A 237,389-nucleotide genomic window follows, 5' to 3' on the forward strand; every position below is an offset into this window, starting at 1 on the left:
TCCTTAGGCACACATTGTTGGTGATACAAAAGGTATATATTTGCAAATAGGGTCAGAGGGAGAAGACAAAAGATCAAAACCCTCTGCCCCCGGGAGTAATCATTAGCAGGCTTTTATCCCCTCTCCTCTGGCACGTGTACAGAAGCAGGAACTCTTACAACTCATTTCCGGTTCATACAAACATGCATGTGAATACGTCAGATCATACATCCCATGTGTATTATAATTAACTACTTAAGTATGCGGGGCAGATAGGCTTAATATGTATTAGGTTATTGCGCTTGCCCAGAAAGCACTTGAGGTTATGAAGGGTTCAACCTCAAGGCTAAGATGGCAATTACTCTTATCTAACCTAAAAAAATATGGGAGCCATGAAAGAAAGTGTGATTTAGTGTAACAAAGAGATAGTAAATTTGCAGAACAAAGAGAGAGAGTGATACCTTAGTACAAAGAGCCCTTGGTAGTTTTCCCTTCAATTTCCAACCCCCCTTCCCTCTCTCATTAAGGAGACAAGGAGGGCTAGCAGCTGTGTTTTTCTAAATCTGCTATTGATAATGTATTTTTAATAATATTTCTAACATCTTCATGATGTCTCAGTCTATTTTCAGAATCACTTTTTAACACATTTTGAATTACTATATTTTACTTTCAATTATTTTGTATTTTTAATTTTTTATTGACTTGTTTTTATATTCAATACAGTCATGGTATGCAGGACTGCAGAGGCAGTTAGAGCCCCTGAGGCCTGAATGTTGCTCTGGGGCCCAATCCTAGCATGTGGGGGACCAGCAGAGACTTCATGGGGCCAATCTGTGGGACTGGACTGTGGGCCCGGTCCTGGTGCAGGGTCTGATCAAGCCCATGCACCACTGCACCACTCATCTGGCCCATGGGGCCAAAAGGTTGCGGTCCACTGCTGTAGGTCAGTGGCTCTCAACCAGGGTGCTATACACCCTGGAGTGGTCTCCTAAGAGTGGTGCAGGCTGCTGTGCAGTGTTAGCACAAGTGAGGAAACATGATTGATAAAGTAATCCCAGAGGTTTCAAAGAGGAATCCAGAGCACTAAATACATTCTGACCAATTGTGGTCTTACTGAGGTCTTTACAACAAAATAATGGCTCTGTTCATTTTCTGTAGTTGGAAAAACGAGTGAAAACTAGGCACTGGCATTTTTGAAGGAGTGCTTTGAATCTAAAAAGTCTGAGAACCCCTGCTCCGAGGCTGAGTGCCTTCAGTTCCCACTAGGCTGATTCTCCGTTTTCTTACACTGCTTTTACACTGGGGCAATCCCACTGACCTCAGCACAGTGATGTCGCAGATCTGGTGTTTTTTCATTCATGTAGGTTACAATTCTGCAAGACGCTCAGTTCCCTTATACAAGCTAGTAAGCCTGAATCTTGCCTCCCTTTATTGTAAGCCTCTAGCCAAACACTTTAACCTCCATGGACACTCTGTCACTGACCTCGGAGTAGCTATTTTTAGACAATGAAACTTTAAAAAACAGTTTGAACAGCAAATTGTGAAACAAAAATCATATACAGACTTGATTTTGTTAACTGGGGTCCAAACTGAGATTACAAATTCTCATCCAATTACTTCGATTTGCTTTTATAGCCCCTATATCCCTCAGTGTGTTAACTGCTTTTTCTTTCTTCTACACGCTTGCCTCTCACAGCAGTGTCCCTCCGTTCTTCTTCTCCTCTTATGCTCTCCCCTTTTCTTCCCCGTTTTGTATCCTAGTGACTACTTCGTATTTAGAAGTTTTGCTTCCTGCAGTCCCTTCATAGCATCTAAAAAAATAAGCTGCTGCTTACAAAAGCATATGCATCTCTGATTTAGTTAGCTTATAAAGTGTATGGGCTGTCTTCTACCTGACTTCAGACTAATACAGCTAACTTTCTTTGTAGTTCTGCAGCAATGGATCTACAAGTCACTAATCTGTGGAAAATATGTCTAGCATCAGAAATACCTTGTGGGAGGAATGGTTCTTGCCTCTACATCCTGTGGAGGTCTCCAGCACAGAGCTTCGTTTTTCGGACTGGGATTCTACATTTGATCCTGACAACTACCCACCTTTGCCAGTATTGTTAACTTCTATTAGAGTGCAAAACTGCCACATCCGGATACATTTCTTACTACTTTTCCAACATTGTTCTATTTGGTGAAAACTTCTACTAGGAAACCCTGGTGGCCAGTTATGATTGTTCTTTCTTTCATTATTAAATCTAATAGAAATTCCTTGTACAAACTTAAAATAAGATGGGTGATCTGTGCTAGAGGTAGATGGTGCTAGTGATTAGTGCAAGCACATACTACTTTATGAACTGAATGTGTTTATAATTTTAACTTTTCACAAAAGAAGAGCCTAGAACTATGTTATTTCAAAATTAACATGCATTATCAATGGAAAACAAAAGAGAATGAGATTATTTGTTTTATAAGGAGGTGATAGTTATTAAATTGTCTTTTAAAAATAATGGTTTCCCATTGCAAAGTACATTTTTAGGCATTAAGGCTCTGCTCATCATTTGTTTTCAAAGGGTTGGTTATGAGACACATCATCCATCAGAGTGACATCTTCATTATAATTATTTTTAATTATTGCTCTATATTGCTGTTACACCTTCCACCTCAGGGTATGAATGACTTTACAGGCATGAATGAATTACAAGATACATTTTGCATTTGTAACTTAGACCTGGGATCCTAGGACTCACCTAGACCTGGGATCCTAGGACTCACTGGCACAACTGAATGCAACTTTTGGGCTCTTTGGATTTGCACCAAGCAGCCAATTTTCTCCAGGATCAGAGATATGGAGATTGTACTCCATATCTCTTAACCACATCCTTTCCCCAGCCACACAAAGTGTTCTTTAAGGTTCTGCAAGAGTGGCTTGCGTAGTGGCTTGTCCCTATTTATTCTTCACTGACTATATAAAACAGTCTAAGTTTATTTTTCACTGCTTTTTGCAAATGGGTTAAGCCATAGCAATGAAATTCACATTTTAAAACAGTATAGCGTAACTGTTCCAGGAGTTGGCACCAATTTAATTTTATCACCATTACTTCTTACAAAGATCTGGGGTTTGCATACATGATTTATTTCTACAGCTCATCTAAGGGAAGGAAAATTCCTATTCCACACTAAGGGTGTCAGGCTTGGGCCACTGGTTTGGAAAACTCATCTGTTAGATATACTCCTATGAACCATTGTTTTGTGTGTGTACCTTGGGAAGTTAGGGGATTCCCCATAAACAAAGTATAAAAGCTTTGCCTGGTTGTTGTAACCTGGCAAGGACTACTGAGAGTTTTTTGTGACTAACTACAAAAGCTAGTGAGGATATTGAGATCTGCAAGTTAGAAAATCAGAACACTGGTTGAAAGGATCTTGGTCTTATAAAGCAAAGGACTAAATGTGATACACATCTGAGAGGCTAAGTGGAAAAGTTACAAAAAACTGTTAGTGAGTGGTTATTGTGGATGAAACCATACAAAAGTACGGAGGCATCAGACCAACTGAAGAATATTGACTTTTGTTTGGAAGAGACCATCCCATTAAAATGTTGAAGTAGATCTGAATGCATGTATTTCCACTGGAAACCCTGGATATGAAGCAGTACGCGGAGCACACAGTTTTGGAACTCCAAAGTGGAAATTGCATTACAGCCTTGTGTGGCACTGGACTTGGTGATTCCCAACATTCTCTGTCAGAAGAAAGCAAGTCAGCTCATAACCTATGCCTGCAGAGGACATGAGTCCCAAACGGATTTCTTTTTAACAAGAAATAGGTCTTGAATCTGAATCATCAATTATAGGCTAATGCCAGGTCAGTTCAGTGTGAGCCAACACAGACCTTTTCTCATGGTCCGGAAGAAAAGACCTCAAAAACCTTAATATTAGGAAGGCCTAACTGGTAGAAATTTAAAGATGAACCCCCCCCCCCAGATAATTTAAAAAGAATATGTAGATTTTCTGACTACACACTGGAGTCAGAAAGGTTGGAAATGGCACTAATTTATTAAGTCGGCCGTGTTGGAAATGGCACATGAAGTCCTAGGACTGGTGAGTTAGATAAAAATGGAAACTTGGTGGTAAAATTCTTAAGTAAATTAAACTAAGAAAAAAAGCACTCTTTATAAATTTGCAGGGCAGAAGTTTGAATGCTGCTGTGATATATAACAAGTAAAAAAAAGGCCAAAAGAAGCATATCAGTATCTACAAGAATAGTTTGTGACACATTTTTAGCTCAGGGGTGCTCAGCTCCAGTCCCTACCACCATGTCATCTGGTCTCTGGGGCTCCCCATAAAACTGTGGGAACCTCTGTGGACCTTGGCCCTGCACGCTAGATTGAGCACACAGGGCAATTATGGTGCATGGGGGCCGGGCAGGGGCAGCACAGTGCCCCTCGATCCTAATGGTCAGAGGTTGCATGTGGTCCTGGGGTCTGATCCTGGTGCATGTGGGGCCCAATCCATCCAGTGGACCAGTCTTGTGCAGCCATCTGGCTTGCATGGCCAAAACTGTAAGCATCACTGTTCTAGCTGATAGGATCATGTCAGAGAAAACTGCAACTTGCAAAGACAAGAGAGTGAATGATAAGTAAGACATAAGAATGAACCTGGAATGTTCCAAAGAAATGGATAATTGGTTTAAATAGCGTGGAGTGAAAAAACAATGAATAAAGTGAACCCAAGGAAGTTAAGAGTATGTTAACCAAACAAGGGACTGGTCAACTACATGTAGGATGGAACATTTGCAGGGCAACTTACAAAAATGGAAAAGGCAACATACTTGATAAGGATATCACTGGAAGGGAGCTTAGAAGGGTAAAGGAGTTTCAAATACCTTGGGTGATAGTTGCTGATGGTGACATACTCCTCAGTGGTGTTCAGTATCGCAGAGCTTCTCTACAATACAAAGATGCCCCTTGCTAGTTTAGGGAGTATAGTCAGCCACAGGACAGAAAGATTGCTCCCCGTCACAGAAGTGAAGAGCAGTTGAAGGAGTCAAGGCAACGTTGATTCAGGCACGTTCTATGAAGACCTGAGGACTATATTGGTAGGATGGTTCAGGCAGTGACTGTTGAAAGAAGATCACCAAGAAGGAGACCAAAGACACAGTACAGTAACTACTATGTTTACCTAAAACCAAGATGGCTTTGAATTTAAGATGTCCCAATTTAAGATTCTAGATATGACCTGAGGAAGCATTTGACAGCTTATTTAACTTATCCCACCTACATAGTTGGTCCAATAAAAGATAGTACCATAAGCTCCCATAATGTCTGGACCACCATGGCTACAACATCACACTTATGCTACCATTCTAAATGTGGAAAATTTATGTTATAATTTTCCATGTATAGTATCTAATTTTGGAGGGTAATTTTAAATTCATCTCCCCTACTATTGCCGTTGGGCAAGCAATGGTGGCGGAGAGGTGGTGGGGGAATAAAGTGGCCTGACTTCTGCCCCTTGCTGCCTGTCCTCCTACTGTGGTGCCTGCCTCCCCCCCATGGTGACTGTATCCTCTCCTCACTTTGACCCTGCTGCTCGCCCCCCACATCCACTTATTCCTTTCATGCTTATTCCTACCTGCCCTACTTACCCTCCAGTCACAGTTCCAGCTTGGATCCCCACCTGCTGCCTCAGGACACTGACCAGTCACACAGCAGCAGTTGCAGGAATGACAACTCTAGGTCTGGCTCCAAGGCTGGGGCCAGAACTGTTGCTGCCACCGCCACTGCTCTGTGGCTGGGTGGGGGCTAGAAGCAGCATGTGCTCCATGTTCCCTGCCCCAAGCCAGAAGGAGGTCCCAGCCAGAGCTGGCACTGCAATAGGAAGGCAGTTGCAGGGAAGGGGACAACTATTGCAGCAGGGGATGGCAGCAGAAAGCAGAGGCTGCAGGGGTACGTGACAGAGAGGGCAGCAGCCCTTACTGCAACCCAGGGCTCGGGGCTGGAGTTGTAGCCGCGACACCCCACCTCATTGGCCTGTACTCAGATATACAATGAGAGGCTTTCCCTTCATGTTAAATGGTAGAAAAAACATCTTCTTGGATTTGAGTAAATACTCTAAATATTGACTATGCAGCTACATAGTCAATCTGCACAGTCTGCACAGCAGCCTGCCACAGGATTGCAAATTTTGGCACAAGCCTGTAAATCACTAATCTTGAATAGGGAACAGACGGAAAGGAGAGAGAAACGAAAGTATTTACTAGGCTGCTGATCCAAAAATATTAATATTCTTAATTGGTCAATAAAGCACAGCCCTAGTAGACTTTTGTTAGGGTTGCTTATTATGCATGTGATTTTGATTGATGTGTCTTTTTAAATTACAGCAGATGTTGTTTTGTTCATCTAACATTACAGAACCTCCTTTGTTCATCTTGATTCCTGCTACTTCAGGATCAAATAATCAAGTTTTATATTGCTAGATGAAGTCCACACAGAGATACACTAGATCATTTTCTGTAGTATGTAAGAACTCAACTGGGATATCAACAAAGTAGTGTATTATTCCATTTCTTTCATATGTATAGTAAGTATAAAAAAGGTTTATCCTTATCCTGGAAATAATTTTCTGACATTTTACATTGTTTTTTCTTATTTTGAAGCATTGAGTTTCAGCATTATACTACTACTTTAAATAAAATTCCTAGTTGTGAATATAATGTATTTTTACATTACATAATTATGGAATATCAGTTTCTAGTAGAGACACTGTAAAGCAGTGTACAACTAATTTCTTGATTTTTATAATCTGTTACTAAATATAGAGTCATTGCAAGCATTCACATGATTTTCTTAATTATTTTAATTTGATTTAAAAACTCCTTACAGTGTACAAACCCCAAATATTACAATCTTCATAATAAATTGTAATCAGAAAATAAAACTGACTATAAACAAGGGAAAATTTTTATTCTAATTTCATTATTGAGGCCAATGAATAGCAAAAATTATACAAGTGTTTGTGAAAAGTAAAACTGATTTTTTTTTTGTTTTAATAATTAAACAGAGATAAAACGTGTATATTATTTTTTAACATGAGAGTTAAGCCTTTTAACCTTAAATGTAGCATGACTCTGTATGTCCAATAATATTGTGGCCTCTCACGTAAAATAAAAGAAACCAATTTGGAATAATAAATGGCACAAAATATAATGTTATCCAGAAAACAGGGTACTCTATTGGTTGGGGATGCTTGGATTCTTTTCCTAAACTTCCCCAGTGACTTTAGACAAATCATTTAAACTCCTTAACAAAATCTGCCACTCGTTCTGAGAGCTGTGACTTGTGTGAACATGCCAAGGTGAATACAGGTCTAATTTTCAAAGGTGGTGCCTACTGTTGCAAGTGGGGGTTTCATAGATTTCATAGATATTAGGGCTGGAAGGGACCTTGGAAGATCATCGAGTCCAGCGCCCCTGCCCAAAGGGCAGGAAGTCAGCTGGGGTCATAGGATCCCACCAAGATAAGCATCCAGTTTGCTCTTGAAGGTGTTCAGAGTAGGTGCTTGAACCACCTCTGATGGCAGACTGTTCCAAACCTTGGGGCTCAGACAGTAAAGAAATTCTTCCTTACGTCCAGCCTGAAATGGTCTCGGAGTAGTTTATGACCGTTCGACCTCGTCATCCCTTGGGGCGCTCTGGTGAACAAACGTTCCCCCAGATCCTGGTGGTCACCCCTGATAGACTTATAGGTGGCCATCAGATCACCCGAGCCTGCGCTTTTCCAGGCTAAAGAGTCCCATGGCTCTCAGCCTGTCGTCGTAAGGTCTGTTTTCCTGACCTCTGATCATACGCGTGACTCTTCTCTGGACTCTTTCAAGCTTCTTCACATCCTTTTTCAAGGATGTTCAGCACTTCTGAATATCAGCCCCAGGATGTCTTACAATGGACACCCAAAAACTAACATATCTAAAATTTAGAGGCTGCTTTGTAAATCAGGTCCCTAACTTACATGGTCCAGGTTTTCAAATGAAATCAGGATCTACTTTGGGAAGATTTTAACATAATTCAGCAGGTTGGACATTGACTGTTTTGAAAATTTGCTGTAACAGGATCTTGTTGATGCTGAATGTTATTTTTTTTAATCTAGACCTCTTATGGTGCTCAGGTGATTTGATGTAGTGCCGTAGCAGGAAGTTTGGCACCCAGGGTGCCATAGTGGTAGCCCACTGTCACCCCCTGCAGAGATCCAGGGGGCACATACCCCCGTATGCTTGCTCAGAAGTGCATGCAGCAGCAGGAGCTGCCCTCCCCACATCCCAGTGCCCCCCAAACTAGTGACTCACAGCTCAGTCCCACACCTTGCCCAGCTGGGCAGTACCTTTTGGTGCCCCTTCGCTTCAGCGCCTGGGGCAGTCATCTCCCCCTGCTACCACACTGATTTGATGTTTTGATGATTTCCAAGACGGCTCTTTGAAAATCCAGTTCTGAGCTCCCCAGGAAGTTTGGCTCTGTATGTCTCTGTTTACCCATGTGGAAACTGGAGAAGATAAAATGCTTGTGGAAAGTCTTTTGAAATGTTTGGATGAAAAATGCTGTATGGAAACTAAGTGTAATTACTATTGCTATGATTAAATTTCATGTAGTAGAACAGATCTTGAGAAAATAGGATATTCAAATTGATTGATCTATAAATATACATATTTTGGTACACTATCTTATTTAGTGCCATTTTGTCATCTGAGACCATCCTGCTGATACAGCATTTTAATCTTATACCTATAGAAAGTATTTTATTATGTCATGAGCAATGAGAAACTAGTCACCAAAAAGTTATGGTAAATATTGCATTTAATTTTAATATTTCCTTTAGGTGTCTCCATATACTATAGACATGCTGCTTAAAACAGCACCCAAATAATTATATATAAAATATCACAAATGAAACAGCAAAATTAAATTTACTAACGCTGTATATGAGAAAAATGAATATGATGGACAAAGAAGCTAAGTTAAGCTATGAAATGCAAACGCAGGGATGGAAAGATTAGAGCTTTGCTTGGAGAATTAGTGTTTCTTTGTTTGTGCGTAGGCTGTAGAGATACAAGAGTGGGGTGTTCAAAGAATGCTCAAAGTTACGTTATGCCAGTACAAGGCACTGCATGATGAAGTTCATGAATTGAGGTGTTCTTCAATTTTATTATATCATATCATACATGTTCACATAGTGTAAAGTATGATTTTACAACAACAGTCATGATGAAATTGCTTTCTTTGTTGGATTGGGCGAGTCTTAAGGGTCATAAAAATCCCTTGTTTCCACATGCTGTTTATTTTCTTCTCAAGAAAGCCTCATTCTTCTTTTCACAATAGCAATAATTTGTAAGCTTCAAGACAGTCTTTTGTACATGTTCATAAACAGGACATTTTGTTCTAAACTTGAATGCTTAGCAAGGGGTGACTAACACAAAGCATTTTCACCATAATAATTATTGTGTAAAATAATGTAATTACAACAGAAAGAAAATATTTCTCTCATATTTTTGCAGCCATCTTAGATCTTTTTTTTTTTTTTAAGAACAGTAAGGCAAGAATATTATTTTTTAAATGATATTGTTGGTTTAAAACAGTTCTTCCTAGGAAAATGCTGATATGTTTTCTATACAGTTTTCTTAAACCAGAATGAAATAGGATTAATTATCCTTCTCCAACAGCCTGACACTCTGGATTAGTGGGAAACACACAAGGGAGAGTACTTCTGGCCTCAGAAAGGGACACGGGCGTTCAGCCATGTATAGCAGGGATGGTGGGGTAAGCAGTTCCTGGATGGGGAGCAGCCAGCTACCAAAGTGAAGCTGTTGGTCCACTCTGAGCAGCATGGTGCTTGGAGGAGCACTGACCACAGGGCCAGACCACCAGTTGATGTGGGAATGGAGATGGGCAACCAGTATGGAGAATATCCCTTGGACCGAGACCATATGCGCCAAGAGGACAGGGGCAGCAGGAAGTCCCAGATCATTCAACCCAACCCTAGAATTAAGGCATGAAGGTCACTGAAGCCCAGTAGGACTGATAAAAAGGGGCCTCAAGAAGCAGGACAAAGGCTCCTTTACCACGCCCCAAGTTTTGCAGATGGTATTCACACAGCGTCCCACCGAGGCCTTAATTTCACTTGGCCTCTGATTGTCACTGGGCTCTCCGCAGCCCTGTCCCTCTCTGCGCCCACACTGGCACTGGGTCCCCACACTGTAGTGGGTCCCCAATGAGGCCTCCTCCTTCCCCAATAGCCTGAGCCCAATCTACCTGTTTCCAAACAGAAGTCAACATACAAGCCCCTGGGCTATAACATAATGCAAGCAGCTCCAGGTATGCTCTGTCCCTTTAAATGAATCACCCTTGCCCCAGGACAACATGCCTTGGAGGCCAGGGTCTGGGGAGCTCCTAAAGTCCCTTAATCTTACTAGAAGCAGGAGATGGGCCATCAAGCCTCTTCACTCAGCTTCCTCTAGGAAAGCTCCTTCCCCCTTAGCTGCTGATGGGGAGCTGCCCTTCTGGCCCCAGCCCTGGGGTTTATATATGCCCCAGGCCCTGGCTCTTCCGGTCAGATGACCGCTGGCAGGAGTGGGCTAATTCCCTCCCTGTGGCCAGCCCTGGTCACTTGCAGCTGAGGGGTTCCTGACTGCCTGCTAGGGCTCTCTCCCTAGCAGTTTCAGTCCGTAAAGGAGCAGACACCTTAGTGCCCTGAGACAAAAACATATAAAAAGTGATGGCAATAAAACCCAACTTTCAGATCTTCATGGACAAAACAAATGTTCTTTTACTGCTTTTCACCTGTAAACATCCCTGGAGTTGACTAGTACAGTCCAGGTAAGAGTAACTTGGGATATTCATTACCCCATTAGCAGAGTTGTTGTGATTTAGTGTATAACCCTGTATATTACTGTTAAAGTGATTTAACTCCTTCCACTTTCCCTCATGTGCTTGTATCCATGAAGCCTTAAATAAAAAAAAAATTGTATTTATATTGTATATATTTATATTTTATATACAAACAGAAACACAAATACAGATACACACACAGATGCATGTATACACACATATATACTTAGCCACTCAAGAAGCTGTGGTAGCACCTACTAACCCAGCGAAAACACAGTCTCCCTGGTCTCCCAAGACTGATGGCTGCCAATGATACACATACACACACGGATACACATATACACATATATACGCACATTAGCATATAAAACCAAAGGTGTGTCTCAAATCCTGTATGGTGCTGACGTATGGGCCTATGCTGCCAGTAATGATGTAGACATACCTCAGAATAAGATTCTCTGGGCTCTTCTGGGTCTTCCTCCTTCACCTCCCGCATCCTTCTTGATATTTGAGATGGGATTAGATTCCATTTTAACTAAAATTATTATTAGAATGGCAGGATTCTGGTTTAAAATCCCGCCTTTCCTACTTGCTCAAATTGTGCTATGTAGAAGACATCAATAATCCCACTTCTCTTAAATCTCCCTGGCTAGTTTTTTTCCCCTGCACTTTTGCATTTTCCAGGATAGGACACTATGTCAAAGACAGTGGAAGACTCTTCTCCCCCATTGAAAAGCTCTGGGTTTTCCAGAGGTTCCAAGATATTGCCAGGCAGAATGCACACATGGCCCCTCTATATATTCTTTGGAAATTAGACCAGGGGGAGAAAGGTATTTACAGCTGGCTTTCAACAATAAGTGGCGAATCTCTTTGACTAGACTCAGGACTGACCAGATGCCCACAGCTGTTTTGGCTGGACGTAGACTTTCAATTCCAAGGGCTAAAAGATGTTGCCCAGCCTCTAGGAGTTTTGGAAGGCACTATTCATTATGTCTTAGAATGTCCCTTATATAGCGACATAAGAAAAAAAGTATTTATCACTGTTCTTGCAGACATTGACATACTTCTCAAATACAAAGAAATTAATATGGTTTCTCCAGGAAATGGATCTATACTTAGTAAACCATCTTGCAATCTTTGCTTACAAGGCTGAAGCGATTGGCGCTAAATATTCTTTACTGTTGATATGACCAATAAACTTTATCATTATATTTGTTTTTAATGTGTTAATTGTGGACCTATGCACAACATTGTTATAGCTTTATGATCTGATTTATCACCATATTTGCATTTGATTATGTTAATTCTAGGAGTAGGAATAATGCTTCTATAATGGTTGGCCCCATTTTGTTATTATATTTGCATTTCTGTTATTTTTGTTTAAATTATATTATGGTTGCATGTCTGTTATGTTGTTTTGGGGAGTATGGTTTTCAGCCAGAATCCTCAATAAAATTGAATCGATTGATTGAGAACATTTAAAAAATGCGGGTAAAGTGGCAACCATACAGATCTCAGATACTAGCTTATGTTTTTTATTGCATATACATGCTTTTCATGTAAGTGTAGAAGAAATCTTTTGGCAAAAACTTTAGTAAATTAGAGATGAGCCTATTAACAAGAATACTGAAAGTATAAAGGCAAAAATTCTTAAATATGTGAATAACATATTCCAATTTCCTTTCAATTAGTTTTAAATGTACCTTCAGGATTACTGTTAATACCTGGATTAGTAGCAGGAAACCCTGAATCATGAATTGACTGGAAGACAATACAAAGTTCATAAAACTAGAAAGCTTAGTTGTGTATCTATGTTCAATCTATCACATAGTGCTTCATATAATTAAATAATCCTTCAGAAAAAGTTGTACCTTTTTAAAGATATGTCATCTTATTAAGAGCTGAATAAACCTTTTATACTTGTTGTTCCTGACAAAACTTACTACTTTTCACAGATATTACAAATATATGCATGCATTAAACACATATACACATACACAGATACACACAGACACACTTACACACAGATATACACAGATACAGGTTTCCCTCACTTTAAGCAGGTTCTGTATGTGCGAACTCACTCTTATGCGATGACCCTTTTTATACCAAAATTCATTATATTTGAGGTAAATACACTCTTATGCGATTGGTGTGATGGAAGCCCGCAGTCAGCTGCTTCGTGCGAAACATTGTGGGAGTGCCGTGCATCAAAATATAGTCTCCTATGTGGATCTGTGCTCCTCACTTTTTGTCTGACACATTTCTGTCGTTACCATCCCCATTACGATAGTGCCCTGTGCTTGTGCGTACTGTCTGCTGTTGGTGAGTACCAACATTGTCTTGTAAAAGTGGTAGAAATGGGTCTGGGGGTCAGCACAGTTGAGGTCTTGGAACACATTCCTCTTCGTTACATTGTACAGTGGGTTCCCTTTATGTGAATTCAAGTTATGTGCCATTTTCCAGGAAGGCGTGTACAGCATAAAGCAAGCGAAACCTGTACACACACACATATACATAGATGCATACAGATGCACACACACATATATACACGCATGCATATGCACAGATGTACGCACACATATGTACACATACACAGATGCACACACAACTGATGCACACACAGATGCACACACACATATACACATACACAGATGCGCGCACGCAGATGCACACACACACACACACACACACACACACACACACACACACACACGAGAATTTCAGCCAAATACAAGTCTTCCTTGGAGCAAATCGCTCGCTTGGGACCCGCCTGTCAGGACCTGCTTATTGCCGACTTGCAAACAGCAGAAGCCTCCGGGTGCCGCTTGTCCCCACTCCCCCAGCCCCTACGCGCTCCCCCAGCCTCGCCGGGCCGGGCCAGGAGGCACAGGGGCTTTCTAGGACGCTCCTTCCCTCTCTCCCCGCCAGGCCCCGCCGAGCCCCCCAGCCGCGGGCGGGGGCGGGGGCTGAGGCGGTGCCGGGCGGGGCGGGAGGCCGTCCCAGTCCTGGCTGCTGCCGTTGCTGCCGAGCCGGGCCCGCCCCCGCTGGCTGGTCCGAGGTGCGGCAGCTGCCTCCCCGCCCATGCAGCAGCCGCCCGCGGGTACCCCGCCGCCCGGGCCCCGGGAGCCGCCGCGCCGCGCCGCAGCCCGCCGGGCCGGAGAGGCTGCGCGGAGCCATGGGGCTGCTGGCCCTGGAGTTCAGTGACTGCTACCTGGACAGCCCCCAGCTGCGCGACCGTATCCGTGCTCACGAGGCCGAGCTGGATCGGACCAACAAGTTCATCAAGGAGCTGCTCAAGGACGGCAAGACCCTCATCGCCGCCACCAAGAGTAAGCCGCCCCCTGCCCTGCGGCGGCTGGGGCTCGGGGTCTGCCCGCTGCCTCCCGCGCTGCTTGCCGCCCTCGCCCCCTTCCCGCCCCGGTGAGCCCGGCCTGCGGCAGGGAGGGCTGCCCCCCCGGGTGGGCTGCTTGCACCGGCAGCTCCCACTGCGCCGCGCTGCCCTGCCCCGGCAGAGAGGCCTGCTTTGCTCCAGTTTCCAAGCCTCAGCCAGCCCGAGATTCTGGATAAAATACCTATGCGGACACAGGCACACATGCACAGATACATGTACAAATCTGCTCCTTCCCCCCTGGCGCTCCCATCGGGAGGGCTGGTTTTGTTCACTCCCGTGAGCGTTAGGTTTGAAGCCAGGTGTGGAGTGGGCATTCCTGCCCGGGTGGCAGGCAGTGCCAGTCTTGCTGGTGAAAGGCTTGGGGGTGGATTGAGATTAATTTGGGCCCACCTCCCCCCAGCGCCCTGCCTTGCAGCCAGGGGTGCTCTCGCCAGCTGGCACAGCGGGAACTGCAGCCAGAGCAGGACGTCTGGTCCCCAGGCCTGGGGTGGAAGCCGTGGGCACCCCTGCCCACAGGTCCGCTCTGGAGCTGAAACCGGGGGTGTGGAGCCACTGTCTGTCGGGCATGTGCAACACGGACTGAGCTCTGTTGCCCTGCCGCAGCTCAGTCCGGCAGTAGCAGCGCCCGGCAAATGGTGCCTGGCAGCCATAGCCTGCTGTGTTGGGCACGCTGGGCCCAGTCTGTCTGCTGGTTTCATTTGCATCAAGGTGGGGTCTGCTGGACTTGGGACCTGTGCCTGTGCTGGCAGTTTCTGAATATGCAGAGATGGCATGGGGCAGGGTTGGCAAAGCTTTGTTTCCCAAGGGTGTCTCGGGCCTCTCAGAAGTCAGTGGACCTTTCCCACATGAATTGTGTGACTTTCACTTGTAGGAGCACAGTGGAGATGATTTGGTTTTGGTGGGATGCTTGGCTGTTGAGGTACTTGATTTTCTACCTTTTTGCAGGCACCCTTGACACCTGCCCCTTTTGCCAACAGAGAGAGACCTCTGTGCATGCCTACCTTGAGTATGCCAGGTTGCAACCTCTCTTCTGCCTCCTCCAGAACCTCCTGCTGAGGTTTTGGCTGCACTTCTATTTGTGCTTTTTTGTTTATGTGCTCCCCAGTTGTGGCCCTGTGAAGCCCCAAGATTTTCTGGTCCACCTTCACCTGGGCCTAGCCAAGCTAGCAATTTATACATGACCGTAAAAGAGACTCTGGGGGGGGAACCCGGGTGAACATGGGTCTGTCTTTCTCTCACGCCTTTGGTCATGTGTCCAGGCAGAGTTTCACTGGTTGGAGTCCACAGATTCCCTCCACTCATTCAGGGGGCAGTGGGTGCTGGCTGCATACCCTTGTTGTTTTGAATCTGTGACCTCCTTCCCCTTCCTATTCAAAAAAAAAAAAAAAATTGTCCCAAACAATCAGTTGTTACTGTCTTAGCGGCGTTCTTTAAGAGGGTCTTATAACTGTAAGACTATGTATGTTCTGTATATTCATGGTGGGCCTAGGCTCACATTCCCCAAGTGCAACAAATAGGCCTATCTGTACCAGTGTGCTGATGTAACCTCAGACATGTTTGTGCAGTTTATCAATGTTTATTGGACCATTTGAATCTACTGGTTATTTAAGTAGGCCCAGATCACTTTGTCCAGTGATCTGGCTCAGCATTTGTTAAAGTACCTTGCATCTTTTAGGATGTGAAAGGTTTGAAGGCACAGACTGCAGGACCCAGTGGGCTCTAAGATGGTTTATGGGATAGAATACCTGGCTGGATATGATGGAAGTCTGGAAGTTGAAGAAATATGTGCATTTTCTGAAACTACAGAAGTTCAGGGGTTTGTTTTACATATTTTTTCAGTCTTCCATAGCTCTCATGAAACTCCATCTCAAAATGTGACCTACATAGTAGGTGGTGTTAAAACCAATACGAATTAAGGCATTTAGGTTGTGGACAAAACGGCAGCTCCTTGTCACAACTTATAGTGCTTTACCAGAAGCGCTATGAGTTGCAATGAGCTCCTAGACCAGACAGAAGTTCACTGTTGAGTCTGGGAGTAGGGGATTCCAGCTGTTTGCTGCCAGCATCTGCAGCCCAGTCTCCATAGCAGCACCACTCCCAGCCTGTTGCTGTTTCTAGGTTGGGAGGGGGGAAAGGGAGCAGAGGAAGCCCGTTCTTGGGGTTTGCCAACCAGTGCTGGAGGGTGGGGTGAGTGGATTGGAGCCCTGCGTTGCAGGAGGCCTCCAATCCACCCGCCCGACCCTCCAGGACCTGCTGAACCCCCCCGACCAAACTCTCTTTCCCTCCTCCCAGTCTGAAAACAGTGACAGGCTGGGAGCGCCACAGACGCAAGTTACGGAACATTGGAGTATGTTCATATGAACCCTCATGATTTTCACAGGATTGGGTCCTTTTAAACGGGCGTACAGCCATACACTTCTGGTTGGTCTGTTTGACACAGGTATATCCAATTCTTTCTGGGGCCAGATCAAGTGAAAATTGTCACTTCTGTCTGTGCTCTTAGGTGCCAGCACTTGCATACTTCGAGCTCCTTATACAACTAATGGGGAAAGTTAGGTAACTTAAAAGGGGACCCAAAACAGTCCAGAAAGTTGGAGACCTAGGTTTAATTTCATTCTAAGCCTGAGGAAATTCAAATGCATCTCCTGCCTCCAAGGAGAATGAGAATGCCCTAGCTACTAGCTGAGGGGTGGGCAAAATACAGCTCATGGGCTGGATCTGGCCCATGAGGCCATTCTATCCAGCCCCTGGGGCCCCTAATAATTTAGAAAATTAATATTTCTCTGCCCTTGGTTCCTGTAAAAAATGGCAGGAACCAAAGGCAGTAGGACTCAGGAGAAACCTTGGAGGGCTCCCACAACAGCAGGGCCTGCCCGGCCCCACCGCCCCAGCCAGAAGCCCCAGTGGGGGCTTCTGGCCTGGGACCATGTGGCTGCCCCATGCCAGAGCCACAGGCAAGGGGAAGGGCAGGGAAGGACCTGGGGGAAAAGTGGCCTAAGGAAAAGCTGAGTGCAGAGTGGGAAAAGTGGCAACAGCAGCTGCGGCCCCACTGCTTGCCGCGCTGGGCAATGTTTGCTACTGTTGCCTGTGGGCTGCCCAGCGCGTGCTCCGGGTGGGCAGCAGCAGTCAACAGTGCCCAGCGCAGCAAGCAGGGGGGCTGCAGCTGCTGCCATCATGTGCAGTCCCAATGGGCGAGCCCAGAGCCGGCTTGGAGCCCAGGCTGGCAGCAGGGCTGGGTTGCAAGTTGATGCTGAGCATGGGGAAAGGCAGCCCCTCACTTGCCCTGTGGCTGGCACCCCATGCTGTAGTCGCTCGCAACCCGCATGGGGATGCCTATGCCTGCTCAGGACAGCCCTATGTGGGCTGTGAGCACTTGCAGCAGGGAGCGGTGGGCAAGGGGCCACTTTTCCCCGTGCTCAGTACCAGCTTCTTCCCTGTTGGCGAGCAGGGTGTTGGGGCTGTGTGCTGCCCCCTGCCTGTCCGGCGGGGCTGAGGGGCACTGGGTGTGATGAGTGGGCGGGGAGCCAGTGGGAGCATGGGGTCCATACCGGTGCCCCGGGGCCAGTGCTGGCAGCGTCCAGGGCAGGGTGGTAGGAGCACGGGGTCCCAGCTGGCAGGGGCTCTATTGAGCTGGGCCAGCTTCCCCCTCTCCCTGCTGGTGCAGCCTAGCCCGGCTCCACGGACACCTGCCAGCCTATTCCCCACTTTAGGTCCCACCGGTGCTGGCCCTGGGACATGGGACCAATGTCTTGGGACCAAAGACATTGGGCCATTGGTCCTAAGATGGTGACTAGGGGGCTGGGCACCTGTCAAGGGGCAGGGCTACCCTTGCAGCCCTCGACAGCCTGCCAAAACTGGGTAAGTGGCCCTCCACCCAAAATAATTGCCTGCCTCTGCACGAGCCTGTAGGCTAAGCATGTCAATGGCACTCTCTTTCATTCCTATTAAGCTGTACTGATGTACAGTAATGACTACAAATCCGGCCATCAGCAAGCACAAGACGGATTCTCATTTTTTTTGATATCCTAGTAGTTTGGGTATTTTCTCTCCATGGGGTTTTTTTTAATCAAAATAAAAATCCACGTCTGTGGTGAGAAGCCCCATCCATGGGTTGTGCTCTGAGTAGGCCTAGCAGATGAGACCCCTCTGGTAGAGGAATTTCTAGTTTTCAAATCCTGACCAGCTAATTACAGAGCTGTCCCAACTCTGTTGAAACTGGGAAAGATCTGGCTATGTTCATGGGTGCAAATTTAGGTGCGTGTGTGGGGGAGCGGGGGTGCTTGAGAGTTGTCTGTGATTAGACATGTAATGTCCTTTTTAAAGACTGACGCTGACATTCTGTCATTTTTATCAATTCTGTTCTGTAGCATGAAAGTGTCGTCCTGACAAATTGCAGTGTTACACTAATATTTCTACTTTTGCTGAAAAAATGGCTTGCAGCAAAAGAAATCTCACCCATGTTAATTGATATTTAATCATATTAACTTGTGGGTGGAGATATTATGCAGAAGAGGGTGGGGAAGCATTTTAGGGTTTTTTAAAAACCCTTTAGGAAAGAAATGTAGTTACACAGTGACTGTGATTGTAGCCTTTCTTCTGTTCCCATTGTTACTTGCATTTGATTTCAGCTTTTGTCAGACTTTTGCCTCCCGTATTTATGGAATCCATAGACACTTCCTTGAGACTCCATGAAGTCCAAAGAATACTTAGCTAATTTTCAGTCTTCAGAATGAATAAGTGTAAACTATATTGGATTTTCTTAGAAGCATTCTTAATGCCTTGGACTTTTATAGCTGAAAAAGATTAGAGATTGATTGAATTTCAGGCATATCCAATTTGAGTTCATACAAGACTCTCTCTCTCTTGTATCAGCTGTCACAGTCCTGCACTTGGTACAGAACTTCCCTAGCTAAAAAAAAGAAAGGAAGAAATAAAACTTCCAAGAAACTTCATGAGGTTCCAGGCACCCTTGCTGAATGTGAAAGAAATTCATGTAGCTTTAAGTTCCACTTCCTGTTTTACAGACACCGTTGTAAAGACTGATGTTAGTATAGGGCCACACATTGAGAGGTTGGTATATATTGTTTGCATTGATGGTAGGAGTTGACGGTACCTTTTGGGGTCATGTCTGCAGTGTGCTTATGGTGTCCCTCCCTGTCTTCTTTTACTTACTTTTCAATTGTATTGTATGGAGTTTAAACCTCAGCTAAGACTTGTTTATAGGGAAAATTTGTAAGATTAATTTGGCTTAATTTGTCACCTTAATAGACCAGCTCTTGTTGCAGCTTCAAGCTGAAGTTCTTAGTTTTCTTATGAACCAGGTATTTCATGCTGCTTTAAAATCTAAATCCTAATTCTTTCATGAATGTGAAAGAGATGAGACTGCTTCAAGTCTGCCCCTGATGCATTTCCTGCCCAACCATCTCTGAATCATGGGGATGTCTTTTTGAGTAAACAGTTGGTGACCTGTTTTACACTTCCCTTTATTCCAACTTTGAGTCTTTTTCAGTGTTTACATGTACTATTTCATGTACTTTAGTTGCATTTTTTACAGCAGAAATATTGGGCTGGATTAGAATATTGTACGCAATATCATCAACAATTTGGCCATGCATTTGAAAGCAACCCAAGATCTACTGTGTGCTGCCACCCCCTCCCCTGCCCAGCAGGTAAGTCTGTGGGTATGGAAGGGGTGGCAGATCGAGATGGAGGGAGAAAAAATTATTTGAGGGTACACCTCCCCAGCAGGTAAGTCCCATTTGGCTGGGGCTGCACTCAACTTACCCCTGCTTCTACCTCTGTGGCACTGTCCCTCACTGCAGGGAGCTTCAGTCTAGCCTCCACCCCTTCCCTCCCCCACAGACTGACCTGCTGGGCTGCAGTGTGCACGTGCATGCATGCAGGCGCTCAGCCCCCCACCCCAGCCTCGGATCAGCTCCAAGAGCCTCCAAGATCTACTGCAAGAGGATAGTGGATCGAGATCCACTGGGTGGTGAGCACTGGACTAGAGGGTATAATATATGCCAGTTTCTGAAGACTGGAATTATTTCTATCCTGGCTAAAAAATGTGTTTTTGTCAGAACTGCAATACCCAGCAGTGAAGTAAAGCAGCCAGTCTGAAACTTCATACATTTTTATAACTTAAATGATCAGTCAGTAAAAGTTCTGAGGCAATTGTATGACCCAAGTTTTCTTTCAGCTGGCTCTTCTTGGGAGTGGAGGAGGGAGGCCTGGGCGTGAAGGAGAGAGAGAGTTGGAGGGGAATCTAGAGTATTCAACTTTTACTTGCTAAACTTCCCGAGTCTGCACTGGTTATGTCCTATTGAAAGCAGTGGAAGTTAGGTGTGTAAATGTCACTGACGAGGTTCTTTGGGTAAATCTGGTATTTCTTATTAGACCAACTTAAATAGTTGGAAAAAATCTTCTTTGCAAGCCTGTAAATGCCATTGTGACTTTTGACCTTAGTGCTTTAAAGAGACATTTGGTTCAAAAACAAGCCAACAAAAACACTCAGATTATTTAAATTGATTTAAACATCAGTTTCATTTGCTCTTCAATATATTTTATTTCAGGCACATTTCTTAGCGTAGAAAATAACTAAATACATACTATATTTCCAGGTGTACAGCATCCTAATTGCCGTTGTATATGCAACTGGGGAATCTGCTTTTTTTTTTAAAGTTCTCTAACAGAATGGAAATAACTAAGGAACTGTCACAAGAAGAACTAAAACCAGCAGAAATTTTAGGCCATGGTCTATCAGACTTTCTTTGAAGGAAGAACTATTAGTAGAGCTTAGTTAGTGCTCAGGTGCAGATTTAGGATTTTTCTACATGGGAGTGCATTGGAGAATTTGCTGGCACAGGGAGTACAACTGGCTGTGGAGACCAGAGCTCTTGATGGCAGAGAGCTCCTTGTGCATATGCTACACACCAAAGTGGCAGGCGTAGCTGTACCACTGTGCCACCCACCCCCTATGTCCTGCTTTGAAGCTAGTGGTTGACACTCTTCTTATTGCTCCATTTAATTAACATAGTAACTATAACTCTTCTGCTAATATAGAAGGAACATATTTCATAAGAAAGTGTTCTGTAAAGTTTCCATTTAGTCCTACCCAAAATCAGTAAGTTATTGTTATGCAAATAGCCTGGTATGTTCAAGACAGAAGTTTCAAACGTAATTTTGTGAGCAGGACCAAAATACCATTTTAAATTGTGGGTTTGCTAAACTAGGATCATGTGACTATATACTGTCTATGGTCTGAAAGTTCTTTTGATGATTATCATTGCTTCAAGATCAACAACAGAGAATTGTTTTAATTACTTAGCAGCTCACTTTTTGGTAAATTGATAAAGCACTTAATATGGGGAGGAGGACATGGAGACTGGAGGCATACCTAGGACTACAGCTGATTATACCTCTTGTTTGTTTAGTTCATATGCTCAAGTCCTACAGGCAGATGAAGAATGTTAGTTTACCTGGCATCAAAGTAAAAGCTCAGTTGAAGTGATTCAGGTAATTCACATTTCTCAGAGCCCTTGTTAGGTCTATTTCATCTCTTTAAGCTTTGTCAAAGTTAAAAGAAGTGGTTTAAATAAAAGTTTGTTCTGCAGAACCTGAATAAAAAAGATCTATAAAGCAGGATGAATCTAGGATGTTCATTTTGAACCCCCTGCATAAAACAGTAAAAGATCAGGTTGGAACTGCTGCAGGGTCTTGGGCAGGAACACTCAACCTCTCAGAACTCGCAGATGCATGCTTTTTGCTCTTATATGAATTGGTGTTCAAGTGGAGTTATCACATAGTTTTGAGAATGCAGCATTGTATGCTGACAGCAGTTGTCAGCTCTCCTCACAATCCAACAGAGCTTGATGTTCTGTGGGAAAGCATTCTGGCAGCATTTTTATCTACTTTGCATAGCCATTTACATCAGTGCAAAGTGTTCTGGAGCCAAGTACAATCAATTTAAGGATGTATGTGGCAGATTGATACCCCAGGAACTTGGAGATCCCATATGTTCACCCGAAAGGCGTAGCAAAGGCTGGAGCAGTGCAAATGTGTCATTGTTGTTCTGTTATTTTTCCAGTATCCTCTCCATCCAGTCCTCGGGGAACGAGGAATTCCTAGAGTTTCAGCCCTTTTTTGTCCTTAGCCTTTCTGCTAAGACTGCCACTTCTGGCATTTACTACTAATTGTGTGTATGTATGTTTCGAGCTAGGAATTAGACTTGGACTACGAACATGTTTTCCACAAACTGCGTGTGTAAAAATCTTCGTCACTGGTGATCCAGAAGTTAAAACTGTATTCTGCGTAGTAACCAAAATTACTACGTGGTAAATGTGCATATGTAGATGCATCCAATATACATCTTGAGTGTTCTTTAAAATCTCTTAGGCCAGTCTTCCAGAAGCAGGTTTCTGCAATAGATTAGGAGAGAAAATCAATAGTATAATCTCTAACCCTCTCAGACACTTATTCACATGCTTAAGTGTACAGATGGGAGAAGTCCTATCAGGTTCAATGACTTTATTCAATATCAGAAATTAAGCATATACGTGTTTGCAGGGTCCATAGGAATAGAAACTAAATGGTCCAGGCACACCAAATTTACAGACCCAAGGAGAGCCACAGGTTCTGTGTGCTTGATCAGGTGTCCAGTCCCAGCACACTGCACTGGGTGGGGACAGCACTGGGGCCCAGTCCTGGCATGTGGGGCAGGGAGGAGGCAAGGCCAGGCCCCAGGGCCTGTTCCTAACATATGGGACTCTATGAGCCCATGGACTGGCTTCGGCCATGGTTCTCAACCTTTATAGGCTCAAGGCACCTCTTTATACCTCTTCTTAACTTAGTGGCCTCCATTTCAGAAACTATTTTATGTTGTTCTTTAGCTACAGAAAAATAATAGCAATTTTTCTGTTGCAAAGAACTCAGAAAATCCACAAGTCCAAACTTTCTTGACACTGTGGCTTGCCATTTTAAATCTGGGTTTATCTTGTGAATGGTGTGTTAAGTGTTTGCATACCTAATTGCCTGGTACCCCAGAGTACCCTTAAAAGGATTTTTCAGCTCTGTGGTTGAAAATCACTGATCTAAGTGCATCTTTTCCTAAATGGTGACTTACACAGAATAACTTAATTCTTCAATCAAAAGGCAAAATACACTGTGTCAAAAAATATTAGTTATGCAAGCCAATAGCTTTAAAGCTGTTTGTATTTAAGTGATAGGGCAAAAACAGTTTTTTAAATGAATGTGTTGAGTTTTTAGACAAGATAAAAATAAGAGGCAATTATTAGATATACCTTCTTTTTTTAAATGAGGCTTTAACTGAAAGAAACATGCTGCCTTGTCACAATGGAATAAACTTTTGAGCCATAGTTTTTCAGTAGGTGGGCACTATTCCATAAGCCTGTCAGATGATGGAACTAGTAATTAATCCACATAATGTGAAGATTTATTTTCCTTGAAATATAAAAATGTTATTTTAAAATTCCATTGATTTATTTTCAAATTTGATTATGATTTTTGGTTAAAAAAAGCTGTCAACTTATTTTCTGTGGAGAAAATGAGAAATTGTTTATTTCCCAATGTTGACAAGCATTGCTGTAGTTTGAATAGCTATTCTACTAGAACTATGCCCTGTAAGTCGTCTGTCAAAACATTCCTTCTTCCAGAATGAAAAGTAATTATTCCACAATAACCTCTCTGCTCCCAAACTTGCCTGCTTTCTAATAGCACTATGCAAGTGTATAAAATAATTTTACTAAATAGTTTTAAATTCCTCATGGAAAACCAAATGAATATATCGACCAGAAAAAACAAACCCAACTACTGATAACTCTCCCACCAGATTCCACTGTTCTGTAGGGATCTGCCTATGAGTTTCTGCTTGGGGAGACACCTTTCTCTTTTTTTGTTTCTTGTGGGAGAAAGGTTGGGTTAGATGCATATTTTATTTTTGACAGTAACGATTTCTATTTCAGCAGTGTTTATCTGTGATCTCTACTGGAGTGGCCTAACCTTTGAAATGGAGATTAATTCATTGGGTAGTTAATGAAGTGAACTAGTTAAACAAAGACATGATAGGACTGATTCAGATATGTAGCTTCACAGGGCTTGAAGTGTTGTCACAGCTTCCAGTAGGAATCCTTTGCAGGGTCCAACACCATTTCGACTTGCTGAAGTAGTTGTAGTTGACACTTAGGGAGCTGTAACACAGGTTCTGGTGTGAGAGAGTGAACTGCAGCAGTCCATCCCAGAAGCGATGAAGGCCCAAGGTCTGACACCCAGTTAGGTGTACTGGGTAACAGCCTATGCCACTGGCTGGTAACCATGGCAGTTACTTTGATACCATAAGAGAGAACTTATTCTTAAACACTCTGTTTATTAAATGGAACTACGTTAAGCCATCACCCCAGGCAAATGGCATAATAAGATTTATTAAAAATATTGTTGGTTTAATTCTCCTAGAAGTTTTAAAGCTTGATATGATTCTGGATTAAATTCTGTGCTTCAGTCCACATACTGTGTCCTCGCAACTCCTTTTGCTCCAGTAATTTAATTCATTATTTTTAACTTTTACATAATGTACTAATATTTTGTTCAAGTGAAAGCTACTATATACATTTTGACCAGCCTTGAAGAACTTTCGTGCTTGCGTATTAAAACTACATTCGAAACATTTTATATCATTGCAAGAAACATGCTTCTGGATAAGGGGCAAGATTCTGTGCAATAACTAGATCTTTTTAGCAGCAAATTCAAAATATCTTGCATTTCTTCTCCGTTGTCATCTTATTCATGCATTGGCATACTGTTGCTGGGAGAGGAGTTCTTAATTTGTATTTATTTAAAATGCTTGTGTGTGCCTGTGTGCGAAACATGTTTTCAGTTGAATTCGTTCAAACAGAAAACCTTCTGAAGGAATCAGTTTGGAGAAATCAAGCAATAATGTGAAAGCTTTACAAAATGCTAAATAATTATTAACTAGTAATTTAAGGTAGTTTGCAAGATGATAGTGAAATGGATAAGGTACATCTGAATAGTTTTTTTAAAATTTTTTTTTTAAGGGAAATATTTGGAACCGTAAATAATACTTTGATTTGAACAAACTCATCTCTGTCTAGTAAAAGTTTAAAACAAAATGCAGTTTATAGATCTAACGTATCGTGGCCAGAAAAAACCCCAAGATGAATCTGAGAAGACATTAAATGAAAATTAAAAAATAAAAGGTATGTCCAGGAGGGTATGTAAAATGGCACACTTTTTCCATTAAGCCCAACATTAAGAAACATGAAAATGTGTTTCCCAGTTACTTAAAAAGACGTAGGTAATCTTTGGACACTGTATTTAGATGTGACTGTCACATTCCTTTAAAAAGCATTGATAAATTATCCTTTGTTTTAGAATTCAGTATTAGGTTTATAAATAGTTGTGTATGACTGTGAGTCTCTTACCATTCAGCATTTGTGGGGGGGTCATTAAAAATATCATAACAATTATCAGATTTCACATTAAATTTATGTTCTAGATGTTTCACCTGTCCTTGAATTGTTCTGTCTGACATCCCCCTTAATCCTTTTCTTTAAAAAGGCTTCTTGTTGTGTGAAATGCCCCTAACAAATAAGTGAACATTTTGGCTTTTTACAGCCTGTATCATCAAATTAAAAAAAAGGAGGGGGTGGATTTTTTTCCTCTGCTTTCAGGTGTTAGTTAACTTGCAAGTAACAGCAATAAGTTGTTTGTTTGTTTTCTTGTTTAAAAAAAAAACATTCCTCTTAATTGTTTGTAAAAGGACTTTTGCCTTTCTGACCCCTGTGTAAAAGTTTTTCCACACCATTGCCAGATGCATGATTCCTTGGCTTTATTTATGCCTGGTAGTACCAGTCTTGTATAATGTTACATTCTGAAGTTTGATTTTAGTCATCAATAACACTGGTAGTAGTCAGAGCAATATTTAGATTGGTGAGTGTTTTGAAAGAAAAAAAATCTTATGCTTTGTTCAAGATTTTGACCCAAACAAGTTAAACTAAATTCTACAGCTGTAGGTAAGTGTGGCCAGAAGACTGGTTCTTTTCTTTTCAATTTAAAGTCTGTAGTTCCAGTTTAAGTTTATTTTTAAGCACTACCTCCAAAAAGCAAGTGAGGAATTAGTCTTGATACCTCACAATTTAAAAAAACAAAAGGAAAAAAAAAGAGAGATTTGTGGAGCACTGAAATATACCTTTCAGCAAGTCTCTTCAGTCTTATCTCTGTCACTTACCAATCCTGTATAACAGTTGTATACTCCTCACAAATGCTGTGTAGATTAGCATTCGTAAGGTGCTTTGGATATGTATCATAAAGAAATGTTAAGTATTGAATCACTGTGCCACCACTCTGGGGACTTCTCCGTCTTCATCTATTTGCTTATTTTGTACAGTGGTAGTGTTCCAGGGTCACCCTATAACCTTAAAATATCTCTGCATTCAGCACTTGGATTAAACTAAAATGTTATCAAATGAACCATTTTTCCTTTCCTAAGAAATATGCTAAAACATAGAATCTGATAAGAGAAAATCTTTTTTTTTCCCTCTCCCCATAGAACTTGTAGCTATTTCTGCTTGGAGCAAATTGTTCTGTGAGCACACAGAGCAGCTGTGCTGTGCTCGCTTTGCTGATTCTGTGAATGGAAACTTCAGTCTGCAGCACTTGTCTTTGCTTTTACTTACTTCAGACAGTGCAATCAATGTATGGGGTGCACTCATCAGTGATTTACGAAGAACAGTGGGACATGTCAACTTCTGTCTGTAACCTAAATTAGGCTTCTTGAAAGCCATATTTAAGCATTATGGCAAATATTGAAATACCTTCTCCTATTAAAGCTGGTAATTCTTAAGAGAGACTCTCCATTTCTATTTTTTCCCTTGGGTTGGTAGGATAATTAAGTTATTAACTACTGAGAGCATTTACAAGGAAAACGGCTCTTTGCTTGCTTCCAAGAATTTCAGTTTGTTGCTTACTGTGTTGTAGTGTTAAATTCAAAGTTAAAAAAATTTGAGAGATCAGTGAAGCTGTTATATAAGGTATTAGAAGATTTATTTTGCGTGGAGCAAGGAAATGGAGTAGATGGGAAAATGTTTTATGTAAGTAGAGTTTCTTAAAAGAATGCTGGCAAGACTCTATAACTAACTCTGGTCCTTACTTGCAAAGGACTTCCCCTTGTAGGGTAAAAGCATTTAATTCCACTCCCCCAAAGAGGCAAGCAATATAATATTTACATTTTTCCCTGTTCCCTGGTCTGCACCCCAACCACATTTTCACTTCTAGGCAATGAAATAAAACTGTTTACATAAATGTTCTGTTTAGATTGCATGCCCTAAATGTAGTCTGTTTGCAAGATTTTTTTTGTTCAGGACCTAGAAAGCAAGGCAGCAAACCTCACTGTGTACTTAAAGGCTCATTTTGAAAACTTAAAAGAGATTTGGATCTTCTGGCCCTAAACTAGAAAATGTTGTTTGGAAACAGTTTTCTTTCACAGAAAAGATTTGTCTGTTTTTGTTCTCTCCTCTCTCTCCCTCTCTCTCTTTCTCTTCTCGTCACATGGAAAATGTACATTTTATTTATGATTGGGAGTTAGCCTCAGATGTCATGAGGCTATTGACTGCCACTGTCCCTGGAATGTTGCTTCCTGAAAACTATTATTAGCATGGTAGCTGAGAGAGATGAACAGCTGCCGAGCGTTCGGTTTGAGTCACTGGTTGGGTGGAACTGCATGGAATTCCAATAGTGATAAGTATAAGAACAAAGGTGGAGCCGCTCTGGAATTTACTTTTGTAAATAGTTAACAGTAGCTCAGTGTCATCCAATTATCATTATTTTCTTTTAGGACTTATGCCCTCTGTGAGTGGGTAGCTGGGGATCCTTCTACTGGCTCCTTTCCTTGCATTGTTCTTTCCATGTCCCATTACAGTGGCAGTATACGATATGCTTGTGCACTAAGATGAAAGCATAGCTGTGGCATATGCTAGCATACCTGTGTTACCTTGCCTTAAGTTGTATGAGTAACAGTAATAACAGTGAGGAAGCAAGATTAAACCCACGCTAGCAACTGGAACACAAACTTTGTAGGGACCCTGGGTATATAAACTGTAAAATTCCTGCTGTTGAGTCTCCCCGCTGTTGTTACTTATGAGAGTTAGGTTAAGCTAACTATACTTATGTACTCAAATCCCATCATCTTTGCCTTGCTATATAGCCATAACTAATACTTCTACTCCCCTTCCCCCCATTTGGTATATTGGATTTTGAGATTTTTGTCTTTAAAGTGGGGATGTGACTTCTCTTTTGCTTTCACTTGCTTTCAACTTGCCAGCGCTGACAATCTGCACCCCAGGGTACTCAAGGAGCTGGCGAGTGTCATAGCCCAGCCCCTGGCACGGATCTTTGAAAACTCCTGGCGCTCTGGTGTAGTGCCCGAAGACTGGAAGAAGGCCAAAGTGGTGCCGATCTTCAAGAAAGGGAGGAGAGTGGATCCGGCTAACTACAGGCCCATTAGCCTGACTTCTATCCTGGGGAAGATCTTAGAAAAGTTTATTAAGGAGGCCATCCTTGAGGGACTGGCCCAGGCTAACATCCTAAGGGATAGCCAGCACGGGTTTGTTGCAGGTAGTTCTTGTTTGATGAATCTCATTTCCTTCTACGACCAGGTGACCTATCACCTGGACCAGGGAGAAGAGATTGATGTCATATATCTTGACTTCAAAAAAGCTTTTGATCTGGTATCCCATGATCACCTTTTGGCCAAACTGCCCAGTTGTGGCCTTGGTTCCACCACGATCCGCTGGCTGGGAAATTGGCTTCGTGGTTGGACCCAGAAGGCTGTGATTGATGGCAGTCACTCATCGTGGTGCCCTGTGACCAGTGGGGTCCATCAAGGCTCTGTCCTTGGACCCATACTGTTCAACGTCTTTATTAATGATGTGGACATTGGAGTCAGGAGTGGACTGGCCAAGTTCGCCGATGACACCAAACTTCGGGGCAAAGCATCCACGCCAGAGGACAGGCGGGTGATCCAGGCTGACCTGGACAAGCTCAGCAAATGGGCAGACGAGAACCTGATGGTGTTTAACACCGAAAAATGCAAGGTTCTCCACCTTGGGAGGAAAAACCTGTAGCACCCTTATAGGCTCGGCAGTGCTATGTTGGTTAGCACTACAGAAGAAAGAGACTTGGGGGTCATCATTGACCACAACATGAACATGAGCCTGCAATGCGATGCTGCGGCTAATAAAGCGACCAAAACACTGGCTTGCATCCATAGATGCTTCTCGAGCAAATCCCGGGACGTCATTCTCCCCTTGTACTCGGCCTTGGTGAGGCCGCAGCTGGAGTACTGCGTCCAGTTTTGGGCTCCACAATTCAAAAAGGATGTGGAGAAGCTTGAGAGAGTCCAGAGGAGAGCCACGCACATGATCAGAGGTCAGGAAAACAGATCTTACGATGATAGGCTGAGAGCCATGGGACTCTTTAGCCTGGAAAAGCATAGGCTCAGGGGTGATCTGATGGCCACCTATAAGTTTATCAAGGGTGACCACCAGGATCTGGGGGAACGTTTGTTCACCAGAGCGCCCCAAGGGATGACGAGGTCGAACTGTCACAAACTCCTGCAAGACCGTTTCAGGCTGGACATAAGGAAGAATTTCTTTACTGTCCGAGCCCCCAAGGTCTGGAACAGTCTGCCAGCGGAGGTGGTTCAAGCACCTACATTGAACACCTTCAAGAGTAAATTGGATGCTTCTCTTGCTGGGATCCTATGACCCCAGCTGACTTCCTGCCCTTTGGGCAGGGGGCTAGACTCGATGATCTCCCGAGGTCCCTTCCAGCTCTGATGTCTATGAAATCTATGAACTGTTTCTCTCCCATTTGAGAGAGAGAGAGAGAGGTGCTGGTGGAAGTAGAGAAGGGAGGGTTGGACTGTGGCCTGCTGACAGACTGCAGGCATGTGCAGCCTAGTCTATACAAATCTAAGGGGTTTTTTTTTCCTCTGAGAGAAATACCAGGCTAATACCAGAAAAGCTCTGTCATAGCAACATTGGGAGCAGAATAGAGGAGGCTTTGGCAGCTACCAGCCTTGCATAGACCTGTTTGGAGAAGAGTTAAATGCAGAAGGATTGAGTAATTCCAAGGAAGATGTGAACACATTTGGCCCCTTTCCTTCTTTTCATCGTATTGGTACTTTTCATGATTGATACTGATCTGTTATTACAGGGAGGGAGTTTTTGCTATTTGAAGCCCTGGGAGTTGAAAATGCTGTAATGCCATCGAATTGCTTCTCTTTTCTTTAAAAAAATAATCTTTTTGGCTCTCTCTGAATGCAAAGTAGGGATGGTAATACTTGCTTGTAGGTTTTTTCCAAGGTGACTTGGAGCTCTCGGAAGTCTTTGGTGCATTATTATTTAAGTGCATAATAAATGCAAAGGACAAAATCAGAGAAGCTGAGAATTGGTGCTGCTTTTTGTTCTCAAGGACACCAAGATAACTTGCATACTGTAAGGCACAGTTAGAAACCACTGGCTTGTTCTGATAATTAGATTTCATGAATTTGCTTTAAAAAAACAGAATTTGTTTTATCTGAATTTCATTTTGTGATCTGAATTAATATCTTGTACAGTGTTTTGTGTCTAAATCCCTGGTTCTATTTACCATGTTTACCCAAATCCAAGACGACTTCGAATTTAAGATGACCTCCCAGTAATTAGAATCTATATATAGAAAATTATACATTTGTTAAAATTATTCCTTGTATAGAATGTAATTGGTGAAAGGTCATCTCCATTTTTTTCCTTTCCCATGCTGCCTTGACAGAGAAGGCAGTGGCAAAGGTGAAGGGCCAGACTTATTTCCCTGTCCCCTGCCATCTGCCTTCCAGTGCTCCTGTCTTTGCCTCAGCTTCCTCCCCAGCCCTCCTTACCTTCTACAGCTCTGCTCCTCCAAGGCAGTCAGCCCATCCCCGGCCCCTCCTCCCACCCCCCTGCCTGTCTTCGATTCAAGTAAATATGGTATTTACTGTTACAATTAGATAAACCCATTGAAAGCAAATGAGAAGTTGCAATGGCATCAGTAAAAAAGAAAACAACCTAGGATAATTTTTAATGTAAATATTGACCTAGAATTTGCCTAGTCTTACACCCATATTAAATCCCCGATAATGACTTCATTTGTTCCATTTGTAGCGTGTTGCTGTGGACTATCCAAAATGTTAGATTATAAACATTTCAGAGTCTTAAAAAGCAATACACTGTACTCTAATGGAACCTTTTTTTAGAGGAACTTAAAGCATTTGAGAGACATTAGTCTTTCAACATCCTCTGAGGTAGGGTAAATATAGATCCTTCTTAGGGAAGGGTGAAGTAAGTTGCAAATAAGGTGATTTATGTCTGGTCATAGAACAAGTCTTTATCAGAGTTTGAGATAGTAATTAAAGGGTCAGACTCCTAAGCTTATACTAAGCACATTAGAATGCCCTGCCTATAAGCCACAGGGATTATTTTGTGGTTAACTTCTTTCCCTCAGTTGCTTGTAGTTGTAACTTTAGGTTTGACAAACTGAGTAACTGTTGTGCAAGTGAGAAACCATTTGAATTAAAATTTCTAATAGAAGACTCATTTCAAAAGGTTTTTAGCAACATCATGATCAGTTTTGTCCAAAGTCATAATCTTTATTACAATGCCTGAACAAAACTGGCTTTGCTTATGAACTCAAAAGGAAGCGTGTGTGAGAGGATTTTTAAAATGATCTGTTTCATAGATTTCATAGACATTAGGGCTGGAAGGGACCTCGGGAGATCATCGAGTCCAGCCCCCTGCCCAAAGGGCAGGAAGTCAGCTGGGGTCATAGGATCCCAGCAAGAGAAGCATCCAATTTATTCTTGAAGGTGTTCAATGTAGGTGCTTGAACCACCTCCGCTGGCAGACTGTTCCAGACCTTGGGGGCTCGGACAGTAAAGAAATTCTTCCTTATGTCCAGCCTGAAACGGTCTTGCAGGAGTTTGTGACCGTTCGACCTAGTCATCCCTTGGGGTGCTCTGGTGAACAAACGTTCCCCCAGATCCTGGTGGTCACCCTTGATAAACTTATAGGTGGCCATCAGATCACCCCCGAGCCGGCACCACATTGGCCTTCTTCCAGTCTTCGGGCACTACACCAGAGCGCCAGGAGTTTTCAAAGATCCGTGCCAGGGGCTGGGCTATGATGCTCACCAGCTCCTTGAGTACCCTGGGGTGCAGATTGTCAGGGCCAGCTGACTTGAAGGTATCCAGCTTCTCAAGGTGTTCCTTCATGAGGTCAGCATTTATGGAGGGTAGGGGATCCCCCTCACCCAGATTTCCCTGTCCCATAGCAGGCATGGGCATCCCATGTGACTGATGAAAGACTGACGCAAAGTACCTATTTAATAGGTTGGCTTTTTCCTGGGCGTCAGTTGTCAGTTGCCCCATCTGGTTTAGCAGGGGTCCAACATTGCCCTTGTTTTTCCTCCGGCTCCCCACATATCTGAAAAAGGACTTTTTGTTGTCCTTGATGCCTGAAGCTAGTTGGAGTTCAGTTGCAGCCTTGGCTTTCCTGGTTTGCTCCCTGCAGGACCGGACCAGCGCGGAGTAATCCTCCTTGGAAGTGAATCCCGTCCTCCATCCTTTGTAGGCTTTCCTTTTTAGCCGCAGGGGGTCCGCTAGGTCCCTGGAGAGCCAGGGGGGCTGCTGTGCCTTCTTGCTGCCTTTCCTCCGTGTTGGGATAGATTTAGCTTGTGCATTGAGTATCGCTTCCTTGAGAAGCAACCACTCTTCTTGAACTCCCATCTCCCTGGGGTCATGGTCCCTGAGGGCCTGACTGACTAGCCTCTTGAGCTTGTCAAAGTCGGCTTTTCTGAAATCAAGGACTTCTGTGTTGCTGACTGACTTGCCAGCTTTACAGTGGATGGTGAAGGTGATCAGCTCGTGGTTGCTGTCACCCAGCTTCCCGTTGATCACTAGGTCTCCGATTAGGTCGTCCCCCATAGCCAGTACCAGGTCGAGCAGCGCTTTGCCTCTCGTTGGCCCACAGACTTCTTGAGTCAGGTAGAAGTCATCCACGCACGAGAGAGAGCTTTGTGACCGCTCGGATTTTGCTGAGTGATCTTCCCACGAGATGTCCGGGTAATTGAAGTCACCCATGACAACCAAGGTCCTGGAGCAAGCGGCCTCAGCCAGCTCCCGGGCGAACTCCTGGTCAAGCTCAGGACTTTGAGTGGAGGTCTGTAGTGGACTCCCACCGTTGTGTCCCCTGTGCCGTATTCCCCACGAATTTTTACCCAGAGGGTCTCTAGCTGTCCATGCTGGTCGCCAACATCAGCTTGCAGGGACATATAGCTTTCCTTGACAGAGAGAGCTACACCCCCGCCCCTTTTGTCAACACAATCTGTCCTGTACAGTCTATAGCCCTCTATACCCGTGGTCCAGTCATGGGTGGAGTCCCACCAGGTCTCCGTTATCCCAATGACATCATATGTCTTTGCACTGAGCAGGGGGATGAGCTCGTCCTGCTTGTTGCCCAGGCTCCTGGCATTAGTGTACAGGCAGGCAAGTGTGCCCTTGGGGGCTCTTGCCTTGCCCACAGATTGTGCCAAGGCTGGGGCAGGGGTGGGCTCCCTTAAGTGCCTTGGTCCGCTGGCTTTGCAAGGGTCGCTCTGCAGGCCAGCAGTGGCAGTAGTCCCCCCATCCCCCAGCGGGCTTAGTTTAAAGCCCGGTGGAGCAGGTCAGCCAGCCTGGCTGAGAAGAGCCTCCTCCCCAGGGGAGAGAGGTGGAGGCCATCTCTTCCCAGCAGCTCGCTGCCTGTCTCGCCAAAGAGCGGGCTGTGGTCATGGAAGCCAAAGCCTTCCCGATGACACCAGCGCCGCAGTCTTTGGTTCACTGCGTGGATTCTCCTTTCCCTCCTCAGCCCATAGCCCGAGACTGGGAGGATGGACGAAAACACCACCTGAGCTCCCAGACCCCTAAGCCCCACTCCCAACTCCCTGTAGCGCCTCATGACCTGGCTGGGGGTGCTCCGAGCCGTGTCATTGGTGCCCACGTGAATAAGGAGCATGGGGTAGTGGTCTGTGGGCTGGAGGAGGTGCGGGATCCTCTCCGCAATGTCTCAGATGCGGGCCCCCGGGAAGCAGCAGACTTCCCGGGCTAAGGGGTCGGGGCAGCAGATTGCCCCCTCAGTCCCCCACAGGATGGAGTCTCCCACAACAAACACCTTTCGCTTTGACTTGGGGAGAGCGGGGGCAGTGGCTGCGGTTGAGCCTGGGTTGCCTGCGGGAGCCGGCAACTGAGCAGGCTCTGCCGGGGCTGCAAGAGGTGCGAACCTGTTGCTAAGCTCCAGTGAGGGAGGGGCCTTGGTGCGGCGGGCCTTGGGGCCCTTGACCACCTTGGTCCATGCCCCTGACTGGGCAGAGTGGGAGATCCCAGAGTCCTCCTTAGTCGTGGAGGGAGACGGTGCTCTACCCTGTGGCTCCTGGGGGAGAAGGGCCTGGCAGTAGGAGTCTATCTCCTGCTCGCAGTCCCTGATGGCACGCAGTCTCTGGACTGTGGCCCGGAGCTCCTCCAGCTGGTGCGCCAGAGACCCCAGTAGGGAGCAGACCCCGCAAGGGGAGGTGGCCATGCTCCCGGGCCCCAGAGCCTGAAAAAGGGACAGGCAGCTCCCGCAGCCAAGAGCCAGGGGCTCCGTCTGCGTGGAGCCCGGAACCATGGGCTCCGTCTGGGTGGCCGTCTCTGAGGTGCCCGATGGGGGGGCCGCAGAGCCCGAGGGGACCCTCGGGGTGTGGCGCGTGCCCATCCGTGTCATGCCTCTGGTAGGCTGGCTACGGCTGGGGCTGGCTATGGCTGGTGGGGGTCGCAGGGAGGGTCTCGTGCCCTCCCGCGCCCTCCCCTGCGCGAACTCCGCACTAACTCGGGCACCTGTTTGCGCAGCCTGTTCGCGCGGCTCTCTGGGGGGCTGGGCCAAGTAGGGGCCTGGGCGGGGGCTTGACCCGGCCCGGCACCAGGCAGCGGCCTCCTCCCAGCAAGCGAGGAGTTAACCCCTTCCCACCATGAGCCCGCTTACCTCCGGCTGTGCTGGGGGTCGACAGGGGGCTCGGGGGCTGCTGAGGGGGTGTCTGGGGGGCTTCGGGGGAGTGGGGGCGCAGCGGGCTTCACCCGCGTGTCTCTCACCATTCCGGAACCTACCTGAGTGTTTGTTTTTTTTTCCCCCCTGTTTGGCGGGCCCTTTTAAACTACATGCATGCTCAGTGGGCCCTGCCCTACAGGAGGGGGACTGGTGAGTACCCCACTCCTTCTCTTGTCACTCCCTGGGGGGCTGGGCCAAGTAGGGGCCTGGGCGGGGGCTTGACCCAGCCCTGCACCAGGCAGCGGCCTCCTCCCAGGGAGCGAGGAGTTAACCCCTTCCCACCATGAGCCTATGAACTCAATAGGAAGCATGTGTGAGAGGATTTTTAAAATCATCTGTTTCATCCCCCAAATTCCATATAGTCAGTGGGTGCATTTAAATGAGATGCTTTACTGCAGCTGACTAATTAGCTCTGCAGTAAAGTGTCACTGTCTACGCATGTGCCCCTGTTAGGCTGCAGTAAACTAATTAGCTCTCATAGGATAGTGCATGTGCTGTGTGGTACTATCCTACAGTGGAGTTATTTATTCCTCTGCAACACACACGTAGACTGTGACTGGGCCTGGCTGGGGCATGAGGTTGCTTCAGTGTGGGGGCTGCCTGCCAGCTAGTCTCACACTGTAGCACACTTGTGCCCCAGCCAGCCCCTCTGCAATATGTTGAGTCAGGGAGGAGCAGCTTTAGGGTGTCAAGCTGACCTCCAGGGCCCCCTGCCTTGGCCCCAGCTCAGTGTGCTACAGTCCCAGGCACACCTATAATCACTGTGCTTGGGAGCAATAAAACTCCAGCTTGAACTGTGCTAGAGTTTACTGTGTTGAATTAATATCATGCATAGATACACCCAGTTTGAACAAACACTAATGAGAAGGAGTGCCATGACCATTATAACTTCTTATGTAGTTCTATGCCTAGTAGCAAAATGGTAACAAACAGGGATTTGTTACTGCCGTTTCCCTTGTTTCAGTGAGTTGGCATAAAAAAAAGCTCTGTTGCAAATTTTTTAGCAACTCCTAGCACTGCTCAAAGATGCTGTAACACTTAAGTCCTACTGGACTCTTACTGGGGTAGGGAATGGGGAGGGGAGAGAATTTTGCCTAGGGGATGAAGTTACTGAAGTGAACAAAATTTACCAGATTTGTTTAGTCATTGTTTTGCCTGTTGGGCGAGATCAGAAGAGATGGGGAAATCCACATCAAATCAGAGGATGTGCAAATCAGAGGATGTGGTATATTTGGGATTGGTTCATCAAACATGGAATGCCGCTCTTGGGTCGGGAGTGATTCATTCATGTTTTATCCTAAAACTAACACAAAATGTGTAAATCTTGCTAGGCTGTATTGCTCTGCCTGGGATGCAGATTCTGAATTTGCATTGCAGATTGGATCTAGAACCATAGAAATGCCTTGCAACAAAATGTAGATGAATGTGAAAGAATGATAATCACAGGATGGCATCTCATCTGTAAACATATTCAGTGCATCCATCTGATCTGGTTCCTGAAAAGGTGGTGATGACCTAACTTCCCTCCCCCCCATATTCCATAGCAGCATGTTTCGGTTGCACCTGCAGTCACAAAATGCCCTGTCCCCAGTGCTCTGCTTGGGGAGGAAGCAGGGGGTTATGTGGAAAAGATAATGCAGGACAGAGCAGTATTGTTGTTGTTTGGAAAAAAAAAAAAAAGATTCAGTGAAGTGTCAGGGGCTACTGGAAAGTATATGTAGGGTTTGTGAGGAAAGGGTGGAATGAATATGATCTTTTGCATGATCTCCCCCCAAACTATTGTTTTGTCTCTCTCATCCTACAGCACATACTCATAAGCTTTTCTGTGGAAATAATTTCAAACCTGGAATTATAATTTATATCAAACCCTACAAAGAAGCAAAGACAAAGAAACTAAAGACCACATTACAGACTCAAACCTCTGTTTACTCCGAGTTTATATTCTGTGCACACAAGGTTCTTTGGGTAAATCCGGTATCTTTTATTAGAACAACTCAACTAGTAGGAAAAATTCTTCTTAACAAGCTTGGGGGCACAAACACCCTTCATCAGGCTGAGGAAGCATCTGCAGAAGTCCCTGTGTACTCTGTGCACACACAATATACCACTGCATTGTTAGGTGTGGCTGAAACTTTTATGAAGCGGACACAAGCAAGGCTAGAGTTGCTGTCTATCGTATTAGATTAGTAATGCTTCTGAATTTGCTTGTTTTCACTTCCGTGCTCTATAGAGAACTTATTTTCTACCTGTATATTAGCCTGTGAGTCTGTTAGTAGAAGGCATAGGTGTAATTTCTTTTGTTATACAAGTATTTGCATGCTTATAGTGACCAGAGCAAAAAGAGGCATTTGAGCATTTAATGGTCTTTACTCACATGACTTATAAGTGTTGGAAGCTATCATGTCTTTTTTCCCTTGTTGCTACTCCTCTTTCCTGGCATATGTGACGACGCAACATATACGCCCATTCTAAGTGTGGACTTTTGCCAGTCCGGCTGCTAACACTTTGACCTGAATCATATTGGTTTTATACTCTTAGGTTTGGCCTGCTTGCTTGAAATGCTATCTAAACCTTAACCACTGGTATATATTTAATTTACAGTATGTTGTAGTTTGATTATATCTGTGTAGATGAAGGATAAAGAGTTTTGAAGAAATCATCCGAATATGCTGGTGTGTATGTAAATACACATATACTGGATGTATCTACACATGCGCTTAACTAGGCGGTAGATTAATATGCTGCTGTGTAAAGCATCACAGTCTACACATGCAACACTATTAGACCACAGCAAACTAATATCAACAGCATAAGATACTACTGTTGAGAACAACATTTTCTTGCAGCAGTGAAAATAACTGTGCCTAAATGCTGACCCTGGTGTAAATTATGCCAAGGAAGCAGGGAGCCAGACCCCTGCCTCTCCCCTAGCCACATGGCTGTGCTGTTTGGGCAGTCTTGTGCCCCAGTCAGCCCCTCTGTTGCTCGACAACTCATAGACCCCAGGTTAATTTCCCCTACCTCCCCTCGCCACCCAGGACTACTCCTCTCTGGCTCAAATCACTGGTCCTGGGCATGCGTGTAGATTATGTGCCTGGGAACTGTTAGCTCCAGTGAAAACTGCGCAGGATGTCATTGCAGCACGCTGATTGCACATGTAGATGTATTCAGTATGTTTCAACATTAAGCATATACTCTGGCTTAAGAATACATATTCACAATTAATTGAAAATTTAGTATGTTTGTATTTAACTCGTACGTAATATTGTCCATATTGCACAGAGACTCTATCAAGCTGTTTTTAGTGGGAAATTGAAAAAAAAATTAAATCTTTCAAATCTTTTAGGTTACTTGTTTAGAAATGTAGTCTAGATGTTTTTAGTTCAGCTACACAAATCTTATCTGCAAATCATAGTTGCCCAGGGGTATAATTACCAGTGAAATCTTCAAATAATTAGCCAAAGGTAGCTCGGCAAAACGATCGTGTTGAGCAACTCTTAGTTTGTGTCCATAAATGTTTTGTAAACCTTTCATCCGTAGCAGGAGAGGAAGGGAAGAATTAGTTACTAATGAGAAAAAGTCCGGGTTTGATAGAGTCACCACCTTGATATGCAAGTGTTTTGCTAAATGTGGTTATTCATTTAATTGCAGGTTTTAATATTCCAGGTGGAATAAGCTGCAACACATGAAAAACTAATATATGTGTAGTGACAATACAGTTCTTGTATGTAAAATATCTTCTCTGAAGTAATACTCCTGGGAGTTTTGTTTTAATGACATACTTGATCACAGAGATAACAAGCCGCACTGTTTGCACATCATGGATCCCTGAAAAGAATGACAATATACTTAATGGCTTGTTAGTCAGCAATTACAGAGCTGTAATCTATTGTGTAGTTTGTTAACAAAATCATAGGCCTCCCTGACCTACATGAGATCTGTTTGTTCAACATGCCCTATTCTGGAGTCTTTGTATGCAGAGTGTTCACTGAAGGCTGTGGAGGATCTTGTCAAGCTTTATATGGTAATTTGTTCTGACAGAGCTGATACCTGAAATAGAGGCATGGCAGTCATGTGCATTATTAACAGTCATTATGTTTAGAGAGAGGCAGTTAGCCATGCTAGCCTAAAATTAGGCCAAAGGCAGGGCATGTTGTAACCTTGTAGACTGGCTCGTTTAGGGAGGCATAAACTTCTGTAGCCTACAGCCTACTTTGTCAGATGCCTTTCATACCATTTGCTGAAGCAGGCTTAGCTTACAAAAGCTCATGCCTCTCTGTATGAGTTAGTTTGCAAGGTTCCAGTCTGCCCTTCCTTTAGCTGTTATGTTTATATATGATGGGGACCTGATCACCAGGGATCCTGGTTTAAAAATCCCCAATCCTCTGATAAAAGATCCAAAATTTTTTGATTCAGAAACCCAAAATCCATGTTTTCCCTCAATTAAGATGAAACACCACTAATATATATATAGTTTCACGCAGTGTTTTATTGATATATTTACAATTTTAAAGCCGTTTGGAAGCCTACCAGTGCCTCAAACATTACAATAAAATAAATTCTAAATACTTATATATTTTGGCATTTGATGTTGTGTTTTTATCATGGAAAATCAGAGCTCCCCCTTCCTCCTTTGCTCACCAGGTCACTGGTCCAGCGACAGCTGTCTCTTCTCTCCCCTCGCTCCTCCCGTGCTTTGTGGTCCTGAGCAGCCCTGATATGCCTGTGCCCTGTCCTTACCCATGCTGTTGTCCCCCACTCCCAACTCACAGCCTCCCCCATCCTCACCGGGGCCCCTCACTTCTAACCCCCAGCCCACTGACCGGCCCCCCTCCCCCCCAGCCCTGCCAGAGGGGGCCCCAAAGTGCCAGGGCTCTGGGGCCCAGCAGCTGCATCCTGCCCACTCCCTGCCCTGTGGGTGTCAGCTGCAGCCAGCCAGCAGCACCTGAGCTCCAGATGCCATGCATGGGAGGTGGCGGTTGCTGTGGCTGGAGTGGAGTGCAGAGCTTGCCCCCCGCACAGGTGGCACAGCTGGAGCAGAGTTGAGCAGAGCCCATGGGGGCAGGGGAGGATGCAGCTGCCTGCTGTGGGGTTTGGGGCTCCCTGCCTTGTTGCCCTCCCCCCAGGGGCCACCACCACTGCTGCTTGGACCCCCATGCCTGCGAGGCAGCAGAGAAGGTGGTGGCAATGGCACCTGCTGTACACATGACCCCTCTCCGAGGGGGTGTGCAGTGGTGGAGAGTTGGTCCCCCTGCCAGCCCCTGCTTCCCCTCCGGGGTGAGCTGCCTGTGGCTCTGTCTTGCTCCCTGGCTGGGCACTGAGGCCGTGCATTCCCACCTGGCCCCGGTCCCCACCCTGGCTGGGCAGCACCCTAGCCGCCAACTCTGTCCCACTCTCTCCTTCACTGTGGCCACCTCAGTTTGCCCCCCCTCATTCTTATGTCACCTGTGCCCCACAGAGACTTACTTGCAGGCAGCTGGGGGAGCTGCTATCCACTGCTGCCTGGCTGTATTGCTGGCCACATGCATGTGTGTGTGCACACACGTGCATCTGGCAGCCCCTGCGCCCCAGCCCCAAACAGCCCCTTCCAGGCTGGAATTCTGCCAGCCTGCAACATTTTTCTCTCTCTTTCAAGGGACAAAATCTGCATTTTTCCACAGCAAATGGAAACCCTGGATTCCTGCTGATCATTTCTCAGCTAGGGGGAAAAAAGGAAATTACAAAGGGAATACCTACAAGAATCCTATATATGTACTTTGTTTATTTCATGGAGAAATAACATGTCAAGTTTCCCCTCTGGTAGCTGATCGTACACTTCGTTTAAAAAAACCCACGTTCATTCAAGAACAAATGTTACACAGTCTGACAGTATTAACATACAAAAATTTAACAGTATGTGAATTTAATTTAACATTAACTAATGACGGTTGTAAAAAGTTGAACCTTTTTTTATTAGTCTGACAGAATGAGTTATAGTTCAGGAAGATGTCATCTTTGTCTCTCTCCCAGTTTTTCACCTCCTCTCTCTCTCATAGGTTATGACATTAGATTAAACAACATGTAGCTGGTGCTAGTAGTTGCTTTATGTATGACCACCAGGTTGCTTGTCAATAATAATGAAGCAGAGAAGGACAAGAAAACAACTATCTGAAGCAGAAATGTATAAAAGTATTGATGTATCTGTGCTTTTAGCTACCAAGTACCATATCATAGTTGTTGTAACAGTTCCCATCTGAAATAAATTCCTCCGCTAGCCCCAAATATCTTGCTGCTATTGTTACTGCAGAAGAATGTAACGCCCACAGATAGTTTGAGAGAGATACTTTGGTTGTTCTGTTACGGCCTTCCTATTAATTGTAAGTCAAATTACTTCCCCTTTCACAGTGGGAAAATAATACATTTTTGGCTTATTAGAAAGCCATGTGTGAGCCATTTCCAGGTAATTCAAGCAGAAATTCATATTGTAAAAAAACTTCCAAGAGGCATGTTGAGAAGACAAATACATAATGCAGTCCAGAAAGTAATATATTTATTACTCTTTTTTCCTCCATTACGTTATAAAGAAGCCATCTGAGCTGGCTGACAATTTTTGTTTTCTTTCTCTCCACTGCTACTGGATTCACTGGTGACAAGTAGAAAGTTCTGATTTATTATAGGCAAGAAAAGTACAGGTGAATGCATTGCATAGCAGTAGTAGAAAGTAAACACACAATGGCTGGTTCCTAAAGTATTCTGATGTCGGTAATTTGTTAAACAAGACTTTGTCACCCACTCCTTCAAAATCTTTCTCACAATTGGCTTCTGCTTCTTATACTTTTAACAATAAATGGGTAGCAGCAGAGAAATTGGGAAAGAAATCTTTATGCTATGCTGTTGTTTGCTTTCTGAGTTCCATTTCATGAAGATATAAAATACAGTTTTGAGAGGAAATAAGTCTGTAAGCGTCCTCTTAGCTAGTAGCCTTTGAATGGGTTGTGAGATTTCTTCAGACAGTGCATCTTTAAATCTGGTATGGATGTCTCATGGGAAGGGGATATCTGATTGTAAGACTAGGAAAATGATCAGTAACTTTCTCCTTTTAGTCAAAGTCGAGTTCTTTAGAAAACTAGCAATAACTGAAAGTACATCTGAAATTGAATAAGAGTAGTCTCGCCTTGGCTGGGCCTCAAACGATGGCAGTAAAATAGGTTATTCCATTCCTTTTTAAAAAATAATGAAATGTGAACTCTGAATTTTACACTGCTCTAAATTCCATAAATAAAACTTCACATCTGAACTTAATTGTTTTGATTGGCCATCAGGCTACGAAACATCTGTTTGTTAGTCATGATCTGGGCTCAGTTCAGATTGGTGACCTAGATTTTGAACAATTCATGTCTAGTTGCCATGTAGCAGATCTTAAAATTTAGTATGTTTATTGATGTTCTGCAAAAGTAAATTTGGGAGATCAGTTTTTGTATTTTTTTTTCCTTGACTCTTTGGGTGGTAGGGTGTTGAGATAATGGTTGGCTGAAGCTGGGATAACCTAGTTCCTTCAACTTTTGTGTGGAAAGTGGCAAGTAAAGTATCTTCTACATATGAACAAAAGTATTGGTATTGGCCTTTAGAAACTGGAGGCTGAGTGAATCAAGGCAGACTTGGATGCACAGGAATCTTGGGTAGGAGAGCTTCTGTAGCAGGGAGTCCTCTTTAACTGCCAAAACATCCAAGGTAAACATAAGGAAGCTGAGTTAAAGCTGGGTTTGGTGGTGGTTGTTGTTTTTTTAAGAACCCTTTATAGAATGCTTCACTAGTCATTTGCCTATGGAAGTATTAAACTGTAATCCCAGACTGCCTTATGTAGCTGGAGGTCCTAGATAGGATGCGTTTCAGCTGTAGTAGCAATAGTAGTCTCAGGGACTGGACAGTTGGACCATTAGGTCTTGGCTCTCAGGAGATGCTAGACAGGTGATGTTCTTGGAGGTCAGCAGCCGAGGGGCAGAGGATGCACTTCAAGAAATCCCAGCTAGGGGACACTGCCAGGACTCTGTTGAGACTTGGAAGGAACACATGATTTGATGGGTGGGTTCCAAGTACAGGACCATGCGAGGCATGCAGCTGAGGCTTATTACTTATTCATTATCTGGTTACAGACTTGCTGGATGTGTGAATTCAGTTCTTCTTTAATGCGACTACACATGGATCACCTCCAGAAGAGTTTTGGTTCTCCCAGTATTTTCAGGTTGCAGAGAACAGCCTTTTTCTATGGACTGTGCAAGTTGCCAGTGGCTAATAAGACCCTGGAACAGCTGTTCAAATAAGAAATTGCTTCCATGTTCAGTGGTGGAATTACATCTGTGCAGTGGGGAACTGGCAGAAACAAGGGCAATGCTGCCAATTCCTGCTCAAGACTTATTGAGCGATGGTTCCAATTTAATTGAGCAGCTTATTTTGCTTGGATTACCTAGCCTGAATTTTTCAAATAGGCAGACTTTCTTGGAAAAGAATGCTAGTGAGCCACGTATTCATACAACTTGTTTATGTCAGAAGTTGGAGCGTCTTGACCCTGTCTGCTTAAAAATATTGTGTGCACACGTGTGTATGAGCATGTATGTATTTTGTTTTCTCAATTTCTGAGTAGTTTGTACATTCCATTCAACCTGTTTATTTTGTGTCTTTTGATGAGAGTATAATCAGGGAGTATTAGATGAAAGAGATTTTTTTTTTAAAACATTTGGCTTTTAAAAATCTTTCTGGGTAATAATCAAGTGACAGCCTTGTCCACATCATACTGTATTTGTATCACCTACATGAGCACTATGGTACTAAGACTTCCACTTTGAGATCTAGCTCTTAGTCTCAAAGTGCTTCTCTTTCTACCATTTAGTCTTTGGTCTCCTTTTGGGTGTGCTTGCTGAAACTGAGCAAGTATCTTTCTTTCCCCTTTTGAATGTTTTCCAGTCAGGTTTACAAAATTACTTCTGCATAATTTTCTCATCTTCCTTGATAAATTTAAACACTTAGAAATTTCAGACTGAAATTTTTGATAGGCACAGGACTTCTATCACCAATGCATATCTGCTTAATGGAAGTTGCTCATACTTTGGGAGATGTATTTCATGTTGCTTCATAGCATGAAACCAGGATAACTCATATAATTTTTACAGTCTAGCAACTTTTGAGCTAAGTTTTCACATAAATTAATAGTGTGATGCTAGGACAGAGGAAGAAGCTACTCAGACCATCTACGTTTTCATGAAACAAAATGGATTTAAGGACCGGGTCCATATGACCTCAGACGTGTCTGTTGCGGCATCTCAAAGCAGTTTGAGATGATGCAGAAGGCACTCCACAAACTAGAAAATGTTCCTTGTGCTGCATATATGTAGCATGGTTTCCCAGGATGAGCAGGGGGATTGCTGGGGCCTGGGCACAGATGCAGGGAACAGAACAGCCACAATGCAGTGGGTGGGACAGCTGCAGCTGGACCCATGTCCTGGTGCAGGGAGGGAGAAGTTGCTGGGAGGGAGTGAGTAGGGGGCAGGCAGAGTCAGGAGTTAGGGACACTGGTGAGGTTGTGGGTTGGGAGTGAGAGGCAAGGGCATGGGAGGGCAGCAGCATATAAATGCTGCTCAGCAGCAAAAAGCAGGTGTGGGGACAGCTGCAGCTGAACCCACATCCTGGTGAGTGAAGGGTGCAGGGAGAGCTCTCATCTTGTATGATAAAACCAAAAGCAAATGTCAAAGTATATAGATATTTAGAATTTTTTTTATTAGAATGATTGAGGCACCACTACCTGCTTGGAGTGCAGCCTGGCACAGCCCTGGCCTCGCCCTCCTTTATCTGGGGGACAAGCCCTCACAGATGAGTGGTAGAAGCCGCCACGTGAGCAACTTGCCCCAGCCCCTCCCTTACCACGGGGGGCTATGATTGCCCCCCCCTTCCCATCCCTTCCCCCTTCCCTTCTATCACAACAGACTTACCAGCAATGAGCACGTGTTCTGGAAGACAGCTACCCAGATGGCAGAGCGGGGGCACTGGAAGATATAACAGCAGTGCCATTTAAAGGCCAGCTGCACAGTTGCAGCCCACTAGCAGCTGCCCAGAAGTGAAGAAGGCTCTGCTGCAGTGCTCATACCAAAGTCCAAGCAGCCGCGCAATCCCCATCCAGGTCTGACAGGCACGCAACCATGGGGCTGCAGGTCCAAGGTGGCGGATGCTGTTACAGGTGGTAGTAGGTCACAGCCAGGTAGCAGCCCCCACTGCCAGACTGCTGCAATAGGTAGAGGGTACAGGGGCCACTCTAGGTCACAGATGCTGCAGCAGTCCAGCTGGCACAGGGGCCTAGTGTCCCCAGATACCAATTGGCTGGGCTTCAGAAGCTCCTCAGGGCAAGTAGCTCTTAGCTGCTCACCAGGGTAGGTTTTTATACTGCTGGGGCCAGCACAAGTGCAGGCCCTAGCCTCTAGCTCCCTCTGCCTGAAGATCTGGGAGGAGCTGGGCAGGGTCAGTTTGCCCCAAGTGGCACAATTTGCCTCGCACCAAACTGCATATTCAGACGTGTGCTGAGGCACAAATCTCCAGCACAGATTTGTGCCACTGCTACTTGAGCTGTTGCAAGCGTATGTGCCTGCCTGTGTGGACATGCCCAAGATGATTAAATCATTGTTCCGTACATTACATGTAAGGTACTTTTGTCCAGATGACTTGTCTGAGTAATACCTCTGTTATCCAGGTTCTGATTTCATTAAATTGGGAAATATCATCTAAGGGGAAAAAAGTGTACTAAGAGATCTGGAATTAATTTCTTAGGATTCTTAAGGTGTAAAACATGATGATACTGTATTGGTATAAAGCCTGAATTAACAAGCTTGTAAATAGGTGCATATCCAAATAGTGATCACAGAATTGCAGTAACTGGGTTAATTCAGCCAAAAAGATGTGATGTGCACTTGCAAATGGTGCATTCATAATTTCTGTGCCAGTAATATGACAATTCTGTAATTTCATCTTTGGATATCTTACATATGAAAGATACAGGTTTTAACAAAATTACCCTTTGCAAATGGAGTCAAGCAGGAGTTCCTTGGGTTTGTGGTTGACTGTTCCAGTTGGATTCTTCTCTACCCCCACCACTACACATACAACTTCATCTTTCCATTTTTCATGTGAAGTGATAGCTTCACTGTGGTTTGTTTTGCAGTATGTAAATACTTGTAGACACACAGCTGTGAGCCACCTTTTATTTATATATTTTTTTTTGGATTTTAACTGCACTTAAGCTGGTGTGTGTTTGCTGTGTAGGTGTTCCTAATGCCCTGCAGCCTAAGGTGAAATGAGTCAAAGCAAGTCTGATAATTGAAGATAAGATTTACTTGATGGGTCTTCTGCTTCCAGCAGTAATGTTGACCAGAGGGATTGTACAGCAGGCAGGGGAAGTGCTGCTGCATTATAAACATTGATACCGGAGAATATTTTTGTTGACTGAGTGCATGGTGTTTATAAATGAGGAAACAACTAAGGAAAAGGTAAATCAGAGTCAGCAGGTTTGTCTGGATCTTGGATTGTTGCACCCTTTGGTTGGTCACTCCCTATAAACTGGTTAGTGAGCCTGCTGCCTGTGCAGCCTGGCTATGCCCCAAGGGGACTCTTCAGTGGGTCCTTTTAAAGGCCAAACACAGTCCTTGCTCATGCAAACAATAAACCAACAAACAAAAACTGATAGCCCTTCTTTAGACAGGGAGAGGCCCTTCACTTTGACCCCTCATCAAGCTTCTCTGGTTTTCAGTCCCTCTTGGGGACCACTTCTTTCCTGTAACTAGCTCTCTGCTCTCTCTGGCGTTTTAACTGCTTGTGGGTTCTCTTTGAGTAGCTTTGGGCCTCCATCACAGGTTGTACTCTCCTTAAAGGGCCAGACTGCCTTGTTACATATCTTCTTTCCCCAGCTTCCTAAAACCCTCTCTTTCTCATTTAGTCTATTCCAACCCCGTGGGTAGTAGTCTGTGTTACTGTTACCCCAGAGGCATACATCAAATGAGTAGGGTTGCAATGCCATGTACCAGTGTGTTAGCTTTGTGTTGTTTTCCCTTATCACAGGGTGGATAAAACTCAATGATTTTTTAAAAATAAAAAAATCTTATTTTTTACTTAAACAAATCAGATTTTTTATTTAATCCTATTTTTTAAAAAATTTTTAAAGATGCTTTTTTAAAAAAAGAAAACCTATATAAGGGTAATTTTAATTTAAGATATGCTAGAAAAAACCTTTTTAGGAAAAATTTATAAGTAGGTCACAACAGGCTATGGACTAAGCTGGGGGCCAAATCTTATGGGGTTCCCAGAGGCTCCTCTATAGGTTAGTAAAGATTAAAGAAACCACTCTACCCAATGGGACTCAGTGCTCAGTCTAGACCAGCGGTTCCCAATCTGTGGTACAGGTACCACCAGTGGTACGCAGGCAACCTGTCAGTGGTATACATTAACAGCTTTATTATAATTACTTTATATGACAAAAATTTGCTGGTGGTACCTAAGCTTGTATTGTTTTATTTTGGTGGTGCACAATCTGTCAGTCTGGGAACCACTTGTCTAGAAGAACCCATTAGAGATGCTTAGTTTGAGAACTGAAACTGGATTTGTGTTTTCAGAGCTAACATCCTTGTTAACAGCAGTATATGGAGATGAGAGAGAACAGACCCGATTACCTGCCCATCAGCCCTAGTGTCTCTCTGCAAGTTTGTATACACAGAGTCAAGCCCTTACCTCTCTCTAAAAGTGCTAAGTTTCAAGAAGTTAAATGAATAGAGGATATCAAACAACAAGAATGCACTTTTTATAGAAAACAGTGCTTAAATCGAGGCTTCCTGACCAGTGATTTTAAATCATGATTTAAATCTATTTCATTGAAATCAAATCCACTCTGCTGTATCCTGTGTAGCTGTGTCTGGGGGGCATGATCTGTGATTAAATGGGGCCCAAAGGAGAGAATAGCAGAAGGACTTAACTACCCATTTTATAGTAAGGCATCCTTTTTATAATTACAGAATAGTTCTTCTGTGAGGAAGGAGCTTGTTACTTCAGACCAGGACTGGGTGTTCCCCATCTACAAAGTCCTTGGAGAGAATGCCCTCAAGACTTTGCTTCAAGGCACCTGTTTATAAAATTAACTTATGGCTAAAGTCTGGGCTGCATAACAGGAGGGTACCTAATATTCACTTTATTTCTTCAAAGGCTCACAGTGGTGACCACTGTACTGGTTTGGGTGCTGTTTTCATAGCTTGTATACCAATGCAGAGGTGATTTTTGAGAATTGTGGGGATAAAGTGTCAATGGTAGCTGGATAACCCGAGAAGGATTTTATCCATCTCTTTAGTTTTAGGTACAGGAGACTCCACCAACACTTCTACCTTGTCTGTGGTGTTAATCTCTCCATTCCTGAGAGTATACCTGAGATACTTGGTTTCCTAACAACCAAGTTGGTATTTTGCCAGGCCTGCAGCCCAAAAGGACTGTAGTATGGCCTTGACCTGAGGAAGCTGTTTCTTCCAAGTGCCAGTGAATACCAGATTGAGGTCGGCTCCAGCATATTCTTGCTGTAGCCACAGAACTGTACCCAGCAGATGCTAAAAGGTGGTAGGGGCACCATCGAGACTGAAGGGGAGGCCCTGAATTGACAGGGCATTGTAAATTGTAGTTGTGGGATTTGATATGGACTGTGGGGATTTTTGCCTTTCTGTAGTGGGGGCATGGTGTTCTTCCTTGGTACTCTCAAGTATATATTAAGAACCCTGCAGCAACAGGATGCTGGCTGCCATGGTCCTCCTGCTTTACCTGTAGCAGATTAGGGTGTTATATCTTGTAGTTATGTCAGTACCCCAGCCTGTTGATGGTGGTGGTGCTGCTGCTGCTGCCATACCTGTGGAGCCGCACACAATGCAGGGAGTGTGCTGAGTGACAGAGGGAAATCTGTGTGCTGAGTGACAGAAGAGAACCAGCCCCTGGGCTGCAGTGCAGCTGGCCGAGGCCCCAATACAGAGCCTGCCCATCAGCCCAACCACCTGCCCACCCTGCATAGCTAAGCCCACAAATGGCGTGGTGCTCCTGGCAGGCGGCAGCACCAGCTTCATCCCAGTCGGGGGGCTGGGCTTGGAGCAGGTGGGAGTCAGGTGGGCTCAGCTGCAAGCCCGGCTGCAAGCAGCCTGGGCTCCGTGGTTGGCAGCAGCTACCAGAGCCTGGGCTGGTTGCAGCCAGGAAGCTGCAAACAGCTGCTTTGGGCTCCGGCATCAGCTTCATACCAGTGGGTGTGGGTGAGTGTGCGCCTTGGAGCAGATGGTGGGGATAGGGCTTGAGGCAGCACAGCCCTCCCACTGTCTGCTCTGAGGTGCCCGTACAGTTCCTGCCAGCATGGAGCTGATGCCGGGGCGGTAGAGCCTGGTGCAGCTGTTTGCAGTCTGCCTGCTGCAGCTGCCCAGAGCCCGGGCTGGCTACAAACAGCTGTGCTGGGCTCCAGAGCCGTCACCAGCTCTGCGCCGACAGCAGGGCCCTCCCTCAGTGTCTGCTCCGAGGTGTGCGTGGACCTGCTAGTATGGAGCTGATGCTGGAACCCAGAGCAGCTGCACATAACATCCTAGTTGCAACCGGCCCAGGCTCTGGGTAGCTGCTGCCAACCACGGAGCCCAGTCCGCTTTCAGCAGGGCTTGCAGCTTCCCAGCCACCTGCTGGGAGCAGCCTGGGCTTCATGGCTGGCAGCAACTGCCTAGAGCCCAGACTGACCGTGGCATGCTGAGCAAAATGGCCTCACATGCCATGCTCGGCACACGTGCTGCGGGTTGCAACGTGTGTGATATACATACATATGTGTGTGTGTATTATATATATGTTTATGTATCAGTTGAACACAATGTTTTCTTGATATATTTACAATTTTAAAGCAATTTGGAAGCCTACCTGTGCCTCAGTCACTATAATAAAATATATTCTAAATACCTATAAATTTTGGTATTTGATCTTGGGTTTTTTATCATGGAAAATCAGAGCTCCAACTGTCCTGTTAGTTCAGAGAACGCAGGTCCAGGCACCTCACTCCCAGCCCTGCTGGTGCCCTTCCCTCCCTGCCCCACCCCCAGCTCTGCCAGATGGGGCCCACAGCTGCCAGGGCTACATGCCAGAGACCTGGGTCTGCAGCCCTCTGCCCCCCACAGCAGTGCCTGAGCCCTGTCTGCTACCCATAGGAGGTGAACAGCTGCTGCAGCAGAGCAAAGCATGAAGCCCAGCTCCCACTCCCAGCTGCCTGCCTGCTGCAGGCTTAGGTGGGGGATGGGGGCCGGCATCCCGTTGCTGCATGCCAGAAAGCCCCACTGAAGCACCCGATCTATACAGATGCTGCAGAGCCAGGTCAAAGTGATGCACTGCTGCTTCCAGTAAAGCACATTTTTGGAGTGTTTTTCCCCTATGTCTGTCAGTGCCCACAATTTTTTATGGTTTGTCTTTAAAACAAAAACTCATTTCTTTCTATTTGGGAAATTGGTGGCAACTTCCAGAACCTTGTACTAGGGTAACTAGTAGAATACTACATAGCAGAGGTATCAAACATCCACCCTGTAGACTAGATTCAACCTGCAGAGGTGGGTCATCTGGCCTCTGATGCTCCTTGTGGGTGGAACCACACACCTCAGTTTGCTCCAGGACTTGTGTCTGCTGTTGCTGGGCCCTTGCAGTGGTGTAAATCCCTGCTGTTTTGTTGTGGCTCTAGAACCCAGGCAGTTAACACTACAACCCTCCCCCCTCCTCCTGTCTCCCTTATTCACCTCTGAAATTGTGGGTTTTAGTCACTGCAGTGCTTAATACTGTTGCTGCTATTTGTGGCTTATCTGGCTCATGAGAAGCTCTGTGGTTTAAATCTGGCCGATAGGGCCCAATAAGTTTGACAACCCTTGTGTCAATTGTCTTTGTCTTGGTGTCTCGGCAAGTATGTAGGAGTTGCAGAATGACTAGAGCATTGCTGTTTCTCCCTGTGTAGGCTTGGTCTCAATTCCCCCACATATTGGGTAGTCCTGTAATTAATTATGTTACGTGTCAGTGCTTCTGAGTTTTGGACAGAAAATGGAACACTAAGTCTAGATCTTAAGTGCCCCAAAGTTCAGAAGTGGTATATGCATTTTTAAAAAAACCCGTTGGCCAAACTTCAGGAAGGGGCTCTGTTACTGCAGCTCCTGTTTCTTCACTACATTGTATCTAGTTCAGGATTATTGATTCCGATCCATCTTGGTTGTTTACGGAAACATAAAGGCATTTTCAAAAGTGCTCTGCATTGGTTTGCTTTTGATTTGGGGCCAGCGGCTCATTGCTTTTGAAAAGACTTCTGTAACTTTCTTAGGTATGAAAAACATGCAGCAATGCACTCAAATGGTGTAATCATTTCTTTATCTGCTTTTGACACGTGCATATCTTCATATTTTCAAAAATAATTTTGTATATGTTACTTAAACTACAAAATGGCACTTTTTTAAAGAGGGGAGAGGGATGGAATTGCTAGCCTTCATTCAAACTGCCAGCTGGTAATCTTGATAGATCTTGCATGCTCAGCAAAGTTGGTCCTGGTTGGTAGTGGGATAGAAAATCAAAGCCAGCTTGGTACCTTTGTGTATACTATGTTGCAGCTGCTGTTTCTTCATCTAGAACAGTGGTCTCCAAAGTGGGGTATGTAAGACGATCCACTGGGGTGCAGGAGGAAAATATTAACTTCTATTTATGTACTGGCGCCCTCACTCAGTCTGTAAGTCAGACAGTCACGTGTCACGTACGGTACGTGAGGTATCCTGAGGGAAGAGCGAAAGTTCCACAACGTGGAGGGGTTGACAGTGGTGCCCTTGCTCATATATTGGGGGTGTGTGCTCAAAAATTTTTTACTGATAGGGGTGCACAGTCAAAAAAGTTTGGAGGCCACTGATCTAGAACACCTGTTCTCACAGTTCTAGTAACATCTGGGGGTGGGAGTTCTGATGCATTTTGATCAGTTTGTTTTTTGAAGGTGGAAAAAACCTTTTGATCTTTTTAATGAAGACAAAAAATGGAATTTTTTCCTTCAGGAAAGTAACTCCAGCTTTTGCATCTGTGTAATGTCCTTGTGGCTTTTTTTTCTTTTCTTTTAAATTACATAATATATTGTTTCTTTGTTCTCTAATTTACCAGCCTGATTATTGGATAAAGTGTGTGCTGTCCCATGCTTGCTTGCATAGTTGTTATGGGAGTAATCATAGGACCAGCAATCTCTAGACTTTGACTCTGGCCCTAGACTGACTTTCATGCAATTAAATGAAGTTGTTCTTTCCTTCTAGCATAACCTTTAAAAATATAAGCAGAAAGCAGACAGATGAATGAGAAAGCTAGACTTAGAGGCTTCATTTGTTGACAGTGGTTTATGTAGTCTGCCGTTAACAACTACACGAAGTTCAGAGATGGGTATGATTGTGTTAGTTTAGGGCATAATATCCAAACTAATTTTAGAGAGAGTCTTTGCCTTCTATTCCTAAAAAGGAAAATGAGAGACATCCTAAATAATGTATTTATTGCATTTTGTATATTACATTGAATATGCTATTTAGATATGTGATTCTGTGTTCTCATGCTGTTTGGGTGTAGCTTCACTTTCTAGTTAGTGTTTGTGTTACAAAATCGAGCTGTTTGGTAACAGATGTCAAATACCATACTCCCATATCTACAATAGATTAGCATTTGAAGAAGATATTGTGATGAGAGCCTTTCTACTACAGTGCATTCTTCGTTATCCACACCTTCAATTATCTGAACAGCAGCTTTGTTTTACTGACTTGTAACTGTAAACCGTTTTCTTTATAGCGTTATTTAATAAAGTCCCAGAGCTCCACTCTTAATTTCAATACAGTGGTTCCAATAACAAGTCCCCCTTGAAAGTCTCCCTTAAAAAGATCAAAAACAGCATGATAAGCTGTTTTCTTAACTTTTACTGTATTTATTTGTACCATTAAGTTTGGTATTGTTTCACATTATGCATTCTGTGTTAGTATGTACAGTTTCTTACAACTTTTGTAACCCTTGGGTGGTATATGTGTATGCACATATGCTTACATTGGTGAAGGGGAGGAGGAGAAGAAGGGAGGGGGAGGTTCACAGTTATGGCTGCCCCAGGCCTTGCTACACCTTTGCTGAAGGCAGATATTCTGTACTAGTCTCTATTTTCAGTATGGTAAAAAGTGATAGGGAAAAGCACTCTATCTTCTTAGGGCGTGGACAGGTGCAACTTTCATAGCACTTTAAGTGGCTTACAAGTTCCATAAAAGGTAAGAGGGAAAATAATGCTTGGTCCTGAATTGCTACCAGTCAGTTCAAGCCATATTTAAAAGAAAAAGAATGAACCAGGAACAAATTTGAAGCGCTTCAATGCAAATATTTTTAAGTTACATTTGAAGCCTTCTCCCAAGTGCAGTAATCAGTGCTAGCATCCCACTGTTCCCTTCTTCCAACTACCTCAGGGTCCCCCCTCTGTTACTCCCCAACTTCTGTTTCCTGGGGTCATTGGCCTTGACCTGCATGTTATCTTGCCTTTTATTTAAAGTGGCACTTTCTGCACCACAACTCAGAAGTTGGCTTCTCAAATGCAGTGCACTGTTGAGCATCCACTTACCCATCACACTGCTTGTACCCAAAACGTCTGCATCTGCAAACTTTACGCTAACTGGAGGTGAGAGGAGGTTATAGATTTCATATTTTCTTCCCTTGGGGACAAGGAGAGCACTAAGTGATTCCTCAAGAAGAGCCATCAGAAACCAGGCCATGTACGAATTAATCGTGACAGTGATGGCATTGGGAATCAATGTCGGGCCTGAAGGTGTGGTACAAAAAAATGATGATGCCAAGTAGGTTTTGGGTATTGGTCAGGAAACATGCCCTTAGTGTGAAAATTTGTGGAGTGTTCTGGTTGGTAATCACTCCTTTTGAGCCTTGCTTTGTCACTCATTCTGGGGTGGATCCAGAACTGTCTGACTGACAGCAATGATGGAGGACTGTGAGGAGGTACCAACCCAGCTTAGGGGCTGTACATGGGGGAATCCTTCTGCCTGTTTCGTCCTGTACAGCAGGAAGTGTACGTCGTACTGACATAGAAGGATCTGCTGGGCATCTTGCCACCCTCCTCAAAGCATCAAAGAGGGAATGCCTGTATGTCCAGTTGCTGAACATACTGGTGAGTAGGGGGGCAACCACCATCTGGTGGCATCACGTCTGCACTCGTCTCCTTCAAATCAGCTGGAGGCATCTCAAGACCATGGAGCTTGGCTTGACCCACAGCTCTCCACAGACAGGCCTCTGCATCCCCACCCCCCATCCGCTCAAATGACTTTCTGGCAGGATTGCCCATACCTACCCCTCTGACGTTCCTTTTGCAGTACCTCTGGAAAACTTTGAAAACACTCCTGGGAAAGGGAATCCAGGCAAAAACAAAGACCTTTTAGCAAAGAATTGGTTAGTATTTGCTAGTACAGATAACTTCAAACAAATCTGCTAGATTAAAAGAGGGTAATTTACATATACCAGTATTTGCTGGAGAGACCATAACCTCACTCACTTCTCCCCCTACATTTTCAGCCAGCTTTCCCCATAGCTTGTCCACTTTGAGAAATATAAACTTTAGCATGCATTACAACCAGCAAAATAGGAAGACCAGTGAAGAAAATCTCTCCCAGCCAAATCCCTCCCAGTCATAGTCTACAGTCTATTACTGTCCCCCTTCTTTAAAGTGGACTATGACTGCCAAAGGGATTGGCTGTCTTATTGTGGTTTTATACTGCTCCACTGAAGCCAGAAGTCTGTCCATTCGTTCACCGAGTACTTATTACTGCACTTTTAAAAGTCCCAGCAGTCACGAGAGGGCTCTCTTCTTCAGGATAATCCTGAATCCTGTGGTCATGGAAGGCAGCTTGTTTGTGTAGGGTTTGATAGACTGAGGTCTCTGATGAAGAACATAGGGGTGGTGTTACTTAACCACATTGGGTGCCTACAGCAGTTGTAAAGAAGCTCCTGAGATGAAATGCCCACCTCTTTTTGGAAGTTCATCACTGAACTAATCATATAAGTCTGCTTTCTTGCCTATTTGTTATTCAGGGGCCAGCATCTGCAGCCATGGTTGCTCCCTTGGGTATTGAGGGCCCAAAACTGTAGCTTAACAAATAGCAAAGATGAGGAGGAGCAAGAGAAAGACTAGCGAGGGATGTCTTATAGCATCCTTGGAGTGAAGAGCTGTGGTTGCAGAGGAGTTTTCAACTCCTGGCCTGTTTACTTAGAATACTTAAAATTCACTGAAACGTGGGATGTTCTTCCTAGTACTGGACAACTCTTTATTGGGTCTTAATTCTCTTGCTACTTCCTTTATGAATTGTTCTAAGCACCTAACATTTTCTAACAGAAATTTGATCCTGCTTTGGATTATATTGACTCTTACTTTCTTTGGATTATGGTGGCTTTCACTGTGGCAGCATATTATACCTTTTGTGCTGAAGTTGGAATTTAAGGGATAGCCATGATCATACAGTAGTAGCTCTAATCTTTCAGCCAGTGCTGGGTTCTGTTGCTGTGGCCTCCCTCTGTCTTTGACACCCATATTTGTGCAGCTGTGGCTGCTAGAAGAGTTACTGTGAGATATTCCTGCCCCACTTCACGTGACTTTACCACTGTCAGTTCTCTGTCACAGGCTACATAGAGTACACTTAACTGTTTGACATGCTGCATTTGATTGACTGTGTGTCAAAGGATGTGGCCATACTCTACTCTTTTGCCTAGCAGTAGTTGCTATGTTAAGGTGCAAAATCTCTCTCTTGATCCTTGCCCATTCCACATTGGCTTTTTTCACTCTTTAATAAATTGAACATATGAGCACTTAAATATTGTCTGGTACATGTGGACAGCTGCCTTATTTTTCCCCAAACTCACAATTTCTTCAGTCCACTTCTTCTGCTTTTCCAGTTCCCCAGTTGATTTGCCCTGCATTAGGATGGCTCTTCCCCTTTCTGCTTACTTGGCTGACATGACTTTGAGAGGTTCTGGAGTTGCAAACCAGAAAGATGAGGTAGGATTTAAGAAAGCCATCTTGCATTATTTAAAAGCCTTTTCTTTTTCAGTTCTATGTAAAAGCAAGTAGTTCAGAGAATAGTTTAGTTTCAGAGCTGCCACTCTGTCCTGCCTTCTGTCAGTTTGACGTAAGCAAGAACTCTAATTGAAAAAGCTCTTATGGTTAAGTCTCTGGTTCGTGCAAAAAATTGGTTTAATCTGAAAAGTAAAACTTGTTAGGGGTTTACTTCTTATGTATGTATGTATGAAACAAAGGTATTTTTAGCCCTTTAATATATAAGATGAATTGTGTATTTGTCTGTTTTAGTTAGTCATCCTGACTATAAAGGTTTCAGAAATTTAGGAGCTCCTCAGCAGGCTTGTAAATGTAATTTTTAAGTTTCTGAAACTAAGCATGATAATGATCAAGATAAACTAAACTTGAGCATGTGGGCTTTTTTTTTTTAAACTGAAGCTAAATGTAAAACAGAGTATTATAGATGCCTTTTGAAAAATCAGAGGTCATTAAAGGCAGACGTTCTAAGTCTTAATAAAATTGTAATTCTGGAAAAAGGACCTTTTGATTGAAACAATATTTGTGTTAGAAGATGTTTTGTTACATTAAAACTAGGTAGTAAGCCACGCTGAGCTTTGGTCAGCTGCTGTGGATTGAATGACAACCTCCAACAATAATACTTTGTTTTAGTTTGTAATATACTTATTAAAAAAATTATGCTCAACTGCTGCTGTGGCATAGCAGGTGCCTTCTCTCCTTTCTGCACCCACCCCATTACCTGTTCAAAGGCACTAGTGTCACCCAGCAGAGGCTTTGCCTTGATGTCTGTTGTCTTTAGTTGCTTCTCCAGTGGTAGCTCTTCCTTGCCAGATGGCAGTTTCAGCAGCTTTACAGCCCAGGCAGTTTTGTGGTTATCTGTTGCACTTGCATTAAGTTCAAGAATTGTCATGAGCTTAAGGAAAGGAGTATTTGCTTTCTTGTACTCTGCACAGTTCATTGCCATTACTGTACATAACCTCATTGCACTTGTGACAGAAGATTGTAGCAGCATTGAGTAAGAATGATTGATAACAATAGCAAAACTCCCTAATGAGTCAACAACTGACAGCCCACATAAAAGCAAAGTATTTGTCTTATAAAAGAGTGGACTTATTAACTAATTTGTTTTAAAAGAGAAATGAAGGGTTCTTGAAAAGGGATTTTTAAAATAAAGATGTCAGAAAAACAAAGGATGAAAATGAGAGAAGTTTCATTTGGAGAGTACAGCAAATATGTTCAGTGGTAGTGAGAAAATAAATGGGGTGAACAGGAAGAGACTGGAGCCACAATTCGGTTTAATCTTGTGAAAGATTTCTGTTCACTTCAGGCCCTTATCTCAAGCAGACTGAATGATACCAGAAGGTGAGGCAAGTGTTTTTTGGACACCCCATGTGCACAAGCAGGTCGCCTGCATGGAGTCTGTAGGGCAGGGTCATGGCTTTTGCTCACTGGTCAAGGTGTTTTGATTGCTCCATTCCCTTGATAATTTCTTGGATGGTAATATACTGCACGATACATCTTTATACATGTGAAAATAGAGTTGAATTAACTTTCCTGTTTTCATCTTGGCATCAAGTGAACCATTGGTACTGCAAGTCAGTTCATAGCACTCTTGTTAAAGAGAGTTAACCCCTTCTAAATCCCCTTTAAGGTTAGATCCAGACTTGCAGGCAAGTGCAGTTTGTGGCGCCACAAACTGCATGCCCTGAGGTGGCACAAATTTACGGCATAGGGGCAGAATGTGCTACCAGGAAATCCTGCTAGCAAAAAAAAAAAAAAAAGCTGTGAAAAAAGTAGCATAGCACATGCCACAGGAGTGTGCACCAGCAGACAGATGTTTGGTCCTCCCAGGAAACGCTCTGGCTGCTGGCCGGAGTGTCTCCCCTCCTCCAATTCTGCTCTGACTCCTCCAGCAGGGAATTTTGACCCACACCAAGGTGCACATGCAGGGACATGTGCAGCGGCAAAAAGTAGTGGCACAAATTTGTACCACTACATTTTTTTGCTGCTGCATGTGCACATCCTTGCATGTGGGGATGCACCCTAAGTGTTTTTAAAACAACACCTCTTGAGGTGAGGGCTATCTTTGATTCATTCTACCCAGATCAAAATACGATATTGCTAGTCTGTTGAAAGTGATCACCTTTCAGTCCTTCAGCATCCCAGGATGCACTGCTCTCAACCTCCATGTCCCCCACTCTTTCTCTTTCCACCTTTCTGAGCTGTACTGCCCAGTGCGGTGGTACTAGCTTTAAGCCAACGTGGCCACAACTCCCAGGGGGTGTGTCCTGGCTGGTTTTCAGCTCTGCCCTGGCACAAGTGCTGTGACCTGTTGTGCAGCAGGCACGCTGGTTCTCAGCCTTGCCCTGGTGTGAGTGCTGTAGTCTCCACCATGCAGCAAATATGCTGGTTGTCAGCTTCCCAGCCAGCATGACACTTGCTGCCCAACTCCTATGGCCTGACCCATTTCTATTTGATTTGGATGCATGCAAGATTTTGGTCCTTTAATTTTTTATTTTAATTTGGTTTTTTTCACTCCTTTCTCTTTACTTCCTCCCTCTCCCCAGCTCTTCACTTCAAACAGTTTTTTCAGATTTCTTCCCACCCACCTGCAGCTCTGACTTCACTCCTGCTGCTGGAGGGGAGAAGCCACTGCCCTAGACTGGTTTCTCTGCCTCCAAGCTAAATGCTGCCCTTCTCTTCAACACTAGAGCAGAGTATTCTGCCTCCTGTCCATGCTCCTGCTCACCAGGCCTTCTAGGCTAGGGACAGAAATTACACAGAAACTGGTTTAAGTGATCAGAAGCTGGTTCAAATCTGTAACACAACAGAAGTTCAGTGCACTTAAACTGCTTTCAAAATGACTGAAACTGGTTTAATATAAACCTGGTTGGATGTAGTATCAAAATGAACAGATTTAGGTCAAACTGGTTTATGGAACTTCTGTCCCAGACCCTTTCCTGGTTCAATTTAACTCTGTCCCACAGCATTTCAGAATGGTTTGCAGCCCTGGCTATCCTGTCTGTCTGCTCCGGTGGAACAGGTTTGGCCCTGCCCCTCTGCTCCCTAGCTGGAGCACTATCACTGCTCTGGCTGGCTGAGAAAGGGGTTGGGGGGGAAACCTGGGTCTTCACCTCAGCTGGGGTCTGCCTGGTGGGGCGAAGCAGCCCCTGCCAGGCATTTCCCCCTCAGAGAGGGGCTGCTTCGGCCCCACAAGGCAGACCCCAGCTGGGATCTTGTACAGGTCAGGGAGGGGGCTTAAACCCCACTCCACTTCAGCGAGCCAGCTGGGGCCGGGGCCTAGCCATGCCCCTCCAGTCGAGTACAGAAAATCCTGATAGGGGCTTCTCTTCTCCACTTCCTAGGGTCAGTGCCGGCCAAGGTAGGAGTTTAAATCTCCCCCCATCATAGTCAGTGGGCTGGTCATATACCTTCTCTCTTCATTCAAGCAGGAAGGAGGGAAGTCCCCCTTTCTCCACTGGAGCCCGGGCTGGGGAGCCTCAGAGTGCTTTTCTCTCACCTTCCCTCCTTTCTCAGGGGCAGTAGAGGCATGCTGTAGCATTCTCCAGCCCCTGGCCTAAGCCACTGCAGTCATGTGGCTGCATTTCTGGAATCAAAAGTGAATGTCTGTTCAGTCTACGCAGTTTAAACTAACCTGCAGAGATTGAATTGATTCAGCCTCTGGCTTTTTGACTGTCTGTACTTAGCCATACTGGTACAGTACAGTTGTGCAGGTCTGAGATGGTATTACACCCTATCCTGGGACTGCTCTGAGACTTTCTAACTTTGGCAGCATAATATTCCACAGATTTAAAATGGTTTCAAATAAACAGTAAGGTGCTGCCCTTTCTTCTGCCTTATGTTTTTATGAGCAGGTACAGTTCTTGTCCAATACATGTTGAAGTACAGAGCAATGCACAGACTTTATGCTACCATCCAAAATGGAATTGTGATTGTATCTTGCAAAAGAATACTCGATCCTTCAGCTGCTGCCATACAGTTATTAAACCTCTTTGTAATTGAGACCAGTTATGTAACAGATTTTGAGTTTCCCTGTTTTGGTGTTTTTGGTGCTTTCTGATAACACAAGAACAAGATTCTGAGTTCTCTTGCATCTTCATCTGCAGCTTCATAAACTGCCTCAAACAAAACGCTTCATTTGTGTAATGCAACATTATAGGCCAAATGTGGCTCTTCTATTTTTTGGTTTTGCTTGAAATATTTTTTTAGATCTTTAATGGTGTAGTAGCATACCAAAGCTAGGTATGTAGCATACTCTAACTTCTAGCAACATTGTGCATAAGAAATACTGAGGTTCATTAAATATAACAGCAATCAACTCATTTTTGAACATCTCCAGAGGATTCCTGTTGTCCTATGGAATTTACACGTTATTCACTCTTTCTATTCCTTCAAATTCTCCATCACATGAAGACTTAAGCATTATGATGTAAAAAGCAGCGTCTGCTATTTGCTGTGTTGTCCTTGGTTTAGGAAGTGCTATAGACTGTTAGATAATGTTGTAATTTTGCTTCCTGTGATTTTTTGCCCCAGTTTTGTTTTTCAACAGCTTTCTTTATTGACACAGCAACTGTAGTGTCAGAACAAGGTCATTGCTCTGATCTTCTAAGCAGGGTAGAAACTGGATATCTTGGTGGAGAGTATGCTGCAGTTACTATGCTTTAGTGCTGCTTTGTAGGCTCTATGCAAAGTGGAATGCATGTATGGTAAAGACTTGAACTGAGCTGACAGTTACTATTCTCTCCCATGTAACATGATACCAAATAAGTGTGGTTGGTGTCTAAGCTGTTCTTGGATTGGATTTTACTCCAAACTGCAGTTACTCTGTATTTGGAGTGCCATAGAGCTTCTTTATAACTGCTCAATTTCCTTCTTTTTTTTTTTTTTTTTGGCTTGGAAAGCTAGTGGCTGGCCAAGTACATATCCTATATTTGCAGTTTTGATCTACTATCTCTTTGTCATTATGAATCCTGCAGACACTAGTTCCCTCTCTGACTTATTCAGAGTGAGAGAGTGTGTATGTGTCTTGTAATAAAACAACCACTCAGGAATGCCAGTAGTGCTGCTTCATAATCCTATCACAAGCTTTATGTGGTAAGGGTAGCATAGGCATGGCTGTGACCTGGCTAGGTGACTTCTCATTTCATGGCATATTTGTGTGTGTGTGCATGCTCACACACGCATGCACTTGTGCATGCATGTAGCCTACTATATATCATTTCAGTTCTGTAGTATATAGTCAAGTGGCACTCAGTGGGAAAAGCAACTGTTCTTCAGACTTAATGTTCCTTCCTTCACATTGTTTGCTGTTGTTTTTATTGTTTCCTGTCTATAGTATATAGCCAATGCCAAGGAACTCCAATAGAGATCATGGCTCTCAGGTTTAAGCACTGTGCAAATAAAGAACAAAAATCTCGGCCCTGTCCTGAAGAGCTTCCAATTCTAATATTATACAAGCCTTAGTCTGTCGGACCGTAATGCTTTATTCGCACTATGGTTGGTTGTCTAAAACAACTGATCAGAGTGATCCAAGTGTTCTGGACAGGAGGTGACAGTGGAGTGCCACCATGACAGTGGGGACAGAGTGGGGGGGGGGGGCAAGGCCAATGCTGCTGGCCTTGTACCCTCTAGCTCCTTGGAAGTGGTGGGTGAAGTGGGCCTGGACCCCAAGTGATGGCAGGGGGAGTGGCCTTGGGCCCTGGGCCCATGCCCAATGCAGTGGGAGGGAGAGTAGAGGAGCGGGTCTGGGCCCGATGTGGTGGGGAGGGGGGGAGCGGGGCAGAACCCCAAATAGCAGGGGCAGAGAGGGGGAATGGGCCCAGATGGGGGGGGGGGGGGAGGCACAGACACTGGGCTCTGTCCTTGTTCCACCCCCTTCATTATTCTTGAAGGGCATTTTGCTAGTTTAATATAGCAACTGTGTGGACCTTGTAACGAAAAGTTTTCAAGAACAGAATTTTTTTTGCTTTTTTAAACTTAATTATTCACTTCTGTCTTCCTAAGTAGGTTTGTTAGGCACTGTTTAACTCCCACACAGTTATGTATGATATCATGAAAGTAGTGATGACTATTGCTCCAAGTTCAGAAAGTAGACTGTAGATTCTTGGTGGGGGAGGGGAGGGTAATAGTGCACAGTGGTTACATAATGCTGCTTGCCTTCTGCAGGAGTAGGCTATCGTATCTCATACAGGAATGCAGTGTTTCAGAAACTCAAGATAACTAGTAATTGAGACCAGAAAGAGGTTTAGGTAATGACTGATGCGGACTATCAAGGAGTAAGAAGTATTGGTGATACAGAACCTCCAGGAAAATTCTTAATTTTATTAAGCATGAATTATGAAAAGTTATTGAACTCAATCCTTTATCTAGTTAAAAAAATAGACAAAAGACCTAAACTATGTGAAATGCTACATTTATTTTTAACATAACCAAAATTGTACATATTTTACAGGCCTTAAACTCTTAACAAAGGCTAAAAGTTAGTAACTGATATCTGTGCAGTTAGAATGAGGCATATTCAGATATGTAAATGTTATACACTGTGGACATACTGTTTGCCAACAAATAGAAGAAAACAGCAAAAACAGAGTTGAATTGTCATCACAGTTGTGTGTGTGGACTTTCATTTTGATCATGGAAGGGTTACAGAACGTAACTCATCTAGATCAACACTTCAAAATATCTTTTCAGCAATTATTTCACTGTGAGAAGTTTACCTCCAAAAGTTGAACAGTAAATTTAAAACTGATGATTTCATGAACTTAACATAAAATCCCTGCTTGTGCTGCTTACTTTTAAGGCTCTTTTTGCTGTAAAATACTGCAATCTTTGGTTGTTAGAAATAGCTAAATAAAAAAGTTGTATAATAAAAAGAGACTAAACAAGCTGCTACTTTGAGAGGCTGTGGCTCTTGCTTATAAGGATAATACAGCATAATCACCTGGGAATCATCTCTGAACAACATGCTTCTTTGTGGAGAAATTGCTACTCTACTCTTTGGTTCTGATGAAATGTTAGTGTTGACTAGTATTTTAATTCACTTCTTCCTTAGTAGATTTGGGTAAGTTTGATCAGAGAATCAGTTCATGTTCCCAGGATCCTCTTTTTGACAGCATGTGTGCAGTGTTGGTGCCTGTTACGTTTAATATTAAGAAGGGAAAGTAAAGTTTAAAAAGTGGAACAGGAAAAGGCTGAGGAAAAAGTGATAGTACTTAAATTCCCAACAACTTGCCAAACTGATCTTTCAGCAGCTTTTTGTAGATACTTCAGATAAAATAATGCAAGACTAGAATAAAAATTAAATTAGAATCTGTTCAATATGATGAATGTAAAAAATCTAGGTAAGTGTTGCTCAGCTTTCCAGCCCTGCAGGCCAGATGAGCGACATTGGATTAGTCATGAGCAGGGGTCCTGGTTTTCTCTGTTTAAAAATAGCAATTCTCTTCTGATTTAAAAAAAAAAAGAAAAGCGTATATAGATATCAGTTGAACACAATGTTTTATTGATCTATTTAAAACTTTACAGCAATTTGGAAGCCTACTATAATGAAATAAATTCTAAATACCTGTACATCTTGACATTTGATTTTTTTGCGGGGTTTTCATCATGGAAGTTCAGAGTTCCCCTTGTCCCCTTTGCTCACCAGGATACAGATCTAGCTGTGGCTGCCTCCTTCCCTGCTTTGTGGCACTGAGCAGCCCGATATGCCCTGCCCATACCAGTACCCCTCATTCCTGATTCACAGCTCCCCCGGTGTCCTTCACTCCCCACTCACAGTACTCTGCCCCGCATAGGCCTACTGGAGGAGGCCTCCAGCTGCTAGGGCTATGGGACCTGGGACCCGGGCCCACAGCCCCCTGCCCTCACCAGCAGTGCCCAAGCCCAGCCTGCTGCTGTGGCCTGAATGGAGCATGGACCCTAGCTACCCTTCTGCCATGGATGATGTGGCTGGAGCAGAGTCTATGGGGGTGGCGTGGACATGGGCTGGTGACTGGGCTTGGGACTCCCCCGCCGCTGGCTTCCCTCAAGGGTCTCTGTGGCCTGGTGGGTGGGACCTGGCATAGGAGAGCAGAGTGGGGCAGAGAGGTTTGGTGCCACCACTGAAAACCCCGTGCCACCATGGCGAGGTGCCCCCTGCCCACCTGGCAGCAGGGGGGAACTTAGCTCCACGCCACTACCCCTGCTGCTGCCAGGTGGGCAGGGGGGGCCTTGCCATGGTCTCCCTGCTTCTCTCTGTCCTCCCATGCAGGTTCCCATCTGTTGGGCCACAGAGACCCCTGGGAGGAGGGCAGAAGGGCAGGGAGTTCTGTAGCAGGCAGCCTGCATCTGCTCCCACCTGACACATAAACCTGGGGGCATGTGCCCCCCCATGCTCCCCTAGGAGTCTGCATAGTATCAGGGAACTGCCCCCTCCCAAATGGGATGCATGTGGCACCATCCCATACCCCAGCTGGGCCGGGGGGTTGCACATTCCCACCTCAGGCCCCATGCAGTGCCCTGGGTGGGCAGCACCCCCAGCCCTGCCTAACTCCCTCCCTACCTCTCTCCCTTATTCCCTTACTGTGGGGTCCTCAGTCTCCCCTCCTCCCTTCTCCCCTGACTTACCTGTGGGGCACTGTGGGAGCTGCTCTCATGCTGTCTGACCGCCACATGCATGTGTGTATGCGCACATGCATGAGTCCCCTGCTTGATCTCCCACCTCCAGTTCCCCCCAGCCCTTTGCAGGCTGGAACTCTGCTACCCTGCACAGGGAAACCTGCAATTTTCTGTATTTTTCTCCTTAAAAAGAGAAATTCTGCGTTTTTCTCCGTAGAATGAAAAAAAGTCCATATCTACCACATTTTCCCATGGTGAATGAAAAAGCCAGTTCCCGGGTCATGAGCCTGTTTGAGCATGGGATGAGTTTGCAGATATGATCCAACATACTGACTTGGGTACATGCACCAGATTTGGCTGCCTGCATGAGACTGGGCCTCTGTATCAGAGGTTGAACACTTCTGGCCAAGGCAGAAAATTGGCTGCTGGGGCTCAGAGTAATGATGAAAGGGCAACTGAATTTTTGAGACGTAAGGTAATGGGTACTGAGAGCCTACAAAGAAGATAAAGTGAATCTATCCAAAAGAGTAAAGAGGAAATGACTGTAAGCTTTTATACATTATATCTTACAGGTGGGAAAAAATGTGCAATTTCAATATAATAATCATAAACCACCCAATTGTGTGTGCTAATAGACTACCAGTTCCTTTCCTGGGTATTTGTAAGGATTCCTCTGTAAGGACTGCTGTGCATATCATTGGCTGTTTTCAGCAAGGTCTGTCATAGGCTCTTGCTGTGTTGGAGTATTTCATAGCTATTTATTTGATATTTCCTGCATCAGGAGTTAGTCTTGTCTTGCCATCTAATCCTTTTGTAGAGTGCTTCAGTTTCTAATTTCCTTGAATAAAAAATGGTTTCTGTTGTCTGCTGTCTATTGATGTAGGTATTAATTTACACTGTTTACTTTTTTCAGTTGGTTTCTCTTGCTGCAGAGTGGCTTTCACACATCTGCTGCACATCTATGACTATTTTAACAGTAAATATTCTTCATTTTTTTATCTTTGGGTAAATCTGATCTCTTTTATTAGACCAACTCAAATAGTTGGAAAACATTCTTCTTCGCAGGCTTTCGGGTACAAATACTCTTCTTTCAAAAGCTCGCAAAGAAAATTTTTTCCAACTATTTGAGCTGGTCTAGTAAAAGATATTGGATTTAGCTAAAGAACCTTGCCTGCCTATGTCCTTAGACAAACACAGCTACAACCTTTATCCCCGTAATTTTTTTTATCAGCATTAGTAATACATTTTGGATAATCCTGTTTGCCTTTTTTCTGATTTAAGCAGACATGCATTCCTCTGTGATGTACAGGATGTGGCCCATTAGATTCTTGTGAAAATTGAATCCTCAGATTGAAGCGGAGGTTGAGGGATTTCCCTGTCTCTACAGAGTCAGAGTCCTGCTAAGCCATTCTAACTGGAGGTGAGAGAGATCTGTGCAGCAGGTCACCAGGTTTACCTCTGAAGAGTACTTGTATTGCACAAACTAGCATTTTTAAAAAAAAAAAAAAAAGGAGAGGGAGAGAAGCTGCCAGGAGATTCAGCCAGAAGTTGATACAGGTGACCACAATCAGTTGTTGTCACCAGTGCTGTAGTCGCCAGTGCATCCAGCGTGCTTTAGATTGTACTGGGCACGTCCGGCTCCCTGTTTTGATGGTTTATGAACGCTCTATCAGGATGCTGTTGGTGATACTATACTATACTATTAGCACTTTTAACAACCTTGTTAGGTGTAATAAAGAGACTGCGGGCCAGAGACTGCAGTAATCAAATCTTTGAGAAACCTTAGGAATCAAGAATTTGGGTTTTATTATTCTTTAAACAACCAGACAGTAATACCATGCATCTGGCCTGATGCCAGGGAGGCCTATTTGTGAGGCAAGGCACTGGCATAGAATATGGCCCCTCTTATAATGTCAAAGTATTTAGTTTCTCAGGCCCCTTTTTATATGGTGATCAAAACTTATGTTTATAGCATGTACTTCCTAGATTTACCAGTAACTAAATGTGTTTAGATGATGTCATTCACATCTGATTTCCACCAGACATTGTGGCTCTCCTACCAGATAGGGGGACCAGTTTACCAGGACACTCTGAGCTCTGCTTTGGTGTTTTGTCCTCCCCTTATCCACTGTTTTCTATCCGTTGGCCTTCTAAGGTGCTAGAAGCTAATACACCTAACTTCCCCAGTGCTTCCACGGAAGCTATGTATGGTCTGCGTTCTGGTCATCAAGGCCTGTGGTACAAGCTGTTACTAAGGCCTGTTCTAGTTCATGCTGTTAATATGCCTTTGTATGTTTTCAGTAGCACTGTTCAGTGGCTGCACCAATCCATGCTCCAGTGAGGCCATACACAGTAAGGGAAATTTGCTTATGAAAGTTTGTCTCTGATTTAGTTGGTCCATAACAAGGGTGTCAAAAATCTACCCTGTGGCGCCCTATCATCTGATCCACTGTGCTACCCTTGGGTCTTAGACTGGGCCTGTGTGACGCATGCAGTATGCATAGGGTTGGATCTGGCACGTGGCATGTAGAACTGGTTTGTGGGCCTGATCCAGCCCATGACCTAGCCTCACTACTCATCCAGCCTGCTGGGCCTGCTGAGTTTGACATCCCTGTCTGTAAGGCGTAACTCTACCCTTCCTTTTCCAGGTTAAGCAGCCAGTGAACACGAGCAGCTAGGGAATTTCTTTTTCAGTGAAGGGAATAAACTGGCAGAAACATCTGATCCCTAATGCCATTTGTTTCCCCACCCTCTTTTTCCTGCTGAATAGGATGTAGCAGTGGAGGAGGTGGAGAAGTTTTTTGGGGTGGAGTCTACCACAAATCAAGGACTTCCCTCGCACCAAGTAGGGAAGAATGGTAACAGCAGGAGAGAAGGAAAATCTGTGTTTTACCTACCGATGGATACCAATGCTTTCTATTCTCTGTGCAGTCTCTGTTCCATATACAGTAGTGATTTCTAGATGAGCTGCATGTCAGAGCATTTTTTCCTTGCATCCTGATAATTTTGTTTGTTGTAATGAAGGTTTTGGTGACAATAGTGTTGGTCCAGTCCATGTTGTGTTAAATCCAGTGGAAAGATTTCCTATGGTCATCTGCATGCCATAGCAGTGAGCTCCCTAAATAGTCTCAGTAGGCAGACTTCAAAAACTGCCAAGAGATGAGGCTAGATTTTTCAAGGTGTTTGTCTTGAATGCCACAGGCCATGCCAGGCTATTCAGTGCTCTTCCAAGGGATTATATGCAAGTATGGGCTGCTGTCATGGACATAGTTTTTGCATATTCTCTCATTAAACTGTTGAACGTATTCTTTGCTTGAATCCTAGTTATCACAAAAACAATTCTGGGTTTTGTCCACCCCTTCAAAAGCCTTCAGTGGAGTAGCCCACCCTTCTATAAGGAGACGTTTATATTGATGAACCTAATATTTAACCAGAAGAACTTAGTAGAGATTGACCCCTGATGTAAGTAGTATAGAATGGGACCTCTACGTCTCTATTTAGTAGTACAGTGATCTGGCAAGCTTATTTAAAAAAAAAAATCAGAGCAAAAAGATACTGGAGGAGGGAAAGATACTAGATAACTGCCTTTTTTAACTTGTTAAATCTATCAGTTTTCCACTCATGTAATTTCTCACGATTTTCTGTCCCTGTATGAGGATGAGTCAAGGAATGAGATTTATGGGGTATTTGTCCTTTCTGCTATGTCATAGAAAATCTGTTTATGTTTCCAAGATCAAAAGAAATGGGGAAACTGGTATAACTTCGTATTTGATCCCTAGTGAACTTAGTGTAATACTAACTGTTCATCAGGTGTGGTGTAGGACTGTAACAGAGGAATGATGACTGCATGTCTTGACATGTACAATTGTCTAAATATTTCACAGTATGTTGTAAGTTTGATTTCCTTGCTGGATTTTGTCTGCACATGCAAAAAACTTGGGCAGATAGTGGTTCCATTCAGCTGACAGTGTTCAGCTATTGTGAAAGAGGCTCCCTTCCCCCAACCTTTCACCCCATGTTTTCACCTAATTGCGTAATTCCGCAGGGTATGATATACCTGCACAATTTTGCACATAACATGAATGATTGTGCATACTTGCATAATTTAACCTGGGTGGGTGGGCTCTGTGCCTTCACCTCCATGGGGCTCCTGGTTCTCCAGCTGGGAGCCTCGTGTGCAGGCACCAAGCATGGTGGCACATGACTGGACAGCTGGTGAGTATGGAGGGGAGCTCCTGCCTGCAGGAGGGGTGGAGGGTGTGGGCCCCCCCCCCCCCCCCCCCCCCCCCATCGTACGCAGCCCCCGTTGTCACTAGTGGCGGTAGCTGCAGGAGTAGGCGCCAGGCCCTCAGGGTGTTTGTGGCTGTGGCAGGCAGAGCCCCCCCAGTGGCATGCAGCTCCGGCTGTGTCCCATGGACTGAACATGGTGGCATGGAGCCACCCTGGCTGGCCTGCTTGCATGTGCCTTCAACCCAGAACAGGCTGGCTCTGTGCCAGGACATGGGGCTCGCAGCACTGCTGGCGGGAGCCACATGCCATCAGGCCCGGCTGGCCAGCTGCACGTGGAGCTTCTACCACTCGATTGGGAAGCTGCATGTGGAGATACGGAACTTGCCCAGCCCAGTGTTGTGCAGCCCAGTGCTGTGAGTCCCACGGGCTGTCATGAAGCTAGCGTGGTCTAGTGTGTGGGCATGTTCCAGTGGGCCGGGCCAGGCCAGGATGCCACCAAGTGCAGCCCCTGGAACCTAGTGCATAATTTTGAATTTTTCTGTGCTAATTCCCAGGGGTGTATTGTAACCAACTTATAGCATTTTAAGCAATTACATTTTTTTAAAAAGTGTTATCATGTTTTTAACATTCAGAAAATTGTTTGGAATAGATTATGATGTATACCAGTTGTTCTCAACTTTTTTGGACTTGATGCATCTTCAGCAGGGCACCCCTCCATAACTTTTGTGAATCGAATGGCACCCAATTTCAAAAGCTAATTTATGTATTTCAGTGCTTTCTTATGACAGTGGGGATGGGGAATCAACCAGGCAGAAACAAGCCTGAGCCTGTGCTTATCTAAGCTCCTCCTCCCACATGTCACCCTTTATAAGATGTCACAGCACCCTAGTTAAGAATCATTGATGGTGACTGCCTAAAATTTTTTGCATTACATATATATCTTGCATGCTTTGTATACAGCACTATCACATGTCATTTGCTGTAGATGGTTGAAATGAAGCGGACAGAAATATCTTTTCTTTATCTCAAAAAATTCTGTTCAGGTTTTCCTGGGATATAAACAGCATCAACTTGCTGCTTTGTTCCCCTTGCTTTCCTACATTAGAAAGTCATTTGTGACCAGCCCAAAGTAATAATTCTATACAAATATTGTAAGGCTAGGTTTATGGAGTGGCTGCAGCAGTAGTGGGTGCTGCTCTGGAAACACCTCTGAGCTGTTGTATTGAGTAAGACAAGAACTTGCCTATCTCAGATTGGCTTACTGCCTTGTGCTGTTTCCTGGGCCCAAAAAGAGTCTAAATAGCTTATCTACTCTTGTGTCCCCTTATCTATACTCATATTTTAATGTTATGATCACACCTACTCTCTACATTCCTTCACTGCAGAAAATGGACCCAAAAGAGGGCAAAATGAAGGCTGCCCAGCAACTGTGAATCTATTTTTTCCTTTTTAACCTAAACAATATTGCAACATAGGAGTGTTTTATTGCATGTAATCAAGTATACACGCTTCAGTGTCTGTAGGGAAACCTACCCTACAGTTAAACAATTTATAGTGATACTGTTGGTCATGCATCTGTATGATGAGTAAGAATTGGCATACTTCTGTTGTGTTAATGGTTTCTCACTTTTCAAAACTTCACAGTTGATGAGGGTGGCTGAAAGGAGGATATTCTCAGTCCTTTAATAGCTTTATTCAGTGCAAAGCAGTCTGATCTTCTGATCTACCTACTACTGAACACCTTTTCATCATAGTGTAATGATAGGTGGGTGAGTGGGGCATAAACCCTGGGTGCTGTCTAAGGTGGCAGGCCTAGAATGGAGTTATGGGGCTGTCTTGCCTTCCTTCCCTGCTTCCCTGCACCCTCCCTGCAGTGGTGGTGGTGCAGATAGCAGGGAGGGTAGAGCAACAGTGGTGATGCATGGTGCAGCAGCAGCAGCTGGAGATTCACTGCTGCAGGGCGGGGTGGAGTGTGATGTCACTTCTTTTTTTTGTTGATGAAAATCGGTGTTTAAATGGTGGCAGAAGATGACATCTCCTCTCGACCATCCCTTAGTAGTTGTCCATTGGCAATCCCTCAATTTGAGAATGATCTCTGCCACGACTCAGTGATAGCTCTTGAGGTGACTTAAGAGTCCAATTTTTGAACCATAGATCTGTCTGCAGAAGTTGCAGGTCTTTCCACAGGGGTGAGTAGGCTGTAGACTGGGGTTCCTCTCCTTTTCCTTCCTCTGCTCTTTTCTTTGCTTAGCAGTGAACCTCTAGCTGCTTCCCCTGCACCATGTGCTGTCACTGCTTGGGGTGCACTACTGGTCAGCTGTGCCCCTGACTTTTTCTTGTATGACTACTGTCCTTTTGATACATCAGTATCTATAATAAGGAAATGAAACTTTCTGGGGAACACCCTTTCTGGGCATGCGATCAGCAGTTAAGTGAATGCGTAAGGGCCATCAAGTCTTTCAGATTACAAGAATTTGAATCCATGGATACCATACATGCTTGGACAAAAAAAGCTAGTTAGATTTTCTTTTAAGTGACTTTGGGATTTTCCAGTCACTGCTGATAGTCACCAACACATGAGAAGTTTGTCTCCTCTTTGACCTTTATATGCTCGTTCATCACACCCTATGGAATCCTAAGCTATGGCTGTGACTCTTCGCTTCCAGCTTCCTAATGGTGCAGTTAACAAAACAGAAATAAACTCAGAGTTAAATAGAATTTACCAATGTGCAAGATGTATTTAAATACATTTTAAAAAGTTTGCCTCTGAAGATTTTGGTTGAGCTAGAACGAATTTAATCTTCCAGGCTTGTTCCTTATTATCAAAATTAATATGTACAGGAGAGATGGGTAGAATGGATTTCTTGAAATTCTTAAATGGCAATTATAGTCATGATTTAATTTTAAATAATTGTATGATATAGTTTTCATATAACATAATTAATTTGACAATAATATGACTTAATTTACTAGTCCTTAGAGGTGGAAAAACAGACTCCCCACCTTAGGTTATGTTAGGATTTAAAGAACTTCTGTGTTCTTTTATTGGCAGTAATTTAAGATGTGGAAAGGGGTACTTTTCTTTAGTTATGCAAAGAGAGTTGGTTATTCCTGCTAGCCTAAGCATGATGTGTAGCGATGCTAACATTATTGCTAAATGAATTATGGTATATAAAAACTGCATCATAAGAATTTTTTTAAAGTAAATTATGACTAGAAGATGCAATGTGTTCTAGCTCAACCAAAAAAATCAGAGGAATCACATTAAGCATCATGTTATGTTTAGAAATACAGGACTTTTAGGAATAGTTTTCCAGACTAACAATGCACATTGTACAGATCTTTATACATGCTCTGGGGTGGGGGTGGGGGTGGAGGTTGGCGGGGCATTTTAATTAGAGAGGATCTTGGGAGCTGCAAAATTCTCACAGCATCTCATGTATTCAGGTCTTGTGCTTCAGAATGAAACACAGGGACACTGAATACACATGATGCTGAGGCTGCTGGAGCATTCTGATTAGCATGTAGGTGCCCTGTGATTCTCAGGGACTAATATATTCTTCCACTTCTTTGGATTAGGAAAGCAGAGCAATGCTTGCTTACTTTGGGTGCCTGGATAACAATAACGAAAGATTTAACTAGTATTTGATCAGGTAAAGGATGACAGTGGAATCTGACTTGTAAAGGGACAGTAGAACCAAATACCTCTGACTAGATTTGATTTCAGTTAGAAACTGGCACAGAAATCAAATAAAGGAAGTTATTGCATGTTCTCTCCTTCACCCATCATCTGTGCCATTATCTCCTTTGTTTCTCCCCCTTTGTTTCCTTCCAATCCATCTTTGTCCATCTACAGTAAATGTGGGATCCAACTGACTGAGTTAAAGGTCTCCATTGTGTTTCTATAACAGTTTTGTAGTCTGATGCATCAGAGTTAAATCATTAGAAACATGTTCAACAACTCCATTCTCATATCCTAGTTCAGCATTGTGTTGATTCTATCCCAACCCAGTGCTTTTTCATTGCTGAAGTGGAAAACTTGCCATGTACATGGGTAACTTGTAAGGTCAATAACTTTCTACTATCTTGTGTACATATTTTGGATGAGCAGTTGTGGTTCTGTTTACAGAAGAGTGCCTCCATATGTCTTGGGGATTGTTTGTGGAATCCTGTCTGTGGATTGTTTTGTTTTAAGGCACTTGGAGCCTTTTGGATAGGGTGGTATAGAAATCTAAAAAATAAATTCAATCTCATTCCAAAAATTACAGTAACTAATGGTCTCTGTTTTGAGTTAAGCTACTTATGGATGATTCATTCTGTTTTCTGTATTGTCCCACTATATTTAGTGTTAACTTCCTATGAAAATATTTATAGGAAGAGTAATTTAATATTTTTGGAGATTTTCACTTCAACAGCTTCTTCCTTTTATAGACTTTTGAACTCACCACTTTCAAGTGATTGCTAGATGGACATTTCCATAATCTAGTGCAAGCACTGTCATTTCCTCCAGAAATCAAAATATGCTTGTCCAAACAAGCCTTAATTGTTATCTCTGTTGCATAGCAGTTTATATTTATTTTTGTTATACATTTTCATGGATATACAAAACATTTGTCTTAATCTTCTTAATTGGATTTACTGTTTTCCCCCCTTTATTATAACACTAGCCAGTTAGAGACACTTTTCGTGAAGAATGGACGAACTTCCTTTTCCCCCACCTTCCACTGATCCCAGGTATTTACTTCCTATATTTCTCTGTTCAGGCAGTGAAGGTAGATTAGACAATATATCTTATTTCTAGTAGGTTTTTTTTTTCACTTTCATGTGTGTTAGCTTGGCCCTGATATGTTTGGTTTTTAGGTGCAGTGCAATCAATGTCAACGATGCTAAATGTGACCAAGTTAAAAAAAGAAAAAATACTCATCAATAAGGTTCCTAATACTGTTGCTAAAGTCCTGTATATAAACATGAAATATTTATTAAAGCAACATTAAATATTACAGTTTTTGTATTTTTAGTTTGGTGGATATTTTTGATGGAATATGTAACATGCATGTGTTTAAAATACATGTTAACATTTGATAGTCCCTGTTATGTGTTTTTTCCTGCTTACAAAAGGGTAAACCCTGCAAGAGCAGTGTTTTCATGTGTATAACTATTTTTGTCTGAGAACAGTCTTATACTTGACCTAATGTATACTTGACCAAAACCAAATACTTCCCCCCCTAATAAACAGTTTTCACTAGCAAAGCTATTTAGGATTGCTTGACTGGCTTTCAGCTTTTTGCTTTTCTGTAAGGAGTGGGAGGGATTGATATCTGTTTATGAATCTTCTAAGCTTTAATAATTAACAAAATTAGATTCCTGTCGTCTAAGCAATTTGTGTAAAATCTAGCTCAAGGCTAAAATGACAAATACACAACATATACAATTCTTCCATGCTAGAAGGTTCATAGTGTTTGGTAGGGATAAAACAAGTACAGTAACTGAATCACAGCTGTCACTTACATGGTCTATCTACATTAAAAAACAAAAGACACTTTAAAAAATATGCTTCTTATCCGCACACCTGTGAGTCATGATCTCAAGAATCTACATTTAAAGCAGATCTTACTTCTTAGGGTTGTAGTATTATCCACTGTGGCAAGTGTGCAATAAGAGCATTTAAACATAGATATACTAATAATTATTCAGGTTAGACACCAAGAAGAACTTCTTTACGGTAAGGGTTGCCAGCATCTGGAATGGACTTCCAAGGGAGGTGGTGCTCTCCCCTATCTTGGGCACCTTTTAAGAAGAGACTGGACAAGCACCTGGGTGGGGTTGTCTGACCCCAGTGCTCTTTCCTGCCTGGAGAGGGGGTTGGACTTGCTGATCTGCTGAGGTCCCTTCTGACCCTAGCATCTATGAATCTATGAATAATGCTACAGTATCATATGTGACACAGGTAGCTAATAAGGTTGGATAAATTCTCTGAAGACTGTCTGTAGTAGGCATGCACTAGATAAGAGTTTCAGAGGCTGAGCAGGACTTTCTCAGGTGCAGCAGGGAAATGGGTGAGAAAATTACTTCTACCATGTTTTCACCAGCAGTCACTAACTGTGTGTATCCCTTGTTTTGTGTATACCTAACTTGAGATGCACAAGGCAGATGTAAAGAAATACCCAAGTATTCTCCACTGCAGCTAACATCATCAATATCTGTGCCCTTAACAAGTTAACAAGTTAAGTGCTATTTTATGTTGGGTTCTCTGAAAGATCAGTCCAAAAGCATTTCAAATGTGAGTATCCAAAATTTAGGGGAAACATCTGACAATGTCAGTTTCTGTTTTACAGGTGATGGACAAATGTCATTTTACCTCGTAGGGGGTTTGCGGAGATAAATTTGCTATTGTTTGTATGTTTGTAATGTCCTCGTAGAAAAGCACATGGGGAAGTATATAATCTTGCATTTTTAATGGGGTTTTAGTGGTATTCAGTATGAAAAGATAAGAGGGGTAAGACTGTAGATTAAGAAGTTAATACGAGAATGAAACATGGACTAGCTGCTCTTCTGTTACTGAGTACTGAATGAGGGAGTTTTTCAGGAGGAAAAAAGTCTGTGGTTACATAATCAAAGTCTAGCTGCAGAAAATTAGAAATCCTATATATTCACTTCTATGAATTGAATTTGCCCCAGTTAACTTGCTTGAAAATGACTGCATGAAATGAAATCAGCTGAGGCTGTGGGAGGTGAAGGGAACAAATAGGAAGAAAGCAACGCAAAAAAACCCATTGCTAGACAGCATGCCAAACATCCCCAGCAAAATGTGGGTAATGCCCAACTGACTTGCCAACAGGTCTGTTTCTCAGTTAACCAGATGTAGGCAAAGAGGAAAAGGGGCTTGGTTGGCAGCTGTGGCTGTAGGTGAAGCCCTCTCTACACATAGGTATTGCACAGTTAGCTGGTTAATAGACTATTTATGTGTGCATGGTGAGTATCATGCTACAAATAGGTCCATCCAGCTATAAGTTTAGAGCTTGAAAATGTGTAATAACTTTATAGCTGGTTTATATCCAGCTTTAATTTACATGTGTAGCAAGGAATCATTGGGTGATAGCTATGCTTCCTTAACTGGGAGTCCTCACGACTGGAAGCCCCATTAGTTGTAGAGCTTGCTATGTGCTAGTGCAGGGAGAGCCTAGGATCTTCCTGTGCTGGCAGTAGGGCATGATTGGATCTCATGCTGGATCCCACAGTCATGCCTTCTGCCATGCATGTGTGGCATGGCAGAGATGCAGTTGTGTGGAACATGCATCAGATCCTATTACGCTTTTACCTGGATGTCTAGAGAGCCATGAGTTTGGCTGGAAGATGCTTAGAGAATGTTATGTTTGTAGTCTTAATTTAGTTAGATTAAAATGGTGTTTATTAACTATACTGATAAATGACACACACTTTTGCTGTTTATTTTGAGTGTGGGATGATTATAACACTTTCCTTATGAAAATATTCTTTCATAATATACTTTCCTTTTATTTCTATAAAATGCATAAAAATAATATAACTACTGACATATTAACAAACAAAATATATTTATAGCGATGTTGAGTGATGTTGTAGCATGATGGTCCAGGAACTGTGGGAGGCAAGGACTTCTTAAAATGGTATTTTAAATTGGACTAATTGTGTAGTAGGGATAGAGTTAAATAAACTTTTGAATGTAAGATGTTCTTCATCAGGTCAGAATGTCTTCCATGTCTGCTTGTCTGCTGTAAAGTGTACGTATATTGACACCAGTCTTGCAAGATGCTGCATGTCATTTCTGAGATTCCTGGTGTCTTTTCCTCTTGACTTCAAAATAATTTTTAAAGGATTGAGGATGCTTGCCATTTTGTGGATTTGTGCCCATACTTTAAACACGTATGGGTCTTTTGATTTTGAAGGTACTAACTTAAGGCTCTTCCATAAAATATACCCTTTCTATATGGCAGGATTGTTGCTACTAATAATAATAAATAGTATTTTAGGTTTAAGATGCAACTTTGTTGTTAGGGGTTAATCGGATTTTACTGATGTGCTTCTGTGCTAATACAGGATTAAAGGAAAATGGATGACTGCTTTTATTGTTTTTTTTGATACAGTAGTGAGGGACTGGAGCATTACATGACTCTTCTGATGGTCAGCATGTAGTTTTTATAGATGTGTGTATGATCTGTGGAATTTACCTGAACCACTATGCCTTTACTTTTACAGGTAATATAAGTGTGAAAGTCCTTGCTTGAGTGCTGTCTTGCTAAACTACATATTTCTCAGGTTACATAGAACTGTATTTCTCAAGTCTAGCCCCCCTCTTTAGATATTTCTCATGCTTCAGGTGAAATTAATTTGAGTTCTTGAGTCTGCCACTTTCGAAACTGTTGCCTCCACATGTGTATTTTTGACTCGGTATTCCAGCTTGTTACGTCTAGTTTGAGCCCTTGAGGAAGGCAGGGCCAGATTTTTCTTTCTGGCAAACACAGCTATACATCAGCAGCTGTCTTCAACAAAATGCCAGTTCGAAGTACTGTATGTTAGAGAGTCTCTTTTACCATACCAAATAGAAATGGAAAATAAGTTTTAAGTGCCAGTTTTAATCACGATAATGTGAGTGTGCTGGATGCTAGGCAAAACCCACTGAAAAGATGAATGTTATGGTTGTTATAACAATAGATTATGATTATATAACCTATTTACTAAACAGTTTAAATGTCATGTGTGTTGCAGTATCCAAGTTGTAGCCATATTGGTCTAGAGGAAAGGGCAATCAGAACTTGTAGTAGAGATGATATCTTTTATTAGATCAACAAGATTTTTGCAAAAAAAAGTATGTAATTGCAAGCATTCAGGCCATTGGAGAAAAGATTGTAAAAGTTCTCCTGGGTAGAAAAGAAAGTTCATATTTCATAGGATTTCACAGAGGAGTCACTAATGGAAAACTCCTTTGGGCAGTCGGTTTATAGCTAGCTGGTAAGGAGCCTCTCACCTCCTGTGAGGATCTGTGATGTTGCAAATTACCTTGAAACAAAGGCAGGAGCAGGATCTTGGGTTTCAGGTGGTCACAGCTACTTCCTGCTTGGAAAAATACAAAGATTTCATTTTTAAAAATTAGCTAAAATTCAATATCTTCCATGTGTCAGGTATCCAGATTGTAGCTGTATTGGTCTAGAGGAAAAGGCAGTCGGGACTTGTGGTAGAGATGATATTTTTTTATTAGACCAACAAGATTTTTGCAAAAAAATTTCTTTCATTACAAATGTGTGTTGCCATACTTGTGTACTCTTGTTTCCAGCAGCCTGTTGAATGTGTTAATTCATCCATCATCTAATTAGGTCAAAATGTGTTTCTGATAGTTATTCCTTCCTGGAATTTATGCTTAATTTTTATAGTTATTTGGTTGTTCTAGTTCTTTTCTGGTTATTGCCTTGTCTTCCCACAACCTCCAGTTCCCTTGCTGGTACAGAAACTTACAAATGAATTTGCTTTCCACTATCAGCTTTAGTGTGATTAATCCTATTGCCTTGCACTATGGCACTGTCAAATAATTTTGCACACCATTGGTTTACACTCCATACTAAGGTTTCACTTGCTATTTTGTCTGACTCTAAAGAAGGTAACACACTTTATATAAAGCATGCAAAATGGAGACTTTATTTCTTCTGTCTTCTTCCAAATACTAAGTTAATAGTCTGGTATGTATACCCTTTCTTATGCTATTAGTTTATCGTAGCCCTGGCTGAAAGCCCACACCTCCCTCTGGAATTTCTTTAAAGGGCTCTGAAGAGTTGGAGAGACTTTTTTTTTTTTTTTTTTTAAACTCCTGTCACATTCACCTATTGAGCTCCTTAGCATCGGAGGCAGGAGGAAGGATCCCTTCACACTTGGCTCTAGGTCGTATTATTTGAGGGATATTATATGACTCTTCATACTATTGTCATCTTTGTACCCTTGTGAGTCCTACTCTCACATCTAGTTTGCTGACTCGCATATAGTGAGATGGCTAAGAACTACTCGAGATATATGTGAGAAGCAAAGTTTTTAGTGATCTTTTATTGGACTAACTGTATAGTTTGGAGAAATGCTATACAAAGTTTTGCCTGAAAGCCCACAAACCCCCTTGCTTCTTCCATGTTGTCTGGGCTATTAAGGCTACAACAAGCAGTCCAACCCTATCCGGGTACAGACAGACCTAGCTGTTGTATACATGTCAAATTATACTGATAACACACTGTAACTGTTACAGCCACATTTTTATGTAGCAACACAGGTGTAGCAAAACCATTGCTACTTAAATCTAGAATGAAACCAGGGTAAAGATATAGTGATTTTGTTAAGCTATCACTATAGCAGCATGCAGACTTAACTGTTACAGCCTAACAGCTAAATTGCATTCCTAAGTGGCTGCCTCCCCACTTCCCGTTTTAAATAAGTTGGAAGGTACATTTCTTCATAACCTTATGCTTAAGTCATAAATGCCTTTCTTGTTCACAAACTACCTATTAAAAACTGGGGGCGTCAGGACCCATACTTTGCTGTGTTACAGCCTCTCCTGCAGCTAACATGCTGCATTTTGAGTAAAATCTTTGGTCCCATTTTCTTTTGTGTGGGAATTAGTCTTCTGGTGAGGTCTGTGTTCCCTCTGGAGACTCCCTGCTCATGTGTTTGTTGTACACAAGAGAAAAGAGAAAGTCCAGCAGCATAGGATCAAAGAGAATGCTGCAACATGGGTGAGAGAGGGGAGGAGGAGCCAGAGAGAGCCTGAGAGTGGAAGGAAACTTGAGACATAAAAAAGAATTCTCTTTATGGCTGTATCTTGCAGTATATAGACCTTTAACTGGCTGAAGTACATCTTTTATGTACATTGGGAGCAACAAGTATAGCTGTTGACTGGAAAGAGTATCAGATAAGAAGCTGTAAAAACAGGTTATATTTTTGCTCCAGCTCATAATGAGAAAAAAAAATGTTTACAGTTGATTCTGTATGAGCAATTCCTGGCCCTTCTTAATAGCATGAGATATAGTGAAAAAATGGAAGATTAGCTTAATATAACATATTCCCCTTATCCCTTGCTGATAATAGATACGTAAGTAGAATTTTTTTATTGTACTAGGACAGATGTACTAGGACTTTAATTCTTTTTTCCACTGAGAAGTCTGCTTTTCAGCAGTCACGACATTCCAGACTCCCTTACGTATTATAGTCTGATACTGCAGCAGGAAAGCGTGTGTTTTGCTCTTAGCTTCAATTTTAATAAAAATATTAGAAATCTCTTATGCTTAGTAACAATGATACTGAAACTGGGGAAAAAATGTATCTGGTAGTTTCTTAAAGAAAGTCTGCGCTGAGTGGGAGCAGCTTTGTGTCTGACAATAGTCCAATACTAACATTAAAAGCAATAGGAGAAATTTGTATGAATTATTTGCAGCACTGCACATTTTTATTTTTTAATGGGAAGTAAGAATTGTATTGTTCTGGAATTCAGTTGTCCTACTAAGTCAGTCATTCATGCCTTGCCTACAATTAAAAAAATTTGCCAGTATAACTGTGTATGTGGGGAGTTTGGAAAAATCTCATGCATAAGCCAGCTTTTCTGGCAAGGGCCCCAGTGCTATTATGGCAGTAGGGTCATCTTTCTCAATATACCTTATTTCATTTGGGGAAGTAGTTTAAGCTATATTGGCAGAATTTGTTTGCTGGTTTAAGGTGCATCTCCACTAGGGGAAGCTTAAGCCATTAATTGTAAGACAGGACATTTTTGAACCCTGCTCAGAGATGTAGGAGCACATTTCTGTAGTTTGATATCACACTAAATGGCGTTACAGTTGCTAAAGGCTTTTGCTTAAATTTAAACAAATATAGTCATAAATCCTTGTTCTTTTCCTCATAGACCTTTCCGCAGCCCAGAGAAAATTTGCCCACTCCCTGAGGGATTTTAAATTTGAGTTCATTGGTGATGCTGAGACGGATGATGAGCGATGTATAGGTAAGAAAGAGCTGAATTTGTGCTCATATTTTTGGCCTTGTAATGTATTTCTATGAGGTCTTCATTTTTTTCCCCCTGTTACAGATGCATCTCTGCATGAGTTCTCAAACTTCTTAAAGAATCTTGAAGAACAAAGAGAAATTCTGGTGAGTTGAAAGTTCTTTACAGTAAAAATAAAGTGAGCATAAAACAAGGATAAAAATGAGACCTAACTAAAAATGTTTGTCTTTAAGTTGAACAGCAAGGTGTTGGCATCAGTGTCTTTTTGTAAACTCTTATTGGGCAATTTTGAATTTGCTACTGTAAGTTAGTTGTAGCTTCTCCTGACTAAGGGGTAAATACTGTGGCATTCATGAAAAGCTCCCAGAATCTAGATGAGGCCAGGTACAAAAGTTACACTTATTGTGTGGTAGGTGTGCAGAAAGTGCTGTACAGTCATAACTGAATAGGTGGTCAAGGGACATAGAGCACCATAAAAATGGTAGGTCCCTCTCTAAGATAACTCTGGAGTGATGTACTGTCAGACTTCAGTGCAGTAGGTTAGAGCACAGTATTGAACATTTGTGCCAAATCCCATCGTGACTTAAGGTAGGTCACATTTTGTTGACATACCATTGAGCATTGCAGCACCCAGCTTACCCCCCATCTCCCCATGGGGTGGACGTCTAGCCTAGGCCAGAGCTCATCTCCTTTGCCAGAGCTCTGGACCAACCCTGCCCCTGGAATCTCACAGATGAAAGTCAGCAGAGCCTCTGTTTCCACGCCTGCCTGCATCCATCCTCCAGGGTAGCATATATCCATCCACACAAATAAACCTGTTGCTGAATATCTCTTATTGACTATTGTCATGGGTGCTAGTAAGCAAGTACTAATTGTGTGGGTCTGCTGCTACAGTTAATGTGTCTTAAGGACTGATTCATCTTCACTGATTTCTGGCAATGGGCAATTCCCCAATGGAAATAAAAATTTATTTGGACATCAGCATGCTCACATACTGTTACGTAGCATCTCTACTTTCCAACTAATCTGAAGAAACCAACTGCATGTCTAAAATGTAGATTATGGGAAATAACTTATACTGCCTGTACTTGGTACAGGATGTAGGACCAGAAACCTTTGAGTCCAGCTCACAGACACGAAATCCTAGAAATCTGGGATGCATTCAATAGCCCATAAAGAAGCAGAGTGTGTTTCTCTTTTTTCATGTCTTCAAGGCAATTTCTGAAATTTGTGGTCCCTTGAGTAATGGTTTGGAACTGTGTGCATGTGATAGAAAGCTGGTTCAGACAGTCTGTTACAGAGTTTGAGAGATGCTGCTGGGAGTCCCCCAGATGCATACTTAGGGCATCTAGGTTCTGGAACACGGGTTTTGTCAAGCTCCCACACTGGGGGAAGTGAGAGGTAAGACAGCAATTACAGAGGTGAATGAAGCCAACTAAGGCTTATCAGGTGAAGCTGTTGAGTGCTATATACCTATAAAGAAAATAGGAATAAGAGCCAGTTGTGTGGGGGTGTAAATTAGGAAGCAGAATCTTGTCTGAAATATATTAATAGCATTCCACTTTCTTTCTTCTTCTGAAGGCTTTTGTGGAGAAAATAATAACAGAAAGAAAACTATTTTTTGTTTTTGGTATCTACAATCAGTAATATATACTCTTTCCATCTTGCATTCTCCAAAGTGATTTTGGATGCATTTGATGCAGTAAGTGGCGGCTTACACTCAGCATTTTTTAATGTCCTGATGCAAACAGTGTCGTCTTCAAACCATGTTTGTGTTTGCCTAAGACTTAGGTTAATTCTCAGTTCTGAAGCAAAAGTTCTCTGGACTTTCCCAGTTCATTCAAAAATCACTTTCATGTACAGAAGGGATTAAAGCTTTAAATATGAAATTTCAATTTAGGTGCATAGGAGAGTGTTTACATTAGAGTCTTGGATCTGAATCTGGCATATGGTTTTGGTTCCAACACTAAAATAGTTCTGCTTATGTCTGTTCTTGAAGGGTTACAGCTCTGAATGATGCAAAGTAATGAGAGGAGATGATCTCTCCTTATCTCTGTCTCATACACCCTTTCATAATCTCCTTCCTTTTCAAAATGAATTCATACCAACACAAAACAGCCACTTGACTGTGTGTTGCCTTGTGCCTCCTCACATCTGTAGTTATACTGAAATCTCCTCCAGACAGGGACTTTGTATAGTGCCAGTAAAGGATGGAGAAAGAGGAGGTGAAGGTGGAAAAAATGCAATCTAGTAAAATTTGTCAAGTACTATTTGGGGTTGCCAACCATGAATTTTTTTTTTTTTTTTTGGAGGGAAGTTTCCTGCAATGTCCTTCATTCTCATTCAGTGCAGATGGACTTTCCCTTTTCTTTCTCACTGATCAGATAGCTAGCAGATGATAGGTTGGTGTGTGGGTGGGTGGATGTTGCTTGGGGCTGGGGAACTGAACCTCCAAGCCAGGACAGGCAGAGAGACAGCCTGTGATCCTAAGGCACCACATGGGCTGCAGACCCTTGACTTTTACAGCCTGAGTGGGGCATGTGCCATTGCTAGAATCACAGGGCATCAGCTGAAAGCTCCTGGACAATTCAGGATTCTGGAGGTAACCTGAGCAACTGAGCCGTGGTGATGCAGGAACAGGGTCCAAAGCCTCTGAAGTGAGAACAAGAGCCACATGTTGGGAACTGCAGCCTTGCGCATTCACCACTGCTTCTGTCCATCTGTTCACCCTTCCAGCCTTTCAGCCATCTCTTTGCAGCCACATCCTCACCTACAGACACCGAGACCTCAATGGGCTATGTCACAGACCTTGGATGAACACAGCTTGTCTGTCCCCAACAGCTAAACATGGGAATGCAAATGGCAGTTTGGGGAAATAAAGGAACTCAGTGGTATCTGGGGTGAGGAACACATCCAGCATTGGCCCCAGATAGGGCATTGAATTAGATACATCTTCAAGTGTATTGCCTGGGAGATGCAGGGGAGGGGTTGCAATAGAGACTGGGAGTGTCTTGCCAAGAACACTTTGATGAGAAGGCATTATTACTGCATTCTTGTTGCTAGAAAGCAGTCCATGGACCGGGGTCAGAGCGTGCCATTCTGCAAGGACCTGTCCCATTTCCTTGGCAAGAACAGGGCAGATGCCTCCTGCTCCCCCCACACCTACAGGATTAGGGGTGTTCTGAAGGAGTCTCCTGCATGGGCCCCAGTGGAGGAGGAGGCGGTGGAGGGAGATCCTGCAACATTGTTCCCCACATCGGGGTTACAGCTGTTCCAAACAAATCCTGTCGCACATCTCTGTGCCCCTTCCAGAGGTTCAGAGCATGTACCAGCATCCCTAGTACCAGAAAGTGGCTGCTGCGCTGGCATGACCTGCAGGACCCACACCCAGTTCTCTTGGCATTTCTCCTGAACCAAGCAACCTCTGATGGTGAGCTCCACATGACCGTGATGAGGATTCAGGCTTTGTGGGGGAAAGTGCAGGGGGAAAGAAAAGGGAAGCGAGGGGAGTTGAGGCCACCACAGGCCACCCCTCTGCAGTCAGAGCCCTCTCTCAGGCCATTATGTCTGAGAAGGGCTCAAAGAGGTTAGGGCTGAGGGAAAGGGCATGAATACTGGGGCATATGGGATAGGTGAATTGCCTGTTTTCCCCCCACCCCTGCCTTTTCCTGCTGAAGCCTGGACCCCAGCCAAGGCATCAGTCTTCCCCGTCCCCCATTCCGCCCCTGGGCCCCTGAAAATAGGGTACCAAGTTAAAAGCTCTCTACCCTGTGTGTTTTCAAGGTTTTATGTTTGTTGAGTTCAAGCCTTGTGGTGTTCCTCTTGAACTCAAGCCCCTTTCCAGGTTCTGTCATCCCCATTCTCAACACCCCCCATCCCCACCCTGTCACCACTGCCAAATGTTTGCTATTTTGTGTGAATTGAGAGGAGGGACCAAGCTGAGACATCAGCAATGTACAGCAGGCTTTCTTATTAAAGACAGGAAAAGTTTGGCAACCACAACATCTTAAATGTCTCTTCCTTGTAGTGTATTCCCCCACATGCAGGTATGTGCCATGGTGGGTGGAAAGGTTGGGAAGGGAGAGGAGAAGGGGGCCAGGAGACAGTGCCCAGTGCCTGGGTAGCCTGGGTTGTGGGCACCAGTGCCCATGACATAGGGCCAGAAGAGCCCATGGCAGGAGACCTACAGCTTGGTGCCGTGGCATGGGCACTCAAAGCCCTCCAACCATACTCATTCAGTGAGGGCTCCCCATCCATGCGGGTGAGGAAGCAGTTGGCCAGGGCTTTGTGGATCTGGACAGCTTGCTGCAGTGTGCGGGCAGGGTCACGCACATCAGTGGGAGGGTTCACCTCCACCCCAGTCTCTGCCATGTGCACTCGCAGTGCCATGCCTGGTTCATAGTTGAAGTTTTCGTTCTGCTGGTCCAGGTGCCTCCCAGAAGGCCTCATGAGCCAGGACAGAAGGGGTAACCAGGCCCCTGATGAGGATTGGGGGAAGTGATGTCACTAGTGAGAAAATCAGGGACCCTGGGAGTCTAGTGACCATCCTCCATCAGACCAAAGAATGGGGAGTTGCACAAGACTCCCTAATCCTGATTGCCTATGTGAAAGCCCAGGCATGCTCTGGATGCTTGTGTGTATGCAGGTGTGCGTGCAGTGTGCGCACGCACGCACGCACGCACGCATGCACACACACACACACACACACAGAGTTCCTTCCCCCCTTTCCACAGAACTGAGGTGACCAGGACATGTGTGCACACTTGGCAGGTTCTGGGTGGGCATGCGTGGGACGGCCAGCCGATTGCTTGTGGCCGTGTTGAGCTGTTGCTACATCAGGTCCAGGTGACAGCCATGATCAGCCAGTCAAGGGTGTCCTAGCCATCTGGCTTCACTCAGGACTCTTCAGCAGCCTGGGAAGCTTGGGGGCATGCAGGGAGGCATGTGAGAGTTCTCCCCTACCTACTGTGCTTAGTCTGTGCAGACAGGGTCTGAGCCCCACCCCAAAGGCTAACACACGTTCTGCTTCCTGCTGACCTAACTGTGGACACTTAAAGTAAAGCTCAAAGGTTAGAGCACTTCTGCTGCAAGCTTCTTGAACACCTGTACTTAACCTTGCTGCTAAGTCAAAGTGGAAAACAAAATTAATCAGGGTTCACAGTAGAGGTAATATCTTTTATTAGACCAACAAGATTTTTGAAAAAGAAAAAAGCTTCAATTGCAAGCTTTCGGGCACAAACACCCTTCATTAGGCATCAGAGAAATATCGTAAAAGTTATCCTGGGTAGAAATGAAAATTCATATTTCATAGGATTTCACAGAGGAGGCAATAGATGAAAAACTCCTCTGGGCAGGCAGTTCTTAGCTGGTAAGGAGTCTCTCAGCTCTCTTGTGCTGAGAGACTCCTTACCAGCTAAGAGCTGCCTGTCCAGAGGACTTCTCTCCTCTAGACCAGCTAAGAACTGCCTGCTTTTTGCTCTAGACCACTGGCTACAACCTGGATACCTGAAACAAAATTAATGGAATTTTGTTTGCCTATTACATTAAAAAGCAAAAAATGGAAAATGCATAGATCCTTGGACTTTGGTTCTAAGCAGGTACTGAACCTCAGCTATGTAGAGCTCTAAAATATAGTTCTCTATCACTTTGACCCAAGACTTTAAGAGCCAGACAAACACAAGATTTAGGTGCCTTTATGTCTGTGGTTGTCAACCAGGATTCAGTGGCACTCCAGGGCACCCCTAGAACCTGCTAGGGGTGCCACAGGGAGAAACTGCCCTGAACACCATGATTTCCAGGAGGCATGTTGGAGCTGAACTGGGAAGACCTGCAGAAGCCAGTGAATATCCCTTTGTATTATACAATATGGCATTGAAAATAATAGAATTTTGTGGCACACTTCATTGACCTTTTCAGCACCTCTGTCATGGTGAGAGCTGCATTTATCATGTTACATCTCCATAGAATCAACTGTAGGCTGTCTAATCCTATGACAGTAATATCATGTCATGGTAATGGTGTTACTTTTTGCTTGCTGTTAAGTATCTAAGGAAATGTTATAATACTATGCATTTATTATAGGCTTATTGCTTTAAGAAAATACTGACAGGAATGGAAAAGGCTTCGTGTGGTAAATATTAGGCTACTGACAAAGCTGATTAAAAGATATGTTAGAAGCTCTTCATGGAACAAATATTTAATTCCTACTAGAGGAAAAACAGCTTTTCTGAGATGTGTTTTTTCATTGTCTGTACATCATTAGTGTGGCTTCACAACGTATGCTGCAGCTATGCCAAAAGTTCCATTGAGTCAGTAGAATCTTAGGATGTACTAAGATTTTTGCACCATGGTTGGCACCAAGCCAACACTATAAAGGCTTTGGATAGGGGTGCAGTATTTATAGCGGAAGTTTCTTTTAAAAACCTTTCATAAAATAATTTCTCCTATACCAATATCTTATCAGACATTTTTGATTCCTTGCTGTCCTGGAGGTTTGTGACTGAATGACCTTGATTGCAGGGTTGGCTTCAGCTAATAAGAACTGCAGATAAGGATTCTTTTGCTAAATTAGTGAGACTAATAGCACTTAATATGTTGCAGGTTCTTTAAAATTAAATTTTATGTATTCAGTAAATGCATAATAAGTTAACAGTCACACAGTAAATATCAGACTTTGTATACATCTAAACAACAAGATATTTTTAAACAAAATTTCTCAGGGTTTTGTGAAACAGTTGTAACGTGTCAAAGTGAATCTTGGGTTTTCTAAATTTTCCATTACTGTCTGCCACAGATTTGCTTCACTGGCTCTTGTCGCATTGGTTTGGTATATGTTGAGTGCTTAATAGTTCAAGTAAATTGATTTAAGTGACTTCCACTAGCTGCTGTAATTATATATTTCTAAACACCAGGGGATTGAGTAGGCCTGTGAAAAGAGAAGCAGGCACTAAGCCAAGTATTCAGTTGAGTTGTCTTATAGTGGCCCAGATGGAACAAATTTCATTTTTCCGTAGTTTCAGATATGACTTTTTTCCCCAGAGGACATTCTATAAAAGTTTTCAATATATTAAGGATAAGTGGAATCCTAAGAGTCATGGCCAGCTAGTTTTAATGTTACAAAAATGTCTTAGAAATGAAGTGTTGAAAGGGACATCTAAAAGTGAAGGGGATCCCACACTTTCCCTTTAGGTATTGCATTCTAGCATTTATCTCCTTATCCTTGTACAGACAGTCCTCAGCTTACCAGCATTTCAAGTTACAACATTTCAACTTACAATGTTTATAAATTGACACCTCATTTCAACTTTCTGACATCATTTTCGACTTTAACGCTTGATCTCACATGATGCCACACCAGCAAACAAATTCGCTGCATCACTCATTTCCCTGGAGAACATCTGTCTAAACTTGCTTGGATGCTTTCTTTAAGAAAGCAGACAAGACTCCAGAAAAACCTGCAGCCAAGACTCCTGAGAAGACTCTAGCCAAGAGCCCTTCAAAAAGTCCAGCGAAGTCACCTCAAAGAAGTCCTTCCAAATCAATATGATCGCTATTTACAATATAAATACATTAATGTAGCTATGTTACTCATCTATGATTGATTGGGTACAAAATTCTGGGTTATTTTTGGTGAAAATAGGGTATCGGGGTTTGAAATCTCCCATTTATAATATTGTTTCCTATGGGAAAATCGGTGCCAAGTTGCAATGTTTTGACTTAAGATGCAGTTTTCAGGAACCAATTGTGTCCCAAGTCCGAGGACTGCCTGTATTTAGTTTGGCTATTAGAGGATGAAGAAAGAATTGTAATTTGTTGCAAGTAACAGTGACTTTTTTCCTTTTCGTTTTACTCTCACTGGGGGTGGACAACATTTGTTCACCATCCTGTATATAGAGCGTTTATACATATTGGAAAACTGTCTGTTTCCCTACCTGGTTTTATCTTTTTTAGGACAAACAAACTCAATTTGTTTTCTGTCTTAAAATCAAAGTTGTTGCCTTCATTAAGTAACATGCTTCACTTCTATTGAGTAAAATAGATTAATGGCTTCTGTGAGACTTCAGTTAATTCATCCCAGGATGATATTTGCCTTTGTGTACAATGTTTTCTGCTTGTAGGCTGAAATGACCCAGGTTGGGTCCAAGGCAAGTGGATGCTAGAAACCCACTGCTGCAGTGCTGATTCTCTCTGCCATCCAGCCTTTACTTGGGCAAAGCTCCCTGGTGCTCAGCTATGGCACAGGTGAAATCCCTCACTGCTGGAACACTGCCAGGCTCTCCTGTTCCACTATTTGCAAATCCCTGACCTAGCCAGTTTTTTCTTGTTTTGTGTTCATGCATTTGAGTTTTTTTTCTCCCTAAGTGTAGCAGTATGAACTTGTGCATAATGAACCAAAATCAGCTAGTGTGTTTACATAGACCATATTTCCATAATTTGTGTTCAAGTTTTTTATATGTCCAACAGCCTCACTAAAGTCATCCTATCAGATATGTTTATTCTCTCTTGTCCTGTTAGGAAAGAAATTGGATTGGTTCAACATGACTTGTTCTGAATGAATTCATATGAACTGTTTATCAACTTATCTTGTTCTTGGCACAGATAAATTATATAACGTGTTTTTCCCAGCATCTTTCTGGCTTTTGAAATTAGGCCGACTTGTATATAATTCCCTAGGTCCTCCTTTCCCCCCACTTTTAAGATAAACACTTGTGTTTGCTGTTCTTCAATCCTCTGGAACCTCCTCTATGTTTGCAAGTTCTCAAAGATAATTGCTAATAGTTTAGAGGTTGCTTTGCTCTAAGATAACTTTCATGAAGCCCTGCCAACTTGTATACATCAAGCTTATCTAAATATTCTTTAGCGTATTCTTTTCCTGTTTCATAGTTTCATACTTAGTAGGGTTGGAAGGGACCTGAGCAGATCATCAAGTCCAACCTCCTGCCATGGCAGCAAAGAGTACTGGGGTTAAATGACCCCAGCAAGGTGATTGTCTAGCCTTGTCTTAAAGACCCCCACGGTAGGAGCTAGCACCACTTCTGGCACATATTCCTATCCCTTCTTTAAAATTGATAATTGGATGGAAATTAACCGTTTTTTGTGAAAACCAAAGTAAGGAGGTAGTGGACACTTGAACCTTCTATTTGTCATCTGCTATTTTCTCCTTCCCCGTTTTAAGAAGGCAACAAGAAAATAGTCTATGAATGCAGCAGAAGTAAAAGGAAAACAAAGGGAAGTGTAGGTTCATTATTTATATTCGCTGGTAACTGAAACTTCTTTGTTCATTAGACTTTTAGCCCTATATAATCATTGTTTTGTCTTACTTCTTTAATACTGTTTTGATTTTCAGGTTGTTAAAGAGCTCCTGGTATAACCATATTAATACATCATTATGCTTTTGAATTGGACTAAAAAAAAAATTTAGGGAACCAAATTGTGAAAATGGGAGTATTTTTCCCTCTCTTGAATGTCTCTTTGTGAGTGAGATGTTTGTCCCTGTTCTGGCACTTTATGCCACAGAAAAGCACCTGGGTATCAGGCTTTGAGAGCCTAGGTTTTGGCAAGAGGAGGATTGCTCCAGCCTAGGTTTACAAAACACAGCTGTAAGGTGTCTGCCAAGGTCCCCTTCATGAGTGCTGTTGTGTGGGACATCTAAAAGTGGAGCTGTGAACATGGACAGGTGGGAGAAGGGGGAAAGAGGGTCATAGCTTAGTGTGGCTTAGCAGACAGTTTAGTCCAGGGGCAGGCAGTTATTTCAGGTGGAGGGCTGCTTAATGAGTTTTGGTGAGCTGTTGAGGGCCACATGGGCAGTCCCACCCCTTGACAGTTGCTTCATCCCCTTATCACCATCTTGGGACCGGAAGTCCCACCCCTTGCTCCCCGGAAATACTCCTTTTGGGAGGGGGGTTGCCATCTTAGAACCAGAAAAAAAACATATCATGCACTAAAAGTCAAACACCTACTATAGCATATTTTAATTTTATTACAAAAAAGATTTTTGTCATGATCTGGGTTTGCATAGTGTATATAGAGGTGATTGCATAGTAATTCAGAAATAAATTCTTAGTCCTGTATATTGTGTGGGAGGGGTGTGTGGTAGGATGTGGGAGTGTGCGAGGGGAGTTTGTGAGGGGGTGGGCTGTGTGTGGGGGAGGGTATAGGGTATGATGGGGGTTGTGTATGTGTGGGGGGTGAGAGGTTGGGGGGTGTGAGAACCCCCCCCCACTTGCCCATGGCACAGCAGCAGCAGGTAGGACACTCGTGTAGGTGCCCGGTGTGGCGTGGCTCTGGGCAGCGCTGCACATCGCAGCCTTCCCCGGGCTGTCTGTATCGCTGGTGCTCCCCTCCACTCATGCAGCCCCTGCAGTTGCTGGGCATGGGAGAAAAGCTCCATGTGCTGGAGCCAGCTGCCTTCCTTGCCGGGGCTGCGCTGCAGGGGAGGGAAGTCCCAGGCACCTTTCCCCAGGAGGTGGGGAATCAGTCGCTCCAGCGCCTGACGCTTCTCTCCGGTGCTGTGTGGGCACCTTGCTTCCATCCTTGTGAGTGGAAGGGCTGGGCAGGGCACAGTTATTTAGTGGGTGCCATGGGCCAGATGAAAGTGCTTGGTGGGCCAGATCTGGCTCATGGGCTGTATTTTACCCACCCCTGGTTTAGTCCATCTTGTCTCCCTGCCCCCTAGACTGTGAGTTCCAGTGCTGCATGTCTCCATCTATATCTCTGTAAGGCAACTGAAGACTCATGATGAGCATCACCATCCCTTTCATGTCAACGCATACCTGTGAAATACACTGACAAAGTGTGTGCTCTCAGATGTACATGCACAGAGTTTGCATCCTGGGGTGCTGGAAGATAGGCAGGTGGGGAGGGGTCTTGAGTCTCTAGCTGCACAGTGTGGAGCAGAGGCAGGACACTGTTGTGAGAGGAGGTGTCACCACCAACAGGTAAGTTAACCTATACCCCGTGTGGCACATGTGCTGCAGGTTGGCCACCCATGTGATAAGCTGTCTAATATTCATACCCTAGATCTTTTGTTTTTGAAGGGGTATTTTCCCCAACCTGTTCTCCTTCCAGATTGGAAATACCGAGTATGTTTGTGAAACTTTTTATCACTTAAGTTTGTTTTTGATCTCCCTTGTTCTCCAATTCATTTGGCTATGGGCTGAGGAGGGAGAGGAGGATCCACGCGGTGAACCAAAGACTGCGGCGCTGGTGTTATCGGGAAGGCTTTGGCTTCCATGACCACAGCCCGCTCTTTGGAGAGAGAGGCAGCGAGCTGCTGGGAAGAGATGGCCTCCACCTCTCTCCCCTGGGGAGGAGGCTCTTCTCAGCCAGGCTGGCTGACCTGCTCCACCGGGCTTTAAACTAAGCCCGCTGGGGGATGGGGGGACTACTGCCCCTGCTGGCCCGCTGAACAGCCCTTGCAAAGCCAGTGGACCAAGGCACTTAAGGGGGCACTTAAGGGAGCCCACCCCTGCCCCAGCCTTGGCACAATCTGTGGGCAAGGCACGAGCCCCCAAGGGCACACTTGCTTGCCTGTACACTAATGCCAGGAGCCTGGGCAACAAGCAGGACGAGTTCGTCCTCCTGGCTCCTGCTCAGTGCAAAGAAATATGATGTCATTGGGATAACGGAGACCTGGTGGGACTCCACCCATGACTGGACCACAGGTATAGAGGGCTATACCCTATACAGGACGGATCGTGTTGACAAAAAGGGGCGGGGGTGTAGCTCTCTATGTGAAGGAAAGCTACATGTCCCTGCAAGCTGATGTTGGCAACCGGCATGGACAGCTAGAGACCCTCTGGGTAAAAATTTGTGGGGAATACGGCACAGGGGACACAACGGTGGGAGTCTACTACAGACCTCCCACTCAAAGTCCCGAGCTTGACCAGGAGTTTGCCCGTGAACTGACTGAGGCCGCTTGCTCCAGGACCTTGGTTGTCATGGGTGACTTCAATTACCCGGACATCTCGTGGGAAGATCACTCAGCTAAATCTGAGCGGGCGCAAAGCTTTCTCTCATGCGTGGATGACCTCTACCTGACTCAAGAAGTCAATGGGCCAACGAGAGGCAAAGCGCTGCTTGACCTGGTACTGGCTACGGGGGAAGACCTAATCGGCAACCTAGTGATTGATGGGAAGTTGGGTGACAGCGACCACGAGCTGATCACCTTCACCATCCGCCGTAAAGCTGGCAAGTCAGTCAGCAGCACAGAAGTCCTTGACTTCAGAAAAGCCGACTTTGATAAGCTCAAGAGGCTAGTCGGTCAGGCCCTCAGGGACCATGACCCCAGGGAGATGGGAGTTCAAGAAGAGTGGCTGCTTCTCAAGGAAGCGATCCTCAGTGCACAAGCTAAATCTATTCCAACACGGAGGAAAGGCAGCAAGAAGGCACAGCAGCTCCCCTGGCTCTCCAGAGACCTAGCGGACCTCCTGAGGCTAAAAAGGAAAGCCTACAAAGGATGGAGGACGGGATTCACCTCCAAAGAGGATTACTCCGCGCTGGTCCGGTCCTGCAGGGAGCAAACCAGGAAAGCCAAGGCTGCAACTGAACTCCAACTAGCTTCAGGCATCAAGGACAACAAAAAGTCCTTTTTCAGATATGTGGGGAGCCGGAGGAAAAGCAAGGGCAATGTTGGACCCCTGCTAAACCAGATGGGGCAACTGACAACTGACGCCCAGGAAAAAGCCAACCTATTAAATAGGTACTTTGCGTCAGTCTTTCATCAGTCACACAGGATGCCCATGCCTGCTATGGGACAGGGAAATCTGGGTGAGGGGGATCCCCTACCCTCCGTCAATGCTGACCTCGTGAAGGAACACCTTGAGAAGCTGGATACCTTCAAGTCAGCTGGCCCTGACAACCTGCACCCCAGGGTACTCAAGGAGCTGGTGAGCATCATAGCCCAGCCCCTGGCACGGATCTTTGAAAACTCCTGGCACTCTGGTGTAGTGCCCGAAGACTGGAAGAAGGCCAATGTGGTGCCGATCTTCAAGAAAGGGAGGAGAGTGGATCCGGCTAACTACAGGCCCATTAGCCTGACTTCTATCCTGGGGAAGATCTTAGAAAAGTTTATTAAGGAGGCCATCCTGGAGGGACTGGCCCAGGCTAACATTCTAAGGGACAGCCAGCACGGGTTCGTTGCGGGTAGGTCTTATTTGACCAATCTCATTTCCTTCTATGACAAGGTGACCTATCACCTGGACCAGGGAGAAGAGATTGATGTCATATATCTTGACTTCAAAAAAGCTTTTGATCTGGTATCCCATGATCACCTCTTGGCCAAACTGCCCAGTTGTGGCCTTGGCTCCACCACGATCCGCTGGCTGGGAAATTGGCTTCGTGGTCGGACCCAGAGGCAGTCACTCATCGTGGTGCCCTGTGACCAGTGGGGTCCCTCAAGGCTCTGTCCTGGGACCCATACTGTTCAACATCTTCATTAACAATGTGGACACTGGAGTCAGGAGTGGACTGGCCAAGTTTGCCGATGACACCAAACTTTGGGGCAAAGCATCCACGCCAGAAGATAGGTGGGTGATCCAGGCTGACCTGGACAAGCTCAGCAAATGGGCGGATGAGAACCTGATGGTGTTTAACACCGATAAATGCAAGGTTCTCCACCTTGGGAGGAAAAACCTGCAGCACCCTTATAGGCTCGGCAGTGCTACATTGGTTAGCACTACAGAAGAAAGAGAGTTGGAGGTCATCATTGACCACAAGATGAACATGAGCCTCCAATGCGATGCTGTGGCTAGTAAAGCGACCAAAATGCTGGCGTGCATCCATAGATGCTTCTCGAGCAAATCCCGGGACGTCATTCTCCCCTTGTACTCGGCCTTGGTGAGGCCGCAGCTGGAGTACTGCGTCCAGTTTTGGGCTCCACAATTCAAAAAGGATGTGGAGAAGCTTGAGAGAGTCCAGAGGAGAGCCACGCGCATGGTCAGAGGTCAGAAAAACAGATCTTACGATGACAGGCTGAGAGCCATGGGACTCTTTAGCCTGGAAAAGCGCAGGCTCAGGGGTGATCTGATGGCCACCTATAAGTTTATCTGGGGGAATGTCTGTTCACCAGAGCGCCCCAAGGGATGACAAGGTCGAACGGTCACAAACTCCTGCAAGACCGTTTCAGGCTGGACATAAGGAAGAATTTCTTTACTGTCCGAGCCCCCAAGGTCTGGAACAGTCTGCCAGCGGAGGTGGTTCAAGCACCTACATTGAACACCTTCAAGAGTAAATTGGATGCTTCTCTTGCTGGGATCCTATGACCCCAGCTGACTTCCTGCCCTTTGGGCAGGGGGCTGGACTCGATGATCTCCCGAGGTCCCTTCCAGCCGTAATGTCTATGAAATATATGAAATTTTTCAGTGGTCCCTGAATTAGTTCAATTGTTTCTGTTCATAGCAAGTTATTTTTCTCGCAGTCCAAATCACACCTAGTACTCTTCAGTTGAAAATCATAATCTTTATATTTCCATCCTTGTTTAATTTTATTTTTTTTTAAAGAATTTATGAGCTTTTTTTGTTCTCTCTGCTTATGCTATTAAAGTTCTGTGAGGTCAGTAGTGCCTTTGCCAATAAGCTGAATGCACAGTGTTCTTTCAGTGTGGAACACAGAGTAGCATATAGGTCACAGGACACATTTTTGAGTGTCTTTTGGACCAGATCATAAGCTTCCACTGAATGGAAAAAAAGAATCTGACTGAAGTGGAGACCCATGAGTGCTGCTAGTGTTTCGTTTGTAAGCCGGTAGCACTCCCTTAATATAAAGAAGCATGAAGAACCTGATTCTACTTCCATTGCAGACGGTACTCTTGGAAGAAACCATGAAATTCTCTATTGAGACAATTTAGAAACATCTCCTCTTATCAAATCACTTTGGTAGTTGCTTGATGTTTTTAAAATAACAAGAGATTATTTCCTGCTTATGCAGGGGGTCGGACTCGATGATCTATTGAGGTCCCTTCCGACCCTAGCATCTATGTATCTATGAATCTATGAGATTGGTTTACTTACAGGTAGATTGTGATCTCTTACAGAAGAGAGGAAAATAGTTATGCCATCACTTTTGATACACTGAAGCTTGTTTATTGCTCCCTCAGAACAAATTCACTTGGAAGGGAAGCCTTTCCTTTCTCTTCTGTTGCTTACCTGTACATTTTTTTATACAAATTTAAAAGCATCAGGGTCTTGGGATGCACAGAACTGCTTGTTATGTTAAATGCCCTAAATTGTAGAGGACCCAGTTCTAAAAGGAGCACACTCTTGAGTTTGTGGCCCCAGTAAGCTTCTGAGGGAAATCCCTGAAGCATTTAGTACTGCATAATTTGTGAGATGTCTTAGAGTAGGGAACAAACAGCTAGAGACTTTTTGTGAAGAGAAGTAGACTTTCAGGTACTGGAGCTGAGCAAGCACTGGTCTCCAGTTTAACACAAATATCTGTATTGTGGCTGAGGGACATCCCACTGCTCTTGTAGTACATAGTGGTGGGAAAGTCAGCATGCTGAACAGAGACCATAACTGTGAGAACGGGAACATGGGCTCTTGGAAGGATATGGAAATTAATACTTGGCAAGAAAATGTCCAAGAAATCAGACAAGCTGTTTTGTAGGAATGGAGTTGGAGAGAGTAAAACTATTCAGACAGACTCTTGTTGTCCCCATCCCCCCTGCACCACCTCCTCTTTTTTTTTTTTTTTTTTTTAAAGGAAATTAATCTATTGAACTAAAAGATGGAGTAGTAAAATCTTCAGGTGGGAGACAGAGCTTCTCCATAAAGGAGTTACTGATTACTGATGTTGTCAGCATTAGCAGACAATGTTTATGGTATAATTTTTACTCTCAGAAATGCAGTTGCAACAAAATTTCTCATATGTGAGTAGTGTTCTGTTTTGCAAGAGTATACCTGAGTATTCTCCATTCTCCCTGTTGTCCCTTTTTTGTATGTCTTATTTTTGGTAAGATAGATTCCTCCTCCTTGGATCTATTTTTATTGAGGCTTCGTTGTTATCTCCGATGACCATACGCCTTCTTTTGGGGGTGGGGCTGGAGAGGGATAGAATCATAACCCTTTGCTGAAAATCTTGTCTTCAATGTATGTGCTTCAGAAACAGTTTTCCAAGTTGTACCAGCAGAATTTTGAATTAAAAACCTTCAGATGAATATTGGGTGAGCACTAAGCAGCCTAAGCTGTGGTACTTCTAGGCAGTAAACTTCTGCATTCTTGTTTTCTCTGTGTTTAATTCTCTGTATAAAGCTTCACAATGCTCGGATGAACAGCTTCAGTTCTCTCTCTCTCTCTCCTTTTCCAACTACCTTTGGTATGGTATTTCATCATGTTCTTACTTTTTACAGTTGAAAACTGCCTGGCTCTGAACTGCTTGTAATTGCATTCCTGGCTGTGTCACAGTGCCAGTTAACTGTTGTAGTTACCTGCTTGTTTTAAACACCTGAACAATACAAAATCAACAGGGCGCACACTAATGAATTAAAAATGGCTTTATGCCAAATCTTACAATGGAATTGTCAATTGGAGTTACTGTTGAATGCATGTCTTTTAATAGATGGATTCCATAAAGATCATTGATTTGGCCTTACCTTAGTCACTGGAAAACCTGTCAAATAAATTTCTTCTAATGGATCGTTGGTAATACAACTTGTGTTGGATGTACAAACCTAGGTAGCACTAAATAATCAGGAGGATAGGTCATTGATACATAGCAGTCCAGGTCACTTAGCTTGCTGCAAGCAAGCTGGAGATTTGAATTCAGATGAGTGCATAGTCATGTATCTAGGAACAAAGCATTTTATGTCCTGGGAAATAGTGACTATGATTATCTTGGAAGTAGTGACTGTGATTATCATGTTCATTTGATAGTCATTTGTGACGAGAACAAATGTATTCTTGGATGCATCATTGGGAGTCTGGAGTAAAAGCAGCGAGGTTATCCTGCCTCCCAAACTTTCTAACTGCCTTTACCTACCTCCCAATCTTCCCTAAATGCACGTTTTCTCTTTAATATGAGGTTATACTGTCTTCTTGGCAAGCACTGGGCAGTCTGGTGACAAGTCTTTCCAGGCTGCATAACTTTGCCTCTACTCTCTCAGCTAAGTTGAATTCTGTTTAGGGGCAGGTTTGTTTCCTCACTGAGATGTTAGTCTGGTTACCACAAGTTTCCACAGCAACATCTACAGATAAACTGCATAAAACTTTCCATTAGGTAAAGACTTCTAGCCTTTTCAAGATGAACTCTCATGCTTCTGTTGTTCACTACAGGCACTCAGCTCTGAGGCTAGACATGTGCTTTTGGCTTGTCCCATGAAATTCCTTTTGGGTTTTACTGAAGTTATACACTGGTGAAATTTGCCCTCGTCTCTTTGTGTTGGGAAAGCTTGGCATTCTGGCATAAATCACCAAAGGCACAAATGTTCGAAACATCCACACCCACTGATCACTTTTGTACTGGAAACACCTGGGAGGGACCACCTCTCTTAGTGTGGAGTTACAACACAGAGGAAGTTTTCCCCCAACTTTTAGGGAGGTCTAGGATGCTCCTTCAGTAAATTCTTTTGGACCTAACACATGGAACCAATGACTTGACATGTTCTCTTCTTTTCATGCCTCTGGTCCCCGCTGTTCCTAGTTAATGCAACTAATACTGTTGCTCAAGCAGTCTTCGGAATTTATTTCTTGAAGTTATTTCTTTTCCAGCAATCTCTTGTGGCTGAGAATGATTGATTGTCTTCCATGGCTCTATTCTTTCATAGAAGACACCTGTGTGTAACTTCTTTTATTGTGGAGGAGCTGCTGCACATCAGCTTTCACATAACCCTTGACAGAATGGGACCTTGATCCAATGGCAAGGAGACCAAGACAACTGGCGATCTCGTTCTACTGCAGCCTTCATCTGCCTTCACAGCTGTTGAGAGTCTAACATCATCTTCTTCCTGCTCTGCCACTGATGACTTGTAGACCCTAGGGTGGGGGCCTGGCAGTTTTATTAGTGGTGACCTTTCTCTTCAAAGTGGGCTGTACTTTGATGTATGGTGCAGCACCATTGAGACCTGTTACCAGCCAGCATTTCCCAGTTTGTAAGGTTGATGCTACCCTTGTTAAGGTATGTTTTTAGGGTGTCCTTGAAGTGCTTCCTCTGTCCTCCACAGGTCCTCTTACCATGACTGAGTTGAGAGAAGAGGGACTTGCTTTGGAAAATGAGCGTCAGTCATCCGCACACAGTGGCCACATTCTAATGGTGGTTCTGCTGCTTGGTCTTCTGAGACTTATTTGTTAGAGTTACCCATGCTGATTTTATATTAACCTTCCCTGAAGGTCATTCCACTATTCGCCACCTGTGGACGCTCTTGGTAGCAGTACAGCTTTTCCCTCAAATGAAATCATTTAACTTACAAAGTCAAGCACTCCAAAGTTAGGAAGCATTATTCTGAGCTTGTCTTGTGTAAGCTCAATTTTCCCTGCTTGCCCTGCCTGATTAGAGCTGGTCAGAATTATTTTGAGCAAATAATTTCACTGAAGATTTCTGAGCCTGAAATGTTTCATCTGGAATATCTCAGGTTCAATGGCCTTTCACCAAATTCAGAGCAGGGCTCCAAAGAAAACCTGTATGGCCCTGGATCCTGCTGGAGAGGCTGGAAGTTACGGGGTTAATGGCCTGAGGGAAGACTTACCTTGCAGTCTGATTAGGGAATGGAGGCCCTGGGAAACTCCTGCAGCTATTAGATGATACTGACCTTTTTGTAACTTCCTCTCCTGCGGGGAACTTCAGGCATGTCAAATTCCAAACAGTTTTGTTTAGGCATGATCCAGTTCCAAGTCTTTTGGCTTATTAAAATAAAAAAAAAAATCTTGCAAACTGGAAATGCTGCTTTTTCTCCAGCTCTCTTTGACACATTTTTTAACTGAGTAATCATAGACTCTTTTTTCTAGGACCCTGTCTTTTATTTCTTCAGTGTACAGGGTGGAGGCATTGGGTGGAGGGGTAGAATGTAGGTTACACAGCAAGTGCATTTCTTGTTTTGTCACTGATGCAATCTAAATACTTTCATTTAATGTAGTATATTTCATATAATTAATGTAAGTACTTAAGAAATAAACTTCAAAGCCTAATTTATTAACAGGCTGGATTTTTAATTGTGTATGAGAAGTGGGTTGCTTGGTGTTCACTTGTGTAATTCTGTTGAGTGCCTGAAAATATTTGGCTGTGATTTATGGAAAATAAAATGAAAATGCTTTTGTTTAAGACTGACAAAGGTGAATGATGAAATTCTTTCTGTGTCCAGAAAAACTGATGCACATATAGCAGGATCAGCTTGGTTGCACGTTTCAAAGAATTTATAAAATTCCTAGTGCCACATTTGTTTGGGAAATACTGTAGTTTCTACTTCAGTGCTAAGGCTCAGGGATGAAAATTCAGTGTTGCTTATGAGTTAGGAGCTGTAGTCATTTTGAGAAATTATCCAGGCTCTTAAGTGCCTTTGAAAATTTTCCGAAGAGCTTTACATTTTTTTTATGCAGAATGAAAAAAATGAGATTGTGTTCTATCCTACAGAAATTTAATGCTGTACTCTTCTTGTTTTTTTCTTTAGGCACTCAGTGTTACTGAGACGCTGATCAAACCTTTGGAAAGGTTTAGAAAAGAGCAGCTAGGAGCCGTAAAGGTTTGTCCTTAATTTTCATTTGAAACAGTTGATTTTGATTTCTCTGATCAAAGTGCACTCATGACACATTTGGCAGAGTGCGGAGAAATGCTGATGTTTATATAATTTTACATACCGCTTTGTTTTTTCTTTGGGAACTTGGTTCAGAAACAAATGGAAAGTTTGTGCTGGGAGGGGAGGAATGTGTTTTTTTTTTTCCTCTTCCCTCTTCACCCCCCCCCCCCCCCCCATTCTTTTCTGTCTTGGGTACAAGAAATCCCTCACACGACTATCTGATGTTGCTAATAGATAACCCCATTGCTTTACCCTATGTTCACTTAATTGCATAATGAAAAGACTGCTACATGTTGGAGTGGCCTGGCCCGGTGGGAGAAATGGGGGAGTAACTCAGGCCCCTGGGGGAAAAGGGGTATGGCCTGGCCTTGCAGGGGAGGAGGGGGGGCAGCCCCCCTAAGAAAAGGGGGCATGACCTAATTCGGGGGGGGGGAGAGGAGGGGAAGTGGCCCAGCTCCAACCCAGCCCTGCCACGGAAAGGGAGGTGCAGCCTGGCTCTGACCAGACCCCTGGGACTTGGAGTTTGGGTATTTGGCAGGGAGGAGGGTGACTGTTAATGTCTGCTGGTTCCCTGCTGCCAAATTTCCTGACCTGTGTGTTAGATTTGATGGCTCTGCAGGCCTCGTTTGACCTGTGGGCCAGAGGTGGAGCACCTCTGGTCTGGGATGCTAGATCTATGTTTGCTATAGCAAAAATACACGGTATACTCATTACAAAAGTGAAAAATAAGTATGTTTTCCAATTTCTGAGGATTCTTATGGATAAGTGAGTCTTGAGGAATAGGATCTTACCTACCCAGTCAATGTTAGTATCTCCTGTGAGATAAGGAGTACTTACTGAATTAATTCTTCAGAAACAGGCTCTTTTGATAAATCTAAAAGTTAAATTTCACCAAGCAAGTGTCTGTTCTCAGTAGTCTCTCCAAGTCTTGGTAAGCACCAGATGTAATGACATCTTTTATCTCACATCACTTTAGTTTGTGGTTCCTTCCAGTTTTCAAAGCTTATTTAATAATATATTTGGGGTTGCGTTTAGTGAAAGATCTGGCCCAGGCAGTTACCCTTCATTTGTATGTTTAGATGAGCTTAGCATGGGGATCATATTTAGTGTAACAGAGCTCAGCAGGTCTAGATTCAGGCACTCAGTTGATTAAAAATCTATTTGAAATATCAGTTTGTTCACTTGGGGATGTAGTATTTTGCATTCTCTCTTCTCTAATGGCTGCTTTCACATATCTCTTACCTGTACCAAGTGGATAAAATGCTGTCCCCATATTTTATGTTTTAATAAACGTTGAATGTATTACTTGCAGGAAGAAAAGAAGAAGTTTGACAAAGAGACAGAGAAGAACTACAGTTTGATAGACAAGCATTTGAGTTTGTCGCCCAAGAAGAAAGAGCTGCAGTTACAAGAGGTATGGTTGCTACAATTTTCTCAGCATTGCTGTGGACACAGGTCTTTTTAGTTTGAGGTAATCAAATAAGTTAATATTAGCACAGCAGGATCATTGAGGTTGTTGAAAAATAAATTGCCATCTACTCAGAAGGTATGGTAAGGCAATCAGTACTAGAGTTAAAGGAATAGCAAACCATGAATGCATTATGATTAAACCTGCACTTTTATAAAGCTTTCACCACATGCACTCTAGTACTTTTTATTTTACAGAGAAGATTTGGACGATGCACTTAAAGAAAGAAAATTGTCATTAAAATATTCCCCATATTTATACTCAGTGTTAAGTGCAATAATGCCTGTGTGCTGGATTGTTTGTTTATTTTTAATTTTTGAAGACTCATGTTATGAAATGATGCTCCAAATAGTATGGGGCGGCAGGAGAAGGGAGCAGGGTTTGATGTTTTTATAGCATAGAACTTAAAATTTGATTTGTTTTCCATGGTATTATTTCTGTCCCCTCAGGGGTCCATTGTACTTCCTTTAGTTTTTATTTCTGGAAGACCAGTAAATAATGTATGGGAAAATGAGCAGAGAAAGTTTTGTTAGTGCCTCTGTAGACAGAAGAGTTGTTTTAACCATGAAGAAAACTCCCAAAATCCTTAACTGCTTTTGTCTATGAATATTTCATATATTTTGGTAATGCTTAAAAATTCCCCAAAGATAAGGTTTTTCTGAACAAAATGTTCCCAGCAGCCTCCTTCACAAAAAATCATTTTCACACCTAGTAAGCTACTCGGTAACTTGAAGAGCCAGAACATACTTGGATTTCTTCTACATGCTATCTCTGAATGTTGTATTATTCATAAATGTTGCAAACATATATGTGCTTAATTTTGAAGAGGTGAATAGTCCCATTGAAGTCAGTCAGGACTAACCTCATGCCTATAGATAAATGTTTGGAGAAGCATAGGTAGAAATTGTCTGAAAAATTGATCACATGCTGAAGAAACTTTATTGAAAAATGTACAGGAGTTATTTTAGCCTTTTTAGAAGCTTTATTTGTAGAAGCCTATCTAAAGGTCAGAAGACCTGTAGATATCTGAAACAGAAACATGACACCACCTAGAAGGAAATGTACAACATCGCAGAGGCAACCATCTTGAGGTGCATAGCAGAACCTCGTGTTAGGAGTAGAAAGTAGATGCACTGAATTTTATTTGAAAAAATCAGTACAGAAAAGTCACTTAGAATAGCTATTGTGATCTCTTTTATGATAGTTACCAGAGCAAATGATAAGTCAGTCAACTGGTTAAAACCTAGAGAAGGGAGTGGTGATTCCGAGCAGCCAAGTTGAATTTGTTAAGAAAAAAAACCAGCATGCCATATTTCTTTCCTCCTTTGGTGGGGTGATTAGTTTGGGTGAAGGAAATACAGGGGACATGGTATACTTCAGGAAGACTGAATTCAGTATCACATTTATGACTCAGAACTCATGGTAGAGGGTCATATCTGTTATTAGACCAAGTAGATACTTGCAAAAAAGATCTTCATTTGCAAGCTTTTGGAGACGCACACCCTTCTTCAGGCACAGAAGAATGCAAAGATTATAAAATTTCTCCCAGGTGGAAATGAAAATTTGTATTTCACAGGAGAGCTGAAGGTGTTGTAAGATCTCCTGGTTGGAAAAGTTCATTTTGTGCAAATTAGGCTCAGATAAAAGTTAGAGCAGTGTATTAACCAAGCATCTAGTTGTTCTACTTATTACCAAATATATAGTTGGTCTAAAGAAAGATATCACTTCTACCATGAGTTCTGATTCCTTTCGCCTGTAGACCAATATGGCTACAACCTGTATCCCTGCAACATGGAAGATATCAAAATTAGCCATTTTTTTAAATGAAAGCTTCCTTCTTGTAAAATTATAAAGCTAACACCCTTACTCCTGCCTGTTGAACATTTGCATGTTCACTGAGCACAGAGCTACTTCAATACAAGAGAAATTTCTCTCCCAGGAGAGCCTTCCATCAACCCATCCTCCTGTGGAATATGAAACATAATCAGAAGGAAACATAATTCAGCATCCTGCTCATCATCAGACAACTTTTAAAGAAAATCCCCCCAAAACTGAGGTTTTCCTGGAAGAAGCAGCACGTTAGTTTCAGCTCTGCAGCATCTATGGATCGGGTACTTCAGCTGGGCTTTTTCGCACTTTTATCTAAAGCTGGTTCAGTTGGCTGTTATAGAGGAGGGCAACTCTTGGCATGCCAAAGTGTGGTACCTTGAGGCATTTTGCTTGGCATACGTACCTCTGGGTAGATGGCAGGGAAGGGGCCAGGACTACATGGCCACAACAAGGATCGGGCCCCTCATGCCTTCCCCGCCATCCACCCCTGGCACACCAACATCTTGCAAGTTGAAGTTGTTGGTGTTTTTGGCACTCTGCCCAAAAACATTGCCAACCCCTGAGCTGTTAGATAAAAGTGCCAGAAAAGCCCCACTAAGCGCCCAGTTTATACAGATTTTGGGCAAGCCGCATCCAACTGCACAGCATCTTGTGGGCATGTATTGAGCTCATTGCAGGAGTGCACTGAGTTTAAAGTAAACTGCTGGGTTTTTTTGTTTTTTAACATCTGTAAGCAGCCTATGGAATTATATACTCCAGTGAGATTGAAATCAAACATAAAGAGCCTGAATGATTACCACAGTTCAAAAAGATGGTGGATTTGGGCAACAAGTCTACATTAGAAGACTTGCAGAAAGCCATTAAATGAAGTCCTGGGAACAAGGCATATGGCAGCAACTGTTTTCCTGCTGAAATCAACAAATGGGCCAATGACGAATTACTTCAAAAACTTCATGAAGTTATACTGCTCTGTTGAAAAGAGGAAATGGTACCACAATTTCAAAGATGCTCAGTCTGTACAGTTATACAAAAATAAAGGGGATAGAAGTGACTGTGACAGCTATAGAGGTACCTCCCTGTTGAACCTAATTGGAAAAATTGTCACTTGCATCATGTTCCCTAGGTTTCAATTTCTAGGTAAAAGAATCTATCCTGGAAGTTAATGTGGTTCTTACTCAGGAAGTTCCACCATAGATATAATATTTTTGGTCAAGCAGCTGCAAGAGAAGTGTAGAGAAAAACTAATACCAATGCATATGTAAAAATAATGTATATGGATCTGTCAGCCTCGAATGGATTCATTAGGCATCTGCCTAGACTACTTAAGTGTACACCATGATTCAGAGGATTGATGGTTGCTTACTCTACAGGAGACCTGGGAGATGATTGTCCTTCTTGATCTTAGTTAGGTTTCAGCTAGCTTATACTTCATTATTCTGGGATTCACAATTTAAGAGGGATGTAGAGAAACTGGAGAGGATCCAGAGAGTTAAAAAACAAAGATGATAAAGATGTGGATTGCAGGCCATCTGAGGAAAGGTGGACTGCTTGAGTTAGATGTACATACAGAAAGTTGATGTAGTTGTCATCAGCTACAAAATTAGCTATACAGTTAGCTTTCTATGTTCTTTCCTACCTGCATATGGAATATGCACTTAAACAAGAGATTTAAAAGTGAATTTAACAAGCTAAGAAATTGAGCTGTCTTGTGGTTATGTTTACACTATAGTAATAGTGCTTGACCCTGTTAATACAGGGTTGTTCCTGGACCTGTTTGTCTATATGTGGGGCCTCTGCAAAATACAGTGCAGCATGGAACATGCCTGTGTTGAGGTAGTTACTGAGGTAGATCTAGTTTGTTTATATTCCCCGAGTTAACAAAAAATTGACTGTGGAAGGAAGTAGATGACTATATTAGTGTGTAGTGCTACTTGGAACTAGTATTTTATTTCTGTTTTAAACATTAATAGAGGCATGGGCTTTGGTACACTTGGGCAGCTCTCATCCTGAATGGTCAGATGAAAATATGTCCAAACAGGGAATATGACTATAACCTGGAGGTTCCTGGCTAGAGGCTCTTGCCCCTACGCCCCAGGTCAGACCGATCTCCACATTTGGAATCAGGAAGGAATTTTACTGCATGGTCAGATCAGAAAATACCATGGGCTTTTTTGACTTCCTCCAAAGCATGGCCCTTTGATTTCTTGAGTGCATTTCAATAAGCCTTGCAGCAGCAGAACACCAACGCAGTTGTCCCCTTGCTTTACCTGTGGCAGGTTAACATGCTGTGCCTTGTAGTTGTGTGACAGGCTTGATTGCATGGTTTTAGAAATAAGTTAGACTCCTGCTGAAGAGTTTAAGCCTCTGGACTCAAACATCCCCATGCCTAGCCGCCCTGGAGAATAAATAGGCTCCTGGTGAAGGGGACACAGAGGGCTTCCCCTGCTGGGGAGTTCAAGCTTCACACCCAGTAATCCAGAACCTACCAAGAGCCCCTGGTCCTGTTGTTAGCCACAGTGGGGTTGCTGGATGTGAAGTTTAAACTGCCAGTGGGAGGAGCCCTTCAGCTCCACCACCCAACAGCCTCTGATTACCTTGCATCTGGCTGCTGGCAGTCGCATGTTTCGGATCTGTCTTTGATCCCAACACTTGTATGTCTACCATACGTGTGTGGCATGGCAAGATGTGCAGTTGTTGTGATCAGGAATCAGATCCCATCCCATAATAATTTTAAAGTTTGCCAGTGGTCAGTGTCTCTTAATTTATTCCAACAAAAGGAATTCCAGTTATTCATTTCTTCTGCAGTCATGAGGCTTGGCTGGGACGTGTGTGTCATTTTTAATAGCGTATATTAACTTCCAAACTGCATGAAGTAATACTTGTGTCTGGGTAGGAATGAATGGTAGCTGAAACATAACGGATACACAGGATCAGTGTATCACTGGCACTTAGTAAAAGCCAAAATAATAAAACAGCTGCTTGGGTTGTAAATACGGTTGCATTTGTTAAATTTCCAATATTTTGTTAGCTGTATTGTACATTTAATATATGGAATGAATGGGGGTCTTTTTAAACTGTTGTTTTGCTGCCAGCAGTATGTCACACAGATATCCTTTGCAATACATCCTGAGAACCCATGACAAATCGGTAATTAAATTAGGAGCCAGAAGATTATCTTTTGCTTTCTCAGTCCATGTAAGTGTAGGGAGGTCAGATGAGGAAATAGCTGAAAACTTCCATACGTTTCAGATGAACGTATTTTGTGGAGGAGGGGGAGTGGGCCTGGGGTATGAGACAGAGGGATCTTTTGCATTAACACTTACTTTTCCAGGTTGAATGGGGGCAGTTTCCACCCCTTTTAGGAGAGGAATCCAGCTATTCCCTCATCTGTATCCCTGAGAGGGCCTTCTTTTAAGTACATATTTGTACCAACTTGTTTGATCTGAAATAAGATTAAATGGAAATGTAAAGAAATGTTATTTTAGTTGTTTGCATGTGAAGAAAATGAACCCTCTGAAACAAAACAATGTAACAAAATCTTCCAATATAGAGCATGTCAAGGCTTCTATATTTTAAAAAGTAAACTAATGACTAGTGTATACTGTTGGGGTGAGTCCCTGGTCTGGAGAACATCTTATTTACCATCTTAAATACTTAATGCATGCCATTCAATATGTTATGTCTGTGAAACTTCTAATTACTGTATTTTGCATTCAGGCTGACTGCCAAGTGGAGCAAAATAGAAGACACTTCTATGAGGTGTCTCTTGAGTATGTGTGTAAGCTGCAGGAGATACAGGAACGAAAGACATTTGAGTGTGTGGAACCTGTAAGTATTATGGAATGCAATTTATAAAGAAAGCAATGCAGCCTATTTTTTTAGTTAAGTGACAGAGGGGAAATATAACAGACCATGAAACAAAAAGTATCATTTGTCAGTTTTGGCTTATGGGGGCTTTTGGCAAACTGATTATTTTGACTTAATTCATAGCCATTCAAATGTTAGTGATCAAAAGACCTGTTTTTAATCTAAGATTAGGTCCTGTAGACTTAATTTATGTTTGTAACTGTTCACTAAAAAGCTGCATGCATTCCTGAAGCTCCAAAATACAGGTAATCTGAAATTCTCAAATTTTGTGAGAGATGAGGCTTTGGGGAAAGAATGAATTTCCCTTGGGTTTCAGTGCAATCCATAAACATGCTACTGAGGCTTGCTTAAAGTTCCTGGCTGGATTTGTCCTAAAGTTTCCTCATATTGGAGTTAGGAGTCTAACCCAGTGTTAAACTTAGGCCAATATTATGTGGTTTCAAGTTTTTTTATTTTAATGAAATGCTTAGAGGCTAATTGTTGAAATGGGGGAATGGATTTTTCTGCAAAGCTGAGGGGTCTAGGCAAAACGGCCCCCTTGACTTAAATCCCCAAACTCATTAGGCCTAGAGAACTCCGATTTTCTACAAATATAGCGATTTTGGTTAGGATCATATAGACTTTATTTTGTTTTTATCAACATAGTTATACTAGCATAAATGCCTAGGTCTACTGGCATTAAAGTGCTATGTTGGCATAATTTGCTTGTGTTTGGGAAGCAGGTTATACTGGCGTAAGTATAACTGTAACATATAGTCTTTAACTATATGTTAGCTTTGTAAAATAGCACAGGGAGTTTATTGCTTTGCCTTCTTCATTTTAAAGTAGTGGTGAACAAGGCCTTAAACATCTTTCAAAATTTCCCCCTTTAAAAACAAACGTACACAGACGCTTTGCCTCTTTGCTGTTTAGTCATTGTTTGACACAAGCCCTTTGAGCCATTTCTTCACAGCCTAGTTTGAAACCAGTATGTCTTAGAATGCATTTTCAGGCCTTAAGTCTGTGTCTTTGCAATTTGAGGCTTTGCAGCTACCTATTGATAAAATCTTTGCCCTGTAGACTGGGCAAGCTGTATCTGAGAGGATGCTGTTGCTTATTTTGTATTTGACTATATAGTGCAGGGGTTGTCAGCCAGGGGTATGCATACCCCTAGGGGTACTTAGAAAGATCTTTGGGGGTATGCATGAACGGATGAGCAGGTAGGTGGGTCAGCAGGGATGGAGCACGCCCCGGGGCATGGCGGCAGTGTCTCCCCTGGCACGTTTGCCTCTTACCTGGGGGAGGGGCACACTGGGCACTGCCAGCTCCACATGGCACATCATGGTGTCTCGCCGCCCCCAACCCCATCTTGCTGTCCTGATTGGCTGCTGTGAGGGTCTCAATGGCAGTGGCGGGGGAAGTGTGTTTCTATGCCCGCTCCCAGGAGGGAGTGGGGGGCAAAGGCAGTGGCGCCCCTCTGCACACTGCGCAGGCACCGCCCGGCCTGCTTTCCCATGGCCAGTTGCATGTGCAGCTCTGCAGGCTGCTGGAGTGGTGTGCAATTGGCTGGGTACGAGGCCTGTCAGTAGCCTGCAAAGCCATATGTGCAACTGGCCATGGGAATTCAGGGTGCAGTTGTGGCATTGGGCGTCAGGGTCAGCAGTGCAAGGCAGTGGGTGGCAGGTGGTGGCTGCCATGTGTGAGCACACCGTCCTCTCCCCACTCTGCGTCCAGCTGCCACCACCAGAAGGGGTACACTTGCTAAAAAAGTTTGAAACCCCTTGATATAGTGGGGTTCTGTGAATTATTTTTCTGTTTAATTTCCCCTGAGAATGTAACCTACGATTCTATTTTTGTAAAGGTGGTAAAGCACTCTTAAAATGCTCCGTTTAACATAGCTTCAAAGTATTGTTAAATCAGACTGCCTCTCGTACATAATACAGAGGTCCATCTTTTCCTGCGTTATTACTCTCACTGTTTTGATTTTTTTTCCTTACCATTCTGTTAATTAAGTTAACTAGTTCATTGTGAATAGGGGACATTTGAAAAACAAACAAATAAACAAAAAACAATTTTTGGTTTTAATTTTCTGAAGGGTTGCAAGAAAATACAACAACCTTTCTCTGATAACTGAAATTGTCTTCTGCTTCTACTTCAGGTGCTGTCATTTTTTCAGGGTTTGTTCACTTTCTATCATCAAGGATATGAACTTGCCAAAGACTTTAATCACTACAAAATGGATCTACAAATTAATATTCAAAATGTAAGTCAATGTCTCTTACATTTAAGTCATTTCCAACTTTCTCTGATAAAATGTATGTTACTGTATTTGGTCGACTATAATCAATAGTTTCTGAGTAATGTTACTTAATCACTTAAAGTATAGGCATATAATGCCATCTTCTGGCTAACCAGCTGTACGAGTGAATAAACCATTATCTGATGACTGATAATGCAGTAAGTCCTGCCACCTAGTGGTTTATAATACCCTTTAAAATACTTTGATTTTGTCATAGACACATATCTTTTTAGATAATGTTTTCAAATTCATTTATACTCACATTACATGTGTTTAACGTTCTGATTGGTAAACAGTCATCCTCTTCATAAGTTGGGACTAGCAATGGAATATAGATCTCTTGACCTTTTTAGGTATATTTTTAAATTTAGGTTAGAATGTCATTTACAGTAGGAATATACTGGATGTAACTGAAGAACATAAAATTGAAGTGATCACATTTCTTAATGCTTGATAAACTTGGTGGGACCTCCTTTGAGAGCCAAAGAAAGAATGGCGTGGCAGCCTAGATATTCTTTGCTAGAAGTAGCACTATTAGAAAATTGTGTTCTTGAAGCACATGGGTTGCACCATGCTATTACCTATGCTATATGTAACATTGCCCCATTTTAAGGGGAAAACCAGACCTTTACAATTGTTAGACTTGCCTGGGAAGCAGCTGAGTACTCTTATATAAAGGGATGAAAGTGCTGCAGAATGGGAACAGACTCCTTTCTATAGCAGACCTAGAAGTAAGGGGATTGAAAGGAGTAGCCCTGCATGGGCTGAACAACCTCTTTGACATTTTTGCATAAGTTTAACAGAAGAATGAAGCTGCTGTATAATGGCGTTGGGGGAGTAGTGACTCCTTGCTAGGCTAGGAAGGAGGCCTGGTGCCTAATATGCCAGCAAGCAGCTCATTAAGCTATTAGCTGGTTATTAGTCTTCAGGGCTGACTGGAATTAGTACACAAGCCATCCTTCTAGGAGATAACAGTCTAAGTTTAGACATAATTTAATGAATTGGAAAAGTAGATGCTAGTGGGGAAAAAAGTGAGGATTAAGATTACAGTCATATTTGATTACTGAAGGATGTGGTGATCACATCTTGATGGTACTGCTCTTTCATTTCCTCTTTTGTTGTACATATAAATCTTCTGTCTTCACTCATGAAGTTTCCCTTCAAGTTATGTTAGGTTAGCAAGGAGAATTTGATGATTCTGAATTAGTGCTAGGGAACATCAAAGAAAGTTGGCCTTTTCTGGAAGGACTTGAACGAAAGGGGAGTGTATGTATCCCACCAGCAGTGGGTGATTATTTCAAGGACAAAGCTGAGAGTAGGAGAGGGGCATAAAGGCCCCTTTCAGTCTGATGCTGTGGTTGTAGTTAAAGAAAAAAAAAAAAAGTGAGTTGAGCTGAGCAAGAAATTAAATGTGAGATGAGGGCGGAGTCATGCAAGGTTTTGAAAGTGTGGATGAGGAATTAAATTTGAACTTGTAGATGAAAGTGAGTCAGTAGAGAGGCTTGAAGGTGAAAGTGTCATGGTCAGAGAACAGGTTGAATTATTCTCAACTGTCATATCTCACTTTGATTATAAAGCTGGATTGAACAGATGAGTTGGATTTAAAAAATTCTGCAAGGGAAAAGAAGTAAGACTTAGTAACAATAGTCATTATGTGGGAAGAGCATAAAAGGAAGAGTCCAGTATTCTGAGGCTGTGAACTTGGATGGCTATGTAAAGATAGACAAAGTAGGAGAACATTTTGAAGAGAAAATGACTTAGGTTTTGGCCATGTTACAGTTGAAATGGTTGATATGTTGGAGATTGAGGTGCAGAATTGAGCAAGGAGAGACTGGTGGGCTTTGGACACTGACTTATAAGTCCATAAGAACATAAGGTATAATTCTTTCAAAAGGAAGTACTAAATGATGGCACTAACAACGTCGCCGTATCAACATGTGTAGACACACCCATAGGGTTGGAAGGGACCTCAAAGTCATTCAGTCCAACTTCTTGCAGGAATGCTGCTTGTACATTATGATATCACCCATCCAGTAGGTGAAAGAATCAAGAATTGTGAGGGGAGGAGTGGAACCCTCCTGGCGTGAGTTACTCTGGTTTAAGTTTTGTCTGCATCCATCCTGAGGTAGCAGTTAGCTAAAGAAAAGCTGACTATTACTTCCTTCTCTGTCACCCAGTGGTAAGGCTCAATAACATCTGGCTAGTGTGAGCTACCACAGTATAACATTTATCTGTTCCTGCGCCCCAGTTCAGAGTGCGGCCATATCATCTAGCCTTTGGCATCAGAAATTTGATGGTGGAAAGAGGATACCAATGTTAATTGCTGTGCAACTAATTCTACTTCTGCTTACTCCATGGTCAAGTTTCTGGGCCCATGGTCTGGATTTGGAGCATGTAGCTCTATCATCTGGCCTGCAAAGCTCTCCCTAGAGCCAGAAATGTGGCAGGGGGTTGGGCAGCAGCTTCTGGAGCTCTTGGAGCTGTGGCAGTTAACACTGCTGCTGCCAAATTTCTGGCCTTGCTGGCCAAATGACATGGCTCTGTGCTCCAGATCCACCCCTGGGTGAGTCATCCAACCTGTGGGGCTGGATCAGCCTGACATTTCTGATCTGAACTTAATGTTATATCTGGGTTGAATAGGAGAAAACGGAGGTTAGGAGGAAAGATTGCTGAAATGTCCATAGAATGTCTGACATCACCTTCCTGGACCATGCTTAACTTGCCTCAGCACGTGCGATTTACAAGGCTTAGAGGAAAAAAATTGGGGTGTATGTGTGTGCAAAATTTGATAAAATTCAGAAGTGACACGTTCTGGCGAGAATTTCAGCAAAATTAGGTTTGCAAAGCCAAGGATTTGAATTAACTCAGCATTCTGTGATAGCCAGACACAAATATTTTGTGAACATAAAACCTGAATGCGTGTGGACTGATTAACACTGCCACCATAGTCCATATAGCTTTTCCAACATTTTGTCTCAAGTGCAGACATTCAGGAGGTTAAATAGGTTTCAAAATGGTCACCCAATTTAAACTTAGCTTGTTCTGGTGCTGCGTCTCAGTGAGTGACAATCAGTCTAAACCTGTAACTGTACAGAAGCTCCATGCACACAAACAGGTCTAAAAAATTGCAGAACTAAGTTTAAGATAAACTTGGATCTGTGTAGTATCAAACTTATTCAATTTAGGTCAAACTGGATCATGGAACTTGTGTACTCTTTCCCTGTGTAGCCCCGGGGCTGAGAGAACCCAGTCACTGGCCCCAGCGCCCGGGCTGCTCTTTTCACATTCCCTTACCCCCTGCACTGGACTATTTTTTGCTCCTCTGGCCCTTGCTCCCTCTTTCCTCCCCCTGACCAGCCACCCTTTCAACCCCCATCCCTCAATCTACTTGGGGTGCAGCCACCTTTATTACCATTTGCCGCTGCGAGAGCTGAACAAGTCCGTCCCAGTATGGGGAGGGGAAGGAGAGAGATGAGGGTGTACGTTCACTGGGGGTTGTGTCTCCCTTCCATCCCCCAGCAGATCTCTTCACTAGTCCCCCCCATCTGGACTTACCTGATATTGGGCAGCCATTTTGAATTGATTTAACTTCCCCCTAACGCCCTGAATGTCTGTACTTGGCCATTATGCACGGGGTCCCCCTCCCCATCTCCTTCCTTCCTCTCCAGTGTGGCAATGCTTGATGGGCCTGACCCTCTGATTTGTAGCACTGGCCATTGCTCCATACAACTTATGGTGACGGCACATACTAACGATATGACAGCTCCTAGTATCTACCCAGGAACTGGGAAGGCCGCCTTGAGGAGATTGAGGCACAACTATAGTGGTGGCACTGGTGCCTGCCGAGCCTCTCCTACCGAGCCTGGGTCTTTGTCATCAACAGCTTGGCAGCTGATACTCTGTGTCACAGGTATGCCATCCTTGACCTACAAATTATCCTCCTTAAGAGGTTCCAGAAACTTTTAGTGGACTTCTGGCACAGGCACCACTGGCTTCAGCGGGCTATCCTGTGCCTACCCACAAGCAAGGGAGGTCAGATGCTAATAAAACTGACAAGCAGCATGGCTGCCTTCTGCCTGCAAGCCTTCAGTGCCTGTTTTTTGTTGGGGAATGTTTCCACTGGCAACAACTGGCCTTTGCTTGCTTGTGTTGGGTGGGGGACCTCAAACAGTGGGAATTTTTCCTGTTGTATCCTGATCACCTCAGCTGGGACATTCTGCTGCCTTTATACTGCAGCATCTTCAGGCCTGACAGATTTACCTCTGAGATGCCAGGGCAGGTGATTTCCAAAACTGCTGCAGGAGTCCCTGATGCAAAATTTCATTTTGCAGCAGGGAGTTCCGAGCTGAGCTTCTGGAAGCCTCTTTGCTTTCTTGGTTTGGCCACACACCTTTAAGCTGACCCACCTCTTCAACTTAGCTTTCAGCCAAAGCTCTGGCTGACTGGCTGGGCCTATGCTGTCCATTTTGCTCTGCATGTTTTGACTGAAGTGAAAGCTGTCCTTCCCATGGATGTGCTTACCACCCCAGAAACCCACCTCTGCCTGTGACAAGTCCTCCCCACTGTCAGCTCACTAGACAACCTCCCTCTATTGCTGTCTTTCTCCAGCTGTGGACATCAGTGAGAATGGCAGGCCCAGCACTCAGCTCTCCCTCCTGTGCCCAGCAACACCAGAGCAAGCCTGTCCAACCTGGGGCACCCTTTAAGCTTTATAAGCTACCCATCGCCAAGAAAATTGTTGCCTTACGTCCACCACTTAAACCTGGTGGCACTGGCAACCTGCACTTTCTGCAAAGAGGAGGTGCAGAAGACTTTTCCGTATTTTCATGGACTATCCCCTCCCTCCTGGCTGCAGCTCCCCTTTGCTGCCCTCAGCACTATTTGGCATGCTGGATTTGGACTCTTCTGAGATTATATATCTCTTCACTGTCCCGTACTGAGCAGCCAGGGGGAGCATGATCTTCCTGGCTGATTTCCTGCTGGGCCAGGCCAAGATGGCAAGCCTAAAAGCTGCAGAAACCAGTTTTCGGGGCTGGCTCCAATGATGCTCTCCAACTTTTCTGGTTTGGGTACGTCACACTTGAATTTGAAATTTCACTTTGAAACAAAACAGGGACCAGTTTGTCTCATGTTGGGTCATTGATGGGACCTTCTGCAAGGAAGAAGATGGATAGTTGGTCCCACATGTGTCATCATCAGCAGTCCTTCAATTTGAGGATGATCTCTACCACAGCTTATTGACGGGTCTTCAGATGACTTGAGAGTTCAATCTTTGAGCTACAGACCCATCCGCAGAAGTTGCAGGTCTTTTCACAGAGGAGAGTAGGCTGCAGGCTGAGATTCCTTTCCTTTTCCTTTCTCTGCTTTGAAGGCATGGTACTTTACCTGAGAACTGGCTGCCACTTGGTTGAGGTTGTGGCACCATTGGAATGGGTTGGGAGCCAGCTTCTTCTAACTCTCAATGTTGGCATCCATTTCCTTGACATATGCTTTCAATGTATCCTTGTAGTGTTTCCTCTAGTCACTGAAAGATCTCAGGTCATTACTAAGCTGGGAGCAAATCACTGATTTTGGGAGCTGAGAGTCAAGCATCCACACGGTGCCCAGTTCAGTGAAGTTGGTGATCAGGATCACCAACTCCAGTGTTGGTAACATTGGCTTTAGCTAGGATACTGGTGTCCACTGTGGGGTGATCTTCCCATTTAATGTGGTGGATTTTCCAGAGGCATCTTGATACCTCTCCAGGCTCTTGAAACGATGATGATAGGTCACCTGCATTTTGTATTCATACAGGAGGGTGGGGATGAAGACTGCATTGTACCCCTGGATCTTGGTGTCTTTCTGGAGATCATGATCACAGTTTCCTGAAGGAGGTGCTTGTGCATCAAATTCTGTGCACTGTTCACTTTGAGAGATGGGGCTACCAAATGTTTGACTACCTTTAGGGTTTTTTCCTCGATGCAAATTTTGGAGCGTGTGATAGAGCATTTCAGTCTTCTCAATGCTGAGAGAGAGGCCCGAAGTTCGGTAGACTTCTCTGAAAAGATCCAGTGTGATCTGGAGGTTTTATTCCGTGTGTGCAGGGGTGGCACAGTTGTTGGAATATTGAAGGCCAATGGTAGTTATTTTGAATACTTTGGTCTCTGAGCAAAAGCAACCCAGATTGAAGAGCTCTCCATCCATTCAGTGTTCAATGCCAATTCTGGAAGGAAGGCAGTCCTTAATGAGATGTAAGATGACTGTCAAAAAATGGAGAATGGGGTTGGGGCAATGATGTATCCTTCTTTGATCCCAGTTCCAATGCCAAATGGATCCATGTCCAATCTGCTACATAGAGTGGTTGCAGTTATCTAATTGTTGAACAGCCCCAGGACCTTGATGCCCTTTTTAGGACATCCACATCTGGCCAATATTTTCCACAAGGCTTCACGATCAATGAAGGCCATATATATGTCCTGATGTTGTTTCCGACACCTGTCTTGAACCTGGCAGGCAATAAATATCATGCCAGTAGTCCTACAGGGTGGTCTGAAACCACACTGAGATTCTGGCAGGACTTCTTCAGCAAGAGGTAGAAGACAGTTCAGGAGGATGCAGGCAAGGATTTTGCCTGCTGTGGAAAGGAAGGTGATACCTTGATAGTTCCCACACACAATTTTATCTCCTTTCATAAATATAGTCATGATGTGGACATTCCTCAGATCCCCCAGGGATCTCTTTGTCCTGGGGGATCCAAATTCGAGCAATAAATTCATGAAGTCTCAGTACCAGTTCCTTACCACCAGCCTTATAGGTTTCAGCATCCAGTCCAGTAGATTTAATGTTTTTGGTTTTCTTGATGGCATGCCAGACTTCTAGAATAGGAGCATTGGAGAGGGATCTGCTTTCAGAGTGTCAGGGGATGGATGGACACAACTGTGGTATCTGTCACAGTTGACTCATGGTTCAAGAATGCCTCAAAGTGCTTTTTCCATCTAGCTTGGATAGATTCATTGTCTTTGAGGAATGTAGAGCCAGCCTGCAATTGTAAAAAAGTAGGACCATGGGAAATTGGGCTGTAGATAGCTTTTGTTGCCTGGAAAAATCTATGCATAACATGTTTGTTAGCATAGACCTGGATCTCCTTGGCTTTGTTTTGTTACTACTGACTTTTGATTTCTGGATTCTCTGTTGAGCTTCAGCTTTGAGGAGCTGATATGCCACTTTATTCTGCTGAGATGGTGTCATTTTGCCAAGTAGAAGGAGCCTTTCTCTTCTGGTCAAGGAGGGCTTGGATCTCAGTGTCACTTACATCGACCTGATCTTGTTGTTGACAAGTGGTGTAACCAATGGATTCAGCACAGGCCAGATTGATGGCCTGTAAGGCTGTAATGGTGGCCAGAGCTTCACTGTAAGGGTGGCCAGAGCCTGGAATAGGCTTCCCAGAGAGGTGGTGCTCTCACCTTCCCTGGAAATCTTCAAGAGGAGACTGGACAGGCACCTGGCTGGGGTCTTATGTCCCCTGCCACCCCCAGTGCTCCTTCCTGCTCATGGGGGGGGGGGCGGACTTGATGATCTGTCTAGGTCCCTTCCGACTCATTGATTCTATGATTCTATGGTGTTTTCATACCTCTTCCAGAGTTCCTCAATGCTGCCTTCATTTGTGGATAGGGCAGAAAGCTTTACATGGAGACACTGTTGGCAATCCTTACAGACATTTGTGTCTTGAAGAGATTTGGTGTTGAGTCCTTCATGTGGCATGTGGCTTTTGGCTGTTTGTTGTTTCAGAGCAAGGTGGATGTTCATAATGGATCTGACAAGATGGGAATCTGTCCAACAGTCATTGGTTCCTCACATGACTTGCATGATATGGACATCCATTTCATCACAGGCTCTGACAATAACATAATCCAGGAAGTGCCAGTGCTTAGGGTGAGGGTGTCTCCAGGTGTTCTTGTATTTGTCACTGTCTGGAGATGGTGTTTGTGATGATGAGACCATGCCTATGCATTTGCTCAGGTGAAGGATGCCATTTGAACATGCTGGTTCCATGGGCAATTGGCTAGCTTGTATAATAAAGGTTTAAAAATTCTCCCTCTGCCTTGTTTCTCTCTCCCCTCTCCTCCCCCATCTCTCTCTCTTCCCATCTCTTTTCCACTGTCCTCCCTATCTTGCCTTCATTCTTGTCCCCTCTCCGTTCTTTGTATACACTGCAGAGTGGACAGTACTGTAGCAGTTGCAACCTTCCTTTACAATAGGTGTAGATGCTGAGGAGAGAGTAGAACCAGAAAATAATTATGATGCGAATTCTAAAGGCTGACCTAGCAGGAACTTGATCATTAGGGCTTGATTTCCATAGGCTTATTGAAAGCCAGTGTGCCATATCAGTACAAGTAACATTTATTTCAAGCATAAATCTGGAATCTGCATATCTGGCTAGTCAAGTGCATGTTGTAACTGGCCTTGTGCATGCTTTGTTTAGATGTACAATATTTTTTTGTGTATATAGCTGGAGGTCTTTTTGAAAAATCAGACCAAGTGCAAGTAGTCTGACTGAATATTACAAAAAGGTGGCTTTTGACATGCAGTGAATCATATGAACATACAACTGCCATTCTTGCCCTTACCCAAATTATGAAATGGAAGCTGTATGCCCAAGTGAATAGCTTGGTAAATTCCCCATTTACAAATTCAGTAGGTTGATTTGTATGTCTGATTTGCTTAAACAAACAGGCATACAGTAAAAGCATGTATTTTGTGGCATAGTTATTTATTGGATGAATGGCAGTTCTTGATAGACAGTGGACGTTATAATCAGAGGTGTTCACTCAAAACAACAAACTCTCATTGTTTTGCTAGAGTGTAATGAATTAGTTTAGTCACGTATGACTCCTAGTGTGATGTGATTTGTTTTCTGGCTGTTGTTAATATTCTGAATAAAAGCTGCTGTTGCTTATGGACTTGGGAGAGTGGTTCTGAAGGGTAGTAGGAGGGAAGAAATGGACTGAGTTGTTAAAATATAGTAAAAAGATTTCTGTACTCTTTCATGTCATACCAAGATGTCTGGCACTGTGGGCAGTCACAGAATATGCAGGAATAGGTGATGACCTACTTATACATTCTCCCTAGTAACTACTGAAAGCGTCACCTTTTCTGACCTGAAAGCATGCTATTTATCAAGCTAACATTTATAGCACATATGTTGCCTATGGATCCAACATGTTCAAATGCAGGCTCAGCCATGAGATGGTCATTGCTTACTGTTCCATCTGCTCTTTCCCTAAAATAGAACAACAGATTCTTTAGAGACCTGTTCCTGTTAGATCTCCTGGCTCCCTTCTCACAGTTATTGCAGCTATTGCCTAAAATACACTTTGTCTTTTGAAGAATACTCCAAGAACAGAGGTTGCTGGAAACCACAAACCAACTTTAATCATCCTCCCATTTTCTCATCAATCGTTGCAACTTCCTCTTTCTGTCAAAAAAAATAGTTGTTTCCTCTGCTACTGCTTTTCTCAGTGGGTTTTTTTTTTTAATTGTAGACAAGAAATCGTTTTGAAGGAACGAGGTCGGAGGTAGAGGAACTCATGAACAAAATCAAGCGAAATCCTCAGGAACATAAGAGAGCTGATCAGTTTACAATGGAAGGCTACCTTTATGTTCAGGAGAAAAGTAAGATATATTTCTAATTTATTTATATTCTGGTGCTGCCCCAAATACACACAGTGCACAAATGCAATCCCACATTGTCCCATACAGATACAATTTCTTCTGAATGAGTTGTCTATTTTAAGAAAAGTACATTTTTGTAATTCACAATATTCTAATCTTATTATAATGTTAATATCATACTTTAATACATAATGTTGTGCTTTTCATGTGGTTATCTCAGAGCTCTATATAATCATCAAGTAAGCAGATTGCTGTTAGGTAGGAAACCTGTAACATTCCTACCTTCCAGATGAAGAATCTGTGAGGTGAGGAATGCTCTTGTGATTTTTCCAGAGTTATACTGAGTGGCCAGACTAAACAAGTATAGCACCAACTCTCAAATCACTGTGTACTAAATGTTTTATTAAAGGTAAAACCCATTATAAAAACACCTGTTAAAAGAAAAAAAAAATATATATATATATATAAAAAAAATTGGATTTAGTGATGTGTTTGTCTACTGTATAACTACTGTAATTTAAAGGAAGAATTAATATCTACTAATATAACTAGCAACCTCCATTTCATCATCCCCAAAATAAAGATGCTAAGGTAATATTTATTAAACAAAATCATTGCTTAAACAAAGCATGCACGTGTTATGAAACTACTGATACAACTATATATTTGTCCTGCTTTTTCAGAACTGCTGAGCATTTTAATATTTGTGGAAAACCAGGCCAGTTTAGTTTGAGTCACTTCATAGTTTACTTACGTATTTTAATTAATTGTGATCAGTGCTGGATAAAACAGGCCTACATGTTGAACAGATGATAGCATGAATCTTAATATACTAATATGTCGTGTATTTAAAAGATGTGATTTTCATGCCAACTTACTTTTATAAGTTTTTCAATATAGTTGAAGAAAGTAGTGATATTAACCTTTGACAACTTGCTGCGAATTCAAACCTGGTTTTTAAATCATTCAAATTTTATATATTTTTTAGTTTTAAAGGTCTGTGCACTCTTAAAAAATGTGTCTATGTTTAAAATCACAAACCTCTCAAATGTGTTCTGTGCATTGTATATTTTCATTCCTTTTTTCCTGTCCATAAATAAATATAAACATTTTGGCATCTTTGTGTCAATGTTTGCACAATAATACAAACTGCTGAAACTACTAAGATGTGGTTTTTTTTATTTTATGATAAGTTGGAAAGCATGAGGAACTACATAGGAACTTTTAAGGGAGCTGGGGAATCTTAGAGAGCTAGGGTTTCCAACAGCCATATTTTTTCTAGTGTCCCCTTTATGTAGACCACACATCTTATGTTAGTCCTGGGAAAAACATTATATTCAACTGTATTTTGCATGAAAACGTCATTTTATATAATACATAAGCAGGTCTAGAATAATTTTAAAAAATCAATATTTCAGGTCTTATCTGGTGGAACAACATACTTAAAAAAAAAAAAAAAAAAAAAATCCAGAATGAAATTTTTAATCATGATTCTCACAAATACTTTGTTTTTGAATTAATATTATTATTCTATCTCAAGTTTGAAATAGAAAAAAGTAAAAAAAATCCTAAACTCTGATCCAGTCTCAGAAAAATTGAGCTCTACTTGCTTCCAACATTAGTACCTTGAGATCCTGGTGATTTTTGAGGTCTTGCACTCAGAGCTGACCCTATGGGTGTGTGGGGCTTGGGGCATATCAGCTTGTGCGGGACCTGTGCAGGAGGGAGGGTGGCAAGCAGCTGGAGCAGGAAGCCGGTGGCGCGCAGTGACTGTGCAGAGAGTGGTGGTGCCCGTGGCACATGCCAATGGCATGGGGCCTGTATGGCACTGTCCGTGGGGGCCCCCAAAGCACAGAGCCCAGGTTAGTTACCCTGATTTACGCCCTCCCCCCCGCCACACACACACTGCCAAGGATGGCTCTACTTACACTTTACTGAACTTTTCCTTTCTGAGTTCCTGTGGGGGGCATTTTTTTTGGTTGGATATACAATAGGCAATACTTCTGAGGCACATGAGTGGCAGCTATTCACATGCACATATGGGTTGCTCTCCTAACAAGATTAGAGTCTAGGGGAAGTGTGGATACCTTGAAGTAGACCATCAACTTTTAGCAGGACAAGCTCCTGAGTGCTGGCAGCAAAGGAATATGTCAGTAGCAGTTCCTGTTGACTCGATTGGCAACCTTTTTTCATGAGTTACAAGGGGCAGTAGTTGGTCAAATATGGTGCTTTATGCTTCTGCTTGGCCAGTCATACTTCTGAATTTTGCAGCAGTGGTTCTGTTTGGGAAATATAGTGGCTGCTTACGGGAGATGGGTATATCCACCTTTATATCCAATTCAAGCTAAAGGTGTGACAACTCTGAGTGAAGAGACTACCGTTCATCTTGCCAACTCCTGAAAACTGGAGTCCAAGCTTTAACAGTTAATATTATCTTGCAGATTCCAGCTGCTTGTAATGGAGCATAAAGCAAGTTGGTTTTTATAAATAACTTAGTTTTACATTAATATCTATATGTATATCTTATATCTTATAGCACCATTAGTGCTTCAAGTTCTACATTGTGTATTGGTCTGAGTTTGGCTCTGTTCACAATTGCAGGCACCAGAATCCAGAATTTAAATTCTAGATTTATAGCCCCTACTGATTTAGAGCTTCCAGGATTTGTCAAAGATACTGCATCACAGTAAAAGGTTTGGAGATGACAAAAGCATGAATACTTTTAGTGTGGCGTATGTTACATGTAAAGGTCCCAACAAACCTTGCAGAAAATGCTAGGTAACTAGGAGTCATGTTAAAGTATCCTGGTGTGCATTTGACTTACTGAGCTAAATTACATAAAGTGGAAATGCCTATGAAAACAAATATGCTGTACTATATAAATAAATAAATAAGTGTTCTGCTTTAGGTTACTTTAAAATTATTTTTGGTGTCCTTTAATCTAATATTCATATAGGAACTGCAGTTCTTATCCAGCATTCTGGGAAGATAGCACTCCTCCACATATTTGGATAATCAGACATCTGTCTGACTGATCTCACTGGACTCTTCACTGAAAGTAGTTGTGTGGATAACAGTCTTTTTCTAGCAGTAATGATGGAAATGACCCTTTTATAGAGATCTTTTCCTTTGAATTACAAAGAATAAAATGCAGCATACATCACTAAACAGAATACTACCCAAAAGTAGATGTGCACTGATACATCAGTCCAATATTGGATCAGTACCGATATAAAGAAAACTGTCTGTATCAGATAGCTGCCCAGTGGGGATGACAGTTTGGCCAATAAATGCTCATGCTGCACACAGCTGCAGCACAGTATTCAGGCAGCAAAGAGCAGAGCTGGCAGTGTGGAGAGAGAGCTGCCTCCAGCTAGTAAGTCCAGTGTGGTGGAAGGGGAGTGGGGAAGGAAGGGGCATTGGTGGGGAGGGCAGATCAATGCCCCCTGTGGTGAGTGAGGGAGCAGGGGCAGGCACTGCCCAGGCGGGAGGGGGCAGAGCTGTGGCTTGGCAGTGGGTGGGGGAAGGAGGTGGCTCATGCTGCTGCTTGCACCCTGGGAGGACATAGTTTGGGCAGGGGGGTGCCTCCTGGATCTGCATGGCAGGGGTCGGGCTGCAGCCAGGGCTACGCAGGGCTCTTCTCAGAGGGGGCTAGGCTCGGAGCAGGCGTCGGCAGTGCTGGGAGGATGCTTCATCCACCCCAGATTTCACTGCTGCTCTGCTCCCAGTACCACTGCTGCCAGCCACCCAGCACAGCCCTGGTTCTTCCAAGCATGTGGGTGGAGGCAGGGCCTTGAGCTGGGGCTGTGCTGGGCAGCTGGTGGTGGTGGCGCTGGAAGCAGAGTGGCAGCAAAATTTGGGGTGGATGCAGCATCCTCCCCACACTGCTGGCGCCCGCTTCGAGTCTAGCTACCGCCGAGAAGAGCCTCGCGCAGCCCCAGCTGCAGCCCACCCTGCCCCACGCAGATCTGGGGGCACACCTCCCTGCCTCAGGGTGTAAGCAGCAGTGGGAGCTGCCTCCCCCCACCACAAGCCACGGCTCCGGCCCCAGCCCCCTGCCCTGCCTGAGCAGTGCCTGCCCCTGCCTGCTCGCTCACCGCAGGGGGCATTCATCTGCCCCCCACCCACCCCTTCCCTCCCTCCTCTCCTTCCACCACATGGACTTACCAGTTGGAGGGGGTTGTATCAGAAATTGTATCAGTGTGCCTCCTTAAATATTGGCTATTGGTATCAGCCCCAAAAATTTCTATCAGTGCACCCCTACCCAGAAGTTAATATTTTATTGTGCTTCATCATTGGCTGACTTCGGGTATATTAATGTAGTATTTCTTTATAAATCTAATAGTATACAAAGTGTACTCTTGCTAGAAACTGACAAAGGGCAACAAACTATCTGAAGCAAGAGAACCAAATTAATGTTTCCGTTTTGTTCAAGGACCTGCCCCATTTGGCTCCAGTTGGGTAAAACACTACTGCACATATAAGAAACAGACAAAAACATTCAGCATGATCCCATTTGAACACAGGTCGGGAGGGAAAGCAGTAAGTATATTTCACTTTTACTTTTTTCATGCCATGTATCTAAATGAGAGAATGTGCCAGATAAGATATATCAAATATCTCTTTTTCATCCAATTTACACTCTGCCCTTTCAGGATATTAAACTAAAATAATGGAATGGTTTAGTAGATAAGAATTTTGTAGAAATTTAAGTTGCTTGCTTCTAAAAGAACAGCGTCTATAAGAGGTAGAATACACCTCTCTCTGTCTTTTTAGTATCTAGCTTGCACTGTAGGGATTTAATTTGTTAAAGTATGACTTAAGAAAATACAGTAAACTTGGGAGATTCTCCTTTATACTCTCCATCCATATTCTTCTTGCAATGCAGCTGGATGGGAGAGTTGGAAGAGAGCCTGGTTAGGAATCCTTTAAATCCTTTTCATATTGGCATCATAATTTGCACTGAAAATCTTAATATACACTTTCCCTGATAGCCTTGATATTCAGGGCTAAAGAGTCTGGATGCTGAATGCCTCAGTTCCTGTGGAAGTGATTGGAAATTGAGGGTGCTCAGCATGTTGCAGGATCAGGCTTGAAATGGTTAAATGAAGAAGCAGAAGAAAAAATAGAAGACAGAAGAGGCATTTATATCTTCTGGTCAATCTTAGAGTTCAAATGCTGTTTCTTACCCTGTCTTTTAAGTGTAATTTTAAAAGTTTCTCACAATGGGGTTTGTTGGGGGGATCATATTTGAGTGTTCTTGATAGAAAGGAGATTGTGTGCATAATCCCTCCTGAAATATTTTTATTTTCATTTTGCTTATATGGCTCTTGGGTAAAACTTTCAAAATTGCTCAGCTGACTTCAGAACCAAGTTCTACTGTAAGGCAATAGCACTTCTGGTCCTTAGTCATTTTAGAGGCTTTCAGATATTTTCACACTAGTTTAATGCAATTGCATTAAGTCCTCCTAGATGAAACAATGAAATCTATAGGTATGGATGCACAGAAAAAGCAACATTGCTAAAATGAAATAGCTGCATGTTATGGTGAAAGCCAATGCTTATAGGGAGCAGTTTACTTGGAGTTACTCACAGGTTAGTTAAGGTATTTAGTCTTTGGGTACTGTAAGGGTGGGTGGACAGTTTATTATCTGAATATACAGAGGCTTGTTTTGAAGGGAAGGCATACCCTATGAGGCAAATTTCAGAATATCAGAACTCCCTTATATTGCTTTAAACACTATAAAGTAGAATTTGGAATATTACTATTTTGACAAAAATAGTACAGTGACAGTCTTTTACAGAAAATTTATCCTGATGATATCATTGTTGGAAAATAGTAATTCTTTTTATTAAGATGTTTAAACTCCCATATTTTAAAACAAAAAGTTCTATATTTGCTGCACCTGCAATCTGTAAAATAACCTTGAGATTTCTGCAGTACTATGTACTGATTTGCAGCTGTAACAATTCCATTGCATTTGTCAGTTCCAATCCAGCTTTTGCTATTATTTTAATACAGGTTATCATATTTAGTTTGCATCAGTGGCTTGCTGACTCTTTGGATTTCAGTTTAGCTCTACTATCAGGCATATAATAATCTCTCTTATTTACAGGGTGATTTGGAAGCCTTCTTTCTTACCTACTGTACCAAAAGAAATACAGATACTATAGATAGACGTTTCTGTTTTGACATGGAAGCTGCAGACAGGTAAGCTGGTGAAATGTACTGAACAAGTAGTCAGAGGAAATGTCAGTACAAGTTTTCAGAATTTATATTCTGCCTTCAGATAGGACCAACTCCTTAACACTGATGCATGATTGAATGTATTGAAGTGGAGACTTCTCTCCCTGTATGTCTGCTGTCAGTAACGGTCCCACTTGTCACTGGTTAATATGCAGTGTCTCTCTTGTATATTTTTTCTTTTATTAATCCCCACGACGGACAAAAAACATGTAATACACTGGCGGTCCCTAGGAAAGTTTGCTTTTTTACTCTTAACTCTGTGCACTTCCATGAGTTTGGAAAAACCCAGAGATACTAGGAACTTTTTAAAAATCTGAGAAGAATTGTTTTTTTAAATGCCACTTTGCTTTTTTCCTTTCCCTTCCCTGTCACTCTGTTATCTCTTCTCATGAAGTGGCGCTGATGACCTGCCTGTTCTTATGCATAATCTCTTCCTTTTTGCCATCTCAAAAAAAGGTCAAAGAGGTTCTAAAGTTTTTCTAATGTCACCCCTTTGCAGCTACTGGCTTCTGACCCATTTAGTTTACTCCCTCTTCTCACCAGTTAGACATTCCAGAATATCACTTAATTGGTTTTTTAAGATTTAAAACATTTCATTTTTATAATGTGTTCAGTGTTTTCAATTCACTATATACAATGGTGGTGATTTTCTGAGATTATGCTGGTATGTACTATGCACATCAGTGAAAAAGACCAGTTCATGTGAGAGGCCAAGACATGAAAATGCCTGCCTGAAGCATCTGAGTTTTTCTTCATCCCTTTCCCAGGTAGTAACACTGAAGAGGCTTTCACTGAGCTAATAACACTCTGAGAACCCTTTTTCTTTAACAGCCTCTCACTCTTCTGTGGTGCATGCTGCTGATCCAGTCACTCATTGAGGTAAATCTCAATTTCTGCTGAGAGGAAGCATCCAAACACTTCTCTTGATGCTTGATTTTGAGAGGTAGTATGAGCCAGGCCTACTCAACTTTGCTGGATTCCAGGGCCCTGAATGACTGTGAAAATTGCTCATCAAGTCCCACTCCTCTCTCAGCTTAGCACATCCCCAGGCATTACATCCTACTTCATCCTCTGGGAAGTCTTCCTCTTTTTCCCCATCCTGGGATTTCTTCCATTGCAGCCTCCATCTAGCAAGTTCCTTCCCTTTGTTGTCACTGGGAACAGCACCATTCCCAATGCCTAGGAACTCTGACATCTAAAGCTGCCCAGCTAGAACCAAACTCCTTTCTCTTCTATAGTCCTAAGGAAGCAAAGCAAGTTTCACAATCGGCCAGAACTGTAGTGATGCTTTCCTGATACCCTTTTGGAATTGGGCTCACAAAGAACCATCCTGAGCTGAACTGTGTCTTGAGCCAGTGTGGTTGCGAGACTAGTTTCTGTAGCTAATGGCACACGAAGGAGTGAGGTGACTGGCATCATCTCCAGCTGCCTCTGATTCCCCAGCCTAAACAGTCCAAATAACCACTTGAAGATTGGTTGACTGGAGGCAATATTCAACATTAGTCCAGAATGAGGCTCAAGCACTCATGACTTTGAGGGAAAAAAAAGAAAGAAAAAGGCAGAGGACAGAGAGTTGGCATTTTCATTGCATTGGCAGGGCTTGGTTAAAATATCTTACTACAGATTTGACTCTGTCCTCTGCCTTTTCTTCTTATTCAGCATTGTGTTCAGTCTGTGCAATAAATCCAGTCTAGAATGCATCAATTGATTTTTATTTCTCCCCCACCCCCCATTCCCTCCCACATGTTATGACTGGAAGCATATCTTCCTCTAGCCCTTGCTTGTCAGCTCTTTGTGCTTGGCAATGTTCAACACAGGAAAGTTAATTGAGATAGAGATAATTGAGATGTGTTTGGTTGTGCCTGCAAGACAATTCACATTCTTCTGCCCTCTTTAAAAAATGGAATCTGACCAGTCTACCTCTCCTGGTATAGAGGTGTATCCCCTTGTGGTTAGATACCATGCTGCCTGCTCAGTAAAGGCATTGCCTGAAATGGAAGTGTCCAGCTGACGTAGGTGAGCGGCAGCACCCTTAGGTTCATAAATATCAGTCTGGATAGCATAGCCCCATATGGCTTAGACTCTCTCTTCCCTAAAATATGTCCGAAAGACTGACGACTGGTCATGGATTTTATGTAGGAGCTGGCAACCTTTAACAAGCCACAGGCCTTAACAACCCTGCTCTGATCTGATGCAGGTTGGGTGGCAGCAACACTGAGGCCTGGGGGAATGCATGAAGGGGTCAGGCAGCTGGGAATAGTGCCTTCAGTGCTGCTGCTTCTCCCTGTCCCCACCCACCTCCCAGCTGCAGTGCAGCTTCCCAGTGGCTAGAACAGTGGTTCCCAATCTTTTTTTTTACCATGGCCCGGCAGGAGCAGGACAGAGTGTGCAGAGCTAGCTGCCTCCCTCCCAGGGCTCCCCCATCACTTGGCTTTAACCCCAGAAGCTCAGATGTGACCCTGGAAGCCGCTCAGCTGGGTGGATGGACGGGGCTCCAAGCGGGGGGCTCGTGCCATGACCCTGCAGGCAGCCCACCTCAGCCCGCTGGTTGGGAACCTCTCGCCTAGAGGATGCAACCATGCCACAGCCAGGGAGAAGGGGGATAGAGGAAATGGTGACAGTGTGGGTGTGGACTCAAGCTGCCCAGCCCTAGTGCAGTTCCACTCTGCCCTCTTTGTCTAACTCTAGGGTGCACAGAGGCATAGGTACCCTCTATCTTCATGAACCTCATGTTGCCAAGCCCTAGTTTTATGGATCCCAGTGGCTTTCCTGGCAGGAAGAGTGAGTCTAGAATCTAAGGCAAGTATCTCAATGGAGAATGTTTAGCCTTGCCAATAAGCTGACATCAGTTTACACTTCCCAGGATCTTGTAACAAGGAAGTGACATCCATTTTTCTTTTATAGAGACAAGTGAGATTTGTCCATTTTTCCTCAGAATTCAAAGTACTCAGGGCTGTGGGTTTTGTGGAATTCAGAACTGGCTCAATCAAATAACAAACAGCTGTTGGGATTTCTTACCTAATGTCTTTTTTTCATATTTGGCACTTTTGACTCTCCAGTGTGCACAAAATAAGAATGGTTCTGTGGTGTGGGAATCATTTAATGCAGGCCTGTCCTGCTTCTCAGTGGTCGGGGCTGCACCCCATGCAAGCCACGCTGGGAGGAGGCTGCATCCTGTGCTGGCTGCAGTGGTCCAGTCTAAGGGCCTCTCCACAGCTGCATAGAATGCATGGGCAGTCCCCTTCCCTGCTTCATCCTACATACAGGCAATCTCTCGTTCCCCTCCCCACCACCCCCATCTCTCCCCTTGTTCCAGCAAGCAGTCATTATACTGTGTACACCTATGGATTCCCTACCCCTCCAAAAAAAAAAAAAAAAAAAAAAAAAAACCCCAACAAAAACAAACCCCCAAAAAACTCAACAGCAGAAGGTTCCTGCATGCTGTGCCACTCCCTGGGGCAGGAGCAGAAATCGGAAGCCATAAGGGAAGCCTAGATCCCCTGGCTCCACTGGAACTAGAATGATACGGAGCAGCAGCTGAGTGAGAGCCAGGGGGCCACAGATTAGCTCCTTGCAGGCTGCATGCAGCCTGCAGGCCACCAGGTAGATAGCTCTGAATGCTCTGAAGTATTCCCACCTCTTGAGAAATATTGTTACACAATTCGTGTGTTTGTCTTTACAGTGACAGTTTTGAGTTTGTTTCTACTTCTTCCTAAATGGGAGTAATTTTTTCACAGATTATGATGTTGCTTTTTATACCGTATTCTGTGGGTGCAGCTAGAAGTAACCTTTGAAATTTTTCCAAGTGAAATGCACTTAAAAATACTTCAGAGAGGAAGCATTTTCAGCTGGGGGAACATACCTAAGCTCCTATGCCTCCCCTCTCATCCCAGCTGGAAAATTTCAAAATTGTCGTGGCTGCATACAGCAGTAGCTTTCCAGCCAAGGGATTCAGGGTGGCAGAGGATATCTCTGGAGGGGTGGGAGCAGTGGTGGGGAGGTTCTAGCTGTGTACTGGCAGCCCCAATCCTCTCTACTTCTCCTCTCCATCTCAGGAGTGGAGAGAGAAAAAGGAACTAGGGATGAAGACCCTTGTATGTGGTGGCAGCTCCTTGGGCATCTCCAGCTCCAGTCCATTCTACTTCTCCACTCCCCTTCTTGCTGGAGGCAGTGGCAGGCCCTGACTGGGAGTGGAACCTCTGAGCTGTATAGTCTGCCAGCTATCACTCAGCCTACTCTCTTCCTTTTCCTGTAGAGATGGAGGGGGGTGAGGGGCGTACTGTGGAATTTTGGAAAATACATGGGCCGTCTTTTTCCATGCAGACATAACAAGTAAAATGCTTCCCAGTATTACCATATTTGTACCACTGGCCCTCTGAAATGTTTCAGAGACATTTGAAATATTTCAGTTATTACTTCTGTCTGTGCCCTGTGTGTCTAACATGCACCTTCTCAGCCTCTGATTTGGAGTCTTCATAGTACTTGTACATGTCACCAAAAGCTCTATTTCCCCTTGGTAAGAAGCTTTATAACCACATGATTTATGCATTGATCAATGCAGTATGCTTTACTTATATCTGGTCGTATACCTGATCTTTTTTCCTAAAATATCCCACAGTCCCTACCATACCAGTTGATTTGGTTCCAACAAACGTAGAAATGGTGAGAAGTGCTAGCATAGCCTAAGGACACTGTCTCCATTATCATTCTTGTAGCTTAGATGTAATAGTGACAAATTATGGGAAGTAAAATTTTCAGTGGAGACAAACAGTCTTGGGCACATACAGATGTTAAGTTTCTTTAGGGAGAGTCACTGCTCTCTCAGGCCAAACCATGAGTGTACAGATGTTCAGAATGTTTCTTCCAGGGTAAAAATGGCTGCTACACCAGCAAAATAACTGGGTTAAATATATCCTAGGAGAGTTTCTCCTGGGAAAGCAAATGTCTGTACAAGCTCTCTTTTCAGAGAAGCCACAGCACAGTCCAGCATCCCAAAGTGCTTTTTTCCCCCACCCCCAGGGAGACGGCATATTCCTCATTGAATTCTACTGCTCCAGCCAAAAAAGGAACAGAATACACCTCCGTTGCAGTCCCCAACATTGCACTGCAGGAAGAGACAGGCTGACTCTGAGCAGTCTGGGTCAGCCAGCCAGGGTTTCTCTGTGCCCTGCTGGTATCTTTCTCCAGGGAGATGGAGAGAGCTTGCAAAGCCATCTGAGATGTATGCATAGGACACCCCTGGCTGTGCTGCATCAGTACTGCAGCTCTCTCCTCTTCTCGGGCTCAGCATTAAATGTCTGTGTCTCTGAGTAAGTTTTTTCTACTAGGAAAGCAAACCTGGGAGGATTCTCCCACATCATCTGAATACATGTATGCAGTCTAAGTTGACAAGAAGGAATAGTATCTCTCCTTGGCAGGCTTTTCACTAGTATACAAAATGGTTATTCTGAAAAAGTTTGTGGAATTGTTTTTGGTCTGTCTTATCTTCTTTTGTTAACATTCTTCTGGAGAGATTACTTTGCTTGAACTGTTTGTCTAGATTTCAGATTTTTGTGCTTTCACTTACAATTCCAGTGAGGAGGAGGAACATTTATACAGTATAAAAATGACTTGAAAGGAAGGAGATAAAAAGGGCCAAAGCAGTGTGTGGTCTTTTCTGCTAGTTCAGCTACTTCCCTACATTTTTCTCCCTTGCAGAATGATTAAGTTTCTACATTTATGATGACTGAAACTAAATACCACTAAATGGCCAATTTAAGACCTGAAAAGCCTGTTTGGCCTGAAAGGAACTTTTTTCTCACATCTTACTGCTATTATAAGCATGCATTAGCTTATATTTAGCCACAAAAAGTAATAGGTGCAGAAATTTTAATGAAATGCCCCAAGGAGCTTTTCTTCATGGTTTGCTTTTTACATTCAATGGGGGGTGGGGGTGTTGGTTGTCTTTCAAGATGGTTGGAGATGAAATATGCATGCTCTGATAGAACCTTCATTTTAATTGATCTAAAGAGAAATATTTGTGCCATATGTTATTCTTTTCCATAATTATAATTGGCTCCCTTGAGTTCTGCATGGACTACTAAAGGGGAAGGCCACGGTTTTAAAATCTGAGGCCAAGGGCTTCTGCTTAAAGAACTTTGACTATGTGAAGCATTTTGCCTTAAAGTGTAATCTGAAGGACTCATGAGTGAGCTGGGAGGAAAGCAACTTAATACTTACCTGTGTGCTGCTACACTGAAATTATATTGGGCAGGCAAATAAAACTTACGAGCCTGAAAAAAGTAGGTGAGGATGAAGCATAAATATTTCTAGTAGTACAAACATGAATGCAGCCCCCAGGCTATTTTGGGATAGAGGCTGGGGAGCAATTTAAACATTTTCTTTATGCTGTTGCCTTATTAAAATGGCACTTTCTTTTCCATAAGACTAGTGCAGTAATTGGAAGGCAGCAATTAAGAGAATCGAGATGTATATATCATATATATAAATATTCAGTGGCAGACTGAGTATAATAATACCCCTTTTTAATTGGCAGGAAAGTAATTGGAGGGAGATAGTTAGCCCTGTTAGTCTGAAGTCAGTCAGAAGGGCAGGGTAAATATGCATCTTTCAGCATCAGATGAAATGAACTTGGGTTCATGAAAGCTTGTGTGTGCTCTCTCTCACTATATATAGATCTTATTTAGTTAGTCTATAAAGGTGCATCTATCCTGTTTTCTTAAGACGGTATTGCCAGCATCTCTGCTCTTGCTTCATTTCAGCTTTTAACTTCCCTTAAGTTTGTACACTGTGCTGAGCTTCATCATTATTGGTGTTAAGTTTTTGCCTACTCCTTAAAATAAATAAATAAATAAATAAATAAAATAAAACAAAAATAGAAAGAGAGTAGATTTATGTTAATCTCTGTATCCTACAAATGACATTTACCATCCTTCCTCGTTAGGAAAATTTTAGTAGATGGTTTCTTTTAATGAGGCGCTATGTTAAAAATTATTATTTTTTTTGTAAAGAATATTGGAATATTATTAGAATACTATGCTTATTTTCCTCACTATTTTAAAATTAAACTACACATTTCAAATAGACAAAGTAATTTTTAGATAAAATATTCCTCTTGCATGTGTTTGTTTTAAAATTCACAGAATTCAGTGATTCCAGTGGATGGAATTAACAAGTTTCTACTCTAAATAAACACAAAAATACATAAATACATAAATAAATAAACATTTCATAGTTGATTTCTTGGTTTTGATGGTAGTGATGTGTATGTGTTCTTCGTTGCTTATCCGTGACATTTAAAAACATTTGTTCATTGTGTATATTAGGCAATGTTCAGTGACGTACCAGTGCACACTATGGTGAATAAAAGTCGTATGTATGTTATTTGCTTCTGATGGTATTTTGTAGACCTGGTATTCCTGTGACCATGCAGGCCTTCTCTGAAGACGAACGGAAGCTGTGGGTGGAAGCCTTGGATAGTAAAGGAGGTGTATGTATATAATCTTTTTTCCACCCACTCTTTTTGTTATGATGTAATGATGAATCTTTTTTCTTTGATGATTTTTTGCGTTTTAATATATTGTATTTGCATATTTCTGAAAATGATAGCTTTACTGAAGACTATCAGTGGAATAGGACAGAGATCTGTAAATCCTGACGTGAAGGTGTGGTGCTTCTCCATATAACAAGGAAAGAAACAGTGATTTTTATGAATAGGTTCCATTACAATGATGGTATCACTTTTCTAGCTAATCACTAGTGTAACTTAATCACTTTCACTGGCAGGCCCTACCACCTTACAGTGGCACAGACTTGAATAAGCCAGTTGTGTAGTGAATATAGTGAAAAATAGCTTTGAAAAATTAAACTACAAACTCAAGAAAGTCACCTCTCAGTTGCCTAAAGCTGACTTTATTTTTTTAATCAGTGAATGGGGGAGTTGTCCTCCTTTTTTGATTTATCTCAGTGTACTTTAGAAGTACAATTGAATTGAAGAATTAGAATGCACTAATGTTATGCTTGAAGGATATTTGGTCTAGCATATTAGTTATGCAGCCGAAGAATAAAGGGAGTTGATCGTGCTGCTATTTCTGTGTCACAACAGATGGTTGCTGCAAATTTTGGAATTTGATTCTTTTATTCTTGGTATTGCAGTGAAAAACTTTTAAAACTCTGGAGATGTAACTTACTGTAACTCTTGAGGATGCAGTTTACATAACTAAATTGAGTTAGCTGAGGAGGTGGGGAGAATTCACAGAAGAGCTGTACAAAAATCTAAACCTAATTGGAAATATTTTGCATTTGCTGGTATTTCCATCAAATCAAATAAAAATGTTATCTCAGTTCAAGTCGACTTAATCTCTGTCTGCCTGAGTCACTACAGTGTGTCTTGGGTTTTTGTCATTTAGATGCCTTGTCCCCATTCACACATTGATCTCGGTTCCCTGACTTCCATGAATATATGGATTCCCATGATTCATTGGAACAGTTTGGATGGAGAAACTACAGTGCATTTATGAGAGATTCATCGGTCTGAGGAGTGTGTTCCATCAGAAAGAATGGGAATATGAAATACCTAAGCTAGAATTCCTTTATGCTGATAGGACAAAACAGATGGATATAGATCAGGGGTGGGCAATTATTTGGGCCTGAGGGCCACATAGAGAGTTTTGATGAGCTGTTGCAGGCTGGATCAGCACCCCCTGCCTCCTGCACACAGCAGAACAACTCAGCAAAACTCCCTATGGGGTTTTGGGTGGGTGGGGAGCAGTGGTGGGAGTGTTCAGAGCCCATGATGACCAGCCACCTGCAGGTGGACATTGTAGGTGGAAGGCAGCCAGAAGCTGGAGCTGGAGCCCCATGAATGGAGGCAGGATCCACCTGGCTGAAGCTGCTTCTCACCCAGAGTGTGCAGCAGGAGCAGGAAGAGGGGCTGCAGCTGGATTGAATGCGAAGGGAGCAAAACAGCCCCACCAGTCTGGGCCCCAGCCAGCACACTCAGCTTCTGGCGGGGCTGTTCCCAGCGTGGCTGCAGCCAACCGGATACAACTTGGCTTGCCTCGCCTCGTCCCACCTCCAGTGGTGGCTCCTCCTCACACTCATGCCCCTGCTGCATGACTCTGGGTGGGCGGGCAGGAAGGAAGCTTCAGCTGGGCGGTTCCTGCTCGAGGCGAGGGAAGCAGGGTAGCACTTAGGAACAGCCTTGCCAAAACTGAATGTGCTGGTCAGGGTCTGCACCAGCAGGCATGGACAGGAGTGTGGTGTGGGCTTCCCCAACAGGAGTGAGTAGGTCTCAGTCCCATGCGGAGCACTGTAGGGGCAGCCATGGGCTGGATCCAGCCTGCAGGCTGTATTTAGCCCCACCTCTCGTGTAGATTGATATTGCCTGACCTCAGGTGGAACACAGATCCAGGAATGTTTAAATTTTGTCTCCCATCTCAAATAGTGTAACTATTTTCACCTTTCATTCTGATTCAGGATGGAAAGGTGTCATAATGCTCAAGATACCTTACAACCCAGTGTATTAGGTAAAGGCTTATATTATCTAGCCAAGAGATTTTCAGATAGGTTAACATAGGACCCTTGGGTCCCATGAGAGCCTTTCAGGGGTGCTGCAGGGTGCCCCATAATGTCTTTAGCACTGGGTTTGTATTTAATATTTCTTGGTTTATGTTGAATTGTATTTGCACACCTAACAATGCAATAGTCTCACTTGTGGTGGTCTTTTGAGTTCATTTAAATGTTTTTTTTACTTTGGAAAAGAGAAAAGCTAAGTGAAAACCAAGAGCTGACATTTTCAAAGAGGTGTCTGGAGTCTAAAAAAGTTGTGACCCATTGTTTTAGCCATTTAGTTCCTGTAGCTGTTTTTTTTTGCATTAAGCAGGGGACATCTTGAATCTCAGTTTATAAATGTTTTTTGCACTGAATAGTATTTTTTTTTCTGTTTTTTTCTACTAGCTGTTCATCAATTTGAATAGACCTAACACCAGAAGGGAAGGGAGTAAGTATTTGAGCAGTTTTTAAAATTAACATTTTGGGTAACTTTTAAAATTCTGAAAGATATTGACTAGGTCTGTAAAGGACCTAACTTCTGGTCAACTAAGCCCTGGTCTTGCAAGCACTTATAAACATAGATTTTTTATGAATAATTTGATGGAAGTTATCCAATTTTCTTGCAGTAGAAACCTTCTTGTGTAGGATGAGAGTTCAGGTTCATGCCTGTTCTGAGGAAAAATTGTTCCATCATTTGTCTCATCTCACTTCATGCTCAAAGAACTTTAAAGGCAAAGTTTATTTTTAAACGTAACAAAAGTGCATTGTTTGAGAATATAAATGCACAGAAGCCAGAAAATTCAATGTTTTGAGTGAAAGACTCAGTGACTTGCTACATGTGTATTAAAACATAGTGAAGATTAAGGGCCAAATGCTATTACTCTCTATGTCCCCAAATGGCAGTTTTCCAGTGATGTAAGTGGCATTTTTGGTATTTATGTAGAGTTTGTAATTCTGTTACCTGTGCATTGTGAGCGTGTAAATGTCCACTGAGAATGCACAGTAGGCTATGCACTGGCCAGGTAGGTATGAGGCTATCTATGTTTGTTTATACCTGAGTGAGTCTTAAGTAGAAGGGGCATTCCTGTTTCTCTTGACTTTCCAGGGCTGTGCTGCAACCATCTGGCCATAGCTCAGGCATTATCCAGTCCCCTCTCCAGCATTTCTTTTGAAGTTGGACCACTGGCCCTCTCATTCAGTATTCAGTAAATAAAATGGATGACGAGCAGTGTGGAACTTACTGTCTTATTGTGAACAAGGATCCAGGCTAGAATACCAGGCCCTTTTTCCCACCAGCGCAACATCCATGCTGTTGAACTACAAGCTGCCTAGCTTTGTCTCTTCCTTCTGATCCCACATATCTCTCAGTCTTGATTGCTCAGAGGTCCAGCCTTAAAAGGAAGATTGGAAAGGGGAGTGCCTGAACTGTAGCAAAGTAATTAAAGCACGATGCTGGGAAGTTGGATGCAGGTTTAAACCTTACCCTGCCCCTGAGAGGGCTGCACAGAAATTTGGGCCTCAGGTGTTACAAAACACTGTATTCATAGATTGTGTGATCTCTTTGGCAGCTGCTGTGAAATAATGCATATGTCTTGTATCTTTAAAAATGGAGCTACTCTAATTAAGCTCCTGCAGTGTTATGTTTCAAAATGGTGGTGGGAGCACTTTAACTACATCTCATTTGACAAGCTTTAGTTAAGGAGACCCTGCAGCCATTTTGAAGCTTGGGGACATTGAATATATGCAACAGATGTATTCAGCACATGTCAGAGCAGATATCCGGCACATATATAGGTGCCCTACATGTGGGTCGAGCCTTTACAAATATAAAAATGTGGAAAGCCTTGTAAGAAAATGACCTGGGATGATGAAATGGGATGATCTAGTTGCAGATGTTGCTGCTTTGAGTAGGGGGTTGGACTAGATGACCTCTTGAGGGCCCTTCCAACCCTCATTTTCTATGAGCTGCATACTTAATTGTGTTGAAAAGTTTCTCAGAATGGTTTTTCTTTTCTTTTTTTTTGTAGGTGCGCAGTTGGATGAGATAGGTTTTACAATTATTAGAAAATGCATCAGTGCCATTGAAACACGAGGTAACACATGAAAGAATGAATGAATATCTTAGGACTGGGAGAAAGTGGGAGTGGGCGTGGGTGGGAGGTAAGGAAAGTGTATGTAATGGATGCTAGTCTCATTATGCCCACTGTAGGAATAGCAGCAGCTGAGAGATCAGAAACAGGCTGGAGCTTGCTTCTGCTCAGCCTTGTGTGCTACTTAATTCTCAATTTAGCCCAGGATTTGTGAGAAGTTCTGAGAAGTGACCAAGGGACACTTCCTCTCAAAGAACTGTGGATATTGGCCAGCTGTTGCTGATCTATCACCAAAGATGTATGTGATTCCAGTTCCTTGTTCTGCATTTGAGTCCGACTGTCACACACTTAAAATATTCGTTTCACATACTCCTCGTGAGGATTTTTGTGTTTTTAAAGGTTTATTTAGATTTGACTTTCAAGAAGAAAAATGTGTCTAGCTAGGCTGGAAAGTGAAACAAACTATTATTGGTGAAGCATTTCCCTTTTAAGAAAAGATTAAATTAAAATGGAAACTTGAGTACTGTTTGTCGCTCTTTTGAAAAGGTTTGGAATTTCATGGTGTGAACTTTTCTTCCAATCTAAACGTTTCAGATCTTCTACACCTGAAGGGGGATTTAGACATATGATTATGCTGGAGTTGGTGGTTTTGATTATCCAGTGACCTGATATTGTACAGAGTACAACAGTGATAACTTTTTTTTGTATGCCACATTTCTAGTTTAGAAGATGTAGTGGGATAAAATAGTAGTTCAGTTATTTGCAATGAATGCAAGGTCTTATTAGGAAAAATCTTTCACCTGCACAGATTAGAATGCAATATAATTGATAAATACAAGTAGTTCCAAACTGTTGGGGACTTAACTATGAATAGCAAAGAAAAATCTGAGAAGTCTTTTATATTTGGGCTTGATTTACATCAGTTCAGTCTGACAGATTTGTGAATAAATTCAGATTAGACTAGATTTGAGTTGACACTTTTTTGGGTTTTCTGGGCTTTCAGATATCTGTCAAATTACCAGTGTCTGCTTTTTATCAGTCACATAAATCTAGGATCTTTTGTGTTTGAGTTAGGAAATATCACAAATAAAGCACACAAAAAGCCATCTCCTTCACTACAAAAACCTGATTCATTCCTAAAACAGGTCTGTGCTATACAGTGAATGGGGCCAAAATCTTGTGGAAAAGAGAGTATGCAGTTATGTACCTGAAGACTGTATCAAAATGCAAATTCAAAAGAGGACCAAAAGACCGGTTTCTTACCCTACAGGAACTGTAGGTCTTTGAGGTATTGTAAGCAGAGCAGTGCACCACATTTCTAATAGTGGCCTTGCTTATATGTGAAGGTGTGAATGTTGCTCTGTCTGGCACAACATTTGGGGGGGAAAAAAGGGAAGGGAAGAGAAACAAAACCAAACCTATGAAAGAGTGATATTTTTAAAACCCAAAATAGCTGTTGAGGTCAGGCAAAACAAGGCAGACATAGGGTTGCCACATGTGGGAAGGAACTGAAGGCGTCATGGCCACTCTATTCTTTGTACTCTCACAAAGCTGTCTTTGTTTCTAGTTACTGAGAATGAACATAAGCTATTTTTTAAAATCTTGTTTTGTGCACAAGGTTTGCAGAATCATTCCTAGGGAGACCAGATTAATTTCTGCTCTCTTACACCCAGTAATGTCTGCTGAGCTATCCAGGTGTTAGGAGAGGACGCTGTTTGGACAAGTATCCTTGGTGCACTTGTGTAATAACATGAACTGTGCACTGAGGAAAGCTGATATCCTACAGGCCTCCAGATTTTATGCCTAGGTAGGAAAATATACAATATTTGCTCTTACAACAACTTCTACTGTGATTATTTTACTTTTGCAGTACACTGTCAAGAGCACGTTATATTCAATAGAAGAAAATAGAGGACAGATGCCTTTTCAGAGTCTGTGTCTGTATGCCATGTTTTTATCTCTTTTAATCATAATGGGTGTGAGGTTGGTGTGGGTGGAAAGAGAGGACAGTCTAGTGTGGGTGGAAACTGAGAATAGTCTTGTCATGTCATAGCAGAAAAACTCTGGTACTCAGAGAGAAGAAAAGGATAACAGATATTGAACATAAACTTGTCAATGGCTGGATGATTTTCTCAGTTGTGTTCATTTTATAAAACTGAGAAAAATTATTCATTTTGAATGAATAGAAAAACCAAATACTGTATATGACTTAAAAATCATAGTTGCTAGTGGACTGGAATTCTTAAATATTTTTTCCTGAGAGGCTATGACTGTAGCCTTTATTTATTGGACTAGAAAAATAGAGTTACCTAACCAACATTTTAAAATTGTATTTTTAACTCCTCAGACCCATTATTTTCACTCAACACACAAATCTAGTGGGATTTATACTCAGGCACTGTATACAAGTGCAAGGCTCAAGGTTCTGATTTTATTATTCCATTTAGATTTACATTTCTGTACCTTAGTGAATAATGCATGAGATTTACCTGAGTGCAGTTAATTCCAGGGGTAACAACTAGATGTGTTGGTGTATAATGGCAAAGTTGGCATTCTCTAAAGTGCCATTCTTAAGGATGAATAACATTTCACTTAATATTAGTTTCTCAGCAGCAGCTATTTCAAGGTGTAGAGACAGATGGCAGTAGTGAGCTGTCATCCTAGTTTTTTCCTAGGTAAGACTGTTTCTGTTAACTGGCGGGAAGAAAATAGAGAGCCTTCCCACGGAAACAACCTGATATTACCTTGAATTGTGAACGTGCATGAGTGATCACTTCTGTACCATGTAATTGGACATAAAATAAGTGATTTCTGTAGCTCTATTAAAAGCCTACATCAGCTATAAACCTCAAATCATACTTGCTTAGTGGACATATTCTGCTTACTACAATGTAATTTTGAGACTGTAGTCTCGGCTTATACTTATTATTTGTAGGCATGTCTAACAAGTTGGCTGCCAAGCCAGGCTGTGGTATCTGAGTGCTAGTCACCTCTAACTTGTGTAAACACAAAGAGAATCAGGATATGTACTAAGAAATCTTGCAGCGCTTAAAGCAGCTTGAGGTGCTTGGTTTGAGGGCCACTTGTGTTCGGTGAACCAGTCAGAATTTTAATTTTTAATCAGCAGTAAGCCATTAATCTAAAAAGAATCATCTTATGAATCCCTCAGTGTTTAGGGAAACCTCTTCCACAGTTATCAGTTTGACTTCTGTGGCTGTCCTAGAATAGATCAGAAATAACATAATTTCCAACTGTTTTTATGTATAATGTTTTATTTAAAATTTCATTAAAAGGTAAGAACTGTACTGAAGTATTAATTCCCCTCTGCACGCCTCATTTTACATTAGCAATTAACTCTGCTTCTTTTAGGTTGAGTCATTTTAACCGGATCAATTATCTGATAGTAATTACCAGCACCAAATGATGATTATTGCTCAAGTAACTTTCTGGTTTCAATACCACTGTCACTTCAGACACATTCATAGATACACAACTGTTTTAATACTGAGCAATGATTTGCTGTGGTTTGGCCTAAATTATTTTTAAATCCTTAAACTTAAGGTACTAACAGTTTGAGTCAGCACAATTTTGTTCTTATTAGTTTTAATGTTAGCAATGCAGAAAATCAATACACAATCTGAGAGCTTGAGCTTCTGAGATGAGCAAAAAGCAGTAAGATACATTTGATTGTAAGAATGTTTCTTCAGCTTTTTCTTAGATTCTTGCATGCTATGCAAAAGGCTTGTTCTGCAGCACTAAAACTAATGATGAATCATCCTGCAAAAGGCCTGGTGCAGTTTGGCAGAGTCTTATGAAATTTGGTGTTCATGTCAAAGATTATCTTTGCACTGAAGATCTCAAAGAAACACATGGGAAATTGAAGCAAGAGTTGCCCTTCCCCTCACATGCTCCTCAATAACCCTAAATTGCCAGTACCTCCTGCTTTAGGGTGGATCAGAAAATCGTATTCTGTATTAGTGCTGGCAATTTTCTAAGTTACACAGTATAAACTCTCTGAAGACCTTATGCTTTTAATAATGTGACCCACTGGAAAATCTAGTGGAAGGAGATTAACAGTCTTTTTTTTGTAATCTTTCTGAGTTTTGGTAAACTCACTTCATAATAACATTAGCCTACTTTTAAATTCTGCCCACTAATACAATTAAATATACTTCTGTAATAGCAGACTTCTCTAGGAAGTTCATCTATTTCTACTATGGTTTCCCCACAATTGAGAAATAAGGCCAAGAAGAAGAGGATGTAAACCTAGAAGGAGAATGTTTTACTTCGCAGAATTCAAGATGCTAATATTGAGTATAACAGGATAGTGGTGGTATGTCTCATTTATGCAGCTGGTTGACAAATTCATTAAGAATAATATTTGTTATGAATAATGCAAACAAATTTTTGGATAGTGCATCCTATACTTGTTCAGGAATAAACTTTCCATTATTTGACTAGTTCTACTTGGCTTTTTTTTTTCCTTTTTCTCTGTGTTGGAACCATCTGTTGTTGAATCTGGGAGTTCTCTACAAGTTTTATCTCTGTATGCTGTACTCTTAAATAGTTTAATTTTAAAGTTATTTTTCATATTATTCCAATTTTGTGGTATGTTAGTATTTCTAGGTCCATCTGAACACGGGTAATGGAAATGTTTATTTTTGTTTGCTTTAGTTGAACTAGTGCACAAAAGCCTTATTTAGTGTCAACACTATATTTCGGTAAGACCACTATTGATTTCTAACAAAGCTTATGATGAAAGAGTACAACAGCCAGGTGATATAGACAGACCTTACCTTTCTTCTTTAATTCTTTTTTTGAACATTTAGCACTTATTTCTAGCTTTTACAGCTGTTGTGTCCCGCTTACAGAGGAAGCACCGACTCCAGAGTCTTGGGTTGAATCCTTCTGGGTGTACCTGGCATGGGGAGTGTAGTGGGTTGGATTGGAATATACAACTTGCCCCCAAGTATGCACACAGAAAAAAGCAGCTTTAGTTTGAAATGTTGGGAAAAGATCTGGTTCCTCTTTTTCCCCCAAATCTTTTCATTCATCGGGGAAAGGGTAAAATTTAACTAACTGAAGAAATGATAATTTATCATGTCCTGGATCTGTTTCTGTCAGAATGTGAATAAGGAAATGCTCATCCTGGATGTTTTCTTCTTAAGTAAATGAGAGCAAACAGTTATTTTTTTTAAAAACCTACTTTGTCCTTAGTTACTTATAGGGAAAAACTGTCTGTCAGAAATGTCCTAATGGGGGTAATCCTGTTGACCAAAATATAACTTAACATAGGTTTATCTTTAACACATGGATGGGTCAGCAAACAGATATCAGGTAACTGTTTTTGGCCTTCAGCAAATCCTTTTTTTGTAATTTTGGCTAGAAAAGGACTTTGAAGGTAGCCAGGGAAAGATTTTAAAGCTTTAATTTATTTTCCTATATACCTTAACGCTGTAGCTGACCTTAATTTATTTTTTTTCCTTGCCTAATAGGTATTAATGACCAAGGATTGTACAGAGTTGTAGGGGTGAGTTCTAAGGTCCAGAGACTTCTGAATTTGTTGATGGGTACGCCTCTTATTTTATAATATATATTTTTTACTATATCTTGATTTATATTCATGGCTGTTCTAATTTTAATGTTTATAATTCACTGTTAATATCTTATGTAATATTTATTTCTGCTTATTCTTCATTTCGGGAAAAGTGAGTTGGCCCTACTCATGGATAAATGTCCCATTCAGCATTCACTGTGACCACCCGGATAAGGAATGCATAAAGACTTAGCTGTTAATGTAAACCAAGGAAACAGCCAAAAAAATATACTGGAACAAATCATGGGTGTGGTGTCAGATGGTTAAAAGAATCTGGCTTTTGAAGAAAATGTCCATACAGGTTAGGGATAAGAGACTCTCGTTACTATACCTTCCTGTTGTTAGTTTTCCTTTAAGCAACTTAAGTATGGTCTACATTCTATTTTTATGCTAGCACAGTGGTTAGGGTTTGATTTGATTTATATATGTATTGTGTGTGTGTGTGTGTGTGTGTGTGTGTGTGTGTGTGTAAAAATCAAACCTGACTCTGTGTGTGTCTGTATAATATATATTCACAAATGTGAATATAAACTCTAGTACAGTTGCAGTTTTACTAGTGTAAAGATGCTTCAAGCAGTTTCAGTTACACAGGTTCGGGAAGGGGTGTGTGTGTGTAATATATATTTCCTTCTGAGGAACCTGATGCTTATTTAGCTACATCTTTTGCCACTCTACTGCCCCCCAGAAGAGTATTGGCACCTGGTGGGAATCTTTCACCAGCTTAGAATCTCTCATCAAAGCAGTAGCCATAACTGCATGATATGCAACATTTACAAATTCTTGTCCTGAGCACTGGAAGTGCATGCAGTCAGACAAGACCACTGGGATTAGTTCATTTTTATAGAGCTTGCAAACCTGTCACTTGACAGCAAGGGTCTGATTCTCAGGGATTCATTGGTATGCAGAGAAGCTTGTTTGCAGTTTGCACCAGGCTCTTCTCCAGAACCATGCATGCTCCATCTGTGCTGATAACACAGTGTTCTTTGGCACTGCAAACTAGAGGAAACCAGAAAGTGAATTCATTTCATTACCCAAGACATTATGTGAATGACAAAGCGCTTTTATATTATATACTGCTGTCAATTCAGTGCCACCTGTAAGACTTTTTTTACAGGCTGTCTCTTCAGGAGTGATACGACATCAGGCTTGAGGACCTGTATGTCATATCAATCCGTCATAATGACCTTGCTAAATATTAATTTATATGATATCTTACTTTAATCAATATTAACAGTACGCTGAGGTAGTCAGTCAGTACACATAAACCTGTCTGCTTCATAAAGCATTGTAGCAAGAAGGAATGTTAAGAACAATGTTAAGAAGGATAAACCAAAATTAATAATAACGTTAACAATAAATAACTGGCATGCAACTGATTCTGATGACTGGTTATCTGTTTAGGAATTGAAGACTCAATAATCAATATCCCATTTTAGCCATTAACCACAGGAAGGATTATCAGTCATTGGTCAAAAAACCTTATTAGAATGCATTTGTTGTCATCGGCTATCTTTTGTTTTTTCTGTTCACTCATTCAGCTTGGGTGTGCAGTTTTGGCCATCATATTTTCCTCTTTACCATTAGTGGTATCCAAATGAAATAGATTCAGGTTGCCAGTGGTTCACTAGCAGCTGGAAGAGTTTAATGGGGATTCCAGCATCTGCTTTTACTTAATTTTAAAATTAGAAACACTTTTTTTTGCTTGTTTCCAAGTTTCACATAATCATTTGGAATCAGAAGATTACATAGGTATCAAGACAGAGAAACGCTGAATAGAAAATAGTTACAGTACAACCAGAAGGTATATGTACATTTTGACTCTGTTCTCATGTAAGAATTGAGAAGAGTTTCTTTTTTATTCAGCATGATGGAAGAATACAAAATATCTGATTGAGTAATAAAGCTTCTTATATATCCTTTGAGATAAAAAGCTCCTTCTAGTTTTGTTAGAAATAACAAAAACTGAAATCTGATTAAAAATCTTATGGTATTATTTTATTAATAAGATTCCGAAGTCAGTTTGAACTACTTTTTAATTACCATGAGCTACCAAATGTGAGTAGTCTGGAGCGAAAAGTGAATAAGCTAAGCTTCCAAATGTTAGTCAAGGAGCTAGCATATAGCTCTTGTCTCTCTTTGAAAAATATTCTGGAACCAGAGGGAGAGGTGAGGAGAGCACGTTGATAGAAAGACCCAAATTATGGTCCTGCTTCTGTAATATATTAGGCACACAAAGCCTCCCATCTGTCCAAGCGAAAATTTGTGTAATTGAGCCTGACCCATTATAAAATTAGGTTAAAGCAAACATTTAAACCATTATGTAGAAGTGGGGAAAGTTCATAATTAACTTATAATTTGAATTTGCCTGTACCTTGCACAGTGCTGTAGTGACCTGACTTTTAAACATAATCTCATTTTAAATTTGGATAACAAAAATACTATGTAAACAACTCTTTCCCTTTCCCCTGAAATGTATATGAATTTAATTCTTTAACTTATTTTAAAGAACAGTAATGACAACCTCAAAGGTATCATAAGCTATTCAGAACACACTATCAGCCTCTAGAATGCTCAAATATTAAAATGGTCTAGGGGCCACTTACTTTTCATATGATCAGCAAAATAAACAATGTGGTGTTATGTTTGTTACATGTAAAATGTAGGCCAGCTTTCATGAAGTGATGGCTTCATGATGAGGGGGCTGTTAACGGCTTGAATATTCTAACGGTGGGTTCCCATTCAGCTTCTGACACAGATAACCGTAAAAAGTGAAAAGCATGTTTCATAGAAAAGAATTTTGGAGAACATCTACCTTTTAATGTATACAACAATCAGGGCTTCAATACTGAATTCTTTGTTTTGCCTTCTTTTTATATATGATATAATCCATTTAAACTTGCTCAATAGTCTTTTTTTAAACTCTAAAACAGAAACAAACCTGCTTCTTATAACCTAGCACCTAGTGAGACGTGCTGATTTTATAAGCCCTATTCCCATCATGCCAGAAATATTAGGGGAAGACTTTTGGATTTTCAAAAATGGTTTGCTGACAAGTTATTTGTGCGTATGTAAATATTTGCATCTGCACATGCTGTTCTTGCATGAAAATGTAGTTGTTGCATTGACAAATAGTGGGTTGTGCACAAGTGCTGGTACCAGTTTAGAAATGCTGTTGAGGCCCTTTTGCCAAGTGTGTCTTTAAATATTCAGAAAAAGTAGAGTGGTAACAGCCAGCTATGACTGTGATAAGGCAGCAGTCGGAGTGAACGTCAAGAAAAAATGCCTTAAATCTCATTCTCGTTCATGTTGTGTATTTTTTGAGGTAAACTTATAGGAGGGTACTCTTCAAAGATTCCAGTGCAGTGGAGGTTGGTAATTAAACCCTTTCCCAGCATTTTCTTGCAAGACAAAAAAAATCTTTTAATTAAGCTGGATTTTCTGAAAAATGTTTAAGTTTGAATTCCAAATATGTCACTAACAAATTGCACTGAACCAAGTGTATCTTCTGATTGCAAAGGAGAATCAATGATGATTGAGGAGTTATTTGAAAACAGTGAAGATTCAATAGTGGATTGCTAACAAAGTCTCTATAGAGTTATTAGTTTCAGATGTGACAGCTGCTTTTTATTCCATGAAGTTAGCAGAAAGGTTTCCTTCTCAGTGGAAAGAATACAATCTCAGAGAATAGAGGAATATAACACATTAAAAAAAAAAAATAAAAAGAAAAGGAAAGATTTCATTTAGACAGATTTCAGGTTTTTGGATGGTGTTTGGCTCATAGCAAATTGATAGAAAACGTTATCTGACTTGTATTTTAAAATGAGATTTTAATAATTCATTTAATGAGAGGGAATATTCAGTTACAGAAATAATTGGTTGGCACAGCTTTTAGAACAGAATTATTTAGTCCCAGTTAGAAAGGACTGCACCTTTAATCAGGGTGCCTAATTTGATTTTTCACATGTATCTGCCGTTTGTCTGACGAGCACAGTAACAAATGAGTTCTGATTTGTACAAACTGATCAAAATGTAATCAGTGTCAATTACTATCGTATTTTACTTCATGTTTGTCAGTTTCTGTAATCAAAAGATGCTGAAAGTGCTTGAAGTCACAAGACATCTTGGGTAATTTGGCTATAAACGTGTGATGTTTTGGCTGTGAAATAGCCATCACTTCCTGTTCTAAAGCTCTGAGACTTAATTTTAAAATTTAAAATTGCTGGGAAGTGGCAGTATGTTGTCTTGCTTCTTTTTATATTCTCAGGCACCAAAGGTAGATCCAGGGGATCTAGCTGGTCCCACCCACCCTCCCCCCCCAGCCTTTGGCTGTGTGCTATATGCACAATGAGCTCTGGGAGCACTGTGAGCTTGCCACTACTTGGTATGGGCTCTGCCTGGAGTCTCTGCTTCTCTTTGCTCTTCCCCTCCCTTCTATCACCCTCTGAATTCAGTGCAACAGAGGGAGGGAGAAGCATCTGATAGCAACGCATCTCCATAGGTCCATGCTTCTGCTTCTCATCCCACTTCTTCCTTTCCTGGCTGCTAAATTAGTGGGAGGGTGGAAAGATGACCAGCAGGTCCTGGAGTTGCTTGAAAGCAGGATCCGGGCAGACTCTCCACTGGTGAGCTCAGAGATCATATGTACACTTCCCACAAGGAGCTACCAACAACTCAGTGGCACCCTCAGGATCACAGCAAGGGACTGTAGCCACATCCCCTTCGGCTATGTGTCTCTTCACTACTTGTGCCCACCCCCACTGCCAAAGGGATGTGGCCACATCTCCATTGCTGCAATCCTGGATCTGCCCAGCTTGGTCATAAGTCTTCATGAGAGCTCAATTTCATCAACCCTATTTTATTAGCTTAGTAAAAACTAAACAGAAAAAAGATCACTGATATTGTGTGGAATGACAAAATTGTCAAAAAGCAAAAGCCTTTTTCTTTCTGTTAGAACACTGTAAAAAAACATTCAAGAGACATGCATCTGTCTTAAATCGTAGGGACTGTTTACCAATAGAAAACTCTTATGCTTTTTCACTTCCACCATTTCTTAATGGCAGCAAGTAGCATCATGTAGATGCTCAATGTTTTTGCACTAATGTACCAAGGATCAAATTAGATCCTTAAAACAAATCTATTTAAAAGTATCTGATATTTTTTCTCAGCATATTTCAATTTAATGGAACAAGGGGAAAAAAAAAATATTGCTGCTTCCCCTGCTCTCCCCAAAACTGTCACTTATTAAGATTCCCCGCACCCTCCAAATTGATTTTGTGATCTGTCTCTCTTTGCAATTGTCTCCTTACAGAAGGCATCTTGGCTCTTCTAAATAGGAAAGCCTGGAAATGCCAATGTCCATAAATAACTTGGAGCAGTACCATACTGTTAAGGAAAGAATGATCAGTGAAATAGTTTGAACAATGCACAAAAATAAAAGATTGGGGTACACCTCTGATGCTGAATTCAACTTCTATTTTAATAATAAAGACAATACATTTCTGAATAATCTACTTTAAATTTGATTTGTACCTGTGTTGGGTCTGACACTTGATTGCATCTTTTTAATATTGTAATATTGTTGTCTGACTTCAAACATACGTATGCTGTTCCATGACTTAAACTTAGATTAATACCAGCTTTAATATATGTGCAGATTTAGATTTTTTTTCTCCCCCCTTTGATCTCTTTGCAGATGCAAAAACCTGCAGTGAAGTTGATTTGGAAAATTCTGTCGAGTGGGAAGTGAAGACGATTACTAGTGCTATGAAGCAGTACTTGAGGCAAGCTTATATTTGTTAACTATTCACGCTTATATTTGTTAACTATTCATAATTGAACTCTAATTGGTGTAGCCTGGAGCTGTGTTACTGTTTTGATCATTTGCTTTTACTGTTGTTTAGACAAAAGTCCACACTGCATGTCAATCCCACATATGTATTTAAGGCACTGGGTTTTTATGCCTTAGGAGGAAAAGCTTTATAATTTCATGAAGAGTGTGTTAAGATTAGTGACGCAACTTAAAGTTTAGGTGTGATAAATACCTAGATGTTTGGCTTCCCTCTTCAGAGTTGGTCATTCTTACAAAATTTGCTATTTAAAATCAGGTTAGATTGTTTGCAACCCCTGTACTTTTTTTATTTTGGTAAACCCCATGAAGGAAAGGGGGAGAAATGAATGAAAATATTTTTAAAATGCAGAAATCTGAAATTGTTAGCATTTTGAAAATTGAAGAATTTGGCCAGCGTTTATATATTGTCATTTTTTCTCTCTTGTTTCTGAGAGAGAATCTCTGAGGTGAGGGTGGGGCTATAGCTTTAAGAGTGTTGGATCGGTTCTGTAACCAGTCTGACTTTCTATTAAGTTATGTTGTTTGTAGTTCACAGCATAAAACTTTTTATTAGCCCATTATGGTTTCATATTAGCACAGCATTGATTTTTTTTTTTTTTAACTTAAAACTAAATGAGTGCATGTGGAAAAAATAAATTGCTCTTTTGAAAACGTAAGTTAGTGAAAATAAGGTTTCATCTACTGCCAGCAAAGGTATCTGAAAATATGTGGGAACTCTGGAGTATTAATCTTAAGATTTTCAGTACAACATAGATCAGCCTTTCTCAACCTGTGGGTCACGACCCAAAAATGGGTCTCAAGAATATATGAAAGAGTTGCAAACACTTTAAAAATGGATTATCCTTTAAAGGAGAAAAACGTGGGAAACCATGGCTTTTCCCTTGCAGGCTGTCAGAGTTCCAGCCTCCAAGAGTTTGCTTGGGGCCCCCCTGCCCCATATACTGGGGGTCTGGGGTCTGGGGGCAGCGGGTTGAGAGTGAGGGGCACTGGGTCAGGACTGGCCTTCAATGTTTACAGATGGGTCCTGGTACAAAAAAGTTGAGAACCACTGATATAGATAGGTAGGAGGAAAAAACAATGCATTCACATGCATAAGATTAATATTGTCTGTCCACAGTATAAAATCATCTTATGTATTACAATAATTTAAAAACCTCAGAAAGTCAGCCCAGGAAATGAGGGAGGTTTAGTCTGGTTCCAAATTGTTCTGTGACTATTTTTATGTAATAAAGGTGTTTTCTTGAGGGATAAAATTTTTACTAGTAATTCTGAGTATTTAGCTTGATCTTTAAAGGGGGCCTAATTTTTCCAGTGGTGCATCTTGCAAAGTCTAGTCCTCGTAATAACCTAAAGTTTAAGCACCTAAGGTTCCATATCAGCATTGCTATTTATCTGACAAGTCACTATTAACCAATGGAGAAAATATAAAAGAATTGCAAATAACTGTTTGTAATCACTCTATAGTTTCACAGCTTTCTTGTGAATTTATGTGTCTTGTGTACAAGAACATTAAAGAAAATCATGATCCTGCTCTTTGAATATCCCAGGAACAAAGAAGCATGTTAAGTGGATAAACCCACTTAGAGGGGGAGTTTTTTGTTTACAAATCAATTCTGTCACACTTCCTTATTTTTACAGCTTTAAAGGAAAAAAAAAAGACTGTAAGGGATGAGGTATACAGCATCCCTATGATTTCTTAATTTTAAGATCTGTGTAAGGCATTTATTTTGTATTAGAGGCTTCACTTCATATGATGGAATTTACGGTTTTAGTCTTGTTTTCCCTAGATTGTGAGCTTAATGTCGCACCATTTCCATGTGTGCTGTAAATCATTGCAGTTTGTGAGTTGACCCTAAAAAGGGCTGTTCCCAGTGGAAAGGTAACACATTAGTATTTTTCAAGGGCTTTCCTATTCAGCAGAAATACAAATAGGAATGAACCTATGTGAACTTACTGTATTTGGTGATTCCATGTCATTTTTGTCTTACAGAAGCCTTCCAGAGCCCCTAATGACGTACGAGTTGCACGGAAAGTTCATCATTCCTGCCAGTAAATATTTGACTCCGGTTCAAATGGAATTTTTTTTTTTTTATGCTAGCACTATTGTGGTTCAGGAACAGATGCTGCAAATGCAGTTTCAGGAAAAAAATGCCTATTTCAACTAAGTAAGAAAGACATAGGTATAAAAAATAACTGGGATTTTTTTTACGTGGAAGTAAGACTATTGTATGAAATCATATATAAATATACCTTAGGTGCCATAATTTGGTTCAACAGATGGAGTAAATTTTTTAAAAGTACAGAAATCTTAAAAGCACACCATATTGATAATTTCAGTTGGACAAAGTTGGCTTTGGCTTAGCACCTATCTCTGTGTATTTATTTTTATATGAAAATATAAGTTAGAATTGGAGTTGTTTTTCTTCCTGTTTGACTGGTTGTATCATAGTGAATATTTTCTATACAGCACAGTAGAACCCCCTACAGTAGTACAGATTGGTTAAATTTTCACATCCTCTAGTCACAATCTATCTAATCACTTTTTAAAAAATAAGTTTAGTAGAACGCTATGCTAAAGAAAAATCGTGCAAGCCCCTGAATCAAAAGTGGTGACTCCTGATTCTTGTTTTCAGTGCCATCTCCCTGTGAGGTCTGTATTCAAGCCAGCTGAAGTTTTCTCATGTATCACTAGAGAAAAAGGAACATACAGACCAAATTAAACTGTTGTAGTTAAAGAGAAGGTAGAGCAGCAGTTATACTTCAGCTGTATATCTAATGTAAATAGAATTCTGTGAGCAGAAATTGTATAAGAAGAAAAAAGTTTTGGCAAAATATCAAACAAATATTTAACTGATCTGCTTTTTAGCATGTGGCACTTCTGGCAATCCATGGGAAGAAAAATTAAAGTAGATTTTGAGGACAATTATTTTATTGTGTTGGCCTGCTATTATAACTGGCATCAAATAGCAGAATTCAGGTTTCTCTTCTTTAGAGTGCTTTAACACTTAGAGAAAAATAAAGTTTTTACTAGCTTTAGAGTTATAAAACAAGAGGGTCTGTTTGCTGCTTATTTGTGGTCATTGATAAAGTTAGATCTCTTGTGAAGCTCAGAAGTCATAACATTAAAAAGGAAATATTTCTACCTCAGTTGATACAGGTCTTGTAAAACAGCCATAAAATATCACTGAGGCCGATTTATAACATTCCAGATACTTGCCTAGATAATAAGTATTTACACAATCGTGTAAGATTGGATTCAATTAATTTATTTTATAGATCACAACAATATAACAGTAGTTTTGGCATGTATTTTCTCTCCCTCCATTTCAGTAGCACTCATGAAAAAGCTGAAGAGTTTTAGGGAAACAAGGGTCCAGGTCCTAGATCCAAATATGCTAACAGTTTAGTTGAAGAGATAGAGTTGAAAAGTAAAGGGGAAAAACTCACCCCATATCATATGAACTTTGACTATTAAAGTTTAAAAAACAGGTTTTCAAATTGTCTTTTTAATCTTGAGTAAAAAAGCAGGGTATAAGGAATATTTTGAGGTTTTTTAGTAAAAGTGGTTTGCATCTGTAATTTTAAACACTAACAATACTGATTGTAACTATTTAGTCAGTCTTTGTTACATACAGTTAAGTTGATGGGGGTTGGACTAGATGACCTCCTAAGGTCCCTTCCAACCCTGATCTTGTATGATTCAATAATAACACTGCACTAGAGTCAGGATTGTACAAAATTTGGCAAGATTTCTTTCCCCGGCATTACAATCTGGTGCCCCTGAATTTTGATAGGCAGATTAGGATTGCCCCTGAATTTTTATTTGCCTTCGGGTAACATTTTTCCCCTGGTGAATTATGACTAAGCATGTTCTCTACAAATTTTTTTTAAACCTAGAAAAGGAATCAGCTAATAAATAAGTATTTAGTATAAAAGTGGTTCTATCTAGGGTTACCATATGTCTGGATTTTCCTGGTTACATCCTCTTTTTGGGTCCTCTTATCTCTGTCCGGGCATTTTTTTTTTGTTTTAAATATGATCAGATGTCCAGGATTTTGGTCAGCTTAGGTGTGTGAGGAGGGCTGGTGCCTGCCAGCACTGGGAGAAGCTGTCCAGGCTCTGGGGCTGCAACAGGGCAGGAGAGGAGAGGCAGAGAAGGGGGGCCAGGCCCTTCAGGGGCAGCAGAGAAGATGTCCCTGCAGGGCTGCCCGGTGGCAGAGAAGATGTCCCAAAGATCCTAGCACGTGCCTTTTTTCATCTATTTCTCTTGCAGCAGCATCCGATCACCGTGGGGACTGCAACTTGTGGAGGGGGCTGTGCTCTAGGCAGCAGCCTGCTGTGGGGAATAAGGGTTTCATGGGTGGGGCGTCTGGGAGATAGAGGGAGCCAAGGGGCATTGACTTGGAAGAGTGGGGCGGGGGACTGTCAGGAGTGTGGTACAGGGCTGTGGGTCTGGAGTGAGGGGCTCCAGCATGGCCCAGGGGAGCAGGGGACTGTGCATTTGGAATGAGGGGCACCGGCAAGGCCAGGGGTCTCCAGGTCTGGGGTGAGTTGCAGCAGCAGGATTGGGGGCGGCTGTGGCTTGGGAGTGAGGGGCAACGGAATGGGCAAGGCCGAGGCACTGACATATCGCTGCCCTTCACAATCATATACCACCCCCCACCACTCCAGGGCATGCAACAGATGCTTTTTTGGAATTGGAAATATGGTAGCCCTAGTTCTATCACAGCTAGGGTTTGACTAGTGTCAGAACTTCCTGTTTCATATTATTTCCTATGGCTCCTCATGCTTTTCTGTATTGTTTCTTACCTTCGGTACTTTCTGACATGAAGGGAGGCCTTATAGGCATGTTACGGCTAGTCATTCTTTAAACTTGATTGTTCTGTTTTATCAAGTTAGGAAAAATAGAAAGAAGCTGATTTACTTTTCAGCTTTTTAGAACCCTGCTCTCATCTATTTAATATATAAGCCTATGTAGCCAAAATTATTTCTTCCCTTGGCTATCCTCAAGGAATCCATTTGTTGTTTACACTCATATTTACTAACTAACTACACCCAGTAAAGGACATAGCTGATGCCAAGAATCCTTTATGTTGGTAGTCTAACTCAGCAGTGCAACCCAACTAGGATTTTTTTTTTCTTTTTAATCACTTTGAAGCCTGTTATCACTTTGGAGCCTGTTAGTCCCCCTTGAATATTATCCTGTGCAGTTGCTGATGCAGGGTGTTTAGATGCAGTGTCACCAGTTGTCTAGCACTTACAAAACTGGATGTCAATGATGATGATAATTAATAAATGATGCTAAATGATAAGGAAGTCTTCTTTCACACCTGGCTTTTACAATGAGAGGCTTTACCAGCAACACTATTTCTTACCTTGCAGTATGTTTCTAAGCAGATGGGGACAGCAGAAGAATAACTACATCTGCCAGTTTCTAAATATAGATGAGCAGAGAAAAGCTTTCTTTTGCAGGTGGATTGACAGTCATTTTACAGATAAGCAACAAGCAGGATTACTTGAAAACAAAGCACATATGTTCAGTTTTACTGTATTAAGAGGTGTTTAGTGCTGAAGCAAGCTATCCTAGGATGCTTTTGTTGTTGGGATGGGGAAAAAGACCTTTGTTTCTTATTTTCAGATGAAGTTACTTATTCCTGTTGTTTTCATATAGAAAGTGGAAGTCCGGAGTCCCGAGTGAGTGCCGTACACTTCTTGGTTCATAAACTGCCTGAGAAAAACAAAGAGATGCTTGACATTTTGGTGAAACACTTAGCAAAGTAAGCACCCCAAGTTCATTTTATTACTTTTCAAAGAAGTTCTCCCAATATGGCCCCTCTCCCATCACTTTGAGAGATCTGCTGTGGACCAAATTAATTGTAGCTGGAGCCAAGGCAGGTCATGACATTGTCATGTACAATACCAAGAACAAACCTGCAAAAGCAGATGAGAAGTCTGATTCTCACTGTGTGTATTTTGGAGAAGAGGGCAGAAATCTAATCTCTTAATGAAGCCATATAAGCATTTACTTAGTGACATTGCCAGCAATTGAATGTTTGATTGAAGTGAGAAAAGGAACACTATACTTTCTCTCTGTAAATTCTGGCAAAGAGAATAGTGGAGATCTGTTAGCAAATTTAGGTTGGTTTCACACCCAAGTCCAAGGCTAAAAGCATTGTGCATGTATAAGTTCAATGAGCGACAGCTTTTGTTTCTTAAAATACTGATGGAAAATGGCTTTTCCTATTTTCCAGAATTCAGTATGCTTTTATATGAAGAACCTTTGCACAAAATAAACTTCTAAAACATGGGCTAAGGAAATGAAGTGTTTACATTTGTAAAGTATACTGCATTTTCTAGGAGTAATGGAAACTTTTCATAACTTAATTCCTGTTTTTAACTTCAAATCTTTTTTAAAAGTGTTTCAAATCATGCCAAGAAGAATCTAATGACTGTAGCAAATTTAGGAGTGGTATTCGGACCAACCTTAATGAGGCCGCAGGAAGAAACCGTGGCAGCCATCATGGACCTAAAGTTTCAGAATATTGTGGTGGAAATCCTTATAGAAAACCATGAGAAGGTAAGACTGTATGTGTGTGTACACTCAATATTTAGACTTTATTTGTAAGCATGCAAATGTAAATACAAGTATACAAGTAAGCGTACAAGTGTAGCGTGAATTAACTCTTGCATTTTATAGAAGTGTGTTCATTCTTACATTTTGCATGTGTGCACATGCCTGCGCTTAGCTACCTTTTGTGTATATTTAAATTGACATATCAACAGGCACATTCATTAATTTAGATGTACAGTTATTCAGTTTATCCATACCTTAGTGCTAGCTGTCCAAAAGAGGGTTCTCATGCAAGGTAAATGGGCTCTTTTGATCCAGTGGACACAATATGAAACTGGATGGGAAAGAACCTGCTTTCTTTTTTCACCTTTGACACTAATTTTGTGACATCTTGGTCAAAGCACTTAATCTTTTTGCACTTTTGTTCCCCCCCTGGAGCTCATACAATGAAATATCATAATGTACTATGGACTTTACAGGTAAAAGTACTGGGTGAAAGCCAAGCATTAAGAATATTTCTTTAAAAGTTTGGCTGTGAGTTTTATTTTCAAGTCTTTGATCCCAAGCATCACAATGGTTACAATGGAAATTGCTGATGCTGCATTACATCATTGTAGTTTAAACACACCAGGGGGCCTTGCTTGACTCTGCTGGGCTCTTATATGTTTTGTTCTTTTTAGATTGTAATGATTGGGAGAAAAGGAGAAAAGCAAAAGCTCGGAAAGCCATTAGCTTGTTTTGACAACACAAGCTGTCATACTAGATCAGGCAGAACTCAAGCAAATGATCTTGCCCTCTCCTCTCACACTCTTCAAGCAGTGAAAGTTGTTACTTTTAATGTCAGTATTGTTACAATTGCAGATTTGAGATAGCAGCCAAAGAGCTGAATGGGTAAAAGTTTGCACCTTTCAGAACACTTGGTTTTACTTTCTGCAAGTGAAAGCGTCAGCCTCAGTTCATGTTACTTGGTGGAGGAAAGGAGGAGAGATTTTAAGGAAAGCGTAGATTATAAATATTAAGAATTGGGGGGAAGCGGGGGGAGGGGAAGATAGTCCAACCTATTGGCAATTGTAAGTGAAATCTGGAGCCCTGGGCAGTTTAGTTTCTTCTTAGCTCCAAAGCCACCCTACAGTTTTCCATGCTGAGTACTAGGCCAGTTCAGCTGTTTATTTTTGTTTAAAAGCAGGACAACAATTTCATATTTGAAACATTAGTTATAGTGTTTTTTTTCTTGTTCTTGAAGAAACTGTAGAAGAGAAGTATGGAAAGTACATCAAAATGATGTTGCATCAGCTTCTACAGTTCAGTTTTTATGACTGTTTTCAGATCCAATAGGCTAAAATTTGTATTTTTGCCTAAAAGGTCTTCAGTTTCTACAGTTACTTATCTTGCCAAGGGTTTACCTATTCCACTGACCTTTTTCTGCCACTTACAGATGGCTGCTGTCCAAACTGTCAGGGAGCTTGGGTATAACAGGTAGGTGGACTCCAAGTATTATAGCCATATAGATGTGGGAGTGTTGCAGCAGTTGTGGACAGACTAAGCAAGCTTCCTTTAAAAATTACTTTTTCTTTCCCTGGCAAGAAGTTGGCAGTATATGTGAACCAGTTTAGCAGCAGTCAGGTGTTTGATTTTGCACAGTCAGTTTTTGTTGTTTTGAACATCTCCATCAGACTGTCAAAAGATATTTTATATTATTTTTTAGTTTATTTATAGCCCTGTTGAAATCTCAAGAAACAGTCTAACAGCTGTGGGTATAATCCTGGCCTTTTACATACTTCTTTCAGACTGAAATCTGCCTCCTTGCTAGTGATTAGCAGCTTTTCCTTAAGAGAAGCTGAAATTGGCCTTGAGGTAGTGCTGTGGGGTCAAGACTGAGGGTTGGATGGAAGTCTGAAGTAACATTTTCCTGGCATCTGCCTGCACAATGGCTGGCTTTAACATACTACTCAGGAAAAGCTGTTTTTTACAGTAGCATCAGGTTCAATTAAATAGTCAAAAATAAGACCAAAGTTTCTGAAATGGATATTGAATCAGTTGGTTTCCTTCTCCTGTACTCCAAATACTAATCTGCTCAGTAAGTTTTAACTTATGAATATCAGTAAAACTGCAGCATATTATTTATGATGCCATCATGCTGTCATTAGACATCATTAGTGTTCACTAAGTACTGCTATTGAAGAATCTCCACAATCCATTTCTAGTAAGAGAAATAGTTAATTAGGTTGCTAGCTTTGAAGTACTGGTCCAGTAACTCAAGCATTGTCACTTGACTGAGTCCTAATTAGAGAACGTTTATGTAGTTTGCGCGGTGAAAACTGGCTCTGGGGCTTGCCCTGGGATAAGAATATGTTGCTTAATGCAGAAGCTATTGCAGAAGCTATTTGCTTAATGCAGAAGCTATTTGCTGATAAGTACACTTATTTTCTGCTTGCTAGAAACTACTCGGTGCCACATTCACCTTATTTACAGACTTTTATATGTATTTCCAACTGGTGGTGGCAAGCCAATTACAGTAGCTTTGTAGTACTGGCTGTAGAAGAAAATTAGATCGGTATTGAAATTTTGGAAACAGTGATTGCTGCAGGTTAAAAAAACCCTGAGATATCAGTACCCGGTATTAGAATTAAACAAAGACTAAGGATGCAAGGGGACAGGTAAGGATTAAGGGAATATCAGTTCAATATTTGTAGTTGCCCAATGTAGATAGGTATAACTGGTAGCTTCTATCTCTGATCCACTGGTGTCTGCTCCAGGTGGAAGGGGAAGTTGCAGAAGCAGCCAAACTAGTAACTGTTGATCTGAATAACACGGGGGTAAATGGGGAAAGGATTGCCTGAGTACTATTTCATCAAATCAGGAACTATATATCAAAGAAGCTACTTCCCTTTCAGGGGAGCCAGACACCAGGCCATGTGACCTAGGGGAAAAACTCAAGGAAGTTTCTATCCAGTAGGGGTAGCTATAGAAGCAACCAGAGCCAGGGACCTTCAGACACTGAGTCATTTCTACAGAACTAATGTGACTTCCTTTGTCTGTGTTGATGTGCTGTTTGCTCCAATCCTTCTTTCCCTCAACTTTTGAGTCTCTTCACCTTAGCTTTTCTTTACATTGTAGCCTTCATAGGCTTTTCTATCCTGCCCTGCTTAACTCTCACTTCAGTGTCCTACGTCCCTTTTATTTCCTCTCTGTTGAGCTTAGGCAATTATTTGAGCTGGAGGGCCAATTAGGGAGTTTTTGATGAGCTGTTGTGGGCCAGGGCAGCACCCCCTTTCCCCCCTGCCTTGTTGGGTCATTCCCTCCTCTTCCATCTGTCTGCAACAGCTCACCAAAACTCCCTAAGTGGCTCTGCCCTGTGCGCAGCCACGCTGATGGGATGGCGATGTGGGAGACAGGGAACAGTATCACGGGCCAGTCGGGCCAGGATCAGGATTGCAGTGTTGACAGCATGGGCCCAGGGCAGAGCTGCAGTCTGCTCCCCATGCATCCCTCCCTGTGGAATCGGTATCCATTGCAGGGATGTGCAGGCAGCGGATCATGGCTCTGTCCTGTCCCAGTTCCAGCTCTGGCTCAAGCCCCACTCACTCATGCCAGTCCTGGATGCTGTTCCTTGCCTCCATGGGTCTCAGACTGGTCCCCACAGAGACCCTGCCTGCCCATGCTCTCCAGTACTCCTAGTGGTGGGTGCAGGGCACATGGGCCAGGATGCCCGGGCAAGAGGACTAGGTTCAGTGGTGTCAGTGGAGACTGGCAATGGCAACTGGAAGGAGCTGCCACTGTGGGGGAGCAAGTTTGGTTGCTGTGCCACCCCAGTCTGTCTGCATGCCTAGGGGCAGTGGGACTGGCTGCATGCACCATGGCCTGGGCTGCCCCGAAGCTGAGCTGGGTGGAGCTGAGGGATCCACCATGGGCCAGACAAAATCCCTTGGCAGGCCGGATCTGGCCCATGGGCTATATTTTGCCTGTCTCTGGGTTATCTGTTTCTAACAAAACCCATGTTCTAAAATAGAGGAGCTAACAGGACATTTTCTGCCACCATCTTTGCTTTCCTTGGGTGTTATATCTCTTCCTCCCTCTCATCCCATTTCTGTCCATTTTATGTAGTGAGCACTCTAGGGAAGGGGTTCTATACTCTGTTTGCACGGTGCAACAAGGCACCATTCTTTCTTGGCCTGGAGGCAACACTGTATTAACTGATTTAACAATAATCAACTTTGGATGAAAAAGGCCTTGACTTCTCTTCTTTTCCTTTCCTGTGGCACTAAAGACTTTTATTAAGCTTCTTTTTCCAGGAGCTGCCAAAGCCAGGAATTCTTGGCAGAGTAGTGCTAGTGGTCTAAGCTCTAAAATGCTACAGGGATGAAGTGGACTGTGTTCTTATCAGTGTATTATTTTGGTTTTTGATTGGTTAAAAAAAGTCCTTTAAACTGAGATGCTGCTTTTGAAGATGTTACTTATTTTTCGGTATTCTGAACTTCCATTTAAAAAAAAAGCCATGAAAAAGGTGGAAAAAAAATATGACAAAACTAAATGGGTTAAAAGGTGGGGTTAGGAGAGGAGGGAGAAAACTTTTGAATAAGAATAGTCTCAGTGGGAATTGAATGGACAAGTCTGCTTGCGGGGGAGGAAAGATGAGCAGGAAGGAATGGCAAAAACAGAAGAAAATGAAAATTACAAAGGAAGAAACTTGAGAAGAGGGAACAAAGGGGCCAGACAAGAGTCCCTTCAGGAAAGGAGGAAACCAGAGTCTGCTAAGGAAAGAGAACAGAAAGGAAGAAAGGAAAATGAAAGACCCCCACCAGAGAATTCAGAAAGCTTAAACCTGTAGGCAAAAAACGTTCATTTTTACAAGCTGTGCTAATTGCTGTCGGAAGAGTGAAGAATGTGTTCATCCATTTTGCTTGTTCACTTTTATAAATGCTACGGGTAATTAATTAGTTTTCATGTAGCTTAGTTAGAATGTATATTTGAGTTATGTGCTGTTTTAGCTTGTTCATATGGGGAACTCATTAAGGTACACACATTTTAATTTATTTTCAAGTCTAAAACCCAGTTTTAGCACAAGGAATAGTATTTTAATATTTTTCTGTTAAACCAATAGCTGCTTCGTATAATAATACTTAGTACTCCTTTGTCTTATAAGCACTTTCCAGAAACCAGTCTCACAATATTCATGAGACAGGTAGGAAGTATTTCCTTCTTGCAGATGGTGAAGACTGCTGCCTGAGCCACGTGTGGCTACACAGGCAGCATTCTTTGTGATATTTAAGTGTTTGCTGAAGGGGCACCACTCCTGCACCCTTGAGGGCAGGGTGACAGAGCTGTCTCCTAAGACAAAGCTTTTGCTTCCTCATCAACCTCATAAATGAAAAACAGCAAAACCTCAAATCAGTGGTGGAGGGGTAGGTCTGCATGGAAATTCAACCTGTATCAATGGCAGGAAACAGCATTATTGCACCATCCTATTCTTGATGGCAGAAGAAGTATCAGTAAATACAGTAAATCAGTATAAAATCAGTAAAGACAATGTATGACATGGCCTATGGAGAATTCCTTTCAAAGCTCATAGCCTGTTTTTTATAACATGGTTTATAAAGAAACATGTGGTTTTTAGTCCGGTGAAGCATTTAAACATGAGCTTAAAGTTAAGCATGTGTGGTTGGTGACATTAGTGGGAGTAATGATGAAATTGTTTGTTTCAGGGCTATGAACAGTAGCACCAGCAACAACAAAAAACAATGTACTGTGATGGCAGTGCTCTACTTCTTTTAAGAAGTGGTTGTGTTTTTAAGCTCTTTCTATCTACTGTGGAGTTGTTTCTGATAAGTTAGCAGTTGGGCAAAGGGGCCATGGTGAGCCACAGGAGATTCTCCTGAGGTCACAGATCTCTTTCCCCCTTGCCAAAAACGTTTTTAATGTTTTCCTTTTCAGTAAATCTTGGAGTAACTTATTCATACTGTTGATCAGCATATTGCAGTATGAGAAAACGAAAATGTATAGCACCAGTCCCTTCAGATTCTAGGGATTGAAAGCAGCCTGCCAAAACATAGCAGTAAAAATATTTTGGTGTGCACAGGCATTGTATTGAAGCACATGATTCTCCATTCTTTCTTTTTCACATGCAGTGCATTACTTTGGGATACTTCCCCCAGCTTCATGCACAGATTTCAAGCAGAGTAGACCTTTGTTCTCTGATTTTAACTAAGTGCAGCGCTGACAAAATTTCTAAGCAGGCAAACAGACTTGAGGATGAGAAATGGAATTCTGATGATAAATGCTGTCTTTAGGGCTGGGTTGCTGGCCCTGTCAAAAGTATTGTACTTGCATGCGTTTGGCTTCAGGAGATCACCGTGGAGAATCCCAGAAGAAATGTTCACTGCTTCAAGTCAAGGAATATGATGTAAAACATTTTATGAGAGAGACGTGATTGTGGTGGTAGTCCAGATATAAAGAGTACAGCCTCAGATTATCGTCTACTTCAGCTTCCCTTTTTGAAGGGAAACACTAAATGAAACACAGAATTTACAGACAAGCAAAATAAACTCCAGCTTGTTGTTTTCTGCTGGCTAAGTGCATCCAAGCTACATCCTGTCCAGTTTTGGCAGCTAGAGAGCACTGGGTATTAGCCCATAATCTGGTTTTCATTCATTGTGAATTCTTCCAGGTTTTTGCCATATTGAGGACATCTTGCAAATCAAGCTAGGTGTTCATTTAATTTAAGAAACCAAATATTTCAAGCAGTCGAAGTGGAGCATTGCCAGTTCAGTTGTGGTCATGCCTTTTGGCACTGCTCATCTATTCGTGCCCCATTTTGATAAATGTTGCCCATGCAACTGGAAACAGTGGTCTGTGCTTCGGAGCCCTTACAGTCTAACTGTAAGAAAAGGGCCAGGAGGTGAATATAAAAGCAGCCTGGAAGAACATGAGATCTGTTAGGAAGGAGATATACAGTTGCAGTGAAACCATAAATTCAGCTAACAATACAAATCATTATTGTAACATCAGAGTACTTCCTGGAGGAAAAATAAATTTCAAGGCTACTTCTGTACTGTTGTTTACCATTCTTTTGTAGTGTAGAATATTACACCTTTCCGAAGGATCTGACTATACACCATTTTTCCCCATGTTTTATACAGCTAGCACATTGATTCAAAGTCAAAAGCAGCTTGCATGATTAATATAAAATTTTGCACAGATTGAATACATTCTCATTACCAAAGGCAAAATGGGATATTACCTAATCAGGCATGGTTGCAGTCTGTTCAATTTGGTGAACAGCTATTCTTTGGTTAAACCTTAGCTTAGGTTAGTAACACAGCCTTTTATCTTTGCAGCTGCAATTTATTCTTTTTGAAGAGATATGCACATATTCTGTTCCTGAACTCCCTGTTTGAATTTTGGTAACTAAATATGTATGCCGTATTTAAGGTAGCTACAGAATAGGATTAACTAACATCCCTTCTTGTTTAAAAGCATTTGTATTCCTTTTAAATCTCTTGTAAGATGTCCAAAGCCTGCTATCCATGGCTGTGCTTTAAAGAAAGGCATTCCTTTTTTAATTCTCCTTCATGCAGGTTAGGGTAGGTAACTACAGTAATAAGAGAAGGTGGATTTGCTATTTCTGCTCACACCATGAAGAGAAGTGTGGATATTTCAATCCTGGCATATGCGTTGTTAACTCTCTCTTCCACTCTTCAGAAAACAGCAACAAAATGTACTGGCTGATACCTGTTTGTTATTTGCTACCAGAAGCATTCTTGCTATGAATTGTTGAAGTGTGGAATGAAATCAGGATACAAAGGAAGTTGCAGTCTTTGTACCAGGATTGCTACTTTTAGAAAAGGCTGAGTCAACACACCCATAACTTGCAAGCAATTAAAGGATGTGTTTTAACCTTGATTTTTTTTTCTCTTTTTTTAACCCTTGTACAACTGACCTTCCAACCATAGTCTTGTTTTAGAGAACCTACCTACCTATTACAGTGCTTGAGATTATTGATGTGAGCCACAAGGTCCAGAGCAAAGAACTCCAAATGAATGGTCTAAGAGAATATGGATGCATCAGATATGAGTAGACAAGGTTCTTTGCGTGAACTGATATCTTTTATTAGACAAACTTAAATAGTTGGAAAGCAATTATTAAGCAAGGTTTTGGGTTGAAAACTCCTTCATCAGGCTAAGGAAGTTTCAGCAGTTGGCATGTGCTCTTCCTGGATGGAACGAAAAGTAAAGCAGCCAGAGGCTGGTGTGGTATGCATACAAGACAGGTAGTCAGTGAAAATGTAGATTGAGGAGTCAGTGGGTGAGAGACAGACGGGGGGGGTGGGGAAGGGGGATGAATAGTGGAGAGATACCTGGGGAGTCAGATGTCAGGCAGGTTATAATGTGTCATAAATCCAAAGTCTATATTTAGTCCATGATTTTTAGTGTCCAGGAGGCTGATGAAGTGGAGTTCATGGGCTCGTCTCCTGGAAGTGTTTTGTAAGTTTCTTTTGAGGATCAGGACTGAGAGATTGGAGAGAGAGTGGTTTTCTTGTGAGAAATGTGCTCCCACAGGTAATTGGGTATTCCTGTCTTTGCTGGATTTCCTGTGTGCATTCATTCTGGTGCGCGGTTGTTGTTTGGTCTCTCCTACGTATTTTCCATCAGGGCATTTGGTGCATTCGATGAGAGATACTACATTTCTGGAGGTGCAGCTGTAAGATCCAGGAATGCTGATGGCTCTGTTGTGGGGTGTAGTAATAGTGGGGGTGGTGGAGATGTGTTGGCAGGTTTTGCATTTCTTGTCATGGCATGGTCTGAATCCATTTGGTGTGTTCTGGGCTTGAGGAAGTTTGCTTCTGGTGATGAGGTTAGCAAGGTTCGGTGCTTGTTTAAAGGCTAGGATGGGTGGCTCTGGGAAGATCTTTTTAAGAGTAGGGTCTCTTTCTAGTATGGGTTGCAATTGTTTGAGGATTTTCCGTACAGGTTTGAGGGAGGGGTGATATGTCATAACCAGCGGTGTGAGATTTGTGGGGGGTTTTCTTCAGTACTGCAGCAGTTCTTCACATGGTATCTGGGTGGCTCTTTCAAATGTGTGATTTATTTCCCTGGAGGAGAAAGTTGGATGGAGGGATGGTGATTGTCGAATTTGTGATGGAACTCGATCAGAGATTGCAGGTTTTCAGTCCAAATGATGAAGATGTCATTGATATATTTTAAGTATAAAGGGTTTGATGGTGCAGTTCTTGAGGAAGTCTTCTTCCAGGTGGCTTATAAAAAGGTTGACATACTGTGGGGCCATTTTAGTGCCCACAGCTGTTCCCGTCATCTGAAGTAAGTGTTGATTATTAAAAGTGAACTTGTTGTGTGTGAGGATGAAGTGTATAAGATCAGTAATATCTTTGGGTCTGTATTTGGAGTTGTAATCTTGTTCCTGTAGATATGTAAGGCAGGGTTGGATGCTGTCCTGGTGTGGGATGTTGGTATATAGGCTGGTAATGTCCATGGTGGCTAGGAGGGTGTTGCTGGGAAGGTGGTTTATGTTTTTAAGTTTCTGTAAAAAGTCTGTAGTGTCTTGTACAAACCTTGCTCGGTGGGTGACGAGTGGTTTTAGGATTGATTCAACAAAACTGGATATTTCCTCAGTTAGGGTCCCATGGTTGGATATGATAGGTCTTCCAGGGTTCCCTTGTTCGTGTATTTTAGGGAGCATGTAAAAAGTCCCTGGGTTAGGTAGTGGGGGGATCAAGGTTTGCAGTTTTTCTTGTAGTCTTGCTGGAAATGATTTGATGGTATTGTTGAGTTTCTTGGTGAAAAGGGGAGTAGGATCTTCTTGTAGTTTTTTGTAGTAGGTGGTGTCAGAGAGTTGTCTGTTGGCTTCCTTTATGAAGTCCTCATGGTTTAGGATGACTATGGCTCCTCCTTTATCTGCTGGTTTTATTACTATTTGGTGGTTAGCTCTTAGAGATTCTATGGCCTTTTTCTCTGGTAGAGAGAGGTTATTATGGTGGCATGTGTTCCTGATTATTTTATTGTTCATTCTTTCCCTGAAGGAGTCAATGTAGCATTCAAGGTTAGGGTTTTGTCCACTGTGAGGTGTCCAATCTGATTTGGGGGGGGGGGGGGAGGGGGTTGGCATTGATCGTTTCCTGAATGTTGTCAGAGGATGAGTTGTTGTTGGGAGTGGGTTCAGTTTGGTCGTGGAAATATTTCTTGAGGTGGAGGAAGAATTCTTCTAGTTCTCCACACTGAAGTATTTTATTAGGGTATTTTTCTGGACAGAAATTTAGGCCTTTAGAAAGGATAGATTTTTCAGTTTTGGTAAGCATGTGTGTGGAGAGATTGATAATATTTGTGGGTTGGTTGCTGCTTTCAGGTACAGGTGAAATTTTCCCAACTTTTAGCTGCTTTGGCAGTGTGAGGAGCTCAAGAGCCTTGTATAAAGAGGAGCAGATGGATGATCTATTTTTAGTATGGGATTGAGACCCGTAGAGTCTGCAGGTTCCAACAAGCAACACTTTAGCCTACAGTAGTTGGGCTAACTGAGGCAGTTCAACCACTACAACTTTAATGTAGGTGAGGCTGTCTGGGGAAGTCCTGTTATTTCAGGAAAGCGGTAGTGTGTTCGTGGTTAGTTCCTGTTTCTAGCTTTGACTTTACCCATTGACTTTTCAAAGTTGCAGTGATTTGTAATTATTTCAAGGTTGGATAAGGCAGATGGCAAAAGTCATACTGAAGCCTTTTGATTGGTTTTTCACAAGAAATTGATATCTAGGCATCATTCTGCTGTCATCAGAACTTCTTTTCAAGCTTAAGGATCATAGATGCTATATGGAGGTGTTTTTCACATTGCAAAAGGGCCGAAGCACCAGAAACCTTGTACCATCCAGTGTACAGGAAATCCTATGTTATGATGTTGCTGAAGAAGAACAAGAGAAGAGGAAGCTGCTGTGATGCTGGCACGCCTGTATTTCAATAAGCAAAATGGTGAACATGGAGAGGTAAGGAACTTTAAAATATCAATTAAAGTGCTGCCTAAATTTTGCGTAATTCAGGTATTGGTGAAAAATTTGGTTAAACAAAAAAGGCTTGCCTATTACAGTGAAAAAATGTTTTTGATTAAGTAAAAATAACTCTATGCAGTGTGACACCTTGTTTTACCAAATTGTGGGAATGAGGGCAAGGAATTGAAATAGACCACCGCTAACTAAGAACAAGAGCAAAATGGACTGATCCTTGTCCAAACAGGATGAAATGCTAAAAATAAAATTCATATGTTATGAAATAATTGATATCTAAAATATTTAGTTTTAGCAATCTGAAAAATGGCGAAAGCACAAGTGAAAAAAAAATCTGTTTTTTAAAATGTGTTGACCAGTACTTCTAAAATGTTAGTCTTACAAAAGTTACTAGGGCAGGGATCGACAACCCCCAGCATGTGTGGCAGAGTACAGCATGCAAGGCCTGCATAGGCTCTGGGCAGCTGCTGCCAGCCACGGAGCTTGGGCTTCTTCCAGCCAGAGGCTTGGGAGGCTGCAAAGCCTGCTGTAAGAAGCCCGAGCTTCATGGCTGGCAGCAGCTACCCAGAACATGGTGCCAGCCTCTTCCCAGTGTGGGGGCTGATGGGGAACTACACTGCGGAGTGGGTAGTGGTGGCCTGGGCGGCACTGGGGGTGGCTACAGAGAGACTAAAGTGAATTCTGGGGTGGCTATAGCTTCCCCAACTCCTTCCCTCCCCCCCAAATCACCACCTCTGTGCACTGGGCTCCAGAGCCCCACCCAGGCTTTGTGCCAGCAGCAGCTGCATGCACTTCTCTGGGTAGATGGTGTGGGAGGGCCTCTAGGCAGCGCAACCCCAGGATCATCTCCCACCATATGCTCTGAGACACAGTGCAGTTGCTGCCAGCATGGAGGTGGTGCTGGTGCTCCAGAGCCCTGGTATCAGCTCTGTGCTAGTGGCAACCACACACATGCCTCAGAGACCAGGGCAGGGGGCGGCCTGAGGCAGTGTATGCATGCATGACTCCAGATGGACGGCAGTGGAGTGGGTGGGGTTGTGTTGCCCCAACCCATCATCTGCCCTGTGCCCAATGCCTCAGAGCAGATGGCTGGGGAGGGGCTTGAGGTTGCGCTGCCTCAGGCCCCTCCCCTGCCTTCCACCCAGGGGTGCCTGCAGTCACCCCGGACTGAGGCTCTAGAACCCAGTGCACAGGGGCGGCACTAGGGGAGAATTGGGGGGGGCTGTAGTCACCCCAAAATTCACCTTGGCCACCCCCGTAGCCAGCCCTCCAGTGTCGCTTGCGTCACTGCCGCCCACCCCATACAGCTGAGCCTCCCCCTCCCAGCATCTCCCTGACTGCATGGCCTGCCCTGTGCAGCTGAGCCTGCCCTGCTCCCACCCAGGTGGTTAGTGCTTTGCTCTTCTCTCTTCTTTTTTCTCTTTCCTTTTCTTCTGTTTCTTTTCTCCCCTTTCTCTCTCTTTTTTCTTCTTTCTCTCCTTTTTTCTTTTCCTCTTTTTCTCTTCTCTCTCTCTTCTCTTGGCTTGTTTCTCTCTCTCCTCTCTCTTCTTTCTCATTCCCTCTTTCTCTCTTTTTTCTCTTCTTTCTCCCTTTCTCTTTTTTTCTCCCTTATCAGAGCATACTTAACAAAACATATTCAACAGCAGAGGTAGCGTATGACATTTTGTTTATTGTCACCAGGTTTAGAATTTTTAGAAAACCTGATATTTACTGTAAAAACAAACGAACAAACAACATTTATGATTATTAACTAAATTAATATGCAGTGCATCCTGCCATGTATCCTCACCCTGGTTTTGGTTCTATGGCATGCCAGCACCTTACAAGGTAGACATTGTGCTTTTTTTGGTGCTCCAGTCAGAAACGTTGCTTACCCTTGTGCTAAGATGTTGCAGGGCACTAAGGTGTGCCTTCCCCTTTAAGGGCAGGAACTGCCTGGCTAGAGAGCCTGAGGAACTAGACAGAGCTTCACAGCTGCAGGTTGCCTGGGCAGCAGGCTAATGGGGGAATTAGCCTGCATCTGCACCTGGTCAAATGAGAGGAAGGAGTCAGGGCCCTGGGCCAGGGGAAGGAGCTCCTGCAGGGAAGAACTATCCAGGAACACTGTAGCTGCTGGATAAAACTGTTGACAGGGCTAATGAGTCTCCAGGAGTCTACAAGGTACCCAGAGCTGGGAGGCACTCAATACCCAAGGAGTAGTTTCCTGCTTTAAGGAGGTAGAGTGTAGCTTGCATTACTTGTATTATGTTATAGCTCAAGAGCTCATATTTATGTTGGACCGGACAGATGCTGCTGGGGAGGAGGCGGCCTCATAGGGGGCATACTACAGAGTAGAGCCCCAGCTCCAGAGAGGGTGCAGAGACAGGGTTGCAGTGATCCCAGCACTGGAGAGGGTGCAGCTACAGGGGCCAAGACCCCTGTGATGATAGGAGGCCGAGTTAGACTGTGGCCTCATCAAAATAGGGTCCACATTTAAATACCACCTGCAAGGCATGGGGCATGGTAAAGAGGAGGTGTTGGAGCGATGCATCTATCCTATTACGCCTGGGGGCACCATAAGGCACCTCCTGAGCATGGGACCCAGTAAGGGGTCCAGCAACCCACAGGATTTAGAGGAGTCTGTCAGGACTGTGACTGAGCAGCAACTCGAGGGCAGCCTCCTGATTTATCATTTATACCAGCAAGGCATGGCAGATGAAATTAGTAGGCACCCATAGGGAAGAGCCGGCATGGTCACAGTGCCCTAGCAACATCCTGGGGAGGCTGCATCGTGACATAGGATCTGCGATTATTGTATTGTCTTGAAATGGAAGATTATTGCTCAGATTTTTAAATTGAAGAATACCGTTGTTGAATATTTTAAGCATTTTTTCTAAGATATTATTTTACAGGTTCATATGTAGAATACTTTATATTTCATTGCACTCTGTGGATTTCACCTTGCACATCCTAATATGCTTCTGATTGCTTCTCTACATTAAAGAGTTGATTTGCTATAAATGCATCTTTGGTTTATGTTGCAGAAAATGACCTAAGGAATGCCGGAGTCACTGTCTTCTTGCTTCAAGAGATGAACTGGATAAAGATTCCAGCAGAGTAAGTGTGCATTGTAAATCAGCCATTTTAACTCCTTTTTTTCTGAACATTGTTATATCTCTAATAAATGTTTTTTTTGTTTGTTTTTGTACAGGTTACTGGGTCTAAACCCGGTTAGTTTTGCACTGGATTCAAACAAAAAATTAACTAGAAAAGAAGGAGTTGTGATAGTAAAAAACTCTGCTGGACTATTGCTTTGGCTGTTAATGTGTAAAATATTCTTAGGCCACCATAAATGGTTGCCAGTTACCATGGGAAGACCAGGAGTAACAAGGATAATATCCATATAATGCATAAGGGTGGAGTGGTATATTTTGTCCAGATGGATAGTGTTTTAAATTCAATAAAAATAACTTGAACTGTTTTTGTGTATGTTTCTATTTATTTATCAGTTCCAATGGACCCTTCTACTGAAGGAAATTACAAGATAAAATCTTGTATTATGGCACCAAATTCCTTGAGAGAGTACTATTTTGGGAGGCTCGTGCAAGGAGTCCCAGCAATATAGACTCACTGGAGAAGGCTGTGCCTTTTTCCCCATGATGTGCAGTGCTGGCCAGAGCGGCTCCCCTCTGGGCATCAGCACCTCCACCGGCATGAGCATCCTGAGCACCTCTGCCTGCTGCTGCTGCATCATGGGAGGAATGCAGGGGGGGAGTCCCCTACACCCACACCTTGCCCCCCCACACAACCACACTCCCCACATTGCACCATACACCCATACCTCCTCAACACCCCACCATACATACACACACACACACACACACAATACAAGACTAAGAATTTATTTTGAGTTATTATGCAATCACCTCGTTATATATGTGTATTGTACAAACAAAAATCATAACAAAAATATTTTTTGCAATAAAATTATAATGCGTTATAGTGGGTGTTTGATTTTTAGTGTATGATTTGGTTTCTTTCAGGTTCTAAGATGGCAATGCCCACCCCTCCCAAAAGGAGTATTTATGGGGGGCAAGAGCAGGGACTTCTGATGGCCAAGGTCAGGAGTTAGGAGGTGGGATTTCAGGTTTCAGTGGGGCAGCTATCAAGGGGCGGGGCTACCCGTGTGGCCCTCAAGAGTTCAGTCAAGCTCGTTAAGCAGCCCTCTACCCAGAATAATTGCCCACCCCTGGTCTAGGACTTGACATGACATGTCCCCACTTTTCCGCCATCCTGGGATTAACTGGTAAATGACTCTCTCTGGATTCTTGCTCATATACTCAAGGGATAACTACACGCATACTCCAAGTGGCGAGTAATGTGAAAATGCATTATTTTTTTGCCTCATGACAAAAGCTGGGGGCAAGTTTCAGAGATTAAGGATTTTCATTAACTTTATTCCTTGCTGCTCTCTTGTCAGGTACCCTTATTTTTTCCTCCCTCTTTTTTGCATCTTCTCCTTAATGTTTCCCTTGCACTGATTCTAAGTGAACCTTAATTGCCCCTAGTGGTTTAAAGATGCTCTAAAGGTGGCAGACTGTATTTGGTGTTCTTGAATGGCAGTGGGAGCAGCTTTCTGGCCAGTGTGCAACACTACCCTGGATTCTCCCCAAGTGCCATCTTGCTGGGGTTATGTTATAACCCCAGCAGTCTTTCCTGCCCAGAGCAGAGGGGTTGGACCCAGTGATCTCACAAGGTCCCTTCCAGCCTGAAACTTCTGTGAATCTGTGATCCCCATCCCCTGCCTGATCTGCTGCTCTGCTTTCTGTTCTGTCTACCAACATGCTACACCTTTCCCCTTTGCAATCTGCATGTGGCTCATATAGAGGCTGAATGTGCCACTTGTGCCATGCCTGCCACAGGTTGGCTACACCTGTTCTATAGTGCCAGGGTCTACCATTCCATGTACAATCCATGGCTGACCGTATTATTGAGGAGTAAGCTGTATTCAGTTGAGGCTACTTTGTCCATCACGCAGGGTAAGTGTGTGTATATGAGAAAAAAAAATCCTTGCATTATAAGCAAAAAACCAAACAAAAAAACCATCCCCCAAAAAAACACCTTTAAAAACTTAAAACTTTTTCTCACACATTATCAGTATAATGGAAGGGAGTGGTTGAGAGCAGGCTTTTTATGGCTTATGTAATTGTGTTGGTGTTTAGGTAACTACAAATCATTTATGTAGGTAGCTTCAGTATTTGACCACAAGCTGATTTAAGGCAAGTAAAGTGACGCTGGAAAATGAATAATGCTGAACAATAGTGAACGAAGTTGAAAAGTATTAATATTCTACTGTAAATCCAGCACAGTTTGGTGACAGCTGCTCCAGCCTACATCACACCATGTAACTGTAATCTTCTTATCCTCTTGAAGTTTGATTACTTGTTTTTATCTCTGCTAAACCCAGTTAATTTAGTAGCTAAAGTTTGTTCATTTAATTGTCTACACACAAACTAATGTCTCTGCTGTCACAACTTTTACAATCTATGTGAACAGTGACCGTGGGAGCTTGATTGATTGATTTATGTATTATTTTATGTTTGAGGGGAGCTCCTTTGGAGTAACAGGGAAATAAAGATTTTATGAAATAGCATGCTTAGTACTGCTTTAATGTTGGTGGCTTGCCTGGATTGGGTTTCCACACTCCTGGATGCATTCAGTAGACTTGCTGCACATTTATTATTTATAATTCACTGTACCAAAAGGGCCAACTGAGGTTTGGTCAGTTTTACGTTTGCAATCCCCTTTTAAGTCAAAGCATCTAAGTGTTTGTAAACTATCTTCTCCTGTTTCTTTTAGCTTTCCCATCTCTGTCTATACATAATCTGTTTAGATTGTAATCTCTTGTTTTGACTGTAAAATGTTTAGAATGCTTCCTGTGATCGCTAATCAAAATAAAGGTGAAATTATTTTTTTAACCCATCCCTCTCCTTTAGATCCATCATGTTGTACTCTAATTCTCAATAGAATTTAAAATTGGCAACAGTTAAATATTGGTCAGGACACAATAAAAGGCATTTCTGTTATGGGAAGGTAGACTCATTTACACCAACACAGAGAAAGTGAGAAAATGGAAGTCCATGAGATCCCTGTGTGCCCCTGGGGGGGGTGTGCAATATCTGGTCCTCTGCCTGTTTTGCAGATAATGACACTGTGCAAAATCGGTGTGACCTGCAGTGTTTACTTCAGAGACAATTTACTACTGTTGAAAAGACAGGTCTAGTTGTGAAAGGGTTATGCTATATCCCATTTTTGTAAAAATAATGGGAACCAGTTAAAAAGCTTGTGTTACTGGAATATATGAAAAGCCTGGAAGAGCAAAATTAACTCTACATTAATGTCCTGGTAAAGTATCTGTGACTGGATAGTTCTGATATGCATAGTAACATTTTAGTGTATGTAGATCTAGAGCTTGCAAAGTACTGCCGTGAGTTGGTTACATGGAGTACTATAGGATTGTCCACATCAGCCAGCACAGTAACCAGTAGCATTTGTAAGATGGGTTGTGGTTGTCAAGTGTGACTTGCTGAGAACTGTTGCTAACAATCAGGTGACTGTATTTCTCTTATCCAAATAGCTCTTTTTTTATCCAGATTTGGGAGGTATGTTTCAGGTGCCCTTCCTACACAGCGAGGGTGGCGATTACTTGGAATTTGGCAAAAATCTCCCTAGTATAGCAGATGACCAAGGAAATCTGGTAAAGATAGGATGAAGTTTACTTCTACTCATACTATAATTCCACTGAGCGTGGGGTACGAGCTATCTGAAAGTGCCCTGGAGATCATTTGAGCTCCTTATGGAAAAATATATTACTTCTAGAGGTATTCCCCGTTCTCCTACCATGCACAAGAAATAATACCTCTTTTGCAGTCTGACATGCCTGGAGAGTTTAGGAAGGAAGGAAGAGATGGGGTTCTGCTCTGAGAGCATGGACAGATGAAATGGTTAAACCTGGAAGATAGACAATCTAAGCCCCTAAACCAGAATAATTTTGCCCAATCCAGTGGAGAATTACTCCTGAAAAAAATCAAGGGTAAAATTCTACTGCTCTATGTTACATGAGTTTAAATTTGATCTGTCCATGCATCCTGGAATAGCTGTTCATTGTCCTGTTGCCTAGTGGTGAGGGGCTGTAATAGTTCGCACAGTCGGTAGCTACTATGGGATAGCTGTGCATCTGTCCAATCCCAATCCCTGTGTGATTTACATTAGAATACAATACTGATATAAATTATAACAGTCTGTTTATCTGCCTATGGCCTGACACTGGTTTTTGAAGCCCGATGCCCTGTTGAATGATTTCATAAGGGAACCCAGGCTGGCTTTGCATGGTGACTTGAGTTGGATGGTCCTGTAACAAACTTTGCCATTTCACTAATTAAACAATTTTTAATATTGTCAGCTGTAGTGCTTTATATTTCACTTGGCAGCTGATGATGACAGCTATGTCTTTTCATAGCACCTGATGACGTGAACTTGAACTCACGGAAGCTTATGCATCTCTAATTTAGTTAGTCTATAAGAACTGTCCTGCCTTCTGCCTAGCTTCATAAAGGAAGTTGAGCTTGGCTTGCCTGAGTTAGCCAGGAGGTGAAACCAATCTTTATAGGGACCCTGGTAACAACAAAGGAGAAAGCTTGGTGCTATTTATCTCTCCTTTGTTTTAGGTGAGGGGAGGGAAGAAAGGGCAAGACACTCTTCTGTTAATTGCCTGTAGGGCTTCTGTCATGGCACTTGGCAGTAGCAGGTTGCTGTATGACTGCTCAGGTATGTGTTCTCTTTTCCCAGGTCAGTAGTCTACTTTCTCTAGCTGATTAGCACAGTCGGTTTGGAATTGCTGGTTATTTCCCTTGTGTAGCATATAGCTTTTTAACTAATATTTTTCATCATCATGCTGCTAATAACAGTTAAGAGTTCTTAATGGGCTTATTGCAGTATCCAGTTCATTAGCTTTCTTACTGCCTGTGCCTATCATGGTGTTTGTTAGACATGTCATGGAATAAGGATTAGTATTGCCTAATAAAAATTAGGTATATGATTTGTTTGGCATTTCTATATTTTATTTTGGTGCTTTCTTTAGTTTCTCACACCAGTAATTTTACAGGACAATGTAATCTGTGCAAGACAGAGAATCAAGGCGTGTTACTCTAGCTCATGCAAAGTCATGTTCATACAAATAGTGTTATTTTTTGTTGTGCCCCTGGAGAACACCTTCTCTTCCCATCCATGTCATTTGATTTTTAACTGAGATATCTGGATATGAGTTAGATTAACCCCACTGTGGAATATAGGGCAGCAAATAAAACATCAAAACCTTTTAAAGATTTCTAGGTGGTTTGCTGTTTGCAGAGAGCCTGAATGCAACACTGAGCCCATGAAAATATGGCATTAGGCATTCTTGGCAGTCTTTTGAATTGTCCAAGAGCAAATACTTGTCTATAAAATAGCTTAATACAGCTTTGTTTTATTTACACATAAGGGGGCAGTATGGTACTGTTAGCTAAATACCCTGCATGTGCACTTCAGAAGTTATTAAATATTGCATTAGGTTTTAAGAGATGGTTTAGAACTGTGAGCATAATTAGTATTTCTGACTTGGTCCTAAGTTGCATGGCACCTACAGAGGCAATAACTGTCATAGTTCGGTCTTTTTTTCCTTGTGCAGACAATTTTGTTTATCAAGGGTTTCATGCAGCATTCCTTTTCTCTCATATAATCAATGTTTATAGACATGTACAAGAGAAAATAGTTTCTTTAAAGCTAGTGTTTGGGTGTGTAAATGTATAAGGGTATTTGCTCTGTGGGAGGGGGTGCATTCCACCATTGTTTCCACCATTGCCTTCCTTTGGATGCCATGTGTGTTGCCAAATCAGTGATGCTGAGTATTGTGATGTTCTCATCCTTTCCCCACCTCCATTTTTGTAGAATAGTGGTTCTCGATATTTCACAGGCACTACAACCTAACATCAGGGTAAACCTAAGTGGATGCCGTGGAGAAACCAGCATAAATTTGGGTTTCTGCCTTTGAGGATATTTACTGTTACAATCTGATTTTGTATATACATAGTACTCAGGATAATAGGCCAGCATATGATAGCATGTAGTGTTTCTTTTAATTGTAACAACATGACGCCCAGAGTGGTTTATCACACTGTGATTACTGTCCTTGTGTGTTTAGTCACTTGGCTTTTAGCTTCATGCCGCACCTGAGACTTGTTGTAATAATCCAAAAATGTGCTGCCTGCAGTGTCTCTTTATTTACATCTTCTGTATGCATTTTTGCTTAGTAAAAGTCTTCTCAGAACACTCATTATAAACGCTCTCCTTGTTACATTTTGCATACAAAGTTTAGCTCTGTAGACCTCTGGAATAAAGTAATGTCAAATACTATTTTATTATGTTGTGTCTTGTATTATCATGTTCTGGTGCTGTACGGTATAACACAAGCAGAAGGTTTCATTTTTGTGAAGTTGTGTGTGCTTGTTCTTTTTTAGTACTACTGTTTTTTAATGAAATATATACCAGTAGCATGCTTATTTGCTTGTGTGAATCCACCATGTTCAAATGTAAAAGGCTACTTAATTACTGTATTAGAATGTTGATCAGCTGCTATAGGTAAATAAGCATCATTAGACTCTCCTTTTGTCTGAATGAAATGAAAAAATACACTTGAACAAATGTTTATTGCTGCTTCACCCAAAGAGCAGTGACACAACACTTTATATTGGATGTTGCTGCTCATGAAACAAAAGATGAAATGGTGAAAGGAAGCATAATCCCTTTTATGTGCACCTCGTGGGTGTCTTCATGGTTATGCCTCATAACTCAATATAAAATGACTAACTGAGAAAGTTCCAAAACCAATATAATATTCCTCCTTCTCTCCTTAGGCTCCCACTTCTCAAATCCCCACTCTCTTCAGGAGCATGCTAATATTTCCTTAAAAAGGAACCTGGATGATATTATAATCATATCATTCTGTCATAAGTTTTCGGAATATTTAAAGATGGGCGTTTTAGCTAGATTACAGGTCTGAACTAAAATCATAGAATGCTTTTTTTGTTGTTTTTTGTTTTTTGGTTAGTGGGCAGAGAAACTTGTTTTCCCCCTCCTCTCCCTCTGGCAAGCATGGGTGCACATATTTGGTTTTTGGATGTACTGATTTGCAGCTTGGTTAATGTGTTGACCGTGCTCTTGCTTATTTTTATTTTGTATTTATTTATTTATTTTTAAAGCACTCATTAAAGACCCACGGCACACTCCCAAAACTTGAAGGAATAGATTTTTGGCTCCTGCCTGCTTTGAATGAAATCCAAAACAAATGTTGTTTGATAATGGTTTACAGTTGCATTACACAGGTTGCTGTTCGTGGTAAATAATTAATGCCCTTTGTGTTCTTGATTTGCAGATTTTCAGAACCCTGCCTGATGCCACTTTCCCTGAGCCAATCTCTACGTCGATATCTCCTCCAAATGCCCCACCAAGGCAATCAAGAAGACAAGGGCAGCGTAATAAGAGGCCTGTGGCTGTCTACAATCTTTGTCTTGATCTGGATGATGGTAAGATGTTAATTGTATTTTCCGACTTAGGGAGCAGATTGCTGTTGCTGTTATGTCTTGTGTTGTCAGGACAGTCTAGCGGAGCTTTTCATTTTACTTTTGTATTTTTTAATTTGTTACATGGAGAGGGGCTGGGAGGGTGGAGTGGGGACTGTCATACTACACATCATATTTAAAATCAGTGTGGCAGCTTAAAGCATCAATATTTTTCCTTTTTCTAAAAAAGGCAGCTCTAGTTTCTTCGGGAAAATCTGTTTGACCTCTATTGAAGATTACATAACCATAAGATAAATGGAGAGAGAACTAAAATTAAAGCAGATCTTTTTATGAGAAGAGCTAATGCACTCTATTGTTAAATTCATCTGGATTAAAGGCTCAGATCACCCACTGCACTGCAGAATACTACTACATGTATTTGTATCTTTAGTACCTTGATGTTCAGTGGAAGTAAATACTTGCAGGCTGGTCTGGCTGCTGAAAAACAGAAAATGTGCCATATAGAGAAGGGCCATACAGCGGAGTATGTTATATAAAATATTTTGAGTATCCTGCTTTGGGGCCATGTGCAGTTCTGAGAAAGCAGGGCAGTTTTGTTTGTATTGCAGTTCCTGTTCACCCTATTCCCTTTCTTCTTCTTAATGGTGTTAATTAGCCCTTCCTAGAAGAAGCTTTGGACCATGAAACATAGTCTAGTTATCAGGGAAGTAAACAAAGCTGAAGATTTGAGCCTTATATATGAATATAAGATGTATTGATACATTGGTGAATTTGGACCACCTTAGCGGCAAAACCAAGCAGTAGAAGCAGAGTCAGCACAGCTGTGTCAGGTGACTGGCTCTGAGAAATGACTGAAAGATTCAGCATGTCTACAGTATCTTTCTGTTCATTTCTATCGTGCTCTTTCTTTTCTTCTTTCTTTTCTTTTCTTTTTTTTTTTGCTTTCCTTCTTTCAGTCAAACTAGATACACATCCCAGAAAGGGATAACATAGCACATAGATGTGCTTTGTGGCGTAATCGTGTTTCAAAGACCACGTTGCCAAAAACTAACAGCAATCTTAAACGTTTTTTTCCACATAAATTAATTTTCAGTTGGAAAAAAAATACTCAAATGGCTGTAGTTGCTGAGCAAATTTGCTTCTGCCAGCCGTATGTCCACCATTTGAATGAAGGCTCTGTTTGGGCATGCAAAGAGCCAGTCGTCTTTCCCCTGGCCTACATGCATGCACACCCACCCATGTCTCCCCCTCTCCCCACACACCATTGCAGCTCTTTACATTAAGAGCCTGATTTAGAGCACAATAAAGTATTTTTGTTGTTGGCTTCACTGGGGACAGGATTTGGTCTAAAAAATCAATGGATTTTTAGTTACAAGATATATATTGTTTATCAATGGATTTTTACTTACAAGAAAAATCAGTGGATTTTTAGTTACAAGATAAATATTGTAGAGACTTTCCATTAATCAAAATAATATTTTGATTTTAATTTGAATATTTTTTGAATAATGAAGAAGTACAGAGGTTACAAATTGATTATCAGTCTGCGACAAGAAAATTCAGCACTTGCTGTGATCCTGTAGAGCAGTAGTTCTCAACCTTTTAGACTCCAAGGAGCCCTTATTAGACTCAAGGCACCTTTTGGAAAATGCCAGCTCTTTGCTTTCACTTGTTTCTTGACTATGGAAAATGATATAGAGCATTTTTTCTATTGCAGAGGTTTCCAGCCACTGAGCCACGGGGGGTTGCGGTGGGTTGGCTGTCGAATCATTGCATGAGCCCACCGCTCATTGTCTGTCTGCCTGGGTGAGTGGCTTCTGCCACCAGTGGTGATGTGCGGGGTTAAAGCTGGGGGGCAGAACAGCTCCACTGCTCCCGTGCCAGTCCACGACACAAAAAAGGTTGGGAACCACTGTTCCATTGTAAAGGAAGACCACAACAGGTCTAAACATTGTTGACACTATGGATTCCTATTTTAAATCTCTCTGTTTATCTTGTAAATCATGTGCAGGGATATCTTCCCTCCCCCTGCCTTCTCCCATCAATGCTAATGCACAGTACCCTGAAAAGGATCTCATGAGATTAACTGCTATACATGAGGTTTGCCATGGTGCTGAATTGATGTTGCATGATAACGCAATGTGATGGTATATTAATAGGTTTTGATGAGTCCATGGTTGTCATGACTTAGATTTCACAATGTAGGACTTTGTCTTGTCAAAGGACCCATCAGTAGGGACCTACCGAAATCTAAGAGGCAGGTGGGCGATTTTGCGGGTCGATTGTGATGCGTGCCACCATTTTCATGGTTTTTTTGCAGTGAGGCCCCTCACACCGCTGATTTGTCAAGGGATCCTGGCAATGGCCCTGCCCCTCACCACTGATTGCCCAAATGGGTTGCCATTCATGTGGTTTCACCCCTCAGTGGTGATTGGCGGAGAGGTCAGGGTTGCATGATGGGCAGCCCACTTAGCCAATCAGCAGTGGAAGGAATGCCGATTTTTGTGAGAACCACCTTAAATAGAGGTTTCTGTGAAAAATGCAAAATCGTGATTTGAGTAGGTCCCTACCCATCAGTAACTTTTTACTAGGAAACTTTCAAAAATACAAAAGGTAGTTGGCTACCCAGCTGTCAGTGAATTTCAGCTGAAGTTAAATGTCTAGTTTTCTTTTATGCCTTTTGAAAAATGTCTTCTTTAGTATCCTTAGTTTAAATTTGAAGCTGGTAGCAATCGCTAAAGGTGCTTCAGCCCTTCTTGTTGCTAAGAATTGGTTTGACAGGTGCTACCCTGTACTGCTTGCACATTAATTTTAGTCATGCGGTTATATCAGAAACTTTTGTTAGTAGTCGTTTCCCTGATTATTTCACATGCATGGTTCAGTGCATACAATACTTCAGTATGTTTAGCCCAATTATGTCATTATAGTATCGAAATAACTATTCCAGTGGATTGGCTATATAATACATACCTCAGGCAGCCTGATTAATTATCTACTCATTGGTTAGACTTGAACAGCTCCAAATATGCTCTGCAAAATTTTTTTAGGCGAGGAAGACAGAAGGAATAAGAAGTGTGACTGGGCTTTAGTCCATATTTACCTAACTTCTTGGCTAACAAATACATGTTTTATAACTGCTCTGGAAAGATTTTATCCCATGTGTATGTTTTTTTTAACAGGAAATTAAACATTAAATCATTCCCCTCCCCCCCATTTTTATTCACAATGGCATGATTTAAGTATCAGGCATCAGCTAAAGTTTTGTATTTCCTGGATTTGGCCAAATTGTCATGAGCTTGCTGTTTGCAGTAGCTGCAATATATATCAACACAGACATATATAAGGAGACAAATATACATTAAAACTTGCGTAGTTATATAATCGTTTATTAACAAAATTTAAGAGTTTGTTTCAACTTGAAGTATAAAAAATATGCTAGAGGCAGTGTTCTGCTGGAAAACTTGTTGAGTGTGTTTCATTTAGGATTGTTATGCAAACCAGGAAATTGTTAAGAAAGCGGAAACAAGCCTTTAACTATCAGCTGCTTCAGGGAGTCAACAGGCTGTAGAATCCACAGCTTGGATTGAAAACACAGGGTCTAGGCCAGATTTTCTTTTTTTAAAAAGCACATTCAAGTCACAAGCCTTCTTAAATGCGCACACACTGTTTGCAGAAACCAACCAGAAAGGACTGTAACAGGAGTAAATATTGATGGCCATAACAGTTAGAAGAACACACTGTGTTTGATTAAAATCTTTATTTTTGCCTTCAAGGAATTAGCTGCAGTAAATTCTGATAGCACATGGATTTTTCTTGCACATGGTAATTAGATGATGTTAAACCTATTTACAAACCATTTAAGTATTCTTTTTATTAACCTAAACATCTTCATTGTGAGGGAGACAAACTAAGTCATAGAAGATTCTCCCGTTTTTTTCCCCCAACTAACTTTCCCAAGAAAGCTAGGTATTAAATCTTCATGCTAACGTCTTCCAGTATCTCAAATTGAACCACACTTAATGAGGGAACTGTCATGTACTTTCAGATATGACCTGAACCACCGTTCTCAGCACACTGCAGTATAGAAGTTTTGACTCCGAATGATACTGTGATCTGTTCCAGAGTTTTTACCTTGTTCTCTTACAACTAGAAAATAGAACAGAAATTGTTTTTTTGAAAGAATGTCTTTCATGTATTATCCCAGAGAATGTTATAGTGAGTCAGAATCTGGGCTGCAGTGACTCCGAAGGTTTAGCATGCCATACTGGCTGTTACAAATTCAGCTATAGGCAGATAGGGTTTTTTTCTTATTTAATATTAAAATCTGTTCTACTGAAAGAGATTACGGACTGGGACAAGAGGCAGTTTATCCTTTTTTGTCCAAAAATCTCACTGAGCGTATATTTTCCATTCAGATTGTCAGAGGAGACATCTATTTATACTTGATTCAAAAGACATTGAAAAAGATAAAATTGCAAGGGAACAAAATTATTATTTTTTATTTAACATAATATTTGCATTCTACATTTTTCCCCATTTCCTTTCAGATAGTTTAAAAGGAATGCAGGTGCCTTTTTTTGCTTTACCTTTTGCACACCATCAACATGGCAATTAATGAATTGCTTTAGTTGCAAAGCCAGTATAACAACACAGTAGAAAAAGTTCTATATAAATAGACAAAAAAAACTTAGGTTGTTGTCTAACTAGTACAACCAACAGAGAAAGAGAACTGTTACACACATGATACACACATTAGGAAAGTAGAGCTCAAGCTTTGGGTTTGTTCAACTATGGAAAAATAGACCTTTACTGAAGTGAAACTTATTTTGTAATATGAGCTTGTTCCATCTCTGTGAGCCAGCTACTACACAGCAAAATCATTCTCTCTTTCATATACAAAAAACAGAATGGTCTCTTTTGAAAAGGACACTCTTTCTTTTATTACTATACCTTATAAGGTGTGTTATTAATGGCTGGAACTAAACTTCATAGGGCATACTTACAATACTTGCACAAAGAAAGATTCTTCCAAACTGCCAGAAAACCATATGGCTTATAACTTCAGAATATTGCCTAACACTTCACATACTTAAACTTTCTGTAAACATTAACCCTTAAAATTAGGATTGTATTATTCCCTTGGAAAGATGGGAGAATTTTTTCCAAGTTGTTGGTTTTAGTGGAAACTGGGTTGGCAGAGTGTCATAAAAAAATAACCAGCCATCGGTCTTTTGTGTCTCTGAATTTCAGTTTATGTGCTGAAGCTACTAGTCTACACTGTGCCTCAGAAATATTGAGTCAGTTCCCCTCCTGCCCCCCCAAATGCTGTGATAAGAAAATGGTAAAGCATGCATTGATCCCAACCCTTCTCTTTCTTCCCCAAAATAAGTATGGGGGGGGGGAGGGGGCATGGAAATTATTTTGGGCGGAGGGCTGCTTATTGAGTTTTGGCAAGCAGTCGAGGGCCGCATGGGTAGCCCTGCCCCTTGACAGATGCTTTACCCTCTAGTTACCATCTTGTGACCGGAAGTCTCGCCCCCTAGCCCCGAACTTGGCTGCCAAAAGTCCCTCCCCTTGCCCCAGCCAGTACTCCTTTCAGCAAGGGGTTTTGCCATTTCAGAACCAGAAAAATACCAAATTATATTCTAAAAAGCAAACATCTACAATATCATTTATTTGATTTAAAAAAATATTTTGTCTTAGTTTACATGTGTTTGTGTAGTGTACACAGAGGTGATTATATATAATAGCTTAAAACGAAGTCTTACTCTTGTATATTGTGGGGGGTGGTTATAGGTTTGTGGGGGCCTGTGGGTATGTGGGTCTGTGGAGTGTGGGGGAGGGTGCGGGTGTGTGTGGGAGGGTTTTGTGGGGGGTGGATAGGTGTGGGTGTGTGTATGTATGGGGTTTGGGTGGGTATGGGGCTGTATGGGGGTAGGGAGGATGGGTTGTGTGAGTGGGTGTTGGTATCTGTGTATGACAGTGTGAGGGGTTGTGGGTGCATGTGTATGGTGGGGTGCGAGTGTGGGAGTTGGCCTATGAATACACACTCACACACGCACACACACACACACTCACTCACTCACTCCCTCCCGTTCCTGGCCCTGGTACCTGGAGCAGCAGGCAGGAAAGTGGGGAAATGGCAGCTACTGGCTGGGGGAAGGGGAAGCGGCCAGGCACATGGAGCACAGTGTCAGCTGGGTGGGAGTGTGGGGCCAGTGCTGGCAGGTCCCAAAGTGGGGCAGCAGGAACGCAGGACCCCTGCCCCACCTCCAGCACAGCTGGTGCTGGACCCCATGCTCCTGCCTGCCCTGCTCTGGGCCCTGCCAGTGCAGGCCCTGTGCTTCCACCCAGCTCCCACTCCCCACACCTGTAGCTGCTATTTTCCTGTTTTCCTGCTGGCTGCTGACCACTCCAGCATCATGTGGCAGGACTTGGGAGGAGGCGGCCCAGCCTGGCCCGACCTGGCCCCGAGGTCAAGGGTGATCACCTGCAGCTCTCCCCTCCCCCCCGTTCTTATCTGAATTTCCCTCTGGGATGCGGGAATGCAGGAACGTCCCCAAGAGCCCAGGCCAGAAGGCTCTGCTAAGCACAGGACTTCCAGTTGGGGGGCAGGGGGAGACTGTGCAGGCTGCTGAGTCCTGCTGGCTTCCCCTGGCTTCCTACTGACCCTGTCTCCTGTCATCTTTGACAGGCAGCCAGGAGCAGATAAATATTAATTTTCTAAATTTTTTAGGGGCTCCATGGCCTGCATAGAATGGGCAGGAAGCCGGATCCAGCCTGTGGGCCGTATTTTGCCTGCCCCTGACATAATAGAACGATCACTCCAAATTCTTGAAAGTGGAGGCAGGTAGTTGGCAGTGGCCTTGGATTTGTAATAATTTTGGTGGCCTCAAAGTGGAGAAATGTAAACCTGTAAAGTGGGCAGTTTAGACCCTACTTTTGAAGACATGGCCAGAAGCAGCAGCCACCAGAACAATCCCTAGCATGCTTTGCCTACCTGATCCTATTGATAGTTATGCATGTTCCAGAAATATGTTGCCGAAAGTTGCATTTATTTTAGTGGTTGCTCCCAGGCACACTGTAACATGAGAACTTCAGAGTGGCTGCAGAAGGGCACCCAGAGTGACTTAACTAGTGTATTTCTTGGTTTGGAGCACATGTGTAAAAACAGGTGGGCACGAGATGTCCTTGGATCATCTCAGCCAAGAGACACTGTTGCTGTTAGGTTCTGCTGGTAAAAGTATTTAGATAACCTAGTGGACTATTATTTTACTCTGTGCTTCTGCTGTTCCATAGCAACATTGATTAGCCATGAGTGCTTCATCAGTAGTTTGCAAAGCTTTTGCTCAGGACTGACTGGAACATGTGAGTATGTTATCAAATAGGTGCTCCCAATACAGTAAAGGAAAAGAAAGATCATAATTGTATGCTGTTTGCTATTGTAGAATTTAACATGTTTCAGATTTCATCACTGCAATTCTGCAGGGTCTGCTATGGCTTTATTTGCCCTGTGGCTCTCAGGAGGATTCTTCATCAGTAAGTATCAGCTGCTTACAAAGCTTGTGCATCTCTGCAGTAGCATAACTGATATAGGTAGTACAAAACTTTCGGGGTTATAGCTAGTATAGCTGCTGCTTCATCTTAGCTGAGCAGAGATGCGTGTGGCATCTTATATCCAATGTCTCCCAGTACATATTTGAATTAATGAGGAAAATAATCCTGTTTACAGAGATGTATGAAATACCATCCATATTTATTCAAATCCAAAATGAGGTTTCTCCTCCTCATCATTTCACATGAGGGGGGTTCATCTTGGATTCAAGTGTGAGGTGAGAGCGGAGGGCAGACAATTGTTTGCCATGACCTGGGGTTGGGGCTGGAGCTATAACTGTTGCCTTCCCTCACAGCCTCTGCCCCCACTAGCCTTAGGCCCTCCACTTCAGTGCTGCCTCTTTTCCCATTCCCCGCCCCCTCCCCCCACACACACAAGCTCTGCCCGTCCACCTGCCCTACCCCCTTTGTCACTTATTGTTGCACCACTGCAGTAGGCTCTGGCATCAGTCCAGCTTGGGAAATGAAGTACAGAAACAATATGCTTTCCAATTTGCAGTAGGCAATGCACAGATCTCATCGGAGTATTAAAATAATAGCTAAAAGTAGAATGGTCATTGAAAGCAGAGCATACTAAAAACCATGAATCCCAAACGTGGAAGTTACTGATGTACAGTGTCTACCCTAGTGGGCTGTGTTGGCATATTATTGTGGTAGGCGTTCTTCTAGTGTAAACAGCCTAAGACCTACCTAAGAGAGAGACTCCTTCACACCTGTGTTGAAGAAAATGGGAAAAGAGAGTCAAGCGTCCAGAGTTTTGCAGACATTTCAGTATAGGTTACCTTGTTAACCTTCCAGTAGGCGATCATTGCCTATTGGAATTCACCATCCAGTGCAAGGTATCAAAGGCCTGCAGCAAGGCAGCAGCCCTGGACTTCAGGAGGGCAGATTTCAATGAGGTAAGGAGACTAGTCAGGGAGGCACTGAGGTTCCAGAGGGGAGGGGACTTGGGAGTCCAAGAAGAGTGGTCGTTCCTTAAAGAAACTATCCTCCAAGCCCAAAGGGTGACCCCCACGCAGATCAAAGCGGGCAAGAGCACTCAAAAACCCACATAGCTCACCAAAACCATCCAGGAATGCCTCAAAGCCAAAAAGGCGTACACCCAATGGAAGGGAGGGACCATCACCAAGGAGGAGTATACCTCCATTGCTTGAGATTGTAGTGGGGCTGTTAGGAAGGCTAAGGTGGAGATGGGACTGGGACTAGCGACCCGGATCAAGGATAAGAAGTCCTTTTTTAAATACATAGGGGGTAAAAAGAAGGTATCAAGTAATGTGGGGCCTCTGTAGGCCAGGCTTGGTAATCTGGTGGTAGCACCAGGTGACAAAGCTAATCTCTTTAACAGTTTCTTTTCTTCTATTTTTCTGAGCAGGGAAAGGGACATCCCCCGCACTGGGATACTGGATGGACCCAGGGGAGGCGCAGCCAGGCCCAGGGTCAGTAAGGACCTAGTCAGGGAACTTCTGGAGGGACTAGATGTGTTTAAATCAGCATGTCCCAATGATCTCCACCCCAGAGTGCTGAGGGAACTGGCAGAGGTCATTGCAGGACCCCTGGCACAGCTTTATGAGCACTCGTGGTGCTCTGGCAAGGTGCCAGAGGACTGGAAAAGGGCCAGTGTGGTTCCCATTTTCAAAAAAGGGAGGAAGAAAGACCCAGAAAACTATATGCCTGTTAGTCTTACCTCAGTCCTGGGGAAGCTCTTTGAGAAAATTATTCAGGAACACATCTGCAAGGGGCCAGCAGAGGAGATTATGCTTAGAGGCAATCAGCACGGGTTCATTAGAGGCAGGTCCTGTCAACCTGATTGCCTTCTATGACCAGGTCACACAAGCCCTGGATGCAAGTGTTGTGGTGGATGTAGTCTTTCTGGACTTTAGGAAGGCCTTTGACACTGTTTCTCACACCATCCTCATTACAAAATTAGGTGACTGTGGTGTTGACGCCTACACAGTCAGCTGGGTCACAACTGGCTGGAAGGCCACACAGAGCGTGGTCGTGGATGAGTCATTTTCAACCTGGAGGGAGGTGGGCAGCGGGGTTCCCCAGACCTTGGTCCTTGGGCCCGCACTATTCAATATCTTCATCAGTGACTTGGATGAGGGGGTGAAAAGCACCCTGTTCAAGTTTGCAGATGACACTAAGATGTGGGGAGCAGTGAGCATGCTAGAAGAGAGGAACAGGCTACAACTAGATCTGGACAGGTTACAGAGGTGGGCAGATGAGAATAGGATGGGTTTCAGTATGGACAAGTGCAAGGTGTTGCACCTGGGGAGGAAGAACCAGCAGCATACCTACAGGCTGGGGAACTTCCTTTTCATCAGTGCAGAGACGGAAAAGGATCTTGGAGTCATCACTGATACCAAGATGAACATGGGCCGGCAGTGTGGGGATGCAGTCAGGAAGGCCAACTGCACCTTGTCATGCATCCGTAGATGCATCACAAGCAGGTCCAAGGAGGTGATCCTCCCCCTCTGTGCGACACTGGTCAGGCCACAGTTGGAGTACTGCATCCAGTTTTGGGCATTGCATTTCAGGAGGGATGTGGCCAGCATTGAGAGGGTCCAGAGGAGGGCCACTCATGATCAGGGGGCAGCAGGGCAGGCCATATGAGGAGAGACCTGAACCTGTTCAGCCTCTACAAGAGAAGACAGAGAGGGGATCTGGTGGCCGTCTGCAAACTTGCCAAGGGGGACCAGCAGGCAATGGGAGAGTCCCTGTTCCCCTGAGCACTGCCAGGAGTTGCAAGAAATAATGGCCATAAGGTGATTGAGAGTAGGTTCAGGATAGACATCAGGAGGTGCTACTTCACAGTCAGGGTGACTAGGAGCTGGAACTAGGGAAGTGTTGCTCGCTCCTACCCTGGGGATCTTCAGAAGGAGGCTAGACGGTCACCTCACTGGGGTTGTTTGACCTCCACATTCTTTCCTGCCGTGGCAGGGGGTCAGACTTGATGACCTGCTTAGGTCCCTCCCGACCCTACCAACTATGAAACAGGCAGTGTGACTGGGGTCCAGTTTCTGTAACAAACAGTAGTGCTGATACAACCAGTTCAATTACTGCTAACACTGTGGCTTCTTTCTGAAATGCGGGAAGTGTGTGGTGCTTAGGTTTTGTTTGGTTTTCATACCAAATAGTAAAGATAACTGGATTAAAAAAAAAGTGATCTGGCCTCTGTTTGACAGCTGGCTAGAGATTAATTGAATGCTTTGACTCTCTTTTTGGAAAAAGGAACTGAAGGGTTCCACAGCAGTTATCTGACATGGCTCCTTTACTGCGAAACCAAAGAATTCAGATCTTAGAAGGCAGAGCAAAATAAATCCAGAAGTTTGTCAAGAGCTCCTGCCCAGATCACGTGTCTTGGCTTGTCCACGCAGGGGAAATTAATGTGTGCTTTGCAAAGTTGTGAATTTGCAGTGCGCCAGCTAGTCTGCACTAATGGTGAAGCCTTACTGTGGTCTAAGAATGTCTTTGTGTGAGATCAGCTTACTTCACTTCTGAAAGTGGAGTAATTTACTTTGTGATTAGTTGGCACATCCGGACAAGCAGGCACGTGCATTTCCTGCAGGATAGATAGGAGTGGCACATAGTTGTGCTGCTGTTACTTGTTCCTGGGGAATGCCCCTGTACACACTTTCTGGCATGCAGTACATTGCCCCGAACGGGGGAAGGGTGGTGGTAGAGGAGGCTGGGGCCAGCACCTGGACTGGCCCCAGCAGCCTTACTTGGGGCCCTGAGGGCTTCCCGCAAGCCTGGCCAGCAGCCAGAGCATGGCTGTGGCCAGCCAGGCTCTGATTTTGGGTGGTGCATGCTACACCTATGTACACTGCCTTTCTTTTTTTTAAGCACTATTTTTTAGATACTAGGATTTCCTGGTGTCTGATTTTGGCTCCTCACTACAAATATGCAGCACAAACCTTTTAACATGCGCTACGTGCATTTTGTGGCATCTCAAAATCCTTTAAAGCACCACAAAGCTAATGTGTGTGCTCGTCTGGAGACCCCCAGTGTGTGTGTAAGTGCATCCACATGGAGGATTAGGGCAGGGTTTCTAGTTCACTGTAAATGCACCCTCTACTGGATTACATACTGATGCTCCAGGTGGATATGTTCTTTGTGTTACAGGTGTGCAAAATAACATTTTTCCTCAAAAAGGAAAAAAAAAACTTGGAAGAAAGTATTTCTGGATTTGAGGCTATTCAGTGCCTTGTGAGGAGGACCACTGCTTGCCTATCATTAGGTATTTTTGTATGGTCTTGGTCCTAGTACTGCTTTCTCACCAGTAATCGTGTCTCAGAGATTGTTCTTGCTTTCAGTAGCATTTTTATCGTTTAGGAATCTAGGGCTTTTCTACTGGAAGTTTCCACTCTTTTGGAGACTCATGGGCAGAGGTTTAATTTTTAGCATTCAGCCAGTGTGTAGAGATCATATGCACAGAACAGGGAGAGGAACTCCACCCTCTGCTTGCTATCTGACTTTCACACAGTTCCCCTTTTGTCTCTTGTTGCTCAGAATTTAATTATGAGGTCTAAATTAACACCCCAACATTGGATCTGTGAGTCTGCCTTGAACTGTTTTGCACAGCTTGAAGAATTAGTGATTCTTGAAGCATTTTATTTTTAGTTATCCCTGTGAAAGGTTCACCTGCCATTCTCTGCATTTGTGGGTTTTATTGAAGGAATTAGCCAATCTAAAAATTCACCCTGAATTCTAAAGGTGAATCTGAAAAGAAACAGATCTGTATGAAGGTAGTTCCATGATATTATAGGGAAAAGTACAGCTAATTATGACTCTTAAAAAAAACAAACCGCTCTTCCTTTTGAAAATCAGTGAGAAATCTTGGGGAAAGAGAGATGCAAAAGTGCCTTGAGAATCCTGCAAGTTCATTTGTCTTATACATAGACAATTCTACCTCCTCTCCCCACCCCCACAGCCCCAATTGTGGCTGCAGACTTTAGACCAGTCTTAAAGGAAGTTCAGCATTTTGCAGTTCTAGCTTCCTTCCTTCCTAGCATTTCTGAATTATTACAGAGCTGGGAGAAATCATCTTCCTACAAGAAAACTACCTGATGTATGACATGCGTTCTTGTGTGTATACATAATATAAAATCAATCAAAACTGTTTATTTGATAGAGAAAAAGTGAAGTCAGATAGTAATTCTTTTGTCATCATGCAAAAAACAGACTGCGTAAGAGTCTGCATCCTGAACTCTTACAGGGCCTGTGTTGAAAGAGAATATTGTATTGATGCATAAGCAGGTCATTTGCTGTCTGCTATCTCAGATAAATCTGTATTGGTTCCAGGGTGAAAGAGTCCTTCTTAACATTTTAATTAAATGTAAGAGCTAATACTACTTCTTATGTATTCTAACTGCATACTAATACAGCAGTGAAAGTCTGTGGGATTTGTTATGCAATCCATTTGTTATTTCTCATCTAATGAAATGCAGTAATATAGAGCTATCCTTCATTCTGTGCACATCTTTTTAGGAACCTTGAAATGTAAAGGGCTCTTTCTCCCCCCTTTTAAATTTTAGCATTGTGTACTATAAATTGCTACAAAATAAGCTACATGGTTGCTGACCACAGTAGCACTGGTTTATCTATGTCAATTTAGAAGCTGGTATGGTTAAATAATACTGCTTTGGTAGACTTAATATGGGTAGTAATCAGAGTTCTCCTTACTTCTTTCAGGTCAAGGAGGTAATTACATAGTCATCTTCATTTACTCAGCACTGGATGGGTCCTTAGTAAATATGAAAGGAATTAAAATAAATAAAAGAATGCTTAAAAGTTCTACTATTTGTATTGGTGGAGCACAATGAGAACTGCAGTTGTGGAAAGCTTAAGAGCATAAAAAATGCCATACTGGGTCAGACCAATGGTCCATTTAGCCCAGTATCCTGTCTCCAACAGTCTTAGAAATGGATGCTATATAGGGAGAGCACCAAACTCTAGAGGGATCCACCTCCTATTCAGTACCCTCCCTGGCATTCCTTATTTATTGATTTAGAGGTGCCAGAGGCAACATCTCCAACCATTTTGTTCAACAGCCATTAATAGATTTATCATTCATGACTTTATTCTGTCCCTTTTTGAAATTGCCTATGCTATCTGCCTCTACCATGTCCTGTGGCAGTGAATTCCATACGTTAACTACCTCTTGCATAAAAAGTACTGCCGCAGGTTAGTTTTAACCATCATCTACTAATTTCACTGGGTGTGCCCCTTGTTGGGACTTGGTGAACAGCAATTCCCTGTTCACTTAGTCAGTACTCTTCATGATTTTATGGACATCTATTACAATGGGAACTGTAGTTATGGAAAGTTTCACCCTGAATGACAGTGGGCGGTGCAGCAACATGAGTTTGCAACCTATAACCAGTCAGACTTGGCTAGTACCTCTTGCACTCTGGAGATAGTCTAATACTAATACAGCTCCCAGAGTGCCTTCACCATGGAGTCATCCAATGAGTCTTGACAACAGTAGAAAGCTGCCTTCCTCCAGTGGAATCCCTGATACAGGATATCAGTAAACACTACTAGTTTTCCCAAGGATTGACTTTTTTGTGGCAGTGGTCTGCGTCTGTTGACAAATTGCAATTGCTTGCTAGAGGGGCTAATAACATTTGTTAAGTGATAACTCTGGTGAAGCAAATAGCAGTAGGCTGGCTGCTTTTGGAAGTTTAAATATCTTCTCTTGGAATCAGTTCCTTTTGACTTCCTTTTTTATTATAATGTAAATATTCTGCTTCATGGTGTAAAGTAATTTGGTTTGACTTCCTTTTGACATTGTCACCTAAGTGGTTCCCTTCTGTTTATAATCTAATTCACATAACAATTCATTCAACCTTTGAAGTAGAGGTGGTTCTTCGTGTCGTAATGTAATGCCTGTTAGCCATTACTGACTTCATAATGTGATCTGTGTTTCTTTTAACTTGCGCTGACACTGAGGCACAATTGATTCTGTCACATCTGCTTCCCATTTCTATCTTAACTTGTGTATCTGTAGAAGCTGTAACATGTTGAGCCTTCTTCTTACTAACTGTAGATAATCTTTGTTTGGGCATATCTGTTTCATCCCCAACCTGTGAAGTTCCTAGTTAATGAAAACATCAGATATACTCTTAAGTTCACGTAAGAATAGAGCTACTTTCTGCTTGGTTAGATTTGTGACTTGTTGAGGAAAATAAATTATTTCTGGTAAAAGAATGCTTCCAATTTATTGGCTAATTGGCAACATTAGACTTTAATTAAAGATGACAAGGCAAAAAGTGTGGTGTCTTTTAACCTCCCATTGTGACATATCTGGATAGCTAATGTGACAACTACAACATGCATGAGAATTATATTTGGCTCAGAATCATGGTGTCAGTAAAAAGTGTGATCTCCACTGTTACTATAGAAGCTTTACTTTTATAAACGACTTTTATCCTATGACCACTTTTGATCCACAGATGTTGGTAGAAGGGATAACCTTAAAGATTCATCTTTCTCTTTGATGCTGAAATGTGTAATTCTTTAGCTTACTCAACTTAAGGTTTGCAGAGAATTTGGTTAATAGTTTGATTGAGGGTGTTAACAGTCTGGTTTTCCTAATTTTTGTAACAAATGAATGTTTTCTTATTTAAAATTCTTGGGTTGAAGCCAAGGACTGATTAGTGATGTTTCCAAGATGTTTCAGTTTCTTTCAGTTTTGGACGACAACAAAAAATATTCTTTGATGAGAACACGCATTCCAATTGCTTTTGGGGGGGTGGAATTAGCTGGTCTGTCAGCAAAGTGCAGTTTAATTCAGATTCTGATAGAGCTAATATCACAGTTTATAGAGAGAAGGCTTTCATCCCAAATGCAATCTGATTGAGGGGAAGGGGAGATGAAGGTGCATGATTGCTGGGAGACAGGGCAGGCTTTTATGTGTAGTATAAGAGAGATGAGCTTTAAAAGCAGATATGTTAATGCTGAAATGGCTTTTACTAGGTAGCTTCCTTAACTATAAGGGGTGACACAGAAGAAAGGTTAGAGGTTCTTGAGGGAGAAATGGAACAGTGGGCAGTACAAGCTGGCAGAGCGGGTTGAGAGGTGAATAACAGTATTATGTAAGTCAAGTAGATTTGCTAGTTAGTCCTGGGTTGAAGTGCTGTAGAGATAAAATGCTTGCATAGAGGACGGGGGGAAATGGAGAGCTAGCAGAGCTGCTCAGATGGGTATTGTGGTTAGAACAGTGAGCCAGGAAGAGGTCTAGGCACAAGGTGTGATGAGGTTTTTGGTAGCATAAGTTTTTTAGCTCTGTATAGTGAAAGTAAAGATTGGATCTTGCATGTGACAACTACAACATGAAAGATCCCCAAATATGTCAAGAGGTAGCCTTGAAGGTATGCCTCTCAAGAAGTGATTCTTAATCAAGTTGACTTGAGACCCTGGGATGCCTTGAGATCCTTTCAAGGGTGCTGTGGAGTGCCACACAGTGTTAGATTTGCAAACACGATTCACAAGATAAATCCAGAGGTTTGAAATAGGAATCCAAAGTAATAAAAACATTCTGACCTGCTTTGGTCTTTGAGTCCTTTGCAATAGAAGAATTCATCTATTATTTTTCTGTGGTCAAAAAAAAAACAAGTGAGAACTAAGAATGGCACTTTCAGAGGGGTGCATTGAGTCTAAAAAAGGTTGAGAACCACTACTCTAGAGAGGAGATAAAGTCAAAGCTGATACCTGGGTTGTTGACTGAAAGAATCCACAGAGAATAGTGGTTTTGTCCAGTATTGCAGAAGATGGGGTTAGAGGGGGAAGAGGGATCAAGAACTCAGTTTTCTTGTTGAGTTTAATTGATGACAGTTAAGAAGGAGGTGCTGTGAAGGCAGTCCTGTTTGTACAGATACTTCTCATAGTTCTCAGCATCTGGGCCAAAATCAGGCTTGTAGATGATAACACCCGTCTTGAGAAGAGGAGATGAAAGCTAGTGACACCGATGAGAAGTGAAAACAGCAATCCATCAGAGATTATACAGAAGAAATTATCTGTGAGAGTGCTTTAGCTAGTTTGGAGAACTGCATCAATGAGCCTCAGAAGTTACGGTGTCTTATTTGTTTTGCTATACAGATAATGGCAGGATAATGGGGCTTTTGGGGAAAGTGGGTGGAAGAATAAGAAGTTCTTGGGTTGCCTGTCAAAAATAGGAAGCATAAAAGATATCAATCCAATATACAAATATAATATTTCCTACAAGTGGAGGAGTTGACAGTGTTGCTTACTGTAGAAGTGGTGTGTAGAGAGAGAAAATAAGCATTGTGTTCTTGGGTTTTCTAACTCACGCAGTTAAAGCAGCAATAGCAGCAGCAGCAATAACAACAACAGTAAGGCTGTTAATAATGACTGTGCCAATCAAGTGCTATGACTAGTAAAGTTAGAGTAGTAAGCAATGTTTTAAAAGTTGCTTTTACCTTTCAAACCTTTCAGCATCTTTTGGCTTCTCAAAGTAATATGTAAAAAAAAAGTCAAATAATATAATTTAGAAGTTGCAAAGGGGAGGAAAATTGATAAGGGGAGGTAAACATATATGGAAAAATCCATGGCTGGGCAGCATCAAGGAAAATAATGAATTTAAGCATTTCAAGCACAAAAGAAATACTAGCAACAGTAGAATTGTTAGTGATACAAAGAAGATGGAAGTGTTAAATAAGGATTTTTATTCAGTATTTGGAAAGAAGCAGGATTATGTACCCCTGTCACATAGATTCATTGACTGTAAGGCCAGAAGGGACCTCAGAAGATTGTTGAGTCCAGTCTTCTTCATCAAACAGGAAAGGTAACTGGGGGTCAGGTGACGCCAGCAAGGTGAGTGTCTAGTCTCTTGAAGATTTCCATGGTAGGTGATTGCACCACGTCTGGAGGGAGCTTATTCCACAGTCTGGACACTCTGGCTGTGAAGTTTTTCCTAATGTTTTGCCTGAATCAATCTTCCAGGAGTTTGTGGCCATTTCTCCTGGTTTTCCCCTTGGGTGCCCTGGTGAGCAGTTGCTCACTGAGCCCTTGATGTACTCCTCTAGTGTAGCAGTAAGCTGCTACCAGGTCCTTCCTCGGCCTTCTTTTCCTCAGGCTGAAGAGTCCCAGGTCCCTCAGCGTTTCCTCGTATGACTTGCCTTTTAAGACTCTGATCATATGGGTGGCTCTTCTTTGGACTCTCTCAAGCTTGTCCACATCCTTGTTAAAGTGTGGTGCCCAGAACTGGACACAGTACTCCAGCTGTGGCCTCACCAGTGCTGAGTAGGGTGGAAGAATCACCTCCTTGGTTTTGCTGGAGATGCATTGATGGATGCATGCCAGCGTATTGTTTGCCCTACTGGCTACAGCATTGCACTGCTGGCTCATATTCACACTGTGGTCTGTTATTACCGCCAGGTCTCTTTCATTCATTTGGTGCTGCCAAGCCTGTAGGTGTGTTGTGGGTTGCTCATCCCCAGGTGGTGCACTTTACATTCCTCAACACTGAACTTCATCAGATTCCGATCTGCCCAACTTGCTAGTCTGTTTTGGTCTGCTTGTATCTGTACCCTATCTTCAAGCGTGACCAGGCTTCCCCATAACTTGGTGTCATCTGCGAACTTGGTCAGTGAGCTCTTCACCCCCACATCCAAATAATAAAGATGTTGAAAAGTACTAGAATGAACACCAACCCCTGCAGGACACCGGTGCCCACCTCTCGCCAGGATGACACAGATCAGTTCACTACGACTCTCTGGGTTCTATCCTGCAGCCAGTTTTTCACCCACTTGACTTTCTTGGAGTTAAGCCCACAATCCTCCAATTTTCTGTTGAGGACATTGTGGGATACTAAATCAAAGGCCTTTTGGACATCTGGGTATACAATGTCAACCTGCTCTCTTGTGTTCAGGTGGCGAGTTACTTATCCTAGAAGGAGACGAGGTTGGTAAGGCAAGACCTGCCCGCGACTAAGCCATGCTAACTGTCATACAGAATCTTGTCTTCTGCAAGCTTATTGCAGATAGACTTCTTGATGAACTTTTCTAGGATTTTCCCTAGGATGGAAGTTAGGCTGATTGGCCTATAGTTATCTTCCCTCCTGTCCTTGTGGATGGGCACAACACTGGCCCTCTTCTGGTCCTCAGGGACTTCTCACTGTCCCCCGTATAGGGCTGAATCCAAATCACATACAGCCCGCTTCGCACACCCCTGCTGATTTTGTTAGATACCATATTTCCTTACATATAGCATGCCCTGAAATATAATACACACCTAGTTTCTGAAAGACAGAATGAAGGAAAAAACCTTTCCTTGTAAGCAACTAAATAGCAGCAGCTAGGAAGCTAACCATGCTATTTGTATTATTTCAATGTATCACTGCAGAAATTTACTTTCGCTCTCACCCAGTAAACTGCAGATTCTGCTGTTAACATATTTCTCACATATAGGCGCACTCCAGCTTTCACTCAACTGCATGCTACAGTGCATCTTGTGTCAGGCACATTGTGCCTTACTCCACTCCTGTGGTTACCAGTACTCGATAACATTGCTTCCATTCATCTCCACTGCACAAATGCTGAAGTACACTTACTAGCCAGATTCCAAGATATTCTGCCAACCAGTAGCTCAGCTCCCCTCAAGGTACCCAATATGGTCCATCCTTTCAAAACCTTTTGACTTTTCCTTACTTATTCACTGGCATAAAGAATGGTCAGCACAAGCACCAATCAGTCACCACATTATCTCTGACCCTACAGTCGGTGAACCAGGATTTAACTGGCCATGCCATTATTGGGCATTACTCAACCATTTTTTAACTGGGTAGGGTTACTGTCTCAAATCTATACCAATGGGGGCTTTACAATGACAATAAATGCCCTTGTGGGCCAAGGGCAAACCGTGTCCCATTTTGTTGACTTGTGTCCATTTACAATGCTACCTGGTGACCGTCAAGCTCTTCCCACTAGTGATGACATAGCTGAAACAATATGCTGAAACCACATATGCTAAATAAAATTTTCAGCAGCTGTTCTGTATGTGTTGTATGTGGAAAAAATGATACCACCATGCTACACTTAACTTACCTTGAGTTGTATTGAACCCTGTGCAAAACACAGCAGTTAGTGTCACTTGGAAACACAAATGGAGGAGGAGAAAAAACAAGGGGTGCTGGTGCCAAAATTGTGCATATATGTTGATTTCACACCACAAGTCTCATCAAGATACTACCAGCAGGTCACTTGCTGCTTCAGGCACAAGCTACAGTGCTCAGTCAATAGCTATGGCTGTGACAGGGGTTAACACAGGGCTCCACCATTCTAGCAGCTGTATAACATCGACAGTGTCTCTAGGCATGTTTCTTTTTCAGTGAAGGAAACAGCTTCCCTGCTTAAAATATGTACCCCAATGTTGGAAGGCTCATTTTGTATTGTATATGAGAAAATATGATAGTCTATAATGGGACACTCTCCACTCCTCTTTATGGGGTGGGAAACTAGGCAGAAAGAAATGTGAGAGAGAGAGAGCAAGCAGGGGAGAGCATACCTTGAGCTCAGTGAAGCCAGCCACCTAATTTTTAGGCACTGCAGAGAGCCATCTGATTGATGTTTCAGAATATAGCTGTGTATAGGAGGTGTTTCTACTTGGTTCCGTGGGTTTTGCTCTTGGGTCTAACTCTAGTTAGCATTTTGTCAACAGTGTGGAAGTAAATATAAAACCACTACTGATAAAATTTGCAGATGACACAAAGATTGGCAGAGTGGTAAATAATGATGACAGGGCAATCATACGGAGGAATTTGGATTATAAAATACACTTGTCTGTATTATAATGCAAACTTGAATCTAGGAAGAAAAATGCAGCCCGATCCTTACAGGATACAGGACTGTATCCTAGAAATCCGTGACTGTACCAAACCCTTTTTCCTCATGGTAAACATACAATTCAACATAATTTCCCTACGGCAACACTAGCCAAAAAGAATAACGTGGTCCTTGGATGTATAAACAAAGCAGTCATGACTAAGAGTCAACTTTTAATTCTGAAGAAGATGCTGGTGAGACAACAGAACATTGTGGCGTGGCTGATACCCACAGTTTAAAAACAATGCTCATGTATCATAGAGGGATATAGAAGAGGGACACAATGACACAAGGGATGGAGAAAGTGCCTTACAGTGAGAGATTTAAAAAAGCTCAATCTGTTTAGTTTGTCCAAAAGGAGGTAGATAAATGAAATGAATAGTGTGTGTTAGTATAGTTGTAGGGGGAAAGCACTAGATACCAAAAGGGCCTATGAACTAGGAAAGAATGGGGTAAAAGAAATTGTGGTTTGAAGTTGAAACCAGATGAGTTCAGATTGGAAGGAAGACCCCCACTCTTAAGTGACAGTGGTAGTAATGTTTAACTTTCTGGCATGGGTGGTTGTGGATTCTCTATCTCTAGATGTCCTCAAATCAAGAATGGACATCTTTCTGGAATGTGCTTTAATGAAACACAAGTTATGGACTCAATGCAGAGGTAACTAGGTCAAATTTAATAATCTGTGATGCGTTAGAGGTTAGGTTAGATGATCTTATGGTCCCTTTATGGTTTTAAACACTCTGGGCATTTTTACATGTGTTTTGGAGATGGGAGGTGGGAGTGCTTTCATTAGAGCAGGTCTCAGAGCTGTTCTAATTAAAATGCCCACAGCATCTTGTGTATCAGCATCCATGCTTCAAAATAGCAGTGGGAGTGCTTTATCTAAAGCTCGTCAAATGAACTTTTGTTAAAGTGTCCCCCACCATTTTGAAGCAAAAGATGCGGAGGCTGGATGGAGTATGCTAATTAGCATACTCCAGCAGACTCAATTAATTGAGTTTGCTCTGATGTGCTGTAATTACGCCATGTCAGAGCAGCCTCCCAGACATGTACAGACACCCTCTGTTTGGAAGTTTGGGAGATACTGGTTATAGCTATGTTCTATTAAAATGTTTCATGTGAATAGAAGTTAATATATTTATCAAAAGAGATTTCCTAGTGTAGTAGTGAAATTGTTTTTGTGAAACTGGGTGTTTTGTCATTGGCTTCAGTAGGGCTAAAATTTCACCCTGTATATCAAGGAATTTATACTGTACCTTCCACTTGTGATATGTAAGTGCTTTCCAGCTGTTTTTAAAAATCTCATATAGTGATTTTTTCATATTTTTCACCTGTCAGTGTGTACATTTACACAGGCTGTATTCCTGTTTAGTTTTTGATTGATTGATAGTTATTTAGTGACTTGCAGAAACAAGACAAATCCTTCTAATAGATGGCTTTGAGCTGCACCTGTACCAGTGGTTCTGGAAAGAAAGTCTTTGAATAGAAATGTGCAATAAAGAATTACATTTCTCAGTAAATTAACATAACAATATTTCTGTCTTATCAGATGTTTATCATCATGGTATGTATGACTGCAAATGAAACTTAATGAATTGTTTTTTACCTGACATTCCTCCAGTTATGTCATGCAAATTTCAGCTGCAACATAAAGGCTTCATTGCACAGAAGTAAGGTGTAGTGCAGCTGCTACGTGGGTGAGCAGGATTAAGTTGGAATGCTAATCTGAATGATTTTTTGAGGTTAACAATCTTCTCCTCAGAGCTTATCATACTTTGTTACTACAGGCTAATTTAGATCCTTAAATTAGCAGCTACTTTAGGGAGAAATTTTCAGATGATCACTTTTATCACTTGAGTGTTTTAGTTGTATGTCATTTTAATCTCTAGAGAAGTTCTTTCAAAATTACTGGAGATGGCTGCGAACGCAGGCATTTACTGCTTTGAATTTCTGCTTTTTCAGCAGAAATAATTGATTTAGGTAAAGCAATTGTAAGGTGGAGGGCAGTGGCTTTTATCTCGGAAGGTGAGTCCTGGTTGGCCACGTTTACTTAAAGAGGGTGGGGGAGAGATGATCATTATAATAGTATAGTTCATGTCCGATAAAATTGAGCTAACTTCAGCTGTCCTCTACAAGGATTAATTATATAAATTATAAAAACTAGACCATAAAATTTTAAAGATTTATTATTTTTGTATGCAATATTGTGTATAGTCTCCTCAAACTAATACTTGCTTTAATGGCTTTGATTTTAAAAAATGGTAATAATAGGATGTAGGGGTTTACTTTCCAACTACTTTTTTGTGAAGGAGTTGAATTATTTTACGGAGGTTGAATGGCCAACTCCCTATGGATACATACAAGCATTACATTTGGATCCACCTAACAAAGGTAGATCCCCTCTACCCAAAGTTACTTACTCTGTCTGCCCATGCCCCCCCAACAGCGGCAAACATCTGCCAGCACTGTTCCCCGGCTGGGTTAGGGTAGCTTAAGCTAAGCTGCCTAAACCTAAACCAGGGCACAGCGTGTTCATTGCACATGTACTAGTCTACTGTTGAGGAACATAAAAATGAAATTAATAGCCACTGCCATGGGTATATAGATATATAGTGGGAATAGACTGGAAATGAGGGAAAATTTGACGTTCAGAGAGACAAAGGAGGTTGCCTTGAATATTCATTATTATTGGTATATATTATATAAATATGTTTATTTGGTTTTAAATGCACATACAAAAATATAATTTGACATTTCTAAATAGATAAATCTAAGCAGAACACATCAATAAAATATGTATTTATGGCAGAATGATCTCATATGTAGTAGCTTGTAGTGATGAATACCTTCAACTTTCTTCCTTAACATTTGCAATGAAATACATTCTCTGTGGTCTTCAGTACCAGAGAAATGGAGGCACCAGCAAAGTAAATGCACTTCTGAATGTGTACGCTCTAGGTTGATGTTTCTGGAGCAGCCTATCCATCAATCAGTTGACAAGGAAACAATGAGGCCAATTACAGAATAGCAATAGCAACACCCTAAAATCAATACTTTTAGTATTGGTGCATTTCCCAAGTGTCTGCTGTTTACAGATTTGTGGCTTATTGTGACCTCTGCAAATTCCATCTTCTGACCTTTGATAGGATTGTAATTACTATAATTGTAAGGCAACAATTTTTATGAACTTTGTTAACAGAATTACAACAAATATAGGTGACTGGTTATATCTGTCAATAAAATTACCAGCTGAATTAGGATATCCATCTTAAAGACTACTCAGAAGAATGTCAGATGTGGGTTCTTTAGCAAAGGTAACCTTCTAACAATGGTGAAGCTGCATATCATTGGGAAATTTCTAGAGTGATACCCATGCAGCATATTTTGTGGATACTTCTGAGACAGGAAGGTAACAACTTTTCAGTTGATTTTCTAACCTGTTTTATTCTTATGTTTTCCTTCTGTAGGTGACAGTCATAGCTCTCCCAAGGAGGACACTCCTACTGGCAGCATGGATTCTCTTTCATCCCAGTCTCCTACACCTGCAATCTCCAGCAGCCCTTCTGGGCCAGACAAAAATCATCTTATTTTGGATAGTGGCGATGGAGGGGAATGGGCAACCAATCAGTAAGTTATGCTGTATCAGTTGGTTCTGGAAGAAAATGCTCTGTTGCCTTAACATGAATATATGTTTAAAAAATGTATTCCCCTCATCTTCTCCTACCAGGTGCACCCAAAGTGACTGTAGTTGAGTGTATAGACTACATTGCTATAACTAAGGAATCACATGAAAGAGTCCGTAAAAAAGACCTTTGGTGTGGCTTTACATGACAAAAAGCACATTGTCTTACATACCACATGCTCCCAAATAAGGCACGCACCTCTTTTTTGGAAGGCGGAATGAGGAAAAAAAAGATCTTTCCTTGAAAATATCAGTAACCATTTTCACAGATAGAACATAGGCTGCTGCAGTAAGCTGGGGGGAGGCAAACCTGTGGATGCTCTGTTTAACCTATAGCTACAAGACATGGTAGGCATTGCTGGCTGCCCTCTGGAGAAGAAGAGTTTGGTTCCTGCAGGGTCAGCCCTCAGCTGACTGGCAGGCACTTCCTGACCCTAGTTTTTGAGCTGGGTGGGAATTCAGCAAGCACTTGCTGAGTCATTTGAAGCCTCACCGAGCCCATGAAGCAGGGCCAGGAAGTTTAGTTTAGCCCCAGCACCTGCTGAGTTAACTGAGGACCTGATCCTGCTTGAGCTGAACTGCCCAGCCCCTTCTTCGCCAGCCAGATGGGTCCTCAGCTGACTTGGTGGGCACCTCTAATGCCCAGGTGGATCAAGACGAGGACCTGGGCAGCATGCTCCCATGTGATCAGGCCCTCTGGTCCTTGCATTTCTTCATTTGAACCACACAACACCCTCCCGCACCCTCCCCACCCCAATTCCCAGTAGGCAGTTTTTGGGAAAAAGGTGTCTATGCTGTGTGAGTAAATACAGTATATCAGATCACATGCCACATCACACTTTAGCTTCATCATATGGAGAGTCAAGGTATTTTGCTTCTAGCAGTCTTATAATTTACAGTGTTTTATTTAGGCATTGCATAGGTAAAAAAGAAATAATGTTATACATTGAATATTTTATGTCAAGTGACTTTAAAACCAGTGTATCTACCTATATGTCTAGCCCGAAGATGTATACAAAGTTTAACTGTGGCCAATACACTGTGTCTGAGATTTAGGAGCAAATTCTATCCTTGGGTGCGCACATACCAAGTGCACTAAAGTTGATCAGAGTTGAACATTAATAGTCAAGAGCGGAATTTGGTGTCGATAGTGCCTTAACATATAAGAATGCTTCCGTACATTAAATTAAACTGTTGTGCAGTTTGTCACTTGGAATAGGCTTTGTAGCTCTTTAGTTAGCAAGCTTGATTCTAATTCAGCAAAAATGACATTGTGAGTTTTAGTACACCATGGCTCAATTCAGAACACGTCCATGTCTGAAACATAAGGAGTTAGACATTTTTGATCATAAATCAAGCTCTGAGTGAATTCCCTAGTTCACTGTTCCCACAAAATGTCATGAAAAACTCTCCAACCTTGAGTGCCAAGAAGGTGGATGAAGTCTGGAGAAAAGATTTTGCCTTTTTGTTACAGATATTTTCCATAATGGCATTTTGAATAGGCTGACCTGTGTGTGTGTATGTGTGTGTGCGCATGCACTTTTTCCATAAATCGCAATAGTGAGTGCTTATTGATTGTAATATTTTCCCCAAATATGGTGAAAGAACACTGGATTCGCAATGTTTTTTCCACAAATGCAATGATTTCTGTTGAGAGTTGTAATCTTTTATTTATTTTTACCCCCTGCTATTATTCTGATTTAGGGGGGGTTTTTTTTTGGTTTTTTTTTTTGTGAGCTAAAAGTATGCACGCACAAGTAACAGGCCAAATGAGAAAGAAGTAGTGTTTGTTGAAAGCAAATATTTGTGGCAAAACGAGTGCTGTGAATAATTCAAAAAACTCCCTCAATAGTTATACAGCTAGGGAGTGCTAATTGAGTAAATTGTGTTTTAGTAAACATTCATGAAATAGAGAAGGAAATGTTGGTTCTAGGCAGCAGCTGTGGGAAGTGAGAAGCAGGTCCAGGCTGTTGAGACCATACATGAAAGACTTATGCAATCCTGGTGGATCTTGACATTGTGTGTTCTCGTACAGCTCTTTGGTTGCTTAGACTGGATAAGCTTCTGGGTTGGGGAAGGCACTGGAATGGCTAGTGGATTTGGTACTAGTTGGAGGCACTAGTCAGCCACACCAGGAGAGAGAATTCTGTGCATCTCAAACTGAATCCACAAGGCCTGTTGTTCCTGAGCAAGAGCAAAAAACATCAGCTGAGGATTTAAAAACGTTTGGGTTTTGTTCCAAATTGGAATGATAGTAAAATATAAAAATCTGGATAGTTTCTTTGAAACAGAAATACAATTCTCCACCCAGCTATAGCAACTGCCATACAGAGCCTAGGGCAAATGGAAATGTAGGAGAATCTGGTTTCTCAAGTTTCTGCTGATGTTTCTAACTTCTGGGTATTATTTGTTGGCAATTAGTCTGTATGGAGCTGTTCAGTAACATTGTGAATTATGGATTCTTCTTGCTGCAGAACAATCACTTGCTTTGTTTCACTGGAGGATACTACATCTTAGGTCAAAAATTTTCAGGTGTACCAACATAATTTTCTATCTATCAAGTAGTTTCTCTACACAAATTGTCCTCAAGTTCCTGTGATGGAGCACTCTGTAGCAAGATGACAATTTATATTTTTTTAAACAAAGGAAACCCTGATTTCCCTTGAGAATAACTGTTGTCACTGCAATATTTCTCAGCAGCATTTTTTGTAATGCATCTCACTGCCCTGCCCCACCTTTTAAAAAGTATGCCATGAATGTCATGTGAATATTTTGATCTGGCAGTTGATAGGCATAGAAGAAATCTGGTATTTCTATACCAAAGCTTATATACAATACACGTAGAAGCTGATGTTTTTATGTATACTTTTCAATATTTTTGGAACCTTACTAAACCGAACATTACTGAGGTTCTTCTTTGAATATGTCAAGATGGTCCCTACTTTTACATGTTTGCATGCCTGAGATTTGGATTTTTTGACGAGCAGTGTTTTCCAGAGCCATGCATGTCTCCTCTCCTTTCTTATTTCAGTGTGTGAGAGCAGAAAATTCCCTTGTCACTGTTGGCTGTATGATGTAACTCAGTAAAGGTACAACCAACTATTAACTATTCTCTCCAGTACGCCTATATGAATTTGGTTAAAGATAAAATTCCTTTACCATGTGGAATAGGAGGTGTACAGAACAATATTTACCACCCCTTTCTTAGGAATCTCCTTTGTTATTGGATGAGGCAATGATACAAGAATCCACTCAATGACTCTAAAAAGTTCCAGGACCCTTTGCCCAAAATGACAGGGTCACAAAACACTGAAACTGTCTGTTTTAAAGGAAACGTAGAATAAATTGCCACTGTGAGTTGATATCACCAGCCCAAATTAATTTTTCCATTAACAAAAAGATCCAACTGTCAGCCAGAGGGTTATGGCAGATACCTAGCCACTCTTCCATTCATCTCCAAACACATAGATAATAGTAATTGGGCCCTGCTTGCTATTTCTTTTATCTCCAAAAAAAAACAATACAAAAAAAAGGCTTTCTGTGCTTCTGTGCCCTTTTTGACTCAAGTTCTTTGGTTGTCTCCATGGTGTAAGGAAAATCAGAGCTTTTACAAAGGGCACGTCTAAGGACAGGGGCCCAAAGAACGCAGATTTGGTAGACTTCTTAGATTGTTGTTTACACTTATTCTGAACAGGGTACTAGTAGCTATCACATCTGCCTGAAGAGCAGGTTTCAGGAGTTCACAGCAGGATGAGGTGGTAGTGAGATCACCAAGAGTTCATTCATCAAAACCAGTTAGTTGATCACCCCGTTTTTCTGAAACCATAATTGATTTTTTGGGAGGAAGAAAATTGTGCACACTAGATGTATTATATTCAATAGGACCAATCCGTTCAGGCCCCTCTGTGTTTGTAGCCACAGGCAGATGTTCTAAAGGTCTTGCCGTCTCCTTACAAGGAATATCTAAACTTCCTAACACTACCAGTCTTACTGGTGGTGTACTTGTTCTACTAGACATCAAGGCTCGTGCTACTAGAGCATAAACAACATCTTCTGCCTACTTCAGGAACTTGACAGTATCTGAAATCTGTAAACAACAAAGTGGAATGACCCACTGACCTTTATTACACTGCCTTGGACATAGCTGCTAAGCCAGATGCCAAGTTCAGGAAAGCAGTGCTGCAATCACCGTTTGACTGACGCAGCTCCTCATTTCTGCTCTCCAGAAGGGATGCAGCTTGCAAGTCACCTACAATAGGATTCATAATGATGCACAGTGAGGGGTGGGGGAAGCAGCTGCTCTACAGTAATTGTGGGGGTTTTTTAGATGTTATAGAGCCAATAACCAATCCTCTATCCCCTCTGAGTCTCTGGCAGCCACTGGCTTTTGAACTGCAGTAGAACTGAGGGAGGGGCCCAGTCACCCTGCTGTTTATGCTTATACAGGCACATAAGAGGGCATAGGGCATGGGAGAGCACTGACAGATAGTGCCACATGAGACATGTGTGAGGCTGATGTTATCATTACGGATCCAGCTGTACATGTACATCACCTCTAAGGGTTGCAGTTAAGATCTCAGTCTCGCAAGATGCTGCAAAAAACCCCACAACTTGCATGTTTATTTGTTGCTCATAAATGATATCTAAGCTCTTTTAAAATGTGTTGTCATTTTAATTTAGAATGGTTCTCTTCGTTTATGTGCTACTAGCAGAATAAGCACTCATCGTTCTCTTCTTTTGTGGTGGTCATTTTTATTTTTCTAGCACTTCTTCTCTTATGTCTCCCCTTTGCAAACTAATCTGACTCTAATTCCTCCCTGACAATGGGCATATATTCTCTCCCACTCTATAATAGTAATGCCTTGCTATCTCTCCTTTTCTGTGTGCTGTTTTATATTGTTGCTCTCTGCAGACTCTGTGGAAACAGGCAACCTGCAGGAAGTCAGTGGTAGTAAACACTTTGTAGGGATGTTGCTAGAATCATCAGAGGTATGTTGAAGATCTGTGAGAGGAGGGTATAAACCTGAGAGGGAGAGAGCAAAGGGGAAAATGAAAATGGGAATGAAAACCAGGAAGTAAAACAATTGAAAACAATTGGAAATGAGTCATATAACAAAGACAGAAAGAGGGGTCAGAGGGGGAAGAGGACAAAACAGTGCCAAGGTAGAGTATGAAAATGTAGAGAAAAGGCTGTATGGCCAAACTTTCAGAAAGGGAACGGGTGCTGTAACAGCAATCAAAAGATGAGGAACCTTTTCCTCCATGGTTTGTCTGCATGGGAGCAGAGAGTTAAGGTGTGAATTTAGTGCGCACTAGACCCCCATACTTCTTTTGTGGACACTTAGTTTGAAGTAAACTGTTTTTGCCTAAAGCCACTTTTAGTTCACCCTAAGGGCCAGATCCTGTTCCTCTTAGACATCTTATGTGTGATCCCGTTCCATTCCACCATGCTTAAGTCCCCATAGAAAAGTCGGTGCAACCATGGGTAGGTAATCTTCTTTGTTGCTGTTATGACTTAATTGTAATGCATGTTACAAAAGTTGGCACATTGATGTTTTTCTTCAGGGACTTGAACAGGGTAGAGTAGGCCACACTTGCCCCCCTAACTCCAGTTAGGTTCCTAGTAGGTGGAATAGGATATGAGTTAAGGTGGAGTACCTACCACTTTCTAGCTTACCCTACATAGTAACTTCTGTGTATACTCAAGTTGTAATAGTCTCCCTGGATGGAGTTGTTGCCCTGACCCAGGCTTCAGTTCTTTCAGTTGCACTCTTCTACATCATTTTTTTTTAATTGCTCTTTCTCTTTTGCAAGGGATTCAAGAGCTTTTCATTGATTGATATGACTCTGGCAGTGCCTTTTCCTGTTCTGATTGGCAGTAGGAAAGAAGCATCTTGGTCACACTCTCATTTCTCATTTTATACACTGAAACTTGACTGGCTTTTCTGAAGGGTCCCCAAACTTCTTCAGCACTTTAGGACACACTGGGTTGGCAATGACTGAGTGCCAGATTTTAGCATTGTTGCTAACCGTATATATAAGCGAGGAGCAGTTGAAATGGAACATTCAAAGTGCTCTCTAAAGATCACGAGTTGTATTTTGGCTTTGCATATGCAGGCAAAAGTTATGCATAGCCCATGTAAATTGGAACCCACAGGATAAAGAATTTGTCTCTTCACAGCCTTGTAACAACTTTGCTTCTTAGAGCAGAGAAGTTAAAGCCTAAATTGTGATGTCAGGCATGAATTTCATGTGATTAAAATAAATATACCTTTTGATGTCCCTTGTATTTTGTTCCTACAGTATGCTGCATAGGCTTAGGTTTTCTAAATTTAAGTGACTTAATGCTGGAATCTGAAACCTGGAATCTTTCAGGTGGGGCAAAGGCCATTTTTTCCAGTTGTTTTTAGTCTACATTGTAAATTGTTACCTTTGAACATACCTGTTACATCTGTCTTTCTTTTAAAATTTATAATTAATAGATACTCTCTGCAAAAAGGTACTTTTCTTACTGATATCTCCATCCCCCTCTAAAACAGGAAAGAAAATGTCTTGTGAATTGAGGTATTGGGCTGGCAGTTGGATCCACTTAATGTTCCTGGTTCTGCAGTAGATTTTCCTGTATGTTTCTTGTGACTTAATCTGTCGGTGCCACAGGATTCCTCATATCTAACATGGGGAAATTATTTCTTATATCACAGTGAGTTTATAAAGCACTTAAATAATAACATTCTTGGGTATAAGACATTAGTATGTGCAAAATATTTTATCGCTAAGCTACTTTATGCATAAAAAGGTTGACATTGCACAATTTCCTTTTTATGTCGTGGAAATTGTGTCATGTTTAAACTTGAGCCTTATACCTGGTTTTGTCCCATAATCACTTGATGCAGATAAATGTGGAAAGAGAGATGGACTTGCAGTTGGAGATTGCAAAAATGCAGTTGCAAGAGGATTCTTATTCTTCATAGTCTAGCAAAATGATCTCTTTAACACTGAACCCATTGTAAATGAAGGTGAATTCCAGTGATACTCAGCCATGTTAGTTGATGTTTAAGAACATAAACCAAAGTACCCATAAGGGCTTCATGAGATTTGAGTGCTGCTATTGATGTTTTTATAGTAGCTTCTAGAATACTCAACCTGTTTAGGGCTTTATGGTCCTAGGTGCTGTACAGACGCGTCAGGCACTCCATGAAAATCTGAATAGGCAAGAGAGTAAAATATATATATATTTTACTCTCTTGCCTATTCAGATTTTCATGGAGTGCCTGACGGGTCTCTCTGTGTGTGTGTGTGTGTATATATGTATATATGTATATGTATATATGTATATGGAGGTGAAACAGTGGTATAGAGAAAAGTGATTCATCTAAGATCACATGGTGTGTCAGTGGCAGACCTGAGATGGAAAGTCAGGACTCATATAATCTGTCCTCTTTTTTACTGGGCCCATCCAAGTTCTGTGCTATAATATTCACTCATACTATCTTATCCATCTCTTACTCTTCAAAACTTACTGGATACTTTTTCATAAATAGTGGCCAGCCTATGCTGCACTGCAAGAAAGGCATTTCTGTATATTTGTGAACGGTTAGTGAAGAAGCCAATGATAAAGGCAAAGCACCAGGAAATCACAGGATGGCTGAACTCCAGAAGAGGCAAACTCATGCCTAAAGAGCTGTCAGATGAGAAGACACAGCAATGTCCTAAATGCAACGAAATTCTTGGAGATAATTACTCGTTTTCATCTGACTAGCAAATGAATTCCCATCAGCCTTGTTATATCTACAGTCAGCTAGCTAATCTCCCTGAAAAGTGAGGCGTCTGTGTGTAGCTCCAGGCAGTGATGTGAATTCACCATCTCTGAACAGGTGACAGGTGATTTTAATGCCAAAGATTTAAATCTTTTTATAGTCTACCCAAATAGTTATCTGATGTCTTTATTTTAGAAGGGAAAATGATTACTAGCTTGAGTCCAGCTACGTAGAAATCCTATGCTGTAGTTTTGATCATTTTGTAGCCTGGTGTTTCATCTCTTCCATATCCACTTAGTTACTCTACAGTTTTCCAGGATGGGGAGGGGGTGGGAGGGTTGGGGGGGGTCACATGTCACATACTTTATGCATCCTTTTGTCATGCAAGGGGAGTGTAATAGCTATCTTTTTCCTCCCCCAATTCCACTGAAGCAGGAATGATCTAATTCACAGTGCTGTAGTCATGTGATTCATATAAAACAGGGCTGGCCATCTCTCAGACTGTCTTTAAAAAGTGGATTAGACAGCTAGATACATTATACCAGAATCACGGTTTCGGTGTGTGGGATAAACAGTATACATGCTAGGGGATGCAGAAAAAAACACCATAATCCATTTTCTTCTCTTCCTTAAAACAGTATGATCTCATGTAAGAGAAACAAACTATTGGTTTTGGTCAGCAATGTGCTATAGCCTACAGATGCATATACTTTATTGTGTTCTAACTAAACTTTAATTTATAGAATGCTTCAGTCTAGGACAGGCTGCTGTAGATCTATACTTCAGATTTGTCCAAGTGGCATGAAAGATCATTGGACTAATATGTTGGCCTCTTCACTGAGATGAAACATCACCGTGTAGGTTTAAAGAAACCTCTGTTTTAGTGTTGGCTGTTGTTCTTCAACACATGCAGATTTAGAGAGGCTTTTTGAGCTATGTATTTTCTAAATACTGGGAGACACTCCTTTCAGAGTGTTGGTGCTGAGTCTCCTTAGCACGTATCAGGGAGCTCTGCTCCTGGGTGTTGGCTGAAACTACAGCAGTTAAAACTACCAGCAGGCACTGTATTCAGCAGTATATCTTTCCTTTCCCTTCCCCACCCCCACCAAACTGCATGAGCTGCCATACAGCGAGAAAGTTTTAATATGCATGGAGTATGTCTGGTGCGGGCGAGTATTGGATCAGATATTGAAACAGAAATAGCCAATACCTTCTGATATATTATGTCTTATTATAATAAAACCTCTTAAAAATGCTTTCACTGAGCTTCGTGTCTGTCGGACACTATGACAGCCACACAGCTGCCAAACTGCTCTATGAAACAAACCTATTTTCTAAAGAGTTAGAGTGTAGATTCCTTTCATAGACTTTCTCTTGTTCACTCTCAAGATAAGAGGCTTCTCTTCAGCTGGGTTACCTTAGGAACCAGCCAGATAAACATCCAATAAAATCGTGTTTTCAGGAGTTTGTTTCTGAATATCACTACAAAATCTCTAGCTTATTTTCAGTCAGGCCATTTCCCACCCCCACCCTGGATTCACAGTACTAGACAATAACATTTCTTCTCCGAGAGAGATGATTATGTCAGGGTTTCCCCCTCCACCCCAAAGGAAATGCTTTGCATTACTTTTTCCCTGTGAAGAGAGTGGATTTCTTTAACAAACCTCCTTAAATTTAAGATACAGTATGATAAGAAAACAGGTTTTTTAAATCTCAGGATCATTTTAGTAAACAAGGCTTGAAAGCTTTCTTGCAAGTTAACTTTCCTATCATACAAATCTTGAAAGGGGGGGAAAATGAAAAAAAAAAAGAAAATTACACTTTGTGGCTTAACCAGCAGAGAACAATGAAAAAAGATCGTTTTTCTTGTAAGTAGAACCTATAATTTTAAAAATAAATTTGTCAGTGATTGTTCTGAGATAGCCAAGCATAGCAAATTTTTTTTAAAAAGTATATATATTTGAAATACAAGTAGGTCAGCTAAGTGCTAAATATTTAACATTAGTAAACCTTTTTTTCTTGTTAGTGGTAGTTTCACCGTTGTATTCAGAAATAGAAATTTCCATTGCTGCATTGTAGACCGTGAACTCTTGATCTGTAACCACAAGCTGAAACTGACAGGCGAATTCAAGAGCAGTGCTGCAGTGCTTTCTCTACCGCTGAAATGTATTAAATGAATACATCAAAAAGTGGAGGAGGGAGTTGCACATAGCTCAGAGGTGCATTCAGTTCTAAAAGCTTTTTCCACTGGTACTGTTGGATCCATACAAGTATCCTAGAAAACACATCTAGATTCCACTTGATTTAATACAATGCCATGTTGTGATTGGAAGCATATTTTTGCTGGCTGATATGATACCATTCTACTGTAAAAATTCCCACATGGTTTTAGAATATAAATATAATGCCATTGGCTAAACATGTTATTTCATCCCATGCCAGTCTCCCTATATACATACATCCCCTCCTGTTCTCCTAAAAACATTAACAGGAGAACAATCTTTATATTCTATGTATCATCATGATTCTGCTTTGTTGAGAGAGACACTATTTTTAAAGAAAATATAACTATTGTTATGAACTCCACACCCCTCTGTCTTGCACACAGCACTATGTAGTATTCCTTAGTCAAGCCAGTGAAATACTGACATAGATACTTGTCAGCTTTTTAGCTAAATGGTCACAAAAGAATGCTTTCACTATTCACTGGTTGAGAGCCAAGGATGCTGAATTTGATCTGCATTGTCACAGGAGACTCCATTTGTTAGGACAATATCCATGAAACATTTGTAACTGCTACACTGAGTTGTTTAAGAGCATTAGAGACTTTTTAATATTGCCAGTAAAAGACATCCTATGTTTTTTACAAGTTTCAGTCATTCACCTGAAGCTATCTTGAAAGCTAGAAATGTTAATGAAAATGAAAGACCAATCTACTTTATTACTATAATAATATTTTATAAATTTAAATATAAAATAGCTCAGTTTGGATTTAAATTATGTATAGGTTGGAATTAAATTATATTGTTATATATTTTTAAAAAGGATGTGTATATATAACCAATTTTAAAATTTGATGAGAAATTGGCAACTTACATTAAATCTGAATTTTACTATATCTATTAAATAATTTAAATGCCGTATAAATGTGGCTCTAAGTTTTTATGAGACAGTAGGCATGGCCAACTCAAGGCACAAGTAGCATGGGCATTTCCAATAAATAAAAACAAGAAGCAGGAGGATATCTACTAATTATAAACTTGCAGTATACAGGTCCCAGGTCTTAAAAAAAAATTTAGGTGTCTAAACATGAAGATATGTTTCTAGTATGATTTTCAGAAGTTTCCACATAGGTGTTAAACTCCCATGGAAATCAGTGGGAGCCTAAGTTCTATACTGACCTCTGCGATCTTATCCAGAAAATACCATCCAAAGATAGGAGCGTCGTTATGAGAGATTTTAACACGAGTTGGCACTGACTATCTAGCATGGAGAGGTGTGCTCGGAAGACATGGATTGGGAAACTATAATAACAATGGGTTGCTTCTGGAATTCTGTGCAGAAATACAGATGGCAATAACTAACACCCAGTTCCAGCAGAAAAACCGTTTTAAGACCACTTGGGTGCAACCCACTCCAGACATTGGCACCTGACAGATTACATCTTAGCATGGCAGTGTGATCTTGGAAGTCCTGAACACTAGAGCAGGGGTTTTCAACCTTTTTCAAGAAGTGTACCCCTTCAGGTGGAGTCAGGGAGGGCTTGCATGTGGCAACTCAGGGTAGTGGATAGCAGCACCAGTTGTGTGTGAGCCCTCTCCCCTTTCCCCCATTGCCGGGAGGTGCGTGTGCAGCCCAGAGAGGGTAGTTGCTGCCCTCACTCCCCGCTTCCTTCACCTGGCACTGCTCCTGGGAGGTGGTGGTGCAGGGTGGTGGTGCTCCATCCCTGCCTACCTATACATACTCCCTTACCCCTTCCCAAGTACCCTTCACTAGAGTTGTGCCTAGTGCTGACTGCTATACTGAGCACTGACTCATTTGCTCCAAGTTCTCCTTCTACTTCAAGCCTCAGCCCAAACACAGGCAACCCTCCCCCAAAGAAATGTGATGCTTCCATGTTGCAAAATCAACTTTGCCAACAAAAATTTCAAACAACGTTTCAGTCAAAGCTTGAAAGCTAAGCCCATACTGAAGGCACCTCACCTGATGGACTCATCAAGTCAGTAGTTTTCGAGACCACCAGGGAGATTGCTGGGCTCAGTACTAAGAGAGACCGATACTGGTTTGATGGAAAAAACAAGGAAATCCAAACCCTGTTTACAAAAAAGAGGACCATTTATCAAACTTTTCTAGTACAGCCAACTAGCCAAGAAAGGAAGACATCTTACCGCTAGGCATGTAACACTCTTCAGCAGAAACTGTGTGACAGCCAAAACACATGGTAATCTTGTGGAAAGACTGCAACTATATGCTGATAATGGAGACACCAGAAGCTTCTACGAGGCACTGAAATCTGCCTATAGCTCCACCTTCCTGATCCAAAGCCCGCTGAGGAGCTCTGACGGCCAGACCCTACACATTGACAAAGACTGTCATGGATCATTGGTCTGAACACTTTTAAACTCTCTTTAGTGTTGAATGCACAGTACATGAGAGTGCCATCAACCGCATCAAGCAGCTGCCTGTTAAGGAAGAACTAGATGAGTGTCCTAAACTGGAAGAAACCTTCACTGCTATCAACCAGATAAAAAGCAACAAAGCCCCTGGAATTGATGGAATTCCACTTGAAGCCCTAAAATACAGTGGTCCCGCCCTACGCTCCAAGTGTCATGAAGTCTTTATAGCCTGCTGGGAGCAAGGGAAAATTTCACAAGATCTGCATGATGCAGTAATCATCACCCTGTACAAGAAAATACAGAAAAAGTGCCAGGAGCAGAATAAAGGGCTGTACATCACTTTCACTGACCTTACTAAGGCATTTGACACTGTAAGCTGAAATGGCCTCTGGAAGATTCTTGAGAAGCTGGGATGCCCACCTAAGTTCTTCACCGTGGCCAGGCAACTCAGTGACAGCATGGACAAGTCAAGTACCTCTCGGGTCCCTTCCTGATTTTCAGTGCAGTTAAATAAGGCTGTATATTCGTCCCTACTTTGCTCACCATTTTCTTCACCATGATGCTGCAGCAAGCATCGGACAATCGTGTGTTTACATTTGCTTCCGGGCCAAGGGAAACCTCTTCAACCTCAGACAGCTACAGGCTCACACAGAGACCTCGCAACAGCTCACATGTGAACTTCTGCTTGCGGACGATTGTGCCCTGGCGGGCCATATCCAACATGATCTGCATCACATGACTGCTTGCCTTGCTACAGCAGCACAACTCTTCGGACGTACCCATCAGCCTGAGGAAGACTGAAGTTCTTCATCAGCCAGCTCCAAGCCAAGCTTATGGGCCACTGAACATGACAATTGAAGGAACTGAGCCTCAATGCTGTCAAGCAGTTCACCTACCTGGGGAGTGTCATCTCATATGACGTTACAGTCTGTAAGGAGGTGGACAAAAGACTCTCAAAAGCTATGAGTGCCTTTGGCAGACTCTGCAAGCGGGTCTGGAATAGTCACAGCCTATGGGCACAGACCAAAGTCAAGGTCTAGAGAGCTGCTATCTCCACCCTACTGTATGGTGCTGAGTCATGGGTCTTATATCTACACCATGTACACCTCCTTGCATGTTTTCATCAGCGCTTTCTCTGCATCATTCTCTAGATTCGCTGGCAGAACTATGTCACCAACGTGGAGGTGTTACAAAGTGCCAATACCACCAGTATTGAGGCGATTGCCCTGCAGACTCAGCTCCAATGGGCAGGCCACATGGCCTGGATGGGTGACAGCCACCTACTAAAGGCCGTGCTGTATGGGGAACTGATGTCTGGGAAATGTGACTTCCAGGACACTTTGAAGAGGTCCTTTTCTACCTACGGGATTGACCAGAAACTGTGGGAAATGCAAATTGCAGATTGTGATGCCTGGTGATTCCAAATCAAAAAGGCAAGAGCTTCTTTGAATGTCAGCACAGAGCCAACATCAAGATTGAGGAAGAGGAGGAGGAAAGATGCACTTTCATCTAGCAGCAATCAGCCATATACGTGTAACCCTGCAGCAGGGTTTGTCTCTCTGCAGTTGGACTGATTAGTCACCTGCAGGCCTGCAACTGGCATGGGCAGTTACCTTCCTAACACCTTTGTCTGCAAAGAACTGCTAAGAACAGGTGTCTAAACATGGAAATATGCTTCTAGTAGGATTTTCAAAAATTTCCACATAGGTGCTAGGCTCCCATTGATTTCCATAGGAGTTTGGCATTTCAGGTAATCAGACAGTTTAGAAAATTATGTTGGACAACTATCTGTATTTTTAGACATCTGCACACCTTTATTTCTACTTCCCAGAGTCCATAGTTTCAATCTGTTAGTTTTCTAAATACAGTTCACACTCCTTTTTATTAATAAATCAATCTTAAATGCAAAACTTGTTTTGATAAATCTTTTTTCCCCTTAAGAATGTAATATATTTAAGGTAGCTTGTTTTTATTAATTAAATAGATCTTGAAATGGTGTTTGTGCATCTTTGGATTCCAGTTTACATCCAAATGCTATCAGTACAAGTCCAGATTAAAAAAAGATCATTTATTAAAAAAGAAATGCATCATTCATTGTTTTATAACAGAATGATGTAGAAAAAAGGAACATAGACTAATTTGCATAGATATACTTTCAGTTTTCAAAGAGAAGTAACAAAGATGGTTGTAAAAGTTATAGCTGCTTGTAAATGGTTTTCTCAATTGATGAGAATAAATCTTTGTTTAGGAAAATAGTTAAAACTAAACGTGAAAACCAGTTTTAAAATCTGGGTTTCCTGCTTGCTGATTTGAATCCTGATTTAAGCTGGTAATTTTTAAATACCTTCCTCACTTTACAATCATTCCAGCCTGAGTCAGATAAAAATTAGGACCGGATTCTAGGACTTTAATGCTTCTGTGCTGATTTATATCAGCTGACGGTCTAGTCTCAGATTAAATCAAACTAGTAAATACTGTGAGTATTTTCCCTTCCTGGTACTTGGTGGTAACTTCGTGAATGAATGTTACTAGATGTTTAAGGCAGGATAGATTTGTATATTACAGACTAATTAAATCACAGATGTATAGCATTAGCTTTCATGAGCCCGAATTGACTTCATTAGATGCAGTCAGTTAAACCCTGCTTGAACTCTTGCTCCTTTATTCTAAAAAAGATATTGATATTAATGACTTGGCCTTTCATGAATATTCTGCCAACTGAAATGGGATTTAAAATAGGGACAGCCTTTAGGTGGTGTCTGTTACTCTTAACTGACAGAATTAGGAGTATTTGGGGGTATGTTGCGGGAGAAGAACTTACGCATGTGCTTTGATCAGTGTGCGTCCTTTTCTGCTGGCACGTCTCCAGCCAGCCATTGATCCACACCCATTCTTACGTTTGCATATAGTAATTGCATTGTCCCAATAGGAGCTGTCCTTTCTGTTCTCTACAGAGGTAATATACTGTATATATTTAGAAAATAAAAATCATATGAAAAAAGAATGGATCAGGCCCACAGAGTCCTGTCATCTGGTCCCTGATGCTGCCTCTGGGTTTCACTTGAAACCACATATGGCATAGCACATGGGACCAACCTTGCACACAAGACTTAGGACTGGCCAAGTCAGGATCTGTGCTGCATGTGGCAGCCAGTCTAGGATCCACACTGCATGTGGTGCCCCCATCCAGCCAGTCTGAGATGCTCCCACAAGTTGGGAGGGAGGGCAGGGCAGGGCAGGGCAGGGCAGGATGGGTGACACCAATTGCAAATCATGGAGGGCCAGAGTGAGTGCAACTTGTGGCATGGATCCCAGAGTAGGAACCATGGACACTGGATCCAGCACATGGGGTGTGTGTGTGTGTGTGGGGGATGTCTGTGGGCCCTATCTGGCCTGTGACCGACCCTATGACACTCATCTAGCCCACAGGGTCAGAGAAGTTTGTCACCCCTGCTTTACTCCAAAATGCATGGTGACTTGTGAATCCACCAGATTTCTTTTTTCAAAGATTTTGATCAATCAGAAACTTCCTTGAATTGGCCTGGCTATGTGACCTTTAGATCTCGACATCACCACAGTTCAACCAACAGAGGCTAGGAAGGCATGTGCCATGCTCGAGCGGTGACTGCTAACAGTGCTGGCATCGTGATCTCTCCATTGTATTAGCTGCAGCCTTTTTTGAAAGCCTCCAGCCACAGATGCCATAATGTAGTATTAAGAAGGTTTTAAAATAGATTTGTCAAAACTTGTAAAGGCATAGTGGCAGCTCAAATAATAGTCTGCTAGATGCAGCTTCATTGTATCTGCCTTATGTAATAAGGAGTAGGGAGCCGTTTGCCTTTTGTCAAGTATATCACCTATTTGGGCAAAGTCTCCTTGTCCTAGAATATAGGTCACATAGGGGAAGTACTTTGAAGAGAGCCAAGGCAGAACCATATGATGGTTATGGCTGGAAAAATCAGTTCAGTGACATCATTAATCCTGAGTTGCAAGGAGCTAACTAGCCACTCTAGTGCAAAATACTCTCCTAGAATCTGTGAAAGGGAATTGCATGCAGGTAATTTATTCCCCTGTGGATTTTTTTTCCCCTTCAGCCCCAATCTGACACGCTCGTCTATGGTCTCTTGGATGAATACAACGTCCACGACAACTGCTACCTCAGCTACAGCTACTGCTACTGCAGCACCATCGTCTATCCCTTTTCCCACCCCTACCACAGTGGGTGACAGACCGGCGGAAAGGTACACCGTGCACTTGAATTCTTGTTGGTGTTTTGTTTTCTTGCATCATTGTAATACAGAAAAGCAGTCATCTTACCCTGTCAGAGAAACCAAATCAAAGCCAGGAATGCAGCTGTTAACTGGCAGGAGAGCCAAAGAATGCTTTTTAAGATTGTGGATTAGCAGCTTTGGTGGGTAAGACGGAGGGAGAAGTTTGTTTGCATAGCCCTCTACTACTTGCCCATTTTGTAATTGCTGCCTTCCTTAGTATTTTGCAGTTGAATGCTGTCTCCATTGAAACACACATGCGCAATTTCTTTGCCTCTCATTTCATATTCAGATGGCTTGTTCTTGACCTCAAGGCTCTGTAAAACGTTCCCCCTACCCATATCTGTGCTCTCACTGTTTCTGTGTTCTTTCCTCCTACTCTCTTCACCTGTGCCTTCTTCTATAATGTCCCCTTTATGAGCCAGTGTTGTCCTTTTGATGCATCACACCTCCGCTTTCTCAATTTTTATTTTTTAAATATTTCTTGTGTGTCAGCTTTGGCACAAAAGAACATACTTGCTTTGCAAAGTAAAAGAGATATACTTTGCCATAAGTTTTGTTTCTGGTCACCTCTTGCATGGTGTATACTGATTGTCTTGTCTATAAGAAAGTTCCTTGGGGGCAGAGACAATCTCTTCTAGACCTTTTTGTACAGTTTCTTCTGCCAGGGTTTAAAAATGATGAATTAATGATTTGTCAAAATAAAGCGTTTAGAGCCCCCACATATTGTTAGCTTGTGGAAGCATTTTTAAGTGAGACAGCTGAAATAAAGCTCCAAGATCTCTTCTAATGGCAGCTTGAGAAATGCATATCTATCTTGGACAAATTAATATTGAAGGTTCATTATTGAGCATCTGATATATGCCTCTAAAAGATTTATGTCTCAAATTCTCTGCGCTACTTAAAACAGTATATTCTCTGTAGTTTTCTAGATGGTTCTGATATAAAAAAGGACAGTTCAGAACAGGATTCTAAAGGTATAATAGAAATTCAAAGTTGAAATTCCCTGAAGAAATAGGTCCAAGGATCTGAAGATGATTATTTTGAGATCAAGTACAGGTTACCTAGCATTGATTTCATTTCTGATTTCCTGGCGGCATATTTTGCAGTCGGTTGGTTTTTAAAATCAGATGTGCAAAATGTGTGTGCATGCATAGTTATGATTGCATGTGCAAATTAGATATTTAGGGGTGCAAACAGCAAGCTGTGAAATGGCAATTTTTGTATTAATATATGCAAATTTGGTACTCACAGTTGTGCATGTGAAATTGTATGTTAAGATTTTAAACTAATCTCAAAGTGTGTTAGAAATGGGTAGCGTGGCTTCCTCAACCCTTGGTGAGAGTATTTCATTTTATGTTCCTTTTTCCAGTGCTGTTCCCAGAAAAGCAAGAGCAGTGTATCCCTGTGAGGCAGAACATAGCTCTGAATTATCTTTTCGTGTAGGAGCAATTTTTGAAGATGGTAAGTACTGTATGCATAAGCGTGAAGCAGTGAAAACAAACTGAAAATCCTGCTGAAATGTCCTTGAACAAAAATATTAGCCTAACAGTTGTTCTGCCAAGATGGCTGACTGCAGACAATGAGCAACTTACAGGATTTCTGGCTTCTTGATATAGATGATATTTGGCATGTATTAGAGGATGGCAGAGTGATAGTTCAGGTGAGGAGACAGTTTTGGTTAGTAGCATTTTTCAAGAGGTTTTAACTGCAATACAAAAAAAGACTATTTGGCAGCACAGAGAGCCAGCTCGGCCCATGAAAACCAACCTTTTTACCTTTTTACACACCCACTCTCAATAAACATTCATAGCCATATGGAATTTACAAAGTACTTTCCAAAAAATATACTTGATTGAAAGCATGGATGCAAGGTTTCAGCTTAAAGGGAAGAAGCATTTGGTCTTTTTGGAAGTTGGGGTAACAGGCGATAGTGCATACATGTATATGAGGGGGTTATTCTTGGGGGCTGTTGAGTGTGTGTGCGCGTGTGTGTACCTACTCAAATCCACACAAATATAGACATACCCCAAAGGACCTTTTTGATGGCATACTTGCCAGATATTCTGTGTTGTTCATGACCCCGCATTTAAATTCATCCTGGCTTCCACTCTACTGCCTCTGCCCCAGAAACTCCCAACTGACAACAGCTCTGCTTGTAGTTTTAGCCTTCTGCTGCCAAGGGCCCTGAAGATCCTGGATAGGTTTGAGAATATCGGATACCTCCTAAAAACACCAGAGCCAAGAGTTGCCTTTTCCCCTTTTCCCCACCATCATCTGTCAGCTGCATAGAGAAGGTGAGGGTAGTTGGAGGAGATGCAGCTCCTGTTGTGAAATGGAAATTTTTAAGAGAAGCTTTTTTTGGGCAATTATTGCTGGGTGAATACAGTGTGTTGCTATCCCAGGCAAGCATCAAGAAAGTACTCATAACTGCTACTGTTATGAGGCCTTGATTTAAAAAAAAACAACCAAACATTAAAAAACATCTAAACCTGAATGCACTATAATGCTCACCTGAGCTTAATGCAGTCTGAAGGGCCCCAAACTCTTTGACATTTTATTGCTTGGAAATCTTGCAAGAGAGCACTCTGACTCCTGAAGAACGTAGGAGCTAGCTTTTCATTCTACTATGACCCCTCCTCAGTCCTAATTCTCTCCCAGCTGTTCAATTGGCCGAGAGGTCAGAAAGTTGATATGTCCTATCGAAGGAGAGGGTGGGATTGAAGTCTGCCCAGCCACATTTGGCTGGCATGCACTGTGCAGTCACCCAGACGCCAAGGGAGAAAATCTGTTTGTATGTCCAGTGAAGTAGAGCGAATTCCAAGTTCCCAGCTGAAATCCAGCAGGAAAAGGAGAAAAGTTCACAGGCCAGAGCAGCTGAAAAATCAACCCACAGGCATTTATTTTTTTTAAAAAAAAAAAGTAACTAAATATGGCCTATAAATCCCACAATGCACCCTACCAGCTTTGTTACTTTGGACCAAATTTGTGTGGGAAAGTTTCTCAAACTAAAAATCTTTTCATCCCATCCACCCCCAGCCTTGCCAGAAATGTTTCTGTTTTTTAACAAGGTGAAACAAGTGGTGACCTTTAGCAGCGTGTGTTTTTTTTCCACGCACAAAAAACCAAAACAAAACAAAACAAAAGACCCAAGACAGATCCCCCTTGAGAAGTCAACTCCTGATTTCAGTTGTGTGTGTTACAGCAGACAAGAGGGGCCAGGACCCTGTGCCCCATCATCCCATCCATCAGCAGTACCCACATGAAGAGAATGTATTTGTCGGATGTGTGTCCTTTCAGAGAGCTGCCTTGGAAACAGATCACGTCTGAATCAAGTTAGGTGGGAAACCTTTTAAAGAGAAATTAGCTAAATGATTTTTCTCTTCAAAGTCTCAACCACAAGTTATTTTAATTTAGCTTTAAAAAAATCAAGGCTAGCAAGGATTTGTAGGTATAGAGGTACATATAGGGAAAATGGCTTCTGAAATCAGAATCTGAACACAGTATGCAAAGGAGTGGGTTCCACTCTCAAAGGGAGAAGCAAGTGAAGAGAGCTGGTGCTTCTGCCTTGCTACAGGTCATTTCTCATCTAAAGCAAAGGAAGAGTCCCACAAGTCAGCCCCTAGCTGCTCTGCTTCATGGTAGCCCAACAGAACATTGTCTTTCAGCTGGTGGCTTTTGCTGAAATGTAGCAGGTGCTAGCCATAAGGCATATTGCTATATTTCCTATGGCATCATCAAGGTTTATCCAGAATCCAGTTTCCTCTGTGTTGCTCCCCTCCTTAGCCCTTCTACTTTATGCAAGCAAGATAGTTTTGAGGTAAAATCCCAATCACTTTGGGCCAAATGCTCTTCATAGATTTCATGGATCATACGAGTGGCTCTCTGGACTCTCAAGCTTTTCCACATCCTGAAGTGGGGGCCCAATACTGGACACAGTACTCCAGCTGCGGTCTCACCAGGGCCGAGTAAAGCGGGAGAATGACTTCCCTGGTTTTGCTTGAGATGCATTGGTGGATGCATGCCAGAGTTTGATGAGCTATACCAGCCACAGCATCACATTGGTGGCTCATGTTCATCTTGTGGTCTGTCAAGACCCCCAAGTTCCTTTCGGTCTTGGTACTAGTGAGTGTAGCATTGCCGAGCCTGTGAGTAAGCTGGGGGTTCTTCCTACCAAGGTGCAGCACCTTGCACTTTTCTGCGTTGAAGGCCATCAGTTTTTGATTGGCCCACCTTGATAGTGTGTCCAAGTCAGCTTGTATTCCCAGTCTGTCCTGCGGTGTGACCGCCTCCACCCATAATTTTGGTATCATCCGCGAATTTGGCCAGTTCACATCTGACTCCCGAATCCAGATCATTGATGAAAATGTTAAAGAGTACTGGCCTGAGTACTGAGCCAATCCTGCACCACATGATTTGCTCCCTTCAACTAGTACTCTTTGGCTGCAACCCCATAGCCAGTTGTCTAGCCATCAAGCCATATGATGATTAAGGCCACAGTTCCCGACCTTAACCATGAGGACATCATGGGGAACCAGATCAAAGGCCTTCCTCAAGTTCAGATATATGACGTCCATGTCATCTCCCTTGTCCAGGCCACATGTTACCCGGTCACAGAAGGAGATGAGGTTGGTCAGGAAAAACCTGGTAGTCACAAAGCCCTGTTGGCTGGTATTCAGAAGCCTGTCTTCTGTTAGTCTGGTGTTGATGGATCTCTTGACAATTTTCTCCAGGATTTTTCCAGGGACGGATGTCAGACTGATAGGTCTATAGTTCCCCGGGTCATCCCTCCTCCCTTTCTTGTAGGTGAGGACCATGTTGGCTCTTTTCCAGTCATCTGGGACCTCACTCAAGTGCCACGATTTTTCAAATATCTCTGCCAAGGGGGATGCACTGATGTCTGCCAGCTCCTTCGAGACTCTCAGGTGCATTCCATCTGGGCCCACAGACTTGTGAATGTCCGGTTCCTCAAGCTGTTCCCTTACCTGATCCACATCAATTTTGGGCCTGCTGCCTGCTCCCAAATTGGTTTGTGCCGTTCCTGGCAGTTTGACCCACCTGGCAGGGTGAAAAACTGATGCAAAAAAGTCATTTAGGAGATTGGCCCTTTCTTGGGAATCTGATGTCAGTTGCCCCATTAGATCTCTCAGGGGCCCTGTGCTATCTTTGTTCTTTTTCCTACTTCCCACGTATCTGAAGAAGGATTTTTTGTTGTCCTTGATCCCCATAGCTAGCCTAAGTTTGGTTTGTGCCTTGGCTTTTCTCGACTGCTCTCTGCAGGTGTGAGTGAGTGAAGAGTAATCCTCTTTGATAATGTTTCCTGCTTTCCAGCTGGTGTAGGCCACTCTTTTGAGCTTAATGAGGTCCAACAGTTCCTTGTACAGCCATGGGGGCTTCCTTGCCCGTTGACTGCATTTCTTGCAATTTGGTATGGGTTTGTCCTGTGCTTCAAGAATTATGTTTTTGAGAGATGACCATTCCTCATGTACTCCCTTTTTGTGTGTGTGTGTGGGGGGGGAATGGCCTCTGATTGCCTGACTGATCAATTCTCTCAGTTTGCAGAAGTCAGCCTTCCCAAAGTTAGGGACTTCTGTTTTACTGGGCGGTTTGCCTGCTCTTTGGTGAACTAAGAAGATGACTAATTCACGGTCGCTGTCACCAAGCTTCCCCTCGAACTGCAGATCACTCACCAGGTCCTCCCCTTTAGCTAGGACCCCCCTTTGGCAATGCCTCTCCCCTAGTTGGCCTATAGACCTGCTGGGTTAGGTAGAGGTCATCGATGCACGTGAGCAGGCTACATGAGCTGTCGTGTTTGGACGTGCACTCGTCCCAAGAGATGTCAGGGAAGTTGAAGTCCCCCGTGAAGATCATGCATCGGGAGTGTGCGGCTTTGACCAGTTCCCTATTGAATTCCTGATCTAGGTCTTCCTCTTGGTGTGGGGGTCTATAGTAGACTCCTACAAGTAAGTCACCGTCCCCAAGCTCTTGGCTGCATGGGCAATGGTCTTAGCTGTCAGGCTGTTTTTTGAATAAAGTTGGGTCCTCTAGAAATTCATATTTGCAAGGTTGGCAGAAATTAAGTCATTTTCAGGAGGTGCAAGGAATTCAGTAGGTCTTAAACTTTCCAAAACAAACTCACTGCAGTCCAGGAATCTATATGTAAGAAACTTCAGTGAAAGTGTCTGTATGGAGGAAGTGAGAGGGGGAGTGAGCATGGATAAAATTAAGTTTTTATAGTTGAAAGCTAATTGCAGCCTCACTTATGGAGTCCCTGTGAGGTTTTGTTTTTATATCATCTTGCTCTTCTGGGTGTTGTACTATCATGAAGTTTGCTAGTCAATGGTCTTACAGTATAAATCATAAGACAGGCAGGTGGGCAAGGAGAAGGGCACAGTATATAAGTAATATAGTCAAGGTGGTAACCAAACATGGTAATCAGGATAACACAGTGGTGCATAATTGTTCATAGTTAGACATAGCACAAATAGGCTTTATCAGATGTTTAGGGGTTTCATATACATTAAATATTTAAAGCCATTTCCTTATTCTCAGCAATCTTTTGAAATTCCTTCACAGAGGTATCTCTCTCTCTCTCTCCTCCCCATCATGCCATGTAACCCCAATGCATTTATATTGAAACCAGACTCCAGTGAATCAATTCAGGTTCTTTACTTACTCAATTTAAATCCCCACGTGCCCTAATAATACGCCAAATGAAGAATTAAAGTAATAATACATCAATTCTGCTGCTCTACCAATAACCTTAACTATCGAAGTGACAATGCATCAATCAAGTTGACATACAGCTAGTATCAGCCATTAAAGTAACTGATAAATTAATGTCTGATAAGAGCCCTGCTTCCATTAGGGAGGGTTTTATCCATCTTTCTTATTTCTCTTGTACCTCTGTCACCTCTCCTTGCTGTTTTCTGGCTTCTTGCCTATTTCCTTCTCCCATTTTTCCCTCCTCTCTTCTCTGTCTTTTCCTTCCCTTCCTTCTGCTTTTGTCTTTGGCCTCTAGTGACGATTACAGTAGTTCTCTCCCACCAGTTACTCACAGACAAAATGCTTCTGCTCATCCTGGCTTTAAATGATGGCTTATATCACAATACACCACTGCATCAATTGTGAAAATTAAGTGTTTGGTACAAAAATAAGTGTAACCTGTTACTCCATGCCTCTTTCCCTAGTAGTGTTTGAGAATAATAGCTGATATCTACCTCAAATTGTTTTTCTAATTAAAGTTTGTAAGAAGGATTGATCTCATTTGCTGGACATTTGTACACAAGTACAAGGCTTACAAGTGAATCATACAACCAGAAGAACAACACTGCTGGTGTTGTCATTAAGACGTAATTTACTGTAGGGCATCCCCACCTCTTTTGATCCTGGCAGATTGTATTACTGACAGCACATAACTGAAAACATAGAATTGGCTAGCGGCAGAGCCGGAGGACTTTGCAGCTGGCTAAGGACACAGCTGGGAAGAATTTGGGCAGTTTTTAGATAAGTACATGAGTGGGATATTTCTGCAGAGATCATCATTCCCAGTGTCCTGGGAAAGAAGAATCAAACCAGCATCCATTGAAATCTTGCCTTCTTGGAGACAACAATGTATTAAGTGTTGTTCCAAAGCATAGCTAGCATTTACACAACTCCATGTATGCTGCTTTAGCATTACTAGACATTTTGTGCAAGTGCTTTCAGTTCAAATGCTGGCAGTTCCTAGTCCTCTTAACTCATTGGCTAGATGTCTTTTGGCAAACTTGAATCAAGATTTTGAGAGGAGAGGAAAAGCAGAAGGAAACTAGCAAAATGGTTTAGTTCTCACACGTCACAGGAAAAGTATAGTTTCTATGAATATCACTCAGTCACCTGGTGACATGGGGCCTCTCTCTGTATGGCAGATGCAGCCTGCCTTTTCTGCCTGTCAGCATCTTTGCTGATTTAACACATCAGCTTATTTAGTCTCTTGCTTCTTGCCTTCTAAGGGTTTTTCTTCACCAGTTCATGCACTGGCTTTACAATGGTTCATATTCAGCATGTGGTATCAAGGAGTGAAAGATTAGCCTTCCTACTTCGCCTTGGTCTTTGATGTAATATTAAATGGTACATGGACAGAATCCTTGTGCTGAAAGAGAAAAACAAGGATAAAGTAGTATGGCGATACTCTTTTGCATTCCTCCAACTCCTTTTATCTGCACATTTCAGAGCACCTTGCCAATGCTCTTATGCACTGGGGAGCATTAATTATCTCCATTTTACAGACAGAGCCACTGAAACACAGAAGCAAACTGCGTCATTTATGATCTCACAGCAAATCCGCAGCAGAGCAGAAAATAAGATCTCCTGGCTGCTAGTCCCATGCTTGATGCATTCGATAATACTTTCTCTCCTCATGGATTTCAGGGTTTTGGAATTACTTCGGAAACAGTGAGCTGTTTAGAAATGTGCTTTAGCTCCATATTGATTTTAACCTGTTTAAACATTTGTATGTCTCTGCTGTAGACTTATCTTTAGAAATTGCTCCAAACATTTCTAAGCCTCAGCACTGCCCAGTAGGACTGATGTCTCCAAAATGCAGTTTGCTTTTTCCGTTCTCTTTGCAATGAGGTTTCTCTGGCATACGTTCTTTTAATAGCGAGGTGGGATCTGGTCCCTGATCCCAACTGTTGTGCCTTCTGCCATGCCACATGTGCATGGCAGGAGGCATGGTTTTGGAATTGGGGATCAGATCCCAGTCGCATCGTTGCTACTTGCCAGTGCAGGAGGAGCCTGGGATTATTTATCCTGGGTGCTCTCTGCACTGGCAAGGTCAAAACTGAGTGCTGCAGCCCCACATGCAGGCCTCACAATCACCTGATTGTTGGCCCTAGCTGGATAGTCCTGGGTCAGGTGCCAGACCCAGAGCTGACTATCAGCCCTAACCATGAATAGTCCTAGGTCCAGTTCAGGGCAGGCAGTCAGCTAATTATCAAAATCACACAGCCAGCATCTATCTGTTGCTTCTCCCCCTGCCCCACTCCCTCTCCCTCCCTAGGAGCCTCTCATTCCCCTCTGTGTATCCACCCCCAATCTGGCAGCATGGCTAGAGATGCCAGGTGTCAAGTTTGAAGTCCCCCCGTGGAGAAAGCTTTGGGCCTAAATATCTACTTAGCATTGGCACTATTCAAAGAAGACAAGGCATACTACAGATGCAAAGGAAACCCTCTCAATTTCTTACCTAGAGAAATATTATTCTGACATGTCTCAGGATTGTGTGTGTATTTTTTCATAGTTTCCTGTGGCAGTTTGATCTTTTCAGGTGACAGACATCTGCCCAATAAAAAGATGTTGCCTCAACTTATATAATGAGGGCAAATAAAATGGATCCTAGAAAGGAAAGCAAGGAGAAACTCTGCTGCTGGATTCAGAAGTCCAGCTGCTATTCCACTGTCTCTACAGATAGTAACTTTAGACAATCATTCTTTAGCCAGCACTGCAGTTCTTTTTTTTTCCCAAATACCATTTAATGTCATTGTGTCACAGTTCATTTTAATTTTGTGTCCCCATATCTCTTAAACTACAAATATTTTTGCTGCTTGTCTCCAGCCAATATAGAACTTAATCCTATGGGATCCATAGTCCAATAATGGATAGTCGTTTTAAGGCCAAATGCTTAGATTTTTGCAGCAAGGTATTTTTAAATGAAGCAGTCCGAGAAAGTGTTAAGGACTGTAATCACTGCTGATTGAGAGAGAATGACAGAAAGGGGACACTGCAGAAGAACCTCTCCTGAACGAACAGGAGATTGCTGAAAAAATGGATCTAAACAACCCTTGCCTTAAAGAGAGCATGCGCCCTGTGTGTAATACCAGAGTCACTGAATGTGGTAAGACTGTTAGTGAATATGTTTGTACCATATACTTAGGAGAAATAATAATAGGGAATATTATTAGAAATAATAGTAACAATTGGTAATAGTGGATTATTAGACATTTAAAATAGGTTGACCTGTGGACCATTCCCTTTTTTTATTCTCACTTGCCTTGTGGAAGACACTGGCAATTTGGGCATCTCCTTCATTTGTACTACATCAGTGGTGCCCTATTATTCTCTAGACCTGTGGGGAAGCCCATCTGTGGGCTGTTCCTTGGTTACTAAATGGACCAGTTAATAAATGGAACAGTTATCAAGACAGTTTAAAATTAAGTGCCAACAGTCTGCCCACACAGTGAGAAACAGATCAACATTTCCTAACATGGCAGTCCTGTTGAACACGTCTGGGCTGCTTTCATAGCCTTTCCTGAGTACGCTGCCAAGAAGCACACCTACCTGCCTACTCCCACTCCATACGTGCCAAATTGGGAAACAAGGCAGCGAAACCATATTGAGGGCTCCCACCCGGGGGTGCTGTGGAAGCAGTATTGACATGGCCATTGTCCTACTTGCTTTGTCCTTATCTTTAGTCTTTATAATGCACACAAGTGTTGTCTGTGGCTTTGTGAGCACAAGTAGTTTTGCCTTGAGCCTGACAAGATGTTTGCCGTACGTGCTTTTTAAATAAAGCTGTGCTGCACTTGCTGTGCACTCTGACTCTTCAGCATCTTTGCCACTCCATTCCTAATCCTCCTTGAGTGACAAAATGCCACTGTCACCCGAGGCTGGCTCTGTGGGCTGCATCCCAAGGTTCTGTGTTATTTAGGTTTTGGTATGAAAAAATCAACTTCTATTAAAAAAAAACATGTTTCTCTTAAAATTAACTTACGTTGCTGCCAGACCAATTATTTTGTGTACTTCATCAAACATTTCCTCTTCACCAGTTTCAGAGCTTCACTTTGAGGTGCCCTCGACCTCTTTCTTCTTGAACACAATATCAAATCTAACTAATCACACTTGATTTTGGATGGCAAACTGGGCCCTCGAATTGCAAATATGCCCATCAATCTGAATTCCCGTCTTGTCTACACACCACGCTGACACAAATAATATACTGACTTTAAATTCCAAAGTGCAAGGAAGAGTTTAATATTTTGATGGGGTTTTTTTCTCTTTTTTTTCCTTTGTATCTCTATTGTTCTTTTGATTCCAAGTTCCTTTCTCAGAAAGATAAGCTTCCAAACCTGTGGCAGCCAGTCACGCTGATATGTTCACCCCAGAAAAGGGAAAGGACTTTGTTGGCATTGTCAGTGTGTTTGCTCGAGGTGGTAGAATTACAGCTGTTGTAGTGGAATAACCAGAGGGAGGTTTGTGGCAGAGTTAAGAGCGTTGCATGTACAAGTATGTGTGTACTGCAAAATCATGGAATGGAAGTGACGGAGGGAGGGAGGGCGTGCTAATTATTAATTGCACTGGAAGTTACTGTGTGCACAGAGATGCTTAAAAGATGCTTTTCTATGTACTATTTTTTGTGGCAAATTTTTAAGCAAAACCTCCTGTTGTGAATACACTCCCAGATTTTTGCCATGACTGGAAAGTGTAACATCATCACTTGAAAGCAGGTTTGCTATCTGATTGTTTAAGTCCTCTTAAAAATACATTGTATTTATAGTACTTGTCTGAGCAGCACGGTTTGCATATAAACTGGCAACGGTACCAGTGCTTCCTAGGGAAGGAAAGCATATAGGGCAAACTTTTTTTTTTATGAGTAACATAGCAGGACATAATGTGATGAACTCACCCTGAAGGGACCCTGCTGCTGCTGCTGTCAAATGACAGAGACTGATCTCAAGGTTGAGGCAAGGGACACCCTCAGTGTGGCTCCACTGCCTCTTCCCAGATTTGTGCATGTGAGTGGGCAGGGCATTCTTCTCGGCGAGCTGTCAAGGGCACCACAGAAGTGATAGGCCCTTGGATGACTCGAGATGCAACTAGTTCATCTGTCTGGAGACAGCACTTTCTTGTTACAAGATTTGAGTTGTTCCCCCCCCGCCACCTTCCACATGTTCGGCTTAAACTTCATATAGTATAACCCAGTCTGACTTTTACCTTGAGCTCGAAGCTGTCAGACTTCTCCATTAAGCCCTAAACAAAGGTGTTGCACTATTTTGTTTAAACTTTCGTTATTCAGGCAACTGTAGAAACAAAACGTCATCCCAGGAGGCATACACAGAAAATGCAGGAGGCTGATGTAATTGCAGCTTTGCAAAGAAGATCATATACAGCAGTTCTTATAATGATCAATAGAATGATTACATATGTATATGTCTTATTTTGGCTGCTTCTTTTTTTGCTTTGCCCTGCTCTGTCCCAGCTATTAACTTGTCCTTATCATGCTTGACAGCAGTTCTAGCCAGTCCCCACTAGGCTTCTAAACTTACTTTATCACCTTAAACTCCTGATGAGAGCCAAAACCAAACCTTTTCTTTGTACCTTATGTTGCAGCCTCCTGCACTTTTATCCTTAATCCTTCCAGAGCTTCCTTTCACCAGATAGATGTCCTGATCTCTCTGTTCAACAACCTCCCCCATCCCAACCCCCCCAAAAATGATTGCCCAATCTTATAGACAGGGTGCTTTGGGTAAATCTGATACCTTTTAGTAGATGAGCTAAAGTAGTTGCAAAATTCTTCGTTGCAATTGTACTTGGCCTAATAAAAGATATCTGATTTACCCAAAGAACCTTGTCTGCCTATGTCCTGAGACCAACATGGCTACAGCCAACACCCCTGTCCAACCTTACTCCACTCTCCTGTAGAAGAATATTGCAGACATCCCAGTTTGGATTTCACAGGCCACCTTCCATTGAAAAAGAGTACAAGTATTTAAAAAAACAATGAGATATTAACCCTTTTCTTGCCCCATGTTGTTCAGAATATTGTATACTAGGGTGTCAAACTTATCTGGTGTCCCAGGCTTGCTCATATGCCTGCTGCTGGGGCGAAAGGAGAAGCATTTCACAGGAGGCCATTGCTGGCCATGCCCCAAAATTCCCTATGGCTCGATGAAGGGCTTCTGCCGGCCAGATCCAGCCTATGAGCCAGGTGTTTGGCACCCTTGGTCTGTGCAAAAGGTCTGAATTTTCTTTTTTTTCTGGGCTTTTTGTAGGGAGATTTAAAAAAAAATTGAAGCAGCAAATTGAATGCAAATACACTGTAAAAATAGTTCCATAACTAGGTTTTTTTTTTATCTTCCTATTTTAGTGCAATTATCCAGAGAACCAGGATGGCTAGAAGGAACTCTAAATGGCAAGAGAGGACTTATTCCAGAAAACTATGTGCAATTTCTATAGCTCTCTGCATTGAACGCCCAGAAGGTGTACATGGTATCCATGAGTTTGTTATAGTCACTTCTCTTTGCTTTGGTGACTGTTTTTGGTCTGTGAAGAGCCTGATAATGGGATGAAGATACAAATCTGTTTAAAGACATACAATGTTGCCAAATAGGAATTACAAAGTTGTGATTCTTCAGGGTTTTTTAGGGTGGGAGTGGAGAGGGGAGTAAGGGCTGGAGAAGTAGTTTTAATTTTATAAACGGGGTTTTACATGTGTAAAGAACTATAGGAATATATTTGTTTGCAAAATATCTAGAATTTTAATTCAGAGTTTTGATTGATCTCTGGCTCTGCTGTCAGCCGAAGAGTAGTTTTGTTGTCAAGGCTCTCACGAAGTTGAGATTTTTGAGAACTGTATTTATATCCACCGCTCAATTGTATTAACTGAATCTCTTTCTGGTTCTGACAAGAGATTGGACAAAGAGGCTTTAATGCTGGTGACAGGATTTATTTTCTGAGAGGGAAGAAGCAGTAGGTGGACAACAGGTATCAGTAAGTAAAACCCATAAAGAAGGGCCCACAAGATTTTCCACGTGCAGCTGCATTTGTATAATGTGTGTGGCTTCATTCAAAGTATTTTATCAAGATAAAACACATGAACATGTACCCACTGGCTCCAGGACCTCCTGGGTTCACAATGTACAGTTTTCACAGTAGTTTTGCCACTCCAAAAATCACTGTAAATAAAATAAAATTGTATTTGCTGTTTGTTTCGATAACTGTCCGTCAAGCAGAATGTTGCAGAAAGCTGGTTATATAAACTATTAACTAAAATACACTTTTCTTAATTATTGGCAGTTGTGTGTGCAGAATCAGTAAATAACAAGGCATTGCTTATTCTCAGTAGGCAGGAGAGCGGGGAAGGAGAACATTCCTCACTGACAGCAGATGTCTTACTTGCAGATGTCTCGAACTACCATGATAAACAGAACATAGAGTGTTGTCCCTGCAGGTTGGGTTTGCAGCCCCACATCAGGGGCTGCCTGGGTGCCGTTCTCCTCTCTCCCCTTATTGCAGGGTTTCCCTGCAACCCCTTCTCTGTGCCAGAAGACCTATGTACACTTCACTCTCTCAACCTCACACCACAGCTCTGGCTGGAGTTCTGTGTGGCCCTCCCTTCCCCTTCCTCTCTCTGTGCCTGCAGCCCGTTACTCAGCCCTGTTCCTTCCCCCCCACCCTCCACTATTCTTCCTTTCTGTTCTGTCTGGGTAATAAATCTGCAAGAGTGGCTGCATGTACCCGTCTCCCCCTTCTGTGTTTTCCTTTTCACCAAAATCAGTACCCTTTTGCCCACTGATGCCTAGAACATTTACCAGATAAAGGGGAATGCCATAAATGAGGTCTTTTTGCTCAAACAGTAATAATGTCATGGAAGATAAGTAGCACTTATTTCACTCCAGTATGTTAGAGACAGTTCACTTGTGAACTCACTGCACTCATTTCATGGCCAGTCCGTGACCTCCATAATATACCTCTCACATCCTGACTCTTCTATTATCATCTTCAGCTGTTTTAAATTTTACCTTGTTTCCCTTCTTCTGTATCATGGGATATTGGAGTTCGTAAGAAGAGAGAAAATGTCACTGTTAGCAGATATGCTATACCTCATCTAAACCAACAAAGCTGAGAAGCACTCAAAACCAAATGCTGCACCAGTAAAATTCATTGGGAGTTATGCCCAGTGACTTCAAGAAGGATGAAGCTCTTCACCATGTAGTGTCAAGCTCTGGATTTCTTAATTGCATTGAGTAGTGTCTTCAAGTAGTCACATCTGTAGGCCTATCCGAGTAGTAGCACACCAACCCACGTGCATAGTAAGGATATCATAATTTGGTTCTGCTGTAAACTCTGCCATATATCTCTCAGATCCCACAGCAATTTGTCCTTAACTTTTATGGTTTCCCTCCCTCAGAGAAAGTCTGTCTAAAAGAATATGAGTAGCACGATGATAAATAGATTGTAATAATAAATTGGGCTTCATAAATTTTTATACAAGGCAAAAATGTTGCAGGTATAGTAAGTTATAAGCCCTTTGAGGTAATGCAGTAAATTGTACATTCAGTGGTTAATGCTCTCTTAGATTTTTTTTTTCTTTCTAAGTTTTAACTGAACACTATTAGTTGTTCGTGGCCCAGAACTGTAGAGATTCTCAGGATGATTCCACAAATGATCCCCAGATGGGGCAATGGTGGGCCAAGTTGGTGCGGCTCTCCAGATCCAAATGGCTCTTTTCCAAGCCATGAGGTTTCGTATATTTGTGTTGCATCTGAGAGAGTGACTCTACTAGACAGCTTTAAGGCAGTTCTTTCTGGAAGGTTATCAGCATATAGACGTTATGACCAACACATTGGATGAGTTATGCTGTCTGCTCTTTTCTGAGACCTGAGGAACAATGCGGTGGTACCTGAGAGCTACATTCCTCCTATGAAAGATATCACCCACAAAAATCCTTGCCTCAAAACACTGGAGTTGTTGGGATACTGTAGTGGAGAAGAGACATTTTAATTGTTTTCTGTGCAGTATTCAGGAAATAATCCCACTGCTAACACTGAGCGATATATAGCGGCATCCTTCTTTTAAATATTTTCAGGTGGAAGGACAACATTTTGGTCAAGTGTTGGGTTCTCTGATCATTGAGTAGGGACCAGTGGGATTGCACCCATGCAGACTCGCTTGTGGCCTAGAGGACGCCAGGTGCCTACGTTCTGAAGGCAGTACGTTGCATTTATGTCTAACGCTATTCTCTGTGTTCCCATTGGTGTCAACTGGTGAAAGTGTCTGGAAGTATGGGGAGAATTGAATTCATTTTGTTTTTGAATAGCATAGAAGTGGGACCAGTAGACTATGATAGCTCCTTGTCAATCAGCTAGGCTGTGGCAACTCTGAAAGTTACAAGCTTTGTCAGTTGTTCTCATCCTGTGAACAATAGACAAAATGTTCAGTCAACCCAGCCTGATATTTTAGCCCAAAGTATATTTTGTCCTGCCCTGAGTTGTGTTCCTTTATTTCACTTTTCTACTTAGCTTAAAGGTTTTAGTTAAACACAAAGGAAGGTGGCAAGACATTGTGGTGTCTCTCTTCCGCACATATCTATGATCCTATTTGCTGCATTGCCTTCAGATCCAGAAAGGATAACATGGCACGTCCTGAGCCTCCTGTTATCTCAGGCTCTTTGCTTTCAGTAGCCTTTGGGAGCCACATGGGACCCAAACAAGAGGAAGAGAGCATTACACTGTGCAGGGTAACTTAGCCAATTCCATTTTTCTTTCTCACATCATCTTATCTTAGAGCGAGCATATGAGCCAGCCTCATTCTGATCTAGTCAGTAAGTTAATCAGACTGCCTGTTGCTTCTAAGTATTCAGTTGCGGTGAATCTGCAATTTAAGATGAAGCTTCTCACCTCAGCTTAGACTCTGATTAATGCTTAGAGAAACCTATGAAATATGGTTAGTGTGGTAGTCCAGCCCTCCCTTTCTTTATAGATATTTGTGGTGTACTGTATTCTTGACAGTCAGCACTATAACCAATTTTACTAGGCAACGTGGAGACGCATGATACTGAAAGGGGCAGAGTGTATATAAGAAAGCAGAGCTGCTTCTTGTTCTTCCTATTTCATTAATGTGCTTTACCTCCTTTCCTAGAAGCATCGGATCTACCTCTTATCTCTTTCTTTCCCTGTGCAATGGGGTTAGAAAACTAGAGCAATGTTGACTCAGAGGGGAGGACAAGATCAGAGAATTGGCTGTGGAGATGATCAACCCGCTGTCTTCCCTGACTAACCGTGCATAGCTGGTGTGCAAGGATTCTGCATGTATTATGCAGGTTAACACAACCTCTCAAGGCTTCTAACTCCCGTTACCCAGCAGTTTTGATATCAGGATGGTGTGTCACACATTCAACTTAACACCTACGGTAAAGTTACACATTACACTTAGACCAGCCTAAGAGCACCTAAAGCCTGAATGTCTGCATGGTAAAGCTCTTCAGCTCATGCTAAGTGCTCTCTGAGAGTCCCAAAGTTATGCTACTTAAGGGGAGTCTTAATTATGGGCTGTGCTGATAGCTCATATTAGGGGAACTTCAGCCTTCTCCAAGGAAATTAAATGAGCAAATTGTAATCCTTCAGTATCCCAGGATGCACTGCCCATAGTCCCCTCACCCTACCCTGCAAAGAGCCCAGCTGTCCTGACTCCTTAGCCACATTCCTGATCACTGGCCCCCTAATGCTAAGTCACATCTGTACAGACAAGCAACACTATTAACCCTTAATGTGCGACTGCTCACAGCATGTTCTTTACTGCTTAATATTTTAAGTTAAGATTCAGTTTGGCCTAACATCCATACCAAGTATAGTTCAAACACAAGCTGATGCAAATTCAAGCAGTTTAGCATGTGTGAAGTGCCGTCCTGATGTTGAAAAGTTGTTCCCTTTCAGGTGAGGGTTGTTTGCTAACACATACTAATTTTAATAGGTTACTATATTTTAATGATTTGCAACTGTTGCAAGTGAATGTGTGACAAAGCCCTTAGCTATCTGGTCTCTGGTAGGTTAAACTGGCTTCTGTGTTGGTTATACTTCAGCTCTGCCTCAGTTATTGCAACCTGATTCTTGTTCCTATTGTCTCCTCCCATTTCCCACAGCAAGTAATAGTCATGCTATTCCTTCCTGGTTTCTTTATCAGCTGAGCACAGGTCTCTGTTGACTTCTCCACTATGGCCAGGCTTTTCAGCACCGCAGCAGTTTTCACTTTCATTCAGAAGAGCCTTGCTATTTGTTTTTAGCAGCAGGTTTCCTATACTGGTAATCTATTGTTGCAGCATGAGCACAGCTGGCACAGCTCCAACCAGAGTCCTAGCTCGAGTTTACTCTTTAGTTGGTGTGGGTGTATCTCTGAATTTTTGCAATTGGTGGGGGCTTTTTAAAGTTTTTAGAGGAGTATACTTTGCAGGATGAAGTAACTGGGGTAAGTGAATCTTTTAGGAAAATGAAGGTAGTTTTTATCTTTCTTCAGAAGCTCTAGCGTCCTGTTCAGATTGCCCTGCTCTTTTTTTCTTAGTGGCAATTAATGATGCCTGGACCATGAGACAGAGGCCTCTGCCTGCCTGCACCAAGTCATGATGGTAGAATTAGGATTCTAGCACCATCTGGGTCTCTAGAAATGTTTGTGTGTACCTGTCATTGGGCTGCATTCAGCTCTGGTCCCCAGCAGACAGAGTTTCACTCCATTGTTCTTTTAGAAGCACCGTGTTTCTCTCAAGTCACCAAGTAGCTTTAGACATTCTCATCCCTTATAATCCTGGCAGATTTCCCTCCATTTTTTTGTCTCCTGTGTATTCCCATGGAGCAGAGGGCTTCCTTGCTGAACTGTCAGGACTGATCCACATGATTGCTGGAACTGAAATAATTCAGTAATACTTTTGGTTATTTCTGCCCAAGCCTGTGTATAGACATATTTTGGAATAAAGTTGCTCTTATTTTTATATAATACGTGTCTGTCTCTCTTTTTTTCCCTCCTTTTTTACTCATTTAAGCCCCATTGAAGAATGACAGTTATTTTGGATTACACAGCCACATACAGAATAAAACTGAAACCATTAAATGTTCACATTACAGTTCATTGAATTGTTCCTGTTCTGGTTAAATATTGTTGATCTGCCTGCAGTGTCACTCTGAGGATCATCACTATTGCACCTTG

General features: G+C 42.3%; 1 protein-coding gene and 1 pseudogene across 3 annotated transcripts; one reads left to right on the forward strand and one right to left on the reverse strand.

Annotated features, from left to right (window-relative positions):
- Window positions 1-13,729: 13,729 nt before the first annotated feature.
- Window positions 13,730-237,156, forward strand: ARHGAP10 (Rho GTPase activating protein 10). 3 transcript variants are annotated; one of them, XM_090036361.1, is made up of 24 exons: window positions 13,730-14,168; window positions 81,252-81,347; window positions 81,432-81,493; window positions 100,942-101,013; window positions 102,380-102,481; window positions 108,083-108,193; window positions 110,370-110,474; window positions 120,032-120,161; window positions 124,597-124,703; window positions 126,278-126,372; window positions 133,816-133,897; window positions 136,366-136,408; window positions 137,988-138,053; window positions 143,546-143,620; window positions 149,339-149,426; window positions 151,485-151,543; window positions 155,166-155,271; window positions 155,912-156,071; window positions 177,512-177,662; window positions 201,586-201,745; window positions 218,268-218,414; window positions 219,814-219,905; window positions 221,647-221,781; window positions 231,562-231,696. In XM_090036361.1, exons 1-23 carry the CDS (start codon window positions 14,015-14,017, stop codon window positions 221,769-221,771), a joined length of 2,388 nt encoding a protein of 795 aa, XP_089892487.1. In that variant the 5' UTR covers window positions 13,730-14,014; the 3' UTR covers window positions 221,772-221,781; window positions 231,562-231,696. The 3 variants fall into 3 exon arrangements, with proteins under 3 accessions (XP_089892487.1, XP_089892489.1, XP_089892490.1); XM_090036364.1 differs by lacking the exon at window positions 221,647-221,781 and having other exon boundaries at window positions 13,734-14,168; window positions 231,562-237,156; XM_090036363.1 differs by lacking the exons at window positions 219,814-219,905; window positions 221,647-221,781 and having other exon boundaries at window positions 231,562-237,156.
- LOC149870509 (uncharacterized) lies at window positions 164,401-166,134 on the reverse strand (annotated as a pseudogene).
- Window positions 237,157-237,389: the final 233 nt, after the last annotated feature.

This window comes from Crocodylus siamensis, chromosome 2, assembly GCF_052110815.1.
Source record: "Crocodylus siamensis isolate JL-2025a chromosome 2, ASM5211081v1, whole genome shotgun sequence".
In the NCBI taxonomy this organism is placed as follows: domain Eukaryota; kingdom Metazoa; phylum Chordata; order Crocodylia; family Crocodylidae; genus Crocodylus; species Crocodylus siamensis.

Bases quoted from the DNA above. Each gene is read 5' to 3' on its own strand.
- ARHGAP10 (XM_090036361.1), top strand. From the start codon at position 14,015: ATGGGGCTGCTGGCCCTGGAGTTCAGTGACTGCTACCTGGACAGCCCC. The intron at 14,169-81,251 runs GTAAGCCGCCCC...TTTTCCTCATAG, and splicing joins CCTCATCGCCGCCACCAAGA to ACCTTTCCGCAGCCCAGAGA. The intron at 136,409-137,987 runs GTAAGTATTTGA...TTTTTTTTGTAG, and splicing joins TAACACCAGAAGGGAAGGGA to GTGCGCAGTTGGATGAGATA.